Source organism: Megalobrama amblycephala, linkage group LG15 (assembly GCF_018812025.1).
Source record: "Megalobrama amblycephala isolate DHTTF-2021 linkage group LG15, ASM1881202v1, whole genome shotgun sequence".
In the NCBI taxonomy this organism is placed as follows: domain Eukaryota; kingdom Metazoa; phylum Chordata; class Actinopteri; order Cypriniformes; family Xenocyprididae; genus Megalobrama; species Megalobrama amblycephala.
This window is the reverse complement of record NC_063058.1, coordinates 17,029,623-17,275,996: the sequence shown is the minus strand read 5'-3', so window position 1 is coordinate 17,275,996 and position 246,374 is coordinate 17,029,623. Positions and strand designations below refer to the sequence as shown.

General features: G+C 36.2%; 5 protein-coding genes and 1 long non-coding RNA gene across 15 annotated transcripts; 3 read left to right on the top strand and 3 right to left on the bottom strand.

The window, feature by feature from the left end:
• Nucleotides 1-52,412: 52,412 nt before the first annotated feature.
• LOC125246726 lies at nt 52,413-75,411 on the top strand. Its single transcript, XR_007179952.1, has 3 exons — nt 52,413-52,468; nt 52,864-53,013; nt 75,283-75,411. It is a non-coding gene; the product is annotated as an uncharacterized LOC125246726 (long non-coding RNA).
• kiaa1549la (KIAA1549-like a) lies at nt 53,359-125,410 on the bottom strand. Of its 5 annotated transcripts, none has more exons than XM_048157694.1 (24): nt 124,821-125,410; nt 93,619-93,969; nt 89,570-90,163; nt 87,214-87,329; nt 85,103-85,325; nt 84,948-84,956; nt 82,722-82,855; nt 82,445-82,613; nt 81,933-81,992; nt 81,364-81,515; nt 80,767-80,938; nt 76,941-77,101; nt 75,367-75,402; nt 71,786-71,973; nt 67,241-67,368; nt 66,069-66,193; nt 65,587-65,825; nt 62,840-62,969; nt 60,438-60,806; nt 60,182-60,279; nt 58,678-58,817; nt 58,104-58,261; nt 57,829-57,903; nt 53,359-55,181 (listed from the first exon to the last, which is right to left on the bottom strand). In XM_048157694.1, the coding sequence occupies exons 1-23, from the start codon at nt 125,020-125,022 to the stop codon at nt 57,874-57,876; spliced, it is 3,984 nt and encodes a 1,327-aa protein (XP_048013651.1). In that variant the 5' UTR covers nt 125,023-125,410; the 3' UTR covers nt 53,359-55,181; nt 57,829-57,873. The 5 variants fall into 5 exon arrangements, with proteins under 5 accessions (XP_048013651.1, XP_048013653.1, XP_048013652.1 ...); XM_048157696.1 differs by having other exon boundaries at nt 58,110-58,261; XM_048157695.1 differs by having other exon boundaries at nt 67,241-67,365.
• A 3,221-nt stretch (nt 125,411-128,631) lies between these two features.
• hipk3a (homeodomain interacting protein kinase 3a) lies at nt 128,632-176,101 on the bottom strand. Its single transcript, XM_048158980.1, is given in 17 exon segments — nt 128,632-133,072; nt 135,774-135,904; nt 138,762-139,027; nt 139,122-139,268; nt 139,853-140,149; nt 140,316-140,477; nt 140,580-140,695; nt 140,824-140,945; nt 144,180-144,303; nt 144,399-144,561; nt 144,654-144,838; nt 145,182-145,268; nt 145,595-145,714; nt 150,483-150,606; nt 171,047-172,262; nt 175,686-175,736; nt 175,739-176,101. Coding segments are annotated over 17 exon segments (3,762 nt in total). The 5' UTR covers nt 175,761-176,101; the 3' UTR covers nt 128,632-132,643.
• A 2,530-nt stretch (nt 176,102-178,631) lies between these two features.
• tcp11l1 (t-complex 11, testis-specific-like 1) lies at nt 178,632-187,569 on the bottom strand. 2 transcript variants are annotated; one of them, XM_048159047.1, is made up of 10 exons: nt 187,413-187,569; nt 186,862-187,012; nt 186,650-186,782; nt 186,345-186,465; nt 183,834-184,054; nt 183,618-183,754; nt 183,302-183,477; nt 180,348-180,529; nt 179,750-179,922; nt 178,632-179,644 (listed from the first exon to the last, which is right to left on the bottom strand). In XM_048159047.1, exons 2-10 carry the CDS (start codon nt 187,007-187,009, stop codon nt 179,427-179,429), a joined length of 1,509 nt encoding a protein of 502 aa, XP_048015004.1. In that variant the 5' UTR covers nt 187,010-187,012; nt 187,413-187,569; the 3' UTR covers nt 178,632-179,426. The 2 variants fall into 2 exon arrangements, with proteins under 2 accessions (XP_048015004.1, XP_048015005.1); XM_048159048.1 differs by having other exon boundaries at nt 186,862-187,015; nt 187,413-187,562.
• Nucleotides 187,570-190,893: 3,324 nt separating this feature from the next.
• On the top strand, nt 190,894-206,368 carry LOC125247834 (coiled-coil domain-containing protein 73-like). Of its 2 annotated transcripts, XM_048159340.1 has the most exons (19): nt 190,894-190,974; nt 192,608-192,663; nt 192,761-192,898; nt 196,407-196,478; nt 196,620-196,691; nt 197,706-197,741; nt 197,889-197,963; nt 198,879-198,917; nt 199,376-199,511; nt 199,863-199,942; nt 200,076-200,204; nt 200,278-200,337; nt 202,242-202,346; nt 203,049-203,159; nt 203,268-203,384; nt 203,554-203,707; nt 203,888-205,150; nt 205,241-205,359; nt 205,929-206,368. In XM_048159340.1, exons 2-19 carry the CDS (start codon nt 192,622-192,624, stop codon nt 206,193-206,195), a joined length of 3,015 nt encoding a protein of 1,004 aa, XP_048015297.1. In that variant the 5' UTR covers nt 190,894-190,974; nt 192,608-192,621; the 3' UTR covers nt 206,196-206,368. The 2 variants fall into 2 exon arrangements, with proteins under 2 accessions (XP_048015297.1, XP_048015298.1); XM_048159341.1 differs by lacking the exon at nt 192,608-192,663 and having other exon boundaries at nt 190,912-190,974.
• Nucleotides 206,369-218,322: 11,954 nt separating this feature from the next.
• wt1a (WT1 transcription factor a) lies at nt 218,323-245,560 on the top strand. 4 transcript variants are annotated; one of them, XM_048158882.1, is made up of 10 exons: nt 218,323-218,903; nt 224,456-225,188; nt 229,716-229,838; nt 231,611-231,713; nt 235,408-235,491; nt 239,046-239,145; nt 241,806-241,953; nt 242,040-242,129; nt 243,046-243,138; nt 244,629-245,560. In XM_048158882.1, the coding sequence occupies exons 2-10, from the start codon at nt 224,792-224,794 to the stop codon at nt 244,748-244,750; spliced, it is 1,260 nt and encodes a 419-aa protein (XP_048014839.1). In that variant the 5' UTR covers nt 218,323-218,903; nt 224,456-224,791; the 3' UTR covers nt 244,751-245,560. The 4 variants fall into 4 exon arrangements, with proteins under 4 accessions (XP_048014839.1, XP_048014842.1, XP_048014840.1 ...); XM_048158885.1 differs by lacking the exon at nt 218,323-218,903 and having other exon boundaries at nt 224,510-225,188; nt 235,411-235,491; nt 243,046-243,129; XM_048158883.1 differs by lacking the exon at nt 218,323-218,903 and having other exon boundaries at nt 224,511-225,188; nt 235,411-235,491.
• Nucleotides 245,561-246,374: the final 814 nt, after the last annotated feature.

Here is a 246,374-nt window from a genome sequence, read left to right as displayed (position 1 = left end):
TGGGTTGGCTCAGCGTCGGAATGTTATATGATAATATGTCACTGAATCTTTTTCAAGAATGCCAACGGTCCTCGTTTGCCAAAAATGTTCCATGGCAACAGGAGACAGTATCCTGATTAAGCTTTTGTGCATAAATCGACCAAATAACGATGCTAAAAAATACTTTGTCATAATTGGACAGTTTTGCAGGCTCATCCAATATGTATGCAAATTCCATGGTGTTTGAGTGGATATTAATTTGGTTGAACGAAACAAAATATATCTTGCGCTTCACAGCTAATAAATGCCAAATTGACACTTGGCCTTTTATTTTTAAGTGAGAAATGTCTGTTTCCTGGCCACCAGCAGACAACAGTCACTTTCCACAAATAAGGAAAACATTGGTGTCTGTTTTTTTAATCGAATTTAAAATTAGCCTAGCATGAAAAGTAGCTAGCTTTACAGTAAACACATGAATTGGTGAATTTGGCCTGTTCCACCTCAGAGATTTTGACCTTCATAAACTATATCTAACAATTAATACCGCCTTCCCTATTCAAGTTACGAAGGTAGTGTAAACTGGCGTGGCGTCAGTTAAGCTTTTCCCGTAAGTTTAATAGGGAAGGCGTAGGACGTAGCGTAAGCTTTTTGAACTGCGAGAGGCGTTGTGCTCTCTTCCTAAGTTCGGTCTGGCGTACGCTAGATATTTTACTTCATTACTTGTTAAATATGGATATTTTGCATCGCTTCACTTCAGAAGGCCTTTATTAACCCCCTGGAGCCGTGTGAAGTATGTTTATGATGGATAGGTGTGGATGGAAGCACTTTCTTCAGATCATAATCGTTGGTTATAAAGCATTATAAAGCTCAGGTGTGTCAGGATATTTATTAAAATATCTCTGATTGTGTTCATCAGAAAGAAGAAAGTCATATACACCTGGCTTGAGGGTGAGTCAAGCTTGGGGTAATTTTCATTTGAAACTGAACTAATCCTTTAAGCTTCTCTAAACATCCCATATCTGAATAAAAAAGAAAAGTGGCCGTTACAAATTCTGTTGCCGTCTCATGCTGAGTTTTAGACTATGGTGCTTTTTATAGATAAGTTAAAATCTCATATGTGATTTGCTACACTGCACTCACTTCTACAGGGTGACTCCTGCTAAACAAACACGTCTGCAGTAGGTTTGTGATGGGAGCCAACTATCATTACTCATTCGCTTCAGATAACTCCACCTGCCTTAAAAGGACTAGGGAGGTTCGGGCAAAACACACTGTTTGCAGACTTTTGGCTTATATTCATATTTGAGTAGGGGAAAAAAAGGTTTATACATCATTCAATTCTTTACTAATCGCCTTGATAGTTCTTCTTTCTTGTTTGGATGTCTTATGAATGTATAATTATATATCTGGCCTCTTAAGTAAGACGTATTTGAGCAGGCCCAATTGTGTCTGTGTGCCGTATCCTTTGTTTTCATTTAACTGTGTGCAGCAATAAAAGCAATTTCTCCCACCATAAATGATTAAATGTTTCCCTTCATAATCTATTGAATTTGGTCTAATGCGGCCAAGGAACAATAAACAAACCCCAATGGAAGCCACTAAAGCACAAAAGTGAAGCAGTTTTCCAACCTCTTTTTCTATTTTTAACAGCAAATGGGAATGGTGTTCGTTTGAGATTTATGCTGGCTTTTTCTTTTTGATTCTCACTAATACTCCCTAAATTGTTTTAGAAATAAAAACATTTTGTTATGTAGTCTATTATTCATAAGCTTGCCACAATGTTATGGCTCAATAAGGAAACATTTATGGGTGTTTCTTCAGCTTCAGTTTTATGGCAATTTTTATGTCCTGGCAGTTGATTTTTATTACAATTAGCAGATTTCAACATTTGTCTTTGCATTACATAAGATGCAAGTCTTGAAAACTTTTCTTTATTTTTTTTGTTACTTTTCAAATAAGGTATCTATTTTGTTTTCTAAAAAAAATCTACCATCAAATATTAATGATAACATTTTAAAAACTATAATAATTAGGCAAATAATGGAAAAAAAAAAAAGGATTTCAGTCATGATCCACCATAGCTGGTCTAGGCAGGTGGTGCTGGGGAGGTGGAGGGTTAGAATAAGAATTTGCATTTAAGCCGTGCACACACTTAACGATTGTAAGGCCGATTTTGAATGTAAATTGATACTTATGACTGATCGCGCTCAAACGCGTCCAGTCAGAGCCAGTTGCGTTCAGTCGCGATTACAGGAAACAATTGTGTATGTTGAGCACAGTCTTAGAATGTTTTAGCTAGTTGTTAAATGTGTGCCCGGCTTTAGTGTATTGGTTTGGATGCATCGTGGTTATAAGGGGAAGTAGTACTAGATACATGAAATCGATTGGCCGTGGAAGTTACATTGAAACAACCAATCAGAACGTGAATAGTGATTCATGGCTGAACTATTCAATTAAATTTTTACACAAATTGACAAAAATGTAATTTTCACCAAGTCACAGAGTGCGATTAAACACAACACATAATAGGAGAGGTGATGGTATAATGACATCTTTTAATTAATTAAAAAAGACCATTTTTGCCGTAAAACATGTTGGATATTGCTAGTGGACAAATTAAACTAGTATTAAGAGATTTTATTTTCAGAAAGTGCCCATAGTTGAAGAAACACCCATAAATCCTTGAAATCATCTGTACAATGATGCTTTGTACGTTTCATTAAATTATGGCATGACGTTGTGATCCTTACCTTAGTTTTAAATCAATTTGAGGTATAGGTGCTTCATCATTGAGCAATGACACAATGAGAAAGACAGATTTTCCTGACTCTGTGCCCAGCACTTTTGTGCATAATATCTGTTACGGAAAAACAATTTCAGGGAAGCACAATTGTATTGATTCAAATTATGGAATGGAATGTTGCAGCCAATAATTTTCCTTAATGCCATAACCAAATACGTGAAGTAAAATATGATAAATGATTGTGCAGGACGTTTTGTTCTTTAAGGGTAATTCTATAATGAAACTCATATTTTGTTCCAATATGACTCACATTACTTTCTTTCAAACTTTCTAGAGGAAGTAAAAGCATCATAAAAGCAGGCACGCTACCTTTAAAGTAGAAACAGACCAAATCATAAGTTGTTATTACTCATCACCTAGATTATTTAGTCAGTGAATTGAATTTAAGAGCTAGATCAGTATGATTCATTCTTTGTCAAATCATGACAGTATTTAAATAGTTGGGTGATTATTCCTTTAAGTTACCGACTGCTACACAGCATATTTTCTAGCATCTCTTATAATGACATCGAGTTCGAACCTTTGATTTATAAGCTCAGTTAAGTTACTTTTTGTAAGTACTGCCAACTTATGTCATTTCCTTTGAACACAGCACTGTTGTCTCTTTCTGTCTTTCATCACCAGAACAAATGTGTACAGCGTTGGATTGTTTGAACTTGTGTGAGCATAGAACTTCTATATTAGCTTATCCTTCGAGACCATTTGCTTAAATTAGAATAAAAGATCAAAGAAAATTACTCATAAAAAGTGAAATTCTCTCTATTGCTTCAGCAGAAAAGCTGAACGGTTAAATAAGAATGGTTCATCTGTCAAAAAGTGATTGTGAAACCAACTTTCAAACTTACATTATAACAGTTTTTCCCCCCATTATTTTTGGTCTAAATAAGTACCAGTATGTTACACCCCTTTAAGAGGGATGCCATTTTATTCTTAAGATCTCATGTTTGCATTTGAATGATGTTCAGGATATATTCAATGTAATGTTTAAGGCAATATAGAGCCATAAACCATCTGAAAATCTTATTGTAGTATCTACAAAATCATCTTTTTCCAATCACATTCGTACAACCTCTGAGGACACACTACAGCATGTTTTAATACACTACAATGTATTTAATCTACAAAAGGTGGTAAATAGCTTAGAAAATGGACAATGTTTTCTAAAGTTTTATTCAATAAATTCTGGCTCAAAATAACAGGCCTTTTATTTGTGAAAGCATACTGAAAAATGTTCAAATGTTGCCATATTGAGTTTAAACCAGGCTTCATAGATCACTAAAGAAATAATGTTTCTCATTGGTGTGGTTGGTATAGCTTCAAATATCAAGCCATAAATGTGTAGCACAATAGAAAGAGAGTTATATGAAGCTGTAATGAATAAATAAATGTATTATAAGGCTTAATCTGAGAAATAAATAAAAATCATTCATATACAGTAATAGTGTAACATATCAGACTCAGAGAAAGCAGAGGGATCCATTGGAAGAGAATTGATAGATGCATGAGGGTAAATCACAGAGTCCTAAGGCACAAAGAGTTTACCTGCAGGACAGTCAATGGCAGGTTGTAGGGCATTCTCGATGTCCGTCATAATATCCCATCTAACTGGTGGAACAATTATAGAAGGGTCTAGATTGAAAGTTGGAAAGTTTCATTTGAGCTTTTTTCGTAGATATGTGATAAGGCATCAGCCTTGCCGTTCTTCCAGGTTGATAAGTGACGGTAAAGTTGAATCTTGTGAAGAACAGTGACCATCTTGACGAGGATTGAAATGTTTGGCGGACCAGGTGTGTTCTGTTCTTGTGGTTCTAGGTTCTTGACCATTGAATTATCCTTTACACCAAGAGATGTCAGGATTGTGGAGGGCTAACCAAGGATGGCCAAGAACAATGGGTTTCAAGGAGACTGAACAACATTAAACTGTAACTATTCTTTGTGCAGTAGTCCTACTTGAAATTGAATTGCAGCAGTGATGGCTTGAACTAGGCTGTTTCCAATGGGTTTGTCATCTATAACGGAGATACGGATGGGGGGTTGACAGGGTAGCATGAATCTTGAGTCTTTCTACAAGGCTGGCATCAATGAAGTTGGCAGCAGCTCTCAACTAATTCTAAAGCAATGAAGGAGAAAAATTCTGGTCGGTATGGCTTCAAATATATACAGTAGTATATATACACCGATCAGGCATAACATTATGACCACTGACAGGTGAAGTGAATAACATTGATTATCTCTTCATCACGGCACCTGTTAGTGGGTGGGATATATTAGGCAGCAAGTGAACATTTTGTCCTCAAAGTTGATGCGTTAGAAGCAGGAAAAATGGGCAAGTGTAAGGATTTTAGTGAGTTTGACAACAGCCAAATAGTGATGGCTAGACGACTGGGTTAGAGCATCTCCAAAACTGCAGCTTTTGTGGGGTGTTCCCGGTCTGCAGTGGTCAGTATCTATCAAAAGTGGTCCAAGGAAGGAACAGTGGTGAACTGGCGACAGGGCCATGGGCAGCCAAGGCTCATTAATGCACGTGGGGAGCGAAGGCTGGCCCGTGTGGTCCGATCCAATCAGACAAGCTACTGTAGCTCAAATTGTTTAAGAAGTTAATGCTGGTTCTGATAGAAAGGTGTCAGAATACACAGTGCATCACAGTTTGTTGCGTATGGGGCTGTATAGACGCAGATCAGTCAGGGTGCCCATGCTGACCCCTGTCTACTGCCGAAAGTGCCAACAGTGGGCACGTGAGCATCAGAACTGGACCACGGAGCAATGGAAGAAGGTGGCCTGGTCTGATGAATCACGTTTCCTTTTACATCACGTGGATGGCTGGGTGCGTGTTCGTCGCTTACCTGGGGAACACATGGGACCAGGATGCACTATGGGAAGAAGGAAAGCTGGCGGCAGCAGTGTGATGCTTTGGGCAATGTTCTGCTGGGAAACCTTGGTCCTGCCATCCATGTGGATATTACTTTGACACGTACCACTAAGCATTGTTGCAGACCATGTACACCCTTTCATGGACACAGTATTCCCTGGTGGGTGTAGCCTCTTTCAGCAGGATAATGCACCCTGCGACAGCAATGAGTCTGAGGTGTTGACTTGGCCTCCAAATTACCCAGATCTCAATCCAATTGAGCATCTGTGGGATGTGCTGAACAAACAAGTCCGATCCATGGAGGCCCCACCTCGCAACTATATATACAGTGGGTACGGAAAGTATTCAGACCCCCTTAAATTTTTCACTCTTTGTTATATTGCAGCCATTTGCTAAAATCATTTAAGTTCATTTTTTTTCCTCATTAATGTACACACAGCACCCCATATTGACAGAAAAACACAGAATTGTTGACATTTTTGCAGATTTATTAAAAAAGAAAAACTGAAATATCACATGGTCCTAAGTATTCAAATCATTTGCTCAGTATTTAGGAGAAGCACTCTTTTGATCTAATACAGCCATGAGTCTTTTTGGGAAAAATGCAACAAGTTTTTCACACCTGGATTTGGGGATCCTCTGCCAGTCATCCTTGCAGATCCTCTCCAGTTCTGTCAGGTTGGATGGTAAACGTTGGTGGACAGCCATTTTTAGGTCCCGAGCACTCTGGAGAAGGTTTTCCTCCAGGATATCCCTGTACTTGGCCGCATTCATCTTTCCCTCGATTGCAACCAGTCGTCCTGTCCCTGCAGCTGAAAAACACCCCCACAGCATGATGCTGCCACCACCATGCTTCACTGTTAGGACTGTATTGGACAGGTGATGAGCAGTGCCTGGTTTTCTCCACACATACCGCTTAGAATTAAGGCCAAAAAGTTCTATCTTGGTCTCATCAGACCAGAGAATCTTATTTCTACCAGAAAGACTCGGGAAGCAAAGAAACGTTTGAATATGATTTATTCAACAGTATGAATGTAAATATCAATGAAAATGATAAAGTTCTTTGGCGTAGGCCCCGTCCATAGTACAATCCGGAGGGTAGCAGACGTTTGCAGATCCTGCCTTAAGATGTATGGACAGGGACCGACCTGGTGGTGGTGGGGAGGATGGGGGTGAACGCCAGTAATGGTATCTGCGAACACAATAGTGGGTGGGAACAGAACTTATATACTCGGGTGGCGTGTGATGATTGGCTAGATAATGAGCAATGACGTGCATTAGAGTCTTCCAGGTAGAACTTCTGCTAAACGCTCCCATTTCTCACCATCTTGGAGTCCTTCAGGTATTTTTTAGCAAACTCCATGGGGGCTTTCATGTGTCTTGCACTGAGGAGAGGCTTCCTTCGGGCCACTCTGCCATAAAGCCCCGACTGGTAGAGGGCTGCAGTGATGGTTGACTTTCTACAACTTTCTCCCATCTCCCGACTACATCTCTAGAGCTCAGCCGCAGTGATCTTTGGGTTCTTCTTTACCTCTCTCACCAAGGCTCTTCTCCCCCGATAGCTCAGTTTGGCCGGACCGCCAGCTCTAGTAAGGGCTCTGGTCGTCCCAAACGTCTTCCATTTAAGGATTATGGAGGCCACTGTGCTCTTAGGAACCTTAAGTGCAGCAGAATTTTTTTTGTAACCTTGGCCAGATCTGTGCCTTGCCACAATTCTGTCTCTGAGCTCTTCAGGCAGTTCCTTTGACCTCATGATTCTCATTTGCTCTGACATGCACTGTGAGCTGTAAGGTCTTATATAGACAGGTGTGTGGCTTTCCTAATCAAGTCCAATCAGTATAATCAAACACAGCTGGACTCAAATGAAGGTGTAGAACCATCTCAAGGATGATCATAAGAAATGGACAGTACCTGAGTTAAATATATGAGTGTCACAGCAAAGGGTCTGAATACTTAGGACCATGTGATATTTCAGTTTTTCTTTTTTAATAAATCTGCAAAAATGTCAACAATTCTGTGTTTTTCTGTCATTATGGGGTGCTGTGTATACATTAATGAGGGGAAAAATGAACTTAAATGATTTTAGCAAATGGCTGCAATATAACAAAGAGTGAAAAATTTAAGGGGGTCTGAATACTTTCCGTACCCACTGTATATATATATATATATATATATATATATATATATATATATATATATATATATACATTTTGACAAATATTGTTTATATGCTCTGTCTCATAATTTAATTAAACACTGTATTTAACTGTGGTTGGTGTGATATTGGATTTTGCAGCTGTGCTTATATTTATTTATTATTGCTGTACTTATTGATACTTCATAAGCCAAAAAACCTTTATAATCATCAATTTCCAAAAGCTGTCCCACAGCTGGCTGTCTGACAGTCTGTCAGTAAACATCATTGTGATTTTCCTCATCATTCGCAAAATCTCTAAGCTCCACATTCCCCTTTGAACATTCACTGTTGTTCCTTCATTCAAATAATCAAAAAGCGATGGGTATTGTCTTCCACTTCCTCTTATCAGCACAACCTTTTGCAGCATCCAAAAGAGGTCTTAAAATCTGTGGTTCTGAGAGGCCTGTGGAAATGGTTTCATCTTTGAAGGAAACAGCTCCTTCTGATAGAAAAGATGAAAGCTGCATGGAAAGAGAGAGAGGGAGAGCGAGAGAGGGAACGAGCATCCAGTTTATCCACACAGCAAACAGAGATGCATGCTTTTCTGTGTATTTGCATGTGAATGTGAGAATCTGTTCCCATGGCTCTCTCAGGCACGAAAGGTAGGACGACAGCACAATAGTTAATGTTTAGCATTTGAAGATCCCAGTGACAAAACGCCTCTCTATTTAGCCTTCACAAACACTGCCGAGGGATGCATGGAGCAAACTGGGAGAAGGTGACAATGTATTAGACACATAATAGAGTTCTTGCAGCGAATACAATCAGGTGACAAGGAGGCACAGTCTGTTCTACAGCATTGTGTGAGATTAAATAAAGGTTTGCTGATGATTTAATGGCAGAGCGTTGTGTTCTGCTCAAGCTGTTTATGTTTCACGGTGAGAAATTTAAATTGCAAGTCTCATGACTAGCTGGCAGTTCTGTTGGAATGAGCGTGTTACACCTTCACGACTCTTTCAGAAGTCTCTGGGTTGACTGTGAGCATATGCTGTGTCTGAACACATTTTGTCATCTCGGAGTTCAATTACTGGAATAACAGTCATTGCTTCTGTGGCCGTTGTGGATTCCACCGTCACAGATGCAGCATGAACCGCTAAACAATCAGACAAAGGCTTTATAGGCTGGTATACACATGTGGCACACTGGCAATTGTGGAAATTTAGTTTCTAGTGTCGGGACAGAACAGATCCAGATAATGAACTCCCATTTCCCATAGTAACACACTGGCAATCGGACAAAAGTGTACACTTGGGGCCAATAGCACATGAAGCTTGCCATGTGTTTTGATATAACAGCAATGCTTTTATTATTAAAGTTTGCAGCTTATTTTTTGTAGCTGTACTCATTTTAAAGTTTATGAAAAGAAGTTTTGAGCTGAGGATTTGATTTCTAGTGGATTTTTATATTGCAGTGCAAGAAGTCTATCTGCACTGTAAATAACAAAATATTAAATAACAAAAACTGTGGACATTTCTTATGAATATGTGCATTGTTTAAGAAAAAAAAGAATCACAAACAATACCGATTCATTCTTTGGCAAAGCTAATCATTGCATGTTGAGAATTAATTAGGGCTGCCCCCTAATAATCGAATACCCGTTAGTTGACGAGAAGAGCAGTCGACCAAAATTTTATTAGTCGCTTAGTGTACGTTTACACAACAATGATGTGCTTAAAATGACAAAGTTTCACCTTTGAGTTTTCTGCGTACAGAGGACACCATTGTCAAAACAATCCCCATTCATACGAATCCGCGAAAACGACTAAAACGCTGTATTCTGCTGCCAGGCCATTAGATGGCGATGAAACACCATAGACTGAACATGTAATACGCATGTTCACAAATTCGCATTTTTGTTGTTTACACGGAGACCATTTTCAAAAACTTGCACTTTGAAACCCGTTTTCAAAAGCTTTGGTTTTCAGGCACCCAAAACGCCGTTGTCGTGTAAATGAACAGCCAGAACGCATTAAAAGTTTTACATTTTTAGTTGAAAACGGTGTCGAGAAAACGATCCCTTAGGGGTCCCAGGGTAAAAATCGTGTTCCGGGGCGTAAAATCTGATTCAATCGATTCGATTCGCGGACGTGAAAAACAACCCGCAGCAACAGTGTAAAAGTAGCCCCATTCCGTGGTAAAACCGCGGACTTGGCAAAACTGCAAACGGCAGATTCTGCGTTTTCTCATTCATTTCATGCATGTCATGCGCGAGCTCGTGGCGGTATGTTATTGTGTCTCAACGTGATCACTCGTCAAGCACCAAGGTTGTGATCCGTGAGCTGGATGATGATAAGTTTTTCCTTTTTACCCGATCTTGTACAGTCGTCTCCATTTTTTCTCGATGTTTGTGACTTCGCACCCTTGATTTCCATTGTCTGGGCACTGTATGACTGTACCGTATACTGTATTTATTAGCAATGATTATCGTACACTGATATGTGTTCTAAAATCGGCTCAAAATATCAAACATGGTTTTAAGTCCTCTGACTGGATGGAATCAAAGTCTGAAGCTAAAAAATCGGAGTCTCTGTGACCATCATTTTCCATTAAATCTGTCAGCTCAAATCTGCAGACTGGCTCTGACTTTTGGCAACTAGAGTGAACTTGTTCAGACTGTAAATCGGGGGGAAAATCTGGGCAAAGGTTAGTGTATTCCAGCTTTAAGTAGTAGTAGCAACTTTACATGGCCGCTCGCTTTAACGTTAAAAAATGTGGGCTTTCAAATGTTTGTGCGGAGCGCGCCGAAAAAAAATGAACCGAAACTCCATGTAAACTTGCCTCAAAGACATGAAAAATATAGCCTATCTATAGAAAGCAAAATGTCTACTTTTAAATGAACCAATTCAAATGGAAAACAAATATTCTCAGGTTATGTAATCCATATGAAACGTGTGATAGCAAAAGTTGATTTTTGATGAATATCCTGCACTCTTTTCAATACTATAAGAAGTAAATAAGGACTTGGGGTGCTTAAAAAACAATGGAAAGCACCATAAAAGTATAATAAAATACGACTTGTGTGTGATTTTTCATACTTTCTAAAGCCATATCTTTGCTTTGTGAAGAAAAGACAATATTTTCACTTATAAACTTATCTTAGCAAACATTTAATTGAATTAATGAATTGAACTCAAGAACCGGGTCAGTCAGATTCATAAACAAATCATTCCGTTTTCAATGAAAGAATCGATTAAAACGTCTATTTCATTATGTTCATAAGACTTGGAATATGTGATACTTTATGTTGCTTTTGCGTCTATTTGAGTTACTTTGAATAAAACCAACAATTATACTGCAGGTCCACGTCTAAAATCTGTTGCAAAAACGCAAATATGTTTCTATTTCACCTCACATAATAGTTTTAATTTACTGAATCTTTTTACTAGATATTTTAAATGCAACCACCGACATTTTAGTTGGAGAGTGAATATTTGTTGCCCTTTCATTCATCTATAACAGAAAGTCCCACCACATCCTTTCCAAGTTGCTTATGCTGCACTTCCTCCGCTCCTTTTCTATTGGCTGTGAGAAGGAGCCTGATTTGTTTACTCAGGGTCAATTTGCTCATCCCTCTATTGTGCTTCAGAATATTCATCACAGCTGTGTACACTTAATTGCCATGGAAACAATTAAAGCGCCTTCCAGTTAAGAATCTGCATCTGCCCAGCTGCAATAACAGAGAGGCTTGGAATTAAATTAGAAACGTCAGTCAAAAGGATGTAGGTGGAGGAAAGGTTTTAGGTCACTTCAGACAGCTTTTTGCACAAAGACAGACATGCTAATGGAGCTGCAATTTCCTTTCTCGCGTTATTATTGTGGGTTATCAAGGAAATGAGTATCTTACAGTGGAACTGTCCTGCCCCGGGGCTCCGAAATAGCGGTAAACAAGAAATCCCCATGACCTGGATCTTTTTCCTTCCCATCTTCCGTTCTTTTCTCCGCCTCCTTTTTTGGCCTGGCCAGTAATTTCCCAGTGGACGTTAGCACAGTGAAAGTCATTATCTTTTCAAACTGTGACAGTATAGCCTAAGGAATCACAAAGTGTCTGCTTCTTCGACACTAAACTATGGACACACTGACATCCACCTTCCATTCTCTGGTCGGATTGATTGGCTTGGAATAGATAACTCTCAAACATCAAGCTGAGAAATGAGCCCGCACTTAGAGGCAGGTGAGGAGGCTAACTCACTCACTCACACACACACACGCACACACACACACTCTGTGGGTGATGTGTCAACCTGGCACCAACCCCTTGACCCGGCACAGACACCATTAGAGGAGCAAATCAACTGAACCAGAAGAATGGGGTTTGTATAACCATCGCTTCACACGTGGAAACATGGACAAGTGGGGGGTGGGGGGGGATGCTCCTTCTCCAACTAACTGCAGCCAATTTAATGGTCATGGCATAATACTGTACATTCAAGGACATTTACTCACCATCATGTCATTCCAAACCCAAATAACTTTCGTTCCTATATTTAGTTGATTATAATTTTTTCACTGCACAATGATTTTTAACAGCAGAATTCAGCATGAAAAAACTACATTACCCATGATTCTGCAGAGAGCCTCCACCAATTAGAGAATCATGACAAGCAAATTGCTCCAAAATAATTCTTTAGCAGACACCCACTCCCATGAAGCACTGCAAATTACATAATTGAGTCTAGGGCTGGACGGTATCGAGTTAGTACGATATATCGATATATATTTTATATACGATATGGAATGAGGCAATACCGTTTATCTCGATACAGTAGTTTAATATAAGAAAATAGCAGAGGACGCAGAGTGCTGCAGCGTGTAAAATGCATTAATATTTAGGTCTTTAAAATAACTCTTAAGATATAGTTAATACACATAATTTAAAGTGGCTTAGGGCATCAGATGCTCTGACAGATACATGTGCTGCGCTCTTTAATGCTAATGCGTTTGTGGTGTTTTCCTTCAGAACTTACATTTCATAGGTATATTCTCCATCTGTAAATGTTAGAAAGTCATGCAAATATTTCCATTTTTCTGTCAGGAGTGAATGAGCCTTATGCAAGCGAGCTAATTTCCGCTAAACTTCACACTTCAGGGGCACGTTCAAGCTCAAACCGGTGCACAACGTTTTGCTATGGTTTCCGGGTTGAACGACATGTTTCCTGGAAACGGTGCGCAACGGTGTGCAACAGGTTTGAGATACGTTTTCTCTTGTTTTGTGGGTGTGTAAAAAATCTCAACCCAATCAGCAACAACATGCATATAAACCACGCGGTATTAAAGAGACATCCTGCACAATGGGTATGAATGTAACATAAAAGTACTATACATATTTATATATTTTGCTATTGTATTTTGGAGTTACACTTTCATAAACTTTTCTATTCTCCTCTGATTATATAATGGTATATTACAATATCATAGCACAACAACAGTGATCAGAAATAATGATAAGCCTAATACTCACAATAAAAATAATGTCATATAGATCATTTAGTCTCGGGCGTAAGAAGTGTATTATCCTTCACCTGAAATGTTTGTCTTTTCATCCTGAAATGTGAGGCAAATGTTGGTTCACAATAATTAGAAGTTTCCACAAATCCCTTCACTCCATTGGGATATTGTCTTTTATTCTGGACGGCAAGGGCAATGACTGTAACATCGAGTGTATTTTGCAGTATTAAACACGTATTTATACCGACTTCATCAGGCTCCGAAAATTCTTCAAAAAGAACACAAAGAATGGCCTTCTCAGCTGCCATAGTTGCAACTCCTGCGTCATCAGAACGGGGTGTTCAACGCACCACCGTTTCCGTTTAAAAAACGATTTGCAACGTTTTGTCGGGGCTGAACGCAGCCCAGTAAACGAGCGCAGCCGCGCGCATGCGCGTCAAACAGACGGCGCGCAATAGAGGGTATGCATCGACGTCACTTTCCCGCCGAAAACGCGCTCCCTCCGCTGGACTGAGTGGCAAAAGAACCTGCTGCATGACTGGATTTAATAGGGCAAACTGAGAAAACGCGAGTAAAACAAACGATTATACTAAAGGTTGGACTCGAAAGTGTCCCTTACAACTTGTCAAATAAATCTAATCCATGGATATTGACATGCAGCCAGGAATCATGTTTCCTGACATTTATATGTGCCTGATTTCGACGCTGGGGAAATACATAAAGCAAATCTGCCTGTGAATATTTTATATAACTACAATATAGGTAGGTCTAAATCCGCGTAATCACTTATATCAATGTTATATCGTCATATTGTCCAGCCCTAAAACATATATATATATAGCCTATAGTTTTATAGTATAGTTTTTGTCAGTGTTTATTTTAAAACACACAATTACGCAGAATATAAGATAGTAAATATTTAATTGATGATTTGCCAACATAATATATAACAATACAATATATACGGTATGATTTTACCTCAAAATCCAACAATCTGACACAAAATGATTCTGCAAATCCATGTTTCTCTGCTGGAGTCCAGCTGTTTCTGTGACTTGCAGTGATCCATTTGCTTCTTTTTTCTGCAGTCTTTAAATATATACCTCTGGTTTTGTGTCAAAGCTATTTGTACAGTCAATCACAAAGCTCTTTTCCGTTTTGGAAGTGTTTTGTGTGTTTTTCGCGGCATTCACGCTGAAAACCAATGCTGCAGTTCAGTTTTTGTGCCACTCAGTTGGCGTGACCGCAGTCGTAACGGTCGACGGTGACGTCACGTGCATACCCTCTATAGCAGTGGTTCCCAAAGTCGGGGTCGCGACCCACCGGGGGGGTCGCGAGACAGTGAGGGAGGGGTCGCGAGATGATTTCCAGAAATAAAAAAAATAAAAAATAAAAAAATAATAATAATTAAACGATTAGAAAGAGTATATTCTATCAATAATTGTCACAAAATACTAAAAATAGTAGTTAAATTAAAAACAAAAACCATGCAAATAAAAAAAAAGCCATCAACCTTTCGAGTTTCCTTTCCTCGGCCGTGACTCCTGAGGTGATTACGACAGATTAATGACATAGTAGCAACAGCATCAGCTGCAGCAGGTCAGTTTACTGCAACATGTTAAACATTCAGACATGTGTCGAAATGAAACGTTGGTTAATATCGATCAAAAAAGACAACGCAGGGAGGCCGGCGGAGGAGAGCGGAGAAGCACGCGCTTCACATATGCCGCGTTTGCAGTGCGCAACTGCTCCATGGCTGTGTATCACAAACACAACATTTACTTATTTTTATTTCAAATCCAAAAGTTGTTACTGAATATGGCTTGTCAGCACAGCGATTCTCTTTGTATAGGCCTACACTATATTTCATAGATGTCACGTTTAAACGCACTATATTTAAACGTTTATTCATATCATACTTTATATTTATCTGAAGTAATACTTTAGATTTATATATTATGTTGCTTACGCAAGTGGCAAAACATTTTAACGTAAGCTTTATGTTAAAATCAAAAACGTTTTTTTTAAAAAAAAAAAAAACTTAAAATAGACAAAAACAGGCGACTCTCGTCTTTTCTTTCCTTTTAAATCTTTTTACAATAAATCCCTCAGGTCATAAAGAACTGTTTTTCCACCTTCACGAAGAGACGAGTGCTATTGTTTATGTCTCCTTGTTCACCTAAATGCCTGGTAAGGTGTTATTTTCCTTGCTTTACCCGAGGCAAAAATGCCGTGTTTAAACTGTGTAACAGAGACTTTGAACTATATGAATCTATGGTGAAATTACTAGTTTTTTCGCGTCAATACATGTTTATTTTAATGCGAACAGTGCGCTGTCGTTTTAATTCAGCGCTGTGCAGCACAGCAAAAATAGACTCGGCGCGTAAATGATCGCTGCACTGCTGCAGACGCACCGCTCCTGGAACGCACTGCCGGACCGCATCCGCGTGCAGTGTGAAATCCGTTAATATGGGCACAGAAAAAAATGCGCACTGCAAACAGAGTAGGCCTATGTGTGAAACATGCGTTAGTGCGTGTGCGCCTTTGTGCACAACTCATTAACCACCTCCGAGGATAGTGGGGGTCGCGAGTCACTGTCATCGTTATTTTGGGGGTCGTGGGCTGAAAAGTTTGGGAACCCCTGCTCTATAGAATCGGAGCGCCATAATTCTGACTAAAATAAACATTTTGCTAAAATATTTGTTGTTAAACAATAAATGTGCCATATGTAAACCTACAAATAGTAAAAGTATTTATTTGATAGCAGTAACTGTAAAATGACTATTGTAATGGGGAAATCAAAATAGCCTAAATTATTACATTATTTGTTAACTGCATTCTTTAAATTGTGACGTTGACATGCATTCTCTGTAAAGCTGCTTTGAAATGTATCGTGAAAAGCGCTATACAAATAAATGTGAATTGAATTGAATAATAGTTTTTATTTATTTTCATTGTTAGTTTAGTGAATTTAGCTTCTGTTTTAAACAGCATTATTTTGATTTTTAGATACAGAGATATATACCGCATATCGCCATGCAGCCAAAAAATACAGAGATAAGATTTTTTGGCCATATTGCCCAGCCCTAATTGAGTTTCTCTCTCAAACTATTTAAATATTTGCATATTTTATGCATATTTCGCAATAAATGTAAAACTATATTGTTTCTGTATACATAAACTACATCTTTAAATGAATAGTTTTATATTCATCAATTGTTTTTAATTTGATTACATCATTCACAGTGCTTCATTGGAATGCAGTTCTTGTCCCCATTAAAACAAATAAGTACACATTCTTGTACCTTTGTCTGATTTTCAAATACTTTTTTGCTTCAAATCAAAGTTTGTAATGTTGTGCTTCACCTCGGTTGGTTTGGTTCATGGCTTATAACTCGATCTTTATTGAGGACTTTTAAAATAAGATGAATGTGAAAAATATTTCTGCAACCAAGGCCACTGAAGATCAGACAGACACTGTTACACACACATACCTCTCTCTCTCTCTCTGTCTCTCTCTATATATAATGCACACTATATCCCTCTACGGCCAGAATGCGAATTATCTTGAGTATTAGGCACATGCTTGATTTTTGTTATCCCTGGAAAGCATAAGACATTTGGCTTTTTATCTAATTCTGTCTTTTAATCCCACTGTCCAGCAGACACATTCATAACAGAAGTATTTGCAGAGGAAGACGGTTTTTTACTAAAAATATCAGTCTATACAAATCCTCATCTGTGACATTTTCTTCCATTTAAAGAATAATGTATGTGATGTTCTCTCTCTGTTCTGAAGTGCGAGACAGTAACTACCTGAGCAAAACAAACTTGCTTTGTTAAATAAATAAAAAAAGAAGGGTCACATTTCACTCAACATCAAGACAGCTGAAAGAAAACAACTACAGAAAGCCACAATGATTTCCAATAGTACACTGTGAGTACAGGGATCTAATTATGAATAATTGCTACCCGGTTTCTCGTCATGACAAGCGTCCTGGCTTGGCTGTATGAAATCATTATACCCCTAATCGCAGAACGGACGCGGCGCCCTTCATAAATCTGCATTAGTGTGAATCCCACTTTGAAAGACTTGTGGGTACCACTGCTTAAATTACTATTACATTCACATTACTGTACTTGCTGGAGTCGTGACGCCTTGACAAATGGCTTACATTGCGTAAATGTCACTCGGAGCGCAACAACGGATTTGCTGTAACACTGCAATTAGGTTTAACATACGTTTTGCACAATCAAATGAAGCTTGATTTAATTTGCACAAGATCTAGCATTGAATAAAGCCGATTTGCAAATTGTTGTAGGCACCAAACTCAACTGGGATCTTTATCCTTATGCACAATTTGATTACAGATAACCACATTAGGCCAACCGAGAAAATAATCAGACCATTTTATAATAGCTTTAGCATCATTGGTTTTTTTTAAAGATTATTACCAAATCAAAACTCACGTCACTGTAAGTCAAATAACGTCTCATCCAAAGCTTCATAAACTAGATCTCAGATCCTTCCCACAGACGAAAAAGACTGTGTTTTCATCTTTTATCTCGGTTTGAATCCACATCGCCTGCTTTCTTTCACCACTGACCTTTCCAAACCTTCAGAGATAACATTTTTTGATAAGTCACAGAGAGAATTTGAATGTTATCACTTTCTACACCCCTCTATTGAACATTTATGTCCAAGATGGCTGTCCTTTATGAACTGTTTCTCTAGAGATATGGGTCGAACTATAATATTTCTGTCTTTCTGTTTAGGTCTAGGCAGGTGACAGGTGCTTTATCCATGTCTTAAATAATAATAACTGATCAAAAACAGTGAACTTTATATTCTGTTTCTAAAAAGTTACAATTATTGGGCCACCGAAAGCTATCATGATGCCCCTTTTCCTATTAAAAGAAAGACAGATCACATCTTTTGCTATTTGGCCCTAAAAACACAACTAAGAATTATATTCATGAAATAAATATACATGCACACAAACTGCACATGAAGAGTAATTGAATGCAGCAGTTGGAAGTTATGAGTTGAACTTGTCCCACATGCTGAGCATTTGTTTACATACCTCAGGGGCATTTAACATGCCCATTTCCTTTAAAGTTGGGTCTAACTGAGGCAAACCAGACAAAACAATTCCATACACTGTTTTGAGAAAGAACTAGTTTTTTAGAACCAGAAAAAGTTCTTGCTGACATGAATCTAAATTTAATATTGCTTATCATATTATAACAATCAACAAATCATCTTACTCTCTTAATACAATGGACTCTTGAGATTACTAGTAAGGATTATTCCATTTATTTCTTATTATCAGCATAATTTAAGTCAAATGTTTATCTAAAATTTACATGAATTGCAGAACATTTTAGTATTTGGTACAGAATAGCCACGTTTCCACCACAGGAACTTTCTCCAGGAACTAGGGACTGTTCTAAATGAAGTTACAGGTAAAAATTTACCACTCAGAAAGTCCCTGCTCATGAGGTAGTACTTTTTCAAAGTTCCGGAACTTTCGGGGGAGGGACTTGGGTGCTAAACATGCTGATTGGTTGAGTTCACGCAGCATTTTATTTCAACCACCATTTTTAAAAGTCTTGTTGTGGTGCGTGCAGTAAGAGTTGTTTGCTGTTCGAATCAACAATGAAGTTTAAAAAATATGACAGATGGACCGACGACAAGGTTCAGGTTTTATTAAAGGTGCCCTAGAACTTTTTTTAAAAAGATGTAATATAAGTCTAAGGTGTCCCCTGAATGTGTCTGTGAAGTTTCAGCTCAAAATCCCCCATAGATTTTTTTTAATTCATTTTTTTAACTGCCTATTTTGGGGCATCATTATAAATGAGCCGATTCAGGGCTACTGGCCCTTTAATTCTCGTGCTCCACGCCCACGGAGCTCGCGCATGCCTTGAACAGTGCCTTAACAAAGTTTACACGGCTAATATAACCCTCAAATGGATCTTTACAAAGTGTTCGTCATGCATGCGTCGGATTATGTGAGTATTGTATACTGTTATATTGTTTACATTTGATTCTGAATGAATTTGAGGCTGTGCTCCGTGGCTAATGGCTAATGCTACACTGTTGGAGAGATTTATAAAGAATGAAGTTGTGTTTATGCATTATACAGACTGCAAGTGTTTAAAAATGAAAATAGCGACGGCTCTTGTCTCCGTGAATACAGTAAGAAACGATGGTAACTTTAACCACATTTAACAGTACATTAGCAACATGCTAACGACATTTAGAAAGACAAATATCACTAAAAATATCATGTTATCATGGATCATGTCAGTTATTAATGCTCCATCTGCCATTTTCGCTATTGTTCTTGCTTGCTTATCTAGTCTGATGATTCACCTGTGCAGATCCAGACGTTACTGCCTGCCCTTGTCTAATGCCTTTCATAATGTTGGGAACATGGGCTGGCATATGCAAATATTGGGGCGTACACCCCGACTGTTACGTAACAGTCAGTGTTATGTTGAGATTCGCCTGTTCTTCAGAGGTCTTTTAAACAAATGAGATTTATATAAAAAGGAGGAAACAATGGAGTTTGAGACTCACTGTATGTCATTTCCATGTACTGAACTCTTGTTATTTGACTATGCCAAGATAAATTAAATTTTTCATTCGAGGGCACCTTTAAGCTTATATGCAGAGGACGAAATCGAGCGGAAACTGGAAAATCGCACGCAGTCCTACGTCACCAGACTTAATCTTCACGGTACTTTAAGCCGCGTTTCCACTACAGGAACTTTCTCCAGGAACTTGGGACTCGGTGTGTTTTCACCGCAGGAACCAGGGTCTAAATTAAGTTCCGGGTAAAAATTTCCCCCTCAGAAAGTACTTGCTCGCTAAGTAGTACTTTTTCAAAGCTCCGGAACTTTCGAGGGTGGGACTTGGGCAGTGAACATGCTGATTGGTTGAGTTCACACAGCATTTTGGTTTGGTTGACTCCATGCAGCATTTTATTTCAACCACCATTTTTAAAAGTATGTTGCGGTGCGTGCAGTAAGAGTTGTTTGCTATTCAAATCAACAATGGAGTTTAAAAATTATGTCCAATGGACCGACGACGATGTTCAGGTTTTATTAAGCTTATATGCGGAGGAGTAAGAGTTGTTTGCTGTACGAATCAACAATGAAGTTTAAAAAATATGACGGATGGACCGACGACGAGGTTCAGGTTTTATTAAGCTTATATGCGGAGGATGAAATCCAGCAGGAACTGGAAAGTCTCGCGCAGTCCTACGTCACCAGACTTATGGAAAGGCAGACAGCAACAGGTCTGGGGGAAAAAGATTCCTGTGACAAATTGTTAGGTGGAAAAGCGGCTTACAGTATGTCAGTAAACCTTATATTTTTTTCAAGGGTTAGTTCACCCAAAAATGACTCCCTCAATGAGAACCACGAGCTTGAGCTTCCATTTACCATAACTGGTGTCTGCATAGATGAATGTTTATATGTGAATAAAAATTAAATTCATTCATCATATAAAGCAATCGTGTCTCTTCAGGAAAATTTGGACTAAACAGCTCAATTCATATAGATTTAACAAGTTCGTTTGCCATTTAATCTTTAGGGTATTAGGTTAGCTAATTTGGCTTGCTGTCCACTGAGGAGGGGCTCGATGAAGCATCTTGAACTCGAGCTCTGATACACCCCCCCAGTGAATAAATATAGGATGTGATTACATAGGGCAAGATACCTGAAATGAAGGTGGAGTTTGGGGAGGTGGAGGGATGCTGGAACAGCTGAGACTGAAGAGAGGTAAGCAGCTGCTTATATACTCTGGCTGTTGATTGGAAGATTCGCTCCTCAAATTACGTTTAGGAACTTCACTAATTTTACGATCACAACTTTTTGAAGTGTCAAAGTGGTAGTTGCATGGACTGTCAATGGAGGGACAGAAAGCTCTTCAGATTTCATTTAAAATATCTTCATTTGTGTTTCGAAGATGAATGAAAGTCTTAACCCTTATGCGGTCTTCGCAAAATGCAATTTTGTAACAATATAATATATTTTTTAAAAACTAATGTAATTTTACTCTGTTTATTAATGTTTTTACTCAACATTTGTGCAGTTTTTGGAGGATTTGTGATATCTTTTAAATTTATATAAATAAATTAAAAAATATTTTTTTAAATAGATTTTTATGCAAAAGAAGCTTTTTATGTAAAATTCACTTTATGAAAGGCCCAGATTTCAAACTTTCATTCATGGGGATAACATGGATAATTTGACATGGTCTAGTGTGAGATTTTTGCCCATCTTTTGGAAAATGTAGTTATAAAAGTAAAAAAATATATAATTTTTACCAGTAGATGCTGCAGAGCTCCACTATTTGCTATGTGCTATTTGAATGACTGAAAGACGTCTTTTCACAATTTTTTTTTCAGTTGGATTCATATCTAAATGTTATGAAATCACAATTAAAAAGTTTTTCAATAATATCATCAATAATGTAACCCACAGAGACCCCACTTAGAAACTGGACAAAATCCATTCTCAAAATCAGAAACAACGCACAACACACACAGACAGAAATGAAGTGGCACACTTCCAAAAATGCAAAAAACCTCCCCAATACAAAATGGACATGCTCACACACACACACGCACGCACACAAAAATAAAAATTATTTATTTTATTATTTTATTATAAAATTATTATTGAAAAACTGATTTTGCCCTGCACAAAAAAATGCTAAACTTTGACAAAGTAATTTTTATTGTTATAATTGTGATTTCATAATATTTAGATATGAATCCAACTGAAAAAAACTTGTGCAAAGACGTCTTTCAGTCATTCAAATAGCACATAGCAACTAGTGGAGCTCTGCAGCCATCTACTGGTAAAAGTGATATTTTTTTTTTTTTACTTTTAAAACTGCATTTTTCAAAAGATGAGCAAAAATCTTACACTAAACCATGTCAAATTATCCATGTTATCCACATGAATGAAAGTTAGAAATCTGGGCCTTTTATAAAGTGAATTTTACATTAAAAAAAAAAGCCTGTAATGTTCATGCATAAAATGCCTATTTCAAAAAAATATTTTTTAATTTATTTATATAAATTTAAAAGAAATCACAAATCCTCCAAAAACTGCACAAATGTTGAGAAAAAAACATTAATATACAGAGTAAAATTACATTGGTTTTTAAAAAATATATTATATTGTTACAAAATTACATTTTGTTGCCCAGGGTCTCCATAGACCCAGAAGACCACGAACGTAACTTTTCTTTTTTTTACATTAACATAAAAACAAGATATCACTCCGATTTTTTTTTTATTTGTAGATCTTAAAAGTATTAACCACCGTACAAAGTCTCATGCCATTTGGACAAAGAGAATTTTTTTTTTTATTTGAGCAAACATCATTTGTGGGTCAAAAAGACCCCGAAGACCGCATAAGGGTTAAACATAAATTTTCATTTTTGGATGAACTAACCTTTAATGTCATATCTTTTCTTTAAATCCCAAAATTCAGCTTATTTGTAGTTTAAATTAGTTTTAAATCCCAGATTTTCAAAGTGGTCTCAGCCCACTGTATGTTAAAGAAACAAGCAAAAAATGACAGGAAAACATACAAATTTAAATCTAATAATTAACACGAACCAGTTACCATTGACAAATTATACTCCTGCTCACTTCAGTCAAACAATATCACAAAAATAAGCACCAAATAACACCAAATCCTATCTCCACATAAAACCCATTTCACTTTAAACAGCCTCTGCTTTGCACCATTTATTCTGTATGACACTGAGAGACAATTTGTTTCAACACAAAGACATATGCTAGCTTTAAGCTAATGGAGATGAATTGAGCAAAGTTCAGGTTCATTTTGTTCACAAGGCTTTCCCATTTCCACCGAAGGTGTTTAGCTTATGGTCATTTCATGTTCTCTCTTATTGTGCCTTTAGGTTAATTCACAAACACTTCCAGGAACTTTATTTTGAACATATCCATCATCAAACAATTGAAAAACCTAACAAAGCACCTTGCAAAGCTTGTTTTCTGATGACTTTGAGCATGGAAGCTAGTTGTCAGATTCATGTCGAACGTCTTCTATCATTTGATGATAGAAGATGAACTGGCGGGTAATTTGTCTGTTGTTTATAGCTTACAAGCAGAGACCTCATGCTTAGGTGCCTATAAATCTCCAAAATCTTTTTTCCGGAAGACATACTGCAGGCTACAGACATCTGGCACGGGATATGAGTTTTGCAGCGCTGCTGTGAAATATAATTTTGGAACAATGTGTCATGAGTCACTTCTTTCTTTCTTTCTTTCTTTTTGTAACTATGTTTCACACCGAGAGATATACCGCTGTCATTCGCAGAGCCCAGTCAAGCTGATGTTCTCCGTAGCCCTCGGCTTCTTACAAAATGAAACACAAAAATGAAACTTTATTGAACTGCACCTTGGAGATACCCAGGGAGTAGTAGTCTCTTTACTGATATCTCAAGTGCTTCACCTTGTAGATGGAATATTGGGGCGAGTAAGATTTGAAAAGAAAGAAAAACATGAAGAAAAAACAAAACAGCCTTGAAGCGATTTCAGATTGCTCCTCATAACCTTCCAATACATTCCTGCAGAATCCAATTTAGCAGAAGATATAGAATAAAACTGTCACAGAATGGGAAATGTTATCTCCTGCTGATGTTTAAGACATACTGTGTGGCTTAAATTGAATATTTCTATGAAACTTTGAGTTTTTCAGGATCAAATTCACTTGTTCTTGCCAATTACTTTATTTCCTGTTTCATAGTAACGCCGTTGGCTGCAACTTTGATATATTTAGCGAGCTCATTTCAATTTCACATTATGTGATTCAAGTTTAATGTGACGGCAAACTGAAAGTGTGCTCATCTAACTCTGGATTGCAGTGCCTTTACTGTGATATCCATCATCATTTTAATGATCTGCAGCATCTAGAATTTATTGGATGGTGCAGTGTCAGCCATTTCACACCAGTATGTGTTGGCGATGAGTTCTCAATTGCACACGGTCCCCGTCAAGGGTCCGCAGGGACTTCAGGTGAGGCTTCTTCTTCACCCCATGACTACATCTCATTGAGTATCAACCTGTCTTTTAGATGCTGATCATTAGCCATAGTGAGATATTTGATTATTCAGTGCTATTTTCCAAACAGTTTGGCACAAATAAGCAGAAATATGTGGTTCACTTGCAACAACGGGTTATGCTGACCGCAGTGTCTGGCAAATTACTGGCTGCCGAAAGCATGAACACATTCAAGAGACGTTATTCCTACTACATGTAATTGTTCCAGGTGAGATCAAAACACAAGATCACAGGCGACATAATCAATGTGTGAGTCGCTCTATTATTTCTGCAATGCTGAATATCTGATATTTCACTGTTTAGGCAACAATGCATCTGTCATGCTCTAAACAGTGACTTAGAATGACTGGAGGATGAGATGGCTGTAAGATTAAGCTATCATTCAAAAGACATTTGACTGACAGATTACAAACTCAAAGACTGGTAATTTATCTTCAAACTGAGTCATAAGTCAAACTATGGGGAAAAGCATTTACACTAATAATTCTACTATATATATACAGTATTGGCCGAAAGTGATATCCGACCTAGGAAAACTGGCTTCTTCGCACTTTATTCAAACTTGTATTAAGTATTTTGTTTGCATGTTGTAGGGTTGTCAAAAGTACCGACTTCGGTACCAAGTCAGTACTGAAATTTTAAAAATGTGATGATACCAGCATTTCCCCCTAGCATTTTGAGTGCTGTTGTCTTAAAGGTGCCAAAGAAAATGTTTTTAAAAGACGTAATATAAATCTAAGGTCTCCCCTGAACGTGTCTGTGAAGTTTCAGCTCAAAATACCCCATAGTTTTTTTTTTTTATAAATTTTTTTAACTGCCTATTTTGGGGCATCATTATAAATGCGCCGATTCAGGCTGCAGCCCCTTTAACTCTCGTGTTCCACACCCCAAGAGCTTGCGCTTGCCTTAAACAACACAAAAAAAGTTCACACAGCTAATATAACCCTCAAAATGGATCTTTACAAAGTAAAGATGTCTAATCGCGTAAGTATGGTATTTATTTGGATGTTTACATTTGATTCTGAATGAGTTTGATGGTGCTCCGTGGCTAAAGCTAACATTACACACTGTTGGACAGATTTATAAAGAGTGAAGCTGTGTTTATGAATTATACAGACTGCAAGTGTTTAAAAAATGAAAATGACGACAGTCTCCGTGAATACAGTAAGAAACGATGGTAACTTTAACCACATTTAACAGTACATTAGCAACATGCTAACGAAACATTTGAAAGACAATTTACAAACACCACTAAAAATATCATGATATCATGGATCATGTCGGTTATTATTGCTCCATCTGCCATTTTTCGCTATTGTCCTTGCTTGCTTACCTAGTCTGATGATTCAGCTGTGCACATCCAGACGTTAATACTGGCTGCCCTTGTCTAATGGTTTGAACATGAGCTGACATATGCAAATATTGGGGGCGTATACCCCGACTGTTACGTAACAGTCGGTGTTATGTTGAGATTCGCCTGTTCTTCGGAGGTCTTTTAAACAAATGAGATTTATATAAGAAGGAGGAAACAATGGGGTTTGAGACTCACTGTATGTCATTTCTATGTACTGAACTCTTGTTATTCAACTATGCCGAGGTAAATTCAATTTTTGAATCTAGGGCACTTTAAACACCTCTGAGTCTGTGATTGGATACAATGATCAATGCTTCAAAAACATGTTGTAAATGGACATCTTTGACACTCTTTATAGAGCGTTTACACAGATACACATGGGAGAGATCTGACGCCTGCTTTCAAACGCTCCCGTGTGTACTTGTGTAAGCGCTCTGTGAAGAGCGTCACAGATGTCTATTGATGTCTGTTGAGCACGTGAACAACAATGCCCAATCAGAGGTGTTTAAGAATCTGCTCAGCAGAGCTCAAAATGTTAGGGGAAAATGCTGGTACCAAAGTCGGTAATATTGACAACCCTATCATGTTGTGAAGTTGTGCCTGGAGTGTAAAACTAATGTATGTGTTCCACGTTCCAATTGTGTCATTTGTCATTGACACAATGAAACATTTGGAATTGTGTAGAAGTCTTTTTTTTTTCCCCTCAAGTGGTCATACCAAGCCTGTACTCATCACTATGTGGGAAGTATTAGCTATATTATTAGATGTTATTTTGTGGATTTTAGTGAAAATGGCCAAGTGGAAGGAGCTTTTCTCTATCCAAGGAGGATATTCAATCGGTTTGGGGTATTGCTCACTTGGCAGGATGTGAATGGTCACAATGTCCACGAAATTATTTCAAAGCACAGTGAGACCACTACCATACAGAACGTAAAGTGCTGTGGCTGGTCAAGTAAGACTAGTGAGCATTTTTAACAGGAGGATGAAAATCACCTGAATGTGGGACCACCTCAAAACAGCTTCTAAAGACCTGGATGAGCCTCCAATTTCATCTTGAGCTGCAAAAGAAGCTCGATTGAGAGGCTGTGTACCAGTAACGAAACCATTTCTTAGTTTTATCTACTGCAAAAAACACCTTACATTTGCCAAAGAAAATAAGGAAAATTGGAGCCATGCTCTGCAGTCTGACAAGTCAAAATTTAACAACCTAGCATTGGATGGTGTCAGGTATGTTCGTAGGAGACGGCTGGAGTGTTTTAATACAAATGCATGTGTGGCGCCATTAAGCACGGCAGGGAGAACATAATGGTATTGGGCACGCATGTCTGCAGCAGGTGCTGGAAGGAGTTGCTGATACTTTGAAAATGGACAATGCTGTTTGGAATCCTTTAGGTCCTCCAGAGTCTCGAAAGAGTTGGACTGCTACATATAAAGTATTCGTCAGTAAAGCAGCATGACCCCTTTACATGAAATATGCAGTATACTTGTGCTTTTCACAAAAAATATTTCTCTACTATAACTACCATAGTTTTGTAACATCCTAAGGACAACCATGAAAATGCATGAGCTAAAAAACACAGAATGTACCACTTTACTCAGAGCATCTGGGAACCAGGATGATCTAGATAATGATCATCTTCCAGAGTATTTTTCACACCCAGCTGACTGAATGCCATGTCTTTACTGATCCTCAGCTGAAGGAGAAGAGGTGTGGAACGAGGGATCCATTAGAGGGAAAGGAAACAGCAGTCAAGGCCTCCATGCTCTGATGATTTATGTGTTCAATATGAGGGCAAGGTGCATTTTTCTCCATTTTAGCGCTTTAACCCTGACACGCGGAGCAAGGGGATGCAGGAGGCCGTAAAAGTGTTTGGTTTGGACTCGAATGACAAGATGTTACTCACAGAAAACCTTTGAAAGAAGACCTGCTTCCTGCCAAATCAGGATGTGAGAAATGTTTGGCGTCAATTGAAATCAAAGAAAAAGCTAATTTAAAAACTGAATGAATGAATAAAAATAAATAAATAATAAATAAAATGAATATTTTTTATTAAATTAGAAAATAAAATGATGAATAAAACATTTATTTATAAAAAAAAAAATAAAAAAAAATGAAAGAAATATAGCTGCAAGCAGCAATTACGGGGTCAAGCCAAATAAGGGCAGAAAAGGAAATATTTGTGGACATCTGTGATCATGAGGTTAGGATAAAGCTGTTTAAATTACATCAGTTAAAGCACTTATAAAATAATATCATGGTTTATAACTACTGAGCAGTAGGTGGTGCTATGACGAAACTCTGCATGCACCCTCAAGTAATGCCTGAGATGAGTACCAAGTACCAAGTACCAATGCTGCGTCCCAATTCGCATACTATCCGTCCTAAAGAGTATTCAAAAAATAATTAGTCTGTCCCAAATCGTAGTATGTTGAAATGAGTATTCCAAAGATACCTGGATGGTCTACTTATTCCGGTTAGAATTCGAAGTGCAGATCCGTGCACACTTCTAACGGCTAATATTGCCCATAACACATTGCGCTGTGGACGAGGATTCGATTAGAACTACAAATACGAATAAAAAGTGTAAAAAAACTACAAACATGACGGATATGCGAGGCCGACGGTTAAGCAGAGCGGTTTAGATAAAGGGGCTTGAATGTTTAATAATCAGTATAACCTGATGAAAAGATATTTATTAAATGTTATCCACATTATATTTCATCTGCAACAGCATTGTGAACTTTTATAACGATGCATTTGGTCATTAACTTTTAAATGCATCATTATGCAAAGATGAGGAGAGTTCTCTGCATTGAAAGACCCATGACTGGCAGATAAACGTGCAAAAAGGTATGAAATTAAATTTAATTGAATGTTGAGGATTTTATCTGCGACAAGATGATTGACAGGACAGTTTAAACAGTTACAGGTTGCGTAACTAAGCGACAGAACGTCTGTTAAAGATGCAATTATGAGGAGGTAGTATGTCCCAAAGCTTGCATACTCTTCTGCAACACACTCAAAAGTATGTACTTTTTCTTTACAAAAACAGTACATACTTTTAGGGCGTAGTATAAGTAGGCGAATTGGGACGCAGCTCAAGTTTCGTGTCAATACACAAAACTTCTGCAAAGATACAGCCGCATATCCATTTGGCGTGCTCGCGGTCAAATTTTAATAAGTTTTTGTCATGAGTGTCTGTAGATGCTACATACCAAATTCCGTACAAATCTGACTAATTTTGTACGAGGAGTTCGAAAAAGTAGGTTTTGAATAAAATTCAATATGGAAGACAGTAAGTATGGTAGAATATGTGACCCTGGAACACAAAACCAATCATAAGGGTCAATTTTTTTAAATTGAGATTTAGACATTATCTGAAAGCTGAATAAATATTTGTTAGGATAGGAAAATATTTGGTGAAGATACAACTATTTGAAAATCTGGAATCTGAGGGTGCAGAAAATCTAAATAATGAGAAAATCGCCTTTAAAGTTGTCCAAATGAAGTCCTTAGCAATGCTTATCCACTCACAAAAATACATTTTTGATATATTTATAGTAGGAAATTTACTAAATATCTTCATGGAACATGATCTTTACTTAATATCCCAATGATTTTTGGCATTAAAGAAAAATTGATAATTTTGACCCATACTATTTATTGTTGGCTATTGCTACAATATACCCATGCGACTTATGACTAGTTTTGTGGTCCAGGGTACATATGGCAAATCTGGTATTGTAGGAGTCGGCATAAGTCAACAAATCTAATGACGTAAGTTAAATGACAATATGTTGAATTTTTCATATGTTACAAGCATTTTCATAAATTTCATTATATCTCTTGACCACTAGGGTCTGCTGACCTAAAACTTTACAGGTCCTCTCAGAACATGGCCTCAATGAGTCATACCAAGTTTCGTAACGATACGTTCATGCGTTCGTAAAACACAGCATTTTATGCCAAAATTCAAAATGGCCGACACCCAAAATGGCCGACCAAAGATATTTGAATATCGTTCAACTCACCATGCCTCAAGGAATCTAAGGAAACATCTTCATGATTTTGGGACAAGGCATTCAAAAGTTATAAGCAAAAATAACCTTGCCTTTACCTGCAAGTTTAGAAAACAAAAACATGCATTTAAAAGGCTCAAAAATGGATTTGGACCAGACATGAGTCAATCAAAACATAATAATATGTGATGGTCTATTCTCCAGTCTTAAAAGCATATAAACCTTGGTCTCTAGAGCACAGAGATGTCATAACATGGTGATTTGCTGTGATCATCATCTAGAGCTGTTTTGTCCCAGGTACATGGTGCGGTTTTGAAAATAGGACTGTGGATCATTACCGGCCCTCTCTCAGCTGAAACAACAATAATTTGGCTGCTTGGTATTCTTTACTTAAATTACAGTGAGATTGTCAGAAAATAGGGGCAATTTTGTGCTATTAGACTGTCATACTCTCTCTTCATTTGCTAATTAGCCTACTGAATTGTAACTCCAGAGCATGGACTGCAATCTTGCTTATAAAGCATTGCATCCCAGCAAATCACCCATTATCTGCATTCACAAATTGAAAAAGAAATGAATAGCCTATAGTGAGATATTGTAAGTTGTTGATCACATCTAGCTACATAATAGCTGTCAATTTTTTTAAAGCTTAGCTGTAGCTTCCTTACTTCTGTTTTTTACTAACGTTTGCTAAAAGGTTTAAATGCATTTGTCCCATGATGCAGAACCTTGCTGACGTTTGAATGCAACACCACAAAAGACCTGCCAGTTGCATCAGTTCTCGTCTGCTGCTTTAATGAGGTTCGGTGGGTTGTTTTTGTACGGAAAATTTCGAATGTGCGCAAGGGAGCCAAAGCGGCACACAAACAACTCTTAGTGTTTCTATAAACATTGGATTACCGTCCACATCCTTTTTCCTCCCCAGCAAAATTAACTAAACACGATAGATGAGTAAGATGCTGTGTTTTATTTTTACATCCATCTGCCAAAATACACTTTCTCACGTATTGGTTAAGTCCTGCTGTGGATCTGGCAGTCAGAGTTTTCAGAATGTAATCGGGCAGCCCTGTTTGATATCGTAAAAATCAGCCAGCATAATTTTTAGTTCTTCCAAACAATTGTTTCAGAATGTTTTTGGAATGAATCTCATGGCAATAGTAACTATGTTTTGCTGAACCGGTGGCTAATTCTCATGAATGAGATTGTGGGAAAACTTGTACAATCTGCTTATGCCGCAGTGATAATTAAGTTTAGGGGTGAGGTGGAGTGAGGTGTGGACCTTCAAGCTCACATTTTTCTAAAAGTTGTATGTTTTTGTACAAATCACAAAATTTTGAATTTGAAAATGACACTTTCGCACCTGAATTAAAGGGCTAGTTTAGGTGCGAAACCAACATTCTTCAAAATATCTTCTTTTGTGTTCAACAGAAGAAAGAACTTCATGCAGGTTTAGAACAACTTGAAGTGAGTAAATGATGACAGAATTTCATTTTTGGGTTAACTATCCCTTTAAGAATACAAAATAAAAGTTTATGGCTCTTTTATTTATTTTTTTAATAGTGGGCATTAATGCTCACTAATTTGCCCACTGTCTGCCTGCACAGTATTCAGACAGACAGATAGATCTTAACTGAACTCCGACTGTCACTGAAATTTGGAGATTGAAACGGAGGATGTCTTTATTCACCCCTGAAATAGTATGTATGTTAACCGTGGCCCCTCTAAGGACACAGATCTAGCACCTCACAGCAAAACACTGTAAATCAACGCTGCTCTATATTTCTCTTGTCAGACAGAGCGAAAGTGTTACCAGAGTATGACTTTTCTCACATAGATTCAACTGGAACTCATATGTGTAATACAGTAGCATGTTGGTCAAATGTAGAGACATGCTTTCTGTTAATATATATTTCTATCACTCTCAGAAGATTTTTAGCATGGTATGGATATGACAATGTTAATATATTTGGTCTTGGTGGAATAGATCTGCTACGCTGCTGCTGCTATTGATTATTGCTGTTGTTGTAGATTATTGCTGCTGCTGCAGAGCAAGTACAGGAATTTGCTACTGCCAATACATACGCTGATACGCTGCTGTGCATATGTAAGACACATTGCAGCTGTACAAATAGCATATATATAATTAATTACTCCTAGCAGATCTATACAGGTGGAGCTGGGGAAGGTGGAGGGTTTCTGAGAAACTCTAAAAGCAAGCTGCAAAGTGCTATAGTACGGAAGAGGATTAGGGCCAAGCAATAATAAAAAAATAAAACCATCTCGAGATTAAAGTTGTTAAATTTCGAGAAAAAACTTGTTAAATTTCGAGAAAAAAGTCGAAATAAAATGTTGAGAATAAACTTGTTAAATTATGAGAATAAAGTCATTAAATTACGAGAAGAGTCGTTAAATTACGAGAACAAATTCGTTAAATTATGAGAAAAATGTTGTTAAATTTCTAGAAAAAAGTCGAGATAAAATGTTGAGAATAAAGTCATTAAATTTGTATCTAATTTGTTCTCGTAATTTAACAACTTTTTTCTCATAATTTAATGACTTTATTCTCAACATTTTATCTCGACTTTTTTCTAGAAATTTAACAACATTTTTCTCATAATTTAACGAATTTGTTCTCGTAATTTAACGACTCTTCTCGTAATTTAATGACTTTATTCTCATAATTTAATGAGTTTATTCTCAACATTTTATCTCGACTTTTTTCTCGAAATTTAACAACATTTTTCTCATAATTTAACGAATTTGTTCTCGTAATTTAACGACTTTTTTCTCGTAATTTAATGACTTTATTCTCAACATTTTATCTCGACTTTTTCCTTGAAATTTAACAAGTTTTTTCTCGTAATTTAATGAATTTATTCTCAACATTTTATTTTGACTTTTTTCTCGAAATTTAACAACTTTAATCTCGAGATGGTTTTATTTTTTTATTATTGCTTGGCCCTAATCCTCTTCCGTAATAGTGAATGTTAACCAGCCATTTAAATGTTGTGAGCAGCAAGCTCATTGGCTGCAGATGCGACATGAACCAATGTCATCAGTTTGCGTTAAGGACCCATCAGCCTGCGCTATCCAGAGTTACATGACAGAACTAGACATATATATGTGTAGCAGTGTTGTTATTGTTAACTAAAACTTTTTTTTTTTAATTGTTAATTGAATTAAAGTTGAAGTAAAATGAAAAACTTAAATGCAAATTTGAAGCTAAAATAAGTTGGAAGTACTAAACTAATTAAAAAAAACTAAACTGAAAATATAAATACATTTTTTTCATTCATTTCACTTACAGACATAAGTGAGAGAGCAAAACTGTGAAGAGAGAGAAAGACAGAAATACAGGTTTAAGACCTCATTTTAGGCCTTAATTTACCTTTTTTCTCAATTCTCCATTGCCTACTTGAGGTTGTTCCCGTTACTGCTTTCCCTGTGGTTACCTCTAGTGTAAGCAGTTTTTGTCCAGTAAGTGTTATTAGCACTGTGTCGAGAAAACCTATCACTCAGCTCCCTGCCCGACCACACTGGCAAAATCACCCACACCGAGTTTAAAGTGACTTGAGAACAGAGGGGGATGGGGCACAGTGGTCACGTCACACGAGAACGGCGGAGCACAGAGGTCGCAGAGATACAGAACTTGTCCAGATCCCTGTGGACAGCCATGACGTTGGCTTGATTGCCCTGTCACATGATTCCAGCCCGAGACCTAATGAGAAACATGCCTGGAATTGCCAGCGACCCATGACTGGTGCTGCTGGATGAAAAGGCAGTTTACAATAATGTAAGTCAAGGGACCTTGTCCATGATGACTTTCAGAGGGTGGAAATGATGTAGGAGGGCGCAGTCAGCTGATGAGAATGAACAGGACGGAATGGAAGTGAGGACGTTTCCAAATTAATTATCAGTTGAAAGAAAAAGACAAAATGATGTTAATGAACCATTTAGACCAAGAGACCTAAATGGAAAAAAAACCTGAAAATATCTGGTAGATTATTTTGATTCACCCAGTTGAGTTCACCAAAAAGATTCAGTCACTGATTTGATCACAGACCCTACCTCATTAGACGAGTGGCACTTTTCCACTGCATGGGACGGCTTGGTACAGAATGGTACGGCTTGCTTAAATAGTACCACCTTGGTTGAAGTTCCAAGCGTGCCGTACCAATACTAAATGTGACGTGTAAACACTGCAGGTCACTGATTGGTCAGAGAGAATCGTCACTACCAGAGTCATTGGATTTGAAACACGAGACACAAAACCCACTAGATTTAAATAGTCTGCATCAGTATCATGTGTTCACAAAACACCTTGCTTTAAACGACCATTGCACGCAATTTGAAAAAAGAAATGGCTGTATCGTGGTCAGTAGATGAGGTGCAGACTCATTGGTAGACGAGGAGCGCATCCACGGCAGTAGAGGTGGCGCGACTATATGATCAGTCTATAATCCCTCCCACTTTGAAAGGGTACTAAACTGCAGTGGAAAAGCAAACCGAAAGTATAGCAAACCGAGCTGTGCCGTACTGAGCCGAGTAGTACCACGCAGTGGAAAAGCGCCACAGGTGGCAACCCGCAAAAGTCTTTGGTTATGTTTGGACAACAACGATGTACTAAAAATGGATTTTTTTTTTCTTTTATGTTTTTCGCGTACAGCCGACAACATTGTCAAAATGATCCCCGTTCACATGGATCTGTGAAAATGACTAAACGCTGTATTATGCTGCCAGGCCAGTAGATGGCGATATTACTTTGTAAAGAAACACCATAGACTAAACACATCACACTCATGCGCATGAAGTCACTGTTTTCACAAATTCGTGTTTTTGTAGTTTACACAGTATCTGTTTCAAAAACTTGCAATTTGAAACCAAAATGGATAAAAAGTTTTCCTTTTTAATTGAAAACAGTGTCATGTAAACAGCCCTAGGTCTATTATGACTGAGTCACTTAATCATAAATTCATCAAATTCATAACCAAAACAATTAAAGTTGGCATTTAAATTAATTTCACCCTATTTTCTAAATACATATTATTGAAATCTTAGTGTTTCTTAAAGGTGTCCTAGAATTAAAAATTTAATTTATCTTGGCATAGTTGAATAACAAGAGTTCAGTACATGGAAATGACATACAGTGAGTCTCAAACTCCATTGTTTCCTCCTTCTTATATAAATCTCCTTTGCTTAAAAGACCTCAGAAGAACAGGCGAATCTCAACATAATACCGACTGTTACGTAACAGTCGGGGTGTACGCCCCCAATATTTGCATATGCCAGCCCATGTTCCCAACATTATGAAAGGCATTAGACAAGGGCAGCCAGTATTAACGTCTGGATCTGCACAGGCGAATCATCAGACTAGGTAAGCAAGCAAGAACAATAGCGAAAAATGGCAGATGGAGCGATAATAACGGACAAGATTCATGATATCATGATATTTTTAGTGATATTTGTGAATTGTCTTTCTAAATGTTTCGTTAGCATGTTGCTAATGTAGGCTACTGTTGGTTAAAGTTACCATCGTTTCTTACTGTATTCACGGAGACAAGAGCTGTCGCTATTTTCATTTTTTAACACTTGCAGTCTGTATAATTCATAAACACAACTTCATTCTTTATAAATCTCTCCAACAGTGTGTAATGTTAGCTTTAGCCACGCTTTAGCTTTAGTACTATCAAACTCGTTCAGAATCAAATATAAACACCCAAATAAATACTATACTCACATGACCCGAAGCATGCATACAGCATACATGACGAACATCTTGTAAAGATCCATTTGAGGGTTATATTAGCAGTGTGAACTTTGTAAATGCACTGTATTATAGAGTCGCGAGCTCGATGGGCAGGGAGCACGAAATTTAAAGGGCCAGCAGCCCCTGAATCGGTACATAGTTAATGATGCCCCAAAATAGGCAGTTAAAAAAATTAATTTAAAAAAATCTATGGGGTATTTTGAGCTGAAACTTCACAGACACATTCAGGGGACACCTTAGACTTATATTACATCTTGTAAAAAAACGTTCGATGGCACCTTTAAAAAAAAACATGTTTTGACTTCGTAACTTTTAATCTCATAATTGGATTTCTCGCTGGTGGTGACATATGCCAGACTTTTTACAATAATTTAGTCTCCTTAAACTCTGCCCCTTTCTCACAATCGACTGCAAGATTGCATTCACAAGTGCCTCCATCAATAGAACCAAGTTCCCATCCTGCATTTTTAAAAACAGAAAAGATCTTTCATTTCATCATGACTTTAACCTTTACTAAAATTAGCATTCCTCATTCCTTGCTGAAATGAATGAACAAGATGCCACCTTTCATGTAGATGCCATCATACACGGCTCGTTCATTAAGGGGTCATTTACACAACACCATTTTCAACTAAAAAACGGAAAACGTATTTAATGCTTATTGGCCGTTCATTTACACGACAATGGCATTTGCGGGCCTGAAAATGCAAACTTTCGAAAATGGGTTTTTGAAAAGTATACTGTTATTGTCTCTGTGTAAACTACAAAAAATATTTGTATTACATGATCAGTATATAGGCACATAGTTTTTCTTTACAAAGTGACATCGCCAGCTACTGGCCTGGCAGTATAATACAGCGTTTTTAAACGTTTTCGCAGATCTGTGTGAAGGAGGATCGTTTTGAGAAAGCGAAAAACACAAAGGAAAAACTTTTCCCTTTTTAGTACATCGTTGTCGTTTAAACATACCCTTAGTTTGTTCACAAACAATCAGTTTGTGCCAAAAGCAGTCACACACTTCATAAGCGAGATTTATGAGAACAATGAGTCAGCACGCTGAAGATTCATTAACTTGAAATATTTGGTCAAAACACTAATTCATTCAGTGCTTATTTCTACCTGATCTAACCCTTTGATTAAATCCTTTTTCTGAATCAAATAAAACCAGTTAATTCAGATGAAGCACATTGAAAATATATTGAACATAAAAAGCACAATTTTGGTTAGTACCTGACAAAGGCACAAAGCATTTTTGAAAAGCCACATAATTAGATTCAGCAAAGGTTAATGAGCATTTTCAGCGCACAATAGTAAAAAAAACTATATATATATATATATATATATATATATATATATATATATATATATATATATATATATATATATATATATATATATATATATATTTAAAATATGTATATTGTCTCAAAGGCACCCATGTTTAAAGCCCTGTTAACATCCAATGGACTGGAGCTCTAAAAGTCAGCCAGGGAAAAGTTTTCGGTCGCCTGGTGAAAAACTCTGTGTGGGGGCTCAAAATATGTGCAAGATAAGAGACAAGGATAAGAATAGCACAAAACATTCAGACTCAGAAAAGCCTGACAGTGGAGCAGGTTGCAGCTGGTCATGAGGTGGTGAGCCTAAAACACACACACACGCACTATCCCACTGGCAGTCACAGTCGATAGATGGACCGAGAGATAGATGAAGAGGTAGGAAAATGTAGTGACAGATGGAGAGAAAATGTGTGTGGGCAGGGGACAGTCAGCCGCAGGGACATGCAGTGAATCTATTGTTTCCTAAAGGTGAGAGAGAGAGAGAGAGAGAATAAGAGAGAAAGGAAGACAGAATAAGAGGACGGGAGAGAGGCTGAGAAACGACATTCACTAGCCCTGAAAGACACAATACATTCAGCTATCAGGCTCATTGTGAAAACCCTCCCTTTCACAATAGTATTAAAAGAGAGACAGCGCCAAAAGAGACACAGCTCTTTTATTTAACTCCTCAAAGAAGAGGAGACGCACAGAAAATGGAAAATGTGACAGAATTACAGTCACAGAAAATAGCCCCCGCTGAAAATCGATTCACACTTGACAATCAGCCAGATAAGGCAAAAACGGCTGTCATGCTGTATCATTCAGTTGGGTAGAAAAGGATATTTGGTACCATGATGCATCATGGGAGGGAAAAGTGGATCTGCAAGTCTTTCTGAACTACTTCATCTTCACAAGCTCTCTCTCCTGAGATCAAATGACACATAGCGCCCCCTATTGGGAATGAGGTGTAATTTCAGATTGATCAAACAAGAACTGTTAGGAAAAGAATATTAGCATACTGTTCAGTATGTACTGTATCATACCGTATATATATACAGTTTCTAATATACAAAAAAGTTTAATATAGTAGTATGCTACACTGTTATGTGCATGCTTCAGTTGGTGAGTGCTGACCAGTTACCATCTCAGAAAAAATATAAGGTTGCATTTTAATCTAATTTTGTACAAAAATGTCAAAAATGTCAGTTTTGGCCAGTCCAACCAAATAATTAGAAAAGAAAGAGATGTTAAAAGTCAAGTGCATTGCATTGTGGGATATATTACTCAATCCAGTGTGTCCTTGTTGTACTATCTGGGAATTGTAGCAGGTCATCTGGGTTTTACATAAATACAAATATTGCATGCCAGCGTTATTGTAAAACTTGACGTCCATTTGTCATCCACTCACTGATGTCCAATTGATGATGAAAAAAAAAACGTCAAATTGACATCAAAAATGCAAATCAAACTGATGTCAAAAACTTGACATCCACACACTGATGTCCAATTGATGTTGAAAAAAAAAAAAACGTAAAATTGACATCAAAAACTTGACATCCATTGACATACACTTACTGATGTTGAAAAAAAAAAAACGTCAAATTGATGTCCATTTGACATCCACACACTGATGTCCAACTGATATTGAAAAAAGAAAAAAACGTCAAATTGACGTCAAAAAACAGGTCAATTATCCAAATCAAACTGACGTCAGAAACTTGACGTCCATTTGACATTTAGCCACTGCCATTCTAATAATACAAAACTGTTAAGGTGTACAAGTTGCTTTAAAGGTGGGTTAAGTACATTTTCAAAAACGCAGTTGATATCCATTCACTGATGTCCAATTGACGTTGAAATAAACATCAGATTGACGTCAAAAAATTGACGTCAATTTGACATCCACACAATGATGTCTAACTGATGTAAAAAAAAAAAAAAAAAAAAAAAAACATCAAATTGACATCAGAAAATTGACGTCCACACACTGATGTCCAATTGACATAAAAAAATAAACAATCAAATTGACGTCAATTTGACGTCCACACAATGATGTCCAACTGATGTAAAAAGAAAAAAAAAAAAAAACCGTCAAATTGACGTAATTTTTTCCCCCGTCCATTTGACGCCCAAACACTGATGTCCAATTGATGTCGAAAAAAATAAAAAAAATAAAATAAAAATAGTGTGTGGACGTCAAACGGATGTCATTTTTTTGACTTCAATTTGATTTTTTTTCCCCTCGACATCAATTGGACATCAGTGTGTGGACGTCAATTTTTTGACATCAATTTGACATCTTTTTTTTTTTTTTACATCAATTGGACATCAGTGTGTGGACTTCAAATGGACGTCAATTTTTTTACGTCAAATTGACGTTTTTTTTCCTGACATCAATTGGACATCAGTGTGTGGACGTCAAATGGACATAAATCTTTTGACGTCAATTTGACATTTGTTTTTCAACATCAGTTGGACATCAGTGTGTGGATGTCAAACAGACGTAAATTTTTTTACATCAATTTGACATTATTAATTTATTTCGACATCAATTGGACATCATATTCACGTCAAAAAATTGATGTTAATCAGTGTGTGGACATCAAATGGATGTCAATTATTTGATATCAATTTGCTGGGGTTTTTTTTTTATATATCAATTCGACATCAGTGTGTGGGTGTCAATTTGATGTTTTTTTCGACATCAATTTGACACCAGTGTGAGTACGTCAAATTGACGTCAATTTTCTGATGTCAACTTGACGGGGGTTTTTTTTCTACAACAATTGGACATTAGTGTGTGGATGTCAAATGGATGTCATTTTTTTGATGTCAACTTGTCTTTTTTTCCCCCGATATCAATTGGACATCAGTGTGTGGCGTCAAATGGACATCAATTTTTTGACGTCAACTTGACATTTGTTTATCGACATCAACTGGACATCAGTGTGTGGACGTCAAATGGACGTAAATTTTCCGACATCAATTGGACATCAGTGTGTGGACATCAAACGGACGTCAATTTTTTTTTACATCAATTTGACATTATTATTTTATTTCGACATCAATCGGACATCAGTGAGTGGACGTCATATTGACGTCAAAAAATTGATGTTAATTTGATGGGGGGTTTTTTCGACGTCAATTGGACATCAGTGTGTGGACGTAAAAAAATTGACGGATGTCAATTTGATGGGTTTTTTCAACATCAATTTGACACAACAGTGTGAGGACGTCAAATTGACGTCAATTTTTTGACGTCAACTTGACATTTGTTTTTCGACATCAACTGGACATCAGTGTGTGGACATCAAACGGATGTCTTTTTTTTTAATCAATTTGACATTATTATTTTATTTCGACATCAATCGGACATCAGTGAGTGGACGTCATATTGACGTCAAAAAATTATGTCAATTTGATGGGTTTTTTTCTCAACATCAATTGGACATCAGTGTATGAATGTCAAACGGATGTCAAAACAGAACGGATGTCAATCAATTTTTTGACGTCAAATTGACATTTGTTTTTCGACATCAACTGGACATCAGTGTGTGGACATCAAACGGATGTCAATTTTTTTTAAATCAATTTGACATTATTATTTTATTTCGACATCAATCGGACATCAGTGAGTGGACGTCATATTGACGTCAAAAAATTGATGTCAATTTGATGGGTTTTTTTCTCGACATCAATTGGACATCAGTGTATGAATGTCAAACGTATGTCAAAACAGAACGGATGTCAATCAATTTTTTGACGTCAATGTGACTTTTTTTTTTTCGACATCAATTGGACTTCAGTGTGTGGATGTCAAATGGATGTCCAGATTTTTTAAAGTCAGTTTGATTTGCATTTTTGACCTGTTTTTGACATCAATTTGACGTTTTTCTTTTTCTTTTTTCAACATCAATTGGACATCAGTATGTGGACGTCAAAATGGACGTCAATTTTTTGACGTCAATTTGACTTTTTTTTTTTCCGACATCAATTGGACATCAGTGTGTGGATGTCAAATGGACGAATTTGGACCTGAGTAAGAGGATGGCAAATGGACGTTAAGTTTTTGACGTCACTTAATCAGGCTGACAAAGAATTCATATTATGCAATAAATATCAATCAAACACACAAATCATTGCTGTCAATGTGACATCCATATGACATCAATTTGATGTCTAAACCATGACACTGATTTGATGTAAACTGAATGTCAAACATATTGGCCTGCATATACATTAACCCAATTTCACTGTGGGTATTAACTTCCCTTTTTTCACCCAATTAGCACTGGAAGAACTTGCTGTCCAAACTGACCTTAAAATGATGTTATACAGCATCTTGATCAAGTCTTGACTAACATTTGATGTCAAATATATTTCAAGTGATATCAAGGTGCCAGCTGGGTATTGCCAAGTATTCTTCATTGGGCTCGCACTCGTATACAGCTGTTCGATGCATGCACGGTTTTGAGTAATCTCTCGCCATGAGTTACAACCCATGTAAATATCTTTGTATTCTTTCAAGCTAGAGTTGTACAAATGAGGGTACTTTCTAACCTCTTAGCACAATCTCTCGTCTAATGAAGGCCTCCACTGTTGCTGTAGCTTGCATGTGTTCCGGTCTGTTCTGTTTATGCAGTTTTCCTTCGACTACCTTGTGAATTGACACCCCCAGGGCACGGTTGCCACCTTGTGGATAAACTAGTTACTACAAAAAAAATTGAGCATGAGCATGTGCAACCTTACAACATGTGCGGTTACAAAAATCCGGCGGTGCACGTACAGTACACGCAAACTGTTATGATGACTGAATTTGCATCACGCGCACTGTATGCTGACCCTCGCATATGCGTAATAAGTGAAGTATACTTTGGGTTTGAGACTAGCTTTTCTAGTTAGTCAATTTTTTTTCTTTAAGACTGTTAATTACTTTTATAAGTCAGGTACATAAACACGTAGATTGGTCTAATTTGATACTAAAAATTAAGACTGATCACCCCTAACTATAACTGCTAGTTGATCATACTAGTTCTTAAGACACAGTCTTAAAAGTGCCCTAGAACCAGTTTTTACAAGATGTAATATAAGTCTAAGGTGTCCCTTGAATGTGTCTGTGAAGTTTCAGCTCAAAATACCCCATAGATTTTTTTAAATTAATTTTTTAACTGCCTATTTTGGGGCATCATTAACTATGCACCGATTCAGCGCGGCCCCTTTAAATCGCGCGCTCCCTGCCCCCCCGAGCTCTCGACCATAATACAATGCAATTACAAAGTTCACACAGCTAATATAACCTTCAAATGGATCTTTACAAGATGTTCGTCATGCATACTGCATGCATGTGTTGGATCATGTGAGTATAGTATTTATTTGGATGTTTACATTTGATTCTGAATGAATTTGATAGTGCTCCGTGGCTAAAGCTAACATTACACACTGTTGGAGAGATTTATAAAGAATGAAGTTGTGTTTATGCATTATACAGACTGCAAGTGTTTAAAAATGAAAATAACGACTGCTCTCTTGTCTCCGTGAATACAGTAAGAAACGATGGTAACTTTAATCACATTTAACAGTACATTAGCAACATGCTAACGAAACATTTAGAAAGACAATTCACAAATATCACTAAAAATATCATGTAATCATGGATCATGTCAGTTATTATTGTTTCATCTGCCATTTTTCGCTATTGTTCTTGCTTGCTTACCTAGTCTGATGATTCAGCTGTGCACAGATCCAGACGTTAATACTAACTGCCCTTGTCTAATGCCTTGAACATGGGCTGGCATATGCAAATACTGGGGCGTACATATTAATGATCCCGACTGTTACGTAACAGTGTTATGTTGAGATTCGCCTGTTTTCCGGAGGTCTTTTAAACAAATAAGATTTACACAAGAAGGAGGAAGCATGTACTGAACTCTTGTTATTCAACTATGCCAAGGTAAATTCAATTTTTGATTCTAGGGCACCTTTAACATAATGGCTATGTTTATGCAACTGGCCCCAGAAAACAAAAGTAGTCTACTCTGTGTGGGCTGCTGTGTCTCCCATTATTGTAGGGTAATCATGCTTAAAAGTGTACCTGCATTGCTTCTGGGGTGTTTAGGACAGTGTGAGGAAACAGATAAAGAGAAAACAGCACACAGTGTGTCTATAGCTGTCAGACTGCTGATGCTGCACTTGTGTTCCGTACGGCATTCTGCAACCCTGACACTTCCCTAGCGCTCATTTGCATAAGGCACAGACGCAGCCAATCAGTAACGGGCATGCAAATGACTGGAGTCATTGCTCCATTGCACTTCCAAATATGACTGGCGTCCTGAACTTTGTTTTTTTCAGAAAGATGCCAGGAAAATATACAGAAAGTTGTACATTTTTGCTCTAGCTTTCTACCTACTTTCCCCCCGATTTATTTAGGTTTCATGTTGTGACTGTGCCTTGCATAATGCTGCATGAGCAAAGATTTATGTAAATTATAGAAAGCGCAAAATCAAATGTTTCGCTGATAAAATGGCATTTCGAAGATTAGATGATTTGATTGCTGAGAAAGACAAGAACTAGTCAAAATCAACTATAACCATCTTCTAAGAGCAAACAAAAATACATATCTAATCAAATGCAAAGTAAAAATCGCTCCCCACAGGACATAAACTCAATTCCTAATTCATGAAACGGGTTGTCAATCAGAATAAGAAAATTCAGCTCAGGGAACAGTGTATGCACATTTTTATCATTTGAAAACATTTTTTCCCCTCTAGTTCCTCTCTCCACCTCCCTTAATGTCATTTCTCTACCTCATTCCCTCTCTCGGGCCCCTCATTTTGCCCTTCAACAATTTAATCAGAGCCGTAGCTCTGCCAGGTATATTGAGCTATAATTATAGCCTTGCCTTCTTATTAGTAGATGAGACTTTGATAATGAGCCCTCGGAGAGAATCCAAATGGAATTGCTTCTGGCCCAACAAGGCATCTATATGAGCTTGGCGCTCGTGTTGCCCGTGTAAAAGCGGGGCGATTACGGTGTAGATGCCGAATGGAGATCTGACAGAAATTATAGCACACCAACAGCTTCATTAATTCAAGATTTGTTCCATTTCCGTCCGACTAATGAGACATTCTACCGCCCTGACTCAACCAAGTGCACTTACTCAGCGTCCTTGGCGTTCAAATCCAAAATATTGCTTCATTAAGTTTGACTCACAAACATTCTGCTAAAACTCAGTTATTTTCTTAGTCATCGGGATATTATTCATTGTCTCAGCTGACATCTCACTTTTTTGAGCCTAATGCTAGAAAATGACTCACCCAGAACTCCTACGTAACAGAAACAGCGTCTATCGAGAGCAGTTTTTACCTCACTTGTAACACTTTAAATAGCATATAATATTTATGCTTGTTGTCTGGTTGTTGTCATACTTTTTGTTCACTTTTAGTGCTGTCAAACGATTAATCGCATCCAAAATAAAAGTTTGTGTTTACATAATATGTGTGTACTGTGTATATTCATTATGTATATATAAATACACACACATGCATGAATAAATTGTAACAAAAAAAAAAAAAAAAAAAAAAAAAAAAAAATATATAATAATATATATATATATATATATATATATATATATATATATATATAGCTAAATGTATACATGTAAATATTTCTTAAATGTGACCCTGGACTAAAAAAACAGTCATAAGTCGCACAGGTATATTTGTAGTAGCCAACAATACATTGTATGGGACAAAATTATCAATTTTTCTTTTATGCCAAAAATCATTAGGATATTAAGTAAAGATCATGTTCAATGAGGATATTTTGTAAATTTCCTACCGTAAACATATCGAAAATGTATTTTTGTGAGTTGATATGCATTGCTAAGGACTTAATTTGTAGAAATTTAAAGGTGCCCTAGATTCAAAAATTGAATTTACCTTGGCATAGTTAAATAACAAGAGTTCAGTACATGGAAAAGACATACAGTGAGTCTCAAACTCCATTGTTTTTTCTCCTTCTTATATAAATCTCATTTGTTTAAAAGACCTCCGAAGAACAGGCGAATCTCAACATAACATCGACTGTTACGTAACAGTCGGGTGTACGCCCCAATATTTGCATAATGCCAGCCCATGTTCCCAACATTATGAAAGGGATTAGACAAGGGCAGCCAGTAACGTCTGGAGCTGCACACAGCCGAATCATCAGACTAGGTAAGCAAGAACAACAGCGAAAAATGGCAGATGGAGCAATAATAACTGACATAATCCATGATAGCATGATATTTTTACTGATATTTGTAAATTGTCTTTCTAAATGTTTCGTTAGCATGTTGCTAATGTACTGTTAAATGTGGTTAAAGTTACCATCGTTTCTTACTGTATTCACAGAGACAAGAGCCGTTGCTATTTTCATTTTTAAACACTTGCAGTCTGTATAATGCATAAACACAACTTCATTCTTTATAAATCTCTCCAACAGTGTAGCATTAGCCGTTAGCCACAGAGCACAGCCTCAAATTCACTCAGAATAAAACTTTAACATCCAAATAAATACTTTACTCACATAATTCGAAGCATGCATACAGCATGCATGACGAACATCTTGTAAAGATCCATTTGAGGGTTATATTAGCTGTGTGAACTTTGTAAATGCGCTGTAATATAGTCGACAGCTCGTGTGGCAGGGAGCACGCGATTTAAGGGGGCGGCGCCGAGTGTAAATCAGTGCATTGTTAATGATGCCCCAAAATAGGCAGTTAAAAAAATTAATTTAAAAAAATCTATGGGGTATTTTGAGCTGAAACTTCACAGACACATTCAGGAGACACCTTAGACTTATATTACATCTTGTGAAAAAGCATTCTTGGGCACCTTTAAAGGCGATTTTCTCTATTATGATATTTTTGCACCCTCAGATTTCAGATATTCAAATAGTTGTATCTCGCCAATGGAAACCTTATTTATTCAGCTTTCAGATGATGTATAAATCTCAATTTCAAAAAATTGACCTTTATGACTGGTTTTGTGGTCCAGGGTCACATATATATATATATATATATATATATATATATATATATATATATATATATATATATATATAAATGTGTATTTATATATACATAATAAATAGTACACACACATATATTACCTAAACACAAACTTTTATTATGGATGCGATTCGTCGTTTGACAGCACTAGTTGAATTGTGTCATTTCTGCACTTCTAGTGCCACAAATGGAACTGCAATGTGTTTGTCTGCTGGCCTGGTGGGGCGGGGCATAGCGTCAGGCTCAACCAATGGAGTGAGAGTGAGAGTGAGGTTAATTGCTTTTTGACCAAAAAATAAATAAGGCGTGTTTGAAAAACTTTATAGTTAATTTATCATTGTTTTTGCAATTCTGTTGGGTGCCACTGGTAGGCGCAACAATAGTATTGGATATTTCTTCATTCAACAATTGAACTCGTTGACCAATAGTGAGTCATGTTGTATAGGTAAGTCACTATAAAAGTATAGTCACTATAAAAGGTAAACTGTATTATTTAAAATATATATACTTTTTAAACACACTCACACACACAAATGTTATTAAATGTCATACTAAAGCTGTGAATATCAGGTATTGCAGCATATCATACATTTAAAAAAAATGCTGGGTTAAAAACAACCCAAGTTTGGTTGAAAATGGACAAACCCAGCAATTGGGTTGTTTTAACCATCGAATGGGTTGTTTTAACCAAGTGGTTTGGTTAAATGTTACCTGCTGGATAGTTTTATTTAACTCAACTATTGTTTAAAAATGACTGTATTGCTTGCTTAAAATGAACTCAAAGTAGGTTGGAAATTAACATTTATTAATATATTTAATAAATGAACATTTATTAATACGTTTAATGAATAATAATTAAACAATAAACATTTATTAGATTGCTTATTAATAAATGGTCATCTTTTGATTATTACTGTTGCCTCTAGTAATTATGTGTCCGATTTTTAATTTCCAACCTATTTGGGTTCATTTTAAGCCAGCCATATAGTAATTTTTAAACAAGAGTTTGGTTAAAACCACCCAGCATGTTGGGCAAAAATTTAACCCAACTGCTAGGTTGTCCATTTTCAACCCAACTTGGGTTGTTTTTAACCCAGCATTTTTTAAAGTTCAGTTTGCTCATCTCTGGGTAGCTAATGGTAACAATGTTGCATTCAGTATATTTATAGAACGGTTGTCAAGCACACAGTTCAGTATTGCAAAGGATAAAAGAACTTAGAGGGTGTTGCAGTGGCCTTCTGTCTTACTGAGAAGGCGTTTGGGTGGTGAGGGTCATTGTTCTTCGTCTACAAAGAGCCAGGCGTGGGGCAGCTGAAACATAGATTCACCCTCTCCAACTATTAATTACTCAGGCAGTCATCCAGTAAGCTCCTTATCTCACACAGTTGCCACCGGGGCTGTGCATCAGAGCCCGCCTGGGGTAGCATTAGCCTCACCGCTGGATTGTGACTGTCGAGTCCTTGGGTTTGTCATATTAGTGTTCATGAGCGATTCAGGAACAATGTAACAAGAATCTATTTCAAATTAATGCTGAATTAATTCTTTGAAACTTTCTAATTCTAAGAATCTGGGAAAAAATATTAAACAGCACACCTGTTTTCAACATTGATAATAATAAAAAATTTTTTTTTTCTTTTCTTTTCTCTCTCTTTTTTTTTTTTTTTGAGCACCAAATCAGCATATTGAAATGATTTCTGAATGATCATGTGACACTTCTTGGAATAATGATGTTGAAAATTCAGCTTTGCCATCACAGGAATAAATTACATTTTAAAATACATTCATATAGAAAACAGTTATTTCACAATATACTGTTTTTTCTTTGTTTTTCATCAAATAAATGCAGCCTTGGTGAGCATAAGAGCTGTTTTTCAAAAATAATGCAAAACTTATTTATGCATTTGGTGTTGCTAATGGTGTAGAAATCATTTACAGCTGCTTTATAAATATATTATAGTTATTTATAATTATCTTAATTTTTTCAAATATCCTTTGATGGATTCTGGATGTGGTAATGCAACCTTTCCTTGGGTTCTTTTATGGAAACTACCTAACTAAGTCACATACTCTATATGCGAAATCCAAAATTGATTTAGTTTCGAGAATATTTGCATATCCCATAACAGTTCAGAGGAGATAAATTTTTTAGAAAAATAAGGCTTTATAAATAAAAAGAAAAGCTAATTCTACAGGAAGTAGATTCTAAAGTGAATAGATTATAGGCTTCTAAAATAGCTCCATGATTATTAAATATTCAAAAGAGCTGTAATAAACCACAGGGACCACAACACAAAATGAGCATTTGCTGTTGTGGTTTAACCAGTGTAAGGAGTTTCTGCGATGCAGGAAATACAAGGATGGTGCAAATTTAAGCCGCTTGAGATAAATATGCAAATATCCTCCTGGCATATTTAAAATGTAAACATCTTCGGTTAATAATATCACAGCTTCGCCTACCTACATCCCCCCTCTGTAATCCAAAAGCCACGTGATGCCTTGGGGACCCACATTTTTATCATTTTTTACTTTCCCGAACTTGTTAAAAATGCATGCTTGCATTCGCATTGTGTCACTTTATGGCTTTCTTAAATGAGAATCACTTTAGCTTTAACCATATTTAGTTCACTTAAGCTGGGTTTTCTCTCTCTCAGTGGAAATGTAAATCCTCCGAGTGGCTGATACCCTCCGTTCTGATCATTTGCTGAGTGCTGTGCAATTCCCATTTGTTTGCCTTTCAGTGATTGCACATTAATTACTGAAAGAGGCGATTAAACATCTCTTATTACACCAGGCCTCCCAGGCAGTCCACACGAGCTGAGCCAGCAGAGCTCCGAAGGGCTCCAAACACTTATTTACATCCTTGACAACAGTGCAAGTGCTACAGTGTAAAGTTGCTGCTCTGGCTTTAAAGCCAAAAATCTAGCAAAAAAGGATCAGGAAGTATGAGAAAGATGAAGTGACAATCACTGTAAATTGCATGAGGGTCAATGACGCATAAGACAGTCCACAGTAAAGACAAGGACAAATATTTTCAAAGATTTAGTTCCTAGAAATGTATCTTTGTACTGATGTTGGTTTAATATGGTGTTGAAAGTTATATTAAAGGTGCCCTCGAATGAAAAATTGAATTTATCTTGGCATAGTTAAATAACAAGAGTTCAGTACATGGAAATGACATACAGTGAGTCTCAAACTCCATTGTTTCCTCCTTCTTATATAAATCTCATTTGTTTAAAAGACCTCCAAAGAACAGGCGAATCTCAACATAACACTGACTGTTACGTAACAGTCGGGATCATTAATATGACCCCAATATTTGCATATGCCAGCCCATGTTCCCAACATTATGAAAGGCATTAGACAAGAACAGCCAGTAACGTCTGGATCTGCACAGCCGAATCATCAGACTAGGTAAGCAAGCAAGAAAAATAGCGAAAAATGGCAGATGGAGCAATAATAACTGACATGATCCATGATAACATGATATTTTTAGTGATATTTGTGAATTGTCTTTCTAAATGTTTCGTTAGCATGTTGCTAATGTACTGTTAAATGTGGTTAAAGTTACCATCGTTTCTTACTGTATTCACGGAGACAAGAGCCGTTGCTATTTTCATTTTTAAACACTTGCAGTCTGTATAATACATAAACACAACTTCATTCTTTATAAATCTCTCCAACAGTGTAGCATTAGCCGTTAGCCACGGAGCACAGCCTCAAATTCATTCAGAATCAAATGTAAACAATATAACAGTATACAATACTCACATAATCCGACGCATGCATGCAGTATGCATGACAAACACTTTGTAAAGATCCATTTGAGGGTTATATTAGCTGTGTAAACTTTGTTTATGCACTGTTCAAGGCATGCGCGAGCTCCGTGGGCGTGGAGCAAGAGAATTAAAGGGCCAGTAGCCCTGAATCGGCTCATTTATAATGATGCCCCAAAATAGGCAGTTAAAAAAATTAATAAAAAAAAATCTATGGGGTATTTTGAGCTGAAACTTCACAGACACATTCAGGGGACACCTTAGACTTATATTACATCTTTTTAAAAAAAGTTCTTGGGCACCTTTAAATAATATCCTGGCTCTTCCCAGCTTTGTAATGGCACTGAATATTGCCTGAGTTTCTGAAGCTCCAAAAAGCGCATCCATCCATCATAAAAGTAATCCATATGACTCCAGTTTGCATTAGTTAGTTCTCACCTGAGCTTACGCTACATCTACATCATAAGTCGGGTCAGAGGTCACCCTTCCGCCGGAACTCAACTCTCTCGTGAACGCGTGTACGGCCGGTGCCGGAAGCCAGTGATTATAGTTTATAAAGTTTTAAATATGGATTAGTTTAGCTTCAGAAGGCATTTATTAACCCACTGGAGTCATATGGACATGACTGTTGCGAGCGTGATGCAGTGTGGTGAGAAATTGAGTCCTCCCAGGAATCGGGTCTCCTTGAGTATAACCCATTTCTCAAAAGTGAAATAGGTTATAATTACTCAAGACATGATCGTGATAACTTTTGATCAGGCATTAACACCTGGGTCCTGGGGGGGATTCGATTTCTCATGACAACAGCTTTCTAAAAATGTGGTGCTTACAAAAACACGGCCCCTTAAAGATTGTTTTCAAAAAAGTTTTATATTTTTCCAATGTTCCATTTTATTTTAAATATATTTATTTTAAGAAGTCGCAACACGTCATTTCACAGTTCATCTGAACTAAACTTCATAAAACTGAAAAATTACTTTAAAGGATTAGTTCACTTTTAAATAAAATTTCCTGATAATTTACTCACCCCCACGTCATCCAAGATGTTCATGTCTTTCTTTCTTCAGTCAAAAAGAAATTAAGGTTTTTGATGAAAACATTCCAGGATTATTTTCCTTATAGTGGACTTCAATGGACTCCAAACGGTTGAAGGTCAAAATTACAGTTTCAGTGCAGCTTCAAAGGGCTTTAAATGATACCAGATGAGTAATAAGGGTCTTATCTAGCAAAACGATCAGTCATTTTCGGAAAAAAATACAACTGTATATGCTTTATAAACACAAATGATCGCCTTGCACGTGCTTCCGTTTTCCACATTCTTCAAAAAGCTTACGCTGTATGTCCTGCGCCTTCCCTATTCTACTTACGGAAAAAAACAAAACTGGCTCCGCGTTTGTTCTGTAAGCAGAAGAGGGAAGGAGTAGGACATACAGCACAAGCTTTTTCAAGAATACGAAAGTGTGGTTTTGGTGGAAGCACGTGCAAGCCGATCATTTGTGTTTGTAAAGCATATACCGTTGTATTTTTTCGAAAATGACTGATCGTTTCTCTAGATAAGACTCTTATTCATCATCTGGTATCGTTTAAAGCCCTTTGAAGCTGCACTGAAACTGTAATTTTGACCTTCAACTGTATGGAGTCCATTGAAGTGCACTATAAGAAGAATAATCCTGGAATGTTTTCATCAAAAACCTTAATTTCTTTTCGACTGAAGAAAGAAAGACATGAACATCTTGGATGACATGGGGGTGAGTAAATTATCAGGAAAATTTTATTTAAAAGTGGACTAATCCTTTAAATAATAATAATAATAATAATAATTTTAATATAAATAAGCAGTTTTGATCAATTATCAAGTGATATCAGGACATTGATCACTCTGACATTTTAACTTTATAAAAAAATGTAAAAAATAAATCAATACATTTAAAAATAAAAACATCATATAATAGGTGTATAGGCTAGTCATTATATGTATGAACTGAACTTTTAACATATTCTTGAATAACATAGAACATAGACAAAAAAAACTCTTGTTTGCTAGTCTTAAAGGGTTAGTTCACCCAAAAATTAAAATTCTGTCATTTATTACTCACCCTCATGTCGTTCCACACCCGTACGACCTTCATTCATCTTCAGAACACAAATTAAGATATTTTATTTGAAATCCGATGGCTTCGTGAGGCCTGCATCGCCAGCAATGACATTTCCTCTCTCAAGATCCATTAATGTACTAAAAACATAGTTAAATCAGTTCATGTGAGTACAGTGGTTCAATATTAATATTATAAAGCGAAAGAATATTTTTGGAGCGCCAAAAAAAATAAAAAAATAAATAACGACTTATTTAGTGATGGCCGATTTCAAAACACTGCTTCATGAAGCATTGGAGCACAAATGTGTGTCGTGATTCAGATCGCGTGTCAAACTGCCAACGTCTGAAATCACGTGACTTTGGCGCTCCGAACAGCAGATTCGACACACAGATTCATTATGCTTCAAAGCTTCCTGAAGCAGTGTTTTGAAATCGGCCATCACTAAATAAGTCGTTATTTTGTTTTTTTGGCGCTCCAAAAATATTCTCGTCGCTTTATAATATTAATAATGAACCACTGTACTCACATGAACCGATTTAAATATGTTTTTAGTACCTTTATGGATCTTGAGAGAGGAAGTGTCATTGCTTCCTATGGAGGCCTCACGGAGCCATCGGATTTCAACTAAAATATCTTAATTTGTGTTCAGAAGATCAACGAAGGTCTTACGGGTGTGGAACGGCATGAGGGTAAGTAATAGAATTTTCATTTTTGGGTGAACCAACCCTTTAAGTGTTGGAGTGACAAAATTGAAGTTCGAAAGTGCAAAAGTGTCCTCATTCACCCTATTTTAGCAATAGTCTGTAATTAGATGTTTTTGCTAGTAGTTTTGCTAATGAAAGTGTTCCTATTTGGTCACCATTAAACTAAATGATTGCCGCGCTTTGTAGCTTATAGTCATAATGGAAGCAGTTTCGCGTGAATTATGACCAAAAATCCATTTAGTCTATGTAGCTTTACCTGCAGTATAAGGTGAACAGTGATTAGCGCTTTAAATGCAGCCAGACATTTGGGAGAGACAGAAGCCTCGTCCCTGCAGTGATTGATGTGACTCATGTGGCTTTGAATGGCTTTGCTGTCACAGATAAAGGGGCAGAGACGAGATAGAAGTGGACAGGCCGCTTTTACCCTCCGGCAGCATCCAGCGTCGTTAGAGAAACTCACCTCAGCCGGTCTGACAGCCACCCCTCCCGGCCAGTCCACAAGTCAGCCCGATAAAACACACCTTGGCAAGGTAGATGGATCCCCTTAAGGGAAGTGGTTAGAAACAAGGGACCTTAATATCCAAAGCAGGGGCAGATAGAAAATACGTCTCAAAATGCGCTTAAACTAGAGTTAGAGGACATAATGGATTTTACAAAGTGAATAAAAGCCGCTCCATCAATGCCAGGAGTGATTTTGTAGCGGAGGAAGTTTTGGTTCGCCCTGTACAACTGAAATGCAGGGGTAGTGCTGACCTCTAGTGGACAGGAAATTAAAAGCTAAGCAATGCTAGCAAGAGCACAGTTGTTTACAAATACTAAAAATGTACAATAAATCTGTTAATAAAACATTAAACACAAGATTAAGTCTTTTAAAATCGTTTTTAAATGATCAAATGTAGTTTTTATTAGATTTGATTCAATGTGTAACCCACAAAAATGAGTCCTTCAAAGTGTTAAACCATTATAATGATGGTTATTTTACATTATGCTAAATAAAATAAAAAAGAAGAAAAGAAAATAACAAGTAGAATGTTTAAACCGCCTATTTTTTACAGTAACGAAGGAAAATATACAGTACTGGCAAATATGGAGTTGTTTAGTGTCGTATAAGTAGGAAAAGAAGTCAACATCTTATTGTTATGATGATGTACACATTATGAATATTACACAATTTTCTCACATAGGTTCACAACGAGGCATTTTTTTTGTAGTTTTTTTTTTTTTTTAACATTTGAAGCACAATATTTTACATTGGTAACAATTTTTAGCAGAATGTCCTCCGTTGTTGGCCAAAAAGGGTGATTCAGTTGATATAAAAATATTAAAAGAAAATACATTAAAAAGGAACTATTACATGATATATATTTGCACATCCCCTGCACCACCGAAGTTAAACAGAAAGGACAACGTTCATTTCAACACAAATCAATAATTTACACAACACATGTAATTTTCATAGTCCGATTATGTATTCCAACGTATCTTGATTCATTCTGCAAATGGGCCTTAACCAAAAAAACAAAACAAAAAATACTAATTGTAAAGTACATTGACAGATAGCATGTATTTAATGGGATATGATTCTTTTTACAATAGATTTCCGTCCTATAACTGCCCAAATAAAATATGGGACTTACTTGACATACAAAGCCCTTATGATTCATATGTCCAGACTACATGCATTAGACTCATTCTCTTAAGAACACATGCCCAATGTTACTTCTGTAACACCGTACTTGCTTAATTATAGCAAATTTATATCATATTAAGATATTATGCTACAGTTTTAATTTGAATGTGATCAATATATTCTAAATCAGATTTCAAGTCAATTTTGGTGTATGCTGCATATTTTATCTCATAAATATCTCTGTGTTTTGGTACCTTTTATAAAGGCAATAAAATATGTAGTTTTTGTTACTCTTTCTGTACTTACAAAAAGGCTAGTAAAAATATGAATCCTTCCATCCATATCCATAATCCATCCATCCATATCTATCTCTTTATCCACTAAACCTTTATGGCTATCTTCCCACATGACACGTAAACTCTCAAAACATGATTCATGCCTTTCATGAATGCTTTTGCATTGTGAAACACTTTAATACAGCATAAGCTATGGCATTTTTGAGAGAAAGAAAAAGCATATACTATTTTTTTTTGCATTGAGACTACAGTAGATACAGTACAGGATGTCGCATCCCTCCAAATGTTCGATTTCTTTTATATCATTCATCGTCATCGTTTTTTTACACAAGCCATACGGAGTGCACGAAAAGAATCGCCTGCTAGAACCGTTTCTTTAAAAAATGCATGAATGAGAGAGCAAAAGACACAGATAGGCATCGATGAAGCAAGGAAAAAAATATGTTTTAGTTTTTTGTTATTAGTAACTCGGGTGTTTAAAACACATAAAACCACCTGCATAAGATACAACACTTCTTAATTTGAAAAAAGCTTTAAGAAAAACACAGTTTTGGCCAGTGAGGCAACCTGTTGCTTGTTCAGCGTGGTTGTTGTGGTGATTTACCCTCACTGCAGACGTTGATTAATAACGGGTGCTGCATCTCACTTAGGCTGGCAGGTGAGTTTGTGGCTTATGGGTCTGGTTGGCTGTTCGGCCGAGTGTCGTGGTCGGTTGGGGCTGCTGAATCCAAAATTTAAGAGTGGACGATGATTCTTTTTGGTGGTCCGCAACCTGAAAGATACAATCGCATATCTTCTTAAAGAAACAGTTCACCCTAACGTCGTTCCAAACCTGTTCCAATATATGATTTGGAACACGTTGCCTTGTATGGACAAATATTTGATAATAAAATAATAACACCATCATCTTTAACATTTTCTCTTATAATTAAAGGGATAGTTGACCCAAAATTGAAACTCTAAAGTTGTTCCAAACCTGTATGAATTGCTGAAAAAAAAAAAAAAAAAAAAAAGAATATATATATATATATATATATATATATATATATATATATATATATATATATATATATATATTGAACAATTCATACAGGTTTGGAACAACTTGAGGGTGAATAAATGTTGATATAATTCATTTTTGGGTCAAATATCCCTTTGAGAAATAATTAAATGAATATTAAATATACAATTATAATTAAATTATTTATTGAATTAAATAAATATATATATAAATATAATCAAAGATAAATTTATAATAATTTTGGTAACACTTTAAAATAAGGTTTCATTAGTTAACTACATTGAACTATCAATGAATAGTAATTCTATAGTCTTAGAGGCTGTTTACACGACACCATTTTTTGTTTACACTTTTTATGCGTTTTGGCTGTTCATTCACACAACAACAGCGTTTTGGGGGCCTGAAAACGCAAACTACAAAAATGTGAAATTGTGAAAACAGTGACGTCATGCGCACGTGTATTACAAATTCAGCCTACAGGCATGTAGTGTTTATTTACAAAGTGACATCGCCAACTACTGGCCTGGCAGCATAATGCAGCTTTTTTAGTTGTTTTTGCGGATCCATGTGAAAGGGGATCGTTTTGACAATGGTGTCGTCTGTACATGAAAGATACAATCACATAGCTTCTTAAAGAAACAGTTCACCCTAACGTCGTTCCAAACCTGTTCCAATATATGGTTTGGAACATGATTTGGAACATGTTGCCTTGTATGGACAAATATTTGATAATAAAATAATAACCCCATCATCTTTAACATTTTCTCTTATAATTAAAGAGATAGTTGACCCAAAAATGAAACTCTAAAGTTGTTCCAAACCTGTATGAATTGCTAAAAAAAAAAAAAAAGATATTTTGAACAATTCATACAGGTTTGGAACAACTTGAGGGTGAATAAATGTTGATATAATTCATTTTTGGGTCAAATATCCCTTTGAGAAATAATTAAATGAATATTAAATATACAATTATAATTAAATTATTTATTGAATTAAATAAATATATATAAATATAATCAAAGATAAATTTATAATAATTTTGGTAACACTTTAAAATAAGGTTTCATTAGTTAACTACATTGAACTATCAATGAATAGTAATTCTATAGTCTTAGAGGCTGTTTACACGACACCATTTTTTGTTTACACTTTTTATGCGTTTTGGCTGTTCATTCACACAACAACAGAGTTTTGGGGGCCTGAAAACGCAAACTACAAAAATGTGAAATTGTGAAAACAGTGACGTCATGCGCACGTGTATTACAAATTCAGCCTACAGGCATGTAGTGTTTATTTACAAAGTGACATCGCCAACTACTGGCCTGGCAGCATAATGCAGCTTTTTTAGTTGTTTTTGCGGATCCGTGTGAAAGGGGATCGTTTTGACAATGGTGTCGTCTGTACATGAAAGATACAATCACATAGCTTCTTAAAGAAACAGTTCACCCTAACGTCGTTCCAAACCTGTTCCAATATATGGTTTGGAACATGATTTGGAACATGTTGCCTTGTATGGACAAATATTTGATAATAAAATAATAACCCCATCATCTTTAACATTTTCTCTTATAATTAAAGAGATAGTTGACCCAAAAATGAAACTCTAAAGTTGTTCCAAACCTGTATGAATTGCTAAAAAAAAAAAAAAGATATTTTGAACAATTCATACAGGTTTGGAACAACTTGAGGGTGAATAAATGTTGATATAATTCATTTTTGGGTCAAATATCCCTTTGAGAAATAATTAAATGAATATTAAATATACAATTATAATTAAATTATTTATTGAATTAAATAAATATATATAAATATAATCAAAGATAAATTTATAATAATTTTGGTAACACTTTAAAATAAGGTTTCATTAGTTAACTACATTGAACTATCAATGAACAGTAATTCTATAGTCTTAGAGGCTGTTTACACGACACCATTTTTTGTTTACACTTTTTAATGCGTTTTGGCTGTTCATTCACACGACAACAGCGTTTTGGGGGCCTGAAAACGCAAACTACAAAAATGTGAATTTGTGAAAACAGTGACGTCATGCGCACGTGTATTAAAAATTCAGCCTACAGGCATGTAGTGTTTATTTACAAAGTGACATCGCCAACTACTGGCCTGGCAGCATAATGCAGCTTTTTTAGTTGTTTTTGCGGATCCGTGTGAAAGGGGATCGTTTTGACAATGGTGTCGTCTGTACATGAAAGATACAATCACATAGCTTCTTAAAGAAACAGTTCACCCTAAAATCTACTACTCACTATTAATTCCTGTTAGTTAATACATCGATTTTAACAAATGAGACCTTATTGTAAAGTGTTACCTTAGTTTTTTTTTTATTTATAATCATTGTCATAATAATGAAATTAGTTAGTAATCTAAAACTCCAATATACCCTGGTAAATTTCTGTGTCTGCTCAACATCAGAAATGACTCCAGTTCAGCAGATGGTCTCCAGGTGACACTGGTTCTGTAATAAATATTAAAAAAAAAAAAAAAAAATTTACATTTACATTTAAGATTACACAACAGAGACAATCCAGATGAATAAAGGTTCTTTGTGGATAATAGCAAGATGTGAATGTAATAAGGTCACAATACCAGATGTGTTAGGAGTCATCGGGTAGTGTTAGTCACGCTGGCGCTACTGTATATAGAAACAGAGCTTGCCTTTACCGTGTCATTCCACTGATGTGGAAGGTCCTCTGGCTCTGGAGGGTAGGACATCCAAGACGGGCTCCGGTAGGAGGATGGTGGAGACAGGACGAAGTAGTCCGAGTAGCCGGGGCGGTTGGCAGATATGGCATATACTGCTGTCATTGGGTTTCCTGCAAAACATTGGAAGGCAGATTTTTTTTGATGCGATCAAACTGCCAAAGTCACGTGATTTCAGTAAACGAGGCTTCGTTACGTATTTTGAACATTTCAATGGTTCACATGACTTTAGCAGTTTGATACACACTCTGAACCACTGATCCGAAATAAAAGATTCGTAAAGCTTCATGAAGCAGTTGGAAAAGCTGGATATTGAAAGTGTTAATTGCTGTCAATGCAGGCCTCACTGAGCCATCGGATTTTATCATAAATATCTTAATTTGTGTTCCGAAGATGAACGAAGGTTTTACGGGTGAGAATCTATGACAGAATTTTCATTTTTGGTTAAACTAACCCTTTAATCCATCTAGATCAGGAGCTAAACCTAGTGTTCTGGTGTAAAACACCACTGTTTACCGAACACACTAACCTGAGTAGCTTGTCATAGACTCGTCGACAGTAACAGCAGGGAAAGGAGCTCGGTTGATTGGCAGGTAGGGGGTGCCATTGTGCTGACTCATCTCAGAGGCCTCAGACACTCGAGGCTTCAGACTCATGTCTGGTGTGGAGCTACATTAACAGATGAAGAAGTCTTGTTATAATGTGATCAAACCACCAGGGGGCAACGCTGGCCAGCATCGCCTCAGAGCCGCATAACACACCTCAATGCAGTCAGCAGCACTGACAACCATGCAAAGCACCTTTAATGCATGCCAGCCACTGAATCTCAGAGGAAAAAAGCTTATTTAAATATACACAAGGCTCATCTCAATACAGCTCGCAATGCAATGCTGTAATGCTATGTGCTATGACACTCAAAAAAAAGGAAAAAAGCTTGTCGCGTAGGGCAGTACCCTCAGTTGTACACCCGCTCGCTGTACACTTAAACATCAGCTAAACCTTATCTTCCCCTAAAGGGCAATTTGAAAGTCAATAATCATTTGAGAAACTGATAAATCAATCAATAAAAAAAGCAATCAATACATTAATTGAAAAAGGTAAATCAATGTAGCTAATAATTATTAATGTGGATATTAAATAAAGCATTTGCTACTTGATGATTTTTTTTAAATATATTTCAAAAATAATTTATTAATAAGATAAATAAGCCAATTGATACTTTTAATTTCTCATTACAAGATGACAAAATGATAAATACATTTTAATCTTTTTGATTTTTTTTTTCAATTGATAAAGCAACTATTCTATTGACATTGATTTCTTAATTAATTTATCAAATTTTTCAAATGATTATTTACTGTCACATTTGGTCTTACATAAAAGGATACATAAAAATGTAGATATAATACAAAACCACAACAAAACAAATGATCCAAATATGAGTATAAATGTGTATTAAATATATAATATTAGGCAGCTGGAGTAATGACTGCTAAAAATTCAGCTTTGACATCACAGGAATAAATTACATTTTAAAATATATTAAAATATAAAACAGTTATTTTAAATTCTAATCATTTTGACATTTAAAAAAAATGCAGCCTTGGTGAGCATGACTTTTGTTTCAAAAATATTAATAAAAAATATAATTATAAAGTATGGATAATTACTTATTTTGTGCTAATTAATTTTTTTTTAGCATGCAAACAGCCAATATAATTAATATAATATAATATAAAATATAACCCAATGCATGATCCAAATAGGAGTATGAAAATATATATATTTCATAAAAATAACTAAAACATAATTAAAGCAATATTATAAAGCAGTTATATTTTTATTAAATTACATTTTTAGTTATGAGACTTTTTTCAAAAACATTCATAAAAATTATGTAATTAAAAGACAGAAAATCATTTTGCGCTAATTTATTTTATATAGCGTGCAAATAAGCAATAATATAATATAATATAATATAATATAATATAATATAATATAATATAATATGAGTATTAACAAGTTTCTCTCACCGTCTCAATGAAGTTCCAGGTGGGGCTCCGCCTCTTGGAGGGATGAGGGGTGGTGGGGAACCCAAACCCATATCAGGCAGCTGGGTAAACCTGAATCCCTGCAGAGCCAAGCACAAAGCAGCTTTATGAATACTTATATAATGCCTTATATCAACATATGAACCTACATCCTCTAGTTTCTTCCCAAACTCAATTCAGTGTACAAATGTTTGGATTCATTTCACAATCGTCAATCGAGTCAAAGCACGGCACTCACTGGTTTGGGGAGGCTACACTGGTGCATTTCCGGCCCAAAGGAGGAGCCGCGCTGTAGAGCTCCATTGGGGTGGTTCATAGTCCCAGGTGCGCTGGTAACTCCGTCCAGGTAAGGGCTACCATGGCTGGGGTTGTACGGACTGTGAGGGTGGTGGTGATGGTGGAGGTGGTTTCCCGGGGTTGGCTCGGCAGAGGCCAAACCAAATGCGTTATCCAAGAGGAGGTGCATCTGCTGCCTCACTTCATCGATGGAAGGCTGCGAGCTTAGGGTGGATGAGTCAGAGTGACCTTTGACTTGGTGGCCACCGCCGAAACCCAGGGAACTCAGAAGGCGGTCCACATCTGTCTCTTCAAATGGTTCAGGCTCACCCTGAGATGAGACATAATTAAATGACATCTTAAATATTTCTTACGCAACTTTTCTGGTTTAGATGTTTTAAAGTTCTGAACAAAGACTGTAAAAAAAGATGGACGCCGCAACGCCACTTCCTTCCATTGTAATGAACTGAATGTAAAATGTACGACGATGGGCGTTGACATGTTACGCAAAAACGTCAGTTTGGAGCCTGGGCATGCGCAGAAGGAATCGTCAGTGGTCGCGGTATCAAACTTCCGCCCAGACGACTGCGTCATCATTGATGTATTTTAAATTATATACAATTTAAAATTCTACCCATAAAATAATAGGCTATTCTGTTTCTAGAGCAATAATATTTTTGAAACAGCAAATTCATTAGATAAACTCATTAATATGCCACTAGAAACAACTCTAAAATGTCAGCCATTTTAAATCAAGTTGAACTAATGTTACAGGAGATCGATTGCTATAGTAGACAGTGCTCTATAATTAATTAGAATAGGCCATCATTAGTTTTGTCCTGCTAATTATTATTTTATACCAATAAAAATAATTAGTAACTGCCAGATAACGATCACCTGCTTTTTCCCGTCATGGCTAACGTCAGGCGTGTTATCTTAACTAATAACATTTATTAATTAGCCTATAAAGCCCACATTTAACGTTACCGAAAAAAGTTCAGTGATCCGTCAGATCCTGTAGGTCGGTTAGTACAGTTTACTGCTGAACAACTCATTTTGTCGATGTGAAATAAGATTAAATCGAAAATTAATAGTTAGTTATATATCTTCAATCTCCCCTCGAAGCTCCGACAGTCCTCAGACAAGCTGTCAATCAACTGTGAATCACGATGACACGCCCCGTTTCTATAGCACAAATTGCTAGCTAAAATCAAAATTATCACAAAAAGAACAATTGAATATATACATGATAACAACTACCTTAAATGACCAAAACCATCTTTTGGAAAATTTTATTTGAAGCGTAATTAATTTTTTTGTATTGACTCAAGTCCCGTTCGTTTGAATGGAGAGGGCGAGGTTAATGACCTGTACTGCATCCAGCCACCAGGGGGCGATCAAAGAGCCCGCAGCTTCACTTTTCAGGACGTATGAGGCACACACGGTTCCGAAACTTTCTTTTCATTTCCAGTTTTTTTAAATCACAAATTAGACCAAGTGTAACTTGTTTCAATTTTCACATTGCACTGTGCATTCTTAAACCTGGTTTAATGTTCTTATTTGCATCATCCGATTGGCTGTTTGTTGCTAAGAATCTAGCCGTAACATTCAAACACCGCTTCATTTCACAGTGTACACGATTGGCACTGCAATGTGGGGTTAACAATGGCAGGGTTTCATAACCCTGGGTAAAACTCGGTACTAAGCCGCTTCTAAATTACAAATGTGAAACGTTCCTTTACCCAAGGTTAAACGCAGTGTAAAAAGCCCTGATCTCATATGTGTTGCAAATATTCAGAAAACTCAGCACTTTTAACTCTTTCCCCTCCAAAGATGAGATTTTACGGCTTTCTGTGTTATAATGTAAAGGGCGCTATTACACATCTTCTGAAAGGGTACTGAATCTCCTGATCAAAACACAAGCGAAGAAGATACAGAAACAAGCGATTGCATATGTAATCATATGCATATGTAAAATAACGCACTCATCAAAATTAAACAGCATATAAATCAAAACTACCTAACATTACTAAAAGAAATGTCGACCCAGGATGAGCTATAGGACTGTGAAAGCTTTGGGGGTGTTGATGTTCAATGACGTTGTGCTCTTTCATAATAACGTGGGTTAGTACCATCATCTCAAGCTCTCTTCCGTCATAAACCGGATTTGAAGTTAAAGCTAAAGGTAATCATCTTCATTTAAGCCTCGAAGGAAACTTGAGCTGATAGTCATTACTAAAGCAAAAAGAATCTCTGCTGGCTCCCTGAACTGTGAATGACACGCGCTGTGTGGAAAGACTACAGCAGAAGACTTTATATTGGGGGATTTGGGGTCCCATGATGCAAGAGGCCAGCAGCGCTTACATCGTAGCCGCTGTTGCGGATGCCCCTCCTAGATCTCTCCCTCATGACCAGCATGTCCATCTCTGTCTCTACAGGGCTCGGGGTGTTCAGAGACTGCCTGCTCCAATATGCAGGTTCCCTGTGGGAGTCACTGGAGAGAGAATATTTGAAAAATTCAGTATTGTGATCTTACGAACCAACATATGGTTATGGAAGTCATGGTTAATTTTACATTTTAATTTATTTTTATTTTTATACACAATGAAATATTGATGTACAAACATTGCGTGTTCTCTTTTTCGGAGAACAGCATTAAAGAGATTTTCATTCATGCCACAGGGGGAATATACTAAGAATTAATAGTGTGGTTTATTTGCATCATCTGTATTGTTTTAGGCCACAATTCAATAAAAAGAATCACGCAACAGTGGCACAAAAATAAAAAACTTACACTGTATATAAACTACCATTCAAATGTATGGGGTCTGTAAGATAATTTTTTTAAGAAATGTATACTTTTATTCAGCAATTATATATTAAAGTAATCAGAAGTGACGGTAAAGACATGTATAATGTTACAAAAGATTTCTATTTCAAGTTAATGCTGTTCTTTTAAACTTTCTAGTCATCAAATAATCCTGACTATCACAGTTAAATGTATCACACAAAAATATTAACTTTTGAAAATTGATAATAATAAGATAATAATTTAAACAGCAATTCAGCATATTAGAATGATTTCTGAAGGATCATGTGACACTGAAGACTGGAGTAATGATGCTGAAAATTCAGCTTTACCATCACAGGAATAAATTACATTTAAAAACATTAAAATATAAAGTGGTTATTTTAAATCATAATATTTCACATTATTAATGTTTTGACTGTATGTTTGATGAAATAAATGTAGCCTTGGTGAGTATAAGAGACGTCTTTCAAAAACATCTTACAGACCACAAAATTTAAAAAGTGTAAATGGTATTGTGTAAGTTGTATATATGAATGAATGAATTATTGTAAATATATATATATATATATATATATATATATATATATATATATATATATATATATATATATATATATATATATATACAGTGCCCTCCACAATTATTGGCACCCTTAGTAATTATGAGCAAAGGAATATAAACATGAGGAAACACAAAGGCCAAATTCCCTTAATCATTCATCACAATGAGTAAAACCAAAGAATATAGTTCTGATGTGCAGCAAAAGATTGTCGAGCTTCACAAAATAGAAAGTGGCTGTAAGAAAATAGCTAAAGCATTGAAAATCCCCATTTCCACTATCAGGACAATAATTGAGAAGTTCCAATCAACTAAAGATGTTACAAATCTGCCTGGAAGAGGACGTGTGTCTAAATCGTCCTAATGTGAAGTGAGGAGGAAAGTTTGAGTAGACAAAGACTCTCCAAGGATCACAGCTGGAGAATTGCAGAGATTAGTTGAGTCTTGAGTCTCAGAAAGCCTAAAAAAAAATTATCAAAAGCACCTACATCCCCACAAGATGTTCGGGAGGGTTTCAAGAACAATCCTCTGCTCTCATCCAGAAACAATCTCCAGCATATTCAGTTGTCAGACACAACTGGAACTTCAAACGGGACCGGCTTCTATGGTCAGATGAAACTAAAAAAAGAGCTTTTTTGCAGCAAACCCACCAGATGGATTTGGTGCACACATGGATAAAAAGTACCCCATGCCCACGGTTAAATATACTGCTTGATCTTTAATGTTGTGTGCCTGTTTTTCTGCTGGAGGTCCTGGACATCTTGATCAGATACACTGAATCATGGATTCTATCAAATACCAACAGATAAAAAATCTAAACCTGACCACTTCTGCTAGAAATCTTATAATGGGCTGTGGTTGGATCTTCCATCAGGACAATGATCCAAAACAAATATCAAAACCAGCACAAAAATGTGTCACTGAGCACAAAATGAAGCTTCTGCCAGGGCCGTCTCAGTCCCCTGACCTGAAGCCTAAAGAAAATGAGTGGAGTGAACTGAAGAGAAGAAGCACCAGCATGGAGCTGGAATCTAAAGGATCTGGAGAGATTCTGTATGAAGGAATTGTCTCTGATCTCTTGTCAGGTGTTCTCCAAACTCATCAGGCATTATAGGTGAAGACTCAGAGCTGTTCTCTTGGCAAAAGGAGGTTGCAGAAAGTTTTGAATAAAAGGGTGCCAATAATTGTGGCCAACGTGTTTTGGAGAAAAACATTTATTTCATAATGTGAGTTTCCCCCCACTTTCAATTATTTTCCTTAAATGAAAGGTTATAATTTTGTGAATTTTTTGAATGAAAGATCAAAAGGATAAACAATGCAGAATTATTTTTTAGGGCCCGAGCACCGATGGTGTGAGGACCCTATTGGAATTGCTTCGTTTATTAACAGCTGCTTTTGCTCATAATTACTAAGGGTGCCAATAATTGTGGAGGGCAAAAAATTTACAAATTTATTTTATTTCATAAAATATTATAAAATAATTCATTTGAACAAGGTGTAAATAAACAATGCTATATTATATTATATTATATTATATTATATTATATTATATTATATTATATTTAATATAATAGTGCCTTAACTGTTTAGTAAATTCAGCCCAATGATTTTAGCACAAATATATCATAATCGCTCCACCTTTCATTTGCGTTTGTGTCCTGTATCTAGGAACACGCAACTGGCTTCAATTTGTCTAAATATTTTGGGATGAGTAATAGAAGGGATTTAATCTCCGCCTACCTCCTGCGGTACTTTACGTAAGTGGAGGGTTTCCTGTCCTCCTTCGGCCCCCTCAGATCTTCCAAGTCCAAGGAAGCATTCTCACGTCTCAGCCTGTCTCGATGGCTGTACATGTGGCTGCTGCCGCTCCCGCAGCTGCTAGTGACCGGCCCATCACTGTAACCTTTCCTTTTAGCTTTTAACCTCAGCTTATTCCGATAATGCTCAATGTCCGACTTCTGCTTCAGCCCCATGTTGACCTGCAGGTGAAAAGCTGATGTTATTTTTTTTTGCTCCCATTTAGTGCACCTCAGTTGCTCATAAATCTGTTCAAATAGAATCATTTTTGCTGATCTTGCAGAGAAAAGCTGTGGAACAGATTCTGTGTGGGCCTGACCATACGACAGGTTTCTGTTGACAAGCACTCAACATTGGTAAAAATAAATCAACAATAAAAGCCTCCTAATGAGGTGGCCCCATCTCCATGGTGACAGCAAGCTCACCTCTCCGTTCAGGATGACAGAGTCTTGGCTGTGATTGGAGGAGTCAGGATAAGAATAGTTGAGTGGGGCAGTCATAGGCTTGATGGTGATGAGGCGCAGAGAGCCAGTTAAAGAGTCATAATGGTCTGCAAAAAGACACAGGAGACTGATGCAATCATAAAATTACAGTAGGAGGGTAAAAAGGGGATCAGTAAAGAGTGCAGCTGTAAATACTCAAAAAGAGCGTGATACTAGCCACTGGTGCAGAATACACTGAACAATCAGTTATTTATGGGTTTGGGGCTTTAGTGGTGTGTGAGATATCTTGGATGGCAAAAGCTCCTTGTTGGACTGCATATATAAAAATTGTATGAGAATAATGTTAATGTATTGCTATTTGAAGACCTTCAAAAGACTTATAAAACTTTATGAGAAAGAAATATTTATTAATACTTGTTTGAGCCAGTTACAGAACTGATGTTTGTTGACATTTTGTTATTTTAGTGTTTCAACACTAGTTTTTCAAAACAAAACAAAGAAAATCAAAATAAATCAAAGCAATTAAAAGCAAAGCAAAACAAAGCAAAGCAAAACAAATATATATCATATCATATATCACATATATCATATATATATCATATCATATCATATATCAAAGCAAAGCAAAGCAAAACAAAACAGAAGCAAAGCAAAACAAATCAAAGCAGAGCAAATTAAAGCAAAACAAATTGAAGCAAAACAAATCATATATCAAAGCAAAGCAAAAAAACATAAAAAATCAAAGTAGTGCAAATCAAAGCAGAGCAAATTAAAACCAAGTAAAGCAAAGCAAAACAAATCAAATTAAAGCAAAACAAATCAAAGCAAAGCGAAATTTTACAAATGTTTATTATTTATGTTCTCATGAAAGTTATAAATATATAGGATATTTCCTGTCTTATTTTTTTTCTTTAAATATCCAAACATCATATGCAATTTTACTTTTACAGTAATTTATCTTTTTTAATTATGCTTAGATTTTCTTTTCCTGGAAAACAAGACAAAAAAACAGATTTTAAAAACTTAATGTGTTTCTTTTTTTTTCTTCTGTGCACTAAATCCAACATTCTTATAGGACCATTTTGGGTTAACCTAATGAACCTAATAACGGAATGAGAATTTTGTTGCTCCTTTTACTTCTGTGACTTTCTCACCATTTCTTGTGTGTTGCTCTTCTTTGGGCGCTTTCTGTGCTGTCGATCTCCGAGCTGTGGAGCTTCTGCCCGTGTTCAGCTTCCCAGATTCATTGCTTGAAACAGAGCCGTCCTCGCTTGGCAACCTGCTGCGGGTAGCCATGGCAACAGAGGCAATGGTTAGTTTGCTGCATGCAGTGCAATGCAGGGTTAACAGTTGCCTTGCAGGGATCTCTGGCCTCTGTTAACCTGCTTTAAATTGCAGTGGTGTCATTTAGCAGACATCACCGTAGGGTGAGCATCCACTCATCATGTTTTGTGCCATTTAAACGAATGTTCAACAACAGGATGAATTCTGCCCTGGAACAACAACTACAATGGGCCACAGACAACATATCAGAATGCACATCATGTGCCAGCGAGAGTTGTAAGGCATCACTACTAGAAAGAATGTTGGCAAGCATTTCGCCTCAATATTGACTTGTTAGAATGAAGAAAATTTGAAGCTGACTTGTTTATGGTGAATGATGAAGAAACGGAACAGGTCCCAAGAGATCCATATTGGACGAAATGCAATGTAAGTTAAACAGAATGTGAATTTGAAATCAAAATTGACTCCATCTACTTTATGTATCATATGTGTGTATATATATATATATATATATATATATATATATATATATATATATATATATATATATATATAAATATAAAATGGGGGGGGGGGGAGTCCACTCTGATTTTATAATTTAATTTTATATACCATCCATAAGTTCAAGGAACCTTAAAAGCAATTAACTACAATTACAGAAAAAAATGAATATTTCATTTTCTCATCAAGAAATAAATGCTTTAACCGAAACCATCTCTCTCTAAGAAGAAGGTAATAAAGCACAGTCAACAAAATATGAATATTACATTAAATCTGCTAATCTCTCAGGCATGCGTGCCAACAATCTGTCATGCACATAACACCCAGCCCCGCTGGACTCGCTGCCGCACGAACACGCACACACACACATCTTCTAGGTCTAACACAGTCGGGCAGAAGAGAGCGTGGATGCGCTGTCCAAGCTGCCTATGGGCACACTGAATCATACATGATTCTGGAGCTGTGAGTGTGCTTAGCTTCCCTGCATGCATCTCTGTCTGTCTCTGCCAGGTTTAAATGCTCGTGTATTCACCACATTTGCTTTTCCAAATAATTATTTCCCCAGCCCTGCTCTCTGCAGGCTCATTTCCCTTTAATCGTGCCACTCAGGAGAGATAACAAACGGCAGAATACATTTGTATTCCGGCTAATAAGCACGGAGGCTAATGGAGAAAGAGCAAGAGAAGGAGAAACAAAGAGAGTGAGAGGAAAAAGAGTAGAAGCCACATTGCAACCATTTCAAGGATCGGTGCTCTTTACTCTGTCGCATTGTCCCACGTACGACATAAAGGCATATTTACGATCCCACGGCCTGCAGAGAGTGGTTAAGTAAGCCTGGAGATGTGGGAGATGCGGGGTGGTGGGTTTTAATGACCTTGAAGGGCCGCTTTTGCGACCAGCCCGTCGTGCAAGCTGAACGCTGATAAATTTCCTACCATCTTTCATTTGCATTTTTATGCAAGATGAGAAAAGGACCTTGGGAGGTTTTGCTCTTTGTGAAGAAAGAAAGAAATTTCTCTGAAGCATCGAGGACAAAAGAAAACACTAAAAAATTAATCTAAAGAATCAAGTGCTTTAAATCTGGTGCACACTGTACGATTTGATCTGTCCTTTATGTTTTTTGTTTGTACGATATGACTCCAGTGAAATCTTGCATGATGGTCTTATGTCTGCGTATACAATATACATATTAGTTAGGACTCAAATAGACAGAACTGACTGGGTCATTTGTGTTACATAACAATATCTATCACCAAATATTACTGAAATATAAACCCAAACAAGCCATTATGGTAATTTCTTTTCAAAGAAATTTTGTGGACTGCTCATTCTTCAGAATAAACTTCAGGTAATTCTGATCATCACAATGTGAAGGGAATAATTATATATTTTAGAGATAAATCTGGCCTATTCAATAACCATTAATTATTTATCCAAATATTGTCTGGCTCCTGCGTCAGCATCACACGCATGCCTCGTGCTGCTCACGTGTACAGTGTCGGTCAATGCTGAGTCGGCGTTCTGACGTAGAACCTGGAAGCACTGAACGTAAACAGCGTGGGACTTCCCTTCCTGGACTACACACTCCGCTTTAGCCAGTTCGCCATAAGAACTACGCTCGACGGTGAGACTTTACATTCTCTCTTCTGGATCGGGGCAAATTACTACCATCCTGTAGACCTCCCAGACACTACAGGACTTAACTGGAGGGAGGCCATCATTGGGTGTCTGGATCCAGACCACAGCCAGACCCAGAGCACAGCCCACCACCACCCCTCACCACGGAGACGATGACGGCAGAGCCCCCCGCAGACAGAAAGCTTCTGCTCGCTGTAAAACAGAGCATGTGACGACAGTGCCAACTAACGCCACAGAGCCGAAGCCCCAATGTAAGTCTGATCAGGGGTGTGTGCCAGCAACCATCGTCCCAGTAGGAGTCCTGGTGGAGCGTGACACAGAGGACTTGTTAATTGATTGGGACTCTGAAGTGCCACTTCCAACCGTGAACCATCATCATCAGAACTATCATCACCGTTGGTTCTAGCCAGCGTAGAGCCTGTATCATCGCCCTGCAAAAAACACAGAATTGTCATTGATCCCTCCCAGCCTCCCACTCTCACCTCCACTGCAGAGCTCAGACAGTCCTTCAGCCCTGCCTCAGCTGGTTCCCTGCAGCCCTTCGCCTTCCTCTGTGAAGCTTCAGGCCGTGCACTCACCAGCATTGCCCAAGCGTGAGGATCCTCCAGCTCCGCGTCCGGCCTCTGATCCCTTTGCTCCACCTTGGCCTGTTGACCTGTCGGCTCTGCCTTGGCTCCACCAGAGACCCTCGGCCATATGGCTCCACCAGGCTCCCTCGTCCCCCCGGCTCCACCTCAGTCAGCCGTCACCCTGCCTGCGCTGTGGACTTACGAGCCATCTGCGGTGCTCTGACTCTCCACCCCTTCGGCTCCAATGGGCTCTGCCCTCCCTCCGGCTCCGTCTTGGTCCTTGGTCGCACCGGCTCCGCCTCAGCACTCTGGTTCCTTCTAGGAAGCTTGTCGCTGGAGTTTTGCCTTGGTCTCCAGTGCAAGCGGTGTCTTTTGGTCCCAACGGCTCTCCGTCTGTGCCTTGGGCTCCCCTAACAACGGGTTCATCTTCGTTAGTTGTCCCCTGGATGTCATCTGCCAAGTCACTCTCATGGCTCCTCCCTCCATCGACTCCGCCATGGGCTATTGTCCTGGCTGCGCTCTGCGTCACCACCACTTGGCCACACCTCCCATCATCTCCTCCATGGCTTCTTCCTCCATTGCCGACTCGGTCTGTTCTGCCTGCTCTCATCAGCCCTTCGTCGGCTCCTCATCCACCTCCAACGCCCCCACCTTTCCTCTCTCACTGCATCTGTTATGGCGCGGGGTCGCGCATTCTGGGAGGGGGTGTACTGTCACAGATATTCAGTTGTTTTTGTCTTAGTTTCATTTTCATGGACTCTTAGTTTGTTTTCATTAGTTCTTGTTGTCCTTTGTTTAGTTTCTCACCACTTATTAGTTACTATGGAGATTCATTAATCATCAACGGGTGTTTGTCATTATTTCCCTCATTTGCTTTGTATTTAAGTTGCAGCCCTTTCGGTGTTCATTTCTCCAGTCACATTTGTGTAGAGTGTTTGCTTCACTCTGAATTACTATTAAAGACTTTATTTTGTTCTAATTCTTATTATTCCTCATTGCAACACATTGTGACAATAAGAGTCAGTAGTGTAAGCATCAAAACATTATAATGTACAGTTTGAAAAATGAATATTCATTTTTGATTTTATATATATATATATATATATATATATATATATATATATAAAATGTTTTTTTTACACAAAATTATGACAAATCATATATATATATATATATATATATATATATATATATATATATATATATATATATATATATATATATAAAAAAATTTTTTACACAAAATTATGACAAATCATACAATGTGCACCAGGCATATGTTGGCATTGGTGATTTTTGTGTGCCACGTCTCTCTTCCTTGATTTAGATTCTATAAATATACGTCAAAAGAACCATGTCTTTGTTCTTAAGGACACAGTGTACTTTGTTCTTCCCTCCACGGTTATCAATGTCTCTGCTGCGTCTTAAAGTCAAGAGATCAATCCGCTCACTAGTAATTATACGTCATACTTGAGGTGTACTTGATTTTTCAGCGGAAGGAGATAAGAAATGCAACTCAAATAGAACTTTGTGGTCATATCGGGTGGGATGGCTTTTAAAACATTTATGACGTTCAGGCTTTAAAGCCTCTAATGTTCTATAGAGAGTTGAGCGATATACTATCATACTAGCTTATTCCATTTGGTATGCCTAAAAATATGCACATTCTTCCACAGCGCTTCTTTGTTCTATAATTAAAGCACTCACCTGAGATGCATCTCCGTCGACTGGGGTCTTTTTGAGGCCGTACCATCTTGTAACGCAGCCACCCTGTCTTGTGTGAGGGGGGCGTCCCGTACCGGGAGGGACAAGACAAGTGTTTCCTTGGTGACAGTGAGAGCCTCCTCACCTGTCTGGCCCATGTGCTGCTTGGCGTAGTCGAAACCCTGTACGGGCTGGACAGGGAATGATGCGCCGTGATTGGACAGTGAAGAAAAAAGTAAGAGTTACACAATGCAGCATCCAGCGTTTCATTTCAATCAGCAAAGGAATGCCGGCCATCCTAATTTATTCATGGGCTGAAGGTACTTTGAGTCTAACTATATTTTATGGAGCCCGCATACGATGCATCAAGTTGCCATGGGATATTTAATATGGAAGAGCTATGGAGCCCCTCGTTTAAATGAATTATGGATCAATCTCCTGCAGAACAGGGCGTACGGAGGCAGGGTGCCTTTTGGATCTTTTGGAAAAAGGTGTATGTACGTGTCACAGGGCATTGCTGTTATGATGTACGTTGGGAAAATGTGTGATTAATTCAATTAATAATTCATGGGATGCAGCACTTTGCACATGCTGCTGTCACCTCTACAAGATCCTTTAGTGAGGTGTATAATTTCCACACTATGAGAGTTATCAAACAGAAATGCAAAAATAATAATTAAGAATGCACAATATTCAAATTCTGGCTGGTGCGACAAGCCGATAATTATTTTCATGTTATGGCTAATAAATAATAAATACCAATATTAAAATTGTATACAATATTATAATAAAAAAAACAAAAAACAAGAAGAAACAAACAGTCATTCTAAATGCTTCAAGTGAATCATAACATTTCAAATGAATATTTTGAAAATTAATATTTAATTTCAAGATTTGGTAAAGATTACATTTAACATTTATATATTTTGATAATATCATATATACAGTATAAAATTGTTATTATATATTAAATTGATTAAAATGTCAAATCGATTAATTGTGCTTAATCAAATCTTACAAAATATTATATATATACATACACATATATACAAATGCTCATGTTAGATGCAATGAATCACGATTAATCGATTTTGCGATTAATGATTATAGTGTGTGTATAAAATCGATTAATCGTGATTAATCGCATCTAACATAAACGTTTGTGTGTGTGTGTGTGTGTGTGTGTGTATATATATATATATATATACACACACACACACACACACACAAACTTTTATGTTAGATGCGATTAATCACGATTAATCGATTTTACCATAATTTCTTTTCAGTTTAACGTGTTAAAAATATTTAATGCAATTAAGACGGCATCCGTTTTTCCATTATAATTTGATTAACGTTACATTATATGATCACGCTCTTATTCATGCAAATGCTTTTAAACCATTCAAGCGCCACAAGACAAAGGAGAATGTGCTGTCTGTAAAAGATGGTCAGAAAGACGTGCGCCAGTATCAAGTTCTCTTTCGCGCTTGAACAAACAATAACACACAGAATTATGCCCAAATATCAGTTTTGTTGAGTATCCTCATAAGACCAGTCTTAGATGAGTTAAATAACATCTTAAATTAACTTGTGAGAAAATGAGATGCGCGTCAGATCCACGTCATGTTTAGTAGCAGATCAAAAAATAAATCAATATATAAATATATAGAAATATAATACTTTTTTTTTTTTTTCAACAGATACAGATAAATAAAAGAAATTCTAATATTGGTAGGTACCAATTTATGATGCATACCTATCTAAAATGTGTTGAAAATGATCATCTTCCTGGATGTTCTATATTGGAAGTTGACCTTGAATGAGGTCATATCCACTCAAATATAATTCACATGCTCAGCTGAACTACATATAATTCACTTGTGCTTCATCCGATTGTATTTGAGAGGAGCCAGACGTGGATCGTGACAGTCCACAAACCCCTTATATAAATCTTATTTTAATCCAAGTTGATTTAAGGGTAGAGTCTTGCACAGGATGTCAACTGATCTTCCTCACAAATACGTGCTATTGTGCAACTAAGCAGGGAAAACACATAAGGACTGTTCAAACACATCGACAGGTAGAAGCAAAGAGCATGCAAGCAGACACACATGCAATTGATCACGCCTGACGAATCATCAGTGCCGGTATCTGTGTCCTTATGTGACTTTATTCTCATTTACACACACCTCCTCTAATTCCCCTGTGCTAACACGGGAAGCTCTTGCGTGAAACCGGAACGCTTTATACACTGATCCACAAATTACCGTGCATAAGCAAAATCATGTTCCTGAAAGGACATCTTAATTGGACGGAGCAAGGAATGTTTTCAGATCAGAGAACACGGCTAAGAGGGAGTACGATCAAAGAGACGATTATCATAATTACAATTGATTTGCATATTGTTTTAATCCATTACTAAAAACAATACAGTTATACTACAGGGATATATCACCTAAAAATGAAAATACCATCATGCTCATATTCCATGCCCATATGACTTTTCCAGAAGCTTTTTCCAGAATGTCGAAGCTGTTCTTTTACTTACGATCATAGTGGAAGGTGACACAAAAACCACCATAAAATCATCATATAAGTTGTTTATATGAATTGTGCATTACATTCCAAGTCTTCTGAAGCCATTTGATAACTTAGTGTGAGGCACAGACTGAATTTAAGTTTCAGTCACCAGTCACTTTCATTGTACAGAAAGAGCAGCTTAGACATTCTGCTAAACTTCTCTTTTTGACTTCTATGGAAGTCGCAGGCTGCATTTATTTGATCGCAAATATGGTAAAACAGTAATATTGTGAAATATTATTACAATTTCAAAGAACTGTTTTCTATTTCAAAATTGCTGAAAACAGCATACGATGCGAAAATGTGATACATTTTTAGGATTCTTTAAAGAATATAAAGTTCGACGGAACAGCGTTTATTTGGAATAGAACATTATAAATGTCTTTACGCTCACTTTTGATCAATGTAATATATCCTTGCTGAATAATTCTTTTTTTTCCTTTGAAGTTTGTCCCCAAAATTTTGAATGTATACAATATGCTATAAATACATCCCTCTACATATGCACATATAGATCCTTTAGCTCATTCCTGTTGGGTCATTTAATGTTTCCCGTTTTAGATGAAAAAGTCCCGGTAATCTATTTAAACTTCACCTAATTATTCATATATGTAACCTTGGAGTATCTCTCAGCTTGGGGTGGCCTAATTTATTACCCTGCATTTGGTCTGTATCTATTTAAAAGCCTCATAATCCAACCACAACAAAGAAATCATAATTACAGTAATACTGTGGTAATACTTCAAATCCACCCCATTCTGTTATTAGTCATCGCCCTGCAATCTCAAATGAAGGAACAAGAGAGGAGATATTTGTGCTGTGCGGATCAAAGATATCCTCGATGCACTAGATCTTACTGAAGAGTTCATCGATTACGTGGAGGATGGATAACCTTCTGTTTCCCCTTCCCCCTGCAGACTGATTTCCCACAAGCACAGTCAACAAGAAGAATGTCTGGACTATAAACATGCAGCCAAGCACGATGAACAAGCCAGAAATACCTGGTGGTGATAACTCCCATCTCTTCGATATGAGGTCTGGACGGGAAAAGTAGTGAAGACACAATTGGAGGGATATTTTGGGGACGTTAAAGTGAAATGTGTCATTCCAATGTTTTAAACAGCATGTCTCGTGTGTGGTGCCAACACAAAATGTTTGAGGAACAAGCCACCATTTTAAAAATGTATGTCTAGCACCATATTCACAAAAACAAAGGTATTTTGTGAAGGAAAGCAGGATACTTTGAGCCTGTTAGTAGTCATGAGATGACATCATCAGTATGACATCACAACGGGTCTCATTCCCTCATTTAAAAGTCCTGATTCATTAATATTGAGAATAAAGACAAACTCACACACAAATCAGACAGAAGGTTTTGAGCATAAGTACACAAAGTTGTTATCAGCCAATATTACAGATTTTTAATATATAAATATACTTTATTAATGTAAAATATATTTGAATATTTAAACAAACAGTGAATATTTAAATATATACAATTAATAAATGCAATATATATAATTAATGATAATCAATGATTGAATTAACAAAATTAATAAATTGTTATATACTGAAAATAAAATTTATATTAAAAATAATTAAAATATACAAAAATTCCATTAAATTATGTATAAAATAATATATTTTATTTTATATATAAAATATATGCAATCAATATAATTAATAATAATCAATGATTTAATTAACAAAATTAATAAATTGTTATATATTGAAAATAAAATATAAAATATTTACATTAAAAATAATTAAAGTATACAAAAATTCCATTAAATTATGTATAAAATAATATATTTTATTTTATATGTAAAATGAATGCAATCAATATAATTAATAATAATCAATGATTTATTTACAAAATTAATAAATTGTTAAATATTGAAAATAATATATAAAAACACATTAAAAATAATTAAAATATACAAAAATTCTATTAAATTGTGTATAAAATAATATATTTTATTTTATATATATCTAAAATGTCTAATGTAATCAATATTAAATAATTTAATTAACAACAAATTAATAAACTGTTAAATCTAGAAAATAAAAGATAAAAATATTTACATTAAAAAATTATATATATATATATATATATACACACACACACACACACATATATATATATATATATATATATATATATATATATATATATATATATATGAAATTGATTGTTATATTTACACACACACACACACACACACATAATTACATTAAACATTAAAACTATTTAATATTTTTTATTTAAAACAATTGTTGTAGTTTTTAGTGTTTTATTTTTAATCTATTTAGAAAAAATAGTAGGCTACAGAATTTTAATAATCAGCCATTCATCAGTTATCAGCCATAAAATGAAAACAATTATCTGCTTCTCCGTGTCAGTCAGAATTTGAAAATTGGTGTATCCCTATTGCAATTATAAGTGAATGAGACCCATTGTCACTTATAAAGTCATATTAATATTAAATGGATTTATTAATATGATGCTGACATAACCGGCCCAGTTTTGACAAGACAGTGATGATTTGAAGAGTCATGGTCTGGAAGAGCCTACCTTAGTGCGGGGATGGAAATTGCGAAACGCACTGGTCTTGAAGACGGTTCGGTTTCTCCTGCATATGATAGCAACCGCCATGACCACCACGACCATCACCAGCGATACGGGTATCAGGACGGCCAGTATCCAGAGGTTACTAGGCAGACTCTTCACCACCGCTGTTTACAAACAAACACCAACACAGACATACATTGGAAATCAATAGACTCATTCACAATGTTTGCACATGATTTCTGCCACTTGTGTCTTCAGCACACTCTCTTACAGTAATCCAACTCCCCTCTGTCTCCTACTGTCTATGGTTAGCTCCTAATGAGCTGAATCTGTCTTTCGGCTGTAGCTCTTATCTGGGAGATTAAACCCCCACTGTTGGGTCTGATTGTGTTTTATTCATACAAAACTGGGGCTTTGCTCTTCTCCGCCAGACAAACTGGGCTTGATGCCCCAGTTGAGAGCTCAGTAAACTTGTGTAAACTCTCTACACCCAAATCCCCTGCGGTTTCTCTAATGTAGAGTGAGATAGCTATAGACCTCATTTGGAAAAATAAGTCAGCATTATCATCCTCGCTTTTTTTTTTTTTTTTTTTTGGTTCCTTATCAAGTCAAAGTAGAGTTTCACTGATAAATCATTTTTGTTGGCTGTTCTTGCATTAATGTAAGAATATTTTCACATTTTTTGTCATAAATGTGAGTGGTGCAAAATTTGATGCTAAGATGCAAGACGATTGCTAGCTGGGTACTTATTTGGCAAGATATTCTGGTTTCTAGAAATGTCTTGGGTCCCTGTATAAAAGTAAAAGCCCAAGGTATACTTAAATTTTGATGTGAATTTGTACAGCCAAACGTATAGCCTTTCAAAGTCTACCCCATTCGATAGAGTGCGCGAACAGTGGTGGTCAACACATGCACACTAGAATGTTTAATTCTTGTCCAGTGTATGCGCTATTTCTCTCCAGAAGTGACTGATAAAAAATGTCTTTGCACTTGTTTAAAGGGTTAATTCACCCAAAAATGAAAATTCTGTCATTTATTACTTACCCTCATGCTGTTGTACATCCATAAGACCTTCGTTAATCTTCGGAACACAAATTAAGATATTTTAGTTGAAATCCGATGGCTCCGTGAGGCCTCCATAGGGAGCAATGACATTTCCTCTCTCAAGATCCATAAAGGTACTAAAAACATATTTAAATCGGTTCATGTGAGGTGGTTCAATATTAATTTTATAAAGCGACGAGCGCCAAAAAAAAAAAAAAAAAAAAAAAAATATATATATATATATATATATATAACGACTTATTTAGTGATGGCTGATTTCAAAACACTGCTTCAGGAAGCATCGGAGCACAAATGAATCAGTGTATCAAATCTGCTGTTCGGAGCACCAAAGTCACGTGATTTCAGCCGTTGGCAGTTTGACACGCGATCCGAATCATGATTCGATATTGGCCATCACTAAATAAGTCGTTATTTTTTTTTTTTTTTCACTTTATAATATTAATATTGAACCACTGTACTCACATGAACCGATTTAAATATGTTTTTAGTACCTTTATGGATCTTGAGAGAGGAAGTGTCATTGCTCCCTATGGAGGCCTCACGGAGCCATCGGATTTCAAGATGTTCCGAAGATGAACGAAGGTTTTACGGGTAAGGAACAGCATAAGGGTGAGTAATAAATGACAGAATTTTCATTTTTGGGTGAACTAACCCTTTAAATTTAAATTTTATCTCTAAACTCCCTTGTCAAGGTGGGCATCTATTGTTGTTGCCGTCTCCGGTCGTTTGTTGCTGTTATTCTGTAGTTTCTGTTTTTTTGTGTGTGTGTGTCCGCAAGTGTCACCACCTTGTGGACAAACAATCAGGTTGCACACATACTATACTGATGACGAAATTGCGTACTGTACGCAAACCCTAGCATCCCCACACAAACCGAAGTATACTTTGGTCTAAGGGTTTATTCTGCTTATTTTGAAGGTGCAATGTGTAAATTTTAGGAGGATCTATTGACAAAAATGCAATATAATATACATAACTGTGTTTTCAGTGGTGTATAAAGATGTTACATAATGAACCGTTATATTTTTAATTACCTTAGAATGAGCCATTCTACACCGCGGGTCATGTTAAGTCGCCATTTTGCGCCGGCATGTTTATACAGTAGCCCTAAATGGACAAATTGCTCTAAAGTGCGCATTTGCTTGACTGGCTACTCTCTGCTGTCTCAGAAGATGACATCTTTGTCCTGTGTTGGCCACCGTAGCTTCTGTAACCCCTCCTTTTCAAACCACCCGCTCTAAGCGGGACTCAAACCCAGGTCTGTCGGCATAGGAGTCGGGCACTCTAAGAGGCTAAAGGAGGAGGCTAAAGATCGCAGTCTGTAGCGTCAGTCGCTAAAGCGTCTCTTGAGATCATGGGAGTGAAGTTTACACGCACTGCTCTTACCGGTCTACATCCATTACACTTCTCTATATTGCAATTCGCAACCTCACTGCTAGATGCCGCTAAAATTTACACACTGCACCTTTAATCGCCTGGCAGTAGAAAATGTTGTTTTTACAAAAATTCACACAATTTGAGATATCTCTGTTGTCAGTACTCAACTAAGTTACACACCAAAGTTTAATAGTTATGATTAGGGGTTTGTTTAAATTATTAATCTTAAGTATGAGCATTAGCAAACATCATTAAAGGTGCCATCGAACATTTTTTTACAAGATGTAATATAAGTCTAAGGTGTCCCCTGAATGTGTCTGTGAAGTTTCAGTTCAAAATACCCCATAGTTTTTTTTTTTATTAATTTTTTTAACTGCCTATTTTGGGGCATAATTAGAAATGCGCCGATTCAGGCTGTGGCCCCTTTAATTGCTCGCGCTCTCCGCCCCCTCCCGAGCTCTCGACTCTATCACTGCTTAAACAAAGTTCACACAGCTAATATAACCCTCAAAATGGATCTTTACGAAGTGTTCGTCATGCATGCTACATGCATACATCGGATTATGTGAGTATTGTATTTATTTGGATGTTTACATTTGATTCTGAGTGAGTTTAAGGCTATGCTCCGTGGCTAACGGCTAATGCTACACTGTTGGAGAGATTTATAAAGAATGACATTGTGTTTATGAATTATACAGACTGCAAGTGTTTAAAAATGAAAATAGCAACGGCTCTTGTCTCCGTGAATACAGTAAGAAACGATGGTAACTTTAACCACATTTAACAGTACATTAGCAACATTAGCTAACGAAACCTTTAGAAAGACACAAATATCACTAAAAATATCATGATATCATGGATCATGTCAGTTATTATCGCTCCATCTGCCATTTTTCGCTATTGTCCTTGCTTGCTTACCTAGTCTGATGATTCAGCTGTGTACAGATCCAGACGTTAATACTGGCTGCCCTTGTGTAATGACTTGAACATGAGCTGGCATATGCAAATATTGGGGGCGTACATATTAATGATCCCGACTGTTATGTAACAGTCGGTGTTATGTTATCGCCTGTTTTTCGGAGGTCTTTTAAACAAATGAGATTTATATAAGAAGGAGGAAACAATGGAGTTTGAGACTCACTGTATGTCATTTCCATGTACTGAACTCTTGTTATTTAACTATGCCAAGATAAATTCAATTTTTAATTCTAGGGCACCTTTAATGTAAACTATAATGTACTGGTCACTTTTGACACTTCAGACATATAGTTATAGATATGATGTACAGTAAACACTCACAAAATCCTAGGTTTTCCTGCATATAAAAAGAAACTAATTGATGGTTTGAAAAGAAGCTGGGCTAGATGAGTGAAATATATATACATACGCTCTGCTTGAATCTGAACGAAGTATCCTAGAGTGAGAGCCATGGTCTGAGAGTCCACCGTGTTGAGGGTCTTGGCCGCAGTAGTGCCAGTTATGGGAGAACCATCTACTTGTACGTAGTAGGTCATTTCAGCTGGGTTTTTAGGACCAGGCAGTCGTCGGATACTGACCATCTGGTATGAGGAAAACACTTTAAGTTCATGTTTAATGTTTCCCATGCAAACTTCAGCAACTAGCCTCAATCTAAAAGGCCAAACTTTATACTTTGGTAGCATTTTTTAGTAAATTTTCTTGCACCAAAACAGACATCTATATGCAAATGACCTCATTTATGATTGGCTAAACTCTTTTCTTGCAAAATGAGTAACATAATTCCCATCCACCTTTTAAAAAACAAACAGGCTTTCGTCATGTCACAGTCATTAACATGTTTTGCTAATTGGTTGCAGGTTGTTCTGGGGTGGGATTTTCACATTCTAGAGCATTTGATTGGACAAAAACCTGTGTAGTGCAGGATGAGTCATCGATATATTTGGTCCGTTTTCTCAAGACAAGAAAAAACTCTAAATTACAAACAAAGAAAAAATTGACGGCACACCTGGACGGTGTAATCGCCTACAGTCGTGGCTCTCCTGAAGCGGAGTCCGTGTCGACTGGCAACCAGAAAGAGCTCCGCCAGCCGCTGCTCCATTAGACTTGCAAAGCTCTGATAACTCCCTTCAAGAGAAGAGCTGTCAACGTCCTGAATTACTGGAGAGAGAGAGAGAGATGAAGCAAGGTGAAAAAGAAAACTTACCTTTCTTACACTTTGAATCTAAAAAACTTCAATTACTATAGAGATGACCTTGGTAAAATGATTCATTCTCCTGACAGTGATAAAAAGGGGAGAACGGATAAAAGTGGGGGAGGAAGAGCTAGCTAAGGCAACAGAGAGAACATTGGGTTCGAGAACTTAAAGCTAGAAATAGCTTTTTCTGATCAAATGTGATCTCTCCAAATCAGTTGATGGGGGACGCTAAATAATACATCAATAGCTCTCCTCAAAAAAGAAGACTCTCTGAGTTTAAAAGGAGGGAGGGAAAAAATTAGCTAGACTTACTCACATAACACATGCTGGCAAATAGCTGTCTGGGTGCTAGTTAGCAGCTGAAATGTTAAGGTAATTACCTGTGATTACCCAGTAATCTCGGGTTGCTACTGAAGTGTTAAGATTGTGGTACTCTAGAGCTGTGAAAAGAGTTAAAGACAGATGGATGTTTACTGGAAAACCGTTCTGGGAAAAAAAGACAATTTTGTCATCATTTAGACATTTACTCAACCTTATGTTATATTGGTAATGATAAATGTGAATTTAATGTTATCATATCAGTCTTATATGTAAAATAAGCTGATAAATTAGAGTCAAATGATCACTGAACACCATATATACTTGAGATAATATGTTACTGAGAGCCTATATATATATAATGTCAGCTTCTCAAAAGTGTTTCATATCAACTACCCATCTAAAAACGGAGAATGTTATGCATCCTTGTAAAATGTCTTCTGGACCAAGCAAAACTGAAGATCTCTGCCTTAAGGATAACAAACTCATGGATTCAAACAGAAATAAACATGAACTACCGTTTCGTGCGGCAAGTTAATGTAACATCAAGTGGTAAACACAAGCTGGAACTTACGCTCAGCGATGATCAGAGGGGGGAAGAAGAGAAAGTAGCCCACCAGTTCGGCAGTGAGCTGATTAAGGAGACCGCTGGACACAGTACCGTTCAACGGAGTGCTACCGTTCCACACCACATACACCAGAGTGACTGCCAATGAATTCCCAGTTTGATATGTGTTTAGAATCTGTCCAAAAACACAAAGAAACTATAAATCCAAATCTAACAGAGGGACAGCCTTATCAGACCTCTGAAGATAAGCCATTTATCAAACTTTGTGTTCAAGTTCAAATACCTCAACAGAAAGAGTCCCATAAGAGTCCTCCACTTTTTCCTGCGCCTCAGCAAATACATTTTCCAATCGTTGTTCCATCATTTGGATGAACACGCAAGACTTGATGTCATCCGCTGGCCCAACAAACCTGAGAACTATATGGAGGAGGAAAAAAAGACCAGTTTCCCTTCTAGTTAGTGCAGTTTAACAAACAATAAATGGATGTTGGCTTAATGAAATAGTTAACGCAAAAATGAAAATTCTATCATTAATTACTCACTCTCATGTCATTTCAAACCCGTGAGACTTTCGTTCATCTTCGGAACATAAATAAAGAATAAAGATCTTTTTGATGAAATCTGAGAGATGTCTGTCTCTCCTTTGACAGCTACGCAACTGACACTTTGGCGCTTCAAAAAGTTTATAAAGAGATCGTAAAAATAATCCATATGAATTGAGTGGTTTCAAAGACTATAGAATAACACAAGATGCGTCACTCGTATTGTTTTGAATGGGAGAAAGTGCAACGCGCAATATGGCGGAACAAGTCCCGCCTTCTAGATAAGAGCCAATCGCGGATTGGTAAAGTCATCGCCTCACTGCAGCGGCCGTTAGAAGCTCCGGTTCCTATAGAAACAGTCAGACACGCACTTCCTATAGAGACGCGCACTTAGGACTAGATCATTAGCTTGATCCAGCCTGAATAATACAGTTTTTTGTCATGATTCGAGCGTTTAGAAACAAAGTTTATGAGACAGTTGTTGTCAGATTTCATTGGTGATTTCAAATAAGAAATTTAAAGGTGCCCTAGAATTAAAAATTGAATTTATCTTGGCATAGTTGAATAACAAGAGTTCAGTACATGGAAATGACATACAGTGAGTCTCAAACTCCATTGTTTCCTCCTTCTTATATAAATCTCATTTGTTTAAAAGACCTCCGAAGAACAGGCGAATCTCAACATAACACCGACTGTTACGTAACAGTCGGGGTGTACGCCCCAATATTTGCATATGCCAGCTCATGTTCCCAACATTATGAAAGGCATTTGACAAGGGCAGCCAGTATTAATGTCTGGATCTGTGCACAGCTGAATCGTCAGACTAGGTAAGCAAGCAAGGACAATAGCGAAAAATGGCAGATGGAGCAATAATAACTGACATGATCCATGATAACATGATATTTTTAGTGATATTTGTAAATTGTCTTTCTAAATGTTTCGTTAGCATGTTGCTAATGTACTGTTAAATGTGGTTAAAGTTACCATCGTTTCTTACTGTATTCACGGAGACGAGCCGTCGTTATTTTCATTATTAAACACTTGCAGTCTGTATAATGCATAAGCACAACTTCATTCTTTATAAATCTCTCCAACAGTGTAGCATTAGCCATTAGCCATGGAGCACAGCCTCAAATTCATTCAGAATCAAATGTAAACAATATAACAGTATACAATACTCGCATAATCCGACGCATGCATGCAGTATGAATGACGGACACTTTGTAAAGATCTATTTTGAGGGTTATATTAGCTGTGTAAAATGAGATTTAAAGGGGCCGCAACCCTGAATTGGCGCATTTCTAATTATGCCCCAAAATAGGCAGTTAAAAAAGTTAATAAAAAAAAATCTATGTGGTATTTTGAGCTGAAACTTCAAAGACACATTCAGGGGACACCTTAGACTTATATTAAATCTTGTAAAAAAAAGTTCAATGGCACCTTTAATCGAAAGCTTGGCAAACAGCTTTGGAGAATTTGATAATTCCCCATTCCAAGAGTTAGGAGCTGCATTTGCATGCCCGAGAATCGTTTCAAAGATGGCCGCCGAGTGAAATGACTTGTCTTAAAAGGACTTAGTCCAAATTTTCTGAATAGACTCGATCGCTTTATATGATGAACACATTGAATTTAGGCTTTTATTCACATATAAACATTCATCAACTCACACATCAGTTGTGGTAAACTGAAGCTCAAGCATGTTTGCTTGACAAGTGCGAGAACTAATGAGGTTCATTCTCGTTTCGGCTTCCGCAAGAGGTTTGTTCTCGCGCGCCGAGCGCTCAATTCATATGGATTAGTTTTACGATCTCTTCAGGAACTTTTTGAAGTGTCAGTCTCGTAGCTGTCTATGGAGGGACAGAAAGCTCTCAGATTTCATCGAAAAGATCTTCATTTGTGTTTCGAAGATAAACGAAGTCTTACGAGTTTGGAACGACATGAGAATTTTAAGTTTTGGGTGAACTAACCTTTTACGACTAGTTGAGTTGACATGTCCATGTAGTGTGAAAAGAGTTAAACGAAGAGGCTTATGTATAAAACTTCTTAAGAACTTCATCACACTGAACGACACAACATTTCCAGTCAGATTTCCCAACAAACTCGAGATGGAAAAGAATCTCACCCGTTTTGAGCTGCAGGTGGATGCCGAGGCTGGACAGCCAGGGAGCCACTGGATTGGGGACGGCCAACACCACAGGAACATACTCTCTGATGTCATTCAAAAGCTTGTCAAAGCCATAGGAAGCTAAGGTCTCCATTACAACAGAGACCACCAACACAGTCTTCCCTCTCGAGACGTAGTAGCCCACAGTCACATTAGAAGGTGTGCAGATATCTCTTTCCAACTAGAGAGAACACAGGTAATGTAAAATGACATGAATAGCTTGTATGAAGCATGTATTCAGGTGGACAGTGAACATTTAAAACTAGTGAGTGTATGAAAAGTGTATACAATGTCAATATTTTATGAGTTTTTAGCTGTTTACATATGCCTCTCTGAATTCATATAATAGTGCTATATTCACACAAATGCTCTTACTGGCTTTGTTTATTGAGCGCTTGAGGCAAATGCTAATACAAATCCCACACGAATAAATTTCATTATATTGAGCCAAGCTGACTGACCATCTCTCTCTTTTTACTCCAACATAAACACACTCTCTCTCTCTGTGTTTGTGTGTAGATAGTGATTGTGTCGTCTCCTGCTGATCACCTCCAGGGTCTGTAATGATACAGAACCTCTGATCTGATGGACGGTTGAGGAGGAGGAGGAGAAAGAGGAGGAAAACATCACACAGAGAGCAAAACAGACATATATAGAGAAAGATCTTCAAGAGAACAGATTGAGTCACTCAGTACAGAGCATAATAGACACAGATGGTTGCCCTTCAAATGCTAATAACAACCTATTCAGTGGTCATTCATCATTAAAGGGACAGTACACCCCAAAAATAAGAATTCATCATCCTCATGTCATAACAAACCCATATGACTAGCACCTTAAACATAATAGAGTCTGATTAAACGATGAAAGAATGTCACTGTTCCTTTAAATACTCTATTTAGTTGGCTGCGCTCCCTTCAGTGTATCGTCTCTGCTGTTACCATGATATTGATTCTTTATTTGCAGCATATGAGGTACCAGCGCTGTGCTATTTATGAATGTGCAGTTCTGACAGACAGACGTGCGAATGCTCCTAAGGCTTCAAACCAAGTGTTTCATAAGACGGTCCTTTCTCTGTGCTTGAAAAACAGGGAGATGTTCAACACAATCTCACTCAATGAGCTGCACACTGATCATACACAGGAAACACCTCCCACGCAACCTCCCACCACACTGTCCTCTGTTAAACTACAATTCCCATGATGCAACTGTGATAAGATCCAAGTTGACTGCGGTCAAAGCACTTATCTTGTTGCTGCTGAATATTCTACTGTATAAGGCATATTTTACTGTGTTTCCAATGGCAACAAACTATTCCGATTTGTTCTTTTCATTATTTATTTTGCATTTCTCATTTCATGTTGTACTTGCAGTGGAAGAGAAAGAAAGGGGTTTGGATAAGCATACTAGTGTACAACATGAAATACTTTTTTTATATATATCCGTGATGCCACTTGACAAAATATATATGAAATGTGATGAGGTCATGTATAACGCATTGTTGTTGTTGTTGGCAGTATACTGGCCACTTTATTAGGTACACCTGGTCAACTGTTCGTTATGCAAATATCTAAACCGCCAATCACATGGCAGAAACTCAATGCATTTAGGCATGTGGCAGACATGGTCAAGATGATCTGGTGAAGTTCAAAATGAGCATCAGAATGGGGAAGAAAAGTGATTTCTGTGACTTTGAATGTGGCATGGTTGTTGGTGTCAGATAGGCTTGTCTGAGTATTTCAGATGTTCTGTAAATCAAATAACCCTGAAAACAATGTATCATGGTTTCCACAAAAAATATTCAATATTGATTGAATAAATGATAAATGTTTCTTGAGCAGTAAATCAGCATATTAGAATGATTTCTGAAGGATCATGTGACACTGAGGACTGGAGTAATGATGCTGAAAATTCAGCTTTACCATCACAGGAATAAATGACTTTTTAAAATATATTATAATAGAAAACAATTATTGTAAATTGTAATAATATTTCCCAATATTACTATTTTTACTGTGTTTTTGATCAAATAAATGCAGCCTAGGTGAGCATAAGAGACTTGAACCAACCTGAACCTGGATGTTGCTGTCGTTGAATGCTTTCTGAAGTGCCTGTGTGAAACCTTTAGACAGGTTCTGTCTCATTCCAGCTTCTAGGCGATTTCGCCGCATCTGGATGGACAGCACTGAGGGAAGAAATGATACAACACGTGAAAATCATGATTTTCTAAGCATATCAAAGCAGTCCAGATCCCAAGGGAGACGGTCATGCCTGTAAACATGTCTGTTTACAGTGAACATATGTTGGTTTCATTGCAGTGCATATGCTGTCACTGTAGAACGTCGGAGAGGAGGAGTAAAATTATGGCATAATATAATTCGCATAATACAGCCCTTTACGAGATATGTACACTAGTATATTGGTTTTGTCATTTGGCTCTGTTGTAATGAGCTGAGCATAATTTAAATGTCAAAATCATCTTTTTTTTTTCATTTTACTGCATGTTTATTCATTTTTCCAGAGCTGTTTATTCTTTTTTTAAATTAAAATTAAAATCTAATTGGAAACACTAAAATATTTTAAGCTATCTCAGTGCGCTTACATGCACAAAACACTGCCAATTAAAAGAAAATCAGGTCATTTTAAAATCCTTTTGTAAAGATTTACATGTGCATTAATAATTCATTTTTATGTTAATAAATCATATATTTTTTAATTATTTATTTATTATTTATGAGAAAACAAACAATCACTATAGGGAAATACAAAAAGTATCAATGTACACTTAAATAATCACAAAAATTACAGTGCCCTCCACAATTATTGGCACCCTTAGTAAATATGAGCAAAGGCGGCTGTGAAAATAAATCTGCATCGTTTATCCTTTTGATCTTTCATTCAAAAAATGCACAAAATTCTAACCTTTCATTGAAGGAAAACATTTGAAATTTGAAAGTGGGGGAAACTCACATTATGAAATAAATGTTTTTCTCCAATACATGTTGGCCACAATTATTGGCACCCTTAGAAATTCTTATGAGTAAAATATCTCTGAAGTATATTCCCATTCACATTTAAATTTTTTTTAGCACACCAGGGTGATCATGAACATGAAATTGTCCAGCCATGACTTCCTGTTCCACAGGAGAATAAACATGAGGAAACACAAATGCCAAATTCCCGTAATCATTCATCACAATGAGTAAAACCAAAGAATATAGTTCTGATGTGCAGCAAAAGATTGTTGAGCTTCACAAAATAGAAAGTGGCTGTAAGAAAATACCTAAAACATTGAAAATCCCCATTTCCACTATCAGGGCAATAATTAAGAAGTTCCAATCAACTAAACAGGTTACAAATCTGCCTGGAAGAGGACGTGTGTCTAAATCGTCCTAATGTGAAGTGAGGAGGAAAGTTTGAGTAGACAAAGACTCTCCAAGGATCACAGCTGGAGAACTGCAGAGATTAGTTGAGTCTTGAGTCTCAGAAAGCCTAAAAAGAATTACCAAACAGCACCTACATCCACACAAGATGTTCGGGAGGGTTTCAAGAAAAATCCTCTGCTCTCATCCAGAAACAATCTCCAGCATATTCAGTTGTCAGACAAGACTGGAACTTCAAACGGGACCGGCTTCTATGGTCAGAGGAAACTAAAAAAAGAGCTTTTTGGCAGCAAACCCACCAGATGGGTTTGGTGCACACATGGATAAATAGTACCCCATGCCCACGGTTAAATATACTGCTTGATCTTTAATGTTGTGGGCTATTTTTCTGCTGGAGGTCCTGGACATCTTGTTCAGATTTCATCTTGTTCACATTTATTTCATAATGTAAGTTTCCCCCCACTTTCAATTATTTTCCTTAAATGAAAGGTTATAATTTTGTGAATTTTTTGAATGAAAGATCAAAAGGATAAACAATGCAGACTTATTTTCACAGCTGCTTTTGCTCATAATTACTAAGGGTGCCAATAATTGTAGAGGGCACTGTATATTATTAATTAAAGTATGTTAATACTCTAAAGTATTAAATCAGTTGAACTAAAAAAATCTATTTTTATACCTTTGACATGGATAAATCCTATATATTCCCTATATGAAACTATTAATGAAGCAAAATAAAATAAAAACAATTATGAAAGAACACCCAACCCAAACAAATCCACCGCAAAACATTATTGACCCAACTCTTGGGAAATGACTTTATATTTTTTTTCTAAGACTTTTTATATATATATACACAATATTATTTCAACAATTCAGTTTAATGAGCCTCTAAATTTGTTGTAACAGAATGTAAATTGCATTCAGCATAGATTTGTGGCCGCATTTGCGTCCTTACAAAATTGGCATCATTTCTTTAACGAATTATCGCCAAACAATGCAGACACGTGCAGATAAACGCTAATATAGTAAACGGGCTTACCTGTTTTCACCCATAACCTTTCGGTCACATTACAGGTCAAAGGAGCACTGTCAGTAGTAGGGATGTTTCTTTCAGTCGCAATACTTCCAGAGGTAGATACAGCGGTGGTTTGAAGAGGGGTTGTCATTGGCGTAGTTGCTAAAGTGGTTGTGGGTGGTTTTGTGGTTGTCGGTGCTACTTTTGTGGTGGTGGTAGTAGTTGTCGTAGTGGTTGTGGTGGTGGTTGTCGTCGTCGGTGGTTCCGTCTTGGTTGTTGTGGTTTGGGTGGCCGTTGTGGTCGGCATAGTGGTCGCGACCTCTTTCGCCACAACGACCGCGGTGGGCGGAGTCACAGTCAAGGATGTCACAGTTAAGGGTGTGGCAGTCGTTGTGGTCACTGTGGTGAGTTGGAGACTGTCGCTGGTCACAGTGAGGGACGAAGTGCCGGACGAAGCGTTTTCAGCCCTTTCAGGAGAGGTGGCGTTAAAAGCGGAAATGGAGACCGAAGTTGTCACATTGTTAGTGAGAGTGGCGTCTGTGTCTGCCACAGTCATGAAAGAGGAACCCGGGGCAGTGGGTAGATCAGGATTCCTGGGGAATTCACTGAGATTCTCATCTGAAAGCAGAGAACGTTTAAGTGAACCACCTCAGGAGCAGGAAATGAGATTGAGGACACATGAATGCTAGCTGATGGTGAAGAATGACACATAGGACATGAGGGAGAGGACATACGTAGCTCTGGGGAATATTCAGTAGCAGGACTTGTTGAAGTGTGTAATTTTTGTACCACTAGCATCATCAAACCAAATATAACTGAAGATGATATTATTTTCATTTAAAATTATTATTGATCAGACAAACAGATTTTGTGGTGTCAGGCTAGATGGCATGCACAAAAATTACATTCACTAGCTTTAATGTCAACATGAAATCAAAATTGAAAATTTTGGGGTCAAATGTTTTAGTCTTTAATGGGGACATATGAAAATGTGACTATTTTAGGGCTGTCAAACGATTAATCGCGATTAATCGCATACAAAATAAAAGTTTGAGTTTTTATAATATATGTGTGAGTAATGTGTGTAATTATTATGTATATATAAATACACACAAATTAATGTATATATTTAAGAGAAATATGTTATTAATGTACAAAAAATGTATTTATATATAATATAAATTATATAAATAAATACATATACTTGTAAATATTTCTCAAATATATGTATGTGTTTGTATTTATATATATATATTAATTACGCACAGTATGCCCACATATATTAGGCAAACTCAAAACTTTTATTTTGTATGCGATTAATCGTGATTAATCGTTTGACAGCCCTAGACTATTTTATTGTTTAAGTGCTATAATCGGGTCCCCGAATACGTGAAAAAGGACAACCCAGTAACTTTGTTTTGGCAAGCCTTTCTCTGCAATAATATGAAAAAACTACCAGCTCAGATTTTGCTCCCCTAGTGACGTAGGAAGGGGATCTTATTATAATATTACCGCCCCTTAATCGGCAAGTTTCCACCCACGGCGCCGCCATTTTGTTTTCGCAATCGAAGTGGTGTACAGATGAGCACAGAACACTATTTAGAGTATAGAGTAACATATATGTATCCACTAACCATTCAGAAACGTCCAGATGCATTCTAAAAGTTTTAACTTCTTCCTGAGCCTCTCCATCAGTGTCCGACTCCGGTTTGAACAATGTAAGGCTGAACACCTTTACTGACAATTGTCAATTTGGCTGCGTGAGATTCTCCAGCTTTGTTGTTGTTGAGCAACCGAAGCGTGAGCTGTTAAAGCTCCGCCCTCTTTTGGAAAGCGGACTGGGAGCAGCAGCTAATTTGAATTTAAAGGGAGACACACAAAAATGGCATGTTTTGCTCACACCCAAATAGGGGCAAATTTGACAAGCTATAATAAATGATCTGTGGGGTATTTTGAGTTGAAACTTCACAGACACATTCTGGGGGCACCAGAGACTTGCATTACTTTTCTTGTGAAAAGGGGCATAATAGGTCCCCTTTAAGAAAGCTAAGTCTCTTATGTATGGAAGCTTGTTTCCGCTACAGAATAAAAAATAAAAAAGGTAATTGTGACTTTTTTTCTCAAAATTACATAATCTAAACTTGCAATTGTGAGTTATAAAGTCAGAATTGCACAATATAAACTCACAATTGTGAGTTATAAAGTCAGAATTGCACAATATAAACTCGCAATTGCGAGTTATAAAGTCAGAATTGCATGATATAAAGTCACAATTCTGAGAAAAAAACGTCAGTCTTTTTTTCTCAGAATTTGACTTTATAACTCGTAATTGCGAGTTTATATCTCACAATTCTGAGAAAAGAAGTCAAAATTCCGAGATATAAACTCGCAATTGCGAGAAAAAAGTCAATTGCGAGAAATGTTTATATCTCGCAATTCTGACTTTATATTTACTGAAGAGTCAGCATCATTACTCCAGTCTTCAGTGTCACATGATCCTTCAGAAATCATTATAATATGCTAATTTGCTGCTCAATAAACATTACTTGTTATTATCAGTGTTGACAACAGTTCTGATGTTTAATATTTTTTTGGAAACCATGATACATTTATTTTTCAAGATTCTTTGATGAATAGAAAGATCCAATGAACATTCATTTGAAACAGAGATCTTTTGTAACATTATAAATGTCTTCACATGCATCCTTGCTGAATTAAAGCATTAAATGTGCCATCGAATGTTTTTTTACAAGATGTAATATAAGTCTAAGGTGTCCCCTGAATGTGTCTGTGAAGTTTCAGCTCAAAATACCCCATAGATTTTTTTTAATTAATTTTTTAACTGCCTATTTTGGGGCATAATTAGAAATGCGCCGATTCAGGTTGCGGCCCCTTTAAATCGCGCGCTCTCCGCCCCCAGAGCTCGCGCTTGCCTTAAACAGTGCATAAACAAAGTTTACACAGCTAATATAACCCTCAAAATGGATCTTTACAAAGTGTTCGTCATTCATACTGCATGCATGCGTCGGATTATGTGAGTATTGTATTTATTTGGATGTTTACATTTGATTCTGAATGAATTTGAGGCTGTGCTCCGTGGCTAACGGCTAATGCTACACTGTTGGAGAGATTTATAAAGAATGAAGTTGTGTTTATGCATTATACAGACTGCAAGTGTTTAAAAATGAAAATAGCGACGGCTCTTGTCTCCGTGAATACAGTAAGAAACGATGGTAACTTTAACCACATTTAACAGTACATTAGCAACATGCTAACGAAACATTTAGAAAGACAATTTACAAATATCATTAAAAATATCATGATATCATGGATCATGTCAGTTATTATCGCTCCATCTGCCATTTTTTGCTGTTTTCCTTGCTTGCTTACCTAGTCTGTTGATTCAGCTGTGCACATCCAGACGTTAATACTGGCTGCCCTTGTGTAACGCCTCGATCATGAGCTGACATATGCAAATATTGGGGGCGTACACCCCGACTGTTACGTAACAGTCGGTGTTATGTTGAGATTCGCCTGTTCTTCTGAGGTCTTTTAAACAAATGAGATTTATATAAGAAGGAGGAAGCAATGGAGTTTTAGACTCACTATATGTCATTTCCATGTACTGAACTCTTGTTATTCAACTATGCCAAGATAAATTCAATTTTTAATTCTAGGGCACCTTTAATTTCTTTCAAAAGTTTTTTAACAATAACATCATAGTCTAATATTTCACGATCCAATCAATGCCTGATGAAGTCCTAAATTTTTTGACTAAAATACTGTTTTACTCAGAAATGTCATGTTGCGTAAGTAAAATGGGATGTGAATGCACTTTCATGTTGACTTTAAAGGGATTATTTTTGATGATGATGATGATGATGATGATGACGGTAACAACAAACACAATGACCTTGAAAATGATGATGACGTTGATGATAATGATGAACAAATGATGAAGAAGGGATGACGACAACAACAAATCAGCAAAGTCCCTGAAAAGAGACATCTTTAAATATAGCACTTGATTTTTGCACACAGCATTCATTCAGCACCTCACAATCGAGCGTTACCTGAGCTAGTGGTCAAGACACTGTTGATTTTCTGTGCCGGGGATGGTGGATTTGGCACTCTGACGGCCAGCTCCCCAGGGGACTTTTGATTGGTGCGATTGTCACTGTTGCCGGGTGGGGAGGGCAGAGAATGCACCAGTGCCTGAGGCTCTGTCTCTGCAACCTGCAGGGTCTGCACTGAGGCGAACACAGGCTGCTCCCTTGTGCTTTCTGCCCTCGCTGGTGGGGAGTGAAACTGCGAGGCAAAGTCTTCGTCCTCCAGTAATGACGATGAGACTGTGATGTTTGGGGCTCCAGTTGGATCCTGGGAAGGACTGAAGGGTTGCCCAGATGCCTCTAGCTTTGCTTCATCTGGTAATAAAATAAAAGGAGAAGTTATGGTGCAAAATAATAAACATTACTCTTATAGAAGCTAATGCACCAAGTGAAAATCTAAAAAATATGATTTCATTTGTCGAGCCAAGATTTTAAATACTCAACGGCATTAGAGGCAGCTGCGTTAAGATTGTGAACCTAATGGCACACACTGATGTTTAATAGGCATTAATGATAATGCGCTGGATTTAATTGCTCTCAAGGTATTTGAGACAGTGGAAAAATTAAGGGAAAAAATGAGAGAGAAAAAAGCCTAACTGCCAGCATAAGCTGACTTCTAAGGGAGCATCCTAACTGTCATGGAATATTTTACAGTAAATTACCATTTTGGAACACTGTATTTTGACCAAAGACTAAATTCACAATTGATTTCAATAGAATTTGCCGTTAACATCTTGCTAAGCTAACAGTGCAATACTTTCATAATATGAGTAAAAATGTACATCACATACAAACTGTTGGTAAAATAATCCATTTTAATTACACTGAACTATTTTTAGTGATAATTTGTTATATTTACACTCAAAATTTCTGTTCTGGTAGCCTTCTTGGATGTTTTTATCTCGTATTGTTTGTTTTTGCAGTCAGAATTGCGAGATATAAACGTGCAATTGTGAGAAAAAAAGTCAGATTTGCAAGTTTATATCTCGTAATTCTGACTTTATTTCTCAGAATTGTGACTTTATTCCTCAGAATTGTGAGTTTGCATCTCACAGTTCGGACTTTATAACTCAATTGCAAGTTTCCACAATTCTGAGGGGAAAAAAAAAAATCACAATTGGGAGATGTGAACTCACAATTGCGAGAAAAAAAGTTTGAATTGTGAGATTAAAAAAAGCACAATTACTTTTTCTAATATAGTGGCGGAAACAAGCTTCCACAGAACTGTGAAGTCACACATACTTAAATGAAAGGAAGTTTTCATAGTCAAAGCCCCGCCCCCAAACATTTGATTATCTGAAAAGACCAGGGCAGCGTTTCCCAAAAGCATCGTAAGCCTAAGTTGATCGTAGAACCATTGCCACCAATAGAGCTACAATCAACTTAGCCTTACAATGCTTTTGGATAACACTGCCCAGAATGTTTTCTTTGAGATACACTCCGATTTATCACTGTGACAAAAATGAAATGCTGGGTATCAGGACGATATCTAAACATCTTTAAAACAAGACACATTTATCTTTTATAAAGATAATAATACTTGTTTTCAGATAATATATCTTGAACTAAGTTTAAGATATACGGAAGAGGATTAGGGCCAAGCAATAATAAAAAAATAAAACCATCTCAAGATTAAAGTTGTTACATTTTGAGAAAAAAACAGGTTAAATTTTGAGAAAAAAGTCGAAATAAAATGTTGAGAATAAACTCGTTAAATTACGAGAAAAAAGTCGTTAAATTTCGAGAAAAAAGTCGAGATAAAATGTTGAGAATAAAGTCATTACGAGAAAAAAGTCGTTAAATTTCAAGAAAAAAGTCAAGATAAAATGTTGAGAATAAACTCATTAAATTACGAGAAAAAAATCTTTAAATTTCAAGAAAAAAGTCGAGATAAAATGTTGAGAATAAACTCGTTAAATTACGAGAAAAAAACTTGTTAAATTTCGAGAAAAAAGTCGAGATAAAATGTTGAGAATAAACTCATTAAATTAAATTACGAGAAAAAAACTTGTTAAATTTCGAGAAAAAAGTCAAGATAAAATGTTGAGAATAAACTCATTAAATTAAATTATGAGAAAAAAGTTGTTAAATTTCAAGAAAAAAGTCAAGATAAACTGTTGAGAATAAACTCGTTAAATTACGAGAAAAAAACACGTTAAATTTCGAAAAAAAAGTCGAGATAAAATGTTGAGAATAAAGTAATTAAATTACGAGAAAAAAGTCGTTAAATTACGAGAACAAATTCGTTAAATTTCGAGAAAAAAGTCGAGATAAAATGTTGAGAATAAAGTCATTAAATTACAAGAAAAAAGTAATTAAATTACGAGAACAAACTCATTAAATTTCGAGAACAAAGTCGAGATAGAATGTTGAGAATAAAGTCATTAAGTTACGAGAATAAACTCATTAATTTACGAGAAAAAAAAGTCGTTAAATTACGAGAACAAATTCGTTAAATTATGAGAATAAATTCGTTAATTTAACGAGTTTATTCTCAACATTTTATCTCGACTTTTTTCTCGAAATTTAACGACATTTTTCTCATAATTTAACGAATTTGTTCTCGTAATTTAACGACTTTTTTCTCGTAATTTAATGACTTTATTCTCAACATTTTATCTTGACTTTTTTCTCGAAATTTAACGAGTTTTTTTCTCGTAATTTAACGAGTTTATTGTCAACATTTTATCTCGACATTTTTCTCAAAATTTAACAACTTTAATCTCGAGATGGTTTTATTTTTTTATTATTGCTTGGCCCTAATCCTCTTCCGTAAAGATATTTTCTTTTCATTTTTCAAAACATAAATAACATTTTGTGAGATTTATGCTTACAACAAGAAATTAAACTGAATTTGAAATATATTCTCTGAAAACAACTCTCACAATGTAGACATTTTTATTGTAAAAAAATAAAATAAAAAATGAGACTAAAATGCTATTTAAAAAAAATATATTTTTATGTTTAGTGATGGCAATTACACTTATTTAAAGTCCCTCTACAATAACACTCTCTTGGGTGTCTTTGAATTATTTAGCTTGCTTAACATCTCAGAAAAGAAAATCGACTACCATCCCCGACTGCTGGCGAGTCCATCCGAGATGATTAATATCGTGATTAATCGACCTTTACAGCTCTTTACTTTATTTTTATCTTGGGGAACATAACATGGACGGAGTCATACAATATAGTGACTTGTGGACATTAATCATAAATCCTTTAGCCGGAGGACCAAATTAGAAATGTGCAGGGTTTACTTGGGTGCTGCAAGCTCTCTTGGTCCTCTTTCTCACTCTCTTACTGTGTTCCTAGTGAACAGCCTAAAACTCTAAGGTGCTTTGTTAGTGGGTTAATTAACTCAACAAATCACATCCTATTAGTCAGATATATATACACACACAACATAAACGTAATATTATCTGCACAAAATGACGCAAAAGCTCAAGTGAGTGTGAACTAAGTTACATGCTAGTCAGAATTAGATAGATAGATAGATAGATAGATAGATAGATAGATAGATAGATAGATAGATAGATAGATACTGTAGATGATGGATAGATGGATGTGTGTGCAGGTTCTGTAAGCGGTCACGATGAATTCCTATCCTCCAACAGATAGCCACCTGCTCTGACAGTTCGAACATATGGGATTGTCCTGATTAACAGGCAGCTAGAGAGAAGATGAGATGTCGTGTGAAGGGGGCTCTGGGTGTACATCCAACCCATCATCCTAATGACTGCACTTCCTGTGAACGGGATAGCAATGAACTCTAGAGCTCTAGACACTTAAGTACGCTTGCTGCCGGCCTGAGATTTACGTACCCCGTAATGGCTCACATGACTTGGGTCAGTGAGCTGAGCCAATCAAACCCTACTGCTAGGCAGGACGGAGCAAGTTGATTGGAAGACAGGATGGTAAATGCCAAAAAGGCTTCATCCATCACAGACTCAAGTGGATGGCCTGGTCTCAAACGGGTCCCACTGCATATTGTTCTATATGTGGGAGCTTTCTAATCAATAACGTCAAGTGTTAAAAACGAAGGACGTGTTTTATATTGAGGGACAAAGCCACTGCATATTGTAGACATCAGTGGGCTAGAAAGACATGGACCTCCTCCATTATGAGGACAGGTGGTGAAGGGGGCTGATGGGTAACAGGCCAAAGCCACTGAAGCCCATGAGGGAGTATATGGGGAACCGAAGCATGGAGTCACGCCATTCCAGCAGGACAGATCCGCATCCGTAGTCTATTCATAGATCCCATCTGCTTTTGTTGCATCTTGTTGTGGCATTGCGAAGGTAACAGCATTACATCTGTTTGTCATAAAATTACAGATTTAAAGGGATAGTTCACATAAAAATTATTATTTTTTTGTCATTCCAAACCCATATGAACACAATTTTTGTACAATATCCTGGCGATTTTTCCCCAATGAAAGGAATACGCTCTCAAGCTCTGAACTGACAAAAATGAACCTCAAAAGTGGTACATATGACTATATTCCAGTTCTTCGAAAGCCATTTGATATGTTTGTGTGAGAAATAGACTGAAATATAAGTCTTTATTCTCTGTAAATGTTGAATTGTGAACAAATCAGTTAAAAGTGGAAAAAGCAATTTGTGAATGAATCATTCTTTTGAGTGAACCTATTGATCTGCTTCAAAAATACGATATGATTAATTCATCAATGATTCAGACTGATCTGGTTCTTGAGGTCTGTTCAAAGCTATTGTATAGCCTCAGAAGACTTGAAATATGACACACTGACTACTATTTTTATATAACTTTTGTGAAACTTTTATGCTGCTTTTGTGTCCTTTTCAAGCTTGAAATCTCCAGTCCCTTTTTTTTAGTCATGAAAAAACAGTACATTATTTAAAACCTCATATTTTATGTTCCACGGAATAAAGAAAGTCATATGGGTTTGGAACAACATTAGGGTGAGTTTCGGGTAAAATATTCTTTTATCAATAGGTGCACTGTAAGTCTAAACATTTTCTTGTACTTAGAGAAATGTAACTTCCAAAGAGGATTTTGTCATTTAAAAATCACATTTTTGTAAACCTGTGGCATAATTCATATTTCCAACATCATAAAATTATACAGCAAAGCAGATTAGGGAGTCTATGTGCAATGAAGCAGATTAAATGCTTTGACATGGAATGGGATGACGTCCAAACGAACACCCATCAATCCTCAGGAGAGAAAGCACTTTGAATGTCGCATATCAAAATTATTCCACACCGACCACAGACATGCACAGTAGTCTCAGCTGTGGACACATGTCTGCATTAGTATCATGTACAGATTAAAAAATATATATATTATGACTCAAAAAAGACATTTTTGCCCTATTAATTATAAAAAAAAATTAAAAAAAAAAAATCACATTTGCATCATATATTACCTATAATATAACAAGCTCCATATGTACTGCTTTTTTGACATAGTAAACTCTGTAGCTCACCTGGTACAGCAGTGCGAGTCTCGTGAAACACGAGTCATGAACACAAGCTCAAAGACTTGTAGAAGCAAGCTAAGATGGCATTTTTTATTTTTATTATACTTTTGCTTTAGTTCACACTATCGTTTGGGTTTAGAATAGGGTTTAGTGTATGGTGATACTTTATTTTTTAAAGCTACAGTCTGTAAGTTTTGCCTCTTTGTCGCCATCGCTGTTTGAAACCTGCAATTGCAGTTATTTGTGGATTAATGTGTAATTATCATCTTTACGTGGGTTATGCATCGCCACGGCTCCTCAGCGCGGATGAATCTAATGTCTTGAGGAGAATGTGTAGCTGTCAGTCACCGCACCAGTGGATATTGTACTTCAAAAAGACTTGGAATAAGAATTTTCACCGGAAAATGTCATTTGAACAAGTAAATAACAAATATATAACTTTTGTTTTGACCAACTGAGAAAAAAAAGCTTTACAATAAATCGGGCTGCCAATGGTGATTAAATCTAACAATCGCTTGGATCACATCAAACCGTGCAAATTATTATTGTTGTTATACTTTGTTCTCAAATTGTTAAAGGTGCCATCGAATTGAGAATTGAAAATTGAATTTACCTCGGCATAGTTGAATAACAAGAGTTCAGTACATGGAAATGACATACAGTGAGTCTCAAACACCATTGTTTTCTCCTTCTTATATAAATCTCATCTGTTTAAAAGACCTCCGAAGAACAGGCGAATCTCAACATACGTAACACCGACTGTTACGTAACAGTCAGGATCATTAATATGTACGCCCCCAATATTTGCATATGCCAGCCCATGTTCCCAACATTATGAAAGGCATTACACAAGGGCAGCCAGTATTAACGTCTGGATGTGCACAGCTGAATCATCAGACTAGGTAAGCAAGCAAGAACAACAGCAAAAAATGGCAGATGGAGCAATAATAACTGACATGATCCATGATATCATGATATTTTTAGTGATATTTGTAAATTGTCTTTCTAAATGTTTCATTAGCATGTTGCTAATGTATTGTTAAATGTGGTTAAAGTTACCATCATTTCTTACTGTATTCACGGAGACAAGAGAGCCGTCGCTATTTTCATTTTTAAACACTTGCAGTCTGTATAATTCATAAACACAACGTCATTCTTTATAAATCTCTCCAACAGTGTAGCATTAGCCGTTAGCCACGGAGCACAGCCTCAAATTCATTCAGAATCAATGTAAACATCAAAATAAACACTGTACTTGCGCGATTAGACATGCTGCATGACGAACACTTTGTAAAGATCCATTTTGAGGGTTATATTAGCTGTGTGAACTTTGTTTATGCGATGATAGAGTTGAGAGCTCTGGGGGGTGGAGAGCAATTAAAGGGGCCGCAGCCCTGAATCGGCGCATTTCTAATTATGCCCCAAAATAGGCAGTTAAAAAAATTATTTAAAAAAAATCTATGGGGTATTTTGAGCTGAAACTTCACAGACACATTCAGGGGACACCTTAGACTTATATTACATTTTTTGAAAAGATGTTCGATGGCACCTTTAATGTTACCAACATCAGCATTGCGTGATTATTCCAGCTGCTGTGAGAAAAGGCTTTAAAAGATCTGCCACTTGCAGCATCTTCACATGCGATATAGCCTTCTAGCTGGGACTCCTTCTTTATGTAAACAGACATGACTTAATGATGCAAAGACGAACGGCGGAAGGCTCGAATTTCCCACGGAAACCTACCAGTACCGCTAAGATTAGAAAACATTACTAAAAACTTACCATTGTGAATCGGGCTAAGGTAAGGAGATAGTTTTGAACACTAGCTGGTTATGTACTTGCTCAAAAATTGATTTTGGGCAATTTTTAACCAAAAGAAAGTTTAAATTACAATAGAGTATTGACCTTTCAGCACCACTAACTGGACATTTCATCTCAGAACTGCGGTGATACAACCAACATAATAAAACATTGCCAGATTCACGTTTCAAATAAAACTAAACAAGCTTTGAGTGCCACTATTTGGACATTTCATGAAACACTCACAAAGCAATGTAATATAATTTCACAGAAATGTCACCAAAGGCACATTTTGCCAACGAGCCTGGGTTAAAAAACTAGTAAGTGGAAGAAAATACAGCAAAAACACCTGGATTCTGTTTTTCAACTTTCAACATGATGGTACCATGATGCAATGAAGATGGAAAAAGCCATGATTACCTGATATTTCAATGGTACTCCTAGGTACTTTACAGAATACAAGGTTATATGCCCCAAAACATGGTATTATCATACCATGGTACTTTTTTTTTTTTGTGAAGCTCTGTTCTCCTTCTGAAACTGTTTAGCACTGTTCATTAATCATTAGATGTTCAAAACAACTATTATACCACTCAATAATGGTAAATTAATTACGTACAGGGCATAGCTCATACTGTACCTCCTTAAAAATGGGCTTGTAGCTACTAAACAACGCAGTGCTGCCAGCAAGAAAATAAAAAAAGAAACAATTGACTCCAATTTCAACAAACTGCTCCCAGCAGGGCAGGGCTGGATGAGGCCAGACTAAATTAAGACAACACAGCACATTTGCTTTGGGTATTCTTGTTTACATTCAGATTCTATTCCTAGAAGTTCTTGCTCAGACACCTGACAGCATTCAAATGGGTTTGAGGCTGATTAACAAAAGCAGTTTCATTTTTGGTTGAACTATCGCTTTAAAGCATAAAATCCCTGTTCCTTTTTTCTTAAGGCAAAAGAAAAAGGATGCATCATAATATATGAACAGCCGGTGCAAAAACAACACCTTAGGGCCTCCCTTGAACTAAGCAACAACCCACATCCTTCAGTGTATTTTAAAACGCTGCAAGCAAGGAAATTAGGGGCATGGCGGACACGCACATCCCACACACACCAACACCATCACTGTTTTTAGATGAGACAGGGGATAAATCTGAGAGACAGGGAACAGTGTGCTCTTGGCGGGGAGCTGAGGTAACAGCAGTGGAAAGCAGATTTGAGATTTGAGCTGTATTAAAGTTTATCCCTCTGCTGATGGCTATATGTGTTTTTAGAGTTGATATACCGTGGCACACCTGCTAGGAACACTGGGATGGGTAAGTACTGCAGAGCACAGCCCTTCTTTGAATAATTCAAGTGCTGGCTAAGCATCTGGGCTCACGTCTAAAAGCAACATGACATGGCCGAACTGTGCATCAATGTCTTTGTTGAACATCACTGTCTTAAAAAGGAAGAAGCTGTGCATATTATATTTAACATGTCTCCAGATTTTGCATTAATCAGCATAGTTCATCCAAAAAAATCATACATTATTCACCCTCAGATCATTTCAAACCCATTTGCTGTCATTTTTTCGGTGCAACAGAGGGATTGATATGCAGCTCTTGCCATACACACATTTAAAGAGAGCATACGAGACTGAAATGACATGAAGGTAGGGCTGGGCAATAATCATATCGAGATCGCGATAAAAGCTCTGGGCTTTTTTACACGACATATGGATTACCCTACCATTCTATAACACAACAGAAATAAATGTGACAACAGCCAGTCAGTCTGCAGGGAGCCGGCGAGGGAAACCAAAGTGCACTTGCACCGTGTCTACACCAGGCGTGAGCGCTGCGGCGCGACATGTCAAAAAACAATAAAACCCATTATAATCAGTGATACTGTCTACACTGGATGCAGCGCGATTCCTGACAGAAAACGGATTCCCTGTTCTATTTCTGACGTAGTCCAAGTGCGTTGCAACGGTCGGTTTGTCACGTTCTGTTGCGGCGCGGCGCAACATGACAAAAGTCGGGTCTGGTGTAGACACAGTGTTACCCTCCAAAGCTGAGGAACTTGTTGGGAAAAAAGGTAACACAACATCAATTATATGGAAGTGGTTTGGGTTTCTTAACAGCAACAAAGTGCAGATTCAGGGCTGGTTCACATAGAATGCGTTTGGCGGTTAAAAACGTGAGACGAAGGTCAGTGGGGCCAAAAAAAAAAAAACTATTAAGTCGCATTTTTAAAAAGTTGCACTTCTTTTGAGCACTGCGTTTTACAACCAGAATTACGGAAAAGTTGGGACGTTTTTTCAATTTGAATAAAATGAAAACTAAAAGACATTCAAAACACATGAACCAATATTTTATACACAATAGGACATAGATAACATAACAAATGTTTAAACGGAGAAATTTTACAATTTTATGTACAAAATGAGCTCATTTCAAATGTGATGCCTGCTACAGGTCTCAAAATAGTTGGGCATCTCCCTTTTTTTCAAAACAGAGTGAAGACATCTGGACATCAAGGTTATGGGTTTCTGGAGTTTTGGTGTTGGAATTTGTTCCCATTCTTGCTTGATATAGGTTTCCAGCTGCTGAAGAGTTTGTGGTTGTCTTTGACATATTTTTAATTTAATGTTCCTCTAAAACCTTTATATACCTTTCAGCATTCATAGTGCCTTCCAAAACATGCAAGCTGTCCCCATACCATCAGAGATGCTGGCTTTTGAACTGAACGCTGATAACACGCTGGAAGGTCTCCCTCCTCTTTAGCCCGGACAACACGGCGTCCGTGATTTCCAACAAGAATGTCAAATTTGGACTTGTCTGACCATAGAACACTTTTTTTCACTTTCATACAGTCCATTTTAAATGAGACTTGGCCCACAGGACATGACGGCGCTTCTGGATCATGTTCACATATGGCTTCCTTTTTGCATAATAGAGCTTTAGTTGGCATCTGCAGATGGCACGGTGGATTGTGTTTACCGACAATGGTTTCAAGAAGTATTCCTGGGCCCATTTAGTAATGTCATGGACACAATCATGCCGATGAGTGATGCAGTGTCGTCTGAGGGCCTGAAGACCACGGGCATCCAATAAAGGTCTTCGGCTTTGTCCCTTACGTACAGAGATTTCTCCAGTTTCTCTGAATCTTTTGATGATGTTATGCATTGTAGATGATGAGATTTGCAAAGCCTTTGCAATTTGACATTGAGGAACATTTTTTTGAAAGTATTCCACAATCTTTTTACCGACTCTTTCACAGATTGGAGAGCCTCTGTCTGTCTTTACTTGTGAGAGACTCTGCCTCTCTAAGACATCCATTTTATAGCTAATCATATTACAGACCTGATATCAATGAACTTAATTAGTTGCTAGATGTTCTCCCAGCTAAATCTTTTCAAAATTTCTTGCTTTTTCAGCCATTTGTTGCCCCTGTCCTAACTATTTTGAGACTTGAAATGAAATGAGCTCATTTTGTGCATAAAATTGTAAAATTTCTCAGTTTAAACATTTGTTATGTTATCTATGTTCTATTGTGAATAAAATATTGGCTCATGTGATTTGAAAGTCTTTTAGTTTTCATTTTATTCAAATTTAAATAACGTCCCAACTTTTCTGGAATTTGGGTTGTAGAACGCTGTGTCATGCGCAAGACTCTACAGAATTAGCGCAAGAGGTCAAACACATTCATCTAGCGCGTTTACATTGAAAAACAATGGAAAAGTAGTGTAGTGGAATGCAAAAACTCATTCTGTGTGAACTGGCCCAGGCGGTCTGCAAAATATGTCATTGGTCGGTTCCAACAAAGGCGGGAAATGTTTTCATAGTTAAAAAATTATGTTATGTTATTCTATTTTTGTTAATAAACTATATTCTAAAATTTAATTAATGATCCCTCTGGTTTCTCCAGACTCCAGTCAGTCGGGATACTCTTTAAGCTGGCAGCATTATCAAATTATTTGTCATGATGTATATCGATATCGATCTATATGGAAAAAAAATATCGTAATCATATTTCTTGCTATATCGCTCAGCCCTACATGAGGGTGAGTAAATATTATTAATTTCATAAATAATATTACATACAGTAAACCTGAATAAATATCATAGCCTTGAGCTTTGGTGCTCATGCTATAATTTCCTTTCTTCCATTATTACCTGTGTTTTCTCCAGTCATATTGAAAAACGTAGCAAAATGGCCAAAGTAGAGATAATATCAGACTGTAAGTGTAATCTATGGGAAAGATATGAAATGCCAACCAAATATTTAAGATTGATTCATCTTTTACTTGATCAATCCATTCCCACCATCCATCATTAAGTTGTGTGGCTTTAACATAAATACATTTCTATATATAATAGTATCCATCAAATAATCAAATAATACAATGTTTTTCTACATGTAATACCACGGTATTCCAGCATAGAATTACTCTAATACAACATTTAAATCAGCAAAAATGTATAGCATAAATAGAAACAATATATAATTGTCTTCACAATTACATTGATGAAAATAAGATTTTTGCATCACAGTAATGAAAATGTAAACTGTGGAGAGAAATGTACTTCCAATAATGCCACCGGTTTCCTAAGACTCCCCCATTTATAGCACAATTCTGAAAAGTGAGCCATTGAGCTGCTGTAATCATAAAAGCTGTGGCTCCGTTTAGCTGAAAGGACGATGACATGAATTATTGAAGAAGATACAAACACAGATCTGATTAAAATAACAGCATGTACCCTTCCAGCCTCTCTAACTGATGAGGCAAACACCATCACACATCTGTGTAAGCATCACCAAGCAGCGCCTGATTGGATAAACAGGGTCATGTGACTTCCTCGCATAGGCACTCAGTAGGTCATTTAGTCCCTGTCGAGTCTGGGGGAAAAAAACGGTGTGTATGTGACTGACTTACACTAATCATACTCTCCAGCGAAGGTTTAAAAAAGACTAAAGATGCAGTCGAAAATATTACATCATCATATTACATCATTAAGAAAAGGAACTAAAACAATAAGCATGCAATGGTTGATTTATTTTGACTCAAGATGAAATTAGCAATCAGATGCCGAGTGCTCAACATGCCAACACAGCAAAAGTGTAATTCCGAATGCCTTCACGCTACCCTTCCCATCAATCCTCGTAACGGCATGTCTCCTCAGCCTCCTGCGCAATCCTGCAGGCTCAACTGATGCTTTTCCATGTTTGTTTTACTTTTCCCAGCCTCTCACTGCATTACACAACTGTCAGACCTGGTTAGTTTCAGCTCTGGCATTGACTGGAAATGATATAAATTTTTACACAGTGTGGAAAAGATTCCATATTCCATCCGGAACGTGTTGGAATATTCAGGAGCTCGTACAGGACACCTTTGAAGCACTTGACTCAAGAGTCTCAAGGGCAAGGCAGGTTATTGCAAACCCCATTAAAACTGAATGAGTGTCTCACTCTCTCTGGTTTGCTAAGAATAAATATGCTTTCCGCTAACAAGTTACTAAAAAAGAACTACAACTACTTTAAGAATGTGAGTTTACTTGCTTAACGAACCGGACAACTGTTGCAGTCTTTATGTAGCAACATGTTAGCAACTTATGTTTTTAAAAAATACAAATCAAATTTACTTATAAAACCACGTTGTTAAAGGTGCCCTAGAACTTTTTTTAAAAAGATGTAATATAAGTCTAAGGTGTCCCCTGAATGTGTCTGTGAAGTTTCAGCTCAAAATACCCCATAGATTTTTTTTTATTCATTTTTTTAACTGCCTATTTTGGGGCATCATTATAAATGAGCCGATTCAGGGCTACTGGCCCTTTAATTCTCGTGCTCTCCGCCCACGGAGCTCGCGCTTGCCTTGAACAGTGCCTTAACAAAGTTTACACAGCTAATATAACCCTCAAATGGATCTTTACAAAGTGTTCGTCATGCATGCGGCATGCATGCGTCGGATTATGTAGTATTGTATACTGTTATATTGTTTACATTTGATTCTGAATGAATTTGAGGCTGTGCTCTGTGGCTAACGGCTAATGCTACACTGTTGGAGAGATTTATAAAGAATGAAGTTGTGTTTATGAATTATACAGACTGCAAGTGTTTAAAAATGAAAATAGTGACGGCTCTTGTCTCCGTGAATACAGTAAGAAACGATGGTAACTTTAACCACATTTAACAGTACATTAGCAAAATGCTAACGAAACATTTAGAAAGACAATTTACAAATATCACTAAAAATATCATGTTATCATGGATCATGTCAGTTATTATCTTTCCATCTGCCATTTTTCGCTATTGTTTTTGCTTGCTTACCTAGTCTGTTGATTCAGCTGTGCACAGATCCAGACGTTAATACTGGCTGCCCTTGTCTAATGCCTTTCATAATGTTGGGAACATGGGCTGGCATATGCAAATATTGGGGCGTACACCCCGACTGTTACGTAACAGTCGGTGTTATGTTGAGATTCGCCTGTTCTTCGGAGGTCTTTTAAACAAATGAGATTTATATAAGAAGGAGGAAACAATGGAGTTTGAGACTCACTGTATGTCATTTCCATGTACTGAACTCTTGTTATTTGACTATGCCAAGATAAATAAATTTTTCATTCGAGGGCACCTTTAAACAAACCGAGAAAGTCTCTTTACGTAATGCTAACCACAGATCTTATTTTACTTATAATTTCAAAACCAAGTTGGCTTGCAAATTAATGCATGACCAGTGCAGGGTTGCCAGGTCTTTGCAACAAAAGTAGCCCAAAAATAGCCCAATGTGATTTTCTCCATCGGGTGGCTGAATTCTCCACTGAATTTGTACTTCGGGGGGTGTTGGAGTGCAGAAATCATACATACGGGGGTGGAAATCAACCTGCAGAATTTTTTTACCCGTGGCAACAACTTAAAAGTAGCCCAATTCTGCGGCAACACTGGACCAGTGTTCATCTCGTCATTTAAATTACTGACGAAAGCGCTTGTTTACAATTTTTTGGTAATGTCAATGACAATGAACATGAGAAAAAAAGCACATAATGACAAATTATTTTAATTTAAACATACTATTTATGAAAAAAATTGCAAGATAACATTGGAAGATATAAGCTATGCACTAACTTTTGTTTAAAAAAATCTAGAAAGTATGTTTCAGTAATCAAATTATAGTCAATAAATTGTTAAACTCGCTTTGCTAGCGAGTTAGTTAACTCTCTCAAACACATCCTACCCATTATAACTTACCTCTGCACCTTGGGTTGTCACGTTACCAAAATTTCAGTATTCGGTACCAATACCAATCAATTTTTAGTAACAATTTTGGTACCAGAGCAAAAACTACTGAACTAAGTACTTTAAAAATTGTGTCCCGTTTTGTTCTGTTGGCTATCACTGTCAATCATTGCAGTTTCTGATTCAATTGCGCATTTAAATACAGTTTTTAACCCAGAAACTTTGCAGTGTACTTAGAAGCATAAACTAAATTGTGAATGGGTAATAAACAGAAAACAAGAGAAGAGCCTCCCTTTATAATCACTTAGGCTGTCAATCTCTAAAGCGCAAGATCAATGAATTCTGCACTCTTGCGAAAACTCCTGTTACAATTAAAAATTATACAATGAATCTCTTATTTACATCATGTTACACTTTATTAATTTTAATGAAAAAATATGCAAGCGTGCGTCTCGTGCTAAACAAAACAAAATCTTGTGTGTTAGTCAGCGGATTCTGACCTATGTATTGACTAGCACCTCTGATAGGCCACTGCATTCTTGCACATATGATTGTGATTGGCTACAACCCTCAACACTTGTAAAAAGAAACCTTTGATGCTCAAACCAACATGAACAAGCACAAATGCAGCGTCTGTCAGCAAGTACCGAATATATCAGTGGGTACTGGTACTCGGTACTACCGGTACTGCAGAAATGCTGGTACCATTAACTTTTTTTTTTTTTTTTTTGTACCGACTGGTACCAGTAGTACTGGTGCGTATGACGACCCTACTCCGCACAAAATGACACAAATGCACAAGTGAACTTGAACTATGTGCTAGTCAGAACATGTACATCATGTTGTAAATATGTTATTTCCATAACAATGCACTAAAACACAAATAATTAACATTTTTGCTCTCCCGTCGACTAAAATGTTATTTTCGTTAACTCTAATCAGATGCAATTTAAGTTTGATTAAAGGGTTAGTTCACCCAAAAATGAAAATTATGTCATTAATGACTCACCCTCATGTCGTTCCAAACCCGTAAGACCTCCGTTCATCTTCGGAACACAGTTTAAGAGATTTTAGATTTAGTCCGAGAGCTTTCTGTCCCTCCATTGAAAATGTATGTACGGTAGACTGTCCATGTCCAGAAAGGTAATAAAAACATCATCAAAGTAGTCCATGTGACATCAGTGGGTTAGTTAGAATTTTTTGAAGCATTGAAAATACATTTTGGTCCAAAAATAACAAAAACTACGACTTTATTCAGCATTGTATTCTCTTCCGGGTCTGTTGTAAATCCGCATTCACGACTCCGCATCATTTTATTATATCCATGTACAGTCAAATCATATAAAACAGTGAAATCGCTCCAGAACTATTCCTGTCTGTCTTGCCTGCACTCGAGACGGTGACGTGAGCTCCAGAGAGCTCCACTCCTATTGGTTGTCGCTCGCAAAATTCGCTCCTGATTTGCATAAAGTTGAAATATCTGAACTTTTGTCGCCTGTCTCCCGTCGCTTGACACGCCTACATTCTGTCGCCAACGGTCACTGTCGCCGAAAGTCGCCAGTGCTCCATTGAAATGAATGGGATCCTGTCGCTTTGTGTCGCTGGCGGTGTGAACGGGGCTTCAGTTCTTCGTCCGTGTATTCATGTTCAAATAAATATGGCTGAGCAAAAAAATGCAAGTCTTCCTCTCTGTCGAAATCCTTAGACATGTTTGCAAAAGTTGTTTTGTTTACAGCGTGCGTCTCCCTCAGACTGTAAACAAAGCTCGGGCGCACCAGATAACACGTCAGCAGCGTCACTGCGGAGTCGTGAACACGGATTGACAATAGGGTTGTTCCGATTCCGATACTAGTATCGGAAATACCACCGATACCACAAAAATTTCTGGCATCGGTATCGGCGAGTATTTAAACTCACGTACCGATCCGATACCATTTTCTTAAACAATACCTAGTTGTGCCCGCTATCTTTGCTTAACGCAGCAAATCGGAAATCAATTCTTCTTCGCGGCTCAGAATGCAAACACAGGAAGTTGTGCTGTGTTGCCACAAGCAACCACTGTTTAGAGCAGCGGAGAAGTGAAAACGCGCTAGCAGTATGTCTGCTGTTTGGCAGTATTTCAGACCAGTAAAACGGCGACATGTCTCATATGCAATGCTGCAATTTCGAGTGGCACAAGTATTGGCAACTTTAACACAAATAACTTAAGAAAGCATTTGAAGACGCGTCACCCCGCGCAACACGATGGTTACATTTAGGTTAATGCTGCGTTCACACCAGACGCGAATGAAGCGATAAGCGCGAGTGATTTACATGTTAAGTCAATGCAAAGACGCGAATTGACTCCCTGCGGCGCGATTCGCGTGAATGACGCGGTGCGAATTGAGCGATTCGGGCGTTTGACGCGCTTAAGATGGAGAAGGATGAGGCGTGCCAGCTTCATTCAAACAAAGAGAAATGTTTTCAAAAGACAAATAAAGATAACCGACAAAATTGTCGGGTTTATTGTTCTGGATGACCAGCTGCTGTCAGTCGTCGAAAACGTGAGATTTTTATTTAACAAAATTGTTTCTGGACTTCAAGTTTTAAAGAGATTATTTTCTTATATAGCCTAATTATATTCCTAGATTTATTTGTTGCACTGTTTTTATAGTTATATTGTAAAACTAATATACCTTTTTCAGTTTACAGTGTTAGATTTGTGGCTGCATTTGAAGTTCTTTTTCACTTAAAATAAATAAATAATATAACTGACAAATGTATGTCAGATAATAAAAATACTCTAGTTCACTGTATGTTTTTGTTCTTGTTTTATTAAGGGATAAGTCTGAAGCACACCATAAATAATTCTATCAATTCATACAGGGCTAGTAGTATATATATATACAGATACACACCCAGGTATCGGATCGGTACTCGGTATCGGCCGATACCCTGAGCTCAGGTATCGGAATCGGTATCGGGAATGGAAAAGGGGTATCGGAACATCTCTAATTGACAACAGACCCGGAAGAGAAGACAATGCTGAATAAAGTCGTAGTTTTTGTTATTTTTGGACCAAAATGTATTTTCGATGCTTCAAAAACTTCTAACTAACCCACTGATGCCACATGGACTACTTTGATGATGTTTTTATTACCTTTCTGGACATGGACAGTATACCGTACATACATTTTCAATGGAGGGACAGAAAGCTCTCGGATCTTAAACTGTGTTCCGAAGATGAACGAAGGTCTTACGGGTTTGGAACGACATGAGGGTGAGTAATTAATGACAATGATAATTTTCATTTTTGGGTGAACTAACCCTTTAATACTGACTAACATTAATGAATATGACGTGATGAAACACTGACTAAATTTAAAGGACTACAAAATAGGACTATAACAAAAAAAAGATGTGTTATTTTAGCGCATTTATAGCCTGGTTGAACTGGATTGCGGGTGGTACAGTACATCAGCACAGAAAAGTAGCGCAGCTGTTTAGTGAATTGGCCCCTCAGTCTCTTTCCCAGTTTTCCAGACCATCTCTTATGTTCAAGCCAATCTGACCCCCAGGGAACAGAGCAGAGCAACCAAGAGTCCTCGAAAAATTCATTCTGCACATGAATTACACTGAATATTATGGGCTTTAGCATAGCAAACATGACATGGCCACATAACATCAGCCTTCTGTGAAGGCAAAAATAGATAATCCCATTCCTTTTACATGGCATCATTTTTCCTAAGGCATTTTTAAGGGTAAAGCTGATGACGTCTGAGGTTCGACAAGGACAGAGCTCATTACACAAAAAGCTCCTTTTTCCTTTTTCTCATCTAATGAGCACTGTCATGTGTGAAATTCCAGGTGTGAACATGAAGCGGAGTACTTTCATTTCAAGATACGAAGGCAACAGTTTAGCAATTAAATAAATCTAAGGGTAGGAACAAAATCGAACGTGCCAATTCTATCAACAAGAACAAAGACGACTGCCTGATTTAATTACGCAAGCGATTCCACAAGCACAAAGAGAATTATGCGAATGCATATGCCTAATTAGCTCGGAATATTTGTGCTCCGGTTTTCCCGCATATTTGCTGGAACAACGTTTTGACTAGATTTCAAACGCCTCTAGAGTTAAATGAGGCCACAGTTGTGAGTTCCGTGTAAATTAACACTGGTCGACGGTTGAGTAAAACGAGGACGCGGATTTGATCAGTCCCAAAAGACAGACAAACAGACAGACATCAGACACCGAAACACGCACAGCTGAGCCTGTCTGGAGCTTTGAAGTAGGATGAATAACCTCTAAAAAAAAATGGGTGCGCTATAAAAGATACAAAACAATAATTAAATTAATGACATCCGCCCATATACGAAAAGCTCCATAAAACAAGAGATGTCTTTCTTTATGCAGCTATTGACCCTTTAATGCCCCTTCTTCCTGCTCACAAACCAGATTAGCCCCTCCCCAGCATAAACCTGGTTTCATAAGCCTGAGGAGATTTTCAGGTGTGAGCTGGCACACAATTTCATTACCGGTTCTCCGAATTGTGTATTAATCTGGCAGAGGTCAGCATCAATCCCTTGATCTAAGCCAAATAGATCAAAGCGAGGGAGCAAAACCATAACCCTTTGGTTTATGGCATTGATAATGGACATCATAATCTGTTCATTCATTAACAAAACAGATTAAATAAAACATATTTGTTTGTCATCGCTCCTGGCAAATAGCACTTTTAGGGAAACGATTGGCATCAGATGGTTGGATCTAAGTATTAGCTCGACGCACGTGACCTGAAAATGACTGGCTTGTGTTACAGCAGATGTCCTCATAGGCAAGTGACAAACAAGAGAGCTGCAATAAATGACCATGGAGCTGTATAATAAATTCAAAACAGTAGGGATCGATGTTATTATCGTCGATAAGCTGATAATTATTTTCATGTTATGGCTGATATTTAAAAATATTTATTATATACTAAAATTGATATACTATCAATTTGATATTGCTAAAGATTACATTTAACGGTGTTATTATACTATTAGTGTTTCTCTAACTGATCCTAACCCTAACCCTATAGTAAGTACATGCAGTTATTACTCAGTACTTAAATGTAAAATTGGGTCAATGAGATGATGGGTAATTTTTTTGTACAAAGGCCTTAAGTAGTACAACTAGATCTCTTTTATTGAATCCAAAAGTTTTTAATTATATTTTGCTACATATAAAGGTATTTTAAAGATTTTGAAGTGTCAAAAGGTCATTTGGTTTAACCGTCCAAAGGCCAATACAGCCATTTCATTTGAGATTAAAATATCTTAAAATGTAATAAATGTATATATTTTTTTATTCTGGCATGATTTTATAACATCATATATCAACATAGTGCAAAATGGTATTAAAATTATTTGTAGAAGTCGTTGCTTTGTTATGAGAAAGAATGTCCGGAAAAATGAATTTCATTGATGTCATTCGGAGTAACCAATATAAAGAGACCATTTTGGATCAAGTCATGCGGTCAATATCATGTTACAGGATGTGACATCATTCAGACACCTGCAAAGAACAACATGGTCATGAAGCAAAGTGGCTAACTCTCTTTTAACTATTTGAAAAATTCATGTTTTCACTTGCTCATACGCATGTCCTGAAACATCAGGTCATTCGGTACAACCGCTATAAAACATGGAAAATGTAAAACTTGTACTAAATGTAAAATGTTTGACTGTCCTTTTGCTAGCTATCTAGCAAGCTAACTAGCTAGCTAGATATCAGCCTGTTAGCATTGTTTGAAAATATCATCATTTGGTATAACCAAAGTGTCATTCAGTAAAACCGAAATTTTGGTAAAACCGAATGGCTTTTTTGGTGACAAATTTTGTCCATATTGTAAAAAATGACAAAAGCAGTGTTAATTCATTATAAAAACCACATTATCTCATTGTTAACACTTTTTCTCCAATCTCCATTATGTTTTTTTACACTTTTAAAAACCTTATTATTCAATGACCCAATTATACTGTAACAGGGTTACACTTTATTTTAAGGTGCTCAGTGTAATTATACATTTAAGTACTGAGTAATATTAATTAACATGTACTTACTATAGGGTAGGGTTAGGAATATGGTTTGGTTTAGGGTTAGTTGCATGCAATTATTTATAATTTAATGTAATTACTATTGTAAGTACATGTAACATATGTCGCAAGGACTGTAAAATAAAGTGTTACCTAATAAATCTTAACCGCTTTTAGAGATTAAATTTAAGTGTGTGTTACATGGAATAAATAATATCACCAATATTATTTATTCCATGTAACACTCACTTAAATTTAATCTCTAAAAACAGTTTACTATAGTAAGTAAATGTAACATATGTCCTTGTTACATATGTTACATGCACTTACTATAGTTATTAAATTAAATTATACATAATTACATGCAAGGGCGTAGATTTGGTTTCAACTTTGGGGGGGTTGAACGTTGGTATGGTTGTATTGTACTGGGGGGGTTGTAACTGATGGCTTTGAATATTAGGGGGGTTACCTCCCCCCCATCCCCCCACAAACTACGCCCCTGATTACATGCAACTAACCCTAAACCAAGCCATAACCAGTCCATCCCAACAGAAAATAATTATGTTATGCAATATACGATAAATGTTGTCAAATCCAATGCTGCAAGTTTAAATTCTAAATACCATTCCCAGTTAAAGTTAAAAAAAAAGGCCTAAATATCAAAATATCACATTTTACTGTTACAAACCAATAAATCCTGAAGTTGTAAAGAAAATGCAAAAAAAACAACTATTTTATGGAATAAATACTGTCAGATCCCATTTTTCGCGCCTTGTTTAAGAGTTATCCTCAATGAGAATTCAAAGTATAGTACCATTTATGGTAGTCCAGGCCTACATTTCAATACTTCAAAGGAAGTATGACCACATTATCAGGTGATCAGTATACTATATATTTCATATTATACAGAATTATCCAATAAACTGCCAAGGAAAGCAATTTCTAACCATTTTGCACCAAACATCCTGAATCCACAGGTCAAATCACAAGATGGAAGAGATGGTGGGCAACCTGATTGAAGTCATTCATCTCTGGAGATGAGCTGTTTGCAAACGGCTTGTCAAAGCTCTGTACTTATCATCCATCATGAAATGGTCACCGTTGTCACTACTGAACTCATAAATGGCAATATAGTTATTTAATAAAATTACCAAAAAAAGCATTAGATGTGTAAGTTTGTCCCAGGCAAGAGCCAAAAACCACCACTGGGTATATAGTGTTATATAAAAGAACATAATTACTATAGATTTGTTATAAGGACAGAGTATGTCGAATTGGGTGTATGGATTTTAGTCCACTCATGAATTTGCTCAGGCCCTGCAGCAAGGCTACTTGCAGACTGTGCCAAAAAAAGAATGAAGGAAGAAAAAAATAACCTTTTGTATTTATGGAAACGGAGTGAGCGCCTCAAGACTCGACATAATCAACTTTCACATGGACTGTTTCACTAATGAAGCATGGAATTGTCGGAAATGAGAACATGTCAACTGTGAAAACGGTCAGTCAGGGAAGCAGATCAGCTGCTTTGGTCATAGCTGACATCAGCAGATAATTAACTGGTTCAGGACTCTAGTGGCAGTAATTAGACTGAGAGAAATACGTATTACGAAGACTGAATTCAGTCCTACTGGAAACTGTAATTGTGCTTCTGTTTGGACACGGCACGTCTACTTGTTAAAATGTGATATTTTAGCATTTCAACACTAGTTGTGGTGTGCAGCATCTTTTTCCTGGCAGGCGCTGATCCTCTGGAAAGAATCCTGGTGCTAACAAAGTCGGCTCTAATGTAATTCTATGAAGTGTCTAAAGACAAACAAAATGGATGGTTAAAAGACAAGCCAAAAGGCTTAAAAAGGCTTAGAGTAATAAAACCGTGCTCTTTATGTAGGTTTTTCACCTTTGCTGATGCAATTCACTGACCACATATAGTATTTGACATCTGTGTGGAATTTAACAAGCAATTATGAGAAATAATGCCAAGGCGGCACTGTTTTGATTCACATTCTGGTTAGGGGTTTGTTCAAATTGTGAATTATAATTATCATTTACATTTTTATGAATAATTAGTCATTTTTATTGTCAATAATAATGAATCAAATTATCATTGTTATTATTTTAATTTATTATTTAGAAAAGTATTCAACTTTTGCAATTAATACAACCTAAATAGCTTAACATACACTCTTTATATTTCTGTAATCTGTAGATAATTACAGCCTTAGCCATAAAAAAATTATTATTTATATTATGTATTAATTGTTAGTTATTTATATTATTAATAACAATTTATCAAAATATTATTATTTAATTATTAGTAGTATCAAACTTATTAAATTGAAGGGATAGTTCACCCAAAAATGAAAATTCTGTCATCATTTAAACTCGTAAGGAGCCGTTCACACAGAACATTTTTTCCATTCCATGGTGCTACTTTTCCATTATTGTTCAAAGTAATCACGTGCTAGATGGACGCCTTTAACCACTGCGCTTGCGTCTCGCATGACACGGCAACAGCATTCTAAAAACATGGCGCTCAAGTTAAAATACGTTTGAAACAATGTATCTCTAGACCTTGCGCTTTTTTCCGTTCTACTGACATGCGTTCTGTGTGAACCAGCCCTAGGACTTTTGTTCATCTTCGAAACACAAATGAAATCTGAGAGACTTCTGTCTTCCATTGACAGTTCACACAACTACCACTTCGACACTTCAAAAAGTTCATAAAGAGATCGTAGTTAATTTAGTCCAAATTTTCTGAAGAGACTGGATTGCTTTATATGATTTTAAATATGAATTTTGTCTTTTATTCACATATAAACATTGATCAGCAAACATAAACAGAAGCTCAGCCGAACCTGCTTGATGAGAACAAACCTCATTGGTTCTTGGGGAAGCTCAAATGTGCCGAGTAACACACAAGAATTAACCTCATTGGTTCTCGCACATCAAGCAAACATGCTTGAGCTTCAGTTTACCATAACTAATGTGAGTTGATGAATGTTTATATGAATAAAAGCCTAAATTAAACATGGTCATCATATAAAGCGAGTAAAACGCTCAATACCAAATGAGTTTTATGATCTCTTTGAACTTTTTGAAGCATCAAGTGGTAGTTGCGTAGACTGTCAATGGAGGGACAAAAATCACTCAGATTTCATTAAAAAGATCTTCATTTGTATTTCGAAGATGAACGAAAGTCTTACAGGTTTGGAAAAACATGAGGGTGAGTAATTAATGACAGAATTTTCATTTTTGGGAACTAACCTTTAATATAACCCAAATAGCTTAACGTACTCGCCATTCTTTTAGTAAATATTTACAGCCTTAATGCCCGTTCACACTAAGGATGATAACTACTAAATATCTATAACTTTAACTATACCAATGAAAGACATTGTTCTGTTTATTCTAAGCTTAACATATGCTGAACATTGAACGTTTTTGCTCTTTCTTGTTAGCATGCTACGTTTCGAGCACATCTAAACAACAAATATAGCTAGTGTAATCGATCTAATCTAACGGTGAATGTATAGTTGAATAGAGTCTTTTTCACTGCGACTTCAAAGGAAACAAGACAATGTTGTCGAAACTAGCGCTAAATACCTGAGGTAATTATGTTTATACTGTTTGCTAGCCTGGTATATTAATCTCATCTCTGTTAATACTGCTCACCATTCCTAGGGTATGAGCAATTGTTTTCCTTGAAAATGGGGTTTGACTTGTTTAACAGCGATGGATTGTTTGGCGATTAACCCTTAAATGCATACCTCGGGTCTTTAGTGACCCGGGACGTCATTCACTACCCTCCTCCTCATTCATTTTTTAAAGTTAGACATCAACATTCTTGGTATTCCTCAATTAATTCATTATAAAGAATATAACAAGAAAAATATCATAAAATTATAAAAGAATGCCTATTTTTGTATTCATTTTTTGTAAAAATTGTATAGGGTCGCAAACGACCTGAGCTGTGTATGAGTGTACGTATTTTTTTCTGCACAACAATAATTGAATCTTAGATGACAGAATAAGTGCAATTCACCTTTATTCCACAAGGTGGCAATGTCTGAAACACAATGCTGAAGTGACGACTCATTTAAACAGAAAACGAAATAATAAGAAAAACATGAAATGGCTCAGCGATTTACTGCAGAACAAGTACTGAACGCAATCAAATATGACTGTAACTGTTACTGGATGGATCTGGTGAAGCTGTTAGTGATCGAAATATTGATTTTGAAGATGTTGAAAATTATATAGTTTCGAAAATACATTTGAGATCGTGAATGGGCTCATATTCGTGACCTCAAACATAAAACTAGCCCATTATTTGCTGAATTTACTGGGAAATGAGCTCTGATGAGGACAGTGGTGATGGCATAAAACATCTACTCAAACGGAGCCCTTTCAAGCTCCAAAAGGTAACAAAATACAATTTATTTTATTCTTCTGTAATTGTTACTCTAATATCAGAGGAGTTTTATATTATCGCGACAGGTAGAGATCCTTCCGTGTTAGATATAGATCCGGGTCGATAAAGACCCGAATATGTAAGAATGATTGGCAAAACAGTCATGCATTTAAGGGTTAACTTCTTCACAACGTCATCTGCCTTTTAAATGCGCGAGCCCTTTAAACTCAAATAGATTCTGATTGGCTGTCAGTGTTTTATTGTTCAACAGCTAGGAAAAAAAATCATTCTGATATTGTTCATCTATATCGTTATTGTTCTTATAGCTATGGTGTGTTATTTTATATTTAGAACGATTTTTAGAACTATATCTTTATAGTTATCGTTCTTGGTGTGAACAGGCCTTTAGTCATAGAAAAATGCATTCCATGAGATAAAAATGAACAAAATGTTGATTTCTAAAGCCTTTTTTTTTTTTGTAATGTAATGTTTTACTCATCTACCACAATAATGTCTTTAAATTATCTTCATATGAGGGCTTTTCTCAGCAAATATTGACATGCAATTCATTTGATTGATTAATTAATCAGTATATTATGTAATCAATCTGATTCAATTTTATTCACAATTGACAGCCCTAGTAAATACGCAATAATATTGTACCAAACTCATATCAATATTTCACAGTGATGTCATAATTTTTCTTAACCTAAAGTCTTTTATGTTGTAAATCATTTTAATGGCAGTATTAACAATGTAAAAAGCTCTCTCTTTGTTCTCAGTCATTTCAACAGTACATGGCTGTGAATCAAAGACTCCCGCTGTTGTCATCATTGCATGTTTTTTTTCGTTTTTTTTTAATGCAGCTCCCCTCTTGAGGGTGAACAGATGGGTTTTGCAATGATGCTTCAAACGTTTTGATGGGATCAGATTGACTGGTCCAGGTTTTATAATGTGAGTTACAGAACAAAACCACCACAGATTTCTTAAAGAGCATTGAGAGACCTGCTTCTCCAGTTATAATAATTACACACACACACACCACAGGGGGAAAAACACTATGCCTACTCCATTAAAACTTGGCTTTGGTTCCCGTTACACACAACCTTTCTACTGACAAGTGACAAAACATCCCCATAAAATAGTCAATTAAAGCACGAATCCAGTCTAGTTGTGCTCAACTAATTGCTGAATCCAGTCACTGCAGGTCTGAGGCCACAAAAAGGCCTTTGAAAATCAAACGGACCAGTTCATCACTGTCATTCTGGTAATACACTCACTCTTTCCACTCTGGTCAAAAAAGAAAAAAAAGAAAAAAAGTAGATCAGTTCCCATGGCAACATAGCACAGCAGGCTCCTGTTGACTAGCAGTAGCATCACTGTAGGGGCATTGAGGAGAGATGCCTCATCCTCAGCAAGCCACAAGTGTGTCTGGCCATGCGCCATAGACCCAGCTCAAAGCCAACAAGGACAATAGTGGTTTTATGAATGAGAAGGCACAGGCTCTTTACCTCTGTGTATTAAGCCTATGGTCCAGACCGATGCATGTCTGCGTGCTCACATAAAACTAATCTGGTGTAATTCTAGCTTTAGAAATGTATTTATCTTGTAATTCTAGCTTTCGAAAATCTAATCTGCCTTTTTGATATCTGTATTTGAGATGTTTAAGAAGGGCCATCATGCCTGGAGTTAGTTCACATCATCGACGCTGAACTTGTTTGCACAAATTAAATAATTTTTTGTTTAAATGCTCTTCTGGTCCTCAGGCAAAGGCTACTGATAAATTGCAGCATGAATAGAGAACACAGTGGAGTTGAAAGTGCCATATTGATGTAGAAATGTCTACATTTGAGTGTCATTTTCAGGAGGATGTGTGATGCAGGTCAAGAATATTAGGAAAACATACAATAGATATTTCAACAGAAGGCAACTTACTGTGTTTCAGTCACTGATATGGACTTAAAATAAAGTTGTATATTATTATTACATGGCCATTTGCACATTCAGTGGTTAAATATTTTTGAATAAATCCATGAAATATGTGTTTAAAAACAACAGTACACTCATAAAAATAACGGTTCCAAAAGGTTTTTTTTGCAATGACATAAATGAACCGTTTTTAGTTCCCCAAAGAATATTTCAGTGAACCGTTCCATAAAATATTTCTTTAAAGAACATTTTAATAATCTACATAACATTTTGTCACAATAAAGAATCTTTTTTGTGGGTTGAGCTTCGGATGATAAAGGTTTTTAATGAAACCATTGATGCCTATATAGAAACTTTATTTTTAAGAGTCTCTTGTTTTTAAGATTTATGAATTTCATTTGTATAGTAAAATTACATCAAATTGAATATAAATAATGCTTACATATTATTATGGATTAAAATCACTAATCGCTAAAAAGAAAACTAGAGCTCAATAAAACATTTTGTATGAATGTTAATGGAACAAGGGAATGGACAATTTCAGTTTATGCGATTCGTATTCATAAATTGTAAAACAATAAATAAAATATGTAAATTAATGAATATGAATCACATAAACTGAAATGTACAGAAGAGGATTAGGGCCAAGCAATAATAAAAAATTAAAACCATCTCGAGATTAAAGTTGTTAAATTTCGAGAAAAAACTCGTTATATTTCGAGAAAAAAGTCGAAATAAAATTTTGAGAATAAACTCGTTAAATTACGAGAATAAACTCGTTAAATTTCAAGAAAAAAGTTGAGATAAAATGTTGAGAATAAACTTGTTAAATTATGAGAAAAAACTTGTTAAATTTCGAGAAAAAAGTCGAGATAAATTGTTGAGAATAAACTCATTAAATTACGAGAAAAAAGTTGTTAGATTATGAGAACAAATTCATTAAATTATTAAAAAAAATTGTCGTTAAATTTCGAGAAAAAAAGTCGAGATAAAATGTTGAGAATAAATTATGTTAAATTATTAGTTAAATTATGAGAACAAATTCGTAATTTAACAAGTTTATTCTCAACATTTTATCCAGACTTTTTTCTCGAAATTTAACAACATTTTTCTCATAATTTAACGAATTAGTTCTCGTAATTTAACAACTTTTTTCTCGTAATTTAATGAGTTTATTCTCAACATTTTATCTCGACTTTTTTCTCGAAATTTAACGAGTTTTTTTCTCGTAATTTAACGAGTTTATTCTCAACATTTTATCTCGACTTTTTTCTCGAAATTTAACGAGTTTTTTTCTCATAATTTAACGAGTTTATTCTCAACATTTTATCTCGACTTTTTTCTCGAAATTTAACGAGTTTTTTTCTTGTAATTTACTGACTTTATTCTCAACATTTTATCTCGACTTTTTTCTTGAAATTTAACGAGTTTTTTCTCGTAATTTAATGAGTTTTTTCTGAACATTTTATCTCGACCTTTTTCTCAAATTTAACGAGTTTTTTCTCGTAATTTAACGAGTTTATTCTCAACATTTTATCTCGACTTTTTTCTCGAAATTTAACGAGTTTTTTCTCGAAATTTAACAACTTTAATCTCGAGATGGTTTTATTTTTTTATTATTGCTTGGCCCTAATCCTCTTCTGTAGAAATGGTACATTCCCTTGTTCCATTAAGATTTATACAAAATATTTTATTATTTTTATTATTTAAATTTAAATGGTTTTGCCTCCATTTTTTTTGTGTACCATAAAAAATATTTGGTAGCAATATTTTAGGTTTTACAGATTGAATTTACAAACATTTACAGTACAAAAAAAAAAAAAAAAAAAACTATATTTCATTAATTGATATAATGTTAATATCCCAACTTACTGAAGTACTAAAATCTGTTTTGTATAATATACTGATAATATCCATAAAAACACAGGTGTTAATGGGACAACCACATGTGGAATCACACACTGAGGTAAATACTAAAAGGTATACAAGGCCATATATAAACTTATTTGGTAAACAGCCATTTGATAGGGGGTAAGGTATGTAATTATCACAAAAAATACCAGTTCAAGGAGATACAGCACCCCTTCTATGTGTTTTTTTCCCTCATTTAACAATTATTTGTTCCCGGAACGTTCTGAGAATGTTGGTTTATGGTTGAAAAGGTCAAATTAATTTGGCTTTCAATAAGAACAGCAACAGTTGCTATGCGAACCAAACCGCTTTTGTAGTTGAATAAAACATTTTATTGAATGAACTGTTCTTGTATACGGACTCAAATGTTTTATTCATATGGCTCACTAGCGGTTTTAGACATTCTGTCATGTGGTGTGAATGCGTTTTGGGTACGGTTCGCATTTTATTTGAAAGCAATCCGTTCTAAATCGTGGAAGTGACGACGTATAGTTTTTTCAGAACTGTGTAGTTCTGAGTGCAACAAAAACATAAAAACAATGTTGTTTGGTTACAGTTGTAAACAGTGACCGATAGTACTCACTGTACAGTGATATTCACATTCAGTGGTTTAGACCCAGAAATGAAAATAACAATGTGAAAAAGGAGGTAGAATTAAACCCAAGTTCAGACCAAACAACCAAACAAGTGTTAAAGGGTTAGTTCACCCAAAAATGAAAATTCTGTCATTAATTACTCACCCTCATGTCCTTCCAAACCCATAAGACTTTCATTTATCTTCAGAACACAAATGAAGATCTTTTTGATGAAATCTGAGTGATTTCTGTCCCTCCGTTGACAGCTACGCAACTACCACTTTGACGCTTCAAAAAGTTCCTAAAGAGATCGTAAAACTAATCCATATTTAGTCCAAATTTTCTGAAGAGACACAATCGCTTTATATGTTGAACAGATTAATAATCTTTAAACATTGATCAGCGAACATAAACAGAAGCTCAACCGAACCTGCTTGACGCACGAGAACAAACCACATTGGTTCAAGCGTGTGGCGTAACACACAAGAGAATGAACATCGATTGGTTCTCGCACGTCAAGCAAACATGCTTGAGCTTCAGTTTACCACAATTGGTGTGTGAGTTGATGAATGTTTACATGGGAATAAAAACCTAAATTCAATCTGTTCATCATATAAAGCAATCGTGTCTCTTCAGAATATTTGGACTAAACCGCTCAACTCATATGGATTAGTTTTACGATCCCCTTATGAACTTTTTGAAGCATCAAAGTAGTGGTTGCGTAACTGTCAACGGAGGGACAGAAAGCTCTCAGATTTCATCAAAAAGATCTTCATTTGTGTTCCGAAGATAAACAAAAGTCTTACGGGTTTGAAACGACATGAGGGTGAGTAGCCTAATTAATGACAGAATTTTCATTTTTGGATGAACTATCCCTTTAAAAGAGTCGTTTCTGACTTTGTTTTCTTGCATTTAAAGACTGACTATAGCAGAAACCAATAGAATTCGATTGCCGGCTGTGAGCATTTCATTGGCTAATGAATAAATAGCTCCTTCACTGAATCATCTCGTTCGAACTAATTAAATGAACAAAACATCTCGGTTGTCAAATAACTGAATGAACAAAATAGCCAATCTTGTTAACGAATCAGCCGTCTCATTCTTGAACTTTTAATCGATTCGGTTGTTTTGTGGCGCATCTGGCGCATATCGAACCTGCAGAAAATGAATCTGAAGTGAATGAATCTTTTTGGTAATCAAAAGATTCGCGTCACTGAGATGAATCACAGTCTTCAAATTCCTTCACCTCAGGCACTTTTTCATATTCCCTCAGCTACTTGGTGATTTTTTGCGAGTGCGCAAAATCACCAAGAACTGAAAATGAATAGAAATGTCTGAGGAGCGAACACAGACCGAGCGCCCAGCACTGCAGCACCAAATGCCCTGGTCAGACGTCACATGCTGTTTATACACAAGTGCTTCAGAGTGATGTAGGGCTACCTGCATCTTGTTTTTGTCTGAGAGGTTCTGTTGTGTCTTTGAGCTGTTTTGTTCGCAAACGGCCAAAGGAAAGCAAACAAATCGCAGACAAATCAAACGCACAAGTGGTTATGATCTAAACAATCATATTTGGTCTGTCTGTTAATTTGATTCGTTTTCATGAGAGAGACTGTTTATATTCCGCATTGCGTTTAACAATTAGAACCTCCATAGATACAATGTAGTTCGTTTGGAATTATTAGAAATTCAAACGTGCAATTTCAGAACGTTCAAATTAAACATTCAAACAAAACCTTTTGGAAAGGTTTTGAAGCTGGGCGCTCAAACAGGTTGTCCACAAAATAACCCAAAAATATCTCACCGTCTATGGCAAATATGGACGGAACCAGGAGCAATGTAATTCCAACAGATATCAGACACTTGGTCCACACTCCGTCCAGGTCAACATATTTTCGGCACAAGGACAAGCCTATCCATTCCGACATGCCTTGGGTTCCAGCGTTGCCATTCCCGCTATTGGAGCCCAAAATGTAGAAATCGTTGCGCGCATTTCTTGGGGCCATCGGGCTAGAGATAAATTCAGCAATAGGCCGAAAGGTCCCGAAAAAGACATTTGATCTATCCTTTCCAGTTCCTTAGACTGAGGTCTTCTCTCCGCTGTTCTGCTCTATGTCAGCATTGAAACTTTAAGGCGATGCGTCTTCAAAGCGCATTCAGAAGCATCCGTGACCACCACATCAATCACGCGCGCGTTATTAGAGCAGGTTATCTATCGCGCTTCATGAAACACACATTCAGCATAGGAATCCAAGAGCGTCAATCCTATAATCCCGCTATTATATCGATGATGCTGCGACGGAAAATCGTCTGCTTTTGATTGGGAAAAAATACCGCGTCTCCAAGCGAGCGTATGCAGGCAAACTGGTGATGAGGACTGATGTACAAGAGGAAGACGACCTCTGCTGGGTTTACATGAGGATGGCTGGTGCCACCAATGAAAACCTGCTTCTGTCCATCGACATCATGCTGCCTGTTATTGTGGGTCATTCTGCTACATTCTTTATCATTTTATACATTATTAGACTTTTTATACTGCCTTTAAGTGGTAAATAAATAGTGTATTATAAAGCAAAATTGTTATTAAAATGATAATAATAATGTAATCTCTTATAGAATGAGTGACAGTTTCAAATTTAATTTTGCCACAAGGTGTTTATGAAAGAATTCAATGCTGATACTTCAAATACCTAGTTTCAACAATCCGCTAAGATAAATGTTACAGTTAAAATATACATTTGTTACTCAACTAAAAAGTGGACAATGTAATGAAAATACAGCAGTAATTTAATTTCTAAATACTTGGTATTTAAATACGTGTAGGCGTCTCTTTAAAGAAATTTTAGCAGTATTAATGTCCTTGTGTACTTATGGTAAGTGTCTGTTACATAACCGGAAGCACCAATATCAAACGTCACAAAAAATTCCGCTTCCACCCGCATGATGGCGCAATTTCGTCAGTTTCAACTTAAGCTTTTTGGGCCTGGTACAAGATTATATTTTTGTTTATTTTCTAATATAATATAAATAGATTTAAAATATATATATATATATATATATATATATATATATATATATATATATATATATATATATATATATATATATATGATGCAAATAGACAAACTAAAATATAATCTTCAGAAGCTAAAAATCTTATTTGTGATAAGTATTTTAAACTAATGATTCCACAAAAGTAGCCAACATCTATCAAGCTGGAACATACACTAAAAATGTTGGGTTAAACATTAGCCCAACTTTCTGGGCAGTTTTATTTATCTCAACTATTGTTTAAAAAATACTATATGGCTGGCTTAAAGCATTATAGTTCACTTTCAAATGAAAATTAGCCCAAGTTTTACTCACCCTCAAGCCATCCTAGATGTATGACTTTCTTTCTGATGAACACAATCAGAGAAATATTAATAAATATCATGTCGCATCTAAGCTTTATAATGGATCAACGAAAGTGTCTCCATCCATCATAAACATACTCCACATGGCTCCGGGGGGGTTAATAAAGGCCTTCTGAAGCGATGCGTTTGTGTAAAAAAATATCCATATTTAACAAGTTATAGTAAAAAGGGTTAGTTCACCCAAAAATGAAAATAATGTCCTTTATTACTTACCCTCATGTCGTACCCTTTTTGTGCGCCAAAAAAACAAAATAAAGACTTTTCAATATCTATATGGTCCGAGTTCAAAACACTGCTTCAGAGATTTACGAATTGAATCAGTGAATCGTCACGTGATTTCAGCAGTTTAGCCGTTTGATAGGAGATCCGAATCACTCATTCGAAACAAAAGATTCATAAAGCTAAAGCAATATTCATATAGATATTGTTGAAAAGTCGTTATTTTGTTTTTTTTGGTGCACAAAAAGTATCTTATCGTTTTATAATATTAAGTTAAGAACCACTGAAGTCTACGGAAGAGGATTAGGGCCAAGCAATAATAAAAAAAAAACATCTCGAGATTAAAGTTGTTAAATTACGAGAAAAAACTCATTAAATTTCGAGAAAAAGGTCGAGATAAAATGTTGAGAATAAACTCATTAAATTACAAGAAAAAATTCGTTAAATTTCAAGAAAAAAGTTGAGATAAAATGTTGAGAATAAACTCATTAAATTACGAGAAAAAACTCGTTAAATTTCAAGAAAAAAGTCGAGATAAAATGTTGAGAATAAATTCATTAAATTATGAGAAAAATGTCATTAAATTTCGAGAAAAAAGTCGAGATAAAATGTTGAGAATAAACATTAAATTATGAGGAAAAAGTCGTTAAATTACGAGAACAAATTCGTTAAATAAACGACTTTATTCTCAACATTTTATCTACTTTTTTTCTCGAAATTTAACGAATTTGTTCTCATAATTTAACGAATTTATTCTCAACATTTTATCTCAACTTTTTCCTCGAAATTTAACGAGTTTTTCTCATAATTTAACGAGTTTATTCTCAAAATTTTATCTCGACTTTTTTCTTGAAATTTAACGAGTTTTTTCTTGTAATTTAACGAGTTTATTCTCAACATTTTATTTCGACTTTTTTCTCGAAATTTCTCGAGTTTTTTCTTGAAATTTAACAACTTTAATCTCGAGATGGTTTTATTTTTTATTATTGCTTGGCCCAAATCCTCTTCCGTAGAAGTCACATGAACCGTTTCAAATATATTTTTAGTACCTTTATGGACCATGAGAGTTAGAATGGCTTTGCTCTCAATGCAGGCCTCACTGATCCATCGGATTTTATCAAAAATATCTTAATTTGTGTTTTGAAGATGAACGAAGGTCTTACGGGTGTAGAACGACATGAGGGTGAGTAATAAATGACATTATTTTCATTTTTGGGTGAACTAACCCTTTAAGTAAAATATCTAGCTTCCACCAGACCGCCTTCCGTATTCTACTTACGAAGGTGTAAAACTCTCACAGTTCAAAAAGTTTACATTACATCCTATGCCTTCCTTATTCAACCCAAGGAAAACTTAACTGACATGACGCCAGTTTACACTTTCTTGGTAACTTGAATACGGAAGGGCGGTCTGGCTAAAGCTAGATATTGTACTTCACAACTATATTTTTTAAACAAATGCATCGCTTCACTTCAGGCCTTTATTAACCCCCCGGAGCCGTGTGGAGTACATTTATGATGGATGGATGTAGATGGAAGCATTTTTCAGGTCGTACTCATTGATCCTCGCTCAATGCCATTATAAAGCTTGGATGCGTCAGGATATTTATTAACATTAATGAACTCAAAATAGGTTGGAAATTAAAAATCAGATATAATTACTAGAGGCAACAATAATAATCAAAAGGTGAACATTTATTAATAAGCAATTTAATGTTTAATTATCAATCATTAAACTTTTAAATAAATGTTAATTTCAAACATATTTTGGATTCATTTTAAGCAAGCAATACAGTAATTTTTAAACAAGAGTTGGGTTAAATAAAACTACCCAGAAGGTTGGACAAACATTTAATCCAACCGCTGAGTTTTCAACCCAACTTGGGTTGTTTTTAACCCAGCATTTTTCAGAGTGTACCACATTCTTCATATTCTCAGTTGTCTTAAAGATATCTTTAAATAAAGACAAACAAACATTGTGTGCCCGCAGCAATATATATTTTAATTCAAAGTGAATTTTGACAATACACCATCATTTCTGTAATTTGACACTCACCAATAGTCACCAGGAAAACCCGCTTTCTGTGACAAAGTACATAAGGCTTGGTCACATATAAATCACTGAGAACTAGAGAGAAATACGACCGCAAACTGTAAGAGACAATACATCAAAAAAAAAAAAAAAAAGGTTCCCAGTCCTCATATAGTGAATATTGCACAGTGCAGTGGCTACATGGCAAACTAATGTAGCATAGAAATCAAAAGCAAACAGAAATCAGAAAGCCACAAAAAATGTACAAATATGAAAACAGTAACAGTTCAGATTTAGTCAATCAAGTCTGTTTGCTCTTAAGTCTAAATATTATCCGATAACTTGCAGTGAGATTTAACTTTTACTAAAATATAATCTGCAGAAGAGTTAAAAATAGATCTAAAGCAATCCAACCCAAATCTTACGGCAAGTGTTACACAGTAGCACATATGACAAATACAAGGACCCTGAATAAACTGTACAAGAAGTTCTAAAAGAAAAACACGGATCAAAGAAATCAAAAACTGTTTGGTTTGGGAGTTTCAAAGACATTTCATCTTTAGTTTCGTTTGCAGATCTCTCTCTCTCTCTCTCCTCACTCTTATTAGGTTGGGTTTGGTAGACCTTATTAGAAGGAAAACATTTCTGAAATGTGAATTAATGCAAAGAATTCATATAATGTGCGAATGAGTAGCAATTTAGTACTCGTCTCTAGTGCTACATGCTAAATATAAAATATAGGGTCATAATGTGAGGAACCACACCACATTTCGGACTGTATCTCCATGAAGTCGGCTACGCTAAAGCAATAAACTCTGATAACGTCCTGTGAAACAAAGGGCAATGTTCATTCTACTTTACAAATGGTGGTTTACATTCACAGTGTATCATGTAAAGCTTCCCAAATACAAGAAAACCGTGTCTTGGGTGTTTAGTCAGCATAATAACAACAATCCCTGATATCATTTCATTATTGTTTTGTTGTTGTTGTTGTTGTCATTGTTGGTCATAAAAATATAAATTAATCAAGCATGATTGGATTTTCCTTTCCACGATTTTTAAGAAACAAACATCCATTTTTCACCGCACAGGCGATTACTGCATTGCATGAGTACCTATTGGTTATCAGGTTATCAACATCCAACAGGAAGTCTACCGTGGATTACGAACTACTTTATTAAGCAACTGGTCGGTAACAGCACTTCAGTTACGACTATCAAACACCGCAGTTACGCTTTCATTCCTCGGTCAAGCATGAAAGCGAGGAAGAGGCTGGCAGGCAGTGTTTGTCAAAGGGATATAAAGGTCTGAAGCACATTTCAAAGGCACTAACGCAGTGTCGCTCGCTTTTAAGAGCAGGGACCGACGGGAGAATGAACACACCCATATATAATCGCCCACAAAATGAGAACGGCTGCCGGGTCCGGCTTAAAACACAAGCAAAACGTGCATTCTGTATCGTTTTTTTTTTTTCATTTCTTAATACATGTATATACCTGATACAACTTGTGTGCATTTCAATGTAAAATTATAATAATAAGGGGGAAAATTAAATCAAATGAAAATCCTAAGCACTGTAGTTACCGAGATGAGACGCCCAAATGCGATTGTTTTGCCCAAACCTAAATTTTGTCTAGCTTATCAAACGTATCAAGTGCTGAAATTAATATTCTGAAATGGTAAGATGAGTGGGTCGTTGAATACAGAATTTATATATTAAAACAAAAAGTTAAATCTATCCTGCAAGCTATGCTTTAACAAAATGCAAATATACGTACTAAGATAGATATACACCAATATGCATCTAATACGTAAGATTAGCCCCAAGATAACAACAGATAAAACACTGATGCAAACGAAACGTAAAAGAATACAAAACCCACGCACACAAAAACCCCAAAATCTCCATTACTTGCAATACAGTAGTTACAATGACACTTCAAAAAAAGAAAGCAAAACAGAGAAAGAGGCATTAAAATGCTTCTGATGCCAGTCAGTACGGTAAAACCCAAAAAACAAACAAACAAACGGGAAAAGAAAACAAAAAAAAAAAAAAAAAAAAAATCATCATCTCACTTCTATTTCAAGGTAATTAGACATATATAAAAATAAGAAGGCTAAGAACAAAGTTAATCATCTAATTTCACAGCTATTATGAAGTGGCAATCAGTATATAGCAGCTTATCTATGATACATTCAAGAATAAATGAAACAAAGTCATAACTTGCCCGAAAAAGCTAAACATCAACCTCAACATTTTACATAGATTTTTTTTCTGTTAAATACGGCCTCAACTACACTACGTTCGAGGTCTACGCTAAAACAGTAGCTACTCTGCTTAAGAAATGAATTACTGTCTTTGGTGTAGCGAAAGCATAATAATGAAAGAATGCACCTAATGAAAAACTCAAATCTAAAAAGAAATTCACACAGAAAAAAAAAGCTATTTCTCCCTGACGGAATGTATGAAATAAAAACAGCCAGCGTCAAAAAAGCAATTAAACGGTGAGAGAGGGAATACAAAAATCCAAATCTTGTCACATGCATCTATGAAGAAAATTGCACACAATCAACTCTCATCTTATAAAGCACTGAATACTCCAGCAATGATAGACTTTACAGTTGGATACTCAATACTGAATAATTCTGCACAAAGCAAACATGAAACCATACAATATCATCAAAGAGCTATCTGCTGATACAAGTCCAACACCGATAACACTTCTAACTCTAAAATTAACATAAAACTCGTGGAAAGAAAACGAAAAACCCCCCCCCCCCCTCCCCCTCAAATCTATGGATTGTATTGCAGTTTCATTAAACAGTGTAAATACTATTAGAGTAGAAACAGATTATCAAATATGAAAGTACTCAAACGTTTCTATACATAGTTCATCGGCCTCTGCTACGGCAAAGCACGTTATACTCGAAAAAATCGAACTCTGCTACCACTCAGCGTAATGCATCCACCTGTAAATACCACACGCTTCCGAATAATGCGCAAATCATCTAAGGCGTTAAACGAAACATTTCGCCATTTCGTCAAATCATGAGCCGATCAGGTGAGATTTTATTGTCGGTTGTCAATTGGATCGACACCCAAGCCGCTTTCCAAACAAAAACTCCTGTCGAGACCCTAAGAGATGAATTAAATAATGATAAATGACACCGATGTAGATATTACGTAAGCTAACGAATACGCAAATGCACCAAGCTCGAGAAAAAAACCCAAAAAGATCTATGAAACAGCCCTAATATAAAAATCACAAATAACGATTGAAAATGTTTCAAGTGCTGCAGTCCGGTACACGCATGACTGCACGTAGGACTCGGGGTAACTTGCAACAACATGTATTTTAAGGCACTGTTTATTGAACCCCAAGGATTCAATGCAGCAAGTCTTACAACATATACACAGAGGGTGAAAAGCGACGGTTTGCAGCCCCCCTCCCCCTTTTTTGAAGTCCAACATTGTTTTTTTGCCCATGCAGAGACATGCAGCGTGACAGAACCTTTTCAACACCGGTCTAAAAGAGAGACTTAACACTGAGGAGCATGGGGCTACTACGGAAAAATACAGACAGGTAACACCGGGTCGCCACAAGGGGGACTCGCACACACACACTGGAGACAGGGATGGCTTGAACGAGAGTCACTGTGTCTAATACGCACGTCAGAAGGCAATATCGAAAAATAGCATAGGGGAACTGCTGCGACCCTCTGCCGAGGATCTCACGACTAGGGATTTTGTTGTATCAAATGTGCAAAAACACATTAAAAGTGAGTTTTTGTGTTCAATCCACTCGCTCGCTCACGCATCCATTTGTTTGTTTTATTCTCCATGATATCTATAAAGCTCAATTTGCATCATCATCATCAAACTTTATAAGAAAAGGAAACGAAAAGAAAGATGTTGCGGCTCAGTGCCGGCTGCGTGCGCGTGGCTGCCGTGGGCTCCAGCTCAGATGTATGGGTACTGACTGAGTTTGCTGGGGCTGAGGGGGAAGCCTGCGTAGACGGGCGACGCCACATAGGAGTGCGGGGGAAAGAGGGCTTTGAACTGGCCCTGCGGGAGCAGGGTGGGGGAGGGCAGAAGCCTGTGGTTGATGCCCACGCTGATGCCCTGGTGGTGCACCAGGCTGTAGGCGGGTTGCAAGACGGGTCGGGGGCCCGGTGGTGGGCACGGCGAAGGCAAGAGGTGGGCCACGGGCCCGGAAGGTGGATAGGAGAGGAGGGCGGGAGGTGGTGGGTGGCCGGCCGAGTGTGTGGGGCTGCCGTGGGGAAGCGGGAAGGTGGGACCGTGCACTGTGGGTGGGATGAAGGCCTGCGGCCGGCGCGGCTGCCTGTAGTTGCCGTTCCACTCCTTGTGGCAGGAGCCGTAATGCTGGACCTGAGCGGGGATGAAACAAAACAATGTCATTTTAAATATTAACTTAAAGACCTAATGAATTACCCCATCTGGACAATTTTCCTATTAAAGTCGCTATGAAATGAAAGTAGCGACAGATTTTTTCTTCTGTACTGTGATAACCATCCAAGTGTAACTGATTATCGAGATCAAAATTTACGTTGGGGAAATTTACTTCTATCCATCAGTTATTGATTGAATGGAGGCAGATCTGAATGCAAGCTTGAAGCTGATTGTAAGAAAAGCAGACTAAATGATTCACCAGAAGATTGTGTAGACCAGGGGTCTCAAACTCAAATTGGCGGGGGGCCGTTTCTGTGATTGACACCTCATAGGAGGGCCATATTAACATTCAAGCGCAAGAAAGCGCAACATTTCAGAAAATTTACTTTCCTTTGCATTGTTTCTCATTTACTTTCATTAGGTCTACTAAAATGTTTTTATACCTATACTATAAATATTTTATTTACCATACTAAATGTAAACAGCAGTGTCTCTCTCATTGTTACAGAGTGTAATATAATTATATAATACTATTACTAATATAATACTACTAATATAGCCTACTAATATAATACTACTAATATAGCCTACTAATATAATACTATTAATTGCAATAGTCTGGTGCAACTTCTCACATCCAACAAAGTGCATGGAATAAAAAAAATGTGTAATTTAGGAACAAAACCAGCAAAACTTGTGGCGTGGAGGGGTCAGAAATAAACAAAAAACTGGAGCTATATCTATCAACTTTATTTTGTCAAAAAATAAGAATCTCTCATTGTTACATACATTATTAGTTTTTAACATTTAGTGGAAGTATTTTCCCTTACTTTATGTTAGCTTAAATAACATTAAAATCTTGCACTGAACAAGACTGTACTGAACAAATACAATCCCTGAATACATTTGTACACTCTTCTGTTTCTTGACAGACACCTGACAGCGCTTGCGCTCACACAGCTGAGACACATTTGTCCAAGATGCCGTTTGAACATCAGTAACGTTTAATGGTTGCATCGGACGCGTTTCGGTGGTTTTAAATTGACGCTTGTGACTTAAAGTTGAGTGCTTTTATTGTGATTTAGGTAAGCGCGCTCATAATAGAAGCGGTTCAGAGCGCGGCTCATGGTTGCATAGCAACGACAGACGCCACTGGAGCGAAAGCGCATTGGAAAGGAGAATGCGGCACGGCCGCTTATGTGACGCGATATGTGAATGCCCCCATAGAACGGCGACTTTTTCTTTGCATATCAGTCAGGTAGCAACTAGGGAATAATAATAATTTAGCGGGCCGGATTATGTTTTATTTTTGAGATTAGTTGCGGGCCGGGTAGAGGGGGAGAACGGGCTGTAAATGGCCCGCGGGCCGGCAGTTTGAGACCACTGGTGTAGACATTTTGATTAAAAATTATGATAAAAAAGTGAAACAGTAAATAAACATGCATGGATAAACTTTCATAAAACATGCATTTACAAAATAGGGTGACATTTCATGCTGACTTTAAAATAGGACTTGGGTGGCTCATCTTTTTTATTTTTATTTAAAGGGATAGTTCACCCAAAAATGAAAATTATCCCATGATTTACTCACCCTTGAGCCATCCTAGATGTATGACAATCTTCTTTCAGACGAACACAATTGGAGATATATTTAAAAATATCTTGGCTCTTCCAAGCTTTATAATGGTTGTAAAGGGGGGACCAGATTTTTTCAGCTCAAAAAAATTCATCCATCCATTATAAAAAAATATAATGGATGAAGCAAAGTGATGTGTTTTTGTAAGAAAAATGTCCATATTTAAAACTTCATAAACTAAAATAATTAGTCAAATAATTCTGACGCGATGTATGCCGCGTTCGCAAATAGGGCTGTGCAACAAAGTTAAGCTCCTCTTCTCTTATATCAAAATCCTCCGACATCTCTCTTTAAAATTTCTCATTTTAGACTTCTAATTTGTGACCGGTGTTTTGTTGTGCTCTGTCCTCTGCACTTCAGTGTTCGTCAATACGTCACGCGTCAGGTCAGGGGTTACTCTTCCGCCGCAAATTGATGTGTACGACCGTCTGCCGAAAGCATTTAAATATTGATATTTTTCTTTCAAAAACCCATCGCTTCACATCAGAAGGCCTTTATTAACCCCTGGAGTCGTATGGATTATTTTTATGATGGATGGATGCATTTTTTGGGGCTACAAAATCTGGCCCCCCCCTTCACTACAATTATAAAGCTTGGTAGAGCCAGGATATTTTTAAATACATCTCCAATTGTGTTTGTCTGAAAAAAGATAACACCTAGGATGATTTGAGGGTGAGTAAATCATGGTATAATTTTCATTTTTGGGTGAACTAACCCTTTAAATAACCAACAGCTTTAGTTTACATAATAGTCATGAACTATGATTTGCTACTTGGTAGTCAGTTGCAGGCATTATTAGTGGGACATGAATCTGTATAGTGCAGGACGAGTCATCAGCATTTTTGGTTTAAACATACGATAAACATTTTAATCCATGTACTGTTTGGGATGTAAAAAAACGTTTTGGAACAGAATCAGTGTATGGTTTTATCCAACATCAGCATTCACAATGTTTATTTTAGTAAAAAGATTAATTTAGTATGAACTACATTTTCAATTCGTAAAGTATTACTGAGAGAAGCCAGAGAGTTAAGACCGACAGACCTGGCCAAAGCCTGGCAGCTGTGGCTGGAATGAAGAGCTCAGTTTCTGCTGGCGGGGCAGCGTGGGCGTGGAAAGGTGGCTCAGTCGTCCTGGGCCGCAGCGACCTCTGGACTGGCAGGAGGATTCTAAGACTGCAGAGAGCAGAAAAGACCAAAAAAGTGAGTTATCGATACATAAAAGGGATACGAGGAAAGGAGGATGATTAAACTTAAATGCAAAACTTGAGCTAATATAAATGAACGTTTGCAGTTTGGCACAAGAACTGCAGCTTGTACGAACTGAATCAGCTGCCAGTATTCACTGACGTACTGCTCACAAGAAAGTAATTTAAACATCAAAAACAACAATTACGAACTGTGAGGCTGAAAAACAAAAAAACTGGGACCTACCAACTTATAAACAAACTTAGATAGCAATGTATCTAAAACATAAACTCTCCTCAAACTTTCCATGGACACCCCAAAACAAACATGTTGCCAGGGTAACGTGCCATGAGAAGCCTCTGAAAGAGTTTACCACTCCAGCAATATTTCTTTCATAGCATGCGTCGAAAACAAAGCATTGGCTCCATGTAGGAAGCAGGACAGATATGCTTTGATACGAAAGGGGGAGGCCGGGAAAATATTTTCAAAAAACCAAAGTAAATAAATTTAGGGCAGTCAACACGCAGAGTAAAAATGAATACAGGAATGAAAAGATCACAGGTATGGGAGAGGAAGCTCAAACCGAAAGGGTGTCACTCAACACTGGGATGTCGCGCACAAGACACAGGGTCGCAGTGCACGTTATACCCATATAATCACCTGCGATAGCCTCTGTGACAACTTCCTGTTTCTCTCCTATGACCTGTAAAGTAGACATTGGCTGTGACCACACTAAAAAACTTGTTGTGCAGAAGGAACTTTGTATTAATAGCCCAATTTTAGACTGGAAAAAAGTCCATTCAGAGTAACCAGTCTATACAATTTCACAAAACAGCAACTGTTCAACGGTACGGAATGAAGCAAGTCAGTTTATATTTTTACTACGCAGCTATGTAAAATCTGAGCCGTGGATGTAAACGGGATGCAAATAGCACTTCAAAAAACTGTTGTACATTAACCCGTACAAGACAAAGGATCATTACAGGTTTGACAGAAGTTGAGCTCTTTAGACAGTCAAACTTCTGGCATGATGGCACAGAAAATAATTTTGAAAATAGTTAATTAAGTAAAAAACGTTTTTGTTGTAATGCGCTTACAATGGAAGTCTATTTAACATAGCATTGCACTAGAATACAAGTTAAAATACACATTTTTTTTTAAAATACAGCCAGGACATTTAAACATTATACAGTCAAACCAAAAATTATTCAAACATTTTTGATATGTTTTTACTAGTGGGTGCAGGACACTATAGTTCATTTATGTAAGTGAGGATAGCAAAATAAACTTTGACATATTATATCCAAAAATTCTTCATACAGTGGACTACCAGCAAAACTGACCAAAAATTATTCAGACACTTTGACCTGACCTGTTTTGCTTAAGTGTTATCTGACATAATTAAGATTATTTTTTTCTGACACAGTTTAACTTTGAGATCTTGTCATATTTTATTACCATTTTTTAAACTATAGTGAATAAACTGTTTTAATGAATGAAATGTTCAAGGTGTCTGAATAAATTTTGGTTTGACTGTATGCTAGGGTAAGAAAGTGTTTGTCTATGCAAAGTTATAATACAATTAGGGATGCATCGATATGAAAACTTTGGCTGATACCGGTAACCAATAATTCTTTATATTTGAACGCTAATAACCAATATATATGCTGATAAATCTAAATACAATTATATAATTTTTGAGAGCCTGATTACAAAAACAAAAGCCATGTCTCAAGCACACAATTATAATGTTCTCATTATAATTTTAAGTAGCCTATATGACAGACTTGTGCTGCACATTACACTTAACTGTAGTTTCCTTTTTGAAGTGACTCCAATCATATTTCAAGCGATTCAAAACCATCATGGTGAACAGAGTGCATCTAAAGGGTCTCCACTGAGGGAAATAATCCATTATTTATCAGCTTTGATATAATCGGCCAAATTTTCTAATTGGGCCACTAACAATAACATTAAAAATGAACATATTGGCCGATACCGATATGGTGGCCAATATATCGTGCAACTCTAAATCCAATCCAAACTCATGTCATGCAAAGTAAACTTTTGCACAATACACGCACAAATAACACAAAGGGAGATGAGATACACTACTGTTCAATTTTAAGCACTTTTGTTCAACAGGGACGCATTAAATTAATCAAAAGTGACCGTAAAGACATTTATAATGTTACAAAAGATTTCTATTTCAAATAGTTGCTATTTTAAACGTCCAATTCATCAAAGTATCAAAATGGGGGGGAAAAGCATCAGGATTTACACAAAAATATGAAGCTGCACAAGTGTTTTTAACAATATTTCTTGAGCAGCAAATCATCATATTAGAATGATTTCTGAAGGATCATGTGACACTGAAGACTGGAGTAATGATGCTGAAAATTCAGCTTTGCATCACAAGAATAAATCATTTAAAAATATATTAAAATAGAAAACCGTTTTTAAATTGTAATAATATTTAACAGAATTACTGTTTTACTGTATTTTGATCAAATAAATGCAGCTTTGGTAAGCATCAGAGACTTCTTTCAAAAGTCTTACCAACTCCAAACTTTTGAATAGTTGTGTAGCTATCTGCAAAGTATTGTTAACATGAAGCAAACTCCACCGACAGGAATTACATCTTTTAGTAGAACTTTAACAGCATAGAAAGATAAAAGGTTGATTTAGATAACACTTCAGCTCTTAATGCCCCATAGACTTCCATAGTAAATTTTTTGTTCATTTTTACAATCTGAAGGACAAGTTGAATGATTTTCAGTAATAATCGACAGCCTGTATCAAACCTAAAGCTGCAGTTATTCTTCACCATACGGACAATCCATACCTGTGTTGGCCATGTGGTGCTCACTGTTGGGATGATGGTTATTGTTCAGCACTCTCATGGGCGGCACCACCACGGTCCTCACTGCAGGTTTATTCAGCCTTGTGTTGGGGTGTCCACGCCTGGCCTGGGGTTCCTGGTTCTGGTTGTGATTGGTCAGAAAGCGTCTTTCGGGGAAGGGGCTGTCGTGGGGTCCTAGGGAGGAGTCTGACGGGGGTGAACCGTCTACTGTTTCACACCCACTTTCATGGCCATCATCTTCCGATATACTGCAGTAAGGCAGAGAAGGGCAAAAACATCAAAATACATGCAGACTCAACCTCACCTCACAGTTCTACTGGTGTTGAATATAAAACGGCGTACCTGCTGGGTCTTTTGCACGGTGAGGGGCTGGATTGTGCCGAGGCTGAGGAGCTGGTGCTGAGACTGCTATCAGGACTGCTGAGGGAACACACTCGCTCCATGTTCAGAGAGCCTGTGCAAGCTTCACACTCTGGACTGCCCTTACACCTATCAAAGACCACATCACTCAATTTAGCTACAAGAGTGATATGTATGCAAGCTAAACAGAATTTAATACATGTTTGTCCATGTGCAAGTCCACAAATGACAGTATTTTCAAGTAGTATTTTATTTAGTAGCATTATATTTCCTTGGAATCTACTTACAGTGTTAGTTAGTCAAGATGTTTTGCAGCAAAACAGTTATAATTTAGCTTTACATAACCATTTAAAACCTCTCGCTGACCCTCTGAATTAAAGAGGGTGTATTTGCTCATACACCTTTAAGAGTTCTATATGCAAATGACATATGTTATGATTGGTTAATCCATTTGCAAGTAAAATAAGTCATACCACCCTTGCCTGAATGCTGAATATACACTACTTGGAAAGCGTTTAATATTTTTATTCAGCAAGGATGCATTAAATTGATCAAAAGTGACAATAAAGACATTTATGATGTTACAAAAGACTTCCATTTCAAATAAATGCTGTTAGAAATATAAAAATAAAAAAAACATACCAAACTCAAACTTTTGCATGGTACTATATGTTGATTTTTAAACGAGAGTGCATATTGAAGGTTCAACTCACTTGTTCAGAGAGCACCTCTGTGCTTGTTCCTCCTCATCCGTGCCGCTGCTTATACTAATGACGCTAACCACCGGACTGGGCGACTCTCTGATAATGATAGACTCTCGCTGCTGATTGGCCACTGCTGCCTTACAGCAGCCCTCTTCCTCCAGCTGCTCCGGTTCCTGCTTCACTTGGGCCTGCACCTCTCTGTCAGGAGAACTCGGCTGTTGCTCCACACCCGCCAACCTGTCCGCCATCTTTGGTGACGGACACACTGAGGGCTGTGTGTCCGTGTAGTGCGAGACATTCATACTCCTAAAGAGCAACAAGAATTAATATATTTATCTCCACTCTGCCTTTCGGATCCATCGAGTCAAAACCGAATTAGTTGTCTAACAAGAGTATCATAAGGTTTGAATAGAGGCCTAGGCGTCTCACAGAGTTTTTGAGGCTCTGCCAATGACTGTAGGCTGTTGCTCACCTGTTCTGGCTGGGTTTGTTCCTCTTGTTAGATGCAGGCTGAGGCCAGACAACATGAGCGATGCCAATGTTTATAGGCTGATGGGCTGACACAGCCATTTGGTTAGGAACAATAGGCTGGGGCATCACCGAACTGTAATGGCTGCTGTGTGGCCGCATTTTCCTTTAACAAAGAAAACAACGACACATTTTAGTTCACTGAAATGCTCAAGAGGTCATGTCAGCGCATGATATTTGAAGCGCGGCTCCTTCTTGATCTTCTTACCCCCAGTCTCCTCGCCTCTGCGGTCCAACGACTGTATCTGATGCCAAGCTCGTAGCAGGTGGTGGGACCTGCTGCCAAGCTGGCACCAGGATCTGTGGAGTTCTGTTGGACCACGGCTGCTGAAAGGTCAAAAAAGGACAATGCTGAACCTTTGTAATGTATATGGTACGTCAAGATTGATAACAACCCTTGGCCATTCCCTTTCCATTATTTTTCCACATTATCTTGTGAAATAGGCACTCACTTGTGCTATAACTCCTGGTCTCATGGGTAAGGGCTGGATAGCTGGGGCTTGGGTCACCAGAGGAAGAGTGTTCTCCATTCTAACCGAATATCCTGCTGGCTGATTTGGGTTTGAAGGGATTCCTGAAGAGTCAAACAACCAAATTAGCCCCACACGATATTTATCAAATTGAAAATCTGCGGTCATGCTCAGTTCAAATTAGGGCTGCAAGATTTGGCTCATGATATGGCTTAGTATGATTATCAAATTCCAATGTAAATATATGCACAGCAGAGCTGTGTTTTTTTTTTACATGCGAGCAGCTCATGATCCAGTGTTTTCAGTCTCTCAAAGTGGCTCCGAACTTGGGTCTCTAATAAAATGCATTTAGGAACGAAACATGCGCATAATATTTTATATCCTTTTCAGTCTGGTTTCAGAAAGCAGCATAGCACTGTTACTGCTGCCATGAAAATGTTTAGTGATATTATAAATGCTTTAGACTGTAAACAAATTTGTTCAGCGCTTTTTTCTTGATTTAATCGAAGGCTTTTGACGCAGTTGATCACGACATCCTTCTAAAAAAGACTTGCCATTGTTGGTTTCTCAGATAATGCTATCAAATGGTTTGCAAACTACCTTTCAGTGAGAACACAGTGTGTGTTTTTAAAGGGCTGTACTTCATCTGTTCTGTCAGTCACTAAAGGTGTCCCTCAGGGGTCCGTTTTGGGACCATTTTATTTTCTTTGTATATAAATAATATTTGTGATAACATTCCCAATTCTATGTACCATCTTTATGCAGATGACACTGCCATTTGTTGCTGTGCTTCATCAGCTTCACAAGCACTTCATTATTTACAGTCAGCGTTTGATATTGTTCAATCTCATCTATGTCAACTTAAACTAGTTTTAAATATAGAAAAAACTAAACTAATGATTTTTTCAAATTCTAAAGCTCTATCAAGTAATCTTCCTGATATAATATCTTCTCAGGGAGCAAAAACAGAATGTGTTATAAGTACCTGGGTATTTTATTTGATAATCGATTAACCTTTAAGCTGCACATTGATAAATTACTTTCAAAACTTAAGCTTAAATTGGGTTTTTATTTCAGAAACAAAACTTTATTTTCTTTTAGTGCAAGGAAATATTTGTATCTGCAACCTTTTTACCACTATTGGATTACGGAGATCTGCTTTACATGACTGCCCCAGTACATTATTTTAAAAAACTTGACACTGTTTATCATAGTGCTTTACGTTTTATTACTGGTTATAGCTATCATTGCACTTTATACGACAAGGCTGAGTTGCCATCTTTGGATACTCGAAGAACTTTTAATTGGTATTGTTTTATTTATAATTCTATCTGTGGTCTAGCTCCATCTTACTTGTCTCTTAGCTTTTCAAACACAAATGTTTGTTACAATCTTCGATCAAACAATATGTTATATCTTAAAGTTCCTCGAGTTCAAACAGAGCTAGGTAAAAAAGGTTTTAAATATAATGCTTCCACTGTTTGGAATACCTTACAAAATATCTTAAAGCTGACTGTGCTTCCATCACTAAAGGAGTTTAAGTTACTTTTAACAGATTATGTGTTTTAGCCTTTGGTAAATTGCTGCTGTGATCCTTGATTTTTTTTTTTTTTTTGTCTTGATGTGTATTTGTATGTCTATATTATTGCTGCTGCTTTCTTGGCCAGGTCACTTTTGTAAAAGAGATTTTAATCTCAATGAGTTTTTTAACCTGGTTAAATAAAGAAATAAATGAAATGAAAAATGCGCCGATTATATTTCCAAACTTGTAATGAGAAGCACTTATTAACTGGCTGTTGTCAACAAAAGAGGCATTAAGGTCTCCATGTACTTTGTCAAAATAAAATCTTGGTTCTAAAATGAAAAAATGAAGACAGCCATACATATAAGAATTGTCATTTTTATAGATGTACTGTAAGACTACTATCATTATTATTGATTTTTTTTGTAACACTTTACAATAAGGTTCATTAGTTAACATTAGTTAACATGAACTAACAATGAACTGCATTTCTACAGCATTTATTAATCTTTGTTAATTTTCATTTCAACATTTACTAATACGTTATTAAAATCTTGTTAACATTAATTAACACACTGTGAACTAATATGAACAAACTAAACTATTTTCATATCTAAATGTTAACAAAGACTAGTAAATACAGTAACAAATGTATTGTTCATGGTTAGTTCATGTTAGTTAATACATTAATGTTTAACTAATGAACCTTATTGTAAAGTGTTAGTATTTTTTTTATTTTACAGTGATTAATAATATTTCTTATTACTAAATAATGGTAATTTTTCTTATTTTGCTTATATTTTAATTTAGTAGTAGTAATAATAACAACAACAATAGTAATTTTATTTTAGAGAAAATTAGAATTCATTATTTTATAGTCATATCGATATACAGTATCGGTCAAAAACGTTTGGACACATTACTATTTTTAATGTTTTTGAAATAAGTCTCTATTGCTCATTAAGCCTACATTTATTTGATCAAAAATACAGAAAAAAATATTGTAAAATATTACAATTTAAAATAATGTTTTTCTTATTTTAATATACTTTAAAATATATTTTATTCCTGTGAATTTTCAGCATCATAACTCCAGTCTTCAGTGTCACATGTCCTTCAGAAATCATTCTAATATGCTGATTTATTATCAATGTTGGAAACAGTTATCCTGCTTAGTATTTATTTATTTATTTTTAATAACCTGTGATATGTTTTTCAGGATTTAATAAAAAGTTAAATATAACAGCATTTATATTTATTCAGCAAAGATGTGTTAAATTGATTAAAAAATGTGATAGTAAAGACTTTTCACTCTCGTTTTAATATTGTTAGAAAAGATTGCCATTGTGAAAAAAATGCTGTTCTTTTTAGCTTTATATTCATTAAAGAATTATATATGTGTGTATATATATATATATATATATATATATATATATATATATATATATATATATATATATAGATAGATAGATAGATAGATAGATAGAAAACCATTATTTTAAATTGTAATATTTCACAATATTACCGTTTTATCTGTATTTTTGATCTAATAAATGCAGGCTTGAAGAGCATAAGAGACTTCTTTCAAAAACATTAAAAATAGTAATGTGTCCAAACTTTTGACCATTACTGTACAATCACAACATTTTTGCCCAAATTGTAGTGCCCTACAGTCAAGCACTGCAAACCTGGACCTTGTTTTTATTTGTATTTTTTTTTTTTTATTTTAAAAGCAGCAATTAAAAAATTGCCCCCAAATCTTGCATCCCTAGTTCAAATCATTATGCGCCTCCCACTACAATGTGAATTCCAGTACCTTGAAGAGCAGGAGGGCACAGAATGAGCGCCTGCTGAAAGGAGTCGTTACACCCAAACTGGGCGCTTCCTGTCTGGATGGGAATTCCAGGATGCACCACAGGCGGAGCAGACGGCGGCAGAGTCTAAATGGAAAGGTAAATAGATCAGTCTCAGGAACAATCTGTCGTCGTCTTGCTTGCACTTAAACCCTGAGACTTTTCAGAGCATGCTGTTTTACCTGAGAGTGGACAGATGGCATTTTGTTGAAGGCGACAGTGATATTTGGAGCACTTGGAAGTGTCACAGGCTTCATGAGTGGGGGTGCTTTGTTGCGGTTGAGAGTATCGTAAATGCTGGTTCTTGAGTGACACGCATCCATGATATGGAAACAAGACTGGACACTGTTGGAGACACACAACCGATTTCTCGAGAATTACCACATAAAATACACACAATAGTCAGTGAAACTGCCATTATAAATGTCTGAACATACTGGTTGCAATGAGGGAAATCCATCAGGTGCTGCATAGTGACAAAAGGGTGAGTAAGTGCATCTGAAGGGGCGATTCTCTGATCGGCATCAATCATCAGCATCATCTTCAGCAGGTCCACGAATTCTCTCCTGTCAGCTTTCTCTGCCAACTGGTCACAGCCCTCCATGTTGAGCATTAGATTCACCTGATAAATGCATAGAAAATACAAAATAAATATAAATAATTAAACATTAAAATAATTACTACTACTACTACTACATGCAATAATAATAATAATAAAATTGTTTTATTATTGTTATGTGATTAATAACTGTCATTGTTGTTATTATAATAATAATAATAATAATAATAATAATTATAAACAAAACTAATACTTATCAATTGTTATATACAATATAATACTATAAATATTATACAATTATTAGAACAATAATTCCAAATTTGCAACACTTTTCTTGATGTATGACAAGCATATGCAAGCAAAAACTCTGTAATTTTAAAGCTAAGCAGGATTAATGAGGTCTTACATGTCCAATGTCATCCAGACAGCTGAAAATGTACTTCCTCGCTTCTTTGGACTTCAGGCCCGTTTCTTTCTCATGTTCTTCAGTCGTCTGCAGAAGCGCATTTGAAGTCATTACATAAGAAATTCACATCAAAACTTTATGCAAAGTAGGGCTAATCGATTATGGCAAAAATCACAATCATGATTATTTTAGTTAATATTGAAATCACGGTTATTTAACATGATTATTCATAGACGATCACTGTAGCCAATCACAGACATATCTGATGTGCGCGTGAACACAATGGCTAATCAGAGGTGTTTACAAATCCACTTAACAGCGCTCAAAGATGTCAGTACCGACTTGGTATCGAAGTCAGCACTTTTGACAACACTATTTATGTCTGGTTACGTGGATGAGAAATGGACCCTTGCCTTCAGTCTCCAGGTGGCATACGGTGAATCAGACTCCTTGCAGAAGAATCGGGCTGTCTTCGTCCCCACATTCAGAAGCTGCTCTCCTGGCAACCCTTGAGTTTGAGAGATGTAACGAATCTGCAGAGATGTTTTCACTATTAGTGGATCTCAACAGTCTCATTTCTGATAAAACAAGTAAAGCTAAATGCATCTGAAAATCCTTTCATTTACAAAGCATGACAAGATGGATGGGCGCATGTGGTACTTTTCCACTATTCCAAGAGGAAGTAATTCGAGATAAGACTGGTCTGGAATAGGCAAGTCCCTATGAGTGGTATGCAGCAAGGGAACTGCGTGCCAAAATAACAATGAACCATTCAGAATGCTATTTTGTCTTGACAAGTATATTTGTATCACAACCCTAAAGATAAGAATGGTTCGAATTTATTCGTAGGGAACAAATATTCTTAGATGTCACTCAGGATGCATGGTGCATGTTCAGGATGAAAAAAAAAAAAAAAAAGGTTTCAAGAAGTTACAAAGCACACAGTGATATCAATCGTCATGAACCAGCAAAACCAGCTCAGATATGCACAACAAAAGAGATAAAAATAAGCAAATAACTACTTCAGTTGTTATTCCAAGCTTTGAGTTCAGCTTCATGAAGGCTAAGCTTGGTAAGCTCAGTGTTTAATTCTCAATACAGAGTGCAGTATGGGGTCTGCTGCTCCTCAAGGCTTTATTAAAGATGCCAAGTCAAGATGCTGGCCACTCTTTCTGCCCACAACAGATGTCAGTCCTCTCACACCGCACAGGCTTAATGCAAGCCAACTCAGGGCAAAATGTGTTCTTTACCATTTGGTTGATGTTTTTAATCAAGATTGATTTATAGGACACCACCTACAGCACAGTACATGGACAGTTCCCATCAAGCAACTTGAGGGTAAATGTCTCGCTCAAGGACACAACTGGCCTTAGTTAGGAAATGGCAAGTTTAACTGGAAGTGAATGACAACAGGGTCAGAAACGAACCATGCATCATGGTAAATGCCAATGGAGGTGATTAAAATATATTAAAAATATATGATAAAAAAAAAAAAAAAAGTGACAAAAATGCTTAAATTTACAATGCAAGTGTAAAAAAAGCCTCCTATATTGTATTTGTATTTAAAATAAACAGACAACAGTGTGTGTTTACAATAAAATATAAAACTGCCTGTGAAAATCAATTCCTGGGGCAAATTTTGCCCTCTGTATTGATCATTATGTCAAGTCAAGTCAAGTCAAATTTATTTATATAGCGCTTTTACAATTGGTAATTGTTTCAAAGCAGCTTTACATATTAGAAGCACAGAAAAAAAGGGAAGTGGTTAAAAATAAGCTGTACAAACAAGCGTGGTAATATGTAACATATACAAGATGGTGCTACATTAAGCCAATGTCGGCTGACTCCCAGGGGTGGAAAAAACCCCCTAGGAGAAAAACCCAGCGTGCTAACACTGGGAAAAAAGTCCTAGGAGGGAAAAAACCCCTTGGAAGATATATATAATATATATAAATGGATATGGAGATCAAAATCTGAATTATACATTTTTATTATAGAGATTAAAAATAGATTATATATAAATATATGTAAGCGGATACGGGGATTAAAAATCTGAATTATAGATGCATTGCTGGAAGCATTTCTTTCAGTAGTTTAGTCGGCATTGGGTCTAACATACATGTCGTTGATTTTGATGATTTGATAAGTTTAGATAATTCTTCCTCTCCTATAGCGGCGAATGATTCTAGTTTTACCTCAGGGACACTACAGTGCACTGTCTGAAGCGAAACTGTGGACGGTTGCATGTTTTTAATTTTCTCTCTAATATTATCAACCTTGCAAGTAAAGAAGTTCATAAAGTCATTACTGCTGTGCTCTATGGAAACGTCAGCAGTTGAATCTCTGTTTCTAGTTAATTTAGCCACTGTGTCAAATAAATACCTAGGATTATGTTTGTTTTCTATTAAGAGATTTGAAAAATAAGTAGATCTAGCATTTCTTATAGCCGTTCTGTACTCAATCATTTTTTCTTTCCACGAAAGGCGAAAAACTTCTAGTTTTGTTTTCTTCCAACTACGTTGTCAACAAAAACACTGAAAATGCATTTCCAGACATGACCGATGACATTATGACAGCCTTGTTTTTCATTTGAATAGATTTAAATAACTCGTCTAACTGGACTAAGGTTTGTAGTAATAGTCTCTTTGGTTTTCACCTCAGATCTTCAAACATTATGCTACATCTCTCCCGTTTAACTACCTGGCTGTATAAATCAATGCTTTAGTGTTATGGTTTGTTTGCCATAACATGCTTTTATAAATCTATGACAGTAACTAGCAATGACTTCATAACGCAAATAACATCACAAAGGCATTAGCAGTGTTTGGTTAACCACAGCGCTGTCTTTTTAGGGAAGGCAGGAGCAGTTCGACCCCACCAATGCACGAGACTCTGTCTAAAAACACCATTGTTCTTGTTGCCTTGGGAAACCAAGTATTACTGGTCAGTGAACTCTGCCGACGTTCGCCTTCAAGCATGCATCTGTTGCTTCTCAGAAAGACCGTGTCATAGTGGGCCTCTACCAGTGAAAACACAAGCCACTACAAAGCCCCCTTTGGCTGCACGCTCTCATTCCTCTCCGTCTCTTCCTCTCTCGGCTATGACGCCACCTCTCCTTTTACAAGCGCTGAGGCTCAACACTGCCGTGTTAAACAAGCAGTGTTTATGGCATCTTAGGGGTGTTATAGTGACATGATCGGGTTGCCAAAGCGCTGCACAAACACAGAGAGCGCGCTGAAGTGAGAACCTGCTGATAGTGCAGAGATAGAGGGTGTGTGTGCACGAGTGGGGCTTTCAGTTATAAATACATTCTGCTGTGTGGAGTGGAACTGGACCCATTGCTGGCACAGACAGGCGGCCCGGGGGTTTGTGGTCTGCAAACCCAGACCAGCATACTCTGACACAGCCGACTAGTTTTGCTACTGTCATACGTGCCATTTACACCGCCTCCGACATCTGGTTTATCGGCAGCATTGGTCCATGCTGACGATAAATGCGCTCACACATTTTAATGTGTGTGAGTCATCTTTCAGGTTACGTGTTGAAATTCACTTTAATTTTGTCATCTGGGTGAGTGGGTGAGTGAGTGAGTGAGTGAGTGAGTGAGTGAGTGAGTGAGTGAACGAGTGAGAGAGTGGCTGCGTTCCACTCCAGATTTTAAATGTCCTTCACTCGCTAACTTCCCTCTGTTTCGTGGACTCGGATGTGCGTCATTGCTTACGTTGCACGAGTGCCCACTACTGGGGTATGTGGGTAAATTCCCAGTTTTGGGTTGACACGACAACTTACAAGCGTAAAAAGATATAAGTTCACGCTCCTTTTCTTCGCTTAGAGGCTGGCATCTCGTTTGAATTTTTTCTGAAATCTCCAAGCTGATCGGTTGCTAGCATTCTGATCGGAGGATCTCAAAAAATTGTCCAAAAATATCTTTATTAATTTTATTAAATACTTATTAGCCAAATTGTTTAATAAAAAAAATTGCATTTAATGTAAATTTACATAGATCTCTACCAGCAAAAATTCACAATGGTTGACCAAGTATATCTAGATTGAAATAACTATATTATAATTTACACAAAATTAATTCTAAAAAAATAAATAAAAATAAATTATATAAATCATTCAAAATAGTGACCATGCTTATGGCATCATAGAAGAATAAACCCCAGAGATCTTTAATATAATCTTTAATATAATATATTTTATTAGAGTAAGCTCAGGATGATTTCTTTCAGTAAAAATATTTAATTTTATTTTAATAGGGTAAGCCCTATTCTCTAAAATAAAATAAAACAATTTAACACTCTGAGGTCTGAAAACGCGTCGGCGCGTTTTGCAGGGGTTTTTTTTCACTTAAAATACTCCGTCATTTTTTGTCAGAGACATAAGTAATATATCAATTGAAACTATAGAATATCTTCTTTTATTTGTGTACACTCAAAATGTTGTGCTTTTTGTAAAATAAAGAAAACTAACATGATGCGTGATTTCTCCTCTCCCTCTGAACGAAGTCCAATCTGATAGTTCTCAGAAAATGAACTGTAACTTAGTGAATACTAATCACAGACAAATTAAACTTATGTCTAAAAAAACGTTAAGATGTCAGGTTTTAAATCATGTAAGTCAAATCGAAAACAAACCTTCTGTGTTTATGTAATCTGTATGAAAAGAGAGCCATGTCAGAAGTCCGTGATTCAGCTCATTATCTGCTAATGCGGCCACGCCCACGGAGCCAGCGCTATTCAGACGCAAATTCAGAGGCAATACATGCATTCATCGTCTCAATCGTGTATTTATTGTCTTGAAAAGTGTTTATCTGGATGTAAAAGTCATGGTTAGGGAGCTCTAGAAGACATGCAGTTAGTTCCTGTTTTCTTTTCTTCTATAGATGAATTTTAGATGAGTTTTTGTTTCTTTAGCGCCCTCCGGCTGCAGTATGAATTGGAAACTCCAAAATAAATTATCTTTGAAATCATCCTGGGCTTACCCCATTAAAATTACATTTAATTAAATGAAAGTTGTTTTTGGTGGCGGTTCCATCCAAAATCCACTATTGGTTAGTCTTTATCTAGCATCTTTGCAACACGACTGTGCTGAATTCAAGTTGTAGCTTTTAAAAACATGTCACGAGACCCCTGCACCCTGTTCCATTATACATGCACCCTGTATGTATAGTTGCCCAATAATTAAAGACTTAAATTGAGAAAAAAGCAAATGACATCATACACCAAAATTCTGCACATTAGCATAGCCCCAACGCAACAAAGTGGGTCATTATCCAAGATCACTGCCTTATCTTACCTGGTCATACTCCAGCGCTCCTGGATAAAGCGGCCAGCCCAAGAAGAGCTCAGCGATGACGCAGCCCAGTGACCACATGTCTATGGCCTCACAGAAGGGTAAGCCAAGGATGATCTCTGGAGCCCTGGAACACATTATCAGGAAAGAATGAGAATTAATGGAGGGGTTACCTTGACAACAGGCTGTTGATTGAAAAGCAGTGGGACATTTTATTACGAAGAGCATTTGCTTGGATGAGCAAAATGCTACCATTTGAATCAGACAAGTAATATAAAGATGATTTATACACATCCAAAGTTAAATGTAACATTTAACGTGATGTAATGACAGACTCGGTAGTTTGGGTTTGAGACATCTGATAAGTCACGTCTCATGCTCTTTAAGCTCAAGAGTCGTGTTTTGTGTCTATCTTGATATGATCTCAAGTCTAATGACGCTGTTCTCCTGTTCTGATGCAGTGAGAGTCTGCCGTTGGATCGGGGTTTTGACGTCAACGGGCCCATCCACATCTGCTACCGTGACAACCGGAGGGAAAAGGCTGGCTGCCTAGCGACAGACGAGGACGGATCTAAACACCAAAACTGGATGATGACAGAGGAGGAGTCTGATGACACAATTAACCCTGGTCACCATTAATAATCAACTACAGAGCAAACTCCTCATGCACAGTCACTAACAAGCTTTGCTGTTTGTCCGAGCCTGTTGCTCCCCGATCAAGCATGTAGCTCCTAAAGTTAAAGGATACACAGTTAAAACAGTAACTGTTGCTACAGCTACTGATACCAGAATACGTCATGCTAGGTCACTAGTAAGCGGCTGTAACTACCAACAGGGCCCTACTTATGCGGTAACAAAAGCCGCTATGAATAATTCACCGGTGGCTTGGCAATGTGAGACTACCTTTTTAAATTCTAAGCTTTGAAATTAAGTTACAGTTAAGGTTTCCCTTTAATGCCTGTACATGTAGGCCATCCTTAACAAGCTTAGTCTTCATAGTCGAAAGGTGTTGCAGAAGCACATGCTGTGATTCATTTTAAGCTGCACAACCCATTATTTGCACACGCATTATATGACGCATTATAACAAAGTAATCACAGAGTCAAACAAACACAAATGGGCTGGGATGGTCTACATAGTGCAACGCTTGATATATTTGGGCAGCTATCAGTGGACAGGACTGCTTTATGTTATTTACATGCAAGATTAAAGAGGAAAAAGGCAAAAAATAGAGAGACGGCCAGATAATCTTGTTAAGTATGAAGCAAAGTTCAATTGTTCGCAGTTGGAAAAAAAAAAAAATCCACTAAGATAAAGTTTCATGTGTATTATACTGGAATATCCAAACAATTAGCATGAGGACATTTAATAATAATAATAATAATAATAATAATAATAAACATAATAGAATTAATGATTATTAATTATATATTATAATAAATAATTATTTTTTTTAATTATAAATTAATAATGTTATTTTTTATTATTATTTACAAAAATAAACAATCTGCAGGGTTGTTTTTATTATAAAAAAACATTTATTTTATTTATATTATTATTTTATTTTTATTATATTTATTATTTAAAAATAATGAACCTAAAACTACTATTTTTAATATATTAAATATTTAATTTATATTTATTTAATATATTTTAATAAGTTCTTTTTATTATTATTTACAAAAATAAACAATCTACAGGGTTGTTTTATTATAAAAAAATATTTATTTAAATATAATAATTAAACATCTTAAAACTACTACTGTTTTTATTTTATAAATTGTATTTATTATTTAAATATAATTAAACAATGTAAAACTACTTATTTGTTATTAATATTTCAATGAAAATGATAATAATAATGTTATTTTAATTATTTACAAAAATAAACAATCTGCAAGGTTGTATATTATAAAAAAATATTTATTTAAATAAAATAACAAATATAAAACTACTTTTATTTTAATTAATATATTTTAATAATAATAATAATAATAATAATAATAATAATAGTTATTATTTAAGATAGCTAGGTAAATATAATACAAATAAATAAATAAAATATATAATATAAAATAAAGTGTGGTAAATTGAGGTGAGGGTAAAAAAAAACTCTTATTATGCTTTACGCTACTAAATTTGGCAAACTATTAAACAAAGCATACAAATCAGCCTGCACAGATTCCATGTGGGCTTGCATATAAGCCATTTTTCATAAAATGTCCAGCAAAAACCAAAATGCTATAGGCCTATAGCTAATCGTAATATGAAATTACCCATGCCATAACATCTTGGTCATATAGCACAAAATAAGAACACAGTGGTTGAGAGCTCAACAGACAGCTGTTGTTTCAACAGAACTACTACAGTTTCAAGCACGAGAGGCTATTTTCTGCCCTGGTAACAGTATGGCTTAGCTGACAGTACAAACTTGAGTATGTTTGGCTCGGTTACAACAAATAGAGTGCTCTATATTCTGCACAAGATCTTATGGCCTAAACCCCAATAAACCTCCAGCATAGTGATGGGCAAAGCAACTAAATCCAAAGCCTAACATAAGTTAAACATGATAATACCACACGCTACGGCTGCACAGGGGAGAAATCCAATAGCAAGGGGCATTGAAGGACAAAAGGGTATTAAGCCAGTTAACAGACCCTAAATGCTAACATGTTAATATTTCATATTGCTAAATTATATCGCAATTGGGTAATGTTCCAAATATATTCAAGGTTTTAAGACTGCTTAGTTATATCAATGTGGTTTTTCAGATCTTTAAAAAAAAAAAAAAAAAAAAATTCCCATCAGCCCACAGTCAGCAGGAAGTCGCATTTCAGGTGAAAGAATCAGGGGAAGTTACAGAAATCAGGTCAAAAAGAATGATGACATAACAGAGCAGGTCTGGACTTCCCAACTCAAACAAAGAGAGTTACTGTTAAGACTATTTAGAGGACCCTTTTGCACCCGTGTTATGTTTGCTTGAGTCCAGGCCAGACTTCAAATGTTCAAGCTCTTTCCCCTGAAGTAAGATTAGATTTCATAGTGGTAATTTCAGTGCAAAGCTCAATTTGTGAACATCAGCCAAGAACAGCTTGGATTAAAAACAAACTAACTAACTAACAATGCAATGTTATTCGCATCATTTCTAATTTCACACAACTACCGAAAACAAATATTTGGTAACATGAGTTATTGAGTGTCAAGATGGTGACGTAATTTCATTAAATACAGACGTCACTGGCAACACGATAATATTGTTAAATGCCTGATACAATGAATTCAATTCTAGAAAATAATTTTAATTTCAGTGAAAGAGGACACAGACCTGGCCATGTGAGAAACACACATGGAGCTACTGTTGTATTAGCCATGATACTGCTGGATATGGGGTTATTTTGGAAGAAATAGATTTGGATGATTTACACATCCACAAAAACAGATTCTGAATGCATGTTCCCGATCCATGTGCAAATGGGTCAGATTCAGATGGATGCTTGTCATTTTTCAGCATTTTGACGATACTAAAATGCTTTATATATCTATGCACACTACCATTCAGAAGTATGGGGTTTGTACAATTAAAAAAAAAAAAAGGAAAAAAAAAAAAATCTTATTCAACAAGGACACAAATTGTAAATTGATCAGAAGTGACAGTAAATATATATTGTGCTAGAAAATATTGCAAAATAGAGCCGGCCAGATAATCTTGCTAAGTGTGAAGCAAAGTTCAATTGTTATCAGTTAGGGAAAAAAAATAATAAATAAATAAATAAAATAATAATAATAATAATAATATTTTACATTTTTTATATATATATATATATATATATATATATATATATGAAAAATTCTGTTCTTTTGAACTTTCTATTCATCAAAGAATCCTTTAAATCAGTGGTTCCCAAACTTTTTAGCTTGGAGTACCCCCTGAAGGGATTACCATCCTTCAGTGTACCCCCTCTCTTCCACTTCGACTGCAGTCACACAATTACCATTAAGGGACAATATTTGCCCCCTAAATTGATTTTCCAGTGCATTTTTTTTTTTTTTTACAAATAACTTTATAAAATAAATAATGTTTTAAATAAAAATGTTCAATAGAGAAATATGCAATGATGGTAAAACTAAGTAAAACTTTTAAATATTAAACTAAAACCACCAGTAGGTGGCAGCAAGTCACTGTTTTTATGAATGAGTCATCGAGTCATTCATTCAGTAATGAAGCAAGTGGCTGTGAATGAATCATTGAATCACTGACTCTCACGATTCGTTCAAAGCCGCAGAATTGTTCGCGAAACACAGACGTGTGTTGTAGTTCTGCTGTGGTTTTCGTTATTATTTCAGTGCAAAATAGAGTAAATACTGACAGTTCTGTGTTTAAAATGTATGTTTTGTTTTTTGACCTGTTGTATAATAATGTCACGTTTGCAGTCATGTGGATATTTGGGAACAATTTCGTTCTTGCTCGTTATCATCATTAAATACAAGAACTCACACGTTTTTGTATCGGATAAAGTTCGAGTCTTAAATCGAAATTAATCCACTATATGTGTCTATTTGTTTTTCATGGGAGTAAGTGCTAAGTTCCCACTTTTACAAAGGTGCATTGTCGAGAACAACAGTAATTTAGCGCGATTTAAGGCAGCAGACTGCACGCAATCTATCATATGTGGATACAGTCATTTTTGACTGCAAATGATGAGGTAATTTGATTAAATGTACTGGATTTACGACATTTTGTCAGTTAGAAAAACATGCTCTGTTTTAATATTATTTTAAGGTAGAATTAAATGAACTACTCAGCATTTTTTTTTGCGTACCCCCTTTTGTCACCTCACATACCCCAGTTTGGGAACCACTGCTTTAAATCACCAGTTTCCACAAAAATACTGTTTTCAACATTGATAATAATAAGAAAAGTTTCTTGAGCACCTGAAGACTGGAGTAATGACTGCACAATAATAAATTACATTTTAACATTAGAATTGAAAACCATTATTTTATTGAAATAATTTCACAATATTATGTTTTTACTGTTATTAATCAAATAAATGCAGCCTTGGTGACTCCAAACACTTGAATGTAAGCATGTTTTCTCTGAAAAAAATGGGAGATTTTTTATTATTATTTTTTTTATACTAAAACCAAAAATCCTAGAATGTTTTCCTCAAAAAACTTAATTTCTTTTCGACTGACGAAAGAAAGACATGAACATCTTGGATGACATGGGGGTGAGTAAATTTATCAGGAAAAGTGTATTTAAAAGTGGACTAATCCTTTAAGACAAAAAGGTTACAACCAAAATATCACTTAAAGTGAAAACAGCAGCAAGAGAATTTTCACCATTACTGCGTCAACTTTACCAAAAGTGTTTTCAAAAGGAGGTGTTGTATATCAATCAGTCCACTGTTCTCGGCCGTGCAACCCGATTCCACGCAGATCATGTTTTAAAGACCAAAAGAAAGACTAAAATGTGGAATTTGCGAACAATGCTAACGGTGGCCACATGCTAAAACAGACCATTTTCTGAGTCAGTACAAACCAGTGTTCGTCAAGCAAAGCCATGCTAAATTTGAACCCCTGTCCAGCTCAGTTATTTCCTGTGAGGTCGGAGGGGTGGGAAGGAGGGGGTCCGAGTCATCTGGTTCAAGCTGCAGCCGGAAAGCCTGGAGCGACCACAGTCTAAAGCGGCTACTGGGACAGCGAGCCCTGACCACACAATAACCTCTCTGAAGGCCAACGGAGCTCTGCAGCTGTTCAGAAAACAAGCTTATGGCACATCGTCTAGAGAGAGCGCCGATCGGGGTGGGATTTCAGTTTAAAAAAAAAAAAAAAAAAACAGAAAGGCGGCGAAACGTGTCAGGGGACGTGAGATTAGGGAGATCAGCTGTGTCAAAACCGCTGTCAGCAGCCTCTCACTGCAAATAGGCAGCGTGCAAGAGGGTGTGGGAGTTTCAGAAATCCACCCCAGCTGATCATCACAGCCTAACCCCTGGGTTTCAACGTCTTGTGTTGCTCGCAAAAGGGCGAGAACATCAGACTCTCTCTGGCACGCAGTCAACCGCCCGGAGAGAGCCGAATATGAACACATAGCCGCAGCAGATGATCCACACGTGCCTGCCAGGAGCGAAACAGCATTAAAGCCTTTCATTAACAGCAGCTTCTGTGAACAAGAATGAGAAAACATGGGTCACTGGGTTTTTTTTTCCTCCCCTCCTGCTCAGCGTCCAGTCAGAGAGCTCTCTGTAAACAAATCCCACCCAAACACTGCTTATCTAATCTCCTACAGCAGAGAGCAGTTATTCGGACTTCCCCTTTAAGTCATCCAAAACTTTTCCGTGAGCACCGCGGGTCTCTTTGCATAAAGGAACATATATCACTGGGTTTTCTCTCCTAATCTGAAAGGAAATTTAAGTTGAGTAACACAACCCGAGCTATTATGACATCCTGTACCGGACTGAACTTTCAATATCACGCACGGTAACATAAAACAAAAACAGATTCCCATCAGAAGGTTTAGGTTAGAAATGAGAATGGGTGAATGTGTAGCTAAAATAGGCATTTTTCAACAAAATATAGTAGTAATAATCAGCAATATCAAAACATGCAAAATGTTGACAAATACTGGAGAAATAAATAATAATAAAAACAAAACAAAATAAATGACAAACAAAAATAAAAACTAATATAAAACTTAAAATATTTTGTTTCACCACTCCTATATTCATAAATTATAACAAAACGCAGGCATGAAGCTAATCTGACATGGTCTGAGGGAAACTTAATAGACAATTAAACGTAAGCAGTCCTAATATTGGTTTATTTTATATTATAATAAAAAAAAAAAAAGCAAAAAAAGAAGACTTCCCCTTAAAGTCATTCAAAACTTTTCCGTCAGAGCCATAGGTCCCTTTGCATAAAGGAACACATCACAGGGTTTTCTCTCCAAATCTGAAAGGAAATTTAGGTGAAGTAATATAACCTGAGCCATTACAACATCCTGTACTGGACTGGACTTTTAAACACGCACAGTAAAACTATCTGTTTCCCAATTTTCAGAGAACGCATACTGAAAAAATGTCTCTGCACGATTCTGGATAAATTGTGAATCATGATTTTTTTTTAAATAGTGATCAAGATTCTCCCACAATTCTGAATAGACAACTAAACAAAAAACATGTAATTTAGAGGTGTTAGCAAAATAATTGCTGCAGTCTATTTAAAAAAAAAAAAAAAAAAAATTAATCGATTTGAATTAATTTGGTAAAAAAATCATTTATGAGCAATCATTTGCTCATAAAGACTTCACTTGTTTCATAACTAGATGAATCGGCGCTTTTGAACAAATCTCTTGAATGAATGATTCAATGACAAATACATGACGTAACGATACCTCTGTAATAATTTGATCGCATAGGTCCTTTAAATCAAGATCTTTTATTTAATTTGATCACGTAGGTCGATTAATCATGCAGATCTAGCTACTTGTTTTTCTGTATTGAGAACAATTCCCTCAATTCCCATTTCCAAGTATTGCAAAATATACAGACAAGCTAATGTTTTTCTCCAGCTAACGCCCAAAGGGTAAAGCATACCACTCATAGCTGAAGCCTGGCTCGTGCGCCGCCCCGTAGTTTTAGAAACAGTATACAATGAGAACACATTGGCTAGAAAATCACATTCTGTGGGACCTCAACCAGGGCTATTCCAGAAATGAGTTTAGGGTTTATAGTACCAGCCAAAGTATTTTCTTAATGGCTAGGCATTCCTGAGGTCACAACAAAACAGATTCCCATCAGAGGGTTTAGGTTAGAAATGAGAACCAATGAATGAAATATCAAATAAACAGAAATATCAAAACAAAGCTGCAAAATTACATTCCTGTCAACATTTGAGTGTTGAAAAACAAATCTTAAAAAGTTAAAAGAAATTCACCATTAAAAAAAAATAAAAATAAAAAAAGCCATGTCTCGAGACTGTAATGGCTTTTTTTCCCATTCCACTGCATCCCATTTTTTTAAATGCAAAAATACCTTGGTTCTTTGTATTAAACTATGCATAAATAGGCCTACATGACATTACAGTAGGCCTACAGCCATTTTGACAGCCCTAACTTCCGGGTTGGCCTAAAAAATTTATCATCAGAGTAGCACTTTGTTAATTTTATATTGTCAAAAAATTGTTAATATATTGAACGTTTTTGATACCACTAACAATCAGATTCAGGTGGGCCAGCCAACAATGTTGCTAGGTAAACAAACCAGATTTTTTAAAAAGAAAAAGAACCGACATTTAGCCCAGTTTCTTCAAGCTCTTCAGAGACGGAAGTGTTGTTTGCATGAAGCGTTATGAGGCAAAGGCACCAGAGCAATAAACAAAGCCTTTTCAACGCTGCATCATTTTGGTTCCCATCGGAAATGCTGAGAAATGCAGACAGTCTGGCCGACCTCAATGAAATCAATGTACATTAGACGGAGCTGAAAATAATACTCTATAAAGGCCTGATGATCTCAGGAAGCAATAGCATGAACAGCTATATTATGAGGTATTGATTTGGTTTAGATGTTCTTGAGAATACTGAGTTAAGGAATGAAGCTGCATTAAGGTTAACATCTAATGAATCTGTAGAGTTTTTTTTGAATCTGTCCTGTTTGAGAGTGCTGGACTTTTACTGGGAGCTGAAAGCATATTCAATAAGGGAACATGGAAAGAGCAAAGGATTTGCAGAATTTTATGAAAGTTGAAATTCAGCAGAAATCTGCAGAGCTTTAAAGTCAAGATGAAACAAAAGTGGCGACAAGTCTGTATTCTGACATGCATCCAAGTGTAACGGATTATCAGAAAAGAAAATATGTAGTGCTGTGACTTGGTTTTATCTTCCAAGTCATTGGATTTTGAGACTTGAATGTTGCATTCGAAAACAAACAAGCTTGCAATCGACACTCCTAAAAATAAAGGTTCTTTATTGGCATCTTTGGTTCCATGAAGAACCTATAACCTCCATCAACCTAATGGTGGATTAAGGTTCTTTAGATTATTAAAATGTTTTTCACATTAAAATTGCAGTAAGTAAAAATTTAAAATACTGGAGAGGGTTGGTTCTCCCACCACCTCCTCCTCAGACTCGATGCTCACGCTGATTGCCAGTTTGAGAACACGCAACAGGAATGAGCGCAATGGACAATGGAAGGTGATAAGCCTTGATGAGTTTATTTATTCGTGTTTTAATATGCCTCTGGTCATAGAGCTTTTTAGATGGATGCTGAGGCTTTTTAGGTCAGGTAGAATCCATGATTTCTGACCTAGTTTGTTTGCTGGCTTCCGTGGCTATGCTGTGTTTTCTGTAAAATGGCAACCCGGGGTGTTGAAATACTATTGGATAAATTGGCAGCGGGTGGGATCATACAGTCCAAAACCAAAAAAAAAAAAAAAAAAAAAAGACATTCCGACACAGAACCCTTTTGCATACTAAATGTTCGGAAAGGTTTGGCATAAAACACCAGAAAGAATTCTGATGTTTTCACCTGGAAGATCAAATTATGACAGTTTGATTAAACATTACAAGGTAAAAAAAAAAAAAAAAAAAGTAAAAAGAAATTAAACGTATGTGTGGATGAATCATTCAAAATAAGATGTATAAAAAAGATTTTTCATATCTTGCAGATTTTAAGGGATTCTGTGGGAGTAGATTCTGTGTGGACCTGCTAATGAGCTAGGCTATATCTTGAACATCATAAAAGCAAACAGGACAGTAGTCTTACTCCTAAAGACAGAAAACAGCCCTTCATATGAAGATTGAGTAGTAATGGATAAAGAAGTGACTAAGGTGATATGAGACTGTGCACTCACTCACATAAACTTTTGATGTTAGGTGCCGTAAGCCCTGAAGTTTGGGAAGCGAGCCAGGAGCTTCTACAGATGAAATGAGAACCTTATACCAGATGGCATGTAAAACAAACTCCAGGTTCTAAGGAAGGTATAAGGCTTCACACCTGTAACCTACCCTGTCCCAATTCAAAATGTCGAACAGCGACAGCGAGCTGTTACAGGAAGCTGCGTGTGATCAGGTTTCATCCTTAAGTGGATGATATACAGACCATGACATATCAAGATGGACTGACAAATGGATCAAAGTGCGGAAACTGATTCCAGATTCTTAAAACACAGCTGGCAACCACCAAACATAAACCTTCTTGACCTGATTTCAATTTCAACCCCGTTTACAGCTGACTGCTGTTTTTTTAAACTACATTTAAATTCCCTGTTATAGGCTAACCAGCAATTTTGCAAATTTCCAGTTTATTCCCATTAATTCCCGTTAATTCCTGTACATTTCCATTAATTCCAATTAAAAGTTTCAAACTTTGAAAATTACGGAATTTTGCAGCCCAAGCAGAAATACAGTCTCGATGGGACTACCTTTTAAAATCTCTAGGGGTGCACAATAGTGTTGTCAAAAGTACCGACTTCGGTACCTAGTCGGTACTGAAATTTTAAAAACGTGACGCTTTGAGCGCTGTCGAGTGGATTCGTGAACATCTATGCAAAACAACACATTGGTCAACACAATGGCCAATCAGAGATGTTTATGAATCCGCTCAACAGCGCTCAAAGCATCACGTTTTTAAAATTTCAGTACCGATAGGTACCGAAGTCGGTACTTTTGACAACACCAGTGCACAATATATCGGTACCATATTGGTTACTGGTTAATATTATAGATGTTTGTATAATGGGCGATACTATTATCTTTGATCTTTTCCCCATTTTTACATTTAGATTACATTCGCAGTCATTCAACATTAAAAGTTAATCTTTAAAAAGAAAAACAACTCAAATTTAATAACACTGTTAAACGTAATCTTTAGCAAATCTCAAAATAATATCCATTATTCATATTGTAAATTATAATGTCCTTAATAAAAGCTTTTATTTTGATATATTTTTAATTTAGATAAAATGAATTTAATTTATTATTGGCCATTACATGAAAATAATTGTACATTTTCAAAAAAGAAAATTGATGATAATAGAAACATTTTAAAAAGAAAAAAAAAATGCTCCAAACTGATGCTATCTGCAACGCTTGTCATGTGGAGGTCAAAGTGGCACATGATGCTTGTTTTGAGGGCTGTGCAGAAGTCCCGTTGCAAGTCCAAGAAAAGGTCAAGATCGGACTAACAAGCGACTAAATGCTCAGTCTGCATGGTGCATCTATTCAAGACGGACAAGTTAGGGTTCAGTAACTACCATCTGGACGAAGGTCAAAAAGCATTCTAAACCTAGTCAATGAAGCCTGACCCACTAATGCTGCAAGGATTTGGCGATGCACGAATGCTGCATCAAAGGCCATGGGATGCACAAACAACTAGATGTGTGCTCTCTTTCCAAGTGAATCATACCACCAAACCCTTCAGGCTGCTCATTAGTCCAGGAATCTGGCCAATTAGGTCTTCTTCATCTGCAGAGAGAGCATGTCCACTCCAAATGGGGTTCAGGCATTCACATCTAAAACACACTGACAGAAAGCAGACGTTCACACTTACGGTCATTCCTTAGGCCGCAGATGAACGCAGGGCTTGGTCAAGGTTTATTATCCATACCAACGCATGAAGACTGTAGACTTACGGAAAAAATAACTACAACTGCAGCTGCTAGCGATGCTACATTGGCCCACTTATGCTTTTAGATGCTGCGCAGGAGGTTGCACTTAGTTGTGTGTTATTTGCAAACCATTAGTCTTGTTTACTGGGAATGCATTCTAGAGGGTTCAAACGAGCTAAGTGGAAAGTGATGGCACTGAATAAATCGTTGACATTGGGCAAAGTCAAGGTCTCAATTTTGATGGTTCCTCACGGGTTTGCAACACGCACTTTAGCTGAATGCTTCACTCCACATCTTCCTAAAGCCAAAACAGATTTATTAAAGCAGAGGAGAGGGCAGCGTGTTAGGACTTTAAACTTTATGACCCATTAGAGGGGGAAAAAATAAATAAATAAGAACAGAAAAATAGAAGAGTTGCATAATGCTTATTATGGGCTGTTGGCAAAACCTGTCATTTGGTTTCTATGGGTGTGCCTGCACAGATATGATAGCGTCTGCATTTTAAAATAAGGCTGATCTCTTTCAGACTTGTCTAGGTATGAAATAAACTGCTAAGATGCACATTACAGGATATGAAAAACCTCCAAAATGACTAAAATTAGGCTCAGCTACTGTTTTATTTATGTTGCAGTTTTATTTAAACTAAAAGGCAGCAGATCCAGGAAAAACAATTTGACATTTACAGGCTGTCCCTAAAATATTCCCTTTGCACATAAAAAAAAGGTGGAAAATTAGCATTCGAAATTATGCAAATTCAGCAAAGCCAAGGACCCTGAAACCGCATGGAGGGACTCTTTCGCTTGCCTAACTTTAGGGTACAGACTGCTGGTTATTTGACCAGCACACACACAATCCATTGAGGCCAGCCAAACTCAGGTCCATCACTCGGCCTTCTGTTTAATGCAAGCAGCTTGTTATGCAACTGCCCTGTGTATATCAGTTTTCCTGGGGTTTTAACACTGTTTCCAATGTTCTGATACCATTATCCTTCTGGTGGTTAAGTAGCCCGTTTCAAAACCCAAAGCTAAATGAGGAAACCTGGAGCTGATTTGAGCGCAATCAATTTTGCAACACTACAAATTTATTTTTGGCACTCAAAGTGGCTTCATTAACTGTGTTAGTTCACTTAAAGCTGACTGAAATTAAGGGCTTTCTCTGAGCATCAAGAAAATGCATTGCCTCTTCCAGGTCATGATTTGTGACAATCTCCCCACAATCTGTAAGAGACTGGTTATTAGGGGTGTAACGATACGCTCAGGTCACGATACGATACGTATCTCGATACGGAGTTCACGATACGATACGTATCACGATATTTTGAACAAAATGAAACTGAAATTCAAACAAGATTTATTAAAAAACATGAACAAATTTCAATAATTTTCCTTCTTGTACATACAAGATCACATTTCAATAAAATAAATAAATATAAAATTTTAATAAAAACCTTCTGTATTCAAATTAACAGTTGAATAGGGCTGTCTGTCACTGAAAAAAAATGTTAAATTTAACATGAACTTAGAATTATGAATAGGGGCCGTTCACATGTCGCGTCTAAAAACGCGTGGAAGGCGCGGCTGCACCGCTTCTCCTTTCCAAAGCGCTTGCGCTCCCGTGGCGTCGGTCGTTACTATGCAACCATGAACTGAGCTCTCCAAGAGGATCAGGATGTTTCTGCAAAGGATAAATGATTTCTAGCCCTTGCATTAGTTTTACGACGAGATATATTGATGGAGATAAGATATAAAAAACACCATGTACAGCTATGATCAGCTGTTCGGCTGAGCTTTTGATGTTTTGTTACGGAAAGGCCATAGCTGATCGGTTGATTCTTGTCACACGACCTGCGGTGCGCTTGCGGCATTCTGAGAAGTTGAGAATTGCATGCGCGTCGCGACCGCGTTGATCCCATTATGAGCGCGCCTGCCGCGCGACTACATTTGAAAATAATAACTGACTTGCACGCGGAAAAGACGCAATATGTGAACGGCCCCACAGAACTTCTTAAAGCAAAGCATCGCAAGCGTCTTTTGCTTTTCTGTGAGCACAGCTGGTGCTGTGCACTGCGGTGAAAGAAAGCCACGACTTTTCTCACGCGACCATGCAAGAGACTGACATGAGAAACGTTTAAACCTGCTTGCGAGATTCAATGTGTGCCCGAAACACTTACTGAACTAGAGAGCTGATTGAGACACACCATCTACGATAAATCGTTACACCCCTAATACTTATAGTAATTTAAAAATGTGGTAGCATTGGATCTGGACAGGAAGGATAACTCTGGGAGTTGGAAGGGGTGTGTCGCGATTCTGCCTTCTCACATCGCGATACAGGTTCGTGGACCTGCGTATCGCGATTTCGGTTTCATATCGCATATCGTTACAGCCCTACTGGTTATGGAAACAGAATATGGAAAATTTCAATTAGACATGGCAAGGATGGACGTTTAAGTGGCAACTATTGGATACTTCAAACCACTTTTGAGTTGAGGAGAAAGAATGCCATGATTCAGCTGAACAAAGACAGTATGAGTGTCAAGGATGAGTCACTTCAGGAGACCATAAGAAACAAAAACCCATGGCACCTAATGACCCATTCCTGTAGCAACTTGAAACTCACTACCTCACTTTATGTGGAACCCAACACACACTCATCTAAGCAACACAGTGAATTATTAATGGGCCACAGTGGTTATTTTAACAATAGGCCACTAGTACGTTACCAGAATTACGACCGGGGATACCACTATTACAACTCTTAATTCATGACATTTTCTGCAAAAGTAGTGATGCACCAAAATGCTTGCAACCGAAAACATTTGAACAAAACCGTCGGAAAAAATAAGAATTTTAGGTTTCATTGACCACAACAGTGACGTTTAGTTTGCGCTTTTTTTTTTCTATTTCATGCACACAACGAATCTACAACAGATAAACATTTCAAGAAGGGCTGCAACTAACAATTATCTTGATAATCGATTAAATTTATTTCTTTCAGGGCTCAACGCTAAGGATTTTTTCTACTGGCCCGGTTGGGCCAGTGGTTCAAATTTTTACTTGCCCCGTCAAAATTTTCACTGGTCCCACAACAAAAAATTTTAAAAAAGTAAAAGACAAGAAAATGGGCCTATAAAATAAGCATAGTTATTGTTTTCGTTGTCTTTGTTACATTTAACCTCAATAAATAGGGTTATGTATATATTTTAAATATTGTTAGACAAATAAACAGTAAGTAGTAACAAAAATAGTAACAAATAATCAAATTACAAGTAATAGCACAAATAAATACAACAGACCAAACATATAAATGAAATAAATGGTGCTTTTCAAGTTTTTCATGTAGGTTTACAGAGATTTCCAGGTACAGAAATTGTAATCTAATGTATAACTATATAACTATAGAATAGATTAAACTTCATTAAAGTTAATCAGTCAAGAGCAGTTACAGATGCAGAAAAATGTTTTTAATGTTGGAAATATAAAACATTAAATACTGTTATTTGAAATTGAAAAAAAATGAAAACCCTTTAAAAGTGAAATTAAACCCGCCAGCAGGTGGCAGCGAATCACTGTTAATGAGCGAATCATTGCGATTCAACCGATTCATTCAAACGGCTGATTCATTCAGGAAGTGTTGCTCAGAGATGCAAAACCATTCTGTGGACTTTGGAACTATTTTCGTTGGTGAAATACAGCGAAACAGACGATTTGGTGTCTTAAATGTAAGTCACTTGATATTAAGTTCTTGTTCATTAAACTGTACACTGAATAAAATCAATATCATATTTGTAACTCTTTGTGTAATATTGGTTAACTATATAAAATTATATAAATATGAAATGTATACGGGGCATTTTTTCCCCTTATCTTGAATTCTGGGGGCATTCTAAAGGCATTTTAATAGACTAAATCACGCAGTGAAAGCGTACACTAAATATGCACACGCACGTCTTCTAGACTATGTCACGTAGTGCATGCGTGTACTCAATGGGTGTGTTTTTGTTTGTTTTTTGTAAAGTGAGGGTCATTTCTTTATCCTGTAAATGTAAAAAATCTTACATTTATATTCAATTACATGCTTTTATCCCTTTTAAATACTTGAATTACATGTTGACTTTTAAACCTAAATTTAACGTCCAACAACAGATATTTCAGCAAAATTAATATTTTTGTGCTGAATATTAATTCAAAGCGCCTGACAGGGCAAGCCATGTTAAACATTACGCTAATGCATTAGCCTGAAGCCTAAAATAAAGAATTCTCATGTTTTGGCAGTTTGGATCATGTACCTTTCCCGCAGCAGCTCATGCTGTTTCCTCCATGTTTAGATGCATTTTGTCCATAGAAATGCTTTAATTTGATGCGATTGGCGGACGTTTTACATGCACGGTGGACAGATGGGACTAATAGATAATGAAAATCATTGACAGCGAATGCCATTATCGATTATTATTGATTTTATCGACTAGTTGAAGCCCTAATTTCAAGCATGTTTATGCACAAAATGTATCAATATGTCAAATTTGGCTGTAATATCAAGAGCTGGCTTGTTGCAGAAGAACTTTACTGTGACTAGGGCTGGGTCAATACATCAATTCTCAATCGATACAATGAATCTGGATCGATCCTGATATTTTCTCTCTTTTTTTTTGAATCGATTCTGAGCTTAGTTTTACCAGCAAATGGCGCTCTAGACTAGTTTTTAACCGCACACTCCCAAACGCTCGTGAAGAAGACTGCTGGACAGCGCTCGTGCATTCGGCTGAGTCAGCTAAGTGGTTAAATATGCTTGCACCTCGGCTCAGAATGCTTTTATGACGCTAGATTTGTAATTCGCTTTTTCGAACTTTATGATTGATTATTTTAGGTTTAAGTGGTGTGTGTAAAGGAACTGGAAGCAAGCAGAGTACGAGTGTTTCTAAAGCACGTAGTGCCACCTGCTGTTAAAAACTATCTCAGAATCGATTCGAGAGAGAATAACGATACATCAGAAAATATCAGAATCACTCCAGATTCTTTGTATCGTGAATCGAGATTCGATGTATTGTCCCAGCCCTAACTGTGACTGGTTTAATTTATCACCTGCCTTAATTTATCACCAACAGCATACCAAGTTCAATTACCCAAATTTAATTACTGAAACTTTATTTTCGGTTTTAGTTTTTAGCTAATCGTAAACTTCGATTTTGACTGGTTTAACTTAATCACCTTGTTTAATTTAAATCACCAAGAGCATGAGTTTAATTACCTAATCCAGTGGCAAACTTATCTACTAATGTCTAGGATACATTGACATTCTTTCATTAACTTCTAAACAATAAGCAGGAAGAAAATTAAGCTTTATTACCAAGCAAAACAACTTAAAATGTTTAATGAGAATGCTTCTGTGCTACTGAACTGAAAACACAAGTATTGCATCATGGTACAGTCTGAACTGAACTATTAAAAGGTTCTTCTCAGAACATCAGTCTTCTATTAGGTAAACTAGCCCTTAAATGTGACAGAAACAAACACCAGTTCTAAAACTGTGTGAAATATAAAAACAACTCTGCTATTTGACAACACCTGCAAAATTTCACTTCCTGGCAAATGGGTACGTGCTCAACGCAGCCTGCTCTAAGTACGAAAAATAAATACTTGTCATGACAACCTCACATACCACATGAACACAACAAGATCCGCCCTAAATTTAGGTGAGCCAGTTTTGTGCTGGGAACAGGCTATGGATTCTTACGACATCGATCATGCCGACAGAAAGAGAGGACAAATGGAAAACAGAAGCACATGTTTTCCCCCACTTTGGGAAACACAGATGTAGGCCTGTCCACAACATGGGGCTTTTATATGGCATGCAAAGATATAATAATCTTTAAAATTTCATGAAATAACTGAAAAGAAATACTTAAACACTGATTCAGTTAAAGTAATCATAAGTACTTCAAGAGCTTGTTTATAGAACAAAATGTGCACTTTATAAAACAAAACCACAACAAATAGAAGGGGAACATGTTAACAAAGATAACACTTCATATTACAATGTTAATGTTAAAAATATGACTTATGACTGATTCATTACAACAGCAAAAGTGTGCAATTATACACAACTCAAATAATTGCACATTAAGTACATGTTGTTCATTAGAATTACTCAGTACTTATGTAATGATTTAACACAACACTCTGTAAAGAGTGACGTTCAAATTCCCGGAAAAAAGAAAACAAGCTAGAGTGAATGATTATTCATACCGTTCTATAAAAACATCTGTTATCACACTTCTTTTGAGTGCAAAGACAGCGCTACCAACAAACACGTCCTCAATGCATCTCATTCCCATGCAAAAGCGACACATTCACACGTGCCACCTGCATGGGGCGGGAGTTCGTGCAGTTGCAGGCATCAAACTGTGGCAGTGCCAAAGTACAAAGAGTTCAAATGGCCTATTTAAACTAGTGCCTAGTTCCTCTTTATCTTGTTTCACTGATAGCTTCCCCACAAACCTAGCACATTTACAAAGACAGACTGTACTCCGCACCACAGTGTCACAGTATGTTCGAAACTCATTTGTATACCTTTCAGTTGCACAAAAATTCTTAAAGGGATAGTTCACCCAAAATTAAAAATTCCAAAATTATTTACTTGCCCTCATGTCATTCTAAACCTGCACTATTTTATTATTTAAGATCAGGGATGTAACCATCATAGACACTGAGGGGGGACAAGTTCCCCCCAATAATTAGAAATGGCCAAATTGTCCCCATCAATATTTGATATTCCTTTGATGCTGCTCTGCTAAACTCCATTACGCACTGCTCTGTTTGTTGTTAGAATTACAAAGTTTTAAATGTTACATTTTTAGACTGTATACCATCAGCGGTTTAACAGCACTCATCTGTCAAAATGAGTGAGCTTGCCAATCAAATCAAAGAAGGCGAGGCTTAAGGTTAAGAAGACGAGTGCGAATTCCATCAACACTTTAGTTTTCGCAGTGAAAGAGTGTGTCGTAACATGTAAATAGCTAAATATTCAATATTTGACAACTGTTTTATGATAGAAATGTTCAGGGCCCGACAGTAATATCCAGTGATGCAAACTACTCAACATTTTTATGAAATTTCACCGTTGTGAATTGAAAATATGCTATTATTTACATGATTCAAGTAAATGTGTAAACTAAATGTGACAAGACATGAAATGCTTTGCGTTTTTTATATATTAGATACACGAATAAGAGGGAATGTACGCATATTTAAAGGTGCCCTAGAATCAAAAATTGAATTTACCTTGGCATAGTTGAATAACAAGAGTTCAGTACATGGAAAAGACATACATTGAGTTTCAAACTCCATTGATTCCTCCTTATGTAATTCTCATTTGTTTAAAAGACCTCTGGAAAACAGGCGAATCTCAACATAACACAGACTGTTACGTAACAGTCGGGATCATTAATATGTACGCCCCCAATATTTGCATATGCCAGCCCATGTTCAAGCCATTAGACAAGGGCAGGCAGTATTAACGTCTGGATGTGCACAGCTGAATCAGACTAGGTAAGCAAACAAGAAAAATAGCGAAAAATGGCAGATGGAGCAATAATAACTGACATGATCCACGATATCATGATATTTTTAGTGATATTTGTAAATTGTCTTTATAAATGTTTCGTTAGCATGTTGCTAATGTGCTGTTAAATGTGGTTAAAGTTACCATCGTTTCTTACTGTATTCACGGAGACAATAATCCAAATAAAATCCAAATAAATACTTTACTCACATGATCCGACACATACATGCGGTATGCATGACGAACATCTTGTAAAGATCCATTTGAGGGTTATATTAGCTGTGTGAACTTTGTAAATGCACTGTATTATAGTCGAGAGCTTGGGGGGCAGAGAGCGCACGATTTAAAGGGGCCGCAGCCTGAATCGGTGCATAGTTAATGATGCCCCAAAATAGGCAGTTAAAAAAAATTAATAAAAAAAATCTATGGGGTATTTTGAGCTGAAACTTCACAGACACATTCAGGGGACACCTTAGACTTATATTACATCTTGTAAAAACTGGTTCTAGGGCACCTTTAAAAAAAAAAAAATATTTGCAAATAGTTTACTTCATAACTACAATAGACCTGAAAATTATACCGTTCTTATTTCTTTATTTCCTTAAATCCCTTTTAATCATTTAATTATTTAATTCCTTTAAATAGATAAACCAATAACCCAATAACACCCCTCCGCCCACCCAAACAATAGTTTAAAAAACTTTTCAATTTGAATATATTTTAAAATGTAATTATTCCTGTTATTCCTGAAGCTGAATTTTCAGCATCATTACTCCAGTCTTCAGTGTCACATGATCCTTCAGAAATCATTCTAATATGCTGATCTGCTGCTCAAGAAAGCTAGAGTAGCGTAGAGTAGCTTGACAGAGAACTTAAAACACAAACATCTGGAATGTTCTAATTTAAGAGACTTTCCGTGTTCTTCCACATCCCATGAATCACTTTAGCAAACCACATTCTTCCTAAAGAACTGCCAACCACATAGAGACACAAAGCACAGCCATCACGGTCAGAACTGACCCCATTAGAGAAAACACACAAGAGGCAAACATGTATTTTTTTTTTTTTTTTTTTTTTAGTTACATAAAGTTAGTATGGGTGTAGCTCATTGGCAGTTAGCACAGAGTAGATGCAATTGAACAAAGAATGCTTGCCATCAAACTTCCACTAAAGTTATAGACAGCATTACATAATTGTTCTGGCAGGAAGTGCGGCTTAAGTAAACGTTCCTCAGTCCAACTTCCTCAAAACGAACAACACAAATGATATCTTTATACTTGCCACAAATGCAAACACAAGCTGAAAGATTCACCAAAAGTCCATTTATGATTAAACAGAGACATGACACCAGTAGCAAGCCTACTAAAGTGGGGGAAAAAAATGGGGAAAAAAACACCACTTACCTGTAGTAGCGAGACTGCAGGTACGTCGAACACACAGCTTTGGAGACATGGCTGGCAGAGCCAAAGTCAATCACTTTCACACGGAAGGGTTGTCTCACAGGATCTACCAGCATAATGTTCTCTGGTTTAAGATCGGCATGGATCAGGCCCAAGCTTCTGAGCTTCTTCAGCGCCGTGGCCACCTGTTGCAGCACGGGCCTAATCACCTTCAGCGGCAACGGACTGAACTTGTTTTGCTTGAGGAAGTCGTACAGGTTCTGCTCCAGCATCTCAAACACAAGACAGGTGTGGCTTCTGTGCTGGAAACACTCGAAAGCCCGCACCAGGTTATGCTCCTCTGCGTTCTCCCCGCTCAGTCGGGCCAGGATGCTCACCTCGATCTGGCCCTGGCGGGCGTACGACGGGTGGTTCTTCAGTATCTTCACCGCCACAATCTCATTGGTGCCTCGTTTCCAACATTTGACCACCTGACCGAACGTACCACGACCCAAGAACTCCAACACTTCGTAGGTGTGCTTCATGGAGCACAGCACTTCGTGTTGGACCAACTGATAGTCGCCGTCACCCGTCCCGCTCACGGCTCCCGTCCCGGTTCTGTTCTGCTCGGGCGGGGCAACACCTACTGCGTTCGTGCTCCCGACGTTTGTTTGCAACATGGCAGGTAGAGTCGAATGCTCCTCTACTATCTGCATGATGCTCTTGCCGTTCTCAAGCTCTTCCCCTTTGCATTTAAACCCACATCTTTGGGTTCCGTCGACTGAATTCAAACCACCGTTTCTCTCCGTCCCTTCTGGAGCCTCGCCACTGTTACTACTACTACTACTACTACTACTACTACTTTGGCTGTTTTGGACACCGTCTCCACTTTCTTCTTCAACTGCCCCGGCCGCTCTGGAGAAATACTGAAGGTCGCCCTCCAATGCCACACGCTTGTATGGCGAGGAAGCCCTTCTGAGGAGCTCCTGTGAAGAAGATTCAGTCTGTTTTGAGAAGTCCTGTGCGGCGCAGGGTTTCTCGCTAGTCAAAGCTTCGATTCTCGATAAAGGTATAATATCCGTAGGGTGCGCAATGCCTAGATTCACACCGACCACGTAAGTGCGAGGGATCTTCTCATGGTAAACACAACTGATGGGATCGATTTTCTTCTCTCTGCAAAAGGCACTTGTCTGGGGTTGATAAACATGTGGTGGGCAGACCGTAACCTGTGAGGCCATACCTATAAAGGACCGAGGGGAAGAAAACTGTTAGTCTGTGTTAGTCATTTCACAGATGCTGTTTACATGAATCAAAACCAAACTCCTGCTATATTACAGAGGTTTATTAAGATGAATTACTTGAAATATAAAGTGCTAATATAATATAAAGTGCTGATATATAATAAATCGACTCGTGGATCGATTCTGAGATTTTCCGAATGCATCGCAATTCTCTCTTGAATCGATTCTGAGCGTAGTTTTCAACAGCAGATGGCGCTCTAGGCTAGTTTCTAACCACACGCTCAAATGCTGACTAAGAAAATCGCTCGTGCATTCGGCTGAAACTGAGAATAATGTACTTGCACCTCAGAATGCTTTTATGACACAAGATTAATGTAAACAGCCCACTGCAAACACCTTTGTAATTCGCTTCAACCTTTTCGAACTTTAAGAATGATTATTTTATAGAAGGTTCAAGTGGTGTGTGTAATGAATTGGAAGAGAGCAGAGTACGGCTGTTTCTTAAGCGTGTAGTGCCATCTGCTGTTAAAAACTAAGCTCAGGATCGATTTGAGAAAGAATCGCGATGGATTCGGAAAATCTCGCGATTTCAACGATTTATTGTCGCGATCGCGATTCAGCGATTTATTGTCTCAGCCCTATGAAACAATAAATATTACTGTATAGTGTTGTCAAAAGTACCTACTTCGATATCAGAATGTGGCGCTTTGAGCGGATTCATAAACACCAAATTGGCCATTGCGTTCAAGTACTCAACAGATATGTCTGTGATTGGCTACAATGATCAACGTATGGGAGAGTTTGAAAGCACACAGAAGTGTTTGAATTTGAAAGCTGGAGCGTATGAAAGCAGGCGTCTATCAGCGGACCAGAGCGTCACTGATGTCTATTTACAACATGTTTTTGAAGTGTGGATCATTGTAGCCAATCACAGACATATCTGTTGAGTGCTTGAACACAATGACCAATCAGAGGCGTTTACGAATTCGCTCAACAGTGCTTAAAGCATCAGATTTTTTTAAATTTTAGTATCGACTTGGTATCAAAGTCTGTATTTTTGACAACACTATTACTGTAATACTCACTGTAAAATAAAAAGAAAATATAATTTTTATACAGCACAACTGTACAATTACAATGACTAATATTTGTGCCTTAATTTCTCCATTTTCAAACATTAAACAACTGAGCTTTTTTCTGGAGGCAAACTGCAGTTTCTCATCTGCTGCAACAGGATTAGAAACTTCTCATTAAATCTGGTGAAATGTTTGGGGAGTGTTGCATTTTCAAAAGCACGTTATAAGTGATGCAAACTCAGCATTGGCATAGATGGAGATTGTGTGAAGCAGCATTTACTGTGAATGCCGTTTCATTTACAGCTGTTTGCGTGCAAATGAACAATGCTGAGCTTCACTTTGAAACAAGTAAATTGCAGTTATTACAATTTGGTAAGCAAAATATCCCAAATAAACATATAGATTTTTTTTCCCGATTAATCAGCCCTAGTGATTGTAATATCGTGATAGCAGAAGATTCAGACAGACAATTGACCAATGGGGATTAGCTGTCTTTGTTTCATGGGAGACAGGCTACTTATACTGGCACAACATATGGCACAAGTTTAGACACGAGGACAGGTGTGGCTCTAACACACCCACATACTAACTCTCTCACACACTTATAAGCCAGCTAACACTCTGACAGACTAGGTAGGGATTTCATTAGGGCAAATATTAAGGTTAGAAAACATAAAAGGGATGCAAACATGTCACGATGTTTCTTCAGGAATGCATATCTGATGAATTTCGCTTCCAGAACCGTTATAAAAGGCCTCATTCATTCACACTACCATACCAAAATACATCTCAAATTATCTATTTCTGTTGTGTTTAAGTCTATACTTGCTCCTGATTGTGCAAACAACATTAAGTTTGCAAAGTAAGAGATTTACTTAACAGCTTTAAAAAGGACAGTCCCATCTGGAGGACTGTTTTTATGAAGTCTGTCCTATAGTAAAGTAAGCCTTGAGTAGCTAGGAGTGGCCAAGGTTTTGGGTTACAGGTCTCTCCACTGTTTTCAAACGCGCTGCCTTCTGCTATAAGCAGGTGGAAAGTGACCTTTTCTCATGTCAAGACCTAATGGGGGTGGGTGAGAGATGGCACAAGGAAAACACCTGTTGATTCTACAACTGCTCGCGCTATAAAAGTTTAATGGCAGGAAATGATTGGGAAGTAAACTTTACTGAACTGACATGTGCAAATCTTCCTGGTGATGGAAAGTGGCATAAATGACTTACTTCATTGTGTTGTAACACACATTTTATAAAAATGTAACAAGGTTTTTATGGCATAATCATTAATGTTGTGCGTGTTTGTATAATGAATAGGGTTGAAATTAATTTTCATATTTTTCCATCATTCTTCCAGTCATTTACAACAATAAAAAACATAAAATAAAACAAAATAATACATTCTTATGCACTAGAATAAGAAATAAATTATAAAATAATTATATATACTTGTGCACAAGTAAAATAAAATGTTCTAACCAATAAAATATGTTACAGCTGAGCATAACTAGAAACTATATTTCACTTCCAGCTCTGGAAATTCCCACAATTCCCCAATATTTGTAGGTTTTCCACAACTGTGGGAACTCACTGAAGTACTGGAATGAACAAAACTTTCCCTGCCAAAAATATACATTAAATAAGCATTGTTAAGAGTAAATATCAAAGAATTGTTTAAAAAAAAAAAAAAAAAAAGTTTTGCCTGTATTACTGAGTAAATATAGGAAGTGCATGGGGATTCTCTTTTTGATTGAGCAGACAGGAAATGCAACATTTTACAAAAAAGAATTTTTTTTTAGGTACAACTATTGATAAAGCTTATCAGCATAGTGTCAAGTTACAGAAAAAAAGAGAAGTCAGCTACTAAAAGATTACCAGGCCTGTGCATTTTGAGGGGATTGAGCAACATGTCACTTGATTATAGGCAAGTTTATACGGAAAACTCACTTTAAAACATACATTTCATATGCACTAACGCTTAAATGTTTAATGCGTAAAGCTTAAATACAGCAACTGAACTTCTTTAAGTCATGGTTTTACGCAGCAGGATTTAGGTAAACATTATGGGTTTGGCTGGTGACCAGCAAGTCTTTGCGAACATTTAAAGATTAAAAGTTGTCAGGCAATTAAAATGTTGTAATTTTATTAAAACCCAGAAACTCAACAGCTACCAAAACACATTACCAAACCCTGCGAAACATTGCTTTGAAGTTTTTGGTGTGGCGTGGCAACTTTTTTCGCAACAACTACGAGCTCGCGATCACTCCTCCGAAGTCAAGCCTGATTTAATATCTTCACTATTAAGTATCAGACACGTATTTACGCCTTTACAGCTCGTTAAAATCTTCCATACCTTCACAGACAGCAGCTGTGGTCGGACCGCGGGTCTTTAGTGAACATGTTCGGGTTTAATTCGCACCCACTGCATGCTCGACGCGCTCGCGCTGCCATCTTGTCCTCTCGCTGGACGACGAGGGAGAAAAAAACACAAGCTCCCTCATTTCAACTGCGCACAACTCGCATACTAAGCCATCCACGGGAACCGAACAGGGTCCAGCGTAGAGTTAAGGATATCCGTTTCGGTCAGGAGAGGTTTTTGTCGTCATGTCGAGGACGTTTAAGTCCCCCTGGTTTCGTTCCTCCTGACGGCGACGGGCAAACTCTGTCAGCTCAACTCGCTCGAGCTCTCTCAGCTGAGCGCTCGAGAACACTCTCGCGCTGCTTCTTCCTGCGCGTTTCAGTGAGGGGATTCAGACGCTTTACTGCCATGGACAGGGCTGGAGAGTCAACACACACAACCTGAAACGCCCACGGAAGTAGGACACGCTTCTGCTGCATAGTGGCCCCGCGTGGTGGGATCTGAAAGAAGGTATTTTGGCCAATGCATATACACAAATATTCTAAAATGTAATATAATAAAATAGAATGAAATAAACTATAATATACACAATACACTATAATAATAATTTATGATACAATATATCCGAAAACGATTTTCCAGAATGAACATGTTTCATTTAATTTAAAAGTGCTAAAAACAAATCTAATATTACAATATTATGTTATAAAATAATATAAAACAATGTAACAATAAACCTACTAATGTATATATATATATATATATATATATATATATATATATATATATATATATATATATATATATATATATATATATATATATATATATATATATATTATATATAAATATATATATATATATATATATATATATATATATATAGCTTAGCTTATTTAGCTTTTTTAGCAGCAAACACTCAAGATGGGTTTGGTGTACACAGGGGTAAAAAGTACCTCACGTGTACAATGAAATATATGCTGTATCTTTAATGTTGTGGGCCTATTTTTCTGCTGGTGGTCCTGCATATCTTGATCAGATACATTGAATCATGGACTCTATCAAATACAAACAGATAAAAAATCAAAACCTGACTGTCCCTGGTAGAAGTCATAAAATGGGCCGTGGTTGGATCTTCCATCAGGACTATGATCCAAAACAAAAATCAAAACCAACACAAAAATGGGTCACTGAACACAAAACCAAGCTTCTGCCACCGCTGTCCCAGTCCCCTGACCTGAACCCTAAAGAAAATGAGTGGAGTGAACTGAAGAGAAGAAGCACCAGCATGGAGCTGGGAATCTGAAGGATCTGGAGAGAGGAAGGAATGGTCTCTGATCTCTTGTCAGGTGTTCTCCAAACTCATCAGGCATTATAGGTGAAGTCTCAGAGCTGTTATCTTGGGAAAATGAGGTTGCAAAAAGTATTGAATAAAAGGGTATGATTAATTGTGAGCAGTGTGTATTAGAGAAAAACATTTCATAATGAGATTTTCCCTCCATTTAAAATTATTATTCTCCAATGAAAGGTTGGATTTTTGTAGATTTTTTAAATAAAAGATCAAAAGTATTAACGATGGAGATTTATTTTCACAGCCTTCTTTGGTCATATTTACCAAGGGTATGAATAATTTTGAGCATGACTGTCTATATATATATATATATATATATATATATATATATATATATATAGATAGATAGATAGATAGATAGATAGATAGATAGATAGATAAAACTACAGATAAATATTATAGCCTAAGTAATATTTATATATTATGTACAGACATATTTACTATTTTTTTATATGTAATAATATATTAAAGCAGAACTAAGTGACTTTTTTACCCTCATAAATAGTTTCCTAAGTCCTTACGATGGTTAATTGACTTGTAGTGGTGTGTTTGAGGTGTGCACTAACCTCCTCTGGCACGTACGCCAGAAAACAGCACTTGCAAGTTGAGCTGCATCGACCCGACACAATCTCGCCTCATGTTCACGTTCACGCGAGAATGACAAAATGCTTTACGGTAATTCAAAAACAATGTATATATTCTGACTTTATAAGACAATTTCGAAAATTACCCACCTCCATCGAGTGTACTGTATTTGCAAAACTACTGCGCTGGTGAGCGTTGTAGTCGTTGTAGTCCAGAGCTGTGCTTGGAGTATTTACGACAGTGTGATTCACTGAAGGAAGCTGTAGGGGGAGCTTCGCAAATCTTACTGAGTTCCGCTTTAATATAGTACATTTTCAAGTGTTTTTACATTGTATTTCATTTAAACTCTAATATATTTTAATAATAATTGATGTCTTAAAGCTGCAGTCTGTAACTTTTTTTTTGGTTAAAAATTATCCAAAATCCATTTTTGAGCAAGTACATTTCCTTACCTTAGCCCGATTCACAACGGGAAGCTTGTAATAATATTTTCTAATTCGAGTGGTACTGGTAGGTTTCTGCGGGAAATTCGAGCATGATGCTGTTCGTCTTTGCGTCATTACGTCACGTCTGTTTATGTAAAGACGATAATTCCGCAAATAACGCAAATGGACTGCAGCTTTAATTAATGGTCACACAAGTTAATTAGTTAATGCATTAAAAATTAGCAATACATTTTTGTTATAGTATCTTTATTAACATTGGTTAATAAAAATACGACTGTTCATTGTCCAATCATGTTGAGGTCCATTAAATAATATGAACAGATACAACTTTTGATTTTAATAATGTATTTGTAAATGCTGAATTTAATATGAACTAAGATTATTAAGTTCTTTAGGAGAATTATTCAGCATTAGTTCATGTCGGTTTTAAAGCATTACCAAAATAGTATAAAGAAATATAAAAAAACGCAATAAATAAACCTTTTATATAATAAAATATAATATGCCACGTGAATACATAAATGGTTGGGGGGGAAACAGTAAATCCAGCCAACGATGTTTTCTACACACCTCACAATTTATTGACAGCCAGCATTCAGTTTCAAATAACCAGTAGTAATACTGCATTGATAGGACACAATTTAGAAGTTTATGAAAGCAGAACATAGAGAAGTGGAGTTGGGGTTCTCTGGGGAATACATTATCTTGTGAGGTGAAGGTGTCTTCTGTAAAACATGCTCAGTGTTGATAGAAACATTCTTTTAATGTTCTTTAAAAAGAACATGCTTGGTATTCCAGGTTTCGCATGACCGTGGGAACAACGTGGGAGTAATCTGTAGGTTAAAATGAACATTAAAGAGAAAAATGTGCACATAAACATGGGTGGCACGGCACTTCACAATCTAAGGCACCAGTCAAATAATATACATCCTTTACCTCAATTTTATCCAAACTAGCCAGAAACCTTAATAACACCTTTGCGGAAGGGTTCGGGCTACAACAGCAAATGTCTGAAACTACTCAAAAATGTTGCTGGAAGTGAATCTTTTGAATATTTTGTTGCACACAATAACAGTATTCGCAAGGTTCTCCTCTATTACATTATTTCAATCAGTCATTGTCTAAAGCAATCAAAGCTTTAGGCAAAACAAATCTCTTGATACATTCACAAATATTCCCTGATATACAATGCAATGAGAGGACCTTAGGAATGTTAACCCTTAAATATTCAGTAGTGCTAGCATGTGAGCTTTTAGGGGTTACTTAGCTAGTTTATAGACACTATAATCCGTATATATAGCTACAGAATGTGAAAGCCAGGATGACCAGTGGTAAGTATTTCACGTGTTTTGTTTACACATCTAAGCCTTCCCCTTGTTTCAGAATCTCTTGGAGGATCTTCTGGTAGAACGGAGCGTAAACTAGCTTGTTGAAGGTCACCAAACGTTCCAGCTTGACGGCAATTTCCTCTAACTCTTTGCTGATGGGCGTCAGACCTCCAGGGAGAGCTGGGGCACTCCGGTGGGAGCTTGACTCCAGGAAGCCAAGGAGGTACATCTGGATCCGGGAGTCTAATAGAAAAAATACAGTTTTAGATTAAACTTCACTTCTAAATGGAATCCTAACTGCTTTTTAGGTTGTCAAAGCACAAGTCCTCCATAGAGAGCTGCGCTTACCAATGACCTTGCGGATGGGGTTGTCCGCAGACTTTGCTGCTACAATTTGGCCTTTCAATGTGTTCTCTCTGTCTGAGGGAAATGGGGAAAAGCCATGCTGAGACAAGCATCCTCGGAGCTCTAAACACAATTTCTCTGCAACAGCAGCAAAGGTTTCATCCGCTTTGAAGGACCTATGAGAGAAAATACAACAGTTTTGCTTATGGAAGTGTGAAGCATTAGAAATAGCACTGATCTTTAAAGTCACCATGAAATCAAAATGGACAATTCCTGTTTTTTTAATGGAATATTGCAGTATTATTAATGATTTATATGTGCACATCATGATTATTATTTTAAATTAAAATAACTTCCCCTCCCTCTAGCAAAGACATATCTTCTCTGATGACGTTTACTGGCGCGAAGGAGGAGCAACCTGTCACTCACATGACATCACAGCAATAGCAAACTACAACCATCCAATCAATTCTCGATGAACAAAATCAAGTCCCGCCCTACATTTTTTCTTGTTCGAGAAGCTGTTTCACTCTGATATACATGTCACAATAGGGAAGAAAAGACTATCGCAACTTCCATTTCATGCCAACCTCAAACTTACGGTGTGTGCATCTCTGCTAACAGAATCTTAATGGTTTTCTTCAGTCTTTCAATAAGTCCCGGGAGTCCAGAAATGGCCTCCCCAGCACTGTTATACACAATGAGCAGGACTGAAGCCACCAGTGCCAGCTGCTCCAGCTCCTGTTGCATCTCCTGTAATCTGCACTGATCCATGAGAAGAGTCTGTTTGATCACAGGAGGGAGAAAATTGAGGAAAAGAACAGCAACAAGTTTTGGTGTTGTTAGCTATGTTTCCATCCAAAGTTGTGAATTGAACTTGTGCGCAAAATGGGAATATCACATAAAACATTTGCGAATAAAGCACTGTTTTCATCCAGTGAGTCGAAGAGAACAAAAGAGTCACTTCTTGATAAACTGGCACTAAAAATCACTAAGAATAAAAATGTATTCATAAAAAGATAAAAGATAAAAAATGTATTCAACTCAAACAAGCGCATATGCACATTTTAAAAATGTATTTGCATCTTGCCATTTCCATCCAGCAGTTTTTTATGCGATATCACAAAATGCACATAACAATAGGTGGATGGAAACATAGCTAATGACAAATTGTAGTGTACACAATAAAGAAAAATAGATTTGCCAAGTTCTAAAACATATACATTTTGTGTTTTTGTGTTAGTTTCAAATCATTCTGTAAAACCATTTTAAACAAAAGTTTAAATTCAATGACTCTAATAATTCATTCAATACATATTGAATGCATGCGAGTGTACACATTTTAATATTTTCTTTAATATATAAATATATAATTAATATATAAATATATACAGGTGCTGGTCATATAATTAGAATATCGTAAAAAAGTTCATTTTTTTATTGTAAATTATTTTAAAAAATGAAACTTTCATTTATACTAGATTCCCTACATGTAAAGTAAAACATTTCAAAAGTTTTTTTTTTTTTTTATTTGTTGATTAGAGCGTACAGCTCATGAAAGTCCAAAATCCAGTATCTCAAAATATTAGAATATTTACATTTGAGTTTCATTAAATGACCATCCCTACAGTATAAATTCCGGGTATCTCTTGTTCTTTGAAACCACACTAATGGGGAAGACTGCTGACTTGGCAATGGTCCAGGAGACAATCATTGACACCCTCCACAAAGAGAGTAAGTCACAGAAGGTCATTACTGAATGTGGTGGCTGTTTACAGAGTGATGTATCAAAGCTCATTAAATGCAAAGTTGACTAGAAGGAAGAAATTGGGTAGGCAAAGGTGCACAAGCAACAGGGATGACAGCAAGCTTGAGAATACTGTCAAGTAAAGCCGATTCAGACACTTGGGAGAGCTTCACAATGAGTAGAATGAAGCCGGAGTCAGCGCATCAAGAGTCACCACACTCAGACATCTTCAGGAAAAGGACTACCAAGCCACTTCTGAAACAGAAACAACGTCAGAAGCATCTTACCTGGGCTAATGAGAAAAAGAACTGGACAGTGAACAGTGGTCGAAAGTCCTCTTTTCAGATAAAAGTAAATTTTGCATTTCATGTTGAAATCATGGTCCAGAGTCTGAAGGAAGACTGGAGAGGCACAGAATCCAAGCTGCTTGAAGTCTAGTGGGAAGTTTCTGAAGTTAGTAATGATTTGGGGGGCCGTGACATCTGCTGGTGTTGGTCCATTGTGTTTTATCAAGTGCAAAGTCAATGCAGCCATCTTCCAGGAGATTTTGGAGCACTTTATGCTTCCATCTGCTGACAAGCTTTATGGAGATGCTGATTTCCTTTTCCAGCAGGACTTTAGCACCTGCCCACAGTGCAAAAACCACTTCCAAGTGGTTTGCTGACCATGATATTACTGTGCTTTATTGGCCAGCCAACATGCCTGACCCCTGAATCTATGGGATATTTTCAAGAGAAAGATGAGAAACAGTCGATCCAACAATATACAGATGATCTGAAGGCTCAATAGTGCCTCAGCAGTGCCACAGGCTGATCACTTCCATGCCACACTTCACTGATGCTGTAATTTGTGCTAGGAGCAAGTCATTTGGTGTAATATGTGCTGCCGACCAAGTATTGAGTGCACAAATGAACATACTTTAAAGAACTTAAACTTTTCTGTTTTGCAAATCCATTTTTTGATTGATCTTAGGAAATATTCTAATATTTTGAGATACTGGATTTTGGACTTTCATGAGCTGTACGCTCTAATCATCAAAATTAAAAAAAAAAAAAAAAAAAAAACTTTTGAAATGTTTTACTTTACATGTAGGGAATCTAGAATATATGAAAGTTTCATTTTTAAAAATAATTTACAATAAAAAAATGAACTTATTCATAATATTCTAATTATATGACCAGCACCTGTATATTATGTTCAAAAGTTTGGGGTTTGTAAGATTTTTTTAAATTTTGTTTTTAAAAGAAGTCTCTTATGCTCACCAAGACTACATTTATTTGATCAAAGTAATGTAAAAACAGTAATATTGTGAAATATTTTTGCAAATTAAAATAACTGTTTTTATTTTAATATAGTATAAAATGTAATTCATTTCTGTGAATTTTCAGTCTTCTTCAGTGTCACATGATCCTTCAGAAATCATTCTAATATGCTGCTTTGCTGCTCAAGTAACATTTATTATTATCAATGTTGAAAACATTATTTTTTAGGATTCTTTGATTAGTAAAAAAAAAAAAAAATTGACCCCAAACTTTTGAAGAGTATGTATTTTTCAAGTTAAAATGCATTTTTGTATAAATATCATGAATTATTACAGTTTTCCATTATGATATCAGGACAGATAGTGAAAACATATTTCCTACAAAAAATATCAAAATACAAAACTACAAAATGAATTTTAATTCAGAAATTAAAAACATGATCATCATAGAAGAGGTGTATTACTGTATGAATGAATTGCATTTTTTTAAAATATTTTTCAATAAATTAATAGATCCGGACATCAGTGATCCCCAATAACACATTACCTCTGGGAAAGACTCGGCATCATGGTCCCATTTTAACAGGCGCAAATAAGCAAGATTCTGTACAGTAAGAGGGAGTTGAACAGAAATTGTTGTGGATGTTGCTCCACCCTCTGTTTCTCCACCGGTTACATAATCTGCTGTGTCCTGAAGCCATTTCTTTGTGAAATCCAAAGCATCTACAAACATGAATACATACCTGAATTAAAGAGATTAGCACTTACTAAAGTGGAAGAAGCTTATCTATGTTTTTCTAATCTAATGTTATGCATGCATAGCATAACATTCATTGATTATACAACTAATTGATTTTCCTTACTGGGTTGTTTTTCAAAGAACTCCTGAAATTTCTTCCGCTCGTATTCCACCGACTGCTGTAGAAGGTGAGGTCGCAGGCTGCTCACAGCGAAGTTGGCCATGTCGATCTTCATTTTGTCTAGCACTGCAAATATAGACCTGGAGATGTGTACAAATAAACAAGATTAAATAATTTAGTGTCATGTGACCTTCACCTTGATCGGTTTAAGTGACTTACTTAAAAAGGGGCACGATGTCACTGATTTTACGCAGCTGTTTGATGTCTTCATCACGGCAGGGTGCGCAAAAGGTGCCCATCATGTCAATTATGAACCTGGCTAATTTACTGATGTCTAGAGCTCCGTTTTCAGCCTCCTGCTGGATCAATGAGAGGTCCAGAGTCTCTTCAATTTGCCCTCTCAGTCGGCTCTGTCCTGGCAACAGAAAAGATAGCAGGGTCTGCAAAAACAGGGAGACAGGGAACTAATGAACACCTTCAAACATTTTCTTTGCTTAATGTGCACAGATATGTTGAGATATATATATATATATATATATATATATATATATATATATATATATATATATATATATATATATATATATATATATAAAAAATACATTTTGATATTAAGACTAACATTTCTGTTGAATTTCACTTTAATTATATATTCAAAATTAAATATATTATAATATATTATAAATTACACACATATTTTGTACTTATATCTTATAAAATTCAGCAAACTCTCTGATTGGTGCATGGCACATCGGTCCTGGTGTGGTGCCGAATTCCTACCCCTGCCAAATTATTACCCCCCTAGTATTGGTAGGATTAGGATTAGGTGTGGGGGAGGGGTTAGGATTAGGGGTGGGGTTAGGATTAGGCAATCAGATAGCGGCTTCAACGAGGGGGGTAATAATTTGGCAGGGAGTCGAAATTCAGCACAACACTGGAAGGCGGAAAGTTCTTGGTTATTTCCTGACAGAAATACTTTTGCTTTTTGACTTTGTTTTGTTTTGTTTTGTTTTTTTTGCACTGTGATGAATTGCATTTTAAGTCATTAACTCCAAAATGATCACATATATCAGCGAAAGTGCGACTCGCGACAACACTCACAAGAAGAATGTTCTTTTCTTTTCTTCAGTCGAAAAGAAATTAAGGTTTTTGATGAAAACATTCCAGGATTATTCTCCTTATAGTGGACTTCAATGGGCACCAAACAGTTGAAGGTCAAAATTACAGTTTCAGTGCAGCTTCAAAGGGCTTTAAACGATACCAGACAAGGAATAAGGGTCTTATCTAGAGAAACGATCGGTCATTTTCTAAAAGAAAAAAAAAATGTATATGCTTTATAAACACAAATGATCGCCTCGCAAGTGCTTCCGCCAAAACCACACTTTCGTATTCTTCAAAAAGCTTACGCTGTATGTCCTACGCCTTCCCTATTCAAATTACAGAACGAATGCGGCGCCAGTTTCGTTTTTTCCGTAAATTGAATAGGGAAGGTTGAAACCCGTTGAAGCTGCACTGAAACTGTAATTTTGACCTTCAGCCGTTTGGTGCCCATTGAAGTCCACTATAAGGAGAATAATCCTGGAATGTTTTCATCAAAAACCTTAATTTCTTTTCGACTGCAGAAAGAAGGACATGGACATCTTGGATGACATGGGGGTGAGTAAATTATCAGGAAAATTTAATATGAAAGTGAACTAACCCTTTAAGTCGAAGCCTAAAGTCATGGTATAAGAGGAAATAAGGGGGATCATGTAAAATGCATGTTTTTTTATTTAGTACTATCCTGAATAAGATATTTTATAGTTTATATAGTCCACAAGACAAAATAAATGTTCAAAAGTTTGATTCACTTGATTCTTAATACTGTGTGCCATTACCTGGATGATCCATGGCTGTTTTTGTGTTTTGTGATGGTTGTTCATGAGTCCCTTGCTTGTCCTGACCAGCTAAACTGTCCAATGTTCTCCAGGTCCTGCAAATTCTTTGATTTTCCAGCATCTTCTGTATATCTGAACCCTTTCCAGCAGTGACTGTATGATTTTGAGATCCATCTTTTCACACTGAGGACAACTGAGAGACTCATACACAACTATTACAAAAGGTGAAAGCATTCCCTGATGCTCCAGAAGCTTCTATGCTTCTATTGTCCAATTGAGTCCATGAAAATGATAGCCTCAGTTTCCTGTTCTCAGCAGACAGGAGTGGCACCCGGTGTGTTCTTCTGCTGCTGTAGACCATCTGCTTCAAGGTTTGACGTGTTGTGTGTTCAGAGATGCTCTTCTGCAGACCTCGGTTGTAACGAGTGGTTATTTGAGTTACTGTTGCCTTTCTATCAGCTCAAACCAGTCTGGCCATTCTCCTCTGACATCAACCAGGCATTTTTAGCCCACAGAACTGCCGCTCACTGGATAATTTCTGTTTTCCAGACCATTCTCTGTGAGATGGTTGTGCATGAAAATCCCAGTAGATCAGCAGTTTCTGAAATATTCAGACCAGCCCGTCTGGAACCAACAACCATGCCACGTTCAAAGTCCCTTAAATCACCTTTCTTCATCATTCTGATGCTCATTTTGAACTTCAGCAGATCATCTCGATCATGTCTACATGCTTAAATGCATTGCCATGTGATTGCCTGATTAGATATTTGCGTTAATGAGCGATTGAACATGTGTACCTAATAAAGTGAGCGTTGAGTATATACATAAATATAAGCCTGGATTCTTTCCTTACCTCTTTAATTTCCCCAACCAGGGTGATGGCATGGCTGAAAGATGGCGGGTCCTCTTTCAGCTGTGACTCAAGGCAATCCCAGAATGCTTTGTGCATCATTTCCTTGACCTGTTTCTCCAAACTGAGTATATAGAAAAGATATGTTAAAAAAACCTCTCAAAAACATTCTCAAATCAAACCATTAGAGAAAAAAAATGTGAATATTGAACCGCAATATGTATCCCTTAAGAAAACAAATGCACGTATTAACATTTCAACTATATTGTTAGCCCATTGCGATATTATCATGATAACAAGTCCATTACCTTCCCTCTTCTGGCTCATAAGGCTTGACTTGAAAAGCACTGTTCATCACTATCTCATGGGCCAGTGCCAGATTAGTGACTCCTTTGGCTGTCTCCATGAGCTCTTCCACAGAGACAAATCTGGGTGGACTGGCTGTGAGTGTTTGAATGCAATATTAGCATCATTAAAGTGTGATTTGCCACATTAAGTTAATAAACATTTCTCTCCTTACACTGGGGGGTGAGTCTGTGAGGACTGGGAGTGCTTCTTCTGATCCTCTTCCGGATCATCTCCTCTGATGGTTCCACAGTGTTCTCTTTCCCATCCTTGTCAGTCTTGCTCTGCTCCTCTTTGGGGGACTCGTCAGATTCCTTGGGCATCTTCTGCTGAAAACAAAGAAGCGGAGAAATTAAACTGATCTTTACACAGACTATAACATCAGCTGCTCTATCCAGTTCCACACTAAAATGACTGCACTGACTTTTTTTTTCTGGCATCAATGTGACATGGAGCTGAGTATGAAGTTGTTTTGTTTTTATTCTAAAACAGAAGGAAAAGACTAGAATGCCTTTAAAATCAATAAACAATAGCTCTCTAGTACCCTCATCCCTCTACTAGTCACATTCAAGTATTTTTCATTTCTATAAACTTGCTAGCGTATCTATTTTGATTTGGTTTACTGCGCTGTGACATAAACAACCAGCCTAAATCTCTGATCCAACGTCGCATCTGTCTGCACTCTAACATCCGGTCATTCGTGATTCAGATCTCTTTACAGTTTACCTGGATTCGTTAAAGCACCAACCACCCGCTTAAACTTTATTTTCACGCAGCTGCAATTCGCCACATATAATCAAAATAGCAGCCCGAGCGTTTTGTTCTGGATGAATCAATACAACCTGATGCGTGTATTTACGGAAGTACGATTCGGAAGGTTTCTTTGTAGTTTTTGAGATGTGATTTTGAATGGGAGTGAAGCTGCGTAAATAAAACATAGAACTACATTTCCCAGTAAAAACAAAAACGTCGGCCGCCCCCTAGCGCATGTGCTTCGAACAGGGAGGATTCATTTAAATTATTGAGTATTTTATTATCGAAGGCTATAAAATCACAATTATGATTAAAAATGAATACATTTCATTATTTCCTTATTATTATTACTTTTGTCATTCTATTATTATTATTATTATTATTATTACTGTTATTATTATTGATATTACTGTTGCCCTCATCACAAAATATTATCATCATCACCATATTTAGTATTACTATTGTTATTAGTATTACTGTTATTACTGTTACTATTATTATTATTGATATAAATGTTATTATTATTATTATTATTATTATTATTATTGATATTATTGCCGTCAACACAAAATATTATCATCATCACCATATTTAGTATTTCTATTGTTATTAGTATTACTGTTATTACTGTTACTATTATTATTATTATTATTGATATAAATGTTATTATTATTATTATTATTATTATTATTATTATTGATATTGCTATTGCCGTCAACACAAAATATTATCATCATCACCATATTTAGTATTTCTATTGTTATTAGTATTACTGTTATTACTGTTACTATTATTATTATTATTATTATTATTATTGATATAAATGTTATTATTATTATTATTATTATTATTATTATTATTGATATTATTGCCGTCAACACAAAATATTATCATCATCACCATATTTAGTATTACTATTGTTATTATTATTACTGTTATTACTGTTACTATTATTATTATTATTGATAAATGTTATTATTATTATTATTATTGATATTACTATTGCGGTCAACACAAAATATTATCATCACCATATTTAGTATTACTATTGTTATTATTATTACTGTTATTACTGTTACTATTATTATTATTGATATAAATGTTATTATTATTATTATTATTATTGATATTGATATTGCCGTCAACTAGGGGTGTGACGAGATCTCGTGGCACGAGATCTCGCGAGACTAAACTGTGACGAGATTTCTCGTCGAGGCGAAAAGTAGTCTCGTGATGTTGCCATGACAGAGTGTTAGGATGATTAGGAAAGAATATGCCACCGCTACGTTTACATTTTGCCTCCACTGTCGTTTTGCTTTGTATTTAAATAAAAAAAAAACATTTAATTCAGTTGGATAACGGTCGCCGCCGCTCCATATTTACAGAGTACGCGCGACCGTTTAAAAGTGAAAGTAAACGCGCGCGCGCATTCAAACGTGATTTCAATACCCCGCATTTTGAAAGCGGCTCCCTGATGAATACAGATATCTCTCAATATGAAAGCTATTTTAGGCTGGGCAGTGTAGTTGTAACCATCTCTCAGCTCTGTATCAAAGAAAAATGTGGTCTTATTTGATCTTTGAATATTGAGAGAGTGCGATTATGGTTGCACTTATTGTAAAGTGTTACCATAAAAATGAATAACAGTTTTCTCTTCTTATTATTTACTAGTACAAACAATAAGGTTTCATTTGTTAACATTAGTTAATGCACTGTGAACTATCATGAACTAACAATGAATGACTATTTTTATCAACTAACAAAGATTAATAAATACTGTAGCAAATATATTGCTTGTTGTTAGTTGATGTTGGTAAATACATTAATGTTAATAAATGAGACCTTATTGTAAAGTGTTACCATTTTTATTTATACTGTTTTTATTTCTGTGATCAGATTGTGGAGAGGAGTTCAGTTAGGAGGTCAAAAGCTGTAGAAGCTCATAATTCATGTACAGTAAGATCTGAAGAGACTGAAATCATACAGGAGGGAAGTCAGTCAGTTGAGTTAGTGGCAAAACCTTTTACATTACTTGAGTATTGTTGTCTTTTACTGCATATGATAATTCAGTCTCAGAAAGTAGAACTGAAATGACATTCATTACAAAATGATTAGTTAAAACATTTCAAATACACCTGCAGAATATTTTTTCTAGTCATGTATTTCGCCATCTTGTCTCGTCTCGTGAACTCAATCTCGAGTCTCGTCTCGTCTCGTGAGATACTGGTCTCGTCACACCCCTACCGTCAACACAAAATATTATCATCATCACCATATTTAGTATTACTATTGTTATTATTATTACTGTTATTACTGTTACTATTATTATTATTGATATAAATGTTGTTATTATTATTATTATTATTGATATTGATATTGCCGTCAACACAAAATATTATCATCATCACCATATTTAGTATTACTATTGTTATTATTATTACTGTTATTACTGTTACTATTATTATTATTGATATAAATGTTGTTATTATTATTATTATTATTATTATTGATATTGCTATTGCCGTCAACACAAAATATTATCATCACCATATTTAGTATTACTATTGTTATTATTATTATTATTACTGTTATTACTGTTACTATTATTATTATTGATATACATGTTATTATTATTATTATTATTTATATTACTATTGCCGTCAACACAAAATATTATCATCATCACCATATTTAGTATTACTATGTTATTATTATTACTGTTATTATTATTATTATTATTATTATTGATATAAATATTATTATTATTATTATTATTATTATTATTGATATTACTATTGCCGTCAACACAAAATATTATCATTACCATCTTTAGTATTAGTATCACTACTGTTATTATTGTTATTATTATTTATTTTACTATTGCCGTCAACACAACTTATCAACACCATCCTTAGTATTACTATCGTTATTATTATTACTGTTATTATTATTATTACTAATTTTACTGTTGTCCTCATCACAAAATATTATTATCATTATTATCATACTTGCTATTACTATTTAAATACTTCTACTATTACCCGTTTGTCATTTTTTGCTTACTTTTCATTGCTGTTACTATCATTGCTGTTTTATTGTTGTTTTTGTGATTTGTTGTTGTGTTTTGTGTTCACCCTATGTTGTATGTTTTGCACTCCTAATAAAAAATAAAAATAAAAAAGATACACTTGCTTACACGACTTGATTACCAATATTCATAAAAAAATAAAAAATGAATAAATTATTTTATAATATTATTATTATTTAGTTTTCTTCTAGTATTTCTATATTGAATCCAACTCAAATTAAGATATTTAAATATTACACATTTAAAAAAAAGTACAGAATTTTTTTCCCCCGCTTTTTTATTATGCCATGCCGTAAACTAAAAATATGCTAATACAAAAGTTTCAACAAAAATGATGTATACAAGTCAATGGGAGATCTGCTCTTTCTACCTCCGTTACACACTGAACACTAGGTGGCAGCAAAGGCAACGTTTCTTACCGCCTGAATTGATGAAGACATGACACAGGTAGGGCGAAAGGGTGAACACAGCGTGAAGTGATTTAAAACAATTCTGAAAAATAACGGATCAGCAGTATTTGCTGTTAAACATCTTCAGTGATGATATCTGAGAGGAAAGTACACAGAAATCCCATGATTTATTACTCTTTGGTACGATATAGCGTAACCATAGCCATCCCTGACTAGACCGCAACCACATCAAATCCAGTCAGTGCGGCTAAAACGGAGTCGTCGAAGTCTGTTGAAAGTATTAATTTGATAAATTTATGCTTAATGTGCTTATTAAACAACCTTTAATTTTCTTTTAACTATTTTCAGCTCTTGTCATTAACTGTTTAGTCACTTATGAGGAGAAATATCTAATAAATACATGTTTTGATAGTTTAGCTTGTGCTTAGCTTACCAAAACATTTGTAAAGTGCACAAATATGGTATTTAGCATTTCAAAAATAGGTATAAAAGTCATGTTTATAGTCTATTCAGCCTATAACAATAATTTGCCGTTATGCTGAAATGCTAGTTACCACGGTAGAAATTAAAAAAATATCTTATTAAAAATATTATCTAGAAAATCTGTTTTTTAATTTACTGTAGTGAATTAATAATATCAATTTGCCCCACACTGGAAACCAATTTTTGTTTTGTTTACCATGACAGAATATTGCTTAATAACTATTTGCGCTAGGTTTATTTTGGGGTTAAAAGTCTTCTCAGACATTAAATCCAGATTTCTCTCTCTTGTAAGTTTGATCAGCTGAGGTCAAAGGTTAAATCTGACTGCTGCAGATTTTCACCTGAAGTCCTGACCACTGCTATTCACATTTACAGATCAGTGGCTATGTGACTCAGTTTACACACAGTAATATGGACATCACACTGCAGACAGGGAATTATCCCATTTTATGGATGGTGTCCTTTTAATTTTGCCTTTCATGGCTTATAAAGTTGTTTAATATCTGCTGAGGTGAATCAGCGGAGGAAGCGAATAAAGACATTGGCCCTCCAGGTCATTTGTGATAGTAGCAAATTCTAACAGGATCATTTAATTCCTGCACAAGATTGATATATCAGCAGCGACTAAATGGACGAAAGCTTTTCTTCTATTAAAACACCAGGCAGTATGAAGCCCTCCCACTTTCCAAGTCAGTCATGATGATGGCGATACAGTGGACCAAGCACAGATCAAATTAAATATCTTATATAATTCCTTCTGAATGACAGCGCCATCTGTCCATCCGGTGTTATGGCCCTGACCCCTATTAGCCTACACTCTTACCATGGCGCCATTTTCACCTTGATAGGTTCGAGATGGGATTTAAAAAGCTTATTTTGATGCAACGGCATGAACTTTGTCTATAGCAGCGCTTTATATATTCTTATGAGGCAAAATTTATGTAGTGACAGTCGTTTTTGTCATATGCTGCACTATAAAAGCAATAGTTCCAGCTCTAAATTCTGATTGAATGATCCCTGTTAAGAGTCATGCAGTGCAAACAGCCAACAATTGAGCTAAGATACTGTATTATTTGTTAGTTTTGATCATTTTTATTTTGTTACTCATTAAACACTGGTGTATTTAGTCATAGTGTTGCTGTTTTATGAAGCAAAAACACTAGATTTGATCTGTAGGTTCTGTTTAGGTGCTTTATTTTCAATGGAGTTGAGTGTAGAGTCTGGAACAGAGCTTTTCTCCTTGGTAAGTGGACATATTCCAAAGCTGACTGATGTGTTTTAAATTATACACAAATAAAACATCAAGATTTACACACACTCCTGCTGTTTTTTGTCTGTAGATGGAAGATAAAGGTGCTCTCGGTCAAGCGAAGACCCCAAACATTGCCATAGAGAATGATGGCCGTACCATCTCAGTGCAAGTACTGGAATTTAAAACAAGTCTCCTGGAGGCGGTTGAGGAGTTGCATATTCACAGGGTATGGTCTCTTACTTTTGCCTCTGTTTTCTGATGATATAAAATTTGGCAGTTTTGCTAGAGAAATCAATGTTAGGAACTATATATATAATATTTATTTGATTAGCAACAATATTAACATTTAAATTAATGCAATAACTATGATAGAAAGCAATTAAATAATATGTTTTAATTAAGTATTACAGTTAGGAAAATATTTTAAGCATCAGATCAGGCAGAAATAACTACTGCATGTTTGTTTACTTATTATTTATCAGATTTTTATTTTTTTATATTTATACAATATGTCTTATTTACCTTCTTACTATTTATTTCATTATTTATTTAGTTAAACTGTAAAAAAGATTTTTTGAAGTTGTAAATAAAACAAAGATTATAGGAGTACACTTTACAAGAAAATACTCAAAATATCATGTTTAATTAAATGTTTTACTTGCCATTTCTTTGTAAATAATTGTGAATTTTTCTATTAATTTCTCAGTGAAAATTGTTTCTGCACCATTTTTTTCTTCAGTATTTACAAAAATATTTTTTAAAACTCTTTATTTAAACATGTACTAAAACACTAAAATACAATATACTCTACACATGCAATGCTACAACGTGCTCCAAAATACAACAAAAAAAAATCTCAAAATCATAAAAATATTAAAATTGACCTCCAGACATCGCTAGTTAAATATATATTTATATATTATATTTAATATAGTCCCATCTTCATAAAGTGACAATAGAGCACAAATTACACACCATTTGAACTCAAATTCGTCTAATTTCCTTGCGATTTGATTGAATTAATATTCCACTCTGATTCTTGATTCAACCAAAGCAAATTTTTATGCATTATTACATTACTTTTAATGCATTACATTAACTTTTGCATTACTTTTTCTCACCTGGACTGGGCTTGCTTTTTTTTTTTTTTTTTAGTAACAACAAAAAAGTTATATTTTTGGCAAATGTTAAAGGGTTAGTTCACCCAAAAATGAAAATTCTGTCATTTATTACTCACCCTCATGCCGTTCCACACCCTAAGACCTTCGTTAATCTTCAGAACACAAATTAAGATATTTTAGTTGAAATCCGATGACTCCGTGAGGCCTCCATAGGGAGCAATGACACTTCCTCTCTCAAGATCCACAAAGGTACTAAAAACATATTTAAATCAGTTCATGTGAGTACAGTGGTTCAATATTAATATTATAAAGCGACGAGAATAGTTTTGGAGCGCCAAAAAAAAACTAAATAACGACTTTTATAGTGATGACCGATTTCAAAACACTGCTTCATGAAGCATCGGATCATAAATGAATCAGCGTATCGAATCTGTTGTTCGGAGCGCCAAAGTCACGTGATTTCAGCCGTTGGCAGTTTGACACGCGATCGGAATCATGATTCGATACACTGATTCATTTGTGCTCTGATGCTTCCTGAACCAGTGTTTTGATATCGGCCATCACTAAATAAGTCATAATTTTGTTTGTTTTTTGGCGCACCAAAATATTCTCGTTGCTTTATAATATTAATATTGAACCACTGTACTCACATGAACTGATTTAAATATGTTTTTAGTACCTTTATGGATCTTGACAGTGGAAGTGTCATTGCTCCCTATGGAGGCCTCACGGAGCCATCGGATTTCAATTAAAATATCTTAATATGTGTTCCGAAGATTAACGAAGGTCTTACAGGTGTGGAACGACATAAGGGTGAGTAATAAATGACAAAATTTTCATTTTCGGGTGAATTAACCCTTTAAGGCCCAAAAGTGAAATGAATAAGCCTCAGGCTGAAGGAAATGCACATTTACGCCTGTACAGTAGAGGGCGCAGCTCAAACAAACCTTTCAGCTGTGCTGCCATGCGATTAAAGAAGAAAAGGATACAGGAGAAGAAAGTTCAACACTCTTATCTCTAAATCTATCAATTTGCTTATTAGTATGGTTGAATTAGTTTGTTTTCGAATTAGTTAGTTTGCATGTTTACGCACACAATACCTCTGCACTTACCCTATTTCTCTCAACATGGGGACAGGAGAGCTGTCGGTCATTAAATGTGAAAAAGTAACTTGCGTTACTTATTTGAAAAAGTAACTCAGATATTTTGTTGTGAATTTAAAAAGTAATGTGTTACTTTACTAGTTACTTGAAACAAGTAATCTGATTACTTACCTCAAATTACTTGTAATGCGTTACCCTCAACACTGATGTTTTTCCTCTCAGCAGGTCTTCCAAATATTACCATTTGAATTGTGCAACTACTATGACAGAAAGCAGTGAAACCTTTTTTATAAGATTCATATGGCAACATCTAAATTAGCTTATTCAACTCAGAAATCAGAAAGAGTCATTTTGTAAGCATCAGATCACGCAGAAACTAATCACATTACGTAATTTACATACTAATTTTTCTCTTGGCTGAGAAATGTTCGTAATAGTCTTAACCTAAGACATGCACATACTTATTGAGCTTGTGCAATCTTAAACAAATATCAGCCTCCTAAAAGGCTGCTAAATGACATCTCAGTGTATTAGTAATGTCAGTCTATTAGTATCCGAATGACATCAGGGTTCTTGTGAGGAACTGAAGAATGTAATTTTGTGGGAGGAGGAGTGCCATGAGCGTTCAGAAGAACTAAAAGCGAGCAGCACTTTCTGTCTATCTGGACATAAGCCAGCACAAGTTACACTTACATTAGAATGGGGTCATGCAGCAGGACCTGACAAATTCACATATTTGCTTGCATGACTGGTACCCTCAAGCAAAGCACTTAAAACCCGACGCTGGACATGTTTAAAGGTTGTACGAGCAAAAATAAACAATTGTACCTCTCATGTTTTACTGTTATTATGATGTTGGTGAGGAACAAAGGCATTAAATCAATGTGATCCTCAGGCATGCCATTAAACTAACACTTTGTAGTTCTCTGGTTTATAGGGCCGGGGTTAAGATGGAGGATTTCCTGCCAGACAAACACGCTCAGCTGAATGCAGTCACTTCTTGTTCTTTTAAGAGAGTGCAAAGTGTGTTCCATTAAAATGACTGTATTAGCTTGGGATGTTGTCAGTCGTTTTGCGAGACACAGGAAATTCGTTCAGATGCTGAAAGTGAATTGTCCTGATGCATTACATATGTCACTGTTTAATTAGATTTAATGCATCTAATCACAAATGCCATCAGTCTCTGTCCTGAAAGTTTCGCTTGACCCACCAATTTTAGTGCTCCTTTTTTTTTACCTGCAAACCCCATTTATTGAATTTATTGACCTTCTACGAAACGTTAACAGCTTTGCAAGTAGCACGCTTTATTAGGAAAATATAAATAAACTCCTACATGCACATAAAAACCATTGACTTAAACCTGCAGTCCTAGATGACAGTGATGGCTTTATATGCTAAAATGTCCTCTCTAATGTTCAGATACCTGCGTAAAATATAACCCATTGCTTTCTTATGAATTTATTCATTGTTGATGATGAAAAATGGTGTTTTGTCGACATTTTGGATACAGGATGCTGAAACAAGACATGAGGAGCAGATTTGTAAACTTGTGGTGGAGAAGCAGGAGTTAGAATGGCAAAAGGTTTGTTAGGAATGATAAAAATACTGTTGTTTTTCCATTAACTTCCAAAGATTTTAAGAACTGACTGAGCATTTATAGAAAAAAAATATTTATATTGCTAAAGTTTCTCAATATTAACAGTTTATTCTTATGTTTTTGCAGGAGTCCTTACAAAGTCAGATTTCTAAAATGTCAAACGAAAATTCAGAGTCACTTGCTGCTGTAAAAAAACAGGTATGACATCACACTCAATCTATGTATGCAAGATTTTATATATGGGTCAATGACGTGACGGGTGTTTGTTTTTGTTTTTTTGTCCAAAGGCCTTAATAATAATAAAAAACAAAGATATGACATCCAAAGTATGTAAGGTAGTACAACTAGATCTCTTTTATTGAATCCAAAAAGTTTGAATTATATTGTTCTACATAAAAAGGTATTTTAAAGATTTTGAAGTGTCAAAAGGTCATTCGGTTTAAGGCCAATACAGCCATTTCATTTGTGATTAAATTGTCTTAAAATGTAATAAATGTATATATTTTTTATTCTGGCATGATTTTATAACATCATATATCAACATAGTGCATTATTAAAATTATGGTATTAAAATTATGTGTAGAAGTCGTTGCTTTGTTATGAGAAAGAATGTCTAGAAAAATGAATTTCATTGATGTCATTCGGAGTAACCAATATAAAGGGACCATTTTGGATAGAGTCATGTGTTCAATATCATGTGACAGGATGTGACAACAGTCAGACATGTGCAAAGAACAACATGGTCATGAAGCAAAGTAACAAACTCTCTTTTAACTATTTGAAAAATTCATGTTTTCACTTGCTCATACGCATGTCCCGAAACATCAGGTCATTCAGTTCAACCGCTATAAAACATGGAAAATGTTGTAATATTTTAAAAACTTGTACTAAATATAAAATGTTTGATTGTCCTTTGCTAGCTAGCTAGATATCAGCCTGTTAGCATTGTTTGAAAATTGCGTCATTCGGTAAAACCGAAATTTTGGTTAAACTGAATGACTTTTTTTCTTGTAAAAAATTGGAAAAGCAGTGTTAATTGATTATAAAAACCACATAATCTCATTGTTAACACTCAATAAAACATTAAAAAATGAATTATATCTCATTTAGGTTTTTTCACACTTTTAAAAACCTTACTCGTCAATGACCCATATTTATGTATATAATATTAAATATCTAATATATATAAATATATAAATGTCTAATTTAAAGTTTCAGGCCCAAATCCGAAGACTTGAGGGAGAAAAGGTTGGTCACTTTATATTTCCATTTTAATCTGTGTACTGATTTATGTTTTTATCAATATTTTTATTTCTTCTTTAATAGTAACTGTTAAAAAAATAATTAAAATATGAATTAATCATCACTTGGCTAAATATTAATGACCTCTTAAAGGGTAAAAACCAGCTGGCTGCTGAACTGAAAGACAAAGAGATCATCAGCCTCAAGGAAGAACTAAAACTGCTGCAGGTACACATAATCAATACAATAACAACGTACACCTTTACATGACAAGACCTTCTGTACCTTGCTTTAGGGACATATACCTAAAACAGTGGGAAAATCCATCTCATCGCTGACCCTTTGAGTGGGGGTTTGTGTAGGTCTATTTGGTGTTGTCAGATAAATGATGCCACATGGTTGATGTATGCTTTCTCCTACGGTTCATCACACCCTCGCTTCAACCGTATAGCCAATAAAGGCCCTTGTTACCCTTTTATTTGCTAATGGTAATCTGAGCAATTTGATACGTATTGTGATGAATTCTTGAACGCTGCGTCTTGACATGATTTACAGAATTAGAGAAGTTGTTAAATTATTGAAATAGTCTGAGGTAAAAAACAATACAAGTAGTATAATGTTATACTAATAATGAGTGCTGTCAAATGATTAATTGCATCCAAAATAAAAGTTTGTTTACATAATATATGTATGTACTATGTATTTTTTATTTAAATACACACAAATGCTTGTATGTATTTAACAAAAATATATTATATTTATATATAAAATATGTATATATAATGTAAATTATATATAAATATACATATAATTATGTTGGTGTATTTATATATACATAATAAATACACAGTACACATATTATGTAAACAAACTTTTATTTTGGATGTGATTAATCGCTATTAATCGTTTGACAGCACTATTAATAATAAGTAACAGGCTATTCTCGATTATTCTAGTCTTTGCTCTTATTAATGTGTCTTTTTGTTTTCATTTTTATTCACGTGATTTAATATAGTATTAAAATAATAATAATGAAAATGACAATTTAAAAAAAATCTGCTTTAAAAAGGTCTTTTGGTGCTCTTCTAGAGCTAAACAAACCCACTGAAACCACTTTCTTTTTCCTTTACTACTGTCTTGCAGTTGCTCAGGTACAGTTTGGAGAAGAAATTAAGCGAGCTGGTAAGGATTTCCAATTATATAAATTGTTGACAGAGGCAAGTGGGAGTGGGAAGAATTAAAGAGGAGGAACTGAGAGGGAGAGCGGATCATCAGGAGTAACGGATAGGGAGGGCGTGACACGTGAACCGCCAGCGCCGCTGTGAAAATACCACTATTAAAATATTTTATATCAGAGCCTCGCTCTGTTTAACCTTTCAATGGCGGAGAGGGGAATCAGTTTGATACAGACAATCAAACAGTAACGGGCTGCGCTTCACATAAAAGCCCCTCAGGCATGTTTGGAAGTTGACTCCTTATCTAGCAGAAAGGAGCACTCAGCCGAGATGTTAAACAAAGGTCTTCAAACTCTCCGATGCAGAATATATTCACGGTCTGCCCTTGCCGAGAAGAAGAACTGTTATTACCGAATGGGGATATTCCTCTTCGAAGGGAGGACAATGTGTTTTTAAACTTTACAGGAGCAAAAGTTGCAGCTGCAGACACAAACGAAAGATAGCCACCTGAATCAGCTGGGAGAGGTGGAGAGACGTTTCGCCGCCATTTCCAGACAGTGTGCCATGGTCAAACAGGCCCATGAAAAACTTGAACAAAATGGTATGACTGTCATAACTGAGAAACATCGTCCTAGTGAAACATTCAATTAAAATAAAACTTCAGTTTACGTAGAGTTAAATCTGGTTATCTTTTGCCTTCAAACTCTATTATCACTACTTAAGCAAAGCATTGATAGAGTCACTGCTAAAAACATTGGGCTTGTATGTATTCTGGTATTCATAATCTTTCTTTATTCACTCTGGACAGATTTGACGTTAAAAAAACTCCTCTTTGCTTTGCATCAATGAATTGATTTGTCATTCTGTGAACGTGAATTATTTGGCCTTTGTAGGTGAATGCTAAATGAAAGCCTGTGTAGCGATGCCAATCTTTTTTTTTTTTTTTTTGAAGTTGAAGAGGCCATGCGAATTAATAAAAAGCTCACATCCATCAATGAAAAACAAGAATCTACGATTAAAGCCTTGAAAGAGGTAAAAAAATAAAATAAATACTTGTACTGCTGATGAAGCTCCTATTGGTTTGCAAATCGATTTCCTTTGAAGTTAGAAGAAGTGCTACATCACTGCATCACAAATTGTTGCCTCTTTTTTACTTCATATTTAGGATTTGGAGAGACTCAACAAAGAGCTGGTTACGTTCAAAGTGTCATCGGTCTGCAGACCTGGAGAGGAACGTTTACAGAATGTCCTAAAAGAACAAGAGCTTCAACAACTTCAGCAGAGACTCTTAGTGGTAGAATCTCTTCACATTTGTTAATCATAAAAAGTGATATCAGGATGTTTTTAAATGTAATATCTTTTTTTAGGAAACAGAACTTAACAAAAAACTGAGAAATGAAACTACCACAGAAAGGGCAGAGAAGCAGGTAAGCTCCTCAGAAAATTCTGGACCTTTATGTGTGCTATTTACAGTTTTTACAGGATTTTTTTTTTTTTTTTTACATTCGCCAGGACACATTTCTTGATAGTTGAGTTTGCTCGATACTTGGTGGGCAATTTGCTACATTTCTACCCTAATACCATAGTGAAACATATTCAGAATGTAAAAATTGAAATACATTCATACCAATTAGATGTAGCTGGACATCTACACAGGTGTTAGTCTTTCAATTTCATCACTTCATCACATTTCATCTATACAAAAGGGGGCAACTTAGGAATAATTTTTTAAACTACTGTAAACATGGTCAATGTAACATACTGCAGTGAATTATAAACAATAGAGAACTGTCATTCTTGTTTTGTAAAGAAATTTACAAAAGAAAACGTGTTTTTAAGTTGTTTTATGAGTGACTGTGTTTGTTGGGTGAAAACCTTTGCTAGTGTTATGGAAGAATGACTTGATTTGAGACATGTATGAAGTGTTTTGGTACACTGTAAACCCGGATAAGTAGAATCTACTTAAAAAAACTGAGGTAACTCGTTGCCTTAAAATTTTTAAGTAATGAAGCATTAGCTGAATAAGTGAAGTGGATTACGTTCAATGTACTTAAGCCCATAATGGAATGGAATAGAACATTTAAGTTGAATTTACTTAAAAAATTTGAGGAAACTGGTTGCCCTAAAAAAATTAAGTAATGTTAACTTAATAATTCACGTTCATTTAACTTAAAATGTTTTGTAATATTAATTACTTTGTAGTTATTACACCTAGTATATTTAAGTTCAATGTACTAAGCAAGTTAACTTGCCACCAATCAAAATTCATCCATGCCTCCCATCATGCATTGCTGCATGAATAAATTATGAGCTGAATTGTCTTAGTAATTTTCTTTATTCTCACTATTTAAATTTTGCTGTTTTTCTGTGACTTTTTAGTAGCTTGTTTTCTAATGTTCAGAGTTGATCTGTTTATCAGAATATGTTGCTTGTCACCGTTGTTGAGATTCATACGCTGATTCTTGATGTCTGTGAGTGCCTAAAATATATATTTTTTTTTTTTTGTGAAAAAAAAAAAAAAAAAAATGTAAAAGTTGATCTTTCGCTGTAGAATCACAGTGCTGCTGTAATCAATAATGTAAATCTAACTCAGAGATTGAGCTCTAAATGAGTTCAGTGATTCAGATCAAATAATGATTATGTGAAAACATAACCAACACCACCTGATCATCTTTTAACTTTGCTTGTCTGGTTGGTTTTAATGCAGTTAAAACTGCCCAAACAAAATTTAATATTAAAAAGTCAAGGGTCAAGAGCTCATCTAAAACAAACCCTGACCTCGATGATGGTAACTTAAAAATTTTGATTTTCTCCTTTAGTGAAAAACTATAAAAAGGTAAATGTTTGGAAAAAATGTCTGTAGAACAGCCAAAACAAATGTTCCAACTGCTCATCAACAGCTTCTTGAATTCACACACACCATGACAAAATGGCGTCATTACCTGCCGCAAACCAGTGTGTAGGAGGCGTGGTCAGGAGAAAAACTTCATAATTTAAGTGCATTTAACTTACATTTATTAACACATTCAAATACACCCACAAATTAGTAGAATATACTTATATTTTATAAGTAATGCAACCAAACTTAAATATTTTAAGTATATTGTAATTATATTTTTAAGTAAATATAAAATCCGGGCTAAGAGTGTAGTTTTAGTGCATTTTGAATGTGATAGTAATTGTTGTGCCAAGAATAAAGTTGGTTAGGAGATCTGTGTGAGGTGTTTTGAAAAAGTGTAATAAGTCTGTAATAAGTATCATTTAACAGAAGTAAAACTGGATTTAACACAAGGTGTTTGTGTGTGTGTGTGTGTGTGTGTGTGTGTGTCAGGAGGTATTGAGATCCCTCCACCACAATCAGAGATTGCTACAGACACAGACGGAAGCTCTTAGCCGAGCAGAGCAGGAGATCCGCACATTCCGTGAGGAATATCAGGTCGGGCTTCCCAAAACCCAACTCCACCTGCAATGTCACCTTCAGCTTAAATAACACAAAATCTGCAACTATTTTTAAATGTTATTATTTTATTTTATTTACAAATTACAGTTCTTTTCCCCCATAGACGCCTACATTTTTTGTTCTATTTGCTCTGTGCACATCTTAAAGGAACAGGAAATTACCATTAACGTATTCATTAAATAATAAAATAAATCTAATTAATTAATTAAATAAAAATAAAATTAACTGTATTCAGTAGATAAACACATTTAGTGTATGCAATATATATATTTTTGGGAGGAAAAATGCAAAATCTGTTTAATCCATTTTAATTTAAATACTTAAAATGATAATCTTAATAAGGTATTAATATTCAGAAGTAAACAATGGTCGCCTAGTACTCATAAAGTTGATTGAGTGAACTGAAAATCTCTTTTGCACATTTACAACACACAAAGTGCAACTCAATAATAGTAAGTGTGTTTAATGACCGTTTACAGCCTCCTTCTCTTTTATTCCCCCTATTCCTCTATTTAATTCACTTAGTCATTCACTGATTAAAACCATTATTAACATGACAAAAGCCAACTGATTTGTATTGGCCTCTCCATCTGTTTAGAATTTTCTGTCCAGGTTAAACAAACACATAAAAATTTATTATTGCATTAAAAATTTTCTGGGTGATTAATTTCATTGCAGATCCTTAAAACAGAACATGAATTGAACCAAGAGAGGACTAAAGAAAAAGATGTCAGCTTTGCTCGCCTGAGAGATGAATACCAAAATTCTAAACTCGCTTGGGAAAAAGAGGTGACGGCAAGTTCTAGAAAATCTTATCTCTAAATATACATGTTTTAATTGCAATTTTTAAAAAATTGAATGGAATTTAAAAAAATATTGAAATTGGTGTTCTCACAGATTCTGCAATTGCAAATGTCAGCGGTGGCAGATCAAGAAGAGCTGATGGTGGTAAAACAGGCATATAATCAACTCCAGAAAGAGCACAAACAGCTGTCTATTTCTGCAGTTCATAAGGTCAAAGGATTATTACATATAAATTCAAAACCAGCGATTATATAATAAGCATGTAGATTAGGTATTGTACATGGATAAATAGGCTTAAACCTCTCCATTTTGAAGAGGCATTTGGCAATATATGTGTTAAGCGATTGAATTATAATCTGACTGTGATCTTTTATTACAGATTGCCCTAAAAGATCAAGAAAATTCTCTTGGTACAACATCTAACGAGATTAACCTTATGAAGGTGAGCAGTCTCCATAAAGCTCTTGAGGACAGTCTTATTAGTCCTCATGATAACCGTGAACCAACAAGTCACCCTGATAAAGACATTCCAGGTAAGAAAGAATGCAAAGTTGTCTTCTCCAGCCAAGCTTGGCGCCACTATAACTAATATTTTTATACAGAATGATGTGAAGTGCAGGGAGGTGGTTACTGGAGTCTCTTTATCAAGAAAGCTTACCTGTACTTCTCATTTTTCTCTCATAATGATACATTCATTTAATTTCCTCACACAGATGAAAGCACTGAGTCTCAGAAGGCTAGAAAAGATGGCCACTCTCAAAATGGCAACAAGGAACTTGACATTTTCATGCAGGCAGATAAAATAGTACCTGTACTCTCACCAGTGGTTTCTACAGATGGGTCTGATAACATCTCAAGACCTGAGGATGTTAATCCCAAGACGAATCATCTGCCAAAGTTGTGTGATGAAACAAAAATGGGTGTCAGTGAAAGTGAGCCAGTCTGCAACGCAGTTGATAAAGGATGCCCCTCAAACCCAGCCCAAAGTGACACAGACAGTCGTCTTGCTGAGCTATCAGGGCCTGAAACCAGGTCTGTTTATGCCATAGACGGCGACCCTTTGGCTTTGGAACCGAAAGATAGAACGCTGGAGCAGAATCTGTGTATTTCTGAAGTGACTGAATCCCAGACATCAGATAAACACATGGACAGCCAGGGATATGCTACATCTCAGTCCAAAGAATTCAAAGACCACCAGACTGCCATACCTGAATTTCTCCACAGTGTTTCACAAAAGGAAAGTCAAACATCTGCAGGGAGACTTTCAGAAGACAAAACTGCAAATTCAAACACACAAGACACGGACATAACAGGAGGTTTGATTGCCACCCAGCCAAGTCCATGCCACAAAACTCTCTGTGAGGAGCCTGAAACCCCATATGAAAGTGCAAGTGCCACAACATCTTTAGATGCACACCTTGATGAGTCCAAAGATCAGTTCTCACCACCTGAATTGATCTGTGAACCTTCGCAAAGCCGGGTTTCCCAAGCTGATCACTCGACTGAAACAAGCCTCTACAATGTGGTCAGTGAAGTGGAATCTAAACAGTTGCCTCTTGTTGATCAGACCACTTCAGTGACAGCATTTGACACAGTGGAGGTCATATCAGAAAATAATGATCAAAAAGATGATGGGACGTTTCTTTCACAACCATTGAAAGCTCAACAGACTGAACTGGGTGTTTCTTTTGAAGAAGCCAAGATCACAAACCCAGACCAAGATCCTTCCTCTCCTGGGTCTACAACAGCAAATGTCCAATCAGATGTTGATCAAAAGAGCATTTCAATGGTAGACACTTCAAATCATTCTGAAAATAGAAGTTATCAGTCATCCTTTGCATGGGACACGTTTATGAAAGGGAAAAAGAAGCCACATCCAACACCCTCAAGAACTGAGCTATGGTCCTCTGGATTTCATGAACTTGTTTCTCCGTTTTGTGCTCCCCTATTTATGAAGGATAAACTGGCAAAAAGAGGCATGTCTTGTAATGTTAATAGAGTATGTTTAATAATAAGAGTCGATAGCTGACCACAATACATTTCAAATTCAAATCCTATATTCACAGCCGTAATGAAGACTCCTGACAGATTGGAAACTCCAAGCAATCGTCCCCACCAAAAGAACAACTGTCAAGGAGAGTGGAATGCAGTCAAGCAGTCTTTTTCTGAAATGTTAATGGAGAAAGTAAGTTTCCAAACACAGGCCAGCTTAGAATCTAGTGAGTTAACGCTGTAGCACACGCTGAGCGCCTAAAGACAACTTCCATTCCCAGAAGTATTTCAGCAGGGTGAAATGGCAGCATTTTTCTCAATTAAATGTTGATAGAAAACAGCAGGACAAAAGTCTCCAAGTATAAATCACAGAAATGCAGCCCAACTCCAAAGGGAGCTAAGATGCTAATATAGAATAAACCAGAGATCGTTTTGAAGTCTTGTTTTCAGTAACATGGTTAAATCTGGTTTCTACTATGTTTTATGCTGGACTACTCAAATGAAATCAGTCAAAATGGATGTTTTTACTTTTTAAAATTTTAAGTCAAGTTTTGCCTCCAAGAATTATCATTTGATCCAAAAGCAAAATAAAGGTTTTTTTTAATGTACGTGTTTTTTGTTTTGTACATGAGCATGACTCAACATGATGGCCGTAGACCAAATTTTGTGGATTTCACTATTCATTGCTATTAATACTTCCATCAGAATTAAATAAAGGTAGAGTGTTATAGCACTTTTATGACCCACTTTATTTTCCCGCAGGAGAATCAAGTTCTTATCTCCTACAGCTCAACTCTGAGTGGCAGTCCAGCCTCTTCTTCTGTGGGTAATGGGCTGCAACAAGACTGCACTCCTACAGTTCCTCCTCCCAAACTCCAGAGCCTGGAGAAACAGACCTGGCCTATAGCATCTAGCTCTGAAGGAAAAGAAGAATGGAAACAATCTGACATAATGGCCCAAATTGCAAAAATCGAGGAATTTATGTCATCTGAAGGTTTAACCCCTCAAAAAAGACGCAAAATTGATTGATATGCATTAGAAAGGCATATTGGTAACTTGGTATTGTTGTTGTACTCAAATGTTGCTTAGATATATTTCTTACCCTCCATCTGAATAAATACAGTAAAAATGATATTTTTGTTAACTGTTAATATATTTCCAAATAATTTATCTGAATAAATGTTCATTATTTCAAGCAGCTTTGTTTTTTGCGGACTTTCTTAAAAGGTTCAGGTGTTCTTAAAAGCATCAGTTGCATCATGTTAACCCATCACTAAACAAGGTAAGTGTTGCACATAAAACCTGTTAATTATGCTGCACGAGCTAATTAACACTCATTACTCCCAGGCTAGCATGCTCATTCCTCAGAGGGCATTTAATGACCAAACATTGCTAATTTACATTTGGTACACAAACTGTGGCCAACTATAACTTAGGATAATTAAAATACACAAGTAAGAAGAATCAATTAGCACATATCAAGCCAAATTAACAAATGCAAATGAGTCTCCCATTAAGTTTATGTCCTTGGTAAATAGGCTGTGGGGACTGTGTGGACACATGTTAGGGCAATAAGATGAATGAAATAAAATGTGTTGCATATGGCGACACTGGTTGCAATGAAAGTGGATACTTTGGTTGATCCACATAATCTGTTTTTAAAGCAATTATTTTTATTTTAAAAGAAATATGATAGAAGGTGTCATCTGCAGAGCTTTATTTTTTTCTTGCGTTTTATCTTACAGTATTAAACTGGTTTATGCTATAATGCTACTTATACTAGCCTATCCAGTAATATTTAATAAGCTATATTTTAGGAAAATAAACCAGATGAGTTTCCATCTAAAATTAAGCACATTAAAGAGCCTCAGAAAAACAGTTCGCCTAGTACTAAAATCATCCAGCAGAAAGCAAATGCGCACCTCCTGATGAAAGCACAAGGTCCCTCAGAGGTTCACCTTAATACACTTACTCATTATTAATATGTCAAAATGTTAATGTCCTCGTAAAGAAATCTTATGCGTTTCAGCCACTGTGCCAGCAGTACTGACCCTTATCCTGAGAGGGAGTGGGCAATATGGAGAGCGTAATTTTAATACACACACTGGATTATGAAGTGGCAGTCCTTTGAAACAGTCAATTACACTTGAGCGCGGGAGGGCCCTAGTGTTAATTACTAGTCGGTTTTATATAGTGTGTAAATACAGAGCCTGCTGACATTCACATTCCATCACCATGTCCTGACTGCCACAGCAAATTAGCCTGACCCGTCTGTATGCGCACTGCTAGGCCGCTGCATGTTCGTTTAATTTTAGAATAACATTCGGTGCAAACAAGCTCACTTTTGTTTATAGTCGCTACAAGTTTAGGCCACTGTGTGTTGCTTAATTTCTGTACCTTGATTAAGAAATGATAAAGAATTTAATGGTACTGGGTCCAGTACCTCTTAATAATCTTCCAATTTTTTGAAAGTTCCATTAACAATTTTTTAGGCGTTTCCCAAAAGAAGATATTTTGAAGAATGTCGGTAACCAAACAGTTGATAGGCCCCATTGACTTCCATAGTATTTTTTTCCATACTATGGAAGTCTATGTGGCCCATTAACTGTTTAGTTACCCATATTCTTTAAAATATCTTCTTTTGTGTTCAGCAGAAGAAAGAAATTCCTACAGGTTTGGAACAACTTGAGGGTGAGTAAATGACAGTATTTTCATTTTTAGGTGAACTATACCTTTAACGTCTTATTGCAAGCCCAAGACCCTCCTTTTTAAAAAAAAAAAAAAAAAAAAAAAAAAAAGGCAGTGCAGTCTTGTTCTCCCTCTGTAGCTGTGAATCACATACACCGGTCTTCTCATCTTACCTCACATTGAGAGACGAGAAGATAATCCCCGCCTGCCCACTACTGTCAAAGGTCAGCAAAGTTTAAAGTTCACCATCCACATCATTTATATAGCCTTAAATTAGCCCAAACCCAAAGTTCTGACTGTTCCTCTCTATTTCAACCAGTTGTTAATCTTCTCGTCGTACTACGAATCCAATGAGAAATAGGAATGCTCAGCGGACGGCTGTTTTGATTGAATTATACCCCTTAAGGACCACCATGGCAGGCCCATACGCTTTTAATTCTGAAGAGACAAGAAGCGATCACATGGGTACACGGTACTCCCCATACGTGGAGTATGTCATCCCCACCTATATATCTGTTCAGCCGGCAATGTGCACCTCTTAAAGGATGAGACATTTCTGCTGTGATTGGTGGGGGTGCGATCAGGAGCCCTATCTTAACCCACATGCCGTCCTGCATTAGCCATGTCCCTATTGAGGTGTCAGCCCATAAGTCTTACTCAGTGGGATGTCACAGCCAGATGATGGAGAGCGCTTCTTCACTCCAGGGATTCTTGTAAAACTTGCATGCCCCCAGTCTCTACTCCCAGTCCGGCCTCCTCCTCGACACGGCCTCCCCTTGTGCTAAATCAGAACTAGTGAATGACACGCTGAGTTCCATTAAGCAACAAATGTATTTAGTTACTAACTTTTAAAGGGTATTGCAAAGGTCTTCCTGGTTGAAGTACTACACTCAGAAAACTCAGAAAAGTTATGTGGTTGTAAAATTTATCTTTTTGCATGTTCACAATCAAGTTAGGTGTAGAGAAAGAAAGGAAGATTTTAGTCTTTATAATCACAATTGATTTGAAGTATTTGTATTGTAACACACATATATTATACACATACAGCATTTTTAAAAGACTTAATATTCTTTTTGGTAGTCTTATTTGATATCCTCACTTTAAAAAGGGAAATAAGTTTGATAAGTAAGATTTTTTCATGTTTTTAAAAGAAGTCTGCCAGATAGATTAAAAACACAGTAAAATTGTGACATTTTAAAATAACTCCTTACTATTTTTATATATTTTAAAATTCTTGTGATGCAAAGCTGAATTTTCAGTCTTCAAATCATTCTAATATGTTGATTTGGTGGTAAAGTTTAAAGAACATTTATTTGTCAACATCTATTAATGGCCTAAAGCTTCAGGCTTTATTGTTTTTCAGACTCATTTTGCTTTAGATATTTTAAGTGGCAGAGTGTTTTTTGTAACCCAGAGAGAAAATAGATACGTATACCTCCCCCTCAGTGAGGGTTCAATGATGTGCACCATTACATTCAGTCAGCGACCCTTAACTGCTCCTCAGTGATGAGCTAAGCTTCTCAATTGCGCTCTCTCTCTCTTTCTCTCTGTCACATACTGTATAAGACATAAATGGCATATAACAGCCTTTCACTTGGATTTTTTCATAGCCATTTTTATAGTTCTATATAATATTTATAAACCATCAGTATATAAACATTATATAACATTATGTGTTTAATTTGTGTTCCAATAATTATCAACTTTTGGTGGTAAGTGGCAGGAAAGGACCCTAAGAGACATTGTCTCTTGCCTATTAATTTATTAGACACCATACTAACAATATATTCACATTTTTACATGGACCTCAGATTTGTCTGAGCTTAGTGCAAAACTCTTCAGTGTTTATGTTTGCATGGCAGCTCCTTTATCAAATAATAAGAACTGATTTGTTCCCAAAGAAAGCTTTTTTGGCATTTGGCATTCCATTTGTTGGATATCTTGTTTACTTTTCTAATAACCAAGCTCCCCCTCAAAGACAAAAAAAGAAAAATTGGCATATATGAAGGAGTGATTTGTGCGTCTATTTTATTTAACTCACTGATTTTAGCACAATATAATCTGTAAATCAATCTGTCAGATTTTCAGCGGGAAATAGAGATGTGTATTTATCCCCTACTGCTAGATTAATGACCACTGGTGCAACCTTACGACCTGTCAGATTACAGGAAAAATTAGCTCAGAGGTCATTAGATTCAGATCAGTTCCATTCTGCCTTATTGGTGCCACTGGCTCCAATTTTAGATCATTCCTAAACAAAATCGGAAGCCACAAGTGGACTTTCTTTTTTTGGTTATCACCCATTTTACATTTGAAAATATATTTTACTACTTCCTCGAACCCAGACTGTGTCTCTGGACTGCAGTGAGGACGTTCACCTTTCGCATGCTCTTTAACTAAAAGTAAACAGTGGATGCTTCATTCAAGCTACAGACTTTTAATAATGTGTTCATCCAAATGTGTTTTGTTGAAGGTAAATAGCTAATGAGCTCTTACGCAACCGTCAGAAACGCGTTACGGTTGCATCATTAATTATCAAATGAGGAATGCGCAGGCCTTTTCATCTTAATCTAGAAAGCAAGGGCCACAGCACAGCAGGAATTCAGATGATTTAGCTGGCTTTGACTTAATCAGTCTTAGAAGCATTACAATGGCAGTGCACAATGATGGATCACTTTCTGGTCCCTGAGGAGTGTTTATATAGTGTGCTTTCACTGACTCGCTCACCCTGCTGACCGGCTAAGAAAAAACGAATAAGTTGGTTAGATTTGAGGGGTTTCTTATGGAAGCCCGTGTATGCCTCAGAGTAAAAAAATAAAAGGTTATTGTGAGATTAGTTTTAAAATTAGAAATAAAGTCACATTGTGAGATATAAAGACACAGTTGCACGATACAACTGTGAGATAAAGTCATAATTGCAAGATAATGTCAAATTTTGTTATAAAATTACTTTTCTGAGAAAAGTCACAAATGTGAGATAGTCATAACCGCAAGATTTGTCAAATTTTGAGTTATAAAGTCGCAATTCTGAGAAAAGTCGCAACTGTGAGATAGTCATGACCGCGAGATGTCAAATTTTGAGTTATAAAGTCGCAACTGTGAGATAGTCATAACCGCGAGATATGTCAAATTTTTAGTTATAAAGACGCAATTCTGAGAAAAGTCGCAACTGTGTGATAGTCATAACCGTGAGATGTCAAATTTTGAGTTATAAAGACACAATTCTGAGAAAATTCGCAACTGTGAGATAGTCATAACCGCAAGATATGTCAAATTTTGAGTTACAAAGTCGCAATTCTGAGAAAAGTCGCAACTGTGAGATAGTCATAACCGCGAGATGTCAAATTTTGAGTTATAAAGTCATAACTGTGAGATAGTCATAACCACGAGATATGTCAAATTTTGAGTTATAAAGACGCAATTCTGAGAAAAGTCGCAACTGTGAGATAGTCATAACCGCGAGATGTCAAATTTTGAGTTATAAAGACTCAATTCTGAGAAAATTTGCAACTGTGTGTCATAACCGCAAGATGTCAAATTTTGAGTTATAAAGTCGCAATTCTGAGAAGAGTCGCAACTGTGAGTCATAACTGCAAGATATGTCAAATTTTGAGTTATAAAGACGCAATTCTGAGAAAAGTCGCAACTGTGAGATAGTCATAACCGCGAGATGTCAAATTTTGAGTTATAAAGACTCAATTCTGAGAAAATTTGCAACTCTGTGTCATAACCGCAAGATGTCAAATTTTGAGTTATAAAGTCGCAATTCTGAGAAGAGTCGCAACTGTGAGTCATAACTGCAAGATATGTCAAATTTTGAGTTATAAAGACGCAATTCTGAGAAAATTCGCAACTGTGAGTCATAACCGCAAGATATGTCAAATTTTGAGTTACAAAGTCGCAATTCTGAGAAAAGTCGCAACTGTGAGATAGTCATAACCGCGAGATGTCAAATTTTGAGTTATAAAGTCATAACTGTGAGATAGTCATAACCACAAGATATGTCAAATTTTGAGTTATAAAGTCGCAATTCTGAGAAAAGTCGCAACTGTGAGTCATAACTGCAAGATATGTCAAATTTTGAGTTACAAAGTCGCAATTCTGAGAAAAGTCGCAACTGTGAGATAGTCATAACCGCGAGATGTCAAATTTTGAATTATAAAGTCGCAACTGTGAGATAGTCATAACCGCGAGATGTCAAATTTTGAGTTATAAAGACGCAATTCTGAGAAAATTTGCAACTGTGAGTCATAACCGCAAGATGTCAAATTTTGAGTTATAAAGTCGCAATTCTGAGAAGAGTCGCAACTGTGAGTCATAACTGCAAGATATGTCAAATTTTGAGTTATAAAGACGCAATTCTGAGAAAATTCGCAACTGTGAGTCATAACCGCAAGATATGTCAAATTTTGAGTTACAAAGTCGCAATTCTGAGAAAAGTCGCAACTGTGAGATAGTCATAACCACGAGATGTCAAATTTTGAGTTATAAAGTCGCAATTCTGAGAAAAGTCGCAACTATGAGTCATAACTGCAAGATATGTCAAATTTTGAGTTACAAAGACGCAATTCTGAGAAAATTCGCAACTGTGAGATAGTCATAACCGCGAGATATGTCAAATTTTGAGTTATAAAGACGCAATTCTGAGAAAATTCGCAACTGTGAGATAGTCATAACCGCAAGATATGTCAAATTTTGAGTTACAAAGTCGCAATTCTGAGAAAAGTCGCAACTGCGAGATCAACTGTCGCTATATGATATCTAAAGCCACAATTTGAGATAAAAAGTCGCAATTGTGAGATAAAAAGCTGCAATTATGTTTTCATTTACTTTCATTTATAGTTTCTTGGTCTATCAGAAGTATTTTGTATTTCTATTTTTTTAAATTATGATTGCCACAAACAAAGCAATGCCATCTAATTTAAATCATAATTAGCAAATAATTTTAAATGGCTTGCTAATGATGATTTTAAATAATTTCAATTATTAATAGCAGTTGTCACAAAATATTTGAAGAACTGCTAAGCGTGATCTAACACATTATCTGTTGTTATAAATTATGTTTTTACTAATTGGAGTGAAAGTCTTCAGCAAAATGATAACATTGAAAACAGTCTTCCCCACGGAAAGCCCCTTATCCTGACCAGCCCATGAACCCGTACGCAGTCAGAGACATCTCTCTTCAAGTAACTGTACTCTTGTAAGTTTGTTGCCAAATGATCTGGCATGAAAGGATTTGCTAGCGTCTTCATGCCAAACTAGCATTTTTAATTGCTGAACCATAAAAATAGTCTTACGTGTTGTGGACTTGAAGATACAGAACAGAATGTCTCCCCAAATAATGCTTAGACAGTAGCACGTAGTCCACTGCATGCCCTACCACCGAAAACAACCAGTACACAAACAAACTACGTAACGATATTACTATCTGAGTCATGGATCCAAAAACATCACAACAGTGACCGCAAGCTAAACAAGATCCTGTATCTGCAACCACAACAACCTTGAGTCCGTGTGCTGGTGCGCTTTTGACTTTTTATCTGTCCTCAGCATTTATTATTTCCAGATCTGATCCCTTTTCTGCAACAACGTTGACTTGTTGCTCAGTTCAGCGCTTATGATCTGGCTCAAGATAAGCACTTCATAGTGATTTGTAGATGTGGTATTCGATTCCTACTAAACTGATGCGCTTAAACATAGAGATACTATCTTTGAAGAAATGTCCCGACATAATTTCTCCTCTCTCCTGGAGCCCCGCCAGCCTCTGTAAAGTTTTCTCTCCCCATAAACTTAAGTGGAGACTGAAAAATTTCATCTCCAGAGATTGATAGTGTGTGCTTAGGATATAGACCTCTCAGCTTTTATTAAACAAGGAGCCCTTTCTCCATAAGTGTTCCATTGTGTGCTATTTGTAGAGCGAAAGCCTTCACGATGTCTCCCATCCAAAACTATCACCCTGCGTTTAGAACAATAGTATGTATAGCACATAATGTATAAGAGCAATATATAACCATGCTTTGACAGGATGATGTGTAAGTCAGAGGGGTTTGTGCATTTGTTAAAAACCCCTCAGAGTTCTAATTAAATCAAATGTTTGATGTTTTTCTTTTCTCGTTCCACATGTTCAAGGTTGTTCCAGCGTGAGCATACCAAAATGAATTAATTAATGGCCTTGCAGCTGGCGGTACCATTCTGTCTGATACCCTCTCTGTGTTTAGGTAACGTTGGACGCCTTCCCGTATCTGTTTAAATGCTGAATTTCTCTGCGTTCGGGGTTTTTGAAGGCAAGCCAGTGTTTTAAATACCTCAGAGGATCTCAGACAATTCTCAGCCTTTGTCTTATCGGCAGTTCACTACAAATCCACAACAACCTGCAGGATATTTTAATAGCATATCCTAATGCCTCAGACCTTGTGTAACACCAACAACCTAGCTAACAGGAAAAATTCTCAGAACTTTAGCTAATGTTCTGGCAAGGTTCTCTCAAAGTTATGAACAAAAGTTCTTCCAATAACGTTAATAGAATGTTCATTCAAAGTTATCTGGTCTCCAATAATGTTCTCAAAATGTTTGCACAAAAACGTTATTTATACATCGTTCGTGGAATGTTTTTTTTCTTAAACGTTTTAGTTGGACGTTCATCTAATGGATTGTTCCCTTACTGTTCACATAACCAAGGAAAAATATTTTTAAAACATTTTAAAAAGTAGATGTGTGTCGGTGCCGATAGCCTAGTGGGCAGCGCGCAGACATATAACGCCGTTGCGCTTTGGGAAACCCTAGTTCGAGTCCTGGCCTTTCCCGATCCCGTCCCCCTCTCTTTCTCCCACTTCGCTTCCTGTCTGCTTACTGTCCTTTCATAATAAAGGCAAAAAAAGTAGATGTTTTGAACATTCAGGAAACGTTTTCATAACTTAATGGATGTTCTTAGAATATATTTTTGTTAGCTCGGAAGGATTAGCTTTGTTTAGCTTGCTCTCAAAATGCAAACTATGCTTAAAATGAAGAGTTTTAGCAAGATTAAATTTGAAGTATTAGGATTTATTTTCATAATATGCAGAATTGCTTGACATTTTGATTGAAAAGAACCACACTGAGCACTGTTGTTTGGTCTCAAACATGGCGTCTATAACTCTAGGCCACTAGCACAGAAAATTATTTGGACTTGTCCCTCAATAAAAAAAAAAAAAAAAAGTTATTTTGAAAAAGATCGTTTCAGTTGGCAGCCATTTTAGCGCTATATTTCCTATCAACTTGAATGTGAAAAAGACCAAAATGTCTGTAGCTGTTTGTCGAAATTATGTTTCATAACTTTTCAAATCAGGAATTAAAATATCACAACAATAGAATTCTATATTGTACTTCGGAAGCTGAAATTACACTAAAAATATATTTTTTATCTTGGTCATACGTGCAAATGCACATGAACTGTCAAAAATGATTTTTTGAAGTTGTAAATAATATAAAGATTATTGGGGTATGTTTTACAAAAAAATACTATTTCAGTCTGTCGACTTCAAAATTTCATATTCAGAGGGTTTAAAATTACTAATGTGACGCATCTATTGTTTTGAAAGCTTTAACATGAATTAATTGGATAAAAACCTCTTGTTTTTTGAGCTGTAAATCATTCAGGTGGGAATGTGTGTGTGGGGGCCCCGGATTGGCCAGACTATTTTTTATTTATTTTTTAATTTACAGCGCGGACAAAAAAAGACCCACACTGGCCCATAAGAAAAAAAAGAAAAAAAAACACAACAGGTGATTGGATAGATGTGACATTTGGGTGGAGAGCGCGCTCGCTGCATGACATGGAGGCGCCGGCGCGATCACTTAAAATACTCCGTCATTTTAGTCATACAAATAAGAATAATATAAACTGTAAAGGGTCTACTTTTATTTCTGTAAACTCACAATAACAGAGAACATTGTGTTTTTGTAAAATGAAAACAACCAGGATACGCGTTCTGCCGTCTCTGTGAACTTGAGCACGTAACAAACATGAACCGTACTTCCCTCACAGACACGAGAAATATATAGAAAGCTTGAAATGTGCACTTTTAATCGAACCGACTCAAATGGAAAATAGCCTACATATTCTCAGATTATGTCCACTACTAGCGGACATAACGAATCAGCACCGTAGACTTCATCTTTGCAGCCGAAAACAGAAAACATTAACATTAAATTATTAAAATGTATAGAAAGTCTGCTTGCTGATTTTTCACTACACACTCATAATAATTACGTTTACCAGGCCCTGTGGCAAGTTTTATACGTGCGCTTGAGCGCTGATTAGGCTATAGGTGTGGAGCGTGTGTAAGGCTAGCCTTCCCCTGGCAATGGGTCAAAAATTAGAGGGGGCTTGGCCAAAAATGCAGCTGCACATTTAAATCTAGTAATAAAGTGAAAATTACCTGAAAAGTGTTGGTTGCGGCATTTAATATAGATCTGCTCATGTTGCGTTATACTTTTTACGCGTTATACAGCGTTGCGCACTAATCACACACGATTCTGTTGAGCTTACAATTGCAATGGCCAATCAGAGGCGTTCAGATTAGTCATCGCTGAAACACCGGAGTTTTGTTCAGTGCGCGAGCTGAACTCGGAATTCTAACTGAATTCTGCTCTCTCGCTAATGCTCTCAGTCTCATCATAAACAGATTTGGTGATTGTGCTCTTGAGACTAATTGACTAATAAAAACTAATATTTTTTAGCAATGTAGTCAATCACAAAACTTAGGCTACTTGATGATTTCTTGAACGCATGAATTTAAGTCCAGTGCTGAGATTTGCACACTCAAATCCTCTCGTTATAATTTAACTTTTAACAAAAAAAAAGTATATTTATTATGTAGGCCAAATAAGATATTCATTGTAGTCAGCTTAATCGATTAGCAGAACTTTGTGAGATCGCAATGAATTAAGATGAGTGACAGCTTTTGTTATAAAGGAAGTGCTTTTATGCACGGTTTCTAGACTTTATAGTATGGAAGCTCGTTTTCGCCACTTAATAAAAAAATAAAAACCGTAATTGCGACTTCATCTCAGAATTCTGACTTTTTTTTTCCCTCACAATTGCGAGTTATAAAGTTAGAATTGCCAGATATAAATTCGCAATTGCGTGATATAGTCACAATTCTGAGATATAAACTCAGAATTGTGACTTTATAACTCGCAATTGTGAGGAAAAAAGAGTCAGAGTTGCAAGAAAAAAGAGTCAGAATTTCAAGAAAAAAAGTCAGAATTGCAAGAAAAAAAGTCACAATGCTGAGATAAAAAGTTGTAATTACTGTTTTTAATTTTTTATTTAGTGGTGGAAATGGGCTTCCATAATATAGGCCTAATTCATTCAGAATTTGAAAATCACATTTTTTTGCATTTATGTTGGGATGTGTACAGGTTGCTGATAGGCGACACGTAGCCTAACTATTTCATGACATAGACTCTATGTGTTTTCATGGAGGAATCCCACCTAGCCTAGAGTTGCTATGTATTCTATAGTGGTTTATATTATTTATTATGATTTCACATTTTACCTAGCCTATGTGATGTGGTGGTAATTATCTTACTGTGGAACGTAGAAGAAAATCTGTATTATTGGCTGATTAACCTTAATATTTGCGTGTGGACCATGTATGGCACTAAATACATTTTTTCAAGAAAGCATAATGATTAACACAAAGAGCAGCCTAGGGGCCCCTGACCACCTTAATCCGCCCCTGGGAATGCCTGTAGATGAACTTCTGGTTATGCAAATTCAATGTAATTTAATGTAAATTGTGCTTTTCTGGTCTTGTCTCATGCTAAAACATTATATCTTGTGCCATACTTTTAAAACAGTCTGTTTTAATGATTGGTGCTTATCCCAGCATACTTCCACTGAATCTGAATTTTCTGTGATAGTCTGCCACAGATAGAGTTTTATTGAACCCAGGACTCCTTGAGCCACCTGTGCAGCAGTGCTTTTGGTACTTTGCACGTGGCATTTGGGTCAGCTGACCTCACTGTTGTGAACGGTATCAGCAGATAAAGGCCATGGGAGTGACGGAGGTCTTTTTTTGCCACCAGACAAAAACGCTCTTCATTTTCACCCTCAATATCAGCGCCTTTACTATCCTCCCTGTCTGTTTAGGACACACTTTGTGTATCAAAAGGAATTTCTAACATCGGACACAATGACCAATTTTTTTGAACCTGTGCATATCTAGTGTGAGAAAAAACAGCATGAACAGTGGGGCATTGTTTTGAAGCAGACAAGGGAAAATTCACGTCCATAGATGTAACATTGCATTTCCCCGAAGCCTCCTGCTGATAAGGACGATGATGATTCATTTCACCACACATATGTGGCTAACAGAGCTTTTATTTATTTGACAAAGATAGTGTGTTCTCTGTCAGCGTTGACATCCGTTACAATGGTCGTCCACGGTCTTCGGACCTGTCCGTTTCATTACTTATGACTTTAATCACAAGTCTTCTCATGTTTACAATAAATCGCCGCTTCAAGTGGAATCTGTTAGCTCAAGGCTCCACAAGCATACTCAAACTTTGGTGTCCTTTGTCATGGGTGAGCAGTAACATTTCTCATTTCCTTTAAATGCTCTCCGAGGACTACAAGAGAGATTCATCAAACGAGTGGAAATCATCTGGGGCTATCAATTAGTCTGCTGTACAAATGAAGTCGGTAGAGGTTCTACCTTGAAGTCAGATCTCTTTGATGCAATAGCGAGCTTTGGAAAAACAAAATATTTTCAGGGTCACTTGGACCGCTGTGTTTTTCTTGAGCCTGTGGAGCACTTGGGTAAAAGTCGGCTAGGTTTTATTTTAAGATAATTTGTTGTTTGTTAAGTGGAAAAATGCATTTGAATGGCCAGGGGAGCCATTCTTTTTCTTCGCTGTTGTTTCAGAAATGCGGCATTAGACATCTACAGAATTTCTCCGACCCCTCGTGGGAGCCCAGAAAAACCTATGGTATTTTTTTCACAGCAGAAATAGCAAAGAGTGGGTGTTGTGTGTGTGAACAAGGAGTACAGCAAAGAAGATGAGGTGAGACCTAGTGCTAACTAAAACTCATTATTTTCTCAGTATAGTGCCTAATTGAAGTCAAACATTTTTACATTTTTCATCTAGCTTCTGTGTCACAGGTATGCTCTCAGCATTTCAGTTTCAACAACATGTTAGTGCCAAGAACACAGCCTACAAATCATACTTGAGTACAGAAACCCTAATGAAAAATTAAAGCAGTAAAAGTATAAGTATTGTGTACAGTAATAGTACAACAAAGTTGTCCCTGGCAGAGACTTGAGCTCAGTTTAAGTTTGCTATTAGTTCAGTAACTTTAAAGTCAAATCCTCTGCATACACAAACTCTGAGGATCATATTACGGACATGAACAATTATGTTGAGTTATTAAAGGAACACTCCACATGTTTTGAAAATAGGCTCATTTTCCAACTCCCCTAGAGTTAAACAGTTGAGTTTTACTGCTTTTGAATCCATTCAGCCAATCTCCGGATCTGGCGGTAACACTTTTTTAGCATAGCTTTGCATAGTTCATTGAATCTGATTAGACCAATAGCATCTCGCTCAAAAAAAATGACCAAAGAGTTCCTTTAAGACTCACTCCGAATAGATCATTGAATCAGTTAATCAGTTAATGCGATCTGTGTGAACCGATTCAAAAGAATACGTTTGAAAGCAAAATTTGCTTACAAAAGGCTACTGGGTTCCGACATGAGCCTCAATTGTTTTACTTCAGAATACAAAAGATGGATGACAGACAGATAGATAGATAGATAGATAGATAGATAGATAGATAGATAGATAGATAGATAGATGACAGAATTTCATGCTTTGTGTGAACTACAACAACAACAAATGATAACAAGTCATTTGGAAGGATGAGTACATGGGACTAGATTGGTAACTTCCATCTACCCTTTACTTTGGATATCTGCCTCTTGGTGCTGCCAAAGAGCTAGTTTAATCCAAGCCGTTATTCCAAAGCTCTTCAGCTTGATGAAAAGATAAAGGACTTTGACACAGTGACTTCTGCTGACATGACAGACTTTTTCTTTTCCTCGCTCTCCTCTTCCCTGAGTTGAAGAGTTGAATCCTGGGTCAGCAGCTTTCAGCAGAACGCCAGACTACAATTCCAGATGGTGAAGTAGGACCAGATTTCAGCTCATCAATTTAATGAAAACTGCCTCTGCTTAGCCACGTCCTGCTCCTTGGCCAACGCTTCCGGCTACGGCAAGGCCTAAACGTTTGACAAATAAAGACGGATCTCGGTTAATTGTTAAAGGGATGGCCTTCGTGTACGAAAGTGGCAGTGTAATATGATGCAGATCCTGCAGTTTCCGTGACCTCTTGATAGCTTCTGAGATCGTAGTGACTGAATGTCACCTTTTCAGACTCGTTTAAAGACACTTAGGGTGAACAAAATGGGGGAGACTGAAGTGGAGGAAGTGATTTTTTATATTTAATGAAGCAATTCATTGAATCTGTGATAGTCTAAATGATTATGTTGAGTGTTCTTTTCTGTTTTTCACAGTGTAAAATTCAGCAACAGTGACCTCTTAGATTTGCAATATGGTGTTGTCTGGTAATGTTTGTGTGTAACTGTTACTATGAAAGCAAAGCGGCTGGCAAGACGAGAAGCAGAAAAGATAAACTTTAAAGTCTTCGTACATCAAAACAAAAGAAACTTTCAAGGACGCTAACAGCTGCCCCCTGTGATAAATCAAACCAGCTAAACATTTTCATCAAGGAATCAAATATTTCTGTAAAGTGAACAACAGACTCAGTCATATACAAAATGGACAATTAAGACTAGGCTATTTAAGTTTATCACAATTCATTTTTAATTAAAAAAAATCAGAAAAGAAGGTCAACAAGTTGATTCTATAAAATCCCATTTGTCATAATTTGATTTACTTCAAGCATAATATCTTATTTTACTTCACTACATTTTATTAAAACATATAGTTCCTCGCCATTTCAAAATGAAGAAACTCAGCCGCGATAGCTTTATTCCAAATATTTTCGTTGAACCTATTGAATCAGTTCTTAAATAGCATTGAATGATTCATCCGCTAAATGATCACTGTTCATGAGTCAACAACTCATTGATTCAATGAACCGGTCGAACCGAGACTTCAGGTAACAACTCACTGAACTGGTCATGTCACACTCAAAATGTGCCAAGAACTCGAAGTAATATGATCCTCAGAACTCGAGTGTGTGGAGGATTTAATTAATGGCGCGAAAAGTAAGTTGCTAATGCTCAAACCTCTATATCCTCTATATTATTCTATCTGTGTCTAGAATTGCTCACTCCTTAAAGGGTTGGTTCATGCAAAAATGAAAATTCTGTCATTTACTCACCCTCATGTCGTTATCTTCAGAACACAAATTAAGATATTTTTAATGAAATCTTAGAGATTTCTATCCCTCCATTGACAGTCTATGCAACTACCACTTTGATGCTTCAAAAAGTTAAAAAAAAATTGTAAAACTAATCTAGGCTATCCGAATTGAGCAGCTGAGTCCAAATCCTCTGAAGAGACACAATTGCTTTATGATGAACAGATCTGTGTGCCTGTGTATGTACATATACACACACATATAGGCTAATATAGCTATAAATATAGTAATATATATTGCACAGATATATTATGTAAACAAACTTTTATGTTAGATGCGATTAATCGATTTGACAGCACTAATAGAAACATTCATCGTCATCCGCGTCAGTTGTGGTAAACTGAAGCTCAATCTTGTTTTCTTGATGTGCGAGAACCAATGAGGTTCATTCTCGTGTGTTATGCGGCAGGTTTGAGCCAATGAGGTTTGATCTCGCCAATGGCTCTGGTTCTCGCAGTTCGGTCGAGCTTCTGTATATACGTGAATAAAAGTCTAAATTAAATCTGTTAATCATATACAGCAAATCAGAAAATTTGGACTAAACTGCTCATTTCATAGTTTTACAATCTCTTTGAACTTTTTGAAGCGTCAAGTGGTAGACTGTAAATGAGGGACAGAAATTTCATTAAAAACATTTTTATTTGTGTTCCGATGTTGAACGAAAGTCTTATGGGTTTGAAATGACATGAAGGTGAGTAGCCTAATTGATGACTGACTGAATTTGGGTGAACTAACCCTTTAAATCTATATATTTTGAGCAGTAGGATATAGAGCGTTTAAATTTTAAATAAATAAATAAATTATGGGCCATCGCTCAGTAGACCTACTTTTATTTTTGATATTTAATGCTACATTTATAAAAATACATTGGTATTTAAATATAGCCTAATACATAATGTAGGCTAGCCTACTTAATTTGCAGGCACATGCTTTCACTGGAATAATAACTACAATTTGTGCACTTCGACAACTGTTTGATTGCATTCGACCTTGTCGGTTAACTTAATTTCTTGTTCTTTTACTACAGATAAATGCACTGATTGCCAGTATTTTACAATAATTATCCATAATTCTCACTCTCGTTTATTATATTGTTTCATCTTGGACCATAAAAGTGTCTGGATGCCGGGCGTGTGTTGTGTCACACCATATTTTTCGAACCACTGTGGAAATAAAATCTTTGTCACTGTCTATTACTGTTGTTGCAAGTATTCTGCAAATGGTTATGAATGTCCATGGGCCCTGGTTAAAAGTTAAAGCGAAGAATTGACTAAGTGCTAACAATATAATACAGGATTCGTTTGTTTTCACATCTCCAACCTGATGGTATGAGGACTTCCAGATGAGGTCCATCTCAGGCTGGAGATGTGGACTTCAGTAATATTACTCTTCTCCAGACAGTGAGCCAGAGGTTAAGCAGGAACTCAGCCCTTGCTGAGGGAGTGTGTGTAGGGGTGTGTGTAAGTCCTCTCTTCCTCGCGGCAGATTGTGCAGTGTTATAATTGACTTGTCCCTCCTCATGTCTTCATCGCAACATCGCATATTTTTCATCGGCCTTTCATCGTCCTGCACTTGATGGTCGCCAATTGCAAGACAAAATGGTTTCATTAGGACATTTCATGCGTTTTCCTGCGTGGAATATCTTTCTGATGTGATAAATCAAACGCGCTTCGTTGCTTTGAATAACGACTGACGGATTAAATATAATAGGCTAAAATGAGAAAATTCGAACAAACTACTTTTTTTTTATTTATTTTTTTTTTATAAAAGACGTTACTCATTCAGTTTTTTTATTTGACTGTTAAAGTATTTAACAGTTCATGTGAATGTGAGCACCTGCAAATGAGTTTTTCATCTCGATAATGAGAAGATGATAAGAAACTATTTTTATCTAAACAAAATGCTGCCGTTCATATGAAGCCTAACGGTTTTAACGTTTTTTTCTGGCTAGCAGTTAGGCTGCAATTTGAAACATAATTTGCCTAAGCAAGAAGTTTCATTTAATCATTCAACGCTTTCGGTTTATAAATATTAGGTTTTGAGAAACGTAATGAAGCTTAATGAATTATCATTGCCTTTAATGAGTTCATTATTTTAATTAAGTAATAAAATAAAAAACAATGGAATATTAATAATTGTTAAAAAAAACGAATAATTTAAAATTAGAAACAAGACAGTATAATAGCATAGTGGGATTATTTTCGTTACATTTTATCTTTGCTCCATTTTTAAAATGTACTATATTTTTATTTAAAAGTAAACAAGTCATGATACGTTGCATACAATTGTTAATAAACTAATTTTTATTTTGTGGGAAAAGGGGCTGATACGGTCACTTGGGTAGCCTATATATTTAAAAAAAAAAAAAGAAAAAATGGGCATTTATTATTATTAGGCTATTATCATCCTTGTTTAAAAGTTTTAATAAAAAGATGTCGCGGAGTCAATGATCTAATGTTTTCCTCTCTGCCGTAAATTAAATAACGTCACAAACAATCACACACTCTTTAATAATTAACTATTTCCGTTCTCCTAAAGATATCGTTACACCAACCCACTTACAAAATAATCATTATAATTTTGCCTTCCTTGGCATTAATTTTTTACTCCTATAATGTTCTAAAATCGCCCTAAATTATAAAAGGGCAGTCGCATTTGTAAAATGCATATGAGGCCGTCTGAGCTATAGAGGGGAAAAAAAAAAAACATTAAGTTTGATGGATGTTAATGATAAAGCGGTAGTTTGCGCGCGGTCATTATGACGCTGTAAGGTCACGCGCCTCAAAATATAGTCTTGAAACACAATTAAATGTATTTAACCGAAGCATACAGTTAGAACAATAATTAAAACGAAAGCCCCGTCCCTTCACAAACCAATTCAAATTCTGAAATCAAATTCAAAATAGATTTTAAATTTATTTTTTAAATTTGTAAATCAATTCTACCTGCTCAGCCAAAGTCTAAAGTGCATATATTAACAGTTTTATAGTGTCTGCTAAAATGTGTTTCAAAGCTCATAAAAAGCCAGTCTCTGAATCATTGTTATCCACTCCCACAAACACACACACACACAGTTTATTGAGACTCCCTGCATGCTGTATGAGTATACAGGGAGGAGTATTGTACAGGGAGAAGTAAATGAATGAAGTGTTACACTCATCTTTCCTCACTAGCTCTGGCTCCTCCTCCTCCTCTCGACTCCTCAGTGTATGTGAGCTCCTAGGCCTCCAAAGAAAACAGACACGCAAGAAAGGAGGAACATCTCTTCAGCTCTCCTCACTCCATTCACAGAGCCTGCGAGAACTGGGACCTCCCAATTTTCTTTTCTCCCATTGTGACATGGACTATTCCGGTTGAAAACGACAAAGCCGATTTCAACGAAGAGCCTGGCCGTGACCCAACGTGACTTAGCGATGACACCTTGACTTTGGATTTTAGTACAGAACCGAACTCGAACCAGATCCTCGTCTCTCCGCTGGGCCGCTCAGGTGTTTTGTAAGTACCCGAAAATGGGTTCCGACGTACGTGACCTCAACACTCTACTCCCTCCCGTGCCCTCACTGCCTGGGGGGAACGGTAACTGCACCCTGCCCGTGAGCAGCACCCCGCAGTGGGCTCCTATGCTGGACTTTCACACCGGCGCACCCTACAGCTCGCTGGCCCCACACTCCTTCATCAAGCAGGAGCCCAGCTGGGGCACGGCCGACCCCCATGAAGACCCTCACTGTGGGCTGAGCGCCTTCACTGTGCACTTCTCTGGACAGTTCACTGGCACTGGGGCCTGCAGGTACGGAGCCTTCGGGGCCCCTACACCCAGCCAGCCCCCATCCAGCCAGCCCAGGATGTTCAGCAATGGCCCTTACCTGTCCAACTGCATGGACAGCCAGCCCAGCTCCAGAAATCAGGGTGAGGATCTGCTTTAATGTAATTCTGTGGGTCCACATTGTTCCTGAACTGTTTGAAAGAGTTAAGCCATAATTTGTCAAAACATTTGGTTAGGTAACACTTTATTTTACAGTGCCGTCGTTACACATATCACTGTAAAAAAAGAATGGTTGGTTTAACTTAAAAAAAGTAAGTTGCCTTAAAATTTTGAGTTCATTGAAATGAAAAATTTGAGTTAATACAATGAAGGCGATTAGTTTAATAAACAGAAACTTAAAATATTATGTTATCTGAACCACTTTGATTTGACAAAAGAAATAATGTTGTGATAACATCATGAAAATATTTTTTTACAGTGCAATTATTGTAATAATAACTATAAATTATGCATAATTAACTAACTCTAAACCAAACCGTAACTCTATAGTAAGTACATTGTTATTACTCAGTATTTAAATGTATAATAACACAAGTGTAACCCTTTATTTTAAGGTGACGTAATATTAATTAACTACATGTACTTACTATAGAGTTACGGTTAGGGTTAGCGTTTGGTTTAGGGTTAGTTACTTGTAATTGTGACCCTGGACCACAAAACCAGTCATAAGTTGCACGGGTATATTTGTAGCCAACAATACATTGTATGGGTCAAAAGTATTGATTTTTCTTTTATGCCAAAAATCATTAGAATATTAAGTAAAGATCATGTTCCATGAACATATTTTGTAAATTTCCTACCGTAAATATAGCAAAAATGTGTTTTTGTGAGTGGATATGCATTGCTAAGGACTTCATTTGGACAACTTTAAAGGCGATTTTCTCAATATTATGATTTTTTTTTTGCACCCTCAGATTCCAGATTTTCAAATAGTTGTATCGGCCACATACTATCCTAACATAGCATATATCAATAGAAAGCTTATTTATTCAGCTTTCAGGTGATATATACATCTTAATTTAAAAAAAAATGACCCTTATGACTGGTTTTGTGAGCCAGGGTCACAATTATGCATTATTTACTGTTATTACTATGTAATAACATGTAACTACGTCACCTTAAAATAAAGTGTTACCAAACATTTTTATTAATTATTAAGGGCTTGAATCATCACATTTTACTGGTATAGGTATAACTTTGCTTATTTTAATTGAATTTTTCTTTCTTTCATTTTTCAGTCATTCAGTTTAAATGTTGTCTGCTTAATACACGTTTAATTGTCTGCTATATACACTTTTAACAGTTTCATTACATAGTAAAGCTTGTAATCTTGCACTTTTTTTATTTTTAGTTGGGAACTTGTATGTTATCACTCTTAGTTTCATAATGTGCTGAAATTGGACCATTTATAGCTATTACTCAACTGTTGGCCTAAAAGTCAATAAGTTTAAACATTCCTATTATTAAGGACAAGAAGCACTGAATTTAATTTCAGTCATTCAGTTTAAATTATGTCTGCCTAATACATTAATTCAGTTACATAGTAAAGCTTGTAAAACAAAAAAGTTTCAGTTTTAATGTAACACCTCTCAGTTTCATAATGTGTCGAAATGGGACCATTTAAATTGCTCAACCATTGGCCTAAATGTCACTGTTAAAAATCTAGATGTAGTGTGTTGTATTAAAAACAATGCTTTGATTTTAAACCCTCGTTTAAATAAGGACAACTTCAGTGACAAGCTGAACAATTTATGGCAATAAAGTTATTTGTATTGACAGTTAAAAAAAAGACAGTTTATCATATATTTTACAAAACGTCTATATATTATATGAGTTTTTTAATGTGAGGAATGAATGCAATTTGTATAGAATTGGAGAACTTTTGAAGAGAGTGTAGTTTGTCAGGATGTGAGCTTGTTTTAACAGTAAGGTAGAAAGTGAGTAAATGTTTTCTGTGATTTATCCATCACCAGGGCCGTCACCTCACACATATTTGTCTGCCTTGAGTAATTACGTATCTCAATGCTCCTGTATTTGGCGAAACAGTTCCGTTATTTTACAGATATGCTCCAAACACCTCATCACACAAGTGTTTAATGCATGTTGGGTCATTACTGTGTCAGTGTATAATAGACTTTAGCTTACTGGCTTGGGGGTTTCAGCTTATGGGATAATAAAGATTTTACAGTTAGACAAGAAATATATTTTTCCTTCCTTTTCATGATGACAAATTGCATGAAAACAAAGACGAAAAACGGCAATAATATTTTAAAAACTGAAAGATTATGAAGTGGAACTGATTTCAGATAAGCCAAATGAAAAGAAACAATTTGTTAAATGAGATTTCATCAAGTACATAATTTGATAACCATAAAAAAAAAACTTCAAACATCTAATGCACATTTTCAAAACATGTTTGGAAGTTATATAAATTATACAAAGGAATGAATGAAAGAAATGTTTTATCCTTTCTGATGATATGTCGCTCGGACACCTGAGTTATTGGTTAATACAATTCACATTCGATATTTTCTATGTTTTTAATGATTACATAAATACATTTTCTCCTTCTCTAACAACTAACAACTTTAATCCATGTTGCTTCTCCTGTATTTGCTTTTTGCTATAAATTCCACATTATATTATTAAATATATATTATTAAATATATAATATAAATTATATATTAAATATTTTTTAATGTATAAAATATATAATATTTTTATATATATTTTAATACTTAATATTATATTTCTAATATATAATATTAAATATTGTTTTTATTTCATACAATATATTTTTAAATAATTGTATGTATTATAATTTTTTCAAAAAATATATTTGAATATATATAATGAGATAGATAAGATAAATAACATCAGACATGAGATCTTGTTTTCGGTTACCCCAGACATAGGGGCAATTTTTAAAAACACCAACACTCCCAGATATCTGATACTCGTATAGTTCTAAATTGCATATTGGAAATCTAAAGTTACAATTAATCGTGGGTCACAATATCAGGCCAGTGACCAGCTCTTCACTGACTCCCAGGTTAAAGCTCTTGCTGGGATCTGGTAGGGTGGAAGAGAAATGGTCATCTTTAATGAGTTTTTCTCTCTCTGAGGTGAAAGTGGTTGGCTTGTAATTAATGAAGATGGTGGTGGGAGACCATGATTTACGATGTTACGTCTGACCTGGGGTTAGACCGAGGCATGATTCACCCCCTAAACCTGGTGTCGGCTCTCGGTTACACACCGTCCTGCCAGCGTTTGTTTTCCTCGCACAGCTTGTCCGCTCACCCCCGCTGGGGAATGGAGGGGTGATTAGGATCCAAAGAAGAATATTCCTATTATCTGGAGAGTAGCTGTGTGTTTCTGTTTAATAACAGCTAATAGAGATTTTGCTGTTGTTTTTATTTCTGGCATCCATCTCAACTGCAAAAAGTTTACAGAATAAATAGGCAGTTCTAAAATTACTGAAACATAAATGGTACATGATCTATAGTAGTGGCCAAAAGTGATGTCTGGCATAGGAAAATTGACATCTTCACCCTTTATTCAAGTATTATTAAAAATGTGTGAAAGATTTTGTAAGCATATTGCGTAGTTGTGCTTGGAGGCAATTGTTTTATCTGTGATAACGCAATGAAACATGACAAACTGTGCAGACATAATTTTTGTTCAGGCTGTCATACTTTTTGTTTTTCTATGCATAAATAAAACTTGTAGCTGTAGTTTGCCTTTCTTTTTTATAGATAATTTTGGCAGATAAAAACCTTTTAGTGTTTTGTTCTTTCCCTCATATTTAAAATATTTAAAAATATTTTCCTCATATTTTTAACTTGTAGGGACATCACTTTTGGCCACTACTGTATATTTAAAATATATTTAAAAAATATATATTAGAATACATATTTAAAATATTTCTGACTTATTTCTATCTCAACTGAAAGTATCTGCAGTTTATGGAATAATTAGGCAATTCTAAAAATGTCTAAAATTTCTAAAACATAAATGCTATAAGATCTATATTTAAAATATATTTTTAAATATTTTTAAATATACTTTTAAAATACATAAGATCTATATTTAAAATATATTTAAAATTGTTTTAAAATATATATTTAATATTTTATTAAATAATTTTAATATTATATATTTCCATTTCAACTGAAAATATCTGCAGTTTACAGAAAAATTAGGCAATTCTAAAATTTCAAAAAATATATATATATATATATATATATATATATATATATATATATATATATATATATATATATATATATATATATATAGAATATTTCTGGCTTTATTTATATTTCCATCTCAACTGAAAGTATCTGCAGTTTTATGGAATAATTAGGCAATTCTAAAATTTCTAAAACATAAATGGTATATGATCCATATTTAAAATATATTATTAAATATTTTAAAATATATATTTAAAATATTTCTAACTTCACTTATATTTCCATCTAAGGAAGTTTATGGAATAATTAGGAAATTCTAAAATGTCTATAAGATCTATATTTAAAATATATATAAAAATGATGTTTTAATATGTATATTTAAAATATTTCTGACTTCATTTATATTATCTGTCCCAGGTTACGGCACAGTTGCTTTTGATGGAGCCACAAACTACGGACACACGCCTTCCCACCACACCTCGCAGTTTCCCAACCATTCCTTCAAACACGAGGACCCCATCACGCAGCAAAGCAACATGGGTAAACACTAACACACTAAGCACTAAATTATATTTTATTGTGTTTGTACAAATGCATTTATTGGAGGAGACTCTAATCCGCAAACACTTTCTGCGTGGTTGAGATCTTGCCCTCGCTCTTTGAACTTACAGAGCGGTTTCTGTAATGTCATTCAGGGGGCAAGTTGCACAAAACATCCCATTGCTGAACAGTAACAGTAAATCAGCCCAAACTTTTCTTTCTCCCCATAGTCCTCTCTGCTTTTACGCACGTCATAATGTTAAACATCAGCAAACAGCTAACCGGACGATTTGGTGTTCATTGTGCCGCAGTAAATTCTCCCTGAGGTCTCGGTGCTAGTGACCAGAAGACTCTGCGATGTAAGATCGCTTTCGGAATGTTTAGAACTACCATGGGACGCATTCACAATACGGGGGCCGGATGAGCCAAAGCAGCGATTCCTCATTTGCACTCGAAACGAGAGCGAGAGGTCTACGTGCTTTATGGCTTCAAAGAAAGTCAGCCTGTTGTTTTCATAACTGCTAAGTGTACTCGGCTGCGTCTTCATAACCCTCCCTCACACTCATATTCCCTTTGTAAAGCCGGACTACACCACACATGCTCGATCATGCGTTTCCCCTCGAACTGCAAAGTTATGATACTCTGAGCATCCAGGCATGGTTATTTTCCATGAGGGACTCAAGAAAAACAGAGTGCGCAAATGTTCATTCTTGTTAATTAAACTATGGAGAGAATTATTCAAAACAACATTTATTAAGAATCAAACACAGTGATGTTATTTCAAATTCAAATTCATTTTTTGTCATTTAAGGAAAAAAGTTCAACGTTTTTTTTTATCTCTTGCAGATCTACTCTATAAAGTCTTGTTTGTTTATTTATGAGTAATAAATGTATTTAAAAACAATATAAATTTGGTTCAAAGTTCTGTACAATTTAGAAGCAAACTTAAAACCATGACGTGATAAAAAAAAAAAATGCAAAGACTGTTAAAACACATAAAAGATGAATATTAAAAATAATATTAATATTATAAATTAATAACATAATATTAATATTATAAATAATATTATAAAAATAATATTAAAATATATTTTTATATAATTAAAAATATTTATTTTAGTATTTTTATAATTATAATATATATTTATTTACAATATTTATGTTTATTTTAATACTCAAGTAAATTTACTCAAATTCTCAAGTAAAAAACCATGACAAGAAAATAAGAAAAATAAATCCAAAAAGCCATTAAAAATAATATTAAAAATATATAAAATTAACCATTAAATAATAAACTAAAGAAAAAATATTAGAAATAAATAAAAATGTTGTATTTTTAAACCATTTTATATATTTTTTTACAATATTTATATAATGTTTATATTAATGTCTCTTTTAATATAAAATGAATATAAAATAAATAATAAAAATATAAATAAAAGACTTTTTTATAATAATATAAATATATTAATATAAAATTATATATATATATATATATATATATATATATATATATATATATATACACACACACACTGTTGGTTTAACTTAAAAAAGTAAGTTACCTGGTTGCCTTAAAATTTTGAGTTCATTGAAATTAAAAATTTGAGTTAATACAATGAAGGCGATTGATTTAACCAACAGAAACTCAAAATATTATGTTATCTGAACTACATTAATTATCTAATTCTATTTGACAAAAGAAAAAATGTTATGATAACAAATCATGAAATATTTTTTTACAGTGTATATACATATATATTGCATTTCAGGTGACCAGCAGTATCCTGTCCCTCCTCCAGTATACGGCTGCCACACTCCTTCTGACAGCTGTACAGGAAGTCAGGCTCTGCTCCTGAGGAACCCATACAACAGGTAGTGCTCCAGTCCTATCCATCACACAAATAACATCTCAAGGTCTTCTGAAACATGTCCCTCACATGTGTTTGACTCCTCTCTCTCTCTCTCTATCTGCAAGACATCAGATGTTTCTTAACAGAAAAACAGACGTCATTAAATTGAAAATATATCTTTAAAGATAGGAAAGAAAATGAGATATAGCAATATGAAAAATGTCATGCACATGTCCACTGAATTCTTAAAAAGTCCAGACAGGCTACAGACAGTACAACTGATAGTTGTCAGGACACTCGGGGTGCAGGAAGTTCAAATCCAGTTCTGTTCAATAACCAGGCCTGTGCAACAATCAGAGACGCTTTAAAATCTGTTATGGCGGCTCCAAAAAGTCACGCTGCCATTAAGCACGTAGAGGAAGCGGGGAAGTTAGGTAACAAGAGGAGGAAAAGGAGGAAAACTTGTACAGGATGTTCGAATAAAGTTTCTAGAGGGATTTTTATTTTTATTTTAAAGTATTAAAAATATACACTATGGTTCAAATGTTTGAGATCGGTAAGAACCCTAAACTTTTGAAGTGTTGTGTAATCTTCTGTTATTATCTTCTGAAAAATATGAGGAAATTGAGCACTCAAAAAAAAAAAAAAAAAAAAAAATAAAAAAATAAAATAAATCCCAAATTTCAGTATAAAACATAAGTGTCAGGGGTTAAAAATGCAAAATGGTGTAATTTCATTTGAGAGTATATTGCCAAATCAAAGCTGGATTCTGTCAAACGTGCTTAATAAAGGTCAAGTGCTGAACAGCAGTGTGTACTACGCCAAGATAAACGTTATAATCCACCACCCGTTTGCACTTTCAGACCAGCTCTGAATTCTCTCATTCTGATAAGTGGTTAACAGTTCTCGGTGGAATTCCCTTCGCAACTTCGGCTAACAGTACGAGTACTACAGCCCCAAAATGATCTCACATTCCACGGATGCTTTCGCCATGTTGTTTTTCCAGCGCAGAGGGAACATAAAGATTCAAAATAACAGAATTGGGATGATAAGAGGACTCTGACTTAGGTCAAACTGCATTTTCCAGTTCCCGCTTCTCTGCGTTGTAATAAACAGGCTGCAGTGAGGCGGCTGTGAATCCTCAAATCAAAATGCTGATCCGCTTTTCAAATCAAATGCCTGGTACCCACAGCCCTGTATTTACACAGGCCTCTGGGTTAAAGCGTTTTTTAGGTAGCACGAGGTGACTGGAATAAAAACATGTCCGGATTTTCAAAGTAAAATTAGGTTGTTGTTAATCTCAAAGGCAGATGTAGTGTAAACTATTCACAATCTACAGGCTTCCTGCATCTGCGTCTGGTGCGTCGAAAATGAAAAACAAAGATCCAGACCGTGTTGTACAGGCATCCTACCAGACCACTGTTATATCTGACCAAACTATTAGCTCTTTTCCATGTAATTTTCCAGGTTATTTTGAAAAAAAAAAAGAACTAACATCTTACTTCTGTTAAAACCTGTCTATTATTTGAGCTGCAAAACTGTATGAATCATAATATTTACAGTCGTTTTAAGGTTTTAGGCGTTACATTATCATGTCATTGAATTGTAAAATTGGATATAACTTAAAAGATTAGTAAGCAATTTTTGCGCACTAAAAGCACTGACATCAATTCTTCTGTTAAAGGTGCCCTAGAACGTTCTTTCACAAGATGTAATATAAGTCTAAGGTGTCCCCTGAATGTGTCTGTGAAGTTTCAGCTCAAAATACCCCATAGTTTTTTTTTAATTCATTTTTTTAACTGCCTATTTTGGGGCATCATTAACTATGCACCGATTCAGGCTGCGGCCCCTTTAAATCTCACGCTGGTGTTATGTTGAGATTTGCCTGTTCTTCTGAGGTCTTTTAAACAAATGAGATTTACATAAGAAGGAGGAAACAATGGTGTTTGAAACTCAATGTATGTCTTTTCCATGTACTGAACTCTTGTTATTCAACTATGCCAAGGTAAATTCAATTTTTGATTCTAGGGCACCTTTAAGACCTGTGTATTACTTGAACTGCAAAAGCTGTATGAATCATAGTTTTATAGTCGTTTTAAGTTTTTATGGTTTTAGGCATTACGTTGTAATGGAAATGAATTGTAAAATTTGATATAACTTCACAGAAAAGATTAGTAAGCAATTTTTGCACATTATAATCATGTTAACATAATTGTTTACTATAGGTCTTGTGACTTTTAAAACAGTAAATATTGTATCATTTACGGTTTGGCTCTATTCACTGCCTAACACCGTGTCCTAAACAGACGCGATGCGATTTGAGACGTGATCATGTCAATCAAAAATCACAGCCAATCAGAAACTCGCAACGAAATAAATAATCACATAATCAAATTCATAAATATTACACCATTGTAACATTATCATACTGAGTCACTGGAACAATACACTAATACACACAATACAATATGTTGACAGTTTAAATGTTCCTGTTTCATTTCATTTGTTTTGAAGATCTGAGGTGAATTGTCTATTGTTGCTTTCAGTACGGCTATAAAAGACACACAAAACTCACATTCGATGCTTTTAACATTAAATAAAGCACATAAACATTACCTGAGATTATCATTGTCATTTTTTGTTTGTTGTTCCAGCCGCGACGTCGCAGAAAAATAGAAACCGTTTTTAAAGTAGAATCGTCGCATGTCGGCGTTGTGGCTAGTTAGGACAAAAATTCAGATTAACATGGAAAAGATACCGTCTGGTTAGGACAAGGTGTCACTCTAAAAAATAGATGTAAAAAACTAAACAAATTTACTCAGTAAAATACCGTTTTCCTTTACAAACAATAATATACAGTAAAAAAACAACAACAACAATGCATTCTGGATAATATTTCTCAAAAACGACAAATATTGCCCAGAATGCATTGTAATATAAAGAATATTTGTCGACAAATAATATTACCCAGAATGCATTGTTTTTACGGTATATTACTGTTTCAATGGAAAACAGTATTTTACTGTGTAAATTTGTTTAGTTTTTAATTGTTTAGTGAATGCAACCCAGATTTTTGGTTCTTTTTTTTTTTTTAAAGACTCAACATAATGCCACAAATGCTTCTGATTGAATTTAACATGTGCTGAATATACCTTTAATGTAAAGATATCATTATTGAAATAGCTCTGAACCATTTTTAACACACAGACCATATGGCATAATTGGTTTCCTGAGCCAGTGTTTTCTAAAAACAAACTCTTGATGCTGAAATACTGTTGTGTTCCTTCAACAGTGAAGCAAGCACAGTACCAGGTACCAGTTCATACCGTCGTATGCTGTTGCCTGTCTGTGATGAAACACTATGATGTCAGAGTTGCTGTAGATAAATCCAAACTATGTGTTTGGGTGAGCACCTGGCAGGGTAACTAATGGTTCTACGGACAGGCTTTTAATAACGTATGGCAGGTTTTTGGTCAGAGGGATGACCTGATTAACTGATCACCCCGGTGGTGTGGGTAACCTCCTTTTTTGTGCATATATGACACATTCATTCGCTGTTACCCAGGATGCCTTTGTCAAAAAGCCTATTTTTCATCCACACATTCTTTACATGTGACAGGGGTTGCTGGTTTTTAATATTAAGGGTGCTTGTTGTAAAGGAAAATACTGTACATGCATATTTTCTTAAATAGTATTTCTGTTGTTTTCAATCCCAGCAGCGATAATTTATATCAAATGGCGTCACAGTTGGAGTGCATGGCGTGGAATCCTGTCAACCCTTTGGCATCCACTATAAAAAGGTAGGTCGACGTGACCCGCTCCTGTCATGTAGGAAATTCTTCTGTGATTTGGCAAGCACACATTTGCTTCAGCTCGGAGAAGAAAAGGACTTATAATACGCTTCATTTGAGCTGGTGCTTACACTGAGAGCATAAATTGGGAATTTATATTATTGTGAGGACCTGATAACAAGTCTGAATGCAAGTTGGATTATTTGTGCAAACCACATTGGGTTTCTTCTAACTTTACAAGTTGGATGTCAAAATAATCTTAAATCTTTCCTTTAAGGTCAAATATGTAACTTCTGCACCTCTAGCACCACCAAATGGAATTGCAAATATATTGTTTTAAAATAGGTTTATTTAAAAATTATCTCAAGTGTCTGTTATAAATTGGATAAAACAGTAGGCTTGAGAATTAAGAAATGGTGCTTATTAAGCGTTTCTAATTAAGCTAAACTATTTTTTCAAATAGCAGAACCGAATGCCGTCCGGGTCTGTTATATGTTGTTGCAATTCATTTGCCATTCGCATTCATTTGCCATTCTTACAGAAAACAGTACTAAAAGGTTGTGACAGTTTCTTGTGCTACTTATTCAACTAAATCAACAGCGCAATCAATGTAGTCCAATACGAAATAAAGCTGCAAGAAACAATTAATGGGCCTCGCACTGGTGCCACCGCCACCCGGTGGCCTTAGGAAAGCAGTGAACTTTAAGCAATATGCATTTAAATGGGTAAATACAGTAGGATTATGTCAAAGTCATTTGTATGTGCCACAGTTCCTGCTACCAGCTGGTGGCGCTATGACTATAACTAAATATTGGCATGTAGATATCATCAGGCCCAGGACTCTTTTGAAAATGTTTGTGGCAGATTGGACATTGTATGTTTGAGTTACAACAACTTGGCATTAATAATATGCTTTAACCCTAGCTAAGTGTTGCTAGCGTGTACAGCACGTCTCTGCTTATTTTCACTGTAGAAAAATAACCTAGTAATGGTCGTTTCCGATTATGTAGTTTGGAGCCAGTAGTGATCCTGAGGTGGAGCAGCGGTCCTGCCCATTCTCCCGCTCCCGCAAACTCAATTGCAAGCACAGCTTTGTTATGACGTTACACCCCGTTTTTATAGCATGAAATAACTAAAACCAAACTTATTGGAGAAACAAACACTCTTCAACATACGTTTGCATAAGAACTACCAAAAATGACAGAAACCATCTCTGGAAAAAAACTATTTTGAAGTGCAATTGTATTTTTTAGTTTGGCTCACGTCCCATTCGATTACATGGATAAGGCAGGGTTTACGGCCTATACTGCAGCCAGCCACCAGGGGGCGATTGATTTCACTTTTCAGGACTTGTGCGGCACACTTGGGTGTAGCATGTTGCTTGCATGTTTAACACTTGATGGCATATTTAAATATTGTTTTAATATGTTTCCAGTCTTTGGTGCTTAAACTGAATATTGGCATGTAGATATCTTCAGGCCGGACTTTCAAGAAACATATGAAGTTTGGGGTACATTGGATATTGCATGTAGCCTATAAGTTACAACAACTTCCTCTTTATTCCTCAGATTATAATACGAATGACTCTTGTAAGAAGGCTTTTATAGTGAAACAAAAACATACGCCTCAACAGTGTAGTCTGATTCTGAACTCTTGTGACTCTTGTAAATGATTCGGTTCTTTTTAGTGTTTCCCCTCAACTTTTTTCTCATCTTTCTGTTTGTGCCAGAGAGTAGAGTGTGCACATGCAGAATTAGCCTCTGTTTTGTCTGGCTAGAGAATGATATCCTGCCATATATTTCTGCCAGTGGCACCTCAGCCTTGACCAGGCCGAGCGCCGGCCCGCCGGGAGGAAGGGAGCCGTGCAGGGGGGAGGTGGAAGTGCATCAGTGCACAATGGGACAGCCTCTACTCCCCCTGGGACCCAAGCGAGAATCCGCAGTCACGTTCGGCCAGGCGGGGAGGAGGCTGTGACCTCTCTCCAGCCTCTCTGAAAGAGACAGAGGAGCCCTGGGTGACGGAATGATTCATGTGCTGATAAATGAGAGGGACGGTGCTGGTTTCGGTTGAGGAAAAATCAGACACGCTGATCGACCTCAAGGGGGCTGCCATGGAAGCATTGCTGTGGCTCCTCAAGCCAAACTTAATCATTCCTATATACATCCAACTATCTAAAGCTCTTCGCATTCCTCCAAATCCCATGTCTGTCACAAGACCAAGGTGGTTCGGCTTGGGTGAATGAATGAACTGTGAGAGGATTTACTGCAGGATGCTGTTTTGGACTGTCTTTCTGTCTGGCTGGTCTAGAGAGAAAGAGAACTTTATACCTCATGAACTGTTACACAAAATTCGTGAAATTTTATTCAAGGAAGGCAAAGATCTTCGCAGTAACATAATGTGTGGTCTTTTCTCCAAAGGGAAAACATGGTGTAGAATTGTCTTGAGAAACATGTATTTACAGCGTGACGTAAAAAGGCATACCGCTAAGGTTCAGGCAGAAGTTCAACAGTGAGCAAGACCATACATTCCCCATTCATCTCTCTGACTGGCCCTACCTCAAATGTTTGGGGCAAAAATATTGCTCTTTGAAACAGGGAGCAATTTGCCCCATTGTCAGGATGAGTTACAAAGACATGAATCTGTGTATTTTATGGCTAGCAATGTCCTCTATATGTCATCCAAACTTTGTGAAATAATGCATGGAGAGATTTAGGAAGGACTTTATCTGCTGTCGTACATAAATAGGAAAGTTATGAGGTAGAATTATAATTTGTGAACAGTTGCTTTAGCAATTTTTGACATTTGCATCAAAAAGCATGTCTTCGTGATATTCTAGTCACAGTACCATATCAATGCAATTAACTATAGAGTTTAAGACAAACATTAAAATATTCATTAAATATATAATAAATATTGTTTTTCTCAACATGTTATAACAGATATCCTCATTACAGAAAATAATATTTTTATTAATCAGTATTTTGTCTTATTTTTGAGCAAATTTTTTCATACTATGACTGTGTTCAAAATATGTAAAAAGTTTGGGGTCTGTAAGATATTTTTGTTTGTTTGTTTGTTTGTTTAAAAGAAGTCTCTTATGCTCACCAGGGTCTTTATTTGATCAAAAATACAGTAAAAACAGTAATATACAAGAAATAATATTACAGTAAAAAGAACTTTAGAAATCATGCTAATATGCTGACTTGGTGCTCAAGAAACATGTTTAAAACTTGATATTTTTCTGGAAACGTGATGCATTATTTTTCTGGGTAGAAATAGAAAAGTTTAGAAAAAGCATTTATTTGAAATATAAATCTTTTGTAATATTATAAAAACTGTCACTTTTGATAAACGTAATGCATCCTTGGTGAATAAAAGTATTAATTTTTTTAAATCTCACTGATCCCAAACATTTAAATGTTTGTATTTTTTTCATGTTTTAAAAATGTTATCACAAGATTAATGCATATAGCAATCATTTTGCATTTCCTGTTATCTGAAAAAGCTCACTTTATTCCATCTGATCACAACAACAAAATATTCTCCCCTTTGAACACAAACAGCCACGCAGGAGGGTATGAGAGTGACCCCAACACACCCATGGTCTACAGCTGCAGCACGCAGTATCGCATCCACACCCACGGTGTCTTCAGAGGCCTTCAGGTCAGTATCTCTTACTCACACCACACTTGAGTTCACTCTCAGGACACACTAAAACTCTTTGTGCTCTTGGGATGTGCTCACATTGGGCCAAGGTCAGGCCACGGCGTACAAAGACACAGAGGGACTTACATACTCAATCCTTAATCAAAATGTTGATTATACAACTTGCTAAAATGAATAACCCAAAAGGGGGGAAAAATAGATTTAGAAGTGTGATACGGTGCCTTAAATAACTAATAAAAAAAAGAGACAAATGTAATTTAAAAAGAAGGTGCTGAAGAAAACCATCTGACGCAATGAGAAGACTATGCGAGAGGAAGCAGGCCCCTGCCAGAATAGCTGAGAGATTTGAAAGGCATTTCAGGATGAAAAGCGAAGAGGAATCACTTAAAAAAGTCCATTAGCTGTAAAGCTGCAGTTTCCAGTTGCCTGCTGCTCATGCATATAAATCATTAGCTCTTAATTAATGTCTGTCAGCGGCCTTAAAGCAGTAAAAGAAGAGATACTCCAGAGCTGCTCTCATTCAGAATGGGATGCCTTTCTTCACTTCTCTGTTTACTCTTTCTTTCCTTATTGTATAAATGTGTGATGGGCAATTTTTCAGCTTGGGATGGGGGATAGATAGATAGATAGATAGATAGATAGATAGATAGATAGATAGATAGATAGATAGATAGATAGATAGATAGATAGATAGATAGATAGATAGAAAAAAACTTACAGATAGATAGATAGAAAGAGAAAGAAAAATGATAGATAGAAAGAAAGAAAGAAAGAAAGAAAGAAAGAAAGAAAGAAAGAAAGAAAGAAAAATGTCAGATTGATAGATAGATAGAAAAAACAGATAGATAATACATAGATAAATAAATATCAGATAGATAGATAGATAGATAGACTCATAGATAGATAGATAGATAGATAGAAAGAAAGAAAGAAAAATGTCAGATAGATAGATAGAAAAATGTCAGATAGATAGACAGACACAGACAGACAGATAGATAGAAAGAAAAATGTCAGATAGATAGATAGAAAAATGTCAGATAGATAGACAGACACAGACAGATAGATAGATAGATAGATAGATAGATAGATAGATAGATAGATAGATAGATAGATAGATAGATAGATAGATAGAAAAATGTCAGGTAGATAGATAGAAAGAAAAATGTCAGATAGATAGATAGATAGATAGATAGATAGAAAGAAAAATGTCAGATAGATAGATAGATAGATAGATAGATAGATAGAAAAATGTCAGATAGATAGATAGATAGATAGATAGAAAGAAAGAAAAATGTCAGATAGATAGATAGATAGATAGATAGATAGATAGAAAAATGTCAGATAGATAGATAGATAGATAGATAGAAAGAAAGAAAAATGTCAGATAGATAGAAAGAAAAATGTCAGATAGATAGATAGATAGATAGATAGATAGATAGATAGATAGAAAGAAAAATGTCAGATAGATAGATAGAAAGAAAAATGTCAGATAGATAGATAGATAGATAGATAGATAGATAGATAGATAGATAGAAAAATGTCAGATAGATAGATAGATAGATAGATAGAAAGAAAAATGTCAGATAGATAGATAGATAGATAGATAGATAGATGATAGATAGAAATAAAAATGTCAGATAGATAGAAAGAAAGAAAGAAAGAAAGAAAGAAAGAAAAATGTCAGATAGATAGATAGATAGATAGATAGATAGATAGATAGATAGATAGATAGATAGATAGATAGAAAAATGTCAGATAGACAGACAGACACAGACAGACAGACAGATAGATAGATAGATAGATAGATAGATAGATAGATAGATAGATAGATAGATAGAAAAATGTCAGATAGACAGACAGAAATGTCAGATAGATAGATAGATAGATAGAAAAATGATAGATAGATAGATAGATAGATAGATAGATAGATAGATAGATAGATAGAAAGAAAAATGTCAGATAGACAGACAGACAGACAGACAGATAGATAGATAGATAGATAGATAGATAGATAGAAAAATGACAGACAGACAGACAGATAGATAGATAGATAGATAGATAGATAGATAGATAGATAGATAGATAGATAGATAGATAGATAGATAGATGTACGCAAATGTATACAATGCTTTAGTTAAAATGTATCATTTAGAACAGCTAATCTGAGCTAAACTGTCACACACAAATCAGACGTAGCATGCTAGCCCGCTGGGTTGTATTGGCTAGCCTGCTGTGTTATCATCCCCGTGGGGTCAATATATAAGTCTGGCACTACAGCAGTAGAACAGTTTTAGTAATTTACTTATCAATAACACTTAACACTCATTCATTACCGTGCCAGCGTACGGAAACGCCATTATGCTAAGCACTAGTTAATTAAGAGCAGATGGGCTTTAGCAGTGGGCAAATGAGGGAAACGGGAGGAACGGGGGGAGTGAAGCAGTGAAATAGGGTCTGCCTAACATCCGTGACTAACTGTTCACAGTTAGAGCTCATATCAGTAGCATGGGTAAATCTGAATGATCATTTCACAGCTAATTCTGCAGTAATGAACCAATTGGGCATGCTAATCATTAGCGGTTATCCCCATGGGCACTGGGATTGGATGTCTTGGAGTTTGTTGTAGCACGAATTGAATGTTGTCGACTTTCTCACAGGATGTGCGGAGAGTACCGGGCATTACACCCGCCATTGTGCGTTCATCTGAGACCAACGAAAAAAGGCCGTTTATGTGCGCCTACCCGGGCTGTAACAAAAGATACTTTAAACTTTCTCACTTACAGATGCACAGCCGTAAACACACAGGTAAGACAACCCACAAATGTGATTAAATACCATTAGCATGAATGCTAAGGTTATCATTAACATGTTTGGTTGCATTAAACTCATAGGGGAGAAACCCTATCAGTGTGACTTCACAGACTGCGGTCGCAGGTTCTCCAGATCAGACCAGCTAAAACGACACCAGAGAAGACACACAGGTTTGCGCCTCTGTCCCTTTTCCTGTTTTCCCTCTAGCATTTCCTTGGTAGCATATTCGGTAAGGGACAAAAAAGATTAGAGCTTAGATCTAATCCCGCTTGTGAAAAATAAGTCATACTTATAAAATGAGTACTTGTTATGTAGATTTTTTGGGGATTTCTCACAATCCCCAAACTGAATTCGGAACCGCATACTAGTCTTACTAGTTCTGCTATAGAAAGATATGGTAAAATTAGAGTAGTATACTGAGAATTTACCAATAGAGACACCGCCAAATGCAAGTTGAATCATGCTAATGATGCTAATTCCTCATATCTTCTACAAAAAGGTGCCGCAGTTGTTTACTTAAAGGGATATTGAATATTTTGGCATTACTTAATCTCCCTCGAGTGGTTTCCAACCTGTATGAATTTGTTCTTCTACAAAAGAAGATATGTTGGTAACCAGACAGTTGACGGCACCCATTGGCTTCCATAGTAGGAAAAAAAATACTATGGAAGTCAATGGGATGGTTACCAACATTCTTCAAAATATCTTCTTTTGTGTTCAACATAAGAAAGAAACTCGTACAGGTTTGGAACGACATGAGGATGAGTAAATGATGACCTAATTTTCATTTTTCTGGGTGAACTATCCCTTTAAGGCTGGCTAAACGTTTACATTTTCACTCGCGTTCCAAGTGTGTGAAGACATTACAGTTTTATGAGTTCCTCAATCAGGCACATTTAGCTCAAGTGTTTGTCGATGTATTGCTATACTGACCAGACTCTCTTTAGACATTGGTCTCACATACTTAATAAAAGAAAATTTTTCATTCTGACACTTTTTGGCATGGTCTCTCTTCTGTAGCCTGTACTCGTTCTCTCCTTGTGTGTGTGAGTGTGACCACACTTGTGTGTTCCTGTGTGTGTGTAGGCGTTAAGCCATTCCAGTGTGAAACCTGTCAGAGAAAGTTCTCACGGTCAGACCACCTTAAGACCCACACCCGGACACATACAGGTAAAACAAGTGCGTAAACCTTTTCATTTTTTCATGATTTGCTCCTCTCTTTCCACTCTTTGATGAATGTTTAAACTTTCAGAGGTCACCTTTCTTTAGTATTGTGTTTTCAGTTGGTGTTGGAAAGTGAACGCTGAAAAATCAGTTGCTTTTTTGAATGAATCGCAGTGGTTCTCAACTACGGACAGACTTCGGAGCCCCTAAAGGGACATGGTGATGGAAAAAATATGGGATATGAGTAAAAATATATTTCAATGCTTTTGCATTCTCTCGCAAAACCTTTGCATTCCCAAGAAACTTTGCCATCGCTCGCAAAACCTTTGCGTTCCTCTGAGAAACTTTGCATTCACTTGCAGAGAACTCAAAAAGTTAATATAACATAATGGATAAATATAATACATAAATGAAACGTGAATCGTTTCTTTGGGTCAATAATCAATTAAAAATGCCAAGAATCGAATGAATTGTTTCGATAGTGATTAAATGTTTTAAAATATATAAGCATTAAATTATTACATGCGCGAATTTAAAGGGTTAGTTCACCCAAAAATGAAAATTCTGTCATTAATTACTCACCCTCGGAACACAAATTAAGATATTTTTGATGAAATCTGATGGCTCAGTGAGGCCTGCATTGCCAGCAAGACAATTAACACTTTCAGATGCCCAGAAAGCTACTTAAGACGTATTTTAAAACAGTTCATGTGACTACAGTGGTTCAACCTTAATGTTATGAAGCGACGAGAATACTTTTTGTGTGCCAAAAAAACAAAATAATGACTTTATTCAACAATATCTAGTGATGGGCGATTTCAAAACACTGCTTCATGAAGCTTCGAAGCTTTGCGAATCTTTTGTTTCGAATCAGTGGTTCGGAGCGCGTATCAATCTGCAAAAGTCACGTGATTTCAGTAAACAAGACTTTGTTACTTCATCAGTCTTTAGAAATTTCAGTGGTTCACCACTGGGGGGCGTGACTTTGGCAATTTGATACACGCTCCGAACCACTGATTCGAAACAAAAGATTCGTAAAGCTTCGAAGCTTCATGAAGCAGTGTTTTGAAATCGTCCATCACTAGATATTGTTGAAAAAAGTCGTTATTTTGGTTTTTTTTGGCGCACAAAAAGTATTCTCGTCGCTTCATAACATTAAGGTTGAACCACTACGTCTTTAGTAGCTTTCTGGACATTGAAAGTGTTAATTCTCTTGCTGGCAATGCAGGCCTCACTGAGCCATCGGATTTTATCAAAAATATCTTAATTTGTGTTCCCGAAGATGAACGAAGATCTTACGGGTGTGGAACGACATGAGGGTGAGTAATTAATGACAGAATTTTCATTTTTGGGTGAACTTACCCTTTGGTTAATGGTTGTGTGGCAGTTTGAACAGTTTGTTCTTAGGTGACCTCAGTATTATTTAATAATGCTGATATTCCTTATTGCTCTCTACTTTTACATTCGATTCCATCCTAATGTCTGTATTTTTTTCTCTCTCTCAGGTGAGAAACCCTTCAACTGCAGATGGCCAAACTGTCAGAAGAAGTTTGCCAGGTCTGATGAGCTTGTCCGGCACCACAATATGCACCAGAGGAATCTGACGAAGCTGCAGCTGGCCATCTGAGTCGCGTCCCTTTGGCAGTGGCTTCTCCTGGGTGCTGGTGCGGCCCCGTCCCAAAGCATAAACTGCAACTTGTATAAGGAAAAGCAATAGTCTGTTTTCCTTTATAAAAGTTCAGGTCATGGAGTTGCAAGACAAGACAACACTACTCTTTATCTGCATGTGCAGTGCCCCCTAGAGGCAGCTTGCAACGGGCCCTAATACAAGATTACAGTCAGTGGCGTCAATGTACAAGTATCTGTTTCCAGTGAGGAAACCTTATGTCTTTTAATAAGATTTTGAGATTTGGGATGTGAAATATTATGCATCTAACAATTAATTAAGTAGTTTTTAGACTAATTTATTATGTTTGTTGTAAATTAAAAAATAACAACAGTTTCGCCTTGTAAAACACATTCAAACTATCCGTCCTCAACATGTTGTATCTGAATTGTATTGTAAAACTCTCTCCATTGAAGTACTCATCCATGCTGTTTGTAAAAATCCACTCTTTTTGACCTTACCGGTTAATTTATGAGTAGGTCACACTGGTTATGTGGCTGAGCGATTGTGGTCAAGTTGTAAATATTAGTTTCAATCCTCAGCCAAAACACCAAAAAAAATAAAAATCTAGGCAAAATGGGAAATGTGACTCACATAAGTAATGGAAAGAAATGTGAAACGTATTTTGGATGGAAATGTTTTTTTGTTTTTTTTAAATGAGCTTTATTTGTATGTTTGTCGTATATATCTGTTATCGACACAGTCATTGTTTTTTGTAAAAAAAAAAAAAATTAAAATTCAACTCTTGGCATTAACTTGATGAAATGTGAAGCTGGTTCTGCTCTGAATTTATTTACTTTTTAATAGTTATGTTGAGAAAATCTTAAAATTATCACTTGATAATTATTTTCTCATTTTCATTGTGGGCTTTATTATATAAATCTGCAGGTAATTTTATAATAACTGAATTTGGCTGTATATTTTTCGTTAGCAAAGTAGGTGATAGCTCTTCGAATATGACATACAGTACGAGTGACAATAGGTTCAGTTTTCCGTCACTGATAAAGGGGCTATATCAAAGTTTTTGGCTACAGAATTCAGAAAACCTTGTTATTAGCGACACCGGTGGCCGTTAAGTGAACTGCAGCCAGCAACTTATTGCTTGCATGAGGCTGAATGTGATTCAAGACCACGATATATATTTATTTATAAGAACTTTTTAAATGATTACTAGTTTAAAAAAAATAAATAATACTTAAAGGGTTAGTTCACCCAAAAATGAAAATTATGTCATTAATGACTCTCCCTCATGTCGTTCCAAACCCGTAAGACCTTCGTTCATCTTCTGAACACAAATTAAGATATTTTAGATTTAGTCCGAGAGCTTTCTGTCCATCCATTGAAACTGTCCATGTCCAGAAAGATAATAAAAAACATCATCAAAGTAGTCCATGTGACATCAGTGGGTTAGTTAGAAGTTTTTGAAGTATCGAAAATACATTTTGGTCCAAAAATAACAAAAATTACAACTTTATTCAGCATTGTCTTCTCTTCCAGAATCCTTTCCATTGAATTGATTCCATTGAATCCTTTCATCTGTCGGCGTTGGTAATGCACTTTTACGTCACCGTGGTTGTTTTTGCCG

Bases quoted from the DNA above. Each gene is read 5' to 3' on its own strand.
- kiaa1549la (XM_048157694.1), bottom strand. From the start codon at position 125,022: ATGGCCCCAAGAAATGCGCGCAACGATTTCTACATTTTGGGCTCCAAT. The intron at 67,369-71,785 runs GTGAGTGCTTTA...GGCTACCCGCAG, and splicing joins TCGACGGAGATGCATCTCAG to CAGGTTGCCAAGCGAGGACG. The intron at 66,194-67,240 runs GTGAGAAAGTCA...GTCTTTTTGCAG, and splicing joins AGAGCAACACACAAGAAATG to ACCATTATGACTCTTTAACT.
- tcp11l1 (XM_048159047.1), bottom strand. From the start codon at position 187,009: ATGCCCAAGGAATCTGACGAGTCCCCCAAAGAGGAGCAGAGCAAGACT. The intron at 186,783-186,861 runs GTAAGGAGAGAA...AAACACTCACAG, and splicing joins TCACAGACTCACCCCCCAGT to CCAGTCCACCCAGATTTGTC. The intron at 179,645-179,749 runs GTAAGCGCAGCT...TTTTTCTATTAG, and splicing joins CCCCATCCGCAAGGTCATTG to ACTCCCGGATCCAGATGTAC.
- LOC125247834 (XM_048159340.1), top strand. From the start codon at position 192,622: ATGGAGTTGAGTGTAGAGTCTGGAACAGAGCTTTTCTCCTTG. The intron at 192,899-196,406 runs GTATGGTCTCTT...TTTTGGATACAG, and splicing joins AGGAGTTGCATATTCACAGG to GATGCTGAAACAAGACATGA. The intron at 203,160-203,267 runs GTGACGGCAAGT...GTGTTCTCACAG, and splicing joins AACTCGCTTGGGAAAAAGAG to ATTCTGCAATTGCAAATGTC.
- wt1a (XM_048158882.1), top strand. From the start codon at position 224,792: ATGGGTTCCGACGTACGTGACCTCAACACTCTACTCCCTCCCGTGCCC. The intron at 239,146-241,805 runs GTCAGTATCTCT...ACTTTCTCACAG, and splicing joins GTGTCTTCAGAGGCCTTCAG to GATGTGCGGAGAGTACCGGG. The intron at 241,954-242,039 runs GTAAGACAACCC...TTAAACTCATAG, and splicing joins GCACAGCCGTAAACACACAG to GGGAGAAACCCTATCAGTGT.